Source organism: Gobius niger (genome assembly GCF_951799975.1).
Source record: "Gobius niger genome assembly, chromosome: 3".
NCBI lineage: Eukaryota > Metazoa > Chordata > Actinopteri > Gobiiformes > Gobiidae > Gobius > Gobius niger.
Genome location: NC_136854.1, coordinates 261622 through 495000, shown reverse-complemented (window position 1 = coordinate 495000; position 233379 = coordinate 261622). Strand labels below are relative to the sequence as shown.

The 233379-nt window shown below is 44.0% G+C and overlaps 4 protein-coding genes across 4 annotated transcripts; all 4 read left to right on the top strand.

Moving 5' to 3' along the window:
* Window positions 1–29930: 29930 nt before the first annotated feature.
* Window positions 29931–135826, top strand: LOC306960548 (uncharacterized protein; the record flags this gene model as incomplete). The annotated part of the gene is made up of 19 exons (XM_079552981.1): window positions 29931–30103; window positions 30171–30448; window positions 105617–107130; window positions 107195–107362; window positions 113653–113820; window positions 116572–116745; window positions 116863–116903; window positions 119198–119714; window positions 121556–121606; window positions 126331–126429; window positions 126952–127015; window positions 127118–127304; window positions 127372–129154; window positions 129219–129386; window positions 131459–131626; window positions 132972–133139; window positions 133210–133383; window positions 133548–133585; window positions 135297–135826. Exons 2-19 carry the CDS (start codon window positions 30350–30352, stop codon window positions 135824–135826), a joined length of 6111 nt encoding a protein of 2036 aa, XP_079409107.1. The 5' UTR covers window positions 29931–30103; window positions 30171–30349.
* On the top strand, window positions 32767–37015 carry LOC306960389 (stonustoxin subunit beta-like; the record flags this gene model as incomplete). The annotated part of the gene is made up of 2 exons (XM_079552823.1): window positions 32767–32779; window positions 36486–37015. The coding sequence occupies 2 exons, from the start codon at window positions 32767–32769 to the stop codon at window positions 37013–37015; spliced, it is 543 nt and encodes a 180-aa protein (XP_079408949.1).
* LOC306961462 (NLR family CARD domain-containing protein 3-like) lies at window positions 61871–102169 on the top strand (the record flags this gene model as incomplete). The annotated part of the gene is made up of 7 exons (XM_079554227.1): window positions 61871–61941; window positions 65437–65741; window positions 74230–76000; window positions 76065–76232; window positions 95511–95651; window positions 99111–99212; window positions 101848–102169. 7 exons carry the CDS (start codon window positions 61871–61873, stop codon window positions 102167–102169), a joined length of 2880 nt encoding a protein of 959 aa, XP_079410353.1.
* Window positions 135827–184929: 49103 nt separating the features above from the next.
* On the top strand, window positions 184930–222492 carry LOC306960547 (uncharacterized protein; the record flags this gene model as incomplete). The annotated part of the gene is made up of 22 exons (XM_079552980.1): window positions 184930–185018; window positions 185894–185992; window positions 187314–187418; window positions 187527–187590; window positions 187693–187873; window positions 187941–189732; window positions 189797–189964; window positions 190035–190208; window positions 190336–190379; window positions 192994–193513; window positions 193591–193607; window positions 197910–198416; window positions 198522–198612; window positions 201923–202069; window positions 204789–204937; window positions 209848–209920; window positions 210009–210030; window positions 211680–211845; window positions 211913–213695; window positions 213760–213927; window positions 213998–214171; window positions 222462–222492. The coding sequence occupies 22 exons, from the start codon at window positions 184930–184932 to the stop codon at window positions 222490–222492; spliced, it is 6564 nt and encodes a 2187-aa protein (XP_079409106.1).
* Between the last annotated feature and the right edge of the window lie 10887 nt (window positions 222493–233379).

Genomic DNA, 233379 nt, shown 5'->3' with positions numbered 1-233379 from the left:
TTCACTTTCTTCTCTCGTCCTCGTCGTTCTTTCTTTGAAGGAGACTTTGTGTCTCAGACCTGTTCTTGATGGAGCTCAGACCTGTTCTTGATGGAGCCCAGACCTGTTCTTGATGGAGCTCAGACCTGTTCTTGATGGAGCTCAGACCTGTTCTTGATGGAGCTCAGACCTGTTCTTGATGGAGCTCAGGCCTGTTCTTCTGAGCCGTGATGCTGATCCTTCTGTTTGTTCTCCTGGGCTCAGTCTGAGGCGTCTGATCTGGAGCTAAACATCTTCAGGAAACATTAGTCTGTTATCAGCTGTGGAGAAGCAGAGATCAGGTTAGCTTTATATTCCAAATCATTAATTGCAATATCAACTGACACTGGAATATATGAAAGGATAAAGTCTCCAGGTCTGTTTTTAATAAAACATAACCTGGTTATGATTTAAAAAGAGTCTTTGCTGATGTGGGACCTTTAAATGAAGAATGGATTTGGACGAAGAAAACTCTTTAAAACAAACCCCAACAGCCTCAGTGATTTTATTCAAAGAGACAAAAACAGACAGAAAAAGCGGCTCCAGGTTCAGAACAGTTTCATAAAGTCAGGACTCACTCCAGTGTCTCCAGTCGACTCTGTTTAAGGTTGAGGATGTTAGGGTTTGCTAAATTGGACCCAAGAACAGACACAGCAAACCAAAGCGTGGTTCGAAGTAAATTTAATAACAAAAAGCGTCCCAGTGGCTAGGCTTGGTCCTGGGGGTGGCTCCGGAGCAGGCTCGGGTACTAAAAGAGATCAAAAACAAAATCAAAACAGGAACCTGAAAACGATCAGTCAAATACAAACTAGCACAGAGCTGAAGTAGCTACCGCAACATGGACGGAACAATCCCACGATGAGTGGGGGTGAGTCAGAGGTCTTTCTATTGCACTGATGAGAAAATGGAGACAGGTGTGCCTGCTCGGAGTCCACGCCCACCAGGACCAAGCCTAAAAGACAAAACAAAAGAGCCACACGAGGGAGACAAAAACCATGGCCAGAACATAACAGAGGAGCTCCTTCAGGTCTGACTCACTCAGTCTGTTACCACTCAGCTCCAGCTCAGTGAGATGTGAGGGGTTGGACTTCAGAGCTGAGGCCAGAGAGGAACAGCTGATCTCTGACAAACCACAGTAATTCAATCTGAATAAAGAATAAATTAAGTGATTAAAGTCCAGAGTTAATACAGATAAAACAAGCACAAAGACAGACATCTTTATAAATCAATAACATGAATTCAAACTGAAGAGTTAAAAAAATAATCATGAACACCATTTTCCAAACTATTTTCCTAACAGTCTAATTCCTTCCTAATACTTTCTAGAATGTAGTTTGAGCAATATACAAATCTTAATGTATAAAAAGCATAAACGGATAAATGCATTTCATTCATTTTGTTTTGTCTCTTTGTCAAACGTTAACAATGTTCAAAAAGTCTGTAGGAAAAGACATCTAGACTTTAATCCTTCTGGAAATGTATTTCTTTTCATCGTGAACAAAAACAAATTAATACAACTGTTTTGTTCATAGTTTGTATTAAAACCTGAGCTCTGACACAGAGACAGTGAACTGACCTGAGAGTCTTCAGACGACAGTCTGTGCTTTGCAGAAAACCACACAGATGAGACACTCCTGAGTCAGACAGGTTTGTGTAATAATCCAGGTCCAGCTCAGTGAGATGTGAGGGGTTGGACTTCAGAGCTGAGGCCAGAGAGGAACAGCTGATCTTTGACAAACCACAGCGACTTAATCTGAATAAAGAATAAATGAAGTGATTAAAGTCTAGAGTTAATACAGATAAAACAAACACAAAGACTGACATGTTGATAAAAAAACAACATGAATTCAAACTGAAGAAAGAGTTAATGATAATAAAAAAATAGAATATTCCACAAACCATTAAAGTCTAATTATTTCCAAAAACGTTCGAAAATATAGTTTGAATGATACACAAATCTTAATGTATAAAAGGCAATACAAAATTAAAATACATTTCATTAATTTTGTTGCGTCTCTTTTGAAAACATAAACAGTGTTCAAAAAGTCTGTAGGATAAGACTTTTATTCTTCTGGAAATGTATTTATTTTTATCATGAACAAAACAAAAACACATCACAAAAACTGTTTTATTCATAATTTATGTTAAAGCTTGAGCCCTGACACAGAGATAGTGAACTGACCTGAGAGTCTGCAGGCGACAGTCTGTGCTTTGCAGAAAACCCTACAGATGAGACACTCCTGAGTCAGACAGGTTTGGGTTACGCTCCAGGTCCAGCTTAGTGAGATGTGAGGGGTTGGACTTCAGAGCTGAGGCCAGAGAGGAACAGCTGATCTCTGACAAACCACAGTCCTCCAACCTGAATAAAGAATAAATGAAGTGATTAAAGTCCAGAGTTATTACAGATAAAACAAACACAAAGACATATTGATTAATAAACAACATAAAATCAAACTGAACAGTTAATAATAAAGAATGAAAGAATTTTCCACAAACCGATTAAAGTTTAATTCTTCCCTAAAACTTTCTAAAATAAGTGCCAGCGCAGGAGAACGATAACAACATCTCCGACAACCCGTGCAGAGTTTACTGTGGGCTAAGAGGCGAGAGGAGTGAGAACGGACGGGAAGACAGGGCGGAGAGAGCGGTAAGAAGAAGCAAACAGCTGTTTTTTTATCGCTATTACACCACTACATGTGATTAAACCAGGCCTACTCTGACCCCACTGAGCAGAGAAACTCTCCTCGCATTTCTGCGGAGATGTTTAAAAGTCCATGGACAGAGACGAGAGCGCGGCCGCTGCGCTCATACGTGCGCAAACGATAACCACTGCCTCCTCTCTTAACCACTGCTTCCTCTCTTAACCACCACCTCCTCTCTTAACCACTGCCTCCTCTCTTAACCACTGCCTCCTCTCTTAACCACTGCTTCCTCTCTTAACCACCACCTCCTCTCTTAACCACTGCCTCCTCTCTTAACCACTGCCTCCTCTCTTAACCACTGCCTCCTCTCTTAACCACTGCCTCCTCTCTTCGCTTATCCCCGCGCTGTGTTCAGGAGGTGAATTGAAGCACTTCCTGTAACTCCTGGTTGTCTTAAACCTTTAGTAAAACACACGCACTCTGTGCCCACACTAGATGACACGTGCACAGCTCGGTGGACGGCGCACGTGCACAGTATCAATACCGACTCTTTCCTTGTGGCACTAAGAAGGTTTATCGCTCGTCGTGGGAAACCAGCTGAGATACTTTGCGACCAAGGCACTAATTTCCGAGGTGGGGACCGTGAACTACAGGAAGCATTCAACACCTTGCATCCCTCCCTGCAGGCCCAGCTCGCAGAGTACCAGCTGAAATTTCGCTACAATCCTCCCAGTGCTCCTCACTTCGGCGGGTCCTGGGAGCGAGAGATACGATCCATCAAAGCCGCTCTAACATCCACTCTGGGCTCTCAGGTTGTGAGCTCTGAAATACTCCAGACAGTGCTGATAGAGATAGAAAGAATCCTCAACTCAAAGCCATTGGGGTACGTCTCGTCAGACCTGGCTGACCCAGACCCCATCACACCCAACATGTTGCTGATGGGGCGGCTGGATCCCTCACTTCCCCAGGTGATGTACCACGACTCTGAGCTGATTGGACGCCGACACTGGAGGACCTGTCAGGTATTAAGTGATCGCTTCTGGACACAGTTTCTGCGCCACTACCTGCCAACCCTACAGACCAGGTACAAGTGGCAGAAGGACACATCCCCCATTCAAATTGGCACTGTTGTGCTCATAGTGGACCCCCAACTATCGAGAGCGTCCTGGCCAGTCGGAGAGATCAGTAAAGTCTTTCCAGGAGCTGATGGCTTAATCCGCTCGGCCGAAGTAAAAGTGAAGGACCGCACCTATGTGAGACCTGTAAGTCGCCTCATTCGGCTCCCCGCTGTGCCGGACAAAGATGGACCGTAAATCTAGTCTTCAAACTTGCTGGAGCAAGTTTGGGGGCGGCTGTGTTAAGAAGAAAAGACTGTTGTATATAAAACATTTTAGTTTGTGTGCAGTTCCCAGGCCGACCACTAGGGGCGCGGCCGCTTGGTGAGCAGGGAAAGTTTTCTGTGTTGAGTTAGTTGGCCCCGAGCATCGGAGATAGTTGCGTGTTTCCCTCGTCCTCCCTTTATTAGGCTATAGAGTGTGCGTCCATGAGACAGGTGGGTGTCTGGCTGTGCAATGTCCGTAAGGTCTAGTATTTAAGTGTGCTACTGTAGATTTTGTTTAGTCATTATTCTTACCTGTTTGTCATTGTTAGCCCTGGAGCTAAGTTGTAGCCATAGTTCTGTGTAGTAGTAAAGGCTTTGGGGCCTACGTGAGAGCACGTGACTGGAATGTTGCACCATACATAATATGTATAATGTTTATTATTTTGGGTTAATTCACATTTCCCCACGTTATATTTTCATTATTATTTTGTCATCAAGGTAATTTCACATGTGGTGAAAAGTGGTTAATATTATTTCTTTTTGTTGTCTGTTTGTTACAGAACCACACACCCATACATACAAGTCTATCTTCTCCCATCCGTGAATAAACCATAAAGATCCATCCAGTCTACTCCTTTGCATTCTAACAGATGCACACTCCGCGATCACACCACTATTGAACCACAGTAGTGAGAAAGTCTCCATAACAAAAGTACTAGACTTAACAGAAGGTTTCATTTAATTGAACAGATTATATTGTTTTTGTGATGGGGCCACAACATCAAGGAAGCTTTCATGCGTTTCACTTCTTCTTTGTCTCAGGATCCTCCAGAAACAGCCTCCATCTGAACCTGGCCCAGACTGTGAGTCCCTCAGGAGTTACTGGTCCATGTTTGATCCACCGAACTTCTCCGCAGATCTGTAAGATTGAGTTTTTTTAAACACAAGGACAGACAGTGGTTTAATGAGGTTCTGAAAGTGTGAGAGAAACAGCTGAATCCTGAGGTGTTTGTTGTGTCTCTGTCACAGAGTGGAGCAGGCTCCAGAGCTCAGAGCTCAGCAACATCACACTCAGCTGGACTCCATATTTAAGGTGTGTCCTTCACTCAAGTTTGGAGATGTTCAGATGAATGGACTTGTTTCACACAGATCTGACACTGACTGCATTTGTGTTGTTTCTAATGCAACAAGTCCTCCAAATCCATACGACACAAGTGGTCGTTTGTCTTATCCCTTAATTACGACCATATGAGACGTTTACTAAAACAGCGCCCCCAAGCTCCCATTGAGGGTATATACATTACATTTAACCCAATTCAGAAACGACTTTATTTTACGTAGTGTTTTGCGATGACGATTCCAAAACATAAACGCAAAGAAATAAATCACAAACTGTCAAAATTAGCCCCACATGCAGTAAGTAAAGCCGTCCCAGGTCTTCAGCCCTGCCACACCTGAACTGAACGTCCAGCGGTGCCAAAGGCTCTCCAAGCGCGCTCTGCGCTATTACGCATCACACCTCCCCAACCGCAGCAGCGGCTACAAGTCACCACTCTCATCATTTATTACATTATATGTGTGGCTATAGGTTATCGCCATTTTACTCACAACAACAGCGACACCAAAGCACAACTCACCACTGACGCCTTCGTGTCTTCTCCTCCATATGCGTCACTGCCAACTCCATAAACTCTCCTGTCACTTCCATCTCTGTCCTCAAACGTCCTCGTGTCTCAGACTCCGTGTCTCCCGTACGTCCGGGTGTCCGGTGACCGCGGCGAGCCTCGGATCCGCCCCGGGTTCCAGTGCACATGATGCAGGGAAACACCGCTGTCACCCCGACAAAGTCGGGCCTCGGCTCCGCTGCTGTTCTCCACAAAGTCCCGCATCTCTGTCAGAGTTCCTCTTGAAAACGTGCTGCCAAATGTCCTGATCAAACTGAGCTCGTTCATTTCTCCGCAGTTTCGTCATTTAAGGATAAAAATATAAAACATCACAGCTGTGTTTAGCTCGCGGGTTTTTCCAACTAGATTTGACAGACACTCGCTCTGTCCAATGAAAACACGTGAATCAGCTCGAGGGCGTTTGGGCAGGTGAGCCTGCGCTCTGATTGGCTGAAGGGTCAGCTACGTCATATCCAGTAATATTTGTTAATAATTATCATCATTATATTATAAACAATCTGAAATAAACTGTTGTAGAGCATTTCCTCTGATGTCTGTGATTTATATGAACAATGTTACACATTTTATTATTTTTCTATTCAAAATAAATGTCTTGGTCATAATAATCATTCTGCCCATATGTGTTTCTATGACATAATGGGCTAAACACATGATGCAGATTAAAGGTTATGATAATTTATGTGTCATTACAAAATGTGTCTCTGCATTTGGCCCCTCCTTCGACTGAGGCGACCCGTCAGGAGCAGTGGGCAGGAGCATCTGGGGACCATCTCCAGATGTGGAGCCAGGCTGATGGTCAGAATCACCTGCTGGAGGATTCACCTAATGCACATGTTTTATGTTTAAAGCAAATGTAATAGAGACACTGCAGATGTGGCACTTTGTTCAGTGTGAATGTTTCGTCATGTCTGATTGTGTGTGCGTGCAGATGAGCGGCTCTGTCGCCAAGAAAAAAGACAAATCCCCTCTGGGGCTAAAGACGTTTATCTTATCTTATCATATCTTATCTTTTGTTGGGGTGCAGATGAACTCCACACTGAAAGGGAATTTAACCCAGGACCCTCTTGCTGTGAGGCCAGAGCACTAACCACTCAGCCACATGTGCCGCCATCATGTAAATCATACAGACGACTGTCACGTGTGTTTTAATAAAATATAGAAATGTAAACATGACTTTATCAAATAGTAATGAGGAGGTTGCATTATGTCTGATCTGTTTTGTGCAGAGGAACATCATCATCATTCCCTATGATGTAAACTCTAATGAACAGCTGCAGGGACAGATGTGCTTCATGGAGTTCTGGACAGTCCAATTGTGTCCAGTTCTTTAGGTTCCTTTGTGAGCCAGTGTACAACACTGAGATGGTCAAATGTCCACACTAACTTTTATGTTACATGACTCAACACTGATGATCCACATGTGGCTGTGGCTCCTCCTGTGGCTCCTCCTGTGAGCTCCACCGACATCACATATGATCAACCAACACACACATGCACCCACATGTATGTGCGAACCCTCACGGTCCAGATGAAACGTGACATGTAAGTTTATTTATGGAATGCCCCTTGAGATGTTCCATCTCGTTTGCGAGGGGGTCCATTAACACAAAACACTATTTACACAGTAAAAGACAGGACACAGACATGACAAAACACACATTAGGACAGTCACACAGACAAAACAAACTTGCTCCATAGTCCTCCCAAACCCCTCCAAAATACTTAGACAAAATTTACAAAAAATAAATAAATAAAAATAAATAAATAAAAAACAACAACAGAAATATAGTCAAAAGAAAACAATAGAAAACAATTCCAAGAGATGAGGTAAAAGTACAAAATTACAAATACACTTAAAGACATAAACAAGGTGTTTTTAGGTGAGAAAATAAGGAGGCTCTAAACAAACCAAACAATGTTAAAGAACGAATGGATAAAGGTAAACTATTCCAATCAGAGGGGGCTTTGAACTGAAAAGCTCTGCGACCTATTTCTTTATTAATGCGTGGGACAGTAAAAGTAAGAGAGTGAGTACTTCTGAGTGAATATGTGGATGTAAATGGAATAAAAAAATGCTCCAGATACTGCGGACAGCTAAAGTAAATACATTTAAAAATAAACATAATCCAGTGATAATGGCGTCTATTGTTTGGCTGCAACCAGTCGAGTTTTTCAAACAAAATGCAATGATGGGTTCTGTATGGACATTTCAAAATAAATCTGCACAGGGTGTTGAAAAGAATATTAAGAAAACTATAAGAATTATGTTTTGTTTCTTAATTTTATCATAACCCTGAGTAAATGTTTGTCTAATTAAGGTTTAGTGTTGATAAAGCAGAGAAAAAACATAAAACTGATATGTGTAAAAAATACCCCAGAAAAAAATAAATCACAATTATTTTGATAAGACACAAGAAAATGAATACAGGTTTAGATTCATTGTGCTTTGATTCATTTTCATTTGTTTTCTTCAGTTTGCCGCTTGCAGATTAACTCAGTAAAAAGAGATCTACACTCGAGTACAGATACTACTTCAAAATAATATTACTTGAGTAAAAGTAAAAAACTCAAATAACAATTAAAAATATAAATAAATGGATCCCAGAAAGAATAGTTATTGCTGCGGTAAATATATAAATGCATAAGTAGTAGATAATAAGAAATGTACAAATAAATAAATCAAATCAAATACATAAACCCCTTTCTTTTTTCTTCCCACCTGTGCACCTTTTGCTATAGGGTTAAATTCTGCTTTAGTCCAGATAAATCACAGACATCAGAGGAAATGCTCTACAACAGTTTATTTCAGATTGTTTATAATATAATGATGATAATTATTAACAAATATTACTGGATATGACGTAGCTGACCTTTCAGCCAATCAGAGCGCAGGCTCACCTGCCCAAACGCCCTCGAGCTGATTCACGTGTTTTCATTGGACAGAGCGAGTGTCCGTCAAATCTAGTTGGAAAAACCCGCGAGCTAAACACAGCTGTGATGTTTTATATTTTTATCCTTAAATGACGAAACTGCGGAGAAATGAACGAGCTCAGTTTGATCAGGACATTTGGCAGCACGTTTTCAAGAGGAACTCTGACAGAGATGCGGGACTTTGTGGAGAACAGCAGCGGAGCCGAGGCCCGACTTTGTCGGGGTGACAGCGGTGTTTCCCTGCATCATGCGCACTGGAACCCGGGGCGGATCCGAGGCTCGCCGCGGTCACCGGACAACCGGACGTACGGGAGACACGGAGTCTGAGACACGAGGACGTTTGAGGACAGAGATGGAAGTGACAGGAGAGTTTATGGAGTTGGCAGTGACGCATATGGAGGAGAAGAAACGAAGGCGTCAATGGTGAGTTGTGCTTTGGTGTCGCTGTTGTTGTGAGTAAAATGGCGATAACCGATAGCCACACATATAATGTAATAAATGATGAGGATGGTGAATAGTCGCCGCTGCTGCGGTTGGGGAGGTGTGATGCGTAATAGCGCAGAGCGCGCTTGGAGAGGCTTTGGCGCCGCTGGACGTTCAGTTCAGGTGTGGCGGGGCTGAAGACCTGGGACTGCTTTACTTATTGGGGCTAATTTTGCAAGTTTGTGATTTATTTCTTTGCGTTTGAGTTTTGGAATCGTCATCGCAAAACACTACGTAAAATAAAGTCGTTTCTGAATCGGGTTAAATGTAATGTAAATGTACATACCCTCAATGGGAGCTTGGGGGCGCTGTTTTAGTAAACGTCTTATATGGTCGTAATTAAGGGATAAGACAAACGACCACTTGTGTCGTTTTCTGTTGGAGGACAGTCTCTACATAAGCCAACATTCATTAACTCCACAAGACCTATAGCCCCCGCCCGCGGGGGCTAGCCCCCTGGTGGTACAATGTAACGCTCGTATCTTGCTACCGCTTCCACCCACACACGCTTATCATACGTCAAAATGTCGAGCAGAGACGCCTCTACAAAAGTATCCACTTCAAACTCAAATCAATCTAACACCGCTCAAACCCCAGGCAATAAAGCACACACATGGCTAGAACGCACCTTTTGACCAAGTACTAATATCTGAGGGCTGACATCCCACAATACGAACAGCAGCACACAAAGCTATACAGCAAACGAAAGCTAACAACTCACTGAATCGATAGGTGTAAAGCTTGTTAGCACAGCACTAAACGTTTTCAGCAGAGCCCACATCAAACTGCAGAAAATCCACCAGCAAAAGAAAATAAAACATGCAATTGCTGACTTACTTTGGCTGTTTTTCGTCCGCGGTAAAACTTTTACTCCCAAGCCTGTACTCCGGGTGCTCTCCGTGAAAACACTGTTTCATGGACGCCATGTTGGGTCTGCTAGCCCCCGTCAAAATGGCACAGCGAGCCAACGCGCTAAAACTGTGACTCACACTAGCTCTCGCTGTGTCTATGTTTGCTCACCTGTAATTCGCCAAAGCTGCTGTCCGTCACAGCATGGGTGATCTCATTGGGTGCAGACGAACGTCTGCTTTCAGGGGACATATCGACGTCCGTGATTGGTTGAAATTTCGCAGTGTTAGCAGGCTGCGTAAAGAGGCCAGTTCAGTCCACTCTTTACGCGCAGAGCGCATGACGCACGGGGAAGCGGCAGAAGAGTATTTTCGAACAGATTTTTTTACATTTTATCACCACACCATGGCTTCTAGAGGGAAAAAGAGGGTGTACACGGCTGAGGAGACACGGGCTATTGTTCTTGGTGAGATGGAGTTTGAACATACTTTTGATGATTCGTCTTCTGACGAGTCCGACCTGTTGGAGCCAGCCAGCGGTTCAAATTACGAGTATCCACCAGATGAGAGGTAATTGTTTTCTTCTTTTAGTATAAATTTTACTGACAGAACAAAATGCACAGACAAGTGTATTGCTATTTTGTGGGAGTACTAGTTTGTCATGCATGATTTGTAAAGTGCTATTTGTGTTATTATTTATATTTATATTTTATTATTTATTATTATTATTTATTATATATCTGAACATATATTTTTGTATTATTTATTCCTCAGCAGTGATGATGATGGCAAACAAGAGTCTGGTGTGCCAAGCAGACCTTTATCACCACAGCCAGGTCCATCTGGAGTGCAGATGGACCTGGCTGCTTCGACAAGGTGAGGGTCTAATTTGTTTTGTAGTACTTAGCATAAACTCACACATTGCAAATGAGTCATTGTCTATAACGTGTGCATTTTGCAGTGCTGGAAAAGAAAGTCTGCCATCTCTACAGTCAACACCTCAGGAAGGAGCAGTGCACAAAAGGGCGAGACGTGTATTGTCCAAAAGGCAGAGGTGATTATTGACATTGTTGTTGTTACAGTATACAATAGACTGTTTGCAAATTAGTGACTGTCTGTCTTCCTGCTGCAGTATGGCTCCAGACACATTCACACCTTCAACTGGGCAAGGTGTGAGTTCCTCTCACAGCAGTGGTGGTGGGGAGGAGGAGGAGGAGGAGGAGGAGGAAGAAGAGGAAGAAGAGGAAGATGAAGATGAGGATGAGGAGTACCAGCCGCCCTCTGCCCCAGTGTCAAGAAAGTCCAAAAGGCTGTCGTCCGCAGAGCAGAGGTAAGCGTTGGAAAAGCTGCCTGCAACTGATTGCATACAGATGCAAATTAGTGACTGTCTGCCTTTTGTTTTTCAGTGCTCCTTCAAATACACAAAGTGTGTCTGCCCCCCCCTCCAAGGAAGCCACTGTCAGGCCCCGAAAGGCACTCTCCAAGAGCAAGACGGGGAGGAAGAGAACAGGTCCTGCTGCCACAGTATCTGCTCCTAGTGATCGGTGGAAAAATCGTGATGAGGAGGACACTGCACCCAATCCACGCCGTTTTGTTCCAGCGAGAGACACAGGGCCTGTTTTGGACAAAGACGCTTCATGGACAGTCCTGCAGCTTTTCCAGCTGTTTTTTGCCAGTGCCACGGTGAAAACAATTATTGGAAACACAAACATTCATGCTGAAAGGCAAAAGGAGGCAGGAAAAAAATACAAATGGACTCCATTGACTTTGAGGGAGTTTTACATTGTCCTGTCTATACTGCTGTTCACTGGACTTGTCAGCGCAACCGCAAGACACGATTATTGGAGGACAGATTTCCCATATGGTTTCCCATTCCCAAGGAACAAAATGTCCCGGGACCGGTTTTTAGCCATCATGTGGTCACTGCACCTCAGCAACCCCCTGGAAGACGAGGACAATGAGCGCAAGAAGGGCACACCGCAGTACGACAGACAAAATCAAGCCACTTTACACGGACATTGTAACAGCTTGTCAGTCATTTTATCATCCGCACAAGTGCATTTCAATAGATGAGCGTATGGTTGCATCCAAAGCGCGAAGTGGAATGAAACAGTACCACAAGGACAAACCGACCAAATGGGGTTATAAATTGTACGTTCTGGCAGACTCCACAAACGGATATACTTGGAACTTTTTTGTATACACCGGCAAGAGCAACACTGTTTCCGAACATGGACTAAGTTACACCTCAGTCATGGATCTGATGTTACTCCCCGTACTTGGCTCAGGCTACACCGTTTTTGTGGACAATTTTTACACTAGTCCAGCCCTGTTCAAAGACTTGTCAAAGAAGAAAACGGGTGCCTGTGGCACAATAAGAAAAACTCGTTCTGGTTTCCCCAAAACTACATTGAATGACCTCCCAAAGAAAGCAGCGAGGGGTGAAATAAGATGGATTCGAGAGGGCCCACTGCTATTTGTGAAGTGGATGGACAAACGGGAGGTCACGATGTGCACCTCTGTTCATGGTGCATACAGTGGGAAATCGGTCAAGCGAAAGGTCAAGGAGCAAGGCCAATGGAAGACCGCACAAGTGCCCTGTCCCGATGCTGTGGTGGATTACAACAAGTCGATGGGCGGTGTTGATTTATCTGACGCCCTTATTGGCTACTACTCTGTCCTCCACAAGACAATGAAGTGGTATAAAACATTCTTTTACCACTTCCTGGACATCGCAGTGGTAAATGCCCATATAATACACACGGACCTGGTTGAACTCAAGGCTGATGGGACAAAACCACTCACACAAAAGAAGTTCCGGGAGAAACTGCTTGTGGAAATGGTCCAATTTGCAGATGCTGAGGAGACCCCTGAGGAGACCCCTGAGGAAAGGCCAAATACCTGCATGCCAGTGTATTATGGGGAGGATGCCACGGCCCAGAGAAAGTACTGCAAGAGATGCTTTGATGCAGGGGACAAACGAGTAAAGACCCCTGTGTACTGCAGGAAGTGTCAGGTACCTCTGTGTCTGACAGCCAAAAAAAACTGTTATGTCGCCTGGCATGATGCTCGGTGAACTTTTTGTTTTATTTTACTTTTTATTACATTTGTGTGTGTTTTTGCTATATATAGTTTTTATAAATAAAGTGTGCTGAAATATATAAATTTTGTCTTTACTTTTTTGGGGAAAAAATAGCATTTTTATGACCAAATATGTAAAAGCATCCTAAATTTTCATTTTCATTGAGATATTCCATATTTCAAATTTTGTGCCAAACTGTGCCAAACTGTGCCAAAATGGCACAGTTGGTCTCCGCCTGGATTTTTTTACATTCTAAGCCTGTAAAACTGTAAAATTCTTTGTTGAATAGGCACCAACTTTGCTCCAAATGTTCATGACAGGATTTACTTACAATTTAGGTTGCAACTTTGCTTGTTTACTGTAAAAATAAGATGTTTTGCTCCTTTTTTTCTGTTTTTATTAGGCGGAAATCAAATTTGTTGAGAATGGACCACAATTTTCCTTGCCCACAATTATTTTCTTCCAAAACTTCACATCCACAACATCCACAAGCCCCAACAGCCCAGCTGTGAACAAAATTTGCATTTTAAACCTTGTATAAGGCTTTTAATTATGAAAAGTATGGGAATACTATTTTCGGAAAAGTGAGATAAATAGAGGGTATGAGGTTAATAAGGTCTTTTTTCCTCAACCTTGAGGTCTACGCGAGGAACAGAGTGAGTATTACGCTATTGGTATATCTTTAAAGGGTAAAGAATGACCCGAGCTTGTATTGTGGATAAACTAGTTTTTTCCGAGTCATAAGTTTGAGTTTCACATTATAGAGGCGAAGACATAACTACAGTTAAAATGCACTGTAGAGCGATGTAGGAAGGACTGTACAGTTTGTGCCGGGTCCACTGCTCATTGTAGGCTTTTGAGCAGACGTGAGAGTAGAAAGAAATCAAAGTGGCTGTAGTATAAACTGAAGGAAGCTTTGAGCTCCCATAGATACTAAGAAACATAGAGTAGAGGGTGTGGCTTCTGCCGTCATTTCCTTTTTATGTGCAAACTTCTTCTTGGTTGTGGATACAGTCCTCACGTATTTCTGTAAATTGTAAACGTAAGCTTCTTGCTTCAGCCGACTCCTTTTGAGCATCTGTGACTGGTTAATGTGTATTTGTAAATCAGGAAAATGTAGTTGCTCAAATAAATTAAACTAAACTAAACTAATAGCTTTAGCAGAGTAAGTGAATCATTATTTTCCAGTTTGTTGATGGAAACAAAGTTAAACTGAAGCCTCTGTAAAGGAGCGACTGTGGCTTCGCCTCCAAATAGCCCTTTTCTGCCGGACTATATTATAACACACGAACCAAGTCTAAATCAGGTCATTATCAAAGGTTTTTCACAGCAGATTGTCCAGTAGAAGCGAAAAACCGCCACCTAAGCTAGCGTTAGCATATGCAGCATGGAGCTAGCGTAGCTTCATAGTTAGCATTGTCCATTTTGAAAGTATTTCTGGGCTGTTGAACCACTTTGCTCCTCTCCATGTCTCTGTGTCTTTATTTAGTAGAAAGATTTATTCTTCATTTAGTGTTTGTTAAAGTGGTTTCTTTGTTTTCCCTCTGGCTGCTTCGAACATGACCATATATGGGCGAATCCTTCTGTATCGATCGTCATTTGAAATCAGGGACAGAGCCAGGTTTAAATGTAGGACTTTAGTTTGCAACATATGTTAGTTACAAGGATTTGCTCAGAGGGATTTTGGATCTTTTTAGTTTTTGAATTAACAAGTTATTAGTGGACAAGTCGGTGGCACAGTGGTTAGAGCTTGTGCTTCACAGTTAGAAGGTCCCGGGTTCGATTCCCACCTGGACGGGGCCTTTCTGTGGAGTTTGCATGTTAATTAATGCGTCAATGAGTAAAAAAAGCACAACATGCTCCGACACCTGCAGTGGCGCTTATGGCCTCTAGGGGCGACCTTGAGTGAAAGGCGCCAAACAAATAAAATATTCTCATTTATTATTTACTTTTTCACACAGGAGAGGTTTGGATTTTTCTTTCCCATAATAAATGTGATCATCGTTTTCAAACTGCATTTTGTTTTCACTGTGAATGTCCGTGTGTGATACAAGAATCGTCTTGATCAGAAACATTTAAGTGGTGAATATTTAAACAAATGGAAGAAATCAGGAAGGGGCAAATAATTTCTCACTTCACTGTATGTTCCCCGTATTTCTATGTCGGAAATGGATTAAAGAGAGAAGTTTTAATCAAAGGGACGAGACAGGGATGTTCATTGTCACCGCTCACATTTGCACTTTTCATACTTTACTGTATACAATATAAATACATATAGTGTGTAATTGCTTGAGGCGACAGTGGCACAAATCGCTGGTCGTCTTGTAGCCGGAGGGTTGGCGGTTGGAATCCTGCAAGTGCACACTGTCCTTGTGTCCTTTGGCAAGACACTTCACCCACATTGCCTCTAGTGTCGGTGTACACTGGTGTGAGAATGACAGAGTGAGTGAGTGAGTGCTTTTAGTGCCTAATGCAGGTTAAAAAGTAATATAAACGTGACCATTTACCGTTAATTTACCATAAACATGAAACATTTAAAGATTGTGTGTAATAAACATTTAATGAAACCGTTAGAGATGTTGAAAAATGTCCTTAAGATAAATAAATAGAATAAAATAACTAAACAGGATGAAGGGGAAACTCATGGTCACATCTTTGTCTTTTTCTAAATCCTTTTGTTACAGAAATACACATCTGTTTTCAACATCTGTCATTAAAAACTTGTAAATGAGCTGAACTTGACTCGATTGCTCTAAATATATAAAACATGCAAATTGGGTTTATTATTTGCACATATTATATTACATTTACATCCAAAACAATGAAATATAATTTAGTTATGAAACATCTCTGAATACTGTAGTGTTCTGATGAAGTTACTCGAGTATAAATGTACCTGACTCCTCCCACCTCTGCCCCTTTCAAACGCACCAGTCTAATCACTCACTGACTTTTATTACTGCGGCGTCACCTGAGGCGGAGCTGCTCTTTGCTCCTGGTCGGGCAGGTTTCTTTAGAGTCACACACGGGACGGAGAGGAGCCCCGGAGGATCTGACTGACACAGGACCACGGCTTTAGGGCCACACGCACCCATCCAGAGGGCCCAGCTCCAGAGGGCCCCAGCTCCAGAGGGTCCCAGCTCCAGAGGACCCAGCTCCAGAGGGCCCCAGCTCCAGAGGACCCAGCTCCAGAGGGCCCCAGCTCCAGAGGGTCCCAGCTCCAGAGGGTCCCAGCTCCAGAGGGCCCCAGCTCCAGAGGGCCCAGCTCCAGAGGGCCTCAGCTCCAGAGGGCCCCAGCTCCAGAGGCCTCAGCTCCAGAGGGTCCCAGCTCCAGAGGGCTCAGCTCCAGAGGGTCCCAGCTCCAGAGGGTCCCAGCTCCAGAGGGTCCCAGCTCCAGAGGCCTCAGCTCCGGTGAGTTCTGTGACTGATTTCAATCCCACATTCAGGATTCAGGGGTTTGTGTGGGCAGGGTCACTGTGAGTCAGATATAAGTCAGATAATCACATAAATAAAGTCTGTTTCCTTCATTTGACTTTGACTTTTTGAACACAAAGTCCTTTAATCATTTATTTTAAACGTCTAACAGAGTCATATTATTTTAGACAATACCACACATTAGTAGGAAATCCATTGTTGGGTCAGAATCGTTTGCCCATATGTCAGAGACAGTAATGAGTTAGATTTACTTATTATTTTTAGTTTGTTTTAGCCTCGACTTCTACAGGTGTAATACTGTGAGCTGGGGTCGAACTCTAACCTCATAAACCTGAATAAAACAATAAAGAGGTGCAGTTTTACGGCGGTGTTTACAGTAAAGACGTGGGACTGTGATCCTTCAGAGGCTGGTGAAGGTTAATGATTCATCTTTATTATTGGATTATCGATTATGGAACAGGTCGCTTTGAATGAGGCCATTTCCTCGACGCTGTGGGCGGTGGGTTCATCCACAACAGCTTTATTTACGGAGTTTAGGAAATCTCTCGTTTCAGCAGCGAATAATTAATTATTTTATGTAGTGAAGCCAAATCGATCCCGTTTACAAAGTGTTAAACATGTAGCAGTTTTTCTTTGTTAATGATTTCTTGTTCCTCTTAATTAACACAGTGACTGCAAGTGTCCGCTTAGAGGAATGTGGAAGTCGTTAGTGCAAAACCCCTATAGATACAGACGGCATCTCTGGAAACGCCCATATATGGTCATGTTTGACACAGTTAAAGCAGCACTCAGTAACTTGTTTACTTTAAAAATCCTTCCCGTCGTCCCTCTGGGGGTAATACAAGTGTTAAAGGGATGATTGGGGGTCTTTCATCTCCCCCTGGTGTTTCTGGCCACAAAACCACAATTGCAACTTGCTGCCACTGGGTCGGAGTCACCAATACACACTAATGTAATCAAGCCTAGCGCCACTTAAACAGTATTTAAAGCCAAGTCTGAGTGAAAACAATGATCTCCATTGTGTAACTGGATGAACAATATCCCTCTGTCCCTTTGTCTTTTCTGTCAGTGTAGGATTTACTCTCACGGACAATTAATGAGTAAAAAACACAACATGCTACGACACCTGCAGTGGCGCTTATGGCCTCTAGGGGCATGAGTTACTTAGCACTACTTTAAGGGGGAAACAAAGAAGAGAAAAATCTTGCGTTTCTCCAGTTATTCAAAAACGACTTTAACAAATGCAGAATTATTGATACATCAAACCCATCCATCCATTTTCTTCTGCTTTATCCGGGGCCGGGTCGCGGGGGCAGCAGTCTCAGCAGAGATGCCCAAACTTCCCGATCCACACACACCTCCTCCAGCTGTTCTGACCCCGAGGCAACACCAGGCCAGCTCAGAGACATAGTCAGACCACCGTGTCCTGGGTCTTCCACGAGGCCTCTTCCCACTAGGACATGCCTGGAACACCTCCCACGGGAAGCGACCAGGAGGCATCCGGAACAGATGCCCGAGCCACCTCAGCTGGCTCCTTTCGACGTGAAGGAGCAGCGACTCTACTCCGAGCTCCTCCCGGGTAACTGAGCTCCTCACCCGATCTCGGAGGGTGCGCCCAGCCACGCTGCGAAGGAAACTCATTTCGGCCGCTTGTATTCGCGATCCTGTCCTTTCGGTCATTACCCAAATCTCATGACCATAGGTGAGGGCGGGAACGTAGATCGATCGGTAAATCGAGAGCTTTGCCCCGACTCAGCTCCCTCTTCACCACGACAGACCGATACAGCGACCGCATCACTGCTGACGCTGCACCGATCCGTCTGTCCATCTCACGCTCCATCCGTCCCTCACTGAGAACAAGACCCCGAGATACTTGAACTCCTCCACTTGAGGCAAGGACTCCCCACCGACCTGTAGAGGGGAAACCACCTTTTTCCGGTGGAGAACCATGGCCTCAGATTTGGAGGTGCTGATCCTCATCCCGGCCGCTACACACTCGGCTGCAAACCGCCCCAGTGCAGCTGAAGGTCCTGGTTCGTTGAAGCCATCAGAACAACATCATCCGCAAACAGCAGAGATGAGACTCTGAGGCTCCCAAACCGGACACCCTCCGGCCCCTGGCTGCGCCTAGAAATTCTGTCCATAAAAGTAATGAACAGAACCGGTGACAAAGGGCAGCCCTGGCGGAGACCAACACGCACCGGGAACAGGTCTGACTTACTGCCGGCAATGCGAACCAAGCTCCTGCTGCTCATACAGGGAACGGACCGCCTTTAACAGAGGGCCCCGGACCCCATACTCCCGGAGCATCCCCATAGGGCACCACGAGGGACACGGTCGAACGCTTTCTCCAGATCCACAAAACACATGTGGACTGGTTGGGCGAACTCCCACGAACCCTCGAGCACCCGATGAAGGGTATAGAGCTGGTCCAGTGTGCCACGACCAGGACGAAAACCGCATTGTTCCTCCTGGATCCGAGGTTCAACCATCGGTCGGATCCTCCTTTCCAGCACCCTGGAGTAGACCTTACCGGGGAGGCTAAGGAGGGTGATTCCTCTGTAATTGGAACACACCCTCCGGTCCCCCTTCTTAAAGAGAGGGACCACCACCCCGGTCTGCCAATCCAGGGGCTCTGTCCCCGACCGCCAGGCGCTGTTGCAGAGACGTGTCAGCCAAGACAGTCCTACAACATCCAGAGACTTAAGGTACTCAGGGCGAATCTCATCCACCCCCGGAGCCACCAAGGAGCTTTCTCACCACCTCGGTGACTTCAGCCTGGGTGATGGACGAGCCCACCTCCGAGTCCCCAGCCTCTGCTTCCTCATTGGAAGACGTGACGACGGGATTGAGGATGTCCTCGAAGTACTCCTTCCACCGCCCGACGACATCCCCAGTCGAGGTCAGCAGCCCCCCACCCGCACTGTACACAGTGTTGGTGAAGCACTGCTTCCCCCTCCTGAGGCGCCGGATGGTTTGCCAGAATCTCTTCGAGGCCGACCGATAGTCTTCCTCCATGGCCTCCCCGAACTCCTCCCAGACCCGAGTTTTAGCCTCCGCGACCGCACGAGCTGCAGCAAGCTTGGCCTGCCGGTACCTCTCAGCTGCCTCCGGAGTCCCACAAGCCAACAAGGCCAGGTAGGACTCCTTCTTCAGCTTGACGGCATCCCTTACTTCCGGGCGCCACCACCGGGTTCGGGGATTGCCGCCGCGACAGGCACCAGAGACCTTACGGCCACAACTACGAGCAGCCGCATCGACAATGGAGGAGGAGAACAGAGTCCACTCGGACTCCATGTCCCCAGCCTCCCCCGGAATCTGGGTGAAGCTCTTCCGCCAGACGTTCCCAGCAGACCCTCACAACACGCTTGGGCCTGCCAGGTCTGACCGGCTTCCTCCCCTGCCAGCGGATCCAGCTCACCACCAGGTGGTGATCAGTTGACAGCTCAGTCCCTCTCTTCACCCGAGTGTCCGAGACATGCGGCCGGAGGTCAGACGACACAACTACAAAGTCGATCATCGACCTCCTGCCTAGGGTGTCCTGGTGCCACGTGCACTTATGGACACCCTTGTGCTCGAACATGGTGTTCGTTATGGACAAACCGTGACTAGCACAGAAGTCCAATAACAGAACACCACTCGGGTTCAGATCGGGGAGGCCGTTCCTCCCAATCACTCCCTCCCAGGTCTCACTGTCGTTACCCACATGGGCGTTGAAGTCCCCCAGCAGAACAATGGAGTCCCCAGTCGGAGCACTATCTAGTACCCCGAATGGAGTCCCCAGTCGGAGCACTATCTAGTACCCCTCCCAGGGACTCCAAGAAGGCCGGGTACTCTGCACCGATGTTGGGCCCGTAGGCCGAGACAACGGTGAGAGACCTGTCCCCGACCCGAAGGCGTAGGGACGCGACCCTCTCGTCCACCGGGGTGAACTCCAACACGTGACGGCTGAGCTGGGGGGATATGAGCAGACCCATCCCTAGACTATATCTAGTCGGTATCTCTCAACCTCCCGCACAAGCTCAGGCTCCTTCCCCCCCAGCAAAGTGACGTTCCATGTCCCGAACGCCAGAAGCTGTGCATGTGGACCAGGTCGTCGAGGCACCCGGCCTCGACTGCCACCCAATCCTCTTAGCACCCGACCCCTACGGATCCCTCTGCGGGTGGTGGGTCCACAGGAGGGCGGGCCCACGTCGTCCCTTCAGGCTATGCCTGGTCGGGCCCCGTGGGCAGAGACCCGGCCACCAGACGCTCGCGTTCGGGCCCCAACCCCAGGTCTGGCTCCAGGGTGGGGCCCCGGCTGCGCCATGCCGGGCGACGTCACGGTCCTTGAATGTCGTACGTCCATGGGGGTCTTCTGAACTGCTCTTCGTCTGACCCGTCACCTCGGACCTGTTTGCCATGGGAGACCCTACCAGGGGCATAAAGCCCCAGACAACATAGCTCCTCGGATCATTCGGGCACTCAAACAACCCCACCACGTTAAGGTAGCAGTTCACGGGGTTGCAATTATTGAATTATTGATACAGTTTTATACTAAATAAAGATACAAAGACATGGAGAGCAAAGTGGTTCAACAGCTCATAATTACATAAATAACATCATGCTACATGCTAACACTAGCTACAACTGACGTTTTTTCGCTTCTTCTGAACAATCTGCTGTGAAAAAATATCTATATTCTTAGTTTCCCTCAGTCTCAGAGTGAGTCAGAGCTGGACACACAATGGAGGAGAGAGAGCTCAGAGACGACGGAGCCTCGACCTCAAAAACCATTGACCCCAAAGCTCAGAGGTGAGATCCACTGTCCTTTATATCAGAGTCTCTAACTCTGTTCTTTATATCAGTCTCTAACTCTGTTCTTTATATCAGAGTCTCTAACTCTGTTCTTTATATCAGAGTCTCTAACTCTGTTCTTTATATCAGAGTCTCTAACTCTGTTCTTTATATCAGAGTCTCTAACTCTGTCCTTTATATCAGAGTCTCTAACTCTGTCCTTTATATCAGAGTCTCTAACTCTGTCCTTTATATCAGAGTCTCTAACTCTGTCCTTTATATCAGAGTCTCTAACTCTGTCCTTTATATGAGAAACTGCGTTTCCATCACTGGACTAAAATGCGCATTTCGAAGTTGCGCATAATTTACGAGTGATGGAAACACCAAATTTCGTATTTAAACTCTTAATTTGCATAAAAACTTTATCCGCTCGCTTGAGGTGGTTTTTGATTTGTGCGCATAACTGTTGATGCGTATTTTGCGAGATGGAAACGCAGTTTGTCGAATAAATGTCATGAAGCGAATAAACAGACGCTGGTGCTAGCGTCGTTTCCATGGTAACATGGCTGCTTATGCGGGTTTAACGCGCAATAATGGGATTCTTAACAAAACGCATCAGTTCGTGACATGACACGATTCACCCGCTGTTCGTGGAGTTCGCAGCGGAGCGTGTCCTTTCGTGATGCGTCGTGGCGCTTCGTAATTCAGCGTGAGGGCATTCGTACAGCATTCGTAGAGCAGAATCACTGTTTTCACGCACACAATTGATGGAAACACACGCTACACCGAAAAGTAGCCTACATGTTCGTACCTGCAGCTGCAAAAGGAAAGTCACACAGACTCGGCCAGTCCGCGCTCCAGGCCCGGGACAGCACCTGCCTCCTCAGGTGCTGAAGTTGTTCTACCCGCTTTTCCTCCTCCTGCGGTCGTTCCTCCTGATGTTTGGGAGCCAGTCCCTGCCACCCCTATTGCCCCCCCGCTGGAGAACCCCATTGTTGTATATTTGTCCCGATTTTCCCCGCGTTTGCGGGGGAAAAAGGGACAGTTAATGCGCCTTTCCCGCTGTCCCTGAATGCATCTCCCACGCTGCCTCGCACCAAAACAACAGCGCGTGGTTCCAGCAGCTACACCACCGATAAGTTAAGGCTTATTTACAAACTTAGACACGTAAAACAAGCGGTGATGAGCGCGGGGCAGGTGAAGACAGGCCTGTGTTTGTGGATTATAAAGTTTTTCCAACTGGAGCTGAGGACTGACCAGACGAGTGAGAATCATGGATAAAGAGGTTTATGAGCAGCAAGTTCTCCGACGGATCCCCAGAAGATCGAGTGCACAGTGAGTGTAGTGTTTTTATGTTTATTCTGTGGAGTAAAGTCAGCCCAAGTCGTGCAGCTATTGCACTGACTTAATCTGACATGAAGCGCGTGCGTTTGTTGATGCGTTTGCCCGTGTTACACGTTGACAGGAGCGGGGTTGAACTGGTGTGACTGTCCCATAGACTGTGAAAAGCTGTTGCTATTCTTCAGCAGGCCTATGTGGACCGGCCGACGCTAAGCTGGTGTGTTTGCTTTTTGTTTAACCCGGTTTGGCGAGAGCCCAACGAGTCAGGGAGAGCACGGCGAGTGAGACGTCTCTGCTCCGCCTCCAACCCGGTGTGCGCGGCAGGCGATCTCGTCCACATTCGCCCAATTCTTGACAGATATTTGACAGAACGCGACAGCACGCAGCAGTGCGGGACGCATATTCGTGACCGTGCGTAATATTTCGTGCCATTAATCGTAACACGCAGTAACAGGTCGCAACAGTTCGTGGCGGCGCGTGAAACCTCTACCCCCAAATCAGTCACATTCGTGATCCTCGGCCACGAATGTGGATTCGTGGCATTCGTGACTTGTCGCGTTATGTGTAAACCCAGCATAAGTAGGACAGGTTTGTGTGGACAGAGGATGAGATTGTGGCCCGGTCTCCATCTTTGACTCTGGTTTGCTATAGTTACAACAGTGCCGTTATTCGCTAGAACAGCTTGATGGAAACACGTACAATTCGCATCTGTTTTACGCTTTGCTTTAGCGCATTTTGAAAAGATTCACATTTTGTTTGATGGAAACGCAGTTAGAGTCTCTAACTCTGTCCTTTATATCAGAGTCTCTAACTCTGTTCTTTATATCAGAGTCTCTAACTCTGTTCTTTATATCAGAGTCTCTAACTCTGTTCTTTATATCAGAGTCTCTAACTCTGTCCTTTATATCAGAGTCTCTAACTCTGTTCTTTATATCAGAGTCTCTAACTCTGTTCTTTATATCAGAGTCTCTAACTCTGTTCTTTATATCAGAGTCTCTAACTCTGTCCTTTATACCAGAGTGTCTAACTCTGTCCTTTATATCAGAGTCTCTAACTCTGTTCTTTATATCAGAGTCTCTAACTCTGTCCTTTATATCAGAGTCTCTAACTCTGTCCTTTATATCAGAGTCTCTAACTCTGTCCTTTATATCAGAGTCTCTAACTCTGTTCTTTATATCAGAGTCTCTAACTCTGTCCTTTATATCAGAGTCTCTAACTCTGTTCTTTATATCAGAGTCTCTAACTCTGTCCTTTATATCAGAGTCTCTAACTCTGTTCTTTATATCAGAGTCTCTAACTCTGTCCTTTATATCAGAGTCTCTAACTCTGTTCTTTATATCAGAGTCTCTAACTCTGTTCTTTATATCAGAGTCAGACCTAAAGTCTCTCTTGTGTTCACAGATCTGCTCCTGGGATCATCCCGGTGTCAGTGAGAAGTGATCGCTCCAATGATCGCGGGATTCATTTTAAAGGAAAACATGTTTCACAGTAAGTCAGACTCACTTCGACACCACTTTATGTTAATGACATTTTAGAGTTTGGGTTTAAGAATTAGAGTCATCAGGGATATATTGTGTGGTCTCTGTTTGAGGAACTTCAGTGATTCAGCGTTTTAAAGTAACCTTTACTACTTTATAAAGTGGATTTTTAAATCAAATATGAATCTCTTAAAATAAACTTCAGATTTTCGCGTCCACCCTCTCAGAAATATTAAAGTCTGAAGTGTACACAGTGAATAGAAGCAGTGAGAGGACTGTTCCCTGTGGGATCCCAGTGCAACAACGTCCCCGTCAACTCCTGCTTCCCAAAACAATAATAAAAATGAAAAAGTACAAGACTTAACAGTAGATTTAGGCTGTTTCCCAAAGCCTCGGTACTCTCCTTCCCTTGATCTGAAGTGGGCGTGGTCAGGCATCTACATCATCACACACCGCCCAAGTGCTGTTCCAATGTTCAAGCCGTCTGGAGGCATGTGTCCTCCCTTTGGTTAGCATGTGGCTAATATACCAATGATACATCAGTGTAGCCTTTGCTGCCTTGCTCAAGCCAAAATCACCCATAATGCAACACGGCTCTCAAGAAAAGAAAAAAGGTGGTGCTGTTTTGTGCGACTTGTTAAAGCACTTAAAAAAAATCATGCTTTGACTTGTTTAATGTAATGTAATGCCTTATGGCCTGATTTTAATTTGTAAAACAGCTTTTTCATTACTTCTGTCATAAGAAAGAAACAGCGCTGCCCCTGCTGCAAAAACAAACGCACCCCCCGTATGCAGTGGAAGTTGTGAAGATGGAACTCTTTCTAACCTGCTGTGATTAACTTTTTTAACCAACGAGTCCCATAATGTGATGGAGCGACCAAGACAGAGCGGTGACAATCAAAACGCGTGTTAGCGTGTGTGTTAGCCTGTGTGTGTTAGCGTGTGTGTTTGCGTGTGTGTTTGCGTGTGTGTGTAAGCTGCGCCCGAAAGCGACAACGCCACCTAGTATTTTAAAAGAGGCTAGGAACTCTAAAACCAATTAAAACAAGGCAAGCAGTGAATAAAACAGTGAATAATGATGCCAGAAAAATAAAACGTTAAAAATCTAAGAGTTCATTATTAAAAAATAAATAAAAGAAGGACCCAAGCGGTAGAGAGGGGTGGGGGTGGCCAGCAGAGGTGTGGTTCCGTTCTCTCGTTCCTCGGCGTCCCTGTAGGTAAACAGGCCAACGGCAGTGATTTGTCCTTTTAGTGAAGACGGCTCTAGAGCCAACACAATCAATCCGGCCAGAGTACTAAAAGGGTACTTACACGCGGGGGCAGAGTTACTCTGCCCGCCTGCCGTGATCAGCGTCGTACTCTGGCTTCACTGGATGGTGGTGCGTGACTGGTCCTCCCGCTGGCGGAGCCGCTGTGGAGGACAAAACTCAGGGGCGGTCACTTGGCCCACACAGCTAACCACTTCGGGCAGCAGCTAACCCCGAAATACGCCAGAGTACTAGGGAGCGTTACTTACGCGCAGGGGCAGAGAAACTCTGCCCGCCTGCCGTGTTGCACGTCGTACTCTGGCTTCACTGCTGCTGCCGCTCCCGGTGCTGGTGCTGGTCCTGCTCTCTGCCGTGTCCGTGCCTCTCCCAAGCCAGCCGGTCCTTCCTCTCGTTACCCGCTCTTCTCTTCAAATGACCCAGTGTCCAATAAAAGCCCATTGTCCGCCACCAGCCGCCACGCTCATTGGATAAAAACTAGGTTAAAACAGCCTGCCACAGGTGTGAGGGTCCAGGTGATTAAAAACAGGAAATAAAAAGCACAGCAACGCACCACAATAAAAACACTTCACACTAGCGTGTGTGTTAGCATGTGTGTTAGCGTGTGTGTGTGCGTGTGTGCTAGTGTGTGTGTTAGCCTGTGTGTTAGCGTGTGTGTTAGTGTGTGTGTTAGCGTGTGTGTTAGCGTGTGTGTTAGCCTGTGTGTTAGCCTGTGTGTTAGCGTGTGTGTTAGCGTGTGTGTGTTAGCGTGTGTTAGCATGTGTGTTAGCGTGTGTGTTAGCGTGTGTGCTAGTGTGTGTGTTAGTGTGTGTGTTAGCGTGTGTGTTAGTGTGTGTGTTAGCCTGTGTGTTAGCGTGTGTGTTAGTGTGTGTGTTAGCCTGTGTGTTAGTGTGTGTGTTAGCGTGTGTGTTAGCGTGTGTGTTAGTGTGTGTGTTAGTGTGTGTGTTAGCGTGTGTGTTAGCCTGTGTGTTAGCCTGTGTGTTAGCGTGTGTGTTAGCGTGTGTGTGTTAGCGTGTGTTAGCATGTGTGTTAGCGTGTGTGTTAGCGTGTGTGCTTGTGTGTGTGTTAGCCTGTGTGTTAGCGTGTGTGTTAGTGTGTGTGTTAGCCTGTGTGTTAGCGTGTGTGTTAGTGTGTGTGTTAGCGTGTGTGTTAGCGTGTGTGTTAGCCTGTGTGTTAGCCTGTGTGTTAGCGTGTGTGTTAGCGTGTGTGTGTTAGTGTGTGTTAGCATGTGTGTTAGCGTGTGTGTTAGCGTGTGTGCTAGTGTGTGTGTTAGCGTGTGTGTTAGCGTGTGTGCTAGTGTGTGTGTTAGCGTGTGTGTTAGTGTGTGTGTTAGCGTGTGTGTTAGCGTGTGTGCTAGTGTGTGTGTTAGCGTGTGTGTTAGCGTGTGTGCTAGTGTGTGTGTTAGCGTGTGTGTTAGCATGTGAGTTAGCGTGTGTGTTAGCGTGTGTGCTAGTGTGTGTGTTAGCGTGTGTGTTAGCGTGTGTGCTAGTGTGTGTGTTAGCGTGTGTGTTAGCGTGTGTGCTAGTGTGTGTGTTAGCGTGTGTGTTAGCATGTGAGTTAGCGTGTGTGTTAGCGTGTGTGTTAGTGTGTGTGTTAGCGTGTGTGTTAGCGTGTGTGCTAGTGTGTGTGTTAGCGTGTGTGTTAGCGTGTGTGCTAGTGTGTGTGCTAGTGTGTGTGTTAGCGTGTGTGCTAGTGTGTGTGCTAGTGTGTGTGCTAGTGTGTGTGTTAGCGTGTGTGCTAGTGTGTGTGCTAGTATGTGTGTTAGCGTGTGTGTTAGCGTGTGTGCTAGTGTGTGTGCTAGTGTGTGTGTTAGCGTGTGTGTTAGCGTGTGTGCTAGTGTGTGTGTTAGCGTGTGTGTTAGCATGTGAGTTAGCGTGTGTGTTAGCGTGTGTGCTAGTGTGTGTGTTAGCGTGTGTGTTAGCGTGTGTGCTAGTGTGTGTGTTAGCGTGTGTGTTAGCGTGTGTGCTAGTGTGTGTGCTAGTGTGTGTGTTAGCGTGTGTGCTAGTGTGTGTGTTAGCCATTTTTGAAGCTGTGTTGTAGATGTCAACTCCAGCGGATTAGCTTGGAAAGAGAGGGTGGAGTTTACTGAATCGAAGCGTTGTGTCTTCCAGGTTTGAAAAATACCTCCAGAAAATACTTATATTTGTTTCGGGGGCTTTTGAATTTAATTCACATGAGACACTTTTACATTGTTATTTCTAAAGTTTTTAGTTTTATTTTGTATTTTCAGATAGGTTTCATCATCTCTGACTGCTTGACTGCTTGTTATTTATTTATTTTTAGTCTGTAAAAATATATTTTTACTTTCACCCACCCAGTGCGTCAGAATCCCCCCTCCTCAACAGACCCTCTCCTCTCCCCTGGATGAGACATAAGGCATGTTTAAGATGAGCCAGGCGGGCTCAGGCGGCTGCAATAGACACACAAGACCTGATGCTCCCGCGAGAGCAAGGCACCCTAACCCTGGCTCATCTTAAACACACCTATATCTTCCTTTTTATGATGTCACTTCCTTTACCTCTGAAGTGTGTTCCATTAGCAGCTCTTTTTGGACCAAAGCAGGACATTTGCCTTGGACTGGAAGGAAGTGAGTTTGGAGTCACTGCCTTCAACACCAAGGCAAGGCAAGGCAAGGTACCAAGGCTTTGTGAAAGCTTAGTTTATTGATCAGATTCTATTGTTTCTGTGAAGGAGCTGATGATACTTTTCTGAGTCTGATCCAGGACAGTCCCATGCGTTTCACTGAAGTGTGTTTTCTTCTTCTCAGGATCCTCCAGAAACATCTTCCGTCTGAACCAGGCCCAGACTGTGAGTCCCTCAGGAGCGACGGGTCCATGTGGGATCCACTGCACTTCTCCTCAGATCTGTAAGATTGAGTTTGTTTAAACACAAGGACAGACAGTGGGCCCAATCTTGTGCATCAAAACGGAGACGATAGCGTGACATTTTGCGCTCAGTAGGAGCCACTTTGTGATCTTGCCACTCCAGACTTAGCGCATTTAAGTGGGTGGAGACACACATTTTCCTCCAACCAGATCGACTCCGCATCCAGGAGAGTGGTTGTGTGGTTGTGCTGAAGCTCTTTCGTTTAGCTCACGATGGAGTAAATAAAGTTTTTAGTTTAGACAGCGCAATGTAAACGAGGAAGTGAATGTCAGCCGTGTTTCCATCAGTGCAGTCTCCTCCTCTTGTGACGCCCCCTCATAGGTGAATGGCACATATAGCTCCGCCACTCGGAAAATAATTCGCCAAGAGCCTGCGCCTCCCCTTGCACCGCAACAAGATCTGGCCCAGTGGTTTAATGAGGTTCTGAAAGTGTATGAGAAAATCCTGAGGTGTTTGTTGTGTCTCTGTCACAGAGTGGAGCAGGCTCCAGAGCTCAGAGCTCAGCAACATCACACTCAGCTGGACTCCATATTTAAGGTGTGTCCTTCACTCAAGTTTGGAGATGTTCAGATGAATGGACTTGTTTCACACAGATCTGACACTGACTGCATTTAATAATAATAATAATAATAATAATAATAATAATAATAATAATAATAATAATAATAATAATAATAACTAGAAATGCAATGGCTGCGCCATTGCGATTGACTGCGGAATTGCGGGAAGCGGATGCATAAATTGCATAAATTGCTTAATTTGCATAATCTTATTTGCATAATCTTATTTGCATAAACTGGTAAAATGCATAAAATGTCATGTTGCATAAACTGTATAAACTGCATAAAGTGATAAAATGCATGAATGGGTTAATTTGCATAAATTATGTAAATTGCATAAACTCTTTAAAATTCAAAAGTCCTAAATAGCATAGACTCTTAAGTTGCATAAACTGGTTAAATCCCATAAAGTGGTTACTTTGCATAAATTATTAATATTGCATAAACTTTTATATTCCATAAACTGGTCAAACTGTTGAAATGGCCTCAGTGCTTGATTGGCAGAAGCATAAATGGCTGAAAGGCCTGGAGTTTCCCCATTGGCTGGATTCCCCCATACACACTAATGCAAACATTTCAAACTCTCGTATAAAAAAACTGGAAAACTGCAGAAGGCCAATTTTTTCTCAAAACCCACAAGTTGCAGAAGTCCCAAAAGTAATAGCACCTTCTCCTCAACATGCGGAACGTTTTGATGCATAACTTGCATAAATTGCACAAAGCATGAAGGTGCTGAAAGCTCTAGAAAATCGGGAAAAAGATGGAAGAGGAATAATAATAAAGAACATGAAAACCAATAATTGACTGCGGAAGAATTCCGCAGTCAATCAATAATAATAATAATACATTTTATTTATATTGCACTTTACATTTCAACGAAACCTCAAAGTGCTACAACAGAAGAATAAAATCTGATAAAAACAAAAAGAACATTCACATAGTAAAAACAACGCAGCAAACAAACAAATTAGTCTGAAAAGGCCTTTAAAAATAAATGTGTTTTTAGGCCTTTTTTAAAGGCCTCAACACTCTGGGGAGCCCTCAGGGACTCTGGCAGGGCATTCCAGAGTCTCGGGGAAACTGCCTTAAAGGCCCTGTCGCCCATTGTGTAGAGCGTGGTCACGGGCTGGTGAAGGGTTGTGTTGTTTCTAATGTGTCTGTGCAGCTTCTGGAGGAGGACATCTTCACTTTTGTCCAGAAGGAGCTGAAGAAGCTCCACAAGGTTCTGAGCACAGATTACCCAGAATGCTTAGAGCCTGTGGAGGATGAGGATGGAGAGGCTTTTCTGAAGATCACTGTGAACTTCCTGAGGAGGAGGCAGCAGAAGGAGCTGGCTGAGCGTCTGTGGAGCAGTAGGTCCATTTCACTCAGTCATTTGATCTTCTCTGAGACTCAGGCTCTGTCTGTGTCTTCATTCAGGGAGATGTTCTGGAGTTCTTCAGCGTAAACTGAAGCGTGACCTGCAGCAGAAGTGTCAGTGTGTGTTTGAGGGCGTGGCTAAAGCAGGAAGCCCCGCCCTCCTGCAGCAGATCTACACAGAGCTCTACATCACAGAGGGAGGGGCCTCAGAGGTCAACCAGGAACATGAGGTCAGACACATGGAAACAGCCTCCAGGAAAGCAGGCGGAGCAGAGACAGCCATCACATGTGAAGACATGTTTAAAGGCCCCGCGGACACAGAGGCGCCCGTCAGAACAGTGCTGACAAAGGGAGTGGCTGGCATCGGGAAAACACTGCTCACTCAGAAGTTCAGTCTGGACTGGGCTGAAGGCAAAGCCCACCAGGACGTCCAGCTGCTGTTCCCCTTCACTTTCAGAGCACTCAATGTGCTGAAGGACAGGAGCTTCAGCCTGGTGCAGCTGCTCCATCACTTCTTTAGAGCAACAGAAGAAGTGAGCAGCTTTGAAGATCTGCAGCTGCTCTTCATCTTTGACGGTCTGGACGAGTGCAGACTTCCTCTGGACTTCACCCAAACCAAGGCCCTGACGGAGCCCACAGAGAGCGCCTCAGTGGAGGAGCTGCTGGTGAACCTCATCAGGGGGAGCCTGCTTCCCTCCGCTCGCCTCTGGATAACCACACGCCCCGCGGCGGCCAATCAGATCCCTGCTGAGTGCGTCTCCATGGTGACAGAGGTGCGAGGGTTCAGCGACCTACAGAAGGAGCTGTACTTCAGGAACAGGTTCAGAGACGAGGCCCACACAATCATCTCCCACATCAAGACGTCCCGAAGCCTCCACATCATGTGCTTCATGCCAGTCTTCTGCTGGATCCTCTCCACAGTCCTGGAGCATGTGCTGAAGACCAGAGAGAGAGCAGAGCTGCCCAAGACCCTGACTCAGATGTACATCCACTTCCTGGTGGTTCAGGCCAAAGTCAAGAACATCAAGTATGAAGGAGGATCTGAGACAGACCCACACTGGAGTCCAGAGACCAGGAAGATGGTGCAGTCTCTGGGAAAACTGGCCTTTGAGCAGCTGCAGAAAGGAAACCTGATCTTCTACGAGAGTGACCTGAGCGAGTGTGGGCTGGACGCTGCAGCCGCCTCAGTGTACTCCGGAGTCTTCACACAGGTCTTTAGAGAGGAGCCAGGCCTGTACCAGGACAAGGTCTACTGCTTCATCCATCTGAGTGTGCACGAGTTTCTGGCTGCTCTTTACATCCATCAGACCTTCTTCAGAACAGGAATAAACTTGTTGGTAGAAGAAAAGTCCAAATCTTCTAGGTTAAAACATGTCTTTGTTCGTAGCAGCCCAATAGAGTTCTACCAGACGGCTGTGGACCAGGCCTTACAGAGTCCAAACGGACACCTGGACTTGTTCCTGCGCTTCCTCCTGGGTCTTTCACTGCCGACCAATCAGAGCCTTCTCCAAGGTCTGCTGACACAGACAGGAAGTAGCTCCCAGACCAATCAGGAAACAGCTGAGTACATCAAGCAGAAGCTGAGTGAGGAAGTGTCTGCAGAGAGAAGCATCAACCTGCTCCACTGTCTGAATGAACTGAATGATGGTTCTCTGGTGGAGCAGGTCCAACAGTACCTGAGCTCAGGACGTCTGTCTGAAGGTGGACTGTCTCCTGCTCAGTGGTCAGCTCTGGCCTTCATCTTACTGTCATCAGAAGAAGCTCTGGAGCAGTTTGAGCTGAAGAAATACTGTGCTTCAGAGGAGGTTCTGCTGAGGCTGCTGCCAGTGGTCAAAGCCTCCAACAAAGCTCTGTGAGTGAGGTCTATGTAAGTATGAACCTTCTAAACTTCTCCTAAAACAGTGTGTTCTCTCCAGACTGAGCGACTGTAACCTGTCAGAGAGCAGCTGTGAAGCTCTGTCCTCAGTCCTCAGCTCCTCTAGTCTGACAGTCCTGGACCTCAGTAAGAACGACCTGAAGGACTCAGGGCTGAAGATGTTGTCTGTTGGACTGAAGAGTCCTCACTGTAAACTGGAGCAGCTCAGGTCAGAGGGTTTGCTCTTCATCTCTGTGAGTTTGTCATTTCTATGACTCTGTTTAACCCTGTGTGTTCAGACTGTCAGGGTGTCTGATCTCAGAGGAAGGCTGTGCTGCTCTGGCCTCAGCTCTGAGGTCCAACCCCTCCCATCTGACAGACCTGGACCTCAGCTTCAACCATCCAGGAGACACAGGAGTAAAGCTCCTGACTGCTCTACAGGAGGAGCCCCACTGCTCACTCTCCACTCTCAGGTGAGGACAGTTATTACACAGTTATTACACAGTTATTACACAGTTAATACACAGTTATTACAGTTATTACAGTTATTACACAGTTATTACACAGTTATTACACAGTTATTACACAGTTAATACACAGTTATTACAGTTATTACAGTTATTACTCAGTTATTACACAGTTATTACACATTTAATACAGTTATTACTCAGTTATTACACAGTTATTACTCAGTTATTACACATTTAATACAGTTATTACACAGTTATTACAGTCGACACAAACAAACTGTGGATCTGAGTCTGTGTCTGTTTCAGACTGAGTCCTGCTGGAGAACAATGGATGAACTGCAGATGTAAGTCTGACTCTTAATATACTTTTAAAATGTTGTTTGTTCTGAGAAGATTTGCAGTTGTACAAGTTTCTCTCGTGTCGACAGCTGCGATATTGACGTCAGGAGAGTTTGAGCTGTTTTCACTCAAACCTTTAGAACTGAGATCTTTTATTCTGGAGAAAGTTCATTTAACCCATATGTAGGGATGGGCACCATTAAACGGTACCTACTTATTACCGACTGAAAAGGTCCAGCAGGGGGCAATATCGAAAAACAGAAATAGTTTTGTGCCAACTTTCTGTACTTTTTATCTTTTTATCTTCATATATGACCACAGCGAGTCTAAAAAAGCAACATGAACGTGTGCGCAGATAATTAACTGCTTCAACTCAAATGTAGAAGTGCAGCTGTAACTTAGTAAACTTTTGTGTTTAGAGATGAGGCAGATCTGAGCCAGGACCAAACAAGGACTTAGACTCAACCGGTTGTAACCCAGGTTCTGCCATGGCTCCATTATATCCTAATGGGAAAATAACATGATTTCATTCATCTGGACGACAGGAACAAGGTCCAAACTGAAGAAATACAGGACAAATGTCAAACCTGACTCTTGTTCTGCAAAATGATATGATCAAATATATGACTTTTATACGGCGACAGGGGAGCAAAGACAAAGGAAGTCATGAATGTTTTTATAATGAACAACTGGACATAAAGAATCGTCCACTACTTCACCAGGACTGGAGCTAGCGTGCTGTTGTTTACTCTGCAGCCAGGGGAATATTGAAGATTGTTTATGGATTATGAGCGCTCACTCTGAATTAGACATTTTTGGTGCAGTTTTGGTAAATGATTAGTGACAGAGTGAGACTCTCTCTGTGTAAAGATCTTTGAGTGTGAAGTTTCTCTTTGTCGCAGCGTGTGTGTTTAGTAAAGTTTATCTGAAAGAAAGTCCTAATGTGGATCCGTCCTCACAGCTCAGGAGGGAATCATGTCCTTTCTCTCTTTTTCAACCCCTAGTGTACAAAAATGTACACGCCTAAAAACAGCCACAAAATCTTCATTTTCCAACATTTTTTCCCACTTCTTTTAGAATAAATCACATGAACTATTTGAAACTTTTCCAAAACTTCCAAGCATGTCATAATGTTCTGGATTTTAACTTTAAATCCCAGTTTCAAAATTTAAAGGGGCTGGATGCAAGTTAGTCATTTTATATTCACTACTGCCACCTCAGGTCATACGTGTAACTGCAGCTTCTATATTAAGCTTGTGCATGACGGCACTTCAGACCCGAAGTAACACCTTTCGACAGTGCAGGATTTTAGAGGCAGTTGTGGTGAACAGGTCTGAGCTCATTCTACACATGAGGACATGGAGGAACATGTAGTTGGAGGAAAATGCATAATTTTGACATTTTTAAGCTCCCCATCGTCCCTTTAAAGCTGAAAGAAATTGTTCCACAAAAACACAAGTGTGATTATATTTGTAATAATAAATTGTAGAGCTGAGGCTTTGTCTGTTTCCAGAGCCGTGTTTGTGTCACAGATGAAGTGAAATGGATTTGATGGGTTTATAGTTTTTCTGCAGTGGACGATTCTTTATTAGAAAATGGCAGCGGCTTCACTTTTTACAACATCAGCATTTCATTTATGTTCCTTTTTTGTGCATAAATAGTAATTATCAGCTGAAAGTGACCTGAACACAAAATAACCTGGACAAAGACCTCAGTCTGGGTTTATTCTCGTGTTTCCTCAGGTTTACAAACCTGGGCCTCGTTTTCAACAGAGACTTTTCTGCTTCTAAACTAACCCCTGATTGTGACGCTCCCACTGAGCTGTTTCTTCACACTCAACATTATTGTCCATAAATCACTTAATATTAATAATATTCATATATTTTATATAAAACATAAAGACAAACAAATCCTGTAGTTTCCCCTGGGCCACAGCTTCAGTATAACCTGACTGTAAACACATGCATCTGTTACAATGTTAGAAAAGTGGAAAGTTCTGAAATGCAGTGAAAATGTCAAATTCAACTCCTTTTCTTCCTAATGAAACGCTGACATCACAGATATGAGACTTTTTCCCTGTATTACAGTGAGATTTAAAATGTGAAGTTTGATGTGAGAAAAGTCCAGGTTCTGCCATGGCTCCATTATATCCTAATGGGAAAATAACATGATTTCATTCATCTGGACGACAGGAACAAGGTCCAAACTGAAGAAATACAGGACAAATGTCAAACCTGACTCTTGTTCTGCAAAATGAAATGATCAAATATATGACTTTTATACGGCGACAGGGGAGCAAAGACAAAGGAAGTCATGAATGTTTTTATAATGAACAACTGGACATAAAGAATCGTCCACGACAGAAAAACTACAAATGCTTCAAATCCATTTTTTGCTGATCTTTGACACGTCCAAGGCTCTAAACACCACATCAGTCCCAGCTCTGAACTCTTCATTATTATAAAGAGAAGCAGGTTTTTATGTTGTTTGTGACAAACTTCAAAGGTTTTGTTTTGAAACTGGCAAATAAAGGGTTAAAACTCCCAAATAAATCACATGTTTGGGAGTTTTTAGAAGGTGAGAAGTGATTCCTGAGATTCTGTCCATTTGTGTACACTAGGGGGCGACAGAAAGAAAACTGAAGGACGACACAAAGGTTTAACCTGAGACTTTATCAGTCCTCACACAGCCCCGCCCACTGTCACACAGCCCCGCCCACTGTCACACAGCCCCGCCCACTGACACACAGCCCCGCCCACTGTCACACAGCCCCACCCACTGACACACAGCCCCGCCCACTGTCACACAGCCCCGCCCACTGACACACAGCCCCGCCCACTGACACACAGCCCCGCCCACTGTCACACAGCCCCGCCCACTGACACACAGCCCCGCCCACTGACAAACAGCCCCGCCCACTGTCACACAGCCCCGCCCACTGACACACAGCCCCGCCCACTGTCACACAGCCCCGCCCACTGTCACACAGCCCCGCCCACTGTCACACAGCCCCGCCCACTGTCACACAGCCCCGCCCACTGAAACACAGCCCCGCCCACTGACACGCAGCCCAACACGTTTGAACTTGAAGAAAGTCATTTGAGAATTATAACGGAAAATACATGTATTATTTATAAAAGAAACAAGTCTTTAAATATTCTTAAATCAGTAATTTACAGGAACTAAACTAAAGTTACACCTTCATGAGTCTGAGACGTGTTTTGTTCCTGATAAAGCACTTTCTAAGAGTTTAAATGTAAATGTTCATTATGTTTCTTTATCTGCGACAGCGCGACAAAAACAAGAATTCAAGTTTTAATATGAAAGAAAATGTTTGTTAAATGTGACTTCAGAACATTCCAGGTTATGTGTGGCTACGTCACAAGAGAAACTAAACTGAAACATAAATAAATGAGCTCAGCTTCACTCAGACGATCCTGTGAAGCCTTTGGAACAGAAGCATTTTTACAGAAACAATCATTAAAGCTCCTGTTTTATTCTATTGTCGGGGTGAAATGTTACAAACTGTGGCTTAAAAATGTGCAGTTTCCTCATTTTTTTCATTCTTAAGTGAAACAATAATTTAATCGATCATGTGTTTATTGATATATTTATATTTGAATCTTTGAGTCCATTTCAAATCAATATAAATGTGGTTCTCCTCTAAAGAGTGAACAGGGACTAACTGCTGCTGTGTTTTCTCTCCGTCAGATTTCACTGAACTCTCTCTGGATCCAAACACAGCTCAGAGGAACCTCAAACTGTCTGACAACAACAAGAAGGCCACAAATGTGGGAGAAGTTCAGCCGTATCCAGATCATCAGGACAGATTTGAGGGCTGGTGGGTTCAGCTTCTGTGTGACTCTGGTCTGACTGGGCGCTGTTACTGGGAGGTCCAGTGGAGAGGAGGGGTTTATATATCAGTGTCTTACAGAGGAATCAGGAGGAAAGGAGGAGGTGATGACAGTGGGTTTGGACACAATGCTCAGTCCTGGAGTCTGTCCTGCTATAAAGATGGTTTCTCTGTTTGGCATAAAAACAATGAAACCCGCCTTCCTCAGCGCGGCTCCTCCTCTGGGACAGTAGGGGTGTATGTGGACTGTGCTGCTGGCTCTCTGTCCTTCTACACAGTCTCCTCTGAGGAACTGATCCACCTCCACACCTTCAACACCACCTTCACTCACACCCTGATCCCTGGGTTTGGGCTCTGGTATGACTCCTCAGTGTCTCTGTCAGACTGAGGATCAGAGTCTCAATTATACAGATGAGTTTCAGTCACATGACCTTTTCCTGACATTCCTTTCCCAGTTCATTGATTAAACAAAGTAAATCATTAGAGATGTTGGAAAATCTCCTTCAGATAAATAAATAAAATAACTAAACCGTATGAAGGGAAACTCTCGGTCACGTCTTTGTCTTTTTCTAAATCCTTTTGTTCCAGAATCCTGAGTTCAACATCTGTCATTAAAACCACTCAATAAATGAATGAATAACATTGATTTAAATATGTGACCAATGCAAAGTGGATTTATTATTTGCACATGTTCAACTTTTTAAAGCAGATGGAGAAATGTGAAGGTAAATAATAAACTCGTCACTTCTATTAATGTGTCGTTAATTTGTTAGTCACAAATTCCCTCGTAGTCCCAGCCTCCGTTAAGTCCAACTTCTACAGAGGGACTATAGAGAGCATCCTGACCAGCTCCATCACTGTGAGGTTCTTCTACAGAGGGACTATAGAGAGCATCCTGACCAGCTCCATCACTGTGAGGTTCTTCTACAGAGGGACTATAGAGAGCATCCTGACCAGCTCCATCACTGTGTGGTTCTTCTACAGAAGGACTACAGAGAGCATCCTGACCAGCTCCATCACTGTGTGGTTCTTCTACAGAGGGACTATAGAGAGCATCCTGACCAGCTCCATCACTGTGTGGTTCTTCTACAGAGGGACTATAGAGAACATCCTGACCAGCTCCATCACTGTGAGGTTCTTCTACAGAGGGACTATAGAGAGCATCCTGACCAGCTCCATCACTGTGTGGTTCTTCTACAGAGGGACTATAGAGAGCATCCTGACCAGCTCCATCACTGTGTGGTTCTTCTACAGAGGGACTATAGAGAGCATCCTGACCAGCTCCATCACTGTTAGGTTCTTCTACAGAGGGACTATAGAGAGCATCCTGACCAGCTCCATCACTGTGTGGTTCTTCTACAGAGGGACTATAGAGAGCATCCTGACCAGCTCCATCACTGCCTCCTGCTGAAGGAGCCTCCAGTGCATCGTGAGAGCAGCAGAGAAGATCTGTGGAGCTCCTCTCCCCTCTATTAAGGAGATGTTCTCGACCCGTGAGACTTTTACTGATGCTTTGGAACCAGAGGAAGAACATTAAAAACTACGGGAATGTTATTTTCACAAAAGCATCGAGTTTAATCTGTGATGTCGTTGTTAAACTTCTCATTCCAGTGGGACAAGTGGCTTTCTCTGCCTCTTTGTTGGAATCAGGCGAGCAAACGCTTGGACCAATCAACGCTCACACCACTCTGGTGTTCAAACGTGTGGTCTCCAACATTGGAAAGGCCTACAGCCCAGACACAGGTGAAGGAACTGAAATAATGTTACAGTGAAGTGTTCAGCAGCAGCACTACACTACAGTCAGGCCCATAAATATTGGGACATCGATCATCATAATCCACCACCAAAGATTTGAAACAACTAAGATGTCCTTAAAGTGCAGGAAGTTCAGCTTTAGTTTGAGGCTATTTAAATCAGGTGAACGGTGTAGGAATTACAAGTGTTTTTATGTGAGCCTCCCACTTTTCAAGGGACCAAAAGTAATGGGACAAAGCAACAATTATGATTCAAACTTTTTATTGTTCATATTTGGTTTTAAGTCCTTTTCAGTCAATGACAGCCTGAAGTCCAGAAGGCACAGACGTCACAGACTCTGGGTTTTATCCCTGGTGATGTTCTGCCAGGCCTCCACTGTAAATGTCTTCAGTTCCTGCTTGTTCTTGGGACATTTTCCCTTCAGTTCTGACTTCAGCAGCTGAAACGCTGCTCAGTTGGATTCATGTCAGGTGATTGACTTGGCCATTGAACAACATTCCACTTGTTTGCCTTAAAAAGCTTTGGCTTTGGCTGTAGTTTTGGGTCATTGTCAGGGGCGGACTGGCCATATGTCCATTCTGGAAGAGCACAGAAGGGCCACTGGCTCTAGGGCCACCGGTCTGGCCTCTCACTTTTCTCCTTAACCTCTCACACCCTGCCGTAATCGAGCTTTACCCAAATCTAAAAGCTTCCAAGAAAACCATCCAAAAACGAGGATGAAAACGGAACAAAAATGCGCCGTAAAAGCAACAAAAAAGTGACAAAAACACAACAAAATGTGACGAAAACGTGACGACAAAGCAATGAAAAAACAACAAAAACATGAAGAAGAAACAAAATGAAAAACAAGAGACAAAAACAAAACACCAAACAACAAAAACGCAACGAAAAAGGGACAAAAAAGTGATGAAAACATGACAAAAATGTGGCGACAAAAAGTTACCATCACTTTTCTAGATTTTAGCTACAAATGAGGTGTTGCAGTGTTGCTCTCCAGTCAAGAAGCTTTTAGATTTGGGTAAAGCCGAACAGGAGAAAATGCTCTCTGTTAATACGGGAGGTAAAAGGTTAACATGTCTTTGTGGAAGTGTCGCATTTACGCTAATCTGGGCCAGGCTGGTCAGAGTCCAGGGCTGTTTTTCAGTCCCAGTCCGGCCCTGGTCATTGTCCATCTGCTCTGTGAAGCATTTGGCTGAATATGAGCTCATCATATTGGCCCAAACACTTCAGAATTCATCCTGCTGCTTTTGTCCACAGTCACATCAGTAAATACATGCCATGATGCTGCACCACCATGTTCCACTGAGGAGGTGGATGTTGCAACAATATCCAGAATGCAAATCTCACTGAAATGAACTGTGGACGTCTCATCTGCTCCTCATCAATGTGATAATGAGGGAACAGCTGAGCAGCCACTTTGTCCCAATACTTTCAGTCACACACAAACCTACAATTCCTACACAGTTCATCTGAGTTGGATGTAAATTAAAGCTGAATGGAGTCGCTCTGCTCCTGGAGGCCGGAGACGTGGTGTTTCTGCGTCTGTGGCAGAACCATGTAATCTCTGATACTCAGAATCACCACAGCACGTTCAGTGGTCGCCTGCTGTTCCCTATGTGAGGCTCTGGTGTCGCTGTTTTTAACCACTCAGGATGTGGCGTTCATGACCAGCTCTTTAGAACGGCTCTTTAACATCACAGACCTGGATCAGTGTGTTATAAAAATGAGCTGTGCATATTTAAGAAACAAATAACCATGTGAGCAACAATATATGTTATGAAATAGTGATGATAAAAGGTTTTAATAAAAGGTTTAATCATTGGTTATTGAGAAGTTTTGTATTTTAGAAACTTATAATAGGCTTGTTGTTGAAGTACTTTGGTGCATATAATCACTATACTCACTTGTTGAATGTTTTAATGAAAGATAGACTGTGGTGAAAATAAAAATAGAAGTGAAAATCTAATTTATTGAAGGGGGGGCAATATGGTGGTTTATCCCAAACCATCGTCAGAACTCCACTCCAACCGTTACATTCACTGCAAATTAAACAGTTTATGCAAATCAATCACAAAAGCTTCTAGTTAAACATGTTGTTGTTGGAGTTTTGTTGTTTTTTTGTTTCAACTGGGCCACACTCAGTAGAGCTCAGATATATAACTATGCATTTTAATTAAATAAGCTCAAAGTAAAACACAGCCTTCATCACAGCTTTCTATTAATGGATTTTCATTTATTTTATACATATATTCAATAAAAACAATAAAATAAAATGATATTATGTTTTTAGAATTTGCAGCGGGCCAATTAAAAGTGGGCCGCGGTCCGCAGTTGGTCCGCGGGCCGTAGTTTGGACACCCCTGCTTTAGACTGACCCGCCCAACACTGGCCATTTGTTGTGAAAGTTTGTCAGACAGGAAGTGCTCTTTTATTGTGACGGCAGGAATGACCTCTTCACTGAAGGAAACAGGTGAGGCTAATGAGCGCGACCCGACCGCGCCGCCCCCGGGCCCCCACGGAGGAGCACGCGGGACAGATCCTCATTAAAGGTTTTTAGAGCCGCCATGAGAACAAATGTGGACAAATGCTGCTTCTGGAGGGAGTTATGGAATCATTCAGAGGAGCCGAGCTGTGTTAGAACAGAAAAGAAACCGCTGAAGACGACTATGAAGGTAAGCTACATGCTAATGTTATGCTAACACCAGCTAAAGCGGCGCTAACAGCAGCTAAATGCTAATATGGGTACAATTAGGGATGCACCAATACCACTTTTTCTAAAACTGATACGAGTACTTTGATTTAAGTACTTGCCGATATCAAATACCGATACTAGTACAAGGCATTTTCTGCAACATTCTTACTTTTTTCACAGCAGATTGGTTTGTAATGAGTTAATTTACTCATTTACATTTCCTTAAGTAAAATAGGCGACACATTTAAGAGCAGTCATATTAGAATTGTGCTGATGCTATTTATTTATTTATATTTTTTATGTTTATGTCTCTGTCCATCACAGACAGAAAAGCCCATGTCCTAAAGCTCCCAATGCCTGAGCTTTATTCATGTATGTGTTTTTATTTAACAATAGTATTGAGATGTTTCTTAAATGGTCTCTTTTCGTCTTTACTTCAGCTCCTGTAGATTTTCTCGTGTGTTTGTAGTAACTTAGCGAGCAGCTACAGCGTTTTCATTGTTCTGCTGCAGCTCATTTTCCCTCAATATAAACATGCTGTATGTCTTTAATCTGGATTTTCTGAGGACTTTTTAGTCGCTGGGTTAGTTTTTCAGATGAATTAACCCCTGGGCTTAAAACGGCGTCAGAATGGCCAAAACTGTTAGCCGCGAGTTAGCATCGTTAACCTGTATGTTGTAAACACTGCAGACGCTGCAGCGAGTTAGCATCGTTAGCCTGTATGTTGTAAACACTGCAGACGCTGCAGCGAGTTAGCATCGTTAGCCTGTATGTTGTAAACACTGCAGACGCTGCAGCGAGTTAGCATCGTTAGCCTGTATGTTGTAAACACTGCAGACGCTGCCGCGAGTTAGCATCGTTAGCCTGTATGTTGTAAACACTGCAGACGCTGCAGCGAGTTAGCATCGTTAGCCTGTATGTTGTAAACACTGCAGACGCTGCCGCGAGTTAGCATCGTTAGCCTGTATGTTGTAAACACTGCAGACGCTGCAGCACTAACAACATTAAGCTCTGGTTAAATCCAGCTCAGACTCTGGTTTAGAGAGCGCAGTCTGTAATAAAGTCAACTCTATGTGGATTATTGTGTTTACACTAAACAATTCTCCAGTTTGTTGCTTCTTCTCTCCTCAGCTGAGAAGTGAGCCTCGTAGGTACAGGAGGACTGACCACCACCATCAGTGTCTGTATAAGAGGAGTGGATGGAGTTGTGGTGGGCGGGACCAGCCGCTTGACCATAAAAGGGCCTTTAGACTTTCTAATGATTATTTTCTCATATTATGAATGACTCAGTGTTTGTGGCTGATCTTCAGAGTCTTGTTTTAAACTGGGTGAAAGATTATGAATGACATCATTGGTTTGTGAGTTTTGTAAATGTGCTTCTCTGTAGGTTCGTCCTCATTGGCGTCGGTGTAAATGACATGACTGTGTTCATTAAACGCTGTTGTTTTGTTTCTCTGCCTTTAGCAGCAGCATCAGCAGGAGTCGTGGAACATGGCCTTGTTGGTTACAGTTTATTGATCATTTTAATACTATCATTCATGTTCTCCTAAACCAACATGAACATTAAACTATATTTAGAAGTGTACAAACCCTTTATGTAGTTATGAAGAAATTCAATTCAAAAATCTTCAAAATGTGCTTTTATTTGGCAACACTAATCTCATGAAGTCCAACAGAAATGAAGATTATAATGTTTGGGCATCAGACCTGTTTCATTTGTTTTGTCGTGTTATGAGCTGAAAACTCAGCAGCTCCAACAAAAAAAAGATGAAATGATTTTTTTTGCATAAAAACTGAAAAAATAAAATCTTATAAATCACATTTTTTGTCACAATCACAGCAGTGGTTTGGAATCTTCACTCTAATGGACTCATGGGAAGTCACAATAACTCGCTTTGTGTTGGAAAATGACTTGTCTGTTTGCAAAAGTCTATGAAAGAACAACAACCCTGTCAGCATCACAGTCACAATAAGGACGTGAGAGGATTTAATGTGCAATGTTTTCTTTGTGGTGCTGGGAAGCAGCACTAATGTCCTACAGAGAAGTGTGGACATCAGGAGGAGCCTCTGGGCTTCAGGCTGGACCTGCAGAGACTGAGGAGCTTCATGTTAGTCCAAACAAATGAGTGATTTACACTTTGATTTACAACCGTCTTTATTTCTTCAGGCGTTTAATCAGTGATTCTTGGGCCGTTCTGGTTTTTGTGTTGTCGTTTGCCTTTTATTGTGTGTATTTTTCAGATTTTAAACTGTTGTGAAGCTCTTTGTGGCTCTTGTCTGTGAAAGGTGCTGTGAACATTACTGAGCCTACTTACTTACACAAATAATATAAGTCGTAAACTTACCAAGTACATTCAATTCTGCTAGTATTTTTTAAATGAATCAAACAGTTACAGGTTATTAGTGCCATTATTTAATTTTCAGGCGTTCCTAGGAGGACTCAGGCAAACCTATCCCTAAAATGGCCGCCGTCAGAGTTTTTACAGATCACTCAGAAATACGTGAATGTGCCAAGGCAACACTTCAGCCATGTTTTTAATGAGGGAGTGACAGAATAACATGATGCACAATACCCCCCCTTTAACCTCTTAACTCCCACCTGAACGGATCCCATTTTCTCCAGTTTGGATTTTACCCTAATCAAAAAGCTTCTTGGGAAAAAAGCACCAAAACAGCCACAAAAAATGAGAAGAAAACAAGGATGTAAACGCAACAAAAAAGGGACAAAAGCTCAACAAAAATGTGACAAAAAATCAACAAATTGTGACAAAAAAATCAACAAAAATTCAACAAAAGTGTGACAAAAATTAAACAAAAATGTGACAAAAATTCAACAAAAATGTGACAAAAATTAAACAAAAATGTGACAAAAATTCAACAAAAGTGTGACAAAAATTCAACAAAAGTGTGACAAAAATTAAACAAAAATGTGACAAAAATTAAACAAAAATGTGACAAAAATTAAACAAAAATGTGACAAAAATTAAACAAAAATATGACAAAATTCAACAAAAGTGTGACAAAAATTCAACAAAAATGTGACAAAAATTCAACAAAAATGTGACAAAAAATCTTAGGTGCATTAATAGGAATGGAGCCTTTAGCATTATACATTTTAATAGTAGAAGTTTGAACAAACATTATAGCGATATTAAACATTACCTCAGTCAGTTTAATAAATTCAGTGTCATTGCTGTCTCTGAGACTTGGTTGGATGCAGATAGTTGCTGCGAAGTAGAATTAGATGGATATGAATTGTTCACTACCAATCGGATAAATAAAAGAGGAGGGGGTGTTGCACTATACATAGATACAGACCTGAGGTGTAAAAAGATCAGTAGTAAGTCAACCACCATTGAGGATGTTTTGGAGTGTATAACATGTGAAATTATTGTAGAAAAATCTAAAAATATTGTTGTTAGTTGTGTGTACAGAACACCTGGATCATGTCTAGATGTTTTCAACAAAAAAATTGACAGCCTTTTCAGTAACTTAAACAAGGTCCATAGAGTGTGTGGTGACCTTAATATTAATCTTCTGAACCCTCAGAAAAATATAAAAACAACAGACTTCATCAATGCTATGTATAGCAATACTCTTTTTCCACTTATTGTTAAGCCAACCAGAATTACCACGGACTCATCAATATTAATAGATAATATATTCACTAATCAATTAGCAAGTGAAATTACCTCTGGAGTACTTATCAATGACATCACTGACCATCTTCCTATTTTTAGTATTTTTAAACAATTACAAAATAATACAACCAAAATAAATGACTTCAAATTTGTAAGACATCGAACACCTGCTAAAAAGTTATCTAAGTGATCGAAATCAGTACGTACATATTAATAACATCAACTCAAAGGAGGAAAAAATAACCCACGGTGTTCCTCAGGGCTCCGTTTTGGGACCTAAATTATTTATCATGTACATTAATGAAATCACTGAAGTCCTCAACAAATTACAATGTATCCTATTTGCTGATGATACCAGTCTGTTCTGTTCAGGAAAAGATCTCGAGCTGCTCTTAAATACAGTAGGAACTGAGCTTAAGATACTAAAAAAAATGGTTTGATATAAATAAGCTTTCCATAAATATGCATAAAACTAAATATATTGTATTTGGAAACAAGGAAGTAAATAAACCGTGTCAACTCAAAATTGGGGAGGTAGAAATCGAAAGGGTGTATGCAACAAAGTTTTTGGGAATCAATATTGATGATAAGTTAAATTGGAAATACACTAAATACACATAAATACACTAAAGACTAAAATGTCTAAAATTATTGCCATACTATGTAAAATTAAAACCTCTGTGAATCAAAATGCATTATATATGCTGTACAATTCCCTCATCCTTCCATACCTTAGCTATTGTGTGGAAATATGGGGGAATACCTATAAAACTAACATACAACCTATCTTTTTATTGCAAAAGAAAGCAGTTAGAGTGATGAGCCATGCAGAATACTTGGCTCCAACAAATCCCCTTTTTATCAGACTAAATATCCTAAAATTGCATGATCTTGTTGATGTTTACACAGCAGTTGTGATGTACAAAGCTCACAATCTCAGGCTCCCTCAGAGTCTACAGGAGATGTTTCAAACTAGAGAATCTAGATACAACCTTAGAGGAACTGATCTGCTACAGAAACCTCTGGCGCACAGTAATACTAAGAGGTGTTTATCAGTTAAAGGCGTTGATCTATGGAACGGTTTATCTATTCCACTTAAGGGCTCCAAAACTATTAAAGCATTTAAGAAAATGTATAAGTCAAACATGATAGAGAAGTATAGAACACTTGAATGAAAACCATTAGAAGAGAAGTCGATCGAGGATACATAGCATAATTTTTGTTTGTTGAAGTTTAAGTTTTGTGCTAAAGCGTTACCATCGTTGGTATTAAAGAAAGTGTATAATGTGTCATCTTGGGACACAGAGTCACAGTTTGTAAAAGGGTTTAGAGGCAGAATAAGTCTTGGCTTCAGCCTAAACCCCTTCGGTCAGGCATCATTTAGATTAAAATCTTAATGTATGTGTTTTCTTATTGTATAATGTCTAAGATCTTTGGAAAACATGTGATTTAAATGTTCATAATGACCGAAGAAAATAAATTAACTAACTAACTAACTAAAAAAAAATCAACAAAAATGTGACACAAATAAATAAATAAAACATAAAAAAGGTGACACAACGCAGCAACAACGTGAGGAAAAAGATCAGTTTTGTGGGTCTTAGCTTTCAAATGTTACACAGACCTATATACAGTGCCTCTCGTAGGTATTCATACACCTTGAACTTTTGCACATTTTGTCATGTTTACAACCCTAAACATGAAGATTTTATTTTGATTTTTTTACTGAACGTTCACACACAAGTAACAAACAACTGTGAAGTGAAAGCAAAATGACACATGATTCTGTTATTTTTCAAAAAATAGAAAAGTGAAAAGTGAGGCGTGCATAAGTATTCATACAGCATGAATTAATACTTTGTGGAACCCCCTTTTACTGCAATAACAGCACAAGTCTTTTGGGTTCTGACTCTACAAGATTTGCACATGTAGAGACTGACATTTTAGCCCATTCCTCTTTACAAAACAACTCCAGCTCTGTCACATTAGAAGGAGAGCGTTTGTGAACAGCAGTTTTCAGATTATTCCACAGATTTTCAATAGGATTTAGGTCAGGACTTTGACTGGGCCATTCTAACACATTAATATGTTTTTATTGAACCATTTCATTGTAGAATTATCTTTGTGTTTAGGGTCATTGTCCTGCTGAAGGTGAATCTCCGCCCCAGCCTCAGTTCTCTTGTGACTCCAGCAGGTTTTCCTCCAAAATGTCTCTGTATTTGGCTCCATCCATCTTCCCAACTATTCTTACAGTCTCCCCAGTCCCCGCTGAGGAAAAGCAGCCCCACAGCATGATGCTTCCCCCCGTATATCTGACACTGGGAATGGTGCACTCAGGACCATGAGCAGTGTCAGGTTTGTTCCATACATAACGTTTTGCATTTGGGCCAAAAAGTTCATTTTTTGTCTCATCTGACCAAAGCTCCTTCTTCCACATGGAGCTGTGTCCTCCATATGACTTCTACAAACTTCAAACAGGATTTCTTATGGCCTCCTTTCAATAATGTCTTTCTTCTTCCACTCGTCCATGAAGGCCAGATTTGTGTAGATACGACTTATAGTTGTCCCATGTCCAGATTCCCCCAGCTCAGTGGCAGGACTTCAGCTCCTCCAGAGTTATCTTGGGGCACTTGGTTATATTTCTGACCAGTGTTCTCCTTGTTCGCTCTGATATTTTAGGTGGAGGACCACGTCTTGGTAAGTTGGCAGTGGTGCTTTACTCTTTCCATTTCTGAATGATGGATTGAACAGTTGCTCCGGGAGATGTTCAAATCTTGGGAAATCTTTGTATAACTTAATGCTGCTTTAAACTTCTCCACAGCTTTATCCCTGACCTCTCTGGTGCTCCTGGACCTTCATGATGTTGTTTAGTGACCAACACACTCCGACCACAGCTCTGAGGGCCTAAAAGAACAGCTGTAATTACACTGAGAGTAGATTACACACAGGTGGCCTCTATTTAACCGTTAGGCCAAGGTGTGAACATTCTGGAGTCATTAGAAATGTTATAAAGGTGATTTAATGCACTCAGAAAATGCTGTATGAATACTTATGCAAGCCCCACTTTCTATTTTTTTAAAAATAACAGAATCATGTATCATTTTGCTTTCACTTCACAGTTGTCTGTTACTTGTGTGTGAACGTTCAGTAAAAAAATCAAAATAAAAACTTCATGTTTAGGGTTGTAAACATGACAAAATGTGCAAAAGTTCAAGGTGTATGAATACTCACGAGAGGCTCTGTAATGGCCAAAGAGGACAGAATGCATTTGGTTCAGGCAGGTGGTAAGAGGTTTAAAATGTATTTTTGATGCTTTACAGTTTTTTTTCTGAAGAAAAAAAGTCCATGTCCTAAAAATAGTAATTTTAAAGAAATATATTTGCCTCAGTGTGAAACTCCAGACGCCTGTGGACCATTTTACAGGCTGCTCCTTTTACATGAGTGTCTATGGCCAAAAGGGCTTTTTGGGCTGCTGGCTGCAATACCACGGCCTGCCACTAGCACGTCCTGGAGACGGGTGAAAAGGGGCGGAACCCCCCCCCCCCGGTCTCGACATGTGACTGAGCCACATCCTGTTACACTTTTCAGGAAGTACTTTGCCCTGTTCCTGCTCAGAGGTACGTACTTTATCTCCTACAATTACCAACATTACGTTTACAAAGAGAAGTGTGGACATCAGGAGGAGCCTCTGGGCTTCAGGCTGGACCTGCAGAGACTGAGGAGCTTCATGTTAGTCCAAACAAATGAGTGATTTACACTTTGATTTACAACCGTCTTTATCTCTTCAGGCATTTAATCAGTGATTCTTGGGCCGTTCTGGTTTTTGTGTTGTCGTTGGCCTTTTGTTGTGTGTATTTTTCAGATTTTAAACTGTTGTGAAGCTCTTTGTGGCTCTTGTCTGTGAAAGGTGCTGTGAACATTACTGAGCCTACTTACTTACACAAATAATATAAGTCGTAAACTTACCAAGTACATTCAGTTCTGCTAGTATTTTTTAAATTACTCAAACAGTTACAGGTTATTAGTGCCATTATTTAATTTTCAGGCGTTCCTAGGAGGACTCAGGCAAACCTATCCCTAAAATGGCCGCCGTCTTTACAGATTACTCAGAAATACGTGAATGTGCCAAGGCAACACTTCAGCCATGTTTTTAATGAGGGAATGACAGAATAACATGATGCACAATACCCCCCCTTTAACCTCTTAACTCCCACCTGAACGGATCCCATTTTCTCCAGTTTGGCTTTACCCTAATCAAAAAGCTTCTTGGGAAAAAAGCACCAAAACAGCCACAAAAAATGAGAAGAAAACAAGGATGTAAACGCAACAAAAAAGTGACAAAAATTCAACCAAAAAGTGACAAAAATTCAACAAATTGTGACAAAAAAATCAACAAAAATTCAACAAAAGTGTGACAAAAATTAAACAAAAATGTGACAAAAATTCAACAAAAGTGTGACAAAAATTAAACAAAAATGTGACAAAAATTCAACAAAAATGTGACAAAAATTCAACAAAAGTGTGACAAAAATTATACAAAAATGTGACAAAAATTCAACAAAAGTGTGACAAAAATTAAACAAAAATGTGACAAAAATTCAACAAAAATGTGACAAAAATTCAACAAAAGTGTGACAAAAATTCAACAAAAATGTGACAAAAATTCAACAAAAATGTGACAAAAAATCTTAGGTGCATTAATAGGAATGGAGCCTTTAGCATTATACATTTTAATAGTAGAAGTTTGAACAAACATTATAGCGATATTAAACATTACCTCAGTCAGTTTAATAAATTCAGTGTCATTGCTGTCTCTGAGACTTGGTTGGATGCAGATAGTTGCTGCGAAGTAGAATTAGATGGATATGAATTGTTCACTACCAATCAGATAAATAAAAGAGGTGGGGGTGTTGCACTATACATAGATACAGATATGAGGTGTAAAAAGATCAGTAGTAAATCAACCACCATTGAGGATGTTTTGGAGTGTATAACATGTGAAATTATTGTAGAAAAATCTAAAAATATTGTTGTTAGTTGTGTGTACAGAACACCTGGATCATGTCTAGATGTTTTCAACAAAAAAATTGACAGCCTTTTCAGTAACTTAAACAAGGTCCATATAGTGTGTGGTGACTTTAATATTAATCTTTTGAACCCTCAGAAAAATATAAAAACAACAGACTTCATCAATGCTATGTATAGCAATACTCTTTTTCCCCTTATTGTTAAACCAACCAGAATTACCACGGACTCATCAACATTAATAGATAATATATTCACTAATCAATTAGCAAGTGAAATTACCTCTGGAGTACTTATCAATGACATCACTGACCATCTTCCTATTTTTAGTATTTTTAAACAATTACAAAATAATACAACCAAAATAAATGACTTCAAATTTGTAAGACATCGAACACCTGCTAAAAAGTTATCTAAGTGATCGAAATCAGTACGTACATATTAATAACATCAACTCAAAGGAGGAAAAAATAACCACGGGGTTCCTCAGGGCTCCGTTTTGGGACCTAAATTATTTATCATGTACATTAATGAAATCACTGAAGTCCTCAACAAATTACAATGTATCCTATTTGCTGATGATACCAGTCTGTTCTGTTCTGGAAAAGATCTCGAGCTGCTCTTAAATACAGTAGGAACTGAGCTTAAGATACTAAAAAAAACGGTTTGATATAAATAAGCTTTCCATAAATATGCATAAAACTAAATATATTGTATTTGGAAACAAGGAAGTAAATAAACCGTGTCAACTCAAAATTGGGGAGGTAGAAATCGAAAGGGTGTATGCAACAAAGTTTTTGGGAATCAATATTGATGATAAGTTAAATTGGAAATACACTAAATACACATAAATACACTAAAGACTAAAATGTCTAAAATTATTGCCATACTATGTAAAATTAAAACCTCTGTGAATCAAAATGCATTATATATACTGTACAATTCCCTCATCCTTCCACACCTTAGCTATTGTGTGGAAATATGGGGGAATACCTATAAAACTAACATACAACCTCTCTTTGTATTGCAAAAGAAAGCAGTTAGAGTGATCAGCCATGCAGAATACTTGGCTCCAACAAATCCCCTTTTTATCAGACTAAATATCCTAAAATTGCATGATCTTGTTGATGTTTACACAACAGTTGTGATGTACAAAGCTCACAATCTCAGGCTCCCTCAGTGTCTACAGGAGATGTTTCAAACTAGAGAATCTAGCTACAACCTTAGAGGAACTGATCTGCTACAGAAACCTCTGGCGCACAGTAATACTAATCAGTTAAAGGCGTTGATCTATGGAACGGTTTATCTATTCAACTTAAGGGCTCCAAAACTATTAAAGCGTTAAAGAAAATGTATAAGTCAAACATGATAGAGAAGTATACAACACTTGAATGAAAACCATTAGAAGAGAAGTCAATCGAGGATACATAGCATAATTGTTGTTTGTTGAAGTTTAAGTTTTGTGCTAAAGCGTTACCATCGTTGGTATTAAAGAAAGTGTATAATGTGTCATCTTGGGACACAGAGTCACAGTTGTAAAAGGGGTTAGGCAGAATAAGTCTTGGCTTCAGCCTAAACCCCTTCGGTCAGGCATCATTTAGATTAAAATCTTAATGTATGTGTTTTCTTATTGTATAATGTCTAAGATCTTTGGAAAACATGTGACATGTGTTTTAAATGTTCATAATGACCGAAGAAAATAAATTAACTAACTAACTAACTAAAAAAAATCAACAAAAATGTGACACAAATAAATAAATAAAACATAAAAAAGGTGACACAACGCAGCAACAACGTGAGGAAAAAGATCAGTTTTGTGGGTCTTAGCTTTCAGATGTTACACAGACCTATATACAGTGCCTCTCGTAGGTATTCATACACCTTGAACTTTTGCACATTTTGTCATGTTTACAACCCTAAACATGAAGATTTTATTTAGATTTCTTTACTGAACATTCACACACAAGTAACAGACAACTGTGAAGTGAAGGCAAAATGATACATGATTCTGTTATTTTTCAAAAAATAGAAAAGTGAAAAGTGGGGCGTGCATAAGTATTCATACAGCATGAGTGAATACTTTGTGGAACCCCCTTTTACTGCAATAACAGCACAAGTCTTTTGGGTTCTGACTCTACAAGATTTGCACATGTAGAGACTGACATTTTAGCCCATTCCTCTTTACAAAACAACTCCAGCTCTGTCACATTGGAAGGAGAGCGTTTGTGAACAGCAGTTTTCAGATTATTCCACAGATTTTCAATAGGATTTAGGTCAGGACTTTGACTGGGCCATTCTAACACATTAATATGTTTTTATTGAACCATTCCATTGTAGATTTAGCTTTGTGTTTAGGGTCATTGTCCTGCTGAAGCTGAATCTCCATCTCAGCCTCAGTTCTCTTGTGACTCCTGCAGGTTTTCCTCCAAAATGTCTCTGTATTTGGCTCCATCCATCTTCCCAACTATTCTTACAGTCTCCCCAGTCCCCGCTGAGGAAAAGCAGCCCCACAGCATGATGCCCCCCCCTGTATATTTGACACTGGGGATGGTGCACTCAGGACCATGAGTAAGTAAGTAAGTAATGTTTATTTATATAGCACCTTTCACAGACAAAAGTCACAAAGTGCTTCACAAAAATACAAAATATAAATACAAAGTACATTTACATTGACAGTCACAGAAAACGTGGTCATAAAAAACCCCTATTCCACTGGAATTTAAAATGCTTTCTGAAACAAGTAGGTTTTCAGGTTACACTTAAAAACATCGACACTATCAAGTAACCGCAAGGAAAGCGGAAGATCGTTCCAGAGCGTCGGCGCGACCACCTGGAAGGAGCGATCTCCTCTGGACTTAAAACGAGTACGAGGGACCATGAGGAGGTTCTGATCCTGAGACCTCAGCCTCCGAGACGGGGTATACGGACACAACAAGTCTCTGATGTAGGAGGGGGCCTGGCCATGCAAGGCTCTGAAAGTCAACACCAGGATAATGAGCAGTGTCAGGTTTGCTCCATACATAACGTTTGTCTCATCTGACCAAAGCTCCTTCTTCCACATGGAGCTGTGTCCTCCATATGACTTCTAGCAAACTTCAAACGGGATTTCTTATGGCCTCCTTTCAATAATGTCTTTCTTCTTCCACTCGTCCATGAAGGCCAGATTTGTGAAGATACGACTTATAGTTGTCCCATGTACAGATTCCCCCAGCTCAGTGGCAGGACTTCACAGTTCCTCCAGAGTTATCATGGGGCACTTGGTTTTCTTTCTGACCAGTGTCCTCCTTGTTCGCTCTGATATTTTAGGTGGAGGACCACGCCTTGGTAAGTTGGCAGTGGTGCTTTACTCTTTCCATTTCTGAATTATGGATTGAACAGTTGCTCCGGGAGATGTTTAAATCTTGGGTAATCTTTGTATAACTTAACGCTGCTTTAAACTTCTCCACAGCTTTATCCCTGACCTCTCTGGTGCTCCTTGACCTTCATGATGCTGTTCAGTGACCAACACACTCCGACCACAGCTCTGAGGGCCTGAAAGAACAGCTGTAATTATACTGAGAGTAGATTACACACAGGTGGCCTCTATTTAACCGCTAGGCCAAGGTGTGAACATTCTGGAGTCATTAGGAATGTTTTAAAGGTGATTTAATGCACTCAGAAAATGCTGTATGATACTTATGCAAGCCCCACTTTTCACTTTTCTATTTTTTTAAAAATAACAGAATCATGTATCATTTTGCTTTCACTTCACAGTTGTCGGTTACTTGTGTGTGAACGTTCAGTAAAAAAATCAAAATAAAATCTTCATGTTTAGGGTTGTAAACATGACAAAATGTGCAAAAGTTCAAGGTGTATGAATACTCACGAGAGGCTCTGTAATGGCCAAAGAGCACAGAATGCATTTGGTTCAGGCAGGTGGTAAGAGGTTTAAAATGATTTTTTGATGCTTTACAGTGTTTTTTTTCTGAAGAAAAAAAGTCCATGTCCTAAAAAAAGTAATTTTAAAGAAATATATTTGCCTCAGTGTGAAACTCCAGACGCCTGTGGACCATTTTACAGGCTGCTCCTTTTACATGAGTGTCTATGGCCAAAAGGGCTTTTTGGGCTGCTGGCTGCAATACCACGGCCTGCCACTAGCACGTACTGGAGACGGGTGAAAAGGGGCGGACCCCCCCCCCCCCCCCCCCGGTCTCGACATGTGACTGAGCCACATCCTGTTACACTTTTCAGGAAGTACTTTGCCCTGTTCCTGATCAGAGGTACGTACTTTATCTCCTACAATTACCAACATTACGTTTACAAAGAGAAGTGTGGACATCAGGAGGAGCCTCTGGGCTTCAGGCTGGACCTGCAGAGACTGAGGAGCTTCATGTTAGTCCAAACAAATGAGTGATTTACACTTTGATTTACAACCGTCTTTATTTCTTCAGGCGTTTAATCAGTGATTCTTGGGCCGTTCTGGTTTTTGTGTTGTCGTTGGCCTTTTGTTGTGTGTATTTTTCAGATTTTAAAACTGTTGTGAAGCTCTTTGTGGCTCTTGTCTGTGAAAGGTGCTGTGAACATTACTGAGCCTACTTACTTACACAAATAATATAAGAAGTAAACTTACCAAGTACATTCAATTCTGCTAGTATTTTTTAAATTAATCAAACAGTTACAGGTTATTAGTGCCATTATTAAATTTTCAGGCGTTCCTAGGAGGACTCAGACAAACCTATCCCTAAAATGGCCGCCGTCAGAGTTTTTACAGATTACTCAGAAATACGTGAATGTGCCAAGGCAACACTTCAGCCATGTTTTTAATGAGGGAGTGACAGAATAACATGATGCAAAGCTTGAAAAAGTCGATTTTGCAGAATACCTCCCCTTTAAAGATGTATTTTTGATGCTTTACAATTTTTTTCATGAAGAAAAATAGTCCATGTTCTAAAATTAGTAATTTTAAAGAAATATATTTGCCTCAGTGTGAAACTCTATTGTCTATGACCAAAAGGGCTTTTTGGGCTGCTGGCTGCAATACCACGGCCTGCCACTAGCACGTCCTGGAGACGGGTGAAAAGGGGCGCCCCCCCCCCGGTCTCGACATGTGACTGAGCCACATCCTGTTACAGTTATCAGGAAGTGCTTTGCCTTGTTCCTGATCAGAGGTACGTACTTTATCTCCTACAATTACAGACATTAACTTTACAAAGACTGTTTTGGACGATTGCACTGAAGAAAATTCCTACTTTATGAACCTGTTCACTGACAATGGCAATAAAAACATTGTGATTCTGAAAGAGCAGGCGAGGGTTCAGTGAAGCAGAAACAAATATGTCAGTTACAGACGGGGCGTGCGGGACTTTGAAGAAGTGTGACATATCTGTGGGGGGGTTTAGCTGTTTGGCTTTGCCCCAATCCAAAAGCTTCTGGAAAAAAGGTGTGAAAATAGAGACAGAACTGAGACGAAAACAATGATGATGTGGCAAAAAAATGACAAAAAAGTGACGAAAAAAAAGACAAAAAATGTGACAAAAATGACCAAAAATGACCAAAAAATGACAAAAAATGACAAAAAAATTACAAAAAATGTGACAAAAAATAACAAAAAATGATTTAAAAAATGACAAAAATGACCAAAAAATAACAAAAAATGACCAAAAAATGATTTAAAAAAATGACAAAAATGTGACAAAAAATGTGACAAAAAATGTGACAAAAAATGTGACAAAAAATTACAAAAAATGATTTAAAAAATGACAAAAATGTGACAAAAAAGACAAAAAAATAAAAATGTGACAAAAGAACAAAAAAGACAAACAATTAACAACAAATGTGATAAAAAATGTGACAAAAAAGATGAAAAATGATTTTAAAAAAATGACAATAATGTGATAAAAAATGACAAAAAAAGACAAAAAAATAACAAAAAATGCTAAAAGAAAATGACAAATGTGACAAAAAATGACAAAAAAAGACAAAAAAATAACAATTGTGATAAAAAATGACAAAAAAATGACAAAAAATTTGACAAAAAATGACAAAAACAAAAACAAAAAAAGAACAAAAAAATGACAAAAAATGAAATGGAGATGTGTCGGTGGAATGGCTTCACCGCGGGTCCGTTCAGGTTTCAGGAAAGTCCAGGTGTCGGGACAATGGGAGACTTTCAAACCTGAGGAAAACCAGCACCAATCTTTCATTTGCAGTGAAACTCAGAGGAACTAAAGCAGTCCTGCATTTGGAGGAATTTAGACGTGATGTCCTGCATTCTGGAGCATTTTAGAAGATAAAGTGTTGCTCCTGTTGAGGCTGTGAGAAACTTTGTCCAGCTGGATTAATTTAGAAAACGAAACATATCCTCGAGGTTGAACAATATAGAAACTTAGATGAGACCTGTTTCAAAACAAAGTTATTAAAAACTACAGTTCTGTGTTGATTGAAGCTAAAACAGTGAAATGACTTAAAAATGTACATTTCAGCGTTACAGTGTCAGCAGCCGTGCGCGGAATGACACAATAACTTGATGTAAAGCTTGAAAAAGTTGATTTTGCCATTTTTTTTACGACGAAAAAAGTCCATGTCCTAAAAATAGTAATTTTAAAGAAATATATTTGCCTCAGTGTGAAACTCCAGACGCCTGTGGACCATTTTACAGGCTGCTCCTTTTACATGATTGCCTATGGCCAAAAGGGCTTTTTGGGCTGCTGGCTGCAATACCACGGTCTGCCACTAGCACGTCCTGGAGACGGGTGAAAAGGGGCGGACCCCCCCACTGGTCTCAATGGCTGTTTCCCAATTGCCAGGATCCTCGGCGTCTCGACCACTTCGGACGTCATTCGCGTCATCACGGCGCCGCCAAGTGGTGTTCCATTTCACCTGGACCACTCGCCCCCTCGCAGCTCGACTCCTCCGTTTGGCTCATTTACGAAGGATACAGCAGTGGATCCTCCGCTGCCTCGGAGAGCTGAAATTACCCATGATGCACTGCAGCATAGTTTCTTTTTTCTTTTCTCGCAAAACTTTATTAGTTTGAACTCACTTTAAAAAAGTTTTGTTCCACATAAACAGTTTCCTGGCCTCTGTTATTCATAAAACAGTTGTTTTAATAAGCATAGATTGACACGTGTCTGACGCAGCCGCTCCGGAGGCCGTTCCATTTGAGCTCAAAGGCGGCGGTGAGAGGACACTCCGCTCCGTTTTGGAGGAGCCGCCACCGAGGACGTCAACGAAGTGGCCAAACGGAGGACGGATCCTCCAATTGAGAAACAGCCATCATGTGACTGAGCCACATCCTGTTACAGTTATCAGGAAGTACTTTGCCTTGTTCCTGATAAGAGGTGCGTACTTTATCTCCTACAATTACAGACATTAACTTTACAAAGACTGTTTTGGACGATTGCACTGAAGAAAATTCCTACTTTATGAACCTGTTCACTGACAATGGCAATAAAAACATTGTGATTCTGAAAGAGCAGGCGAGGGTTCAGTGAAGCAGAAACAAATATGTCAGTTATAGACGGGGCGTGCGGGACTTTGAAGAAGTGTGACATATCTGTGGGGGGGTTTAGCTGTTTGGCTTTGCCCCAATCCAAAAGCTTCTGGAAAAAAGGTGTGAAAATAGAGACAGAACTGAGACGAAAACAATGATGATGTGGCAAAAAAATGACAAAAAAGTGACGAAAAAAAGGACAAAAAATGTGACAAAAATGACAAAAAATCACCAAAAAATAACAAAAAATGACAAAAAATGATTTAAAAAATGACAAAAATGTGACAAAAAAGACAAAAAAATAAAAATGTGATAAAAAATGACAAAAAATGACAAAAAAGACCAAAAATAACAAAAAATCATTAAAAAAAATGACAATAATGTGACAAAAAACAACAAAAAAGACAAACAAATAACAACAAATGTGATAAAAAATGATAAAAAATGATTAAAAAAATGACATAAATGTGACAAAAAATGACAAAAAACAAAACAAAAATATAACAAAAAATGATGAAAAAAATAACAATAATGTGACAAAAAATGACAAAAAAGACAAACAAATAATAACAAATGTGATAAAAAATGTGATAAAAAAGACAAAAAATGATTTAAAAAAAAAAATGACAATAATGTGATAAAAAATGACAAAAAAAGACAAAAAAAATAACAATTGTGATAAAAAATGACAAAAAATTTGATAAAAAATGACAAAAAAGACAAAAAATAACAAAAAATGATTAAAAAAATGACATAAATGTGACAAAAAATGACAAAAAAACAAAACAAAAATATAACAAAAAATGATTAAAAAAATGACAATAATGTGACAAAAAATGACAAAAAAATGACAAAAAATTTGACAAAAAATGACGAAAACAAAAACAAAAAAAGAACAAAAAAATGACAAAAAATGAAATGGAGATGTGTCGGTGGAATGGCTTCACCGCGGGTCCGTTCAGGTTTCATCCGAGGAAAGTCCAGGTGTCGGGACAATGGGAGACTTTCAAACCTGAGGAAAACCAGCACCAATCTTTCATTTGCAGTGAAACTCAGAGGAACTCAAGCAGTCCTGCATTTGGAGGAATTTAGACGTGATGTCCTGCATTCTGGAGCATTTTAGAAGATAAAGTGTTGCTCCTGTTGAGGCTGTGAGAAACTTTGTCCAGCTGGATTAATTTAGAAAACGAAACATATCCTCGAGGTTGAACAATATAGAAACTTAGATGAGACCTGTTTCAAAACAAAGTTATTAAAAACTACAGTTCTGTGTTGATTGAAGCTAAAACAGTGAAATGACTTAAAAATGTACATTTCAGCGCTACAGTGTCAGCAGCCGTGCGCGGAATGACACAATAACTTGATGTAAAGCTTGAAAAAGTTGATTTTGCAATTTTTTTTACGACGAAAAAAGTCCATGTCCTAAAAATAGTAATTTTAAAGAAATATATTTGCCTCAGTGTGAAACTCCAGACGCCTGTGGACCATTTTACAGGCTGCTCCTTTTACATGAGTGTCTATGACCAAAAGGCCTTTTTGGGCTGCTGCCTGCAATACCACGGCCTGCCACTAGCACGTCCTGGAGACGGGTGAAAAGGGGCGGACCCCCCCCCCCCCCGGTCTCGTCATGTGACTGAGCCACTTCCTGTTTCACTTTTCAGGAAGTACTTTGCCCTGTTCCTGCTCAGAGGTACGTACTTTATCTCCTACAATTACCAACATTAACTTTACAAAGACTCACGAACAAAAAGACAAACACCAGTGTGGGGGGGCTAGTGTGACATATCTGTGGGGGGGTTAGTGTGACATATCTGTGGGGGGGTTAGCTGTGACATATCTGTGGGGGGGGGTTAGCTGTGACATACCTGTGGGGGGGTTTGCTGTGACATATCTGTGGGGGGGGTTAGCTGTGACATACCTGTGGGGGGGGGGGGGGGGGGTAGCTTTGACATATCTGTGGGGGGGTTAGCTGTGACATATCTGTGGGGGGGGTTAGCTGTGACATATCTGTGGGGGGGGGGGGGGGGGGGTAGCTTTGACATATCTGTGGGGGGGTTAGTGTGACATATCTGTGGGGGGGTTAGTGTGACATATCTGTGGGGGGTTAGTGTGACTGTGAGTAGTTCACTGCTCTACAACGCGTGGATTTGACTGAAACCACCGGACATGAAGGTAAAGCACGTGGGTAAATGTTTCCTGTTTAGTTTGGAAATACAGATGCTTTGAAAACAGGAAAACAAAGCTGAACCCCTTAACTCCCACCTGAACCGAGCACAGTTTCTCCAGTTTGGCTTTACCCCAATCCAAAAGCTTCTGGAAAAAAGGTGGGAATATAGAGACAGAACAAAAGAACAAAAAAGTGAGAAAACTTTGACAAATAAATGACAAAAAATAACAAAAAATGATTAAAAAAAAATAACAATAAATGACAAAAAATGACAACAAATAAAAAATGACACAAAAAACAAAAAATGACAAAAAAAATGACAAAAAAAAACAAAACAAAAAATCACAAAAAATCACAAAAAAATCACAAAAAATAAAATAAAAAAATTCACAAAAAATGACAAAAAAATGACAAAAAAAAAAGAAATGATAAAAATAACAAAAAATGACAAAAATGTGACAAAAAAAGACAAAAAACAAAAAAATGTGACAAAAACACACCAAGTGACAGACAATGACAAAATATGGCAAAAAATCACACAAAAATATCACAAAAAATCACAAAAAAATCACAAAAATGTGACAAAAAAGACAAAAAAATAACAAAAAATGATTAAAAAAAAAATTACAAAAAATTACAGAAAAACAACACTTGACAGACCAAAGTGCTTTAATTAAAACACAAGGAAAAAACATTCTGTATAAAATGACATCGAAGACATTTGAAGATTCAAATATTCTAAAGATTTTATTGTCATTTCTCTCAAGTCCTTGGTGTGTGTGTGTGTTCTTGTACTCACTGCATTATGAGGACCAGTTTGAGCTTTTAACCAACAGAGTGAGGACATTTTTGTAAAGTGAGGTGAGTGAGGGTAGTTTTTCAGATTGTTGAGTTTTGAGTTTTTCACTCCTTCTCCTGTGTTGTCCACTTCCTAATTAATTACCCAAACGTCGGACAACACCAAACGTGTTCAACACTGGAAGAAGAGTTATTGACAAACTACGCTACACTACCAGCTAATAACACATACCAGCACAGATGACCCAGGATTCAGAAGATTAAATCACAAAGGTTTATTTCCCTAACAGATCATCTAATACAGAGCTCTGCTTCCCTAGTTCCCTAACATCGAGTCTACCAGCTGTCCATTGCATGGGAGAGACTGGTTCAAAAACTAAGGAAGCAGAGTATTTGTATCACATTAAACATTGGAATATTCATGAGCCTAAAACTAAATCTCATTGGTTCCATTGGCTCCAGTGCTTCCGCTGCGTCACATAGTTCCGCCCCGCGCCCCCCAATTTTATGTCTTCAATGGAATGTTGCAACTGATAAGATCCTTCTGGAGAAAGGCAGTTGTTTATCTCTTTATGGGGCACGGGGGTTCTGTGCTCACACACTTTGGTGTTCTGGTACTTTTCCGCTGTAACAGAGAACTGAGAATACTTCGCATACATTTTGTTAAGTTAAGCTAAACAGTAATAAGAGTAAAAAACAGTATAAAACCGTGTATATATTTTATAATTCTACAAGATGAATAAACCCCTGGGCATAAAACGGCGTCAGAATGGCCAAAACTGCTAGCCGCGAGTTAGCATCGTTAGCCTGTATGTTGTAAACACTGCAGACGCTGCAGCGAGTTAGCAACGTTAGCCTGTATGTTGTAAACACTGCAGACGCTGCAGCACTAACAACATTAAGCTCTGGTTAAATCCAGCTCTGACTCTGGTTTAGAGAGCGCAGTCTGTAATAAAGTCAGCTCTATGTGGATTATTGGATTTACACTAAACTATTCTACAGTTTGTTGCTTCTTCTCTCTTCAGCTGAGAGCTGCGCCTCGTAGCTGCGCCTCGTAGCTGCGCTGGACGCACGTTAAATGTTATCGGTTCCTGGTATCGGGACCTCATGAAAGAGTACGAGTATGAGTACAAGCATGTGGTATCGGCCCGATACCCGATACTGGTATCGCCCCCCATGTCGGACTTGTTTAAACCAAAGACTCACAGGTGCTAGGACACAGGCCTCCTCTAGGGGGGGCTATTTTGTATCTTGCGAGAGCAGATATTTGGAAATAGCCAAATCAAACACTGGAGATAGAAATGGTCTTAAAGACAAGCCGTTTATTGCCGTTGTTCCGAGTTACAAAGAAGTAAAACCAGCTGATGACTTCAGAAAGAGAGAAGTGAAGTCCAGACCTGACAGTCCCTTTTATCCTCGTCTTGCTCCTCTGCACAGAGAGGATGACACTGCCTATCTGTGAATCAGCTGTTTGTGTCTATGTGTTTGCGTATTATCTGTACATCACGTTATGTACAGAATGATTATGGTGTCACCATTGTGTATCAGCTCATCTCACTGGCACGGTCTTCATGTTCTGTAGCGTGTGAGCAAAGCATGAGTCAGACGTTTGTTCAGATTTCCTTACAATCCTTACATCTTTACAATCCCTGGTCTGTTTCAGCTTCAGCCTCAGAGGCAGAACTGGACACACGATGGAGGAGCCAGAGGTCAGAGAGGACGAAGCCGTTGCCTCTAAAGCCACTGACCGGCCTGAAGCTCAGAGGTGAGATCCACCACTGTCCTCCATGTCAGAGTCAGCTCCAACACTCACTGTGTTTCCACTTTAAAGCACATTTAGAAGTTTGGCATAAGTAACGAGTGACAAGCTCAGTCACAGACTCATGGATGTGGGAGTGAGGGGTGAGGGTGGGTGCGGGTGGAAAGTGTGTGGGTATGAGAGGGTGGGTGCGGGTGGAAAGTGTGTGGGTATGAGAGGGCGGGTGGGTGCGGGTGGAAAGTGTGTGGGTATGGGAATGTGGGTGGGTGGAAAGTGTGCGGGTATGGGAGGGCAGGTGGAAAGTGTGTGGGTATGAGAGGGCGGGTGGAAAGTGTGTGGGTATGGGAGGGCAGGTGGGTGCGGGTGGAAAGTGTGTGGGTATGGGAATGTGGGTGGGTGTGGGTGGAAAGTGTGTGGGTCTGTGCAGGCGGGTGGAAAGTGTGTGGGTATGTGAAGGCGGGTGGAAAGTGTGTGGGTTTGGGAATGTGGGTGGTTGTGGGTGGAAAGTGTGTGGGTATGAGAGGCCGGGTGGAAAGTGTGTGGGTTTGGGAATGTGGGTGGGTGCGGGTGGAAAGTGTGTGGGTATGAGAGGCCGGGTGGAAAGTGTGTGGGTTTTAGAGAGCGGGTGGGTGCGGGTGGAAAGTGTGCGGGTATGGGAGGGCAGGTGGAAAGTGTGTGGGTATGAGAGGGCGGGTGGAAAGTGTGTGGGTATGTGAATGTGGGTGGGTGCGGGTGGAAAGTGTGTGGGTATGGGAGGGCAGGTGGATGCGGGTGGAAAGTGTGTGGGTATGAGAGGGCGGGTGGGTGCGGGTGGAAAGTGTGTGGGTATGAGAGGGCGGGTGGAAAGTGTGTGGGTATGGGAGGGCAGGTGGGTGCGGTTGGAAAGTGTGTGGGTATGGGAATGTGGGTGGGTGTGGGTGGAAAGTGTGTGGGTCTGTGCAGGCGGGTGGAAAGTGTGTGGGTATGGGAGGGCGGGAGGGTGTGGGTGGAAAGTGTGTGGGTATGAGAGGCCGGGTGGAAAGTGTGTGGGTATGTGAAGGCGGGTCGAAAGAGTGTGGGTATGGGAATGTGGGTGGTTGTGGGTGGAAAGTGTGTGGGTATGAGAGGCCGGGTGGAAAGTGTGTGGGTATGAGAGGCCGGGTGGAAAGTGTGTGGGTTTGGGAATGTGGGTGGGTGCGGGTGGAAAGTGTGTGGGTGTGGGAGGGCAGGTGGAAAGTGTGTGGGTATGTGAAGGCGGGTGGAAAGTGTGTGGGTATGAGAGGCCGGGTGGAAAGTGTGTGGGTATGAGAGGCCGGGTGGAAAGTGTGTGGGTATGTGAAGGCGGGTGGAAAGTGTGTGGGTGCGGGAATGTGGGTGGGTGCGGGTGGAAAGTGTGTGGGTATGGGAATGTGGGTGGGTGTGGGTGGAAAGTTTGTGGGTATGGGAGGGCGGGAGGATATGGGTGGAAAGTGTGTGGGTTTGGGAATGTGGGTGGGTGCGGGTGGAAAGTGTGTGGGTATGGGAATGTGGGTGGGTGTGGGTGGAAAGTGTGTTGGTATGGGAGTGTTGGTGGGTGCGGGTGGAAAGTGTGTGGGTATGGGAGGGCGGGAGGATATGGGTGGAAAGTGTGTGGGTATGGGAATGTGGGTGGGTGAGGGTGGAAAGTGTGTGGGTTTTAGAGGGCGTGTGGTTGTGGGTGGAAAGTGTGTGGGTTTTAGAGGGCGTGTGGTTGTGGGTGGAAAGTGTGTGGGTATGAGAGGGCGGGTGGAAAGTGTGTGGGTATGAGAGGCCGGGTGGAAAGTGTGTGGGTATGAGAGGCCGGGTGGAAAGTGTGTGGGTATGAGAGGCCGGGTGGAAAGTGTGTGGGTATGAGAGGCCGGGTGGAAAGTGTGTGGGTATGAGAGGCCGGGTGGAAAGTGTGTGGGTATGGGAATATGGGTGGGTGCGGGTGGAAAGTGTGCGGCGAGACGTCAGAGTTGGTAAAATACTTTGGTGTCGCACTAACATGTGTCGCCTAAATTAACATTTATTTACTGCATTACAGATAAAAACATACAGCCCTGGAAGTGAAATTAGAGCTAAAAAATTCTAGGGGTGATTTTTATTTATTTTTTTAAATATAAAAATTATATATTGTTTTTTTTTTTAGCAAAAAAATATCTCGGGAAAACGTGATAATTATCTCGGGAAATCGTGATAATTATCTCGGGATAATTATCACGTTCCCCTGAGATATTTTTTTGGGGAAAAAAATATATTTATAATTTTTATATTTCTTAAAAAAAAAAAACATTTTACACCGAGATAATTATCACGTTCCCCTGAGATAATTTTTTTGGAAAAATAAAATTAATGAATCCAATTTTTAGGTGTATGGGTCATTTTTTTTACCCCGAGATAATTTTTGGGGATTTTTTTTAATTTTTTTAACGTTTTTATATTTCTTGATGATAGAGCTATGAGAGAGTTGTGATAGAGTTATGAGAGAGTTATGAGAGAGTTATGAGAGAGTTATGATAGAGCCATGATAGAGTTATGATAGGGTTATGATAGAGTCATGATAGAGTTATGATAGAGTTATGATAGAGTCATGATAGAGTTATGATAGTCATGATAGAGTCATGATAGAGTTATGATAGAGTCATGATAGAGTTATGATAGAGTCATGATAGAGTCATGATAGAGTTATGATAGAATTATGATAGAGTCATGATAGTTATGATAGAGTTATGATAGAGCTATGATAGAGTTATGATAGAGTTATGATAGAGTTATGATAGAGTCATGATAGAGTCATGATAGAGTTATGATAGAGTTATGATAGAGTTATGATAGAGTTATGATAGAGTCATGATAGAGTCATGATAGAGTTATGATAGAGTTATGATAGAGTTATGATAGAGTTATGATAGAGCCATGATAGAGCCATGATAGAGTTATGATAGAGTTATGATAGAGTTATGATAGGGTTATGATAGTCATGATAGAGTCATGATAGAGTTATGATAGAGTTATGATAGAGTTATGATAGAGTTATGATAGAGCCATGATAGAGTTATGATAGAGTTATGATAGAGTTATGATAGAGTTATGATAGAGTTATGATAGAGTTATGATAGAGCCATGATAGAGTTATGATAGAGCTATGATAGAGTTATGATAGAGTCATGATAGAGTTATGATAGAGTTATGATAGAGTTATGATAGAGTTATGATAGAGTTATGATAGAGTTATGATAGAGTTATGATAGAGTCATGATAGAGTTATGATAGAGTCATGATAGTTATGATAGAGTTATGATAGAGCAGAAAACAAAGTACACAGCACAGTGGTTCCCTCGTTTGAGTGGCTCCTAGATTCTCCTGGGAACATCTGTCTGACTCTTGGTGGAGACTGTCCCTTTGGCTCAGCATTTCTGCACAAACAGATCTCAGTCTAAAGAAACTAGCCTGTATAAAAAATAATGAAAATAATAAAATAAGTTCATCTCTGATATAAAGCTAATGTGTTTCTCTTCTCAGAAAAACTGAGGCTGGAGTCAAAGCAGAAGTTCCTTCTCTGTCCTGGATGCTCATGGGAGCTCTGGACGATTTACAAGACTATGATTTTCAAAGGTTCAAGATGTATCTCATGGACGACACTCTGTTAAAAGAGTTTGATGTCATTAAGAGAAATCGACTGGAGACAGAAGACAAGACCAAGATCCTGCAGGCCATGATGGACAACTACGGCATCTTCACCTTCACAGTCATGAAGAGAGTCCTGGAGGAACTGGCTATGGGCGAGATCCTGGATGAGCTGTCCGAGTATCCCTACGACCCCGAGGGTAAGACTGACCTGTGACCCCAAGGGTCAGACCAAAATTAAAAAGGAAAAATTACATTAATAATAATAATAATAATAATAATAATAATAATAATAATAATAATAATAATTAAAGCCGCGCGCGGCGATAAAGGCCCTCGCCCCTGGCGCACTCCCCCCTTGCGACCACCCCGCTTGCTCTCATCTCTTGCGACCACCCCGCTTGCTCTCGTCCCTTGCGACTACCGCCACTCGCTCTCATGCCGTACGACCACCTCAGTTTGCTTTGGTCCCTTGCGACCACTCCTCATCACACTAGGTCCTTGCGAGCCCTATGATCGAACTCGCTCATTTTGACCGCGCCTGATCGCTCTTGTCCCTTGTGACCACCTCTGCTCGCTCTGGTCCCTTTTAACCACAATGCCTGATCTTGTCGCTTGGGACCACCTCCACTTGCTTTGTCACTTGCAACCACACTCTCTCCCTCTTCCCCAAACCTGTGCCTCACACCCAACCTGGTGTCACTCTTGCTTGTTTGTTTGTTTGTTTGTTTGTTTGTTTGTTTGTTTGTTTATTTATCTATCAGGACAGTGTACAATTACATAATGCTTGAGAGCAAAGATGACCGTACCAGACTGTAGCTTCACAAGCTAATTTCATGACATAACTAGAAAAATTTGCGGAATCGTAGGCTACTAATGCAGAAATGGCAAAAATTGCAAAACATTGTAAAAAAATTCATAATTGCATCATAGTGCTTTTATTGTGAAAATCTACATTTAGTTGCATTATACTGCTTCATATGCGAAAGTCCCTATTAAGTTGCATTAGAGTTTATTATATGCCAAAGTCCCTTTAAGTTGCATTACAGTTTATTATATGCGAAAGTCCCTTTAAGTTGCATTACAGTTTATTATATGCGAAAGTCCCTTTAAGTTGCATGACAGTTTATTATATGCAAAAGTCCCTTTAAGTTGCATTACAGTACATTATATGCGAATGTCCCTTTAAGTTGCATTAGAGTTTATTATATGCGAAAGTCCCTTTAAGTTGCATTACAGTGCATTATATGCGAATGTCCCTATTAAGTTGCATTATAGTGCTATTGTGAAAATCCCTATGTAGTGGCATAATTGTGTTGTAATTGCAAAAATCACTATTTTGTTGCAGAAACTCTTAAAACTGTATAAACTGTTAAAATCACTGCCAGACTTCAATGTATCAGAAATTCTATTAAAATGCCGGCAAGAAAAGAGAAAGCATTAGAAAAGTGTCACGGCCATATTAGAACTGCCAACCTCCTACACCAAAGACAAGCACACTATCACTGAGCTGTAGCTCCATGGTAATTGTACCCTGATGTGGACTAATTTTTGTCTAAATTATCGAGCAGAAGTTAGTTCCCAGCACACCACTGGAGGAGCGAGGTAATTTCCCCGTTTTAGTGAGTGTGGGACCATAGGCAATGATTCATGTACTTCCCGGAAGGTGCTGAGTCCTCCCCCCCACCCCCCCGGACACTTCCCCGATTGTTTTCGACATTTTCCCCAGTGTTGCCTCAATTGTCTCCCTACTATCCCCACATTTCTTTTTCTTTAGTGACGCATATTTTGACAGCGTTTTTCATGAGGGTGGGACCAAAAGCGCGGTAAATAATAACAAAAAAAAGTTAAAGTCAGAATTGATTCAGCAACCTAATGATTGGGAATCCAACGCTCAAGCTATGATGCCACACAGGCACAAGAACTTCTATGAAACGTCCCACACTCATGTGTTTTGGGCTGTGACAATGTGTGCAGCGGCCCATGGAAAAGGTGAAGGCAATGTGAAAGTGTCAAGGCTGTGTTTGGACTAGCAACCTCCTTCACTTGAGAAAACCATGCTATCACTGAGCTGAATTCCATGCAAACATGGGCCTGATGACTGTTTGGGTTTTCTAAAATCACAAGCGGAAATTTGATGGCAGCAACACACTGGAGGGGTCATTTCCCTGTTTTTAATGAGTGTGGAACCATTGGCGACGAGACATGTTCTTCCCAGAAAGTGCTGAGTCCAAAAGAAAAAAAAATAAAGAGTCAATGTTGGGATTTGATCCTGTAACCTCCTGTACACTAATCCAGCTCTCTACCAATGGAGCTACTAAGGCTGAGAAAAATTCAAGGGATGTGAAATTAATGTCATTAAAGACCCCACACTTGTGTATTTGCAGGAAACGGATTGACAGTTTAGAAAATAATATATCCTATCATTTTGTAATTAGGGTAAATTCCTGGCTGCTCAAAGAATCATTGAGAGGGGGTTTCAGCCCTGCAGCACCCTCAATATTGAAGCAATATTTTTGTAAGACCCATATAGTACGTGGAACACACAGAGAAGCGGACAGGAAACAGTCAAATTGAACTTCCTGTGATAGAACAGTTGAGAAAAACGTGAATTTGGAGGCAAAAACGTCCAAATTTAAGCTTCTGTCTGTGACAGAGGGGTAGTATAAGTATATACGAGTCCAAAAGTGTAGCTTTTGTGAAGAAAGGGGGACATTTGGAAAATTGGCGAATTTCAGGAGAAACTTTGACAGAGGCCAGCATGCTGCTAGGCTAAGACCTCTGGGGATTTTCACGGAGGATGGGCGGGCCACTTACAAGCCACTTGTAACCCAGCTAATATTAATAGCTAGTATTAATGCAGTCCCTGCAGTTGTGAATGTAAATGTAAGAACTACATTTCCCATGAGCCTTTGCGCGCTTTCCCGCACATCCGGTTACCGGTAGTAGCTGGCCAATATACACAGTAGCCTCTGGCTGTCAGCTAGGTGCGTGGGACAAGCGGGACTCGGGTGCGGCTGCAGGTGGTTCAACCGCGACACTTAATCGTGACCTTGTGCCCTTGTTTTGATTTGGGATCGGCCTGGTTTGCCACGGGTCCGTGAGGCAATCCAGTCTGTGGGAGAGCAGTAACTGCCCTCTGGATTTACCAAAGTTTCCACTGACTTCTGATTCTACTGACGGTGCGGTAGGAGGCCTTGCGGCCACTCTCTTGTCCCTGTGTTGCGTGTCCCACCACCTCCAACGTGTGACGGTGTCACATTTTACATTAACTATACGAACAATTGCATAACAATGGACAATAACGCTGCGCTCTAGCGTGTGGACTCGCAGCTCATAGATCAGTTGTCTGATGTTGTTTTTGTTTCCAACCCGTAACTGAACGGATGTAAATATTGTATATACCTGTACATAATATGGCTAGCCAACACTAAAATTAATCTGGTGGCACACATACCTTTGGTCAGTATTTACTTTAAGCAAGCACTAGTTATTTCTCCTGAGAGACGAACTTAAAATCTTATGCAAAGCACTTGCATTAACTGTCATATCAGAGGTGTTACACACTTAAAAGACATTTAAAGGCATTTTTGGCCATGGCGGCTGCGTGTGCACACCATTAGGTCCAGGTGGGGAATGTGCACGTGCGCCGGATTGGGTCCGTTCCAATCCGGCCAAGTCTGTGAAAGATATGAGGCTTTGAAATTTGCTGAAAATGGCCTCTCAGTTGCGGCCTTGTCATGACCACGCCCAATAGTGTAAAAAAAATGTAGTTGATGATTTTGAAAGCCACATGGGTTTGGGACATGTTGGCCAAAATTGGAGGCTTTCCATTGAAAACTCGGGGATCAGGAGCCAGAAGTTCAAGAGGTACTATTTTGAGGTTTTGAGGTTCGGGCCAAGATGGCCGACTTCCTGTAGCATTTAGGGCGGGGTCATAATATCATTTTTTACATGTCCTGACGTGGTCTATGTCCTTGGCCAATGTCACGTTTGTACGATGATTTTTTTTGCGACCACTCCTCCATTGGGTCAATGTAAACCGCCTGTTTGAGGGGGCGCCACAGAGCCAACTTTTATTATTTTCTCTCGCGAACCCCACCCAAAATTAGAGCTTGCGGAGCACTACATTTTGACCCCTGTTACTTGCGAATCGGTTCACGTTTGCTACGTGAATTCTTGCGTTTTCGTCCCCCGTTAACGGTTTTAATGAGTCCCTCGCGGGACACTGCGTGCCCGTTGCTCGGGCCTAATTATACAGAAAATTAAGCGAGATAGAGGCATGTTGTAATATACTTTTTTGATCAGTGCGACGTGCCGAATCAGGATATCACATTTGTTTTCACTTTCGTGCAAGTGTAATTTTGAAGGTATAGGTAGGGGGCGCTATTTTTGTGAAAATTGTACAATTATCAAGGGTAATCAGTACGATCCACAGAGGGGCTTATGTGATCCAAAGATGAGTGTGATCTGAATTTGCATGCCCTTGTGAGTTGTCGTCAAAGAGGCGTGGAAAAAGCATTTTTTTTAGCAGAGCGGTAGAGACAAACCGTAACAGATATCCGAACAAAAGAGCTTGATTCTTGTAGTTCTACGTCTCTAGATCACACTCACCAAGTTGGATGTCATTTGGTCCAAAATCCTGGGAGTGACTTGAAAAAATATCAGGTGAAGAAATGCAGGGTAACATTTTCAATCCAATATGGCCGACTTCCGGTTTGTCAGAGGAAGTAGCTATAATGACGTTTTAGGTTTGTCTTGATGTGCTCTATCACTGTACCGAATGGCATAGGTTTAGGCCAAAAATTCATGCCTCCATTTGAATAGGGGTCATAATTGAGGGGGCGCCACTGAGGCATTTTGCACAGTGTGATTTTTGCAGACTTCAAAATCATGAATTTTTCACCAACTTTGATCATTTAGTCAAATAAAATTGAGTTTTCGTTAATATTCAGGGGGTCAAAATTTAGGTTAAAGGCGCACCAAAATAATAATAATAATAATGGAAACGATTTTTCGGCCATTATTTCTCTCCCACAAAGACAATACTCAGAGCGACGTGGCTTTGATATGTTGTTCCCCATCACTGACAAGGTCTGTATGATTTTTTCCACACCTCCATGCCATCCCGTTTTTTTTATACGAATTTTTAAAGTCAAAACTTTGAGGGGGCGCCAGTGGGTCATTTTTGGCGATAGCGGTTGCGTGTGCACAGCATTAGGTCCAGGTGGGGTATGTGCACGCGCGCCGGATTGGGTCCTTTCCAATCCGGCCAAGTCTGTGAAAGATATGAGGCTTTGAAATTTGCTGAAAATGGCCTCTCAGTTGCGGCCTTGTCATGACCACGCCTAATAATGGAACAAAATTTGAATTGATGATTTTGAAAGCCACATGGGTTTGGGACATGTTGGCCAAAATTGGAGGCTTTCCATAGAAAACTCGAGGATCAGGGACCAGAAGTTCAAGAGGTACGATTTTGAAGGTTTGAGGTTCGGGCCAAGATGGCCGACTTCCTGTAGCATTTAGGGCGGGGTCATAATATCATTTTTGACATGTCCTGACGTGGTCTATGTCCCTGGCCAATGTCACTTTTGTACGATGATTTTTTTTGCGACCGCTCCTCCATTGGGTCAATGTAAACTGCGTGCTTGAGGGGGCGCCACTGAGCCATCTTTTATTATTTTCTCTCGCAAACCCCACCCAAAATTAGAGCTTGCGGAGCACTACGTTTTGACCCCTGTTACTTGCGAATCGGTTCACGTTTGCTACGTGAATTCTTGCGTTTTCGTCCCCCGTTAACGGTTTTAATTAGTCCCTCGCGGGACACTGCGTGTCCGTTGCTCGGGCCTAATAATAATAACAATAATACATTTAATTTATATTGCACTTTACATTTCAAGGAAACCTCAAAGTGTCCACAACAAAACTTCCAAGTTAATGCTGGGTTTGCACGATTCGTTATGAATGGCATTTTTCTTTCATTCGTGACATTCGTAACATGACTTAACACTTCCTAAGAGAGTGGATCAGTTCGCGACATTCGTGGAGAAAGTTTTTGTCTGTCAAAAAAATCTTCCACGAATGTCACGATTCACCCTCTGTTCGTGGAGTTCGCAACGGACCGTGTCCTTTCGTGATGAGTAGTGGTGCTTCGTAATTCAGAGAGCATTCGTACAGCATTCGTACAGCATTCGTACAGCATTCGTACAGCATTCGTAGAGCAGGATCACTGTTTTCACACTCAAAATTGATGAAAACACACGCTACGGCAGAAAGTCAATTTTCGTAGCTGCAGTAGCAAAAGAAAAGTCACACAAACTGGGCCAATCCTTGTGCTGCTCCGGGGGGAACAGCACCTGCCACCGCTCCTCAGGAGCTGAAGTTGTTCCGCCGGCTTTTCTTCCTCCTGATGTTTGGGAGCCAGTTCCTGCCACCCCTATGCCGCTGGAGAACCCCACTGTTATATACTTGTCCCGATTTTCTCTGCATTCTCTGCGTCTGCCTCGCACTCGCACTGCCGCCTGTCACGGCGTGATTGTGCTGTGACCACCATCAAGCTAGCTCCCGGAGCTGCCTCTGGCCCAACCCCGCTGTGTTCTGCTCGAGTAGTGGAATACAACCCGGTTACTGGCCGGCCTGCACTCCGGAGCAGCCTGTCAGCTATGTGGCTACTGTTCGTGGCTTTCCTGCTGGCCTCTCCGCGGCTGTTGCCATCTCCGGCTCCGACCATGGTGCTTCGATACACCTCCTCGCAGCTCCTAAGATTCAACCACCGCGCACCTTCTTCACTGGACATCACAACAACTCTGCAACAACACTGTCTTCTCCATCGTCATCCCTACATCCAACGAGGCTCCCGTCGCAATCTCCTCTACAACTTCAGTGCCAAAAACAGTATTACATCTCTCCAGTCCACCGCAGTAACATCTCCCTCAGCCCCATCTCCATCCCGGCTGTATCCTTCTTTGAACACCTGGCTTTCAGACTTCCTGGTTCCCCATCACTCACCACTGCAGTCATCTCTCGCCCTCCCCAATCATTTCTTTCGTATTTCACAGATTTTGTAACTCAGCTGTCCTCCATTTCTCCGTCCGTCCTCCTCCTTGGTGACTTCAACATCCATATTGACTCCCCTACAGCTAAATTCACTTTTTGGACATTTTAAACTGCTTCAACCACTCCCAGCACGTCACTTCTCCCACACACAATCATGGACACATCCTGGACCTGGTCTGTTCCACACCCTCCCTCACCATACACAACCTGTCACTGACCGACCTCACAATTTCTGATCAACCGGCCATCACCCTGGACATTATTACCCCCCTCCCACCACCAAACACACAAGAACAATTACATTTTGAAACCTGAAATCAATCAATCAATCAGTCCCATCTCTCTCTCCTCCTCCATATCCCATGCCATCACCAGCTCTTCCCTCAGATCCAACTGCCTCTGATCTCGTCAACTTCTACAACCACACACTCTCACCACACACTCTCAACCAAATAGCCCCCCTTCAAAACTGCCTCAGTCTCCTTCTCCACCTCCACCCCTTGGTACACAAAACAGACAACTTGAAAGGCTCCATAAAAAATCCGGTCTCACTGCCCAAGCCTACAAACACGCTACAACCACATACAACTCCGCCCTCAAAACTGCCCGGTCCAACTTCTACTCACAACTCATCCACTATAATTCTTCCAACCCCCGTACACTTTTCTCCACATTTGCAAAACTGACCAAAGGACAATATAACCTCGTCATTCACTACTGACCAATACAATAACTTCCTGATCCTACCATTCCAAAATCCATACCATACATTGTTCACTTGCATCCACTTCCTCCGCTTCTCCTCCCTCTGAACATGAACTCATCCCACTCACACTCCATAGCCTTTCCTCCTTCTCTCCTCTGTCTCCCTCCGACACCACCAAACTCCTCTCAAACCATGAAATTCTCAAACTGCCAACTCCTCTCCTCAAAACCTGCATACCCACTCTCATCCCACTCATCACCAGCATCATCAACACTTCCCTGACCTCTGGATCTGTCCCATCCTCGCTCAAACTTGCCTCCATCACACCCCTCCTGAAAAAAAAAAAAAAACGGCCTCAACCCTGACAACCTGGAAAACTTAAGACCCATCTCCAATCTCCCGTTACTTTCAAAAATTCTGGAACGCGCAGTCATCACCGAAAATCTCCACTCCTCCCATCTTTTCAAACAGCACTTCAGCACCGCCGCTGACTCTGGTTCCATATCCATCCTCCTCCTCCTCAACCTCTCCACCGCATTCGACGCAATAGACCATTCCATCCTCCTCCACCGTCATACTTAAAGAAGCTATACCTGATTGTACAAAGAAACAGGCTCACTCAAATTTCAAATTGTTATTTTCTGGTCCAAACTCATCTCAAACTTTCCTAATCAACATTCGTCACAGGGACTGAGATTAAACCAGGTTTCACAACTTTCAGTGAGGAAAAGTGTCACTTCACTGTAAAAAATGCCTAATAGCCTGACCTTTTATGTTCAAAAGGCTTTCTGCTTTTACCATATACTAAAGGACAAAATCATTTTATTCCGATGACAGAAAATAAAAAAATCAAGGATAGCTCCTTTAAATATCTGCTCCAGTGTAAAGACACTTACTTCTCTTATCTTGTTTCTGTTTGTTCACAGCGATGATCAGAAAGTGTCAGGATCTCCTCAAACCAACACTGAAGTCCAGGTTTAAGTTCCTGAACGAGAGTCTCTGCAAAAAAGCCCCCAGAAGGAAGTTTCATGATGGCTTCTCCGAGCTGTACATCACTGTCACAGACCCAGAGCAGGAGGAGGAGCATGAGGTCGGACAAATGGAGAAATACACCAGGAAATCAGCCCAAGAGACAACCGTCCAATGCCAGGACATTTTCAGAGGCACCACAGAGACAGGAGAGCCAATCAGAACGGTGCTGACGTTGGGCGTGGCCGGTGTGGGGAAAACAGTTCTGACTCAAAAGTTCAGTCTGGACTGGGCTGAAGGCAACGCCAACCAGGACGTCCAGCTGCTGTTCCCCTTCACTTTCAGAGCGCTCAATGTGCTCCGAGGCTCAGAGTACAGCTTAGTGGGACTCGTGCACCGCTTCTTCAAAGACACCAAAGGCCTCAGCAGCTTCCAGCAGCTCAAGGTGCTCTTCATCTTGGACGGTCTGGACGAGTGTAGACTTTCTCTGGACTTCAGCCGGACCCGGATCCTGACGGACACGGAGAGCGCCTCAGTGGAGGAGCTGCTGGTGAACCTCACCAGGGGGGACCTGCTTCCCTCCGCTCGCCTCTGGATAACCACACGCCCCGCGGCGGCCAATCAGATCCCTGCTGAGTGCGTCTCCATGGTGACAGAGGTGCGAGGGTTCAGCGACCCACAGAAGGAGCTGTACTTCAGGAACAGGTTCAGAGACGAGGCCCAAACAATCATCTCCCACATCAAGACGTCCCGAAGCCTCCACATCATGTGCTTCATGCCAGTCTTCTGCTGGATCCTCTCCACAGTCCTGGAGCATGTGCTGAAGACCAGAGAGAGAGCAGAGCTGCCCAAGACCCTGACTCAGATGTACATCCACTTCCTGGTGGTTCAGGCCAAAGTCAAGAACATCAAGTATGAAGGAGGATCTGAGACAGACCCACACTGGAGTCCAGAGACCAGGAAGATGGTGCAGTCTCTGGGAAAACTGGCCTTTGAGCAGCTGCAGAAAGAACACCTGATCTTCTACGAGAGTGACCTGAGCGAGTGTGGGCTGGACGCTGCAGCCGCCTCAGTGTACTCCGGAGTCTTCACACAGGTCTTTAGAGAGGAGCCAGGCCTGTACCAGGACAAGGTCTACTGCTTCATCCATCTGAGTGTGCAGGAGTTTCTGGCTGCTCTTCACGTCCATCAGACCTTCGTCCACACTGGAGTCAACCTGCTCTCCACAAAAACACAGAAGTCCAGTCTGCTCAGAGTCAAACCTAAACTGAAACATCTGCACCAGACGGCTGTGGACCAGGCCTTACAGAGTCCAAACGGACACCTGGACTTGTTCCTGCGCTTCCTCCTGGGTCTTTCACTGCCGACCAATCAGAGCCTTCTCCAAGGTCTGCTGACACAGACAGGAAGTAGCTCCCAGACCAATCAGAAAACAGCTAAGTACATCAAGAAGAAGCTGAGTGAGGAAGTGTCTGCAGAGAGAAGCATCAGCCTGCTCCACTGTCTGAATGAACTGAATGATGGTTCTCTGGTGGAGCAGGTCCAACAGTACCTGAGCTCAGGACGTCTGTCTGAAGGTGGACTGTCTCCTGCTCAGTGGTCAGCTCTGGCCTTCATCTTACTGTCATCAGAAGAAGATCTGGAGCAGTTTGAGCTGAAGAAATACTGTGCTTCAGAGGAGGCACTGCTGAGGCTGCTGCCAGTGGTCAAAGCCTCCAACAAAGCTCTGTGAGTGAGGTCTATGTAAGTATGAACCTTCTAAACTTCTCCTAAAACAGTGTGTTCTCTCCAGACTGAGCAGCTGTAACCTGTCAGAGAGCAGCTGTGAAGCTCTGTCCTCAGTCCTCAGCTCCTCTAGTCTGACAGTCCTGGACCTCAGTAACAACGACCTGAAGGACTCAGGGCTGAAGATGTTGTCTGTTGGACTGAAGAGTCCTCACTGTAAACTGGAGCAGCTCAGGTCAGAGGGTCTATATTTCTTTTTATTAATTAATATGTTTTTTTTTATATATATATACATGAACACAGTTATTGACATTGGTCTAAGATTTTAAGATAACTTGAATCTAGATCACTACTGCCACCTCAGGTCATATGTGTAACATCATCTTCTATATTAAGCTCGTACATGACGGCACTTCAGACCCGTAGTAACTTTTTGAGTCACTGCAGGATTTTAGAGGCAGTTGTGGTGAACAGATCTGAGCTCATTCTACACCTAGGACATTGCTGGAACATGTAGGTACGACAGTGAAGATCCCGATCTTATGCCCTTTTTAGGATCATGCTTCGTCAGAGCTGGTTAGGAGGAGTCTGAATTTCCGCCATGATTCCCCTCTCGAATGTGGTCATTGTAGTAAATGGGGAGGAGTGAGGAGGAGTGTCTATTATTTTTTTGGGTCTATGAAAAACACTTTTAGAGCTTTAAACCTGGAGCTGCAGGATTTTCCTTCATCACATTGAAAGTGAGGTTTGAGCTGCTGCTGTAACGTGACCTCAAGGGCTGAGGGTTTGTTTTTTTAGGCCTTGTCCTCCACAGTTTGACAGACGTGTTCTCCAATCAGAATGATGGAGCCTCGCTGCCTTTGGCTGTTGGTCAATGAAAAGTGTCTTCAGGAGAATCATGTTTGTCTCTGCAGTCGCTGTAAACAAACTCCACCTGTGTCTCGGGCAGAGCGAACTGCAAACTATTATCACGAAACAAACAAAGTCTCACGACCTGAGAGTCGGACTGAGTCACAGAATCATCATTTCCTCAGGGAGCAGGTCGAGGTGGTTCAAAACAGACAAACTCCTCCGTTCATCACCGTACGCTCGTATCACTGTATTTAGCCTCGTCCAACTGGAACATCTTCACTGCAGGTTTTTCATGTAAATATGAGAAAACAAACAGCGTTTTGCAGCTTTTGATTCAGAGATTGTTTTTATGTCACTGAACAGGAAGGAAGAGAGAGCTATGTTAATGTGAGAATGATTAGAACTAAGTATGTTCTCTCTTCAGACTCTTGCCTCTTGGTTTTTTCAGATTTGTATCTTGTTGCTGATGAAGCTGAAATGTAATAACTGAGCACCGTGATGTTTAACAGCAGTTTAGAAGTTTATGATCAGACACATGACAATCAAACACAGGCGATATATAAAATATTAAAACCACATATCGATTCACAACATCAGTCTGGAAAATCACAATTATTTTTTTATCCAAGCTGTGCAGGTCGAGTTAAACTTGTTCAAAAACAGCCTGAACAGGAGCTGAAATAACGCCGGTGTGACCATCGTCTTCAGTGTTTCAGGAAGTGACAAAGAGCACGACCACATCAGCTGTGACTCTGATTGGCTGCTCCTAAAGCTCAGAGTCAGAACAACAAGCTTTTAAATAGAAACAAAGTGAATTTAGAACTTGCTGAATTTGTGTTTTGAGCCACTTGCACATCTTTGAATAGTCTTTGAATCTTCTCCAGTGGCTGTTCTGCTGCTGGAGCTCATGAGACGCTCCTCATGTTCCTCCTGAGCCCCAGGAAGGAAACCACTGGACATGTTAGATCAATGTGGCATTTTTTAACCAACGAGATGTAAAATATTGTTCAGGATGTGTTTGAGGTTATGTGGAGCCAAATCAGGTAGAGGGCGCTCTGGGAGGCTCTAACCCAAAAAAAAGTTAAAGGGTGCGCCAATCCAGCACCAGGTGTGGTGTAACGGAGGCCAATGGTTTTGACCGTGCGTGTGCTGTGTGTTAATCAAATTACCCAAACTTAATCACCTGCACATAGCCAGCACGCGTTCTTCCAACGTTTAAAATGCGCCACAACAGAGGGTTTGTGAGTGATGTCACAACAGCAACAGCCCGGCAGCAAAAACATTAAATTGAGTGGGAAGAAGCAACGTTATTCACTCAATTTGAAATGTAGAAGCTTCTCTTTCTGTTTAGATTTAAACACCTGTAAAAACAGCCTCTTTAAATCCAGTTCTTATGTTTGTGTTTGTGTAACTTTGTGTCTTATTGTAAATGTTCCGTCTCCTCCAGACTGAGCAGCTGTAACCTGTCAGAGAGCAGCTGTGAAGCTCTGTCCTCAGTCCTCAGCTCCTCTAGTCTGACAGTCCTGGACCTCAGTAAGAACGACCTGAAGGACTCAGGGCTGAAGATGTTGTCTGTTGGACTGAAGAGTCCTCACTGTAAACTGGAGCAGCTCAGGTCAGAGGGTTTATCTTTCTCTTTAAATGAATGTGTATTATTTGATAAATAAATGAACACAGTTATTATTTTTGGTTTGTAAGGTTTTAAGACATGATTAAAATATCCCTGTCCCAGCTCTTTAATATTTTTTGAAGATCATGTGTTTGTAGAGCATGTATTTGTAAGTTTTTATGAGATTACTGTACAGAAGCTGTGCTGCCTTCAGAAAAAAAAAAAAAACACAGACTGCTCAGGTCGTGTTGAAACCTGAATTTTGTACCTGAGCAATGTGTTATAATATGATATTATATAATATGCGTCATGGTAGCATGTAAACAGGCAGAACCTCCCTCTCTCTTGGTACAGCTGCATTCTTTGCCTTTTTCTGCGAACTGCATATGTGGTTTCAGTGCTCCACATTGTTTTTCTGGATGCTTGTGTATGTCTTTGCCGTGTTTTTGTGGAGATTCAGTGGATTTTTTTTTTACTGCAGAGTCCATAATGGTCCTGAAGAAGCAGCTTTTTAAAGTAAACCAAGCAGCAGCTTATGAGCTGAAGATATTTGAGACACATTTCTTCTTCTGAAGCACTGAAGAGGCATCAAGAGCCCCTCAATATTAAAACAAACAGCATTTTGTAGCTTTTGATTCAGAAAAAGCTTTTATGTCATTGAACAGGAAGGGAAAGAGCGCCATGTTTTTTTTTTTTAAGAGAATGATTAGAACTAATTAGAACTTGCTTGCAGATTTGTATCTTGTTGTTGATGAAACTGAAATGCAGTGTGCGAAATACCCGGGGTCCCCATCTCCAAATTGTTACACAATACAGATATACATTTTCTCACCATAGCCTTTGCAATGTTGTGCGTTATTACAATGCAAGCAAACAACTGAATAAATGTCAGGTCTATCGACTCACAGCGCATTTGTTGAGAACTAGGGTTTCTTTCCAAGATAATAATTTGGGACTGAGACATGATTGCTGAGAACAGAGCTTCACAGCTGCTCTCTGACAGGTTACAGCTGCTCAGTCTGGAGAGAACACATTGTTTTAAGTTTCGAAGGTTCATACTTACATAGACCTCACTCACAGAGTTTGTTGGAGGCTTTGACCACTGGCAGCAGCCTCAGCAGAGCCTCCTCTGAAGCACAGTATTTCTTCGTACGGTGCGATAATACTAGCCTAAATGCTAACGCGCACCAGAACCCAGCGATGCACATCGTCTATGTGGGGTTTCAACACACACTGGAGCGCGCTGCATCACGGCACTTCAGAGGCTTTTCTCAAACTGTGCAGGGCTTCACACACGTGATTTATACATTTATCATAAGAAAAGAACATACCCATGTCCGTGTTGTCAGAGAGAGCAAGCGGGGCTCTTCTTTGCAGGTTTGAGTTGGCAACAGACACGAGTTGAACATGCTCCACCTGAAGCATGAGCCCTGGCGATGGTTTGTCTCCGTGCTTTTTCTCATCCCTCCCAGCAAAGATTACAGCGCGCTCTTTGTCTGCCACTATGTGCCTCTTCAGGAAGGTTAAAAACATGTGTTTTCCTCCGTGGTGTTACATCTGGATTCAGCAGAACTGAATGCCGACATGGGGTCTATCAACGCTGAGCATCACTGCAGCCTCAGTGTGCCTTCTGTTGTAGAAAATAAAGGAGACGGCTCTTTCGTCAAAGCGTCTCAGTGTGCTTTGGGCTTAACTGAATTTATGTTAAAGCCTATATAACCATGAAATACACCGAAGACGAAAAGGACACATACACATCTTGTACAACCAATCACACCGACCCCAGCTCATGGCCAACCAACGCCCAGCCTTCGCCCTGAAGATCAGGCCCCATTGGTCTGATGGGTCAATCAGGAGGGTCGGACCCCCTGCACCCCTCACGTATTTCACACATTGCTGAAAGGTAATAACTGAGCACAGTGACTTTTAACAGCAGATTTAGAAGTTTATGCTCAATGCTCAAATACATGAAAAATAAAACAAAGGCTATATATAAAATATTAAAACTGCAAATCCAATCGCAATATTTGTCAGAAGAATCCCAATTGTCTTTTTTTTGGGTTTTTTGTGTCAAAATCATGCAGCCACTTGCACAGCTTTGATTAGTCTTTGAATCTTCTCCAGTGGCTGTTCTGAGCACAGCTGCTGGAGCTTTTGAGATGCTCCTCATGTTCCTCCTGAGCCCCAGGAAGGAAACCACTGGACTTGTTAGATCAATGTGGCATTTTTAACCAACTAGAAAGTAGATAGTGAAATATTGTTCAAGATGTGTTTGAGGTCATAGAGGGTATGTGAGTGATGTCACAACAGCCCGGCAGCAAAAACATTAATTAACTGACAAGAACGCAACATTATTCATTCAATTTACAATGTAGAAGCTTCTCTTTCTGTTTAGATTTAAAATGTGCACATCCTCTTTGACCAAACACCTGCAAAAGCCTAACAGCCTCTTTAAATCCAGTTCTTATTATTGTGTTTGTGTAACTTTGTGTCTTATTGTAAATGTTCCGTCTCCTCCAGACTGAGCAGCTGTAACCTGTCAGAGAGCAGCTGTGAAGCTCTGTCCTCAGTCCTCAGCTCCTCTAGTCTGACAGTCCTGGACCTCAGTAACAACGACCTGAAGGACTCAGGGCTGAAGATGTTGTCTGTTGGACTGAAGAGTCCTCACTGTAAACTGGAGCAGCTCAGGTCAGAGGGTTTATCTTTCTTTTTAAATTCATGTTAATTGTTTGTTAAATACATGAACACAATTCTTGTTATTGTTTTGTAATGTTTTAAGACATGATTAAAATATCCCTGTCCCAGTTTTTTCTTTAAGACCAAGTAGATCATTTGTTTTTATGAGATTACTGCACAGAAACTGTGCTGCCTCAGGATAATATCGCGTATAGTGTTTAAACCTGAGTTTTGTACCTGAACAATGTTTTATCAGTTTGATTCCAGTAAAGAATATGATCCTCACTGTTAAACGATACCAGTATAGAATCAATATAAAGTTTATGTACTCGATAATATACAAAATGTTATATTTGTAGAGATGTTTTGATGTTGTTGGTCCAGGGACAGCGCTGAAGGAAGTGAGAGTTTCAGCTCAAATTAAAGATACACATTTAAAGAAAAGGCTTTGTAATTAAGTGCTTTATTTGTCGTTGTACAACCGTACAATGAAATATTGTTCAGGTGTTAGTCCTGAGCCGCTGTGGCCGATCTGAGCCTCATGTTTGTGGAGGTCGAGGAAACCGCCTTCAGTCTCCTCTGATCCTCTGAAACAGTGCTGCGCCTCCTGGGTGTGTCCCTGTTTCAGAGCGTGGTGTCCTGCACTGGTCAGCTCCTCCTTCCTCTTCCTCCTGCGCAGCTCCCTCTGCTCCACAACAGTCTTTCACCATCGTCTGGGAAGAGCTGAGCAGTTAATCTGTTTTATTCAGTTTTATTCAGTGAACGTCCATTAGCCAGAACAATAGAAGGCATGTGTGGCTTAGCTGTGAGTCTTGTCCGGATACTTCCTCCTTTGTCCATTCCTTGTTTCCTGCAGCTCCTCTTGTGACGCCTCTACTGTGCTGCTTCTACAATATCTGTATCAAAAACCAAGCATTGTTAAAGTAATGATATTAAAAATAATTGTACAGTCCCAGCTTTAGACAGAGTGACTGAACAGGGACCAATCAGAGGAGGAGGTGGGCGGGGATAGTGTGTCCTGACTCTTCATTGGTTGAAGCGCCTCATGTTCTGTCTCTTTTAAATGATCGACTCTGCTCGATGAGATGTTAAATATTGTTCAAGATGTGTTTGAGGTCATAGAGGGTATGTGAGTGATGTCACAACAGCCCGGCAGTAAAAGCATTAAATTAACTGGCAAGTACGCAACATTATTCACTCAATTTACAATGTAGAAGCTTCTCTTTCTGTTTAGATTTAAAATGTGCACATCCTCTTTGACCAAACACCTGCAAAAGCCAAACAGCCTCTTTAAATCCAGTTCTTATTATTGTGTTTGTGTAACTTTGTGTCTTATTGTAAATGTTCCGTCTCCTCCAGACTGAGCAGCTGTAACCTGTCAGAGAGCAGCTGTGAAGCTCTGTCCTCAGTCCTCAGCTCCTCTAGTCTGACAGTCCTGGACCTCAGTAAGAACGACCTGAAGGACTCAGGGCTGAAGATGTTGTCTGTTGGACTGAAGAGTCCTCACTGTAAACTGGAGCAGCTCAGGTCAGAGGGTTTACTCTTCATCTCTGTGAGTTTGTCATTTCTATGACTCTGTTTAACCCTGTGTGTTCAGACTGTCAGGGTGTCTGATCTCAGAGGAAGGCTGTGCTGCTCTGGCCTCAGCTCTGAGGTCCAACCCCTCCCATCTGACAGACCTGGACCTCAGCTTCAACCATCCAGGAGACACAGGAGTAAAGCTCCTGACTGCTCTACAGGAGGAGCCCCACTGCTCACTCTCCACTCTCAGGTGAGGACAGTTATTACAGAGTTATTACACAGTCATTACACAGTTATTACACAGTTATTACACAGTTATTACACAGTTATTACACAGTTATTACAGTTATTACACAGTTACTACACAGTTATTACACAGTTATTACACAGTTATTACACAGTTACTACACAGTTATTACACAGTTATTACACAGTTATTACACAGTTATTACACAGTTATAACAGTCGACACAAACAAACGGTGGATCTGAGTCTGTGTCTGTTTCAGACTGAGTCCTGCTGGAGAACGATGGATGAACCCGATCTGCAGATGTAAGTCTGAGTCTTAAAGGTCCTATATCATGCAAAATCGACTTTTTGGAGCTTTTAGAGATGTTGTTTTAATATTTCCTTATCAAAAACACCCCCAGAGTGGTTTGTGGCTTCATTCACGCAGTTCTCAGTAATCCTCCTGAATCCTGCTCTCTGAGCAGCTGCTCCGTCCTCTGCTGGAAAACCACTGAGTTGTGACACTCTGACCTTTTTCACGTCATAGTGTCAAACAGGAACAGCACAACTTCTGTAATTTAATGCCTTGTAGCCTGATTTTAATTTATAAACCAGCTTAAAAAAAAAAAAAGTAAAAAAAAAAAAAGGAAGCGCTTCCAGGTCAGGGCTGAAAACAAATGCAAAACAAACGCACCCTCTTAGCGTCTGAACAGACGTCAAGTTTGCACTGAAGGATGTGAAGATGGAGCTCTTTCTAACCTACTCTGGACACACCTGTTCTTTATTCTTACCTAACGATAATGTCACGGAGAAAAGTGCGTTTGGCTACGAGAGGTGCAGGACTTTATGCAACCTTCTAAAGAAGAGGTCACTCGCCAGAAGTTGGAATTTCTTTCCGGGATTCAGCGACTATCACCAGAATACTGTTTTTCTGTCTGATGGATGTTTGGTGAACCTTCGCCAAAGTGGATTAAAGGGCTCTTCATACTCCACAAGACGCAGGAACTTTGTTCTTGTTCTTGAGGCAAAAAGAACGAGAACAAAGTTCGTCTGGGCTCTGACATTTCATACTCCACAAGACGTGTTTCTGCCGAACGGCCACGCCCCCTTTTTTCCGCAGCCAAACAAACAAGGAATGACCGAAATAAAACGAGCTATTTGAGTTTAAACTATTATAAAATGTATCAGTCACGATATTGCAAACATTTTGAAGATTGACTTCATGTTAAGCCACATCTCCCGCTGGTTTATTATGTTAGAAAACGTTAGCGTTAAAAGCTTACCTTCGTGTCACTCCATGTTGTTTGACGTCTGTGTAGCTCAGTCCGGGTTTTGTCCATCCAAGAACCTGTAGAGCATAAATTCCAGAGTATGTAAAAAAAAAAGTAAGTCTCTAGCCTATTCCTGTGCGGAGTTATGAATTTTTAAAGAATAACCAGAATGCTCATTCTAGCCACTAGGGGGCATAAAAAAAAAAAAAAGGATCGAGTTCCACACGTGTCCAGCAGAGGGCACTGACATAATAAGAGCTCAGGATATGAACAACACATTATAAAGCCATGTGTTTAATGGACAGTCTGCCCCAGGGCGGCTGTGGCTTCAATAACAGTTTACCACCACCAAGTAAATGATTAATGACGACTGCACTTTCAGGAACTTGTGACACAGGCTTGTAAAGTGCAATACAAGTCTAAGACGTTGTCATTAATGAAGCTACAGTCAAGTTGGGGCTTTGATCAAATCACAGCTCATTATAATTAATTTATTGGAAACATTTTCTCTATTATATGTGGCCCGCGACCCGCCGTGGGAGCTGAATTTCGGCCCATGACCCAAAATGAGTTTGACACCCCTGGTCTAAGGTTTACAAGCCTGGATTTCCTCTGTCCACGAGCCTGAACCACTTTTTTCTTTATCGCTCGCCTCTTTCACGCAGGTAGCGCCAGGCTCTTCAGTTTCCTCTTCGTCCTCGCCCAAAGCGTCTGTGTGTTTCCCCAGGACTTTTTGGCATGTGCGGGTCCTTGTAATCCTTCAGCGAAGTATTTTACTGCTGCGAGCGGTCTCCGTTTTCCGCACCGGTGCTGGGACGTAAACATTGGATTCTCGCTTCCCGCTTCCGCCAAAATAACCCCGCCCACTAAAAATCCAGCCAATCACAGCCAGAGTTCTCGCAGCCTAGCTGAAATAGTTCTGCTGAGCTGATGCGTCAGCAAGACCTGCCGAACAGGAGCTGCCGGAACAAAATGACGTCTTGTGGAGAATAGGCCTTAACTTTTATAACCAACGCGAGTCCCTAATGTGATGGAGAGGCAGGACAGAGCGGTGGTGAGTCAAAACGCGTGTTAGCTTGTGTGTTAACGTGTGTGTTAGCTTGTGTGTTAGCGTGTATGTTAGCTTTTGTGTTGGCGTGTGTGTTAGCTTTTGTGTTAGCTTCTGTGTTAGCTTGTGTGTTAGCGTGTATGTTCGCTTGTGTGTTAGCTTGTGTGTTAGCGTGTATGTTAGCGTGTGTGTTAGCTTTTGTGTTAGCTTGTGTGTTAGCTTGTGTGTTAGCTTATGTGTTAGCTTGTGTGTTAGCATGTGTGTTAGCTTGTGTGTTAGCGTGTGTGTTAGCGTGCGTGTTAGCCTCTGTGTTAGCTTGTGTGTTAGAGTATGTGTTAGCGTGTGTGTTAGCGTGTGTAATAGCGTGTGTGTTAGCGTTTGTGTTTGCGTGTGTGTTAGCGAGTGTGTTAGCGTGTGTGTTAGCGTGTGTTTTAGCGTGTGTGTTAGCTCGTGTGTTAGCGTGTGTGTTAGCGTGTGTGTTAGTGTGCGTATTAGCTCGTGTGTTAGCATGTGTGTTAGCATGTGTGTTAGCATGTGTGTTAGCATGTGTGTTAGCTTGTGTGGTAACTTGTGTGTTAGCTTATGTGTTAGTGTGTGTGATAACGTATGTGTTAGCGTGCGTGTTAGCGTGTGTGTTAGCTCGTGTGTTAGCGTGTGTGTTAGCATATGTGTTAGCTTGTGTGTTAGCGTGTGTGCTAGTGTGCGTGTTAGCTTGTGTGTTAGTGTGTGTTAGCTTGTGTGTTAGCCTATGTGTTAGCGTGTGTGTTAGCGTATGTGTTAGCTTATGTGTTAGCGTGCGTGTTAGCTTGTGTGTTAGCTTGTGTGTTAGCTTGTGTGTTAGATTATGTGTTAGCGTGTGTGTTAGCATGTGTGTTAGCTTGTGTGTTAGCTTATGTGTTAGCGTGTGTATTAGTGTGTGTGTTAGCGTGTGTTTTAACGTGTGTGTGTTAGCTTGTTTGTCAGCGTGTGTGTTAGCATGTGTGTTAGCGTGTGTGATAGCGTGTGTGTTAGCTTGTGTGTTAGCGTGTGTATTAGTGTGCGTGTTAGCGTGTATGTTAGCGTGTGTGTTAGCTTATGGGTTAGCGTGTGTGTTACCATGTGTGTTAGCGTGTGTGTTAGCGTGTGTGATAGCGTGTGTGTAAGCTTGTGTGTTAGCGTGCATGTTAGCGTGCGTGTTAGCGTGTATGTTAGCGTGCGTGTTGGCGTGTATGTTAGCGTGTGTGTTAGCTTATGGGTTAGCGTGTGTGTTAGCGTGTGTGTCAGCGTGTGTGTTAGCGTGTGTGTTAGCTTATGGGTTAGCGTGTGTGTTAGCTTATGGGTTAGCGTGTGTGTTAGCGTGTGTGTCAGCGTGTGTGTTAGCGTGTGTGTTAGCGTGCGTGTTACCATGTGTGTTAGCGTGCGTGTTAGCGTGTGTGTTAGCGTGTGTGTTAGCGTGTGTGTTAGCGTGTGTGTTAGCGTGTGTGTTAGCGTGTATGTTAGCGTGTGTGTTAGCTTATGGGTTAGCGTGTGTGTTAGCATGTGTGTCAGCGTGTGTGTTAGCGTGTGTGTTAGCTTATGGGTTAGCGTGTGTGTTAGCGTGCATGTTAGCGTGCATGTTAGCGTACGTGTTAGCGTGTGTGTTACCATGTGTGTTCCATGTGTGTTAGCATATGTGTTAGCTTGTGTGTTAGCGTGTGTGCTAGTGTGCGTGTTAGCTTGTGTGTTAGTGTGTGTGTTAGCTTGTGTGTTAGCCTATGTGTTAGCGTGTGTGTTAGCGTATGTGTTAGCTTATGTGTTAGCGTGCGTGTTAGCTTGTGTGTTAGCTTGTGTGTTAGCTTGTGTGTTAGATTATGTGTTAGCGTGTGTGTTAGCATGTGTGTTAGCTTGTGTGTTAGCTTATGTGTTAGCGTGTGTATTAGTGTGTGTGTTAGCGTGTGTTTTAACGTGTGTGTGTTAGCTTGTGTGTCAGCGTGTGTGTTAGCATGTGTGTTAGCGTGTGTGATAGCGTGTGTGTTAGCTTGTGTGTTAGCGTGTGTATCAGTGTGCGTGTTAGCGTGTATGTTAGCTTATGGGTTAGCGTGTGTGTTACCATGTGTGTTAGCGTGTGTGTTAGCGTGTGTGATAGCGTGTGTGTAAGCTTGTGTGTTAGCGTGCATGTTAGCGTGCGTGTTAGCGTGTATGTTAGCGTGCGTGTTGGCGTGTATGTTAGCGTGTGTGTTAGCTTATGGGTTAGCGTGTGTGTTAGCGTGTGTGTCAGCGTGTGTGTTAGCGTGTGTGTTAGCTTATGGGTTAGCGTGTGTGTTAGCTTATGGGTTAGCGTGTGTGTTAGCGTGTGTGTCAGCGTGTGTGTTAGCGTGTGTGTTAGCGTGCGTGTTACCATGTGTGTTAGCGTGCGTGTTAGCGTGTGTGTTAGCGTGTGTGTTAGCGTGCGTGTTAGCGTGTGTTTTAATGTGTGTGTTAGCGTGCGTGTTAGCGTGTGTTTTAACGTGTGTGTTAGCGTGTGTGTTAGCGTGTGTGTTAGCGTGTGTGTTAGCGTGTATGTTAGCGTGTGTGTTAGCTTATGGGTTAGCGTGTGTGTTAGCATGTGTGTCAGCGTGTGTGTTAGCGTGTGTGTTAGCTTATGGGTTAGCGTGTGTGTTAGCGTGCATGTTAGCGTGCATGTTAGCGTACGTGTTAGCGTGTGTGTTACCATGTGTGTTCCATGTGTGTTAGCTTGTGTGTTAGCTTGTGTGTTAGCGTGTGTGTTAGCATGTGTGTTCCATGTGTGTTCTGTATTCTGAAGTAACTTCACTCCTTGGAGAGACCGCCCCCTCTCTCCGAGTGGATCTGAATCAAAGCGTCTTGTCTTCCGGGTTTGCAAAATACCCCCAGAAAATACTTTTATGTCTCACAAAAAAATAGTTCTCCATAGCAGTAGAGGTACAATGTATCATATAAATGCCTATATTTTACTTTGGGATGGCTAAAATAGCAGGATACAGATGCTTTAATATACTTTTATAATGTTGGTTGTTCTGAGAAGATTTACTGTTTCTCTCGTGTCGACAGCTGCGATATTGACGTCAGGAGAGTTTGAGCTGTTTTCACTCAAACCTTTAGAACTGAGACCTTCATTATTATTCTGGAGAAAGTTCATGTAACCCTGTGTTCATCCTGGGTTCATTTTCAACATTTTTTTTAATTTCCTGACATTTTGTCTGTGTTGCAGCTTGAGACGTGGATTTCTGCAGAAAACGTTCTTTTAAGCCACATTTTCAGAATCTAGTGTTTGTTTTTCTCTCATGTCTTTTATTTGGTAGATCTGAATCTCCCTGTCGCCCCCTAGTGTACAAAAATGTACACGCCTAAAAACAGCCATAACATCTGCATTTGCAATATGTTTTTCCACTTTTTGCATAAATCACATGAACTACTTTAAACTTTTCCAAAACTTCTAAACATGTAATAATGTTCTAGATTTTAACTTAAAATCCCAGTTTCAAAACTTAAAGCTGAAAGAAATAGTTCCACAAAGACACAAAAGTGTGATTATATTTGTCATAATAAATTGTAGAGCTGAGGCTTTGTCTATTTCCAGAGCCGTGTTTGTGTCACAGATGAAGTGAAATTCATTCATTTGGAAGAAAAGGAGTGAAATTTAACATTTTTATTGTATTTCATCAGATTGGAGCTCATTCCCATTGTCGGCACAGGAATAAAATCACTGCATTTTTTCTATTGAATATAATGGAAATAAGGCATTTCCAATGGATTTGACCCTGAAAACTTCTATGTTTAAAGCAGTACTAAGTAACTTGTTTACCTTAATAAATCCTTCCCGTAGTCCCTGTGGGGGTGATACAAGTGTTTATGGGATGATTGGAGGGTCTTTCATCGCCCCCTGGTGTCTCTGGCCAGAAAACCATGTTTGCAACTTGACTGCCACCGGTCCGGAGAAAGCAATACACACTAATGGAATCACGAAGAAGAAGCTAACATGCTAACGGGCAAAGCTAACTGCGGGCTAGCGTCACTTTAAACAGTATTTACAGCCAAGTTTGAGTGAAAAAAAATATTTCCGTTGTATAATTGGATGCACAGTAACCCTCTCTCCCTTCACCTTTCCTGTCAGCGTAGTATTTACTCTCCAAGACAAGTAATACGTTAAAAAATCGTAACTTGCTACTACACCTGCAGTTGCGTTTATGGCCTCTAGGGGGAAGAGTTACTTAGTACTGCTTTAAAACTCACTGAAATACGGCATAAAATCACTTCATCTGTGACATCAGGGTTTAATTTGGAAGAAAATCAGTGAAATTTGACATTTTTACTGTATTTCATCAAATTATTTTTCCTGACAGTTGGTAAAGCCGGTGTTGTTTCATTTTCTACAGTTTGTAAACTCTGTGTTTCTGTGAGAACCAGAGCGCTGTGGGCGGAGCCTAAACATATATATTTTTTTGTGCATAAATAGTAATTATCAGCTGAAAGTGACCTGAACACACAAAATAACCTGGACAAAGAGCTCAGTCTGGGTTTATTCTCGTGTTTCCTCAGGTTTACAAACCTGGGCCTCGTTTTCAACAGAGACTTTTCTGCTTCTAAACTAACCCCTGATTGTGACGCTCCCACTGAGCTGTTTCTTCACACTCAACATTATTGTCCATAAATCACTTGTTCATATTAATAATATTCATATATTTTATATAAAACATAAACACAAACAAATCCTGTAGTTTCCCCTGGGCCACAGCTTCAGTATAACCTGACTGTAAACACATGCATCTGTTACAATGTTAGAAAAGTGGAAAGTTCTGAAATGCAGTGAAAATGTCAAATTCAACTCCTTTTCTTCCTTATGAAACGCTGACATCACAGATATGAGACTTTTTTCCTGTATTACAGTGAGATTTAAAATGTGAAGTTTGATGTGAGAAAAGTCCAGGTTCTGCCATGGCTCCATTATATCCTAATGGGAAAATAACATGATTTCATTCATCTGGACGACAGGAACAAGGTCCAAACTGAAGAAATACAGGACAAATGTCAAACCTGACTCTTGTTCTGCAAAATGAAATGATCAAATATATGACTTTTATACGGCGACAGGGGAGCAAAGACAAAGGAAGTCATGAATGTTTTTATAATGAACAACTGGACATAAAGAATCGTCCACCACAGAAAAACTACAAATGCTTCAAATCCATTTTTTGCTGATCTTTGACACGTCCAAGGCTCTAAACACCACATCAGTCCCAGCTCTGAACTCTTCATTATTATAAAGAGAATCAGCTTTTTATGTTGTTTGTGACAAACTTCAAAGGTTTAGTTTTGAATCTGGCAAATAAAGGGTTAAAACTCCCAAATAAATCACATGTTTGGGAGTTTTGAGAAGGTGAGAAGTGATTCCTGAGATTCTGTCCATTTTTGTACACTAGGGGGCGACAGAAAGAAAACTGAAGGACGACACAAAGGTTAAACCTGAGACTTTATCAGTCCTGACACAGCCCCGCCCACTGTCACACAGCCCCGCCCACTGTCACACAGCCCCGCCCACTGACACACAGCCCCGCCCACTGACACACAGCCCCGCCCACTGACACACAGTCCCGCCCACTCACACACAGCCCCGCCCACTGACACACAGCCCCGCCCACTGTCACACAGCCCAACACGTTTGAACTTGGAGAAAGTCATTTGTGAATTAGAACGAAAATACATTTATTGTTTAGAAAAGAAACAAGTCTTTAAATATTCTTAAATCAGTAATTTACAGGAACTAAACTAAAGTATATGTGAGAGAAGATCAGCCGTATCCAGATCATCAGGACAGATTTGAGAACTGGGCTCAGCTTCTGTGTGACTCTGGTCTGACTGGGCGCTGTTACTGGGAGGTCCAGTGGAGAGGATGGGTTTATATATCAGTGTCTTACAGAAGAATCAGGAGGAAAGGAGGAGGTGATGACAGTTTGTTTGGATTCAATGATCAGTCATGGAGTCTGATCTGCTCTAAAGGTGGTTTCTCTGTTTGGCATAAAGACAAACACACACCCCTCCCTCAGCGCGGCTCCTCCTCTGGGACAGTAGGGGTGTATGTGGACTGTGCTGCTGGCTCTCTGTCCTTCTACACAGTCTCCTCTGAGGAACTGATCCACCTCCACACCTTCAACACCACCTTCACTCACACCCTGAGCCCTGGGTTTAGGCTCTGTGATTACGACTCCTCAGTGTCTCTGTCAGACTGAGGATCAGAGTCTCAATTATACAGATGAGCTTCAGTCACATGACCTTTTCCTGACATTCCTTTCCCAGTTCATTGATTAAACAAAGTAAATCATTAGAGATGTTGGAAAATCTCCTTCAGATAAATAAATAAAATAACTAAACCGTATGAAGGGAAACTCTCGGTCACGTCTTTGTCTTTTTCTAAATCCTTTTGTTCCAGAATCCTGAGTTCAACATCTGTCATTAAAACCACTCAATAAATGAATGAATAACATTGATTTAAATATGTGATCAATGCAAAGTGGATTTATTATTTGCACATGTTCAACTTTTTAAAGCAGATGGAGAAATGTGAAAGTAAATAATAAACTCGTCACTTCTATTAATGTGTCGTTCATATGTAAGTTACAAATTCCCTAATAGTGTGGAGGGTCTCGTAGTCCCAGTCTCCGTTATGTCCAACTCTCACAGAGGGACTATGGAGAGCATCCTGACCAGCTCCATCACTGTGTGGTTCTTCTACAGAGGGACTATAGAGAGCATCCTGACCAGCTCCATCACTGTGAGGTTCTTCTACAGAGGGACTATAGAGAGCATCCTGACCAGCTCCATCACTGTGTGGTTCTTCTACAGAGGGACTATAGAGAGCATCCTGACCAGCTCCATCACACTGCCTCCTGCTGAAGGAGCCTCCAGTGCATCGTGAGAGCAGCAGAGAAGATCTGTGGAGCTCCTCTCCCCTCAAACCATCCAAAGACGAGGACGAAAACGGAACAAAAATGCGCCGTAAAAGCAACAAAAAAGTGACAAAAACACAACAAAATGTGACGAAAACGTGACGACAAAGCAATGAAAAAACAACAAAAACATGAAGAAGAAAAGAAATGAAAAACAAGAGACAAAAACAAAACAAAAAACAACAAAAACGCAATGAAAAAGTGACAAAAAAGTGACGAAAACATGACAAATGCGGCGACACAAAGTTACCATCACTTTTCTAGATTTTAGCTACAAATGAGGCGTCGCAGTGTTGCTCTCCAGTCAAGAAGCTTTTAGATTTGGGTAAAGCCGAACAGGAGAAAATGCTCTCTGTTAATACGGGAGGTAAGAGGTTAACATGTCTTTGTGGAAGTGTCGCATTTACGCTAATCTGGGCCAGGCTGGTCAGAGTCCAGGGCTGTTTTTCAGTCCCAGTCCGGCCCTGGTCATTGTCCATCTGCACTGTGAAGCATTTGGCTGAATATGAGCTCATCATATTGGCCCAAACACTTCAGAATTCATCCTGCTGCTTTTGTCCACAGTCACATCAGTAAATACATGCCATGATGCTGCACCACCATGTTCCACTGAGGAGGTGGATTTAGAACGGCTCTTTAACATCACAGACCTGGATCAGTGTGTTATAAAAATGAGCTGTGCATATTTAAGAAACAAATAACCATGTGAGCAACAATATATGTTATGAAATAGTGATGATAAAAGGTTTGAATAAAAGGTTTAATCATTGATTATTGAGAAGTTTTGTATTTTAGAAACTTATAATAGGCTTGTTGTTGAAGTACTTTGGTGCATATAATCACTATACTCACTTGTTGAATGTTATAATGAAAGAGAGACTGTGGTGAAAATAAAAATAGAAGTGAAAATATAATTTATTGAAGGGGGGGCAATATGGTGGGTTTTTCCCAAACCATCGTCAGAACTCCACTCCAACCATTACATTCACTGCACATTAAACAGTTTATGCAAATGAAACAGTTTGTGTAATTTCAAAACACCCCTGCTTTAGACTGACCCGCCCAACACTGGCCATTTGTTGTGAAAGTTTGTCAGACAGGAAGTGCTCTTTTATTGTGAAGGCAGGAATGACCTCTTCACTGAAGGAAACAGGTGAGGCTAATGAGCGCGACCCGACCGCGCCGCCCCCGGGCCCCCACGGAGGAGCACGCGGGACAGATCCTCATTAAAGGTTTTTAGAGCCGCCATGAGAACAAATGTGGACAAATGCTGCTTCTGGAGGGAGTTATGGAATCATTCAGAGGAGCCGAGCTGTGTTAGAACAGAAAAGAAACCGCTGAATACAACTATGAAGGTAAGCTACATGCTAATGTTATGCTAACACCAGCTAAAGCGGCGCTAACAGCGGATAAATGATAATGTGGGTAAAATCCCCTCATAGCACAGCGGTATGATGTTGTGAAATATTAAATCCTATGACCTGCGTGTGGATAGTGAGGGCTGTCCACTCTCTCCTCACCGGAGGCAGAGTCTGTTCAGTCACATCAGACTGAACGTTCACGCACAAGTAACAGACAACTGTGAAGTAAAAGCAAAATGATACATCATTCTGTTATTTTTCAAAAAATAGAAAAGTGAAAAGTGGGGCGTGCATAAGTATTCATACAGATGAATGAATACTTTGTGGAACCTCCTTTTGCTGCAATAACAGCAGAAAGTCTTTTGGGGTCTGACTCTACAAGATTAGCACATGTAGAGACTGACATTTTAGCCCATTCCACTTTACAAAACAACTCCAGCTCTGACACATTAGAAGGAGAGCGTTTGTGAACAGCAGTTTTCAGGTCTTTCCACAGATTTTCAGTAGGATTTAGGTCAGGACTTTGACTGGGCCATTCTAACACATTAATATGTTTTTATTGAACCATTCCATTGTAGATTTATCTTTGTGTTTAGGGTCATTGTCCTACTGAAGGTGAATCTCCGCCCCAGCCTCAGTTCTCTTGCTGACTCCAGCAGGTTTTCCTCCAAAATGTCTCTGTATTTGGCTCCATCCATCTTCATCATTCTTCTCACAATCTCCCCAGTCCCCACTGAGGAAAAGCAGCCCCAAAGCATGATGCTCCCCCCCGTATATTTGACACTGGGGATGGTGCACTCAGGACGATGAGCAGTGTCAGATTTGCTCCATACATAACGTTTGTCTCATCTGACCAAAGCTCCTTCTTCCACATGGAGCTGTGTCCTCCATATGACTTCTAGCAAACTTCAAACAGGATTTCTTATGGCCTCCTTTCAATAATGTCTTTCTTCTTCCACTCGTCCATGAAGGCCAGATTTGTGTAGATACGACTTATAGTTGTCCCATGTACAGATTCCTCCAACTCAGCAGCAGGACTTCACAGCTCCTCCAGAGTTATCTTGGGGCACTTGGTTATATTTCTGACCAGTGTTCTCCTTGTTCGCTCTGATATTTTAGGTGGAGGACCACGTCTTGGTAAGTTGGCAGTGGTGCTTTACTCTTTCCATTTCTGAATGATGGATTGAACAGTTGCTCCGGGAGATGTTTAAATCTTGGGAAATCTTTGTATAACTTAATGCTGCTTTAAACTTCTCCACAGCTTTATCCCTGACCTCTCTGGTGCTCCTTGACCTTCATGATGCTGTTCAGTGACCAACACACTCCGACCACAGGTCTGAGGGCCTAAAAGAACAGCTGTAATTATACTGAGAGTAGATTACACACAGGTGCCTCTATTTAACAGTTAGGCCAAGGTGTGAACATTCTGGAGTCATTAGGAATGTTATAAAGGTGATTTAATGCACTCAGAAAATGCTGTATGAATACTTATGCACGCCCCACTTTTCACTTTTCTATTTTTTGAAAAATAACAGAATCATGTATCATTTTGCTTTCACTTCACAGTTGTCTGTTACTTGTGTGTGGACGTTCAGTAAAAAAATAAAAATAAAATCTTCATGTTTAGGGTTGTAAACATGACAAAATGTGCAAAAGTTCAAGGTGTATGAATACTCACGAGAGGCTCTGTAATGGCCAAAGAGGACAGAATGGTTCAGGCCGGTGGTAAGAGGTTTAAAATGTATTTTTGATGCTTTACAGTTTTTTTTCTGAAGAAAAAAAGTCCATGTCCTAAAAAAAGTAATTTTAAAGAAATATATTTGCCTCAGTGTGAAACTCCAGACGCCTGTGGACCATTTTACAGGCTGCTCCTTTTACATGAGTGTCTATGGCCAAAAGGGCTTTTTGGGCTGCTGGCTGCAATACCACGTCCTGCCACTAGCACGTCCTGGAGACGGGTGAAAAGAGGCGGAACCCCCCCCCCGGTCTCGACATGTGACTGAGCCACATCCTGTTACACTTTTCAGGAAGTACTTTGCCCTGTTCCTGATCAGAGGTACGTACTTTATCTCCTACAATTACCAACATTACGTTTACAAAGAGAAGTGTGGACATCAGGAGGAGCCTCTGGGCTTCAGGCTGGACCTGCAGAGACTGAGGAGCTTCATGTTAGTCCAAACAAATGAGTGATTTACACTTTGATTTACAACCGTCTTTATCTCTTCAGGCGTTTAATCAGTGATTCTTGGGCCGTTCTGGTTTTTGTGTTGTCGTTGGCCTTTTGTTGTGTGTATTTTTCAGATTTTTAAACTGTTGTGAAGCTCTTTGTGGCTCTTGTCTGTGAAAGGTGCTGTGAACATTACTGAGCCTACTTACTTACACAAATAATATAAGAAGTAAACTTACCAAGTACATTCAGTTCTGCTAGTATTTTTTAAATGAATCAAACAGTTACAGGTTATTAGTGCCATTATTTAATTTTCAGGCGTTCCTAGGAGGACTCAGACAAACCTATCCCTAAAATGGCCGCCGTCAGAGTTTTTACAGATTACTCAGAAATACGTGAATGTGCCAAGGCAACACTTCAGCCATGTTTTTAATGAGGGAGTGACAGAATAACAGGATGCACAATACCCCCCCTTTAACCTCTTAACTCCCACCTGAACGGATCCCATTTTCTCCAGTTTGGCTTTACCCTAATCAAAAAGCTTCTTGGGAAAAAAGCACCAAAACAGCCACAAAAAACTGAGAAGAAAACAAGGATGTAAACGCAACAAAAATGTGACAAAAAATCAACAAAAATGTGACAAAAAATCAACAAAAATGTAACCCCCCCCCCCACACACACTGGTCTCGATATGTGACTGAGCCACATCCTGTTACACTTTTCAGGAAGTGCTTTGCCCTGTTCCTGATCAGAGGTACGTACTTTATCTCCTACAATTACCAACATTAACTTTACAAAGACTCACGAACAAAAAGACAAACACCAGTGTGGGGGGGTTAGTGTGACATATCTGTGGGGGGGTTAGTGTGACATATCTGTGGGGGGGGTAGCTGTGACATATCTGTGGGGGGGTTAGTGTGACATATCTGTGGGGGGGTTAGTGTGACATATCTGTGGGGGGGGGGGTTAGCTGTGACATATCTGTGGGGGGGTTAGTGTGACATATCTGTGGGGGGGGGGTAGCTGTGACATATCTGTGGGGGGGTTAGTGTGACATATCTGTGGGGGGGGGTAGCTGTGACATATCTGTGGGGGGGTTAGTGTGACATATCTGTGGGGGGGTTAGCTGTGACATATCTGTGGGGGGGTTAGCTGTGACATATCTGTGGGGGGGGGGGGGTAGCTGTGACATATCTGTGGGGGGGTTAGTGTGACATATCTGTGGGGGGGGGGTAGCTGTGACATATCTGTGGGGGGGTTAGTGTGACATCTGTGGGGGGGGTAGCTGTGACATATCTGTGGGGGGGTTAGTGTGACATATCTGTGGGGGGGTTAGCTGTGACATATCTGTGGGGGGGTTAGCTGTGACATATCTATGGGGGGGGGGGGGGGTTAGTGTGACATATCTGTGGGGGGGTTAGCTGTGACATATCTGTGGGGGGGTTAGTGTGACATATCTGTGGGGAGGTTAGTGTGACATATCTGTGGGGGGGTTAGTGTGACATATCTGTGGGGGGGTTAGCTGTGACATATCTGTGGGGGGGTTAGTGTGACATATCTGTGGGGGGGGTTAGCTGTGACATATCTGTGGGGGGGTTAGAGTGACATATCTGTGGGGGGGTAGCTGTGACTGTGAGTAGTTCACTGCTCTACAATGCGTGGATTTGACTGAAACCACCGGACATGAAGGTAAAGCACGTGGGTAAATGTTTCCTGTTTAGTTTGGAAATACAGATGCTTTGAAAACAGGAAAACAAAGCTTAACCCCTTAACTCCCACCTGAACCGAGCACATTTTCTCCAGTTTGGCTTTACCCCAATCCAAAAGCTTCTGGAAAAAAGGTGGGAAAATAGAGACAGAACAAAAGAACAAAAAAGTGAGAAAACTTTGACAAATAAATGACAAAAAATAACAAAAAATGATTAAAAAAAAATAACAATAAATGACAAAAAATGACAACAAATAAAAAATGACACAGAAAACAAAAAATCACAAAAAAATGACAAAAAAATAAATAAAAAAATTCACAAAAAATAACAAAAAAATGACAAAAAAATAAGAAATGATAAAAATAACAAAAAATGACAAAAATGTGACAAAAAAAGTCAAAAAACAAAAAAATGTGACAAAAACACACACAGTGACAGACAATGACAAAATATGGCAAACAATCACACAAAAATATCACAAAAAATCACAAAAAATCACAAAAATGTGACAAAAAAGACAAAAAAATAACAAAAAATGATTAAAAAAAATATTACAAAAAATTACAGAAAAACAACACTTGACAGACCAAAGTGCTTTACATTAAAACACAAGGAAAAAACATTCTGTATAAAATGACATCGAAGACATTTGGAGATTCAAATATTCTAAAGATTTTATTGTCATTTCTCTCAAGTCCTTGGTGTGTGTGTGTGTTCTTGTACTCACTGCATTATGAGGACCAGTTTGAGCTTTTAACCAACAGAGTGAGGACATTTTTGTAAAGTGAGGTGAGTGAGGGTAGTTTTTCAGATGAATAAACCCCTGGGCATAAAACGGCGTCAGAATGGCCAAAACTGCTAGCCGCGAGTTAGCAGTGTTAGCCTGTATGTTGTAAACACTGCAGACGCTGCAGCGAGTTAGCAACGTTAGCCTGTATGTTGTAAACACTGCAGACGCTGCAGCACTAACAACATTAAGCTCTGGTTAAATCCAGCTCAGACTCTGGTTTAGAGGCGTAGTCTGTAATAAAGTCAGCTCTATGTGGATTATTGGATTTACACTAAACTATTCTACAGTTTGTTGCTTCTTCTCTCTTCAGCTGAGAGCTGCGCCTCGTAGCTGCGCCTCGTAGCTGCGCCTCGTAGCTGCGCTGGACGCACGTTAAATGTTATCGGTTCCTGGTATCGGGACCTCATGAAAGAGTACGAGTATGAGTACAAGCATGTGGTATCGGTCCGATACCCGATACTGGTATCGCCCCCCATGTCGGACTTGTTTAAACCAAAGACTCACAGGTGCTAGGACACAGGCCTCCTCTAGGGGGGGCTCTTTTGTATCATGCGAGAGCAGATATTTGGAAATAGCCAAATCAAACACTGGAGATAGAAATGGTCTTAAAGACAAGCCGTTTATTGCCGTTGTTCCGAGTTACAAAGAAGTAAAACCAGCTGATGACTTCAGAAAGAGAGAAGTGAAGTCCAGACCTGACAGTCCCTTTTATCCTCGTCTTGCTCCTCTGCACAGAGAGGATGACACTGCCTATCTGTGAATCAGCTGTTTGTGTCTATGTGTTTGCGTATTATCTGTACATCACATTATGTACAGAAAGATTATGGTGTCACCATTGTGTATCAGCTCATCTCACTGGCACGGTCTTCATGTTCTGTAGCGTGTGAGCAAAGCATGAGTCAGACGTTTGTTCAGATTTCCTTACAATCCTTACATCTTTACCATCCCTGGTCTGTTTCAGCTTCAGCCTCAGAGGCAGAACTGGACACACGATGGAGGAGCCAGAGGTCAGAGAGGACGAAGCCGTTGCCTCTAAAGCCACTGACCGGCCTGAATCTCAGAGGTGAGATCCACCACTGTCCTCCATGTCAGAGTCAGCTCCAACACTCACTGTGTTTCCACTTTAAAGCACATTTAGAAGTTTGGCATAAGTAACGAGTGACAAGCTCAGTCACAGACTCATGGATGTGGGAGTGAGGGGTGAGGGTGGGTGCGGGTGGAAAGTGTGTGGGTATGAGAGGGTGGGTGGGTGGAAAGTGTGTGGGTATGAGAGGGTGGGTGGGTGCGGGTGGAAAGTGTGTGGGTATGGGAGGGCGGGTGGGTGCGGTTGGAAAGTGTGTGGGTATGGGAATGTGGGTGGAAAGTGTGTGAGTATGGGAATGTGGGTGGGTGTGGGTGGAAAGTGTGTGGGTATGAGAGGGCGGGTGGAAAGTGTGTGGGTATGTGAAGGCGGGTGGAAAGTGTGTGAGTATGGGAATGTGGGTGGGTGTGGGTGGAAAGTGTGTGGGTATGAGAGGGCAGGTGGGTGCGGGTGGAAAGTGTGTGGGTATGAGAGGGCAGGTGGGTGCGGTTGGAAAGTGTGTGGGTATGTGAAGGCGGGTGGAAAGTGTGTGGGTATGGGAGGGCGGGAGGGTGTGGGTGGAAAGTGTGTGGGTATGGGAGGGCAGGTGGGTGCGGGTGGAAAGTGTGTGGGTATGGGAATGTGGGTGGGTGCGGGTGGAAAGTGTGTGGGTTTTAGAGAGCGGGTGGTTGTGGGTGGAAAGTGTGTGGGTATGGGAATGTGGGTGGGTGCGGGTGGAAAGTGTGTGGGTATGGGAGGGCGGGTGGAAAGTGTGTGGGTATGTGAAGGCGGGTGGAAAGTGTGTGGGTATGGGAATGTGGGTGGGTGTGGGTGGAAAGTGTGTGGGTATGGGAGGGCGGGTAGGTGCGGGTGGAAAGTGTGTGGGTTTTAGAGAGCGGGTGGTTGTGGGTGGAAAGTGTGTGGGTATGGGAATGTGGGTGGGTGCGGGTGGAAAGTGTGTGGGTATGGGAGGGCGGGTGGAAAGTGTGTGGGTATGGGAGGGCGGGTGGAAAGTGTGTGGGTGGAAAGTGTGTGGGTATGGGAGGGCGGGTGGAAAGTGTGTGGGTATGGGAGGGCGGGTGGAAAGTGTGTGGGTATGGGAGGGCGGGTGGAAAGTGTGTGGGTATGGGAGGGCGGGTGGAAAGTGTGTGGGTATGGGAGGGCGGGTGGACAGTGTGTGGGTATGGGAGGGCGGGTGGGTGCGGGCGGAAAGTGTGTGGGTTTTAGAGGGTATAGGACTGTGTGAGTGAGTAAAGGGGTGAATGTGCAGAGTGAGGGGTGTGTGGTGTAGCCGGGCCTGGTCTGGTTGGGGACAGAGGATGGAAATTAGCTTGAGCTATAATCCTGCATTTTAAGTATACTGTACTTGCAGTATTGTGCATTGTCCCATTCAAATAAAAAAAAATACAAATACAAAATGTAATCTGCTCTGTTGCACTGTGTGGTGTGTCCACACTTAGAGCCGCTACTATCACTTTATCACCTTATATCACTTTATCACTTTATACACCTACACATCTGTAAATATAATCTCACTGTTGGTCCATGTATATTATTATCATCTTACAACATTTTACTTTTTTAATGTATCTTGTTTATTTTAATATTCTTTATGCATGTCCCCTATACTCTCATAGTTTAAAGTTTGATATCTTATTTTTATCTAAATTCTTATATGTTTTATGTTGCACATCTGCACCAAGAACATTTCTAGTTTGTGAACCTGTTCTCAAACAATGGCAATAAAAACTTTTCTGATTCTGATGGACACAGGGAAATATGCATTTAAAGCCTTAATCTGCACAGGTTTATCTGCGGCTTGAGGTTGTTTTTGTGAGTGCATCACATTTCACATAGCAAATAAAAAACACTATTGTGGGTGGATCTGACCTTTGGATTGGAGAGGACAGAAGAGAAGAAGAATCCATCAGTGGCAGGTCTAGTCCAAAAATGCACATTCCAGATGTGCAGGAGCTCAAACATCACTGTCTTTGCCGCTGAGTTCACTCTAACAGAGCTCTGTGACTTATCGGTGTTTGTAGGATTTTAAATTGCACTGCTCTGATTTTCTGTAGCACTTTGAGATTTGTGTTCAAAATTAAAATGATTATTAGAGTTTGTCCAAAGCTCAATAAGAAAACATAGAAAACATACTCAGGGATAGTTTTTGTGTGTCCAGCATTTACAAAGCGGCGAGACGTCAGAGTTGGTAAAATACTTTGGTGTCGCACTAACATGTGTCGCCTAAATTAACATTTATTCACTGCATTACAGATAAAAACATACAGAGCCCTGGAAGTGAAATTAGAGCTAAAAAATTCTAGGGGTGATTTTTATTTATTTTTTTAAATATAAAAATTATAATTTATTATTTTTTTAGCAAAAAAATATCTTGGGAAAACGTGATAATTATCTCGGGGGAACGGGATAATTATCACGTTCCCCCGAGATAATTTTTTTGGGGAAAAAAATAAAATAAAATTCAATTTTTTATGTTTATGGGTCTTTTTTTTACCCCGAGATAATTAAAACATTACCCCGAGATAATTTTTTGGGATTTTTTATTTTTTTTCCACGTTTTTATATTATATAAAATAAGTTCATCTCTGATATAAAGCTAATGTGTTTCTCTTCTCAGAAAAACTGAGGCTGGAGTCAAAGCAGAAGTTCCTTCTCTGTTCTGGATGCTCATGGGAGCTCTGGACGATTTACAAGACTATGATTTTCAAAGGTTCAAGCTGTACCTGATGGACGACACTCTGTTAAAAGAGTTTGACGTCATTAAGAGAAATCGACTGAAGACAAAAAAGAAGACCAAGATCCTGCAGGCCATGATGGACAACTACGGCATCTTCACCCTCAGAGTCATGAAGAGAGTCCTGGAGGCACTGGCTATGGGCGAGATCCTGGATGAGCTGTCCGAGTATCCCTACGACCCCGAGGGTAAGACTGACCTGTGACCCCAAGGGTCAGACCAAAATTAAAAAGTTAAAATTACATTAACAATAATAATAATAATAATAATAATAATAATAATAATAATAATAATAATAATAATAATAATAATAATACATTTGATTTATATTGCACTTTACATTTCAAGGAAACCTCAAAGTGTCCAGAACAAAACTTCCAAGTTAATGCTGGGTTTGCATGATTCGTTATGAATGGCATTTTTCTGTCATTCGTGACATTCGTAACATGACTTAACACTTCCTAAGAGAGTGGATCAGTTCGCGACATTCGTGGAGAAAGTTTTTGTCTGTCAAAAAAATCTTCCACGAATGTCACGATTCACCCTCTGTTCGTGGAGTACGCAACGGACCGTGTCCTTTCGTGATGAGTAGTGGTGTTTCGTAATTCAGAGAGCATTCGTACAGCATTCGTACAGCATTCGTACAGCATTCGTAGAGCAGGATCACTGTTTTCACACTCAAAATTGATGAAAACACACGCTACGGCAGAAAGTCAATTTTCGTACTTGCAGTAGCAAAAGAAAAGTCACACAAACTCGGCCAATCCTTGTGCTGCTCCAGGGGAACAGCACCTGCCGCCGCTCCTCAGGAGCTGAAGTTATTCCGCCGGCTTTTCTTCCTCCTGATGTTTGGGAGCCAGTTCCTGCCACCCCTATGCCGCTGGAGAACCCCACTGTTATATACTTGTCCCGATTTTCTCTGCATTCTCTGCGTCTGCCTCGCACTCGCACTGCCGCCTGTCACGGCGTGATTGTGCTGTGACCACCATCAAGCGAGCTCCCGGGGCAGCCTCTGGCCCAACCCCGCTGTGTTCTGCTCGAGTAGTGGAATACAACCCGGTTACTGGCCGGCCTGCACTCCGGAGCAGCCTGTCAGCTATGTGGCTACTGTTCGTGGCTTTCCTGCTGGCCTCTCCGCGGCTGTTGCCATCTCCGGCTCCGACCATGGTGCTTCGATACACCTCCTCGCAGCTCCTCAGATTCAACCACCGCGCACCTTCTTCACTGGACATCACAACAACTCTGCAACAACACTGTCTTCTCCATCGTCATCCCTACATCCAACGAGGCTCCCGTCGCAATCTCCTCTACAACTTCAGTGCCAAAAACAGTATTACATCTCTCCAGTCCACCGCAGTAACATCTCCCTCAGCCCCATCTCCATCCCGGCTGTATCCTTCTTTGAACACCTGGCTTTCAGACTTCCTGGTTCCCCATCACTCACCACTGCAGTCATCTCTCGCCCTCCCCAATCATTTCTTTTGTATTTCAAAGATTTTGTAACTCAGCTGTCCTCCATTTCTCCGTCTGTCCTCGTCCTTGGTGACTTCAACATCCATATTGACTCCCCTACAGCTAAATTCACTTTTTGGACATTTTAAACTGCTTCAACCACTCCCAGCACGTCACTTCTCCCACACACAATCATGGACACATCCTGGACCTGGTCTGTTCCACACCATCCCTCACCATACACAACCTGTCACTGACCGACCTCACAATTTCTGATCAACCGGCCATCACCCTGGACATTATTACCCCCCTCCCACCACCAAACACACAAGAACAATTACATTTTGAAACCTGAAATCAATCAATCAATCAGTCCCATCTCTCTCTCCTCCTCCATATCCCATGCCATCACCAGCTCTTCCCTCAGATCCAACTGCCTCTGATCTCGTCAACTTCTACAACCACACACTCTCACCACACACTCTCAACCAAATAGCCCCCCTTCAAAACTGCCTCAGTCTCCTTCTCCACCTCCGCCCCTTGGTACACAAAACAGACAACTTGAAAGGCTCCATAAAAAATCCGGTCTCACTGCCCAAGCCTACAAACACGCTACAACCACATACAACTCCGCCCTCAAAACTGCCCGGTCCAACTTCTACTCACAACTCATCCACTATAATTCTTCCAACCCCCGTACACTTTTCTCCACATTTGCAAAACTGACCAAAGGACAATATAACCTCGTCATTCACTACTGACCAATACAATAACTTCCTGATCCTACCATTCCAAAATCCATACCATACATTGTTCACTTGCATCCACTTCCTCCGCTTCTCCTCCCTCTGAACATGAACTCACCCCACTCACACTCCATAGCCTTTCCTCCTTCTCTCCTCTGTCTCCCTCCGACACCACCAAACTCCTCTCAAACCATGAAATTCTCAAACTGCCAACTCCTCTCCTCAAAACCTGCATACCCACTCTCATCCCACTCATCACCAGCATCATCAACACTTCCCTGACCTCTGGATCTGTCCCATCCTCGCTCAAACTTGCCTCCATCACACCCCTCCTGAAAAAAAAGAAAACGGCCTCAACCCTGACAACCTGGAAAACTTCAGACCCATCTCCAATCTCCCGTTACTTTCAAAAATTCTGGAACGCGCAGTCATCACCCAACATCTCCACTCCTCCCATCTTTTCAAACAGCACTTCAGCACCGCCGCTGACTCTGGTTCCATATCCATCCTCCTCCTCCTCAACCTCTCCACCGCATTCGACGCAATAGACCATTCCATCCTCCTCCACCGTCATACTTAAAGGGGCTGGAAGCAAGTTCGCCATTTTATACTCACTACTGCCACCTCAGGCCATATGTGTAACTGCACTTTCTATATTAAGCTCGTGCATGACGGCAATTCGGGCCGAAGTGAGACATTTTTGAGTGACCGTACAGGATTATAGAGGCAGTTGTGGTGAACAGGTCTGAGCTCATTCTACACATTAGGACATGGCTGGAACATGTAGGGGGAGGAAAATACTTAATTTTAACATTTTTAAACTCCTTATAGTCCCTTTAAAGAAGCTATACCTGATTGTACAAAGAAACAGGCTCACTCAAATTTCAAATTGTTATTTTCTGGTCCAAACTCATCTCAAACTTTCCTAATGCTTTTACAACATCAACATTCGTCACAGGGACTGAGATTAAACCAGGTTTCACAACTTTCAGTGAGGAAAAGTGTCACTTCACTGTAAAAAATGCCTAATAGCCTGACCTTTTATGTTTAAAAGGCTTTCTGCTTTTACCATATACTAAAGGACAAAATCATTTTATTCCGATGACAGAAAATAAAAAAATCAAGGATAGCTCCTTTAAATATCTGCTCCAGTGTAAAGACACTTACTTCTCTTATCTTGTTTCTGTTTGTTCACAGCGATGATCAGAAAGTGTCAGAATCTCCTCAAACCAACACTGAAGTCCAGGTTTAAGTTCCTGAAGGAGAGTCTCTGCAAAAAAGCCCCCAGAAGGAAGTTTCATGATGGCTTCTCCGAGCTGTACATCACTGTCACAGACCTTGGGCAGGAGGAGGAGCATGAGGTCGGACAAATGGAGAAATACACCAGGAAATCAGCCCAAGAGACAACCGTCCAATGCCAGGACATTTTCAGAGGCACCACAGAGACAGGAGAGCCAATCAGAACGGTGCTGACGTTGGGCGTGGCTGGTGTGGGGAAAACAGTTCTGACTCAGAAGTTCAGTCTGGACTGGGCTGAAGGCAACGCCAACCAGGACGTCCAGCTGCTGTTCCCCTTCACTTTCAGAGCACTCAATGTGCTCCGAGGCTCAGAGTACAGCTTAGTGGGACTCGTGCACCGCTTCTTCAAAGACACCAAAGGCCTCAGCAGCTTCCAGCAGCTCAAGGTGCTCTTCATCTTGGACGGTCTGGACGAGTGTAGACTTTCTCTGGACTTCAGCCGGACCCGGATCCTGACGGACACGGAGAGCGCCTCAGTGGAGGAGCTGCTGGTGAACCTCATCAGGGGGGACCTGCTTCCCTCTGCTCGCCTCTGGATAACCACACGCCCCGCGGCGGCCAATCAGATCCCTGCTGAGTGCGTCTCCATGGTGACAGAGGTGCGAGGGTTCAGCGACCCACAGAAGGAGCTGTACTTCAGGAACAGGTTCAGAGACGAGGCCCACACAATCATCTCCCACATCAAGACGTCCCGAAGCCTCCACATCATGTGCTTCATGCCAGTCTTCTGCTGGATCCTCTCCACAGTCCTGGAGCATGTGCTGAAGACCAGAGAGAGAGCAGAGCTGCCCAAGACCCTGACTCAGATGTACATCCACTTCCTGGTGGTTCAGGCCAAAGTCAAGAACATCAAGTATGAAGGAGGATCTGAGACAGACCCACACTGGAGTCCAGAGACCAGGAAGATGGTGCAGTCTCTGGGAAAACTGGCCTTTGAGCAGCTGCAGAAAGGACACCTGATCTTCTACGAGAGTGACCTGAGCGAGTGTGGGCTGGACGCTGCAGCCGCCTCAGTGTACTCCGGAGTCTTCACACAGGTCTTTAGAGAGGAGTCAGGCCTGTACGAGGACAAGGTCTACTGCTTCATCCATCTGAGTGTGCAGGAGTTTCTGGCTGCTCTTCACGTCCATCAGACCTTCGTCCACACTGGAGTCAACCTGCTCTCCACAAAAACACAGAAGTTCACTCTGCTCAGAGTCAAACGTAAACTGAAACATCTGCACCAGACGGCTGTGGACCAGGCCTTACAGAGTCCAAACGGACACCTGGACTTGTTCCTGCGCTTCCTCCTGGGTCTTTCACTGCCGACCAATCAGAGCCTTCTCCAAGGTCTGCTGACACAGACAGGAAGTAGCTCCCAGACCAATCAGAAAACAGCTGAGTACATCAAGCAGAAGCTGAGTGAGGAAGTGTCTGCAGAGAGAAGCATCAACCTGCTCCACTGTCTGAATGAACTGAATGATGGTTCTCTGGTGGAGCAGGTCCAACAGTACCTGAGCTCAGGACGTCTGTCTGAAGGTGGACTGTCTCCTGCTCAGTGGTCAGCTCTGGCCTTCATCTTACTGTCATCAGAAGAAGCTCTGGAGCAGTTTGAGCTGAAGAAATACTGTGCTTCAGAGGAGGCTCTGCTGAGGCTGCTGCCAGTGGTCAAAGCCTCTAACAAAGCTCTGTGAGTGAGGTCTATGTAAGTATGAACCTTCTAAACTTCTCCTAAAACAGTGTGTTCTCTCCAGACTGAGCGACTGTTACCTGTCAGAGAGAAGCTGTGAAGCTCTGTCCTCAGTCCTCAGCTCCTCTAGTCTGACAGTCCTGGACCTCAGTAACAACGACCTGAAGGACTCAGGGCTGAAGATATTGTCTGTTGGACTGAAGAGTCCTCACTGTAAACTGGAGCAGCTCAGGTCAGAGGGTTTATCTTTCTTTTTATTAATTAACATGTTTTTTATATATATATATATATACATGAACACAGTTATTGACATTGGTCTAAGATTTTAAGATAACTTGAATCTAGATCACTACTGCCACCTCAGGTCATATGTGTAACATCATCTTCTATATTAAGCTCGTACATGACGGCACTTCAGACCCGTAGTAACTTTTTGAGTCACTGCAGGATTTTAGAGGCAGTTGTGGTGAACAGATCTGAGCTCGTTCTACACCTAGGACATTGCTGGAACATGTAGGTACGACAGTGAAGATCCCGATCTTATGCCCTTTTTAGGATCATGCTTCGTCAGAGCTGGTTAGGAGGAGTCTGAATTTCCGCCATGATTCCCCTCTCGAATGTGGTCATTGTAGTAAATGGGGAGGAGTGAGGAGGACTTGTCTATTATTTTTTTTCGGTCAATGAAAAACACTTTTAGAGCTTTAAACCTGGAGCTGCAGGATTTTCCTTCATCACATTGAAAGTGAGGTTTGAGCTGCTGCTGTAACGTGACCTCAAGGGCTGAGGGTTTGTTTTTTTAGGCCTCGTCCTCCACAGTTTGAGTGACAGACGTGTTCTCCAATCAGAATGATGGAGCCTCGCTGCCTTTGGCTGTTGGTCAATGAAAAGTGTCTTCAGGAGAATCATGTTTGTCTCTGCAGTCGCTGTAAACAAACTCCACCTGTGTCTCGGGCAGAGCGAACTGCAAACTATTATCACGAAACAAACAAAGTCTCAGGACCTGAGAGTCGGACTGAGTCACAGAATCATCATTTCCTCAGGGAGCAGGTCGAGGTGGTTCAAAACAGACAAACTCCTGCGTTCATCACCGTACGCTCGTATCACTGTATTTAGCCTCGTCCAACTGGATCATCTTCACTGCAGGTTTTTCATGTAAATATGAGAAAACAAACAGCGTTTTGCAGCTTTTGATTCAGAGATTGTTTTTATGCCACTGAACAGGAAGGAAGAGAGAGCTATGTTAATGTGAGAATGATTAGAACTAAGTATGTTCTCTCTTCAGACTCTTGCCTCTTGGTTTTTTGCAGATTTGTATCTTGTTGCTGATGAAGCTGAAATGTAATAACTGAGCACCGTGATGTTTAACAGCAGTTTAGAAGTTGATGCTCAATGATCAGACACATGAAAATTAAACACAGGCGATACACCTCAGCCTACTATGTCTAAAAATACTGCTTCGACTATGTTTCTCCCCCCATTAATAATGATAGGCATAGGCTTAGATAAATAAGTCTTAAAATTGCCATGGAATACCTAAAATGACTGCGAACATGCTCCCTTTGGGTCATGGACAGAAGAGGGGCGTCTTTGTCTGCCTTTTTTCATGGCGTTTGTTTTGGGCTCTGCCAGTTGGCATTGTTTTATTTATCTTTTGTTTTTTGTCTCTTTTTTGTCTTTTTTCTTTCTCTCTTTTTTTCCCTCCTTTCTTTTCTTTTTCGCGAATATACTTTCTATTCAAAAGTGCATAGTACATACTCTAGGATTGATTGCCTCTTCCTGTCAAATTGTCTCATGCACAATGTGTTAGGCTCAGAGATTCACAATATTGTTATATCTGACCACGCCCCCATTTCTGTGTGCTTTTTACTTTGTCCCAATACACCTAAAATAAAACAATGGAGGTTTAATAACAGCTACTTAAGGGATGCAGAATTTGTCACCTCCGTAAAAAAAAAAGATGTCAGATTTTTTTGAAATAAATATTGGTTCCGTTTCATCTATTCAGGTGGTATGGGAAGCATTTAAGGCAACATGCCGAGGGTGGTGCATTAGTTACGGTACGGCTAAACATAAAGAAAAAATAAATAAAAAGGAAAATCTTAGATTGAAATTATTAGAATTGGAAAAGCAACATATGAGCAACCCCAATGATTCCAATTTAAAGGACTCTGTAATATTGATAAGGACGGAACTGCAGGCATTGATACATGAGGAAACATCATTTGCACTGTATAAATTGAAGAAACAATCTTTTGAAACTGGAGAAAAAACTGGGAGATTATTGGCCCTCAGGTTAAAACAACTAGAAAGTAAATCCTGTATATCCATGATACAGGATCATGATGGATCATATATTACTGATCAAGACAAAATAAACTCAGCTTTTGAATCATTCTATTCTAAATTGTATGCATCTGAATGTAATATCAGTGCCGCAGCCCAAAATGATTTCTTCCACAATGTATCACTCCCTCAGGTGAAAGAGAAAGATAAGGAACTCCTGGAAGCAGACTTGGATGAAAATGAAATAAAAGGAGCCATTAAAGCCCTTGCAACTGGAAAAGCCCCTGGTCAGGATGGCTATAGCATAGAGTTTTACAAGTGTTTCCAGGACGTCCTGATCCCAATTCTTTTAACTTTATATAAAGACATTATTGCCTCTCAGACCATGCCTGATAGTATGAATCCAGCTGTTATTTCTTTGTTACCTAAACCAGGAAGAGATCATACACAAATGGGAAATTTCCGCCCTTTGAGTTTGCTAAATAATGATTATAAAATATTTACAAAAATGCTTGCTATGCGCCTTGGAAAAATTATACCATCAGTTATAAATTTAGACCAGGCAGGTTTTATATCAGGACGGAAATCGGCACAAAATATGAGAAGGCTGTACCATGTAATTACGGAAGCCGAATCTCTTAGTCATCCAGCAGTTGCAATATCCCTCGATGCTGAAAAAACGTTTGACCGGATTGAGTGGTCATATTTATTTAATGCACTATCGAAATTCGGAATTGGTCCTAAATGTATTCAGTGGGTCAGGGCAATGTACAATAAACCTATAGCGACCGTCAAAACTAACAGCCAAATGTCATCTCCTTTTAGGCTTTTCAGATCTACAAAACAAGGATGTCCGGCCTCCCCAAGCTTTTTTATTTTTTTTATTTTAGCTATAGAACCGCTTGCTTGTGCCATTAGGTCCAATAGGAATATATCTGGTATCACACTGTACAATCATGATTTTAAAATTAATCTCTTTGCTGATGATGTGCTCATGACACTCTCGCGACCGGAGGAATCAATCCCTCACCTGCTTAAACTTATTAGTGATTTTGGAACCCTTTCCGGTTATAAGATCAACTGGTCTAAAAGTGAGGCAATTCCTTTGAATCCTTTCACATACTCTAATATTTTAAAAAACACATCAATTATATGGAAGCCACAAGGGATGAAATATTTAGGTATCACTATAAAATCACCAGTAGAAAATATTATTGAATTAAACTTGCCAAAACTTTTAAAAACAATAAAAGAAGATTTAAAAAGGTGGTCAAATTTGCCTATATCAATATGGGGAAGAGGGGAAATTGTGAAAATGAACGTATTGCCACGTCTTTCTTTCCTCTTTTCCTCAATCCCTTTGAAAATACCACAAAAATGGTTCAAGGATATTAATGTCTCTATATCGCATTTCCTATGGAGAGGAAAAAAGGCAAAGATTAATTTGAAAAAAATGTCAGTTTCAAGGGCGCAAGGGGGTTTTGGAATACCAGATATGTACTTGTATTATTTAGCCCATAATTGTCAGTATCCATTGTCCTGGTCATATAAAACTGTCCTTCCAGTCGTGGGCAGTTGGAGCTGGTTAGAACAAGAAATGGTGAAGGATAAATGTAAAAATGTGTCTTTGGCCTCACTATGGTATTACCCTAAATTGGATAAATGTATGAAGAACCCGTTGATTACCTTCTCATGTGAAGTTGCTAGAATCTTTCAAAAACGTCTTAGAATTAGTGGGCTATTACTCCCATCATGCCCTCTTTGGAACAATCCATCTTTCACAGCTGGCAACAAGCCGCTTACGAACCACATCTGGCAAAGTAAAAATATTACATGTCTGGGCCAAGTTGTGAAAGATGGAGAGTTAATACCATTTCAGGATTTACAAATAAAATTCAATTTAGACCATTCGTGTATATTCCAATATTTACAACTAAAATCTATTTTATCTCATTATTCTCTCAATGGTATGGATGCATCTCTTGATTTTCAATTGAAAAGAATGACCAACAGTAGAAAGGCTGTATCAAAAGTGTATAAAATATTATGTCCATCTATCTTTGAATGCAATATATCAATTCTAGACCAATGGGAAAGAGACTTGAGTGCAACACTGACAACCGTTCAATGGGGTGCCATTCTCAAAAAATCGAATTATGTTTCAAAATGTGTTAGGCACAAATTGATACAGTTTAAAATTTTACACAGACTTTATTTCACTCCATATAAACTTAAACAAATGAACCCTGAGTTTTCAGACCCGTGTTGGCACGGGTGCGGGGAATCTGGCACCTTAATACATCTGTTGTGGTTTTGCCCCAAGGTTAGAGAATTTTGGTTGTTTGTTGAGGACTTCATTTGTAAACTATTTAATGTGAAGTTTCAATTATCGCCCCTGATATGTGTGCTGGGGAACAAAGTAGAAGAAGTGAAATCTAATGAGTTGCAATATCTGTTTAATCTTGGTTTTCTTTCAGCAAAACGTATTATTTTAATGAACTGGAAAGTGAGAAAGCCAAACTGCTTCCACATAGACAATTGGGCTAAGGACTACATGGACTTGATAGCAATGGAACATGCTGCAGCTTTTCTGCAAGATGTAGATTATAAATGTAAAGATATAATGGACTTGGTCAGAACGGCATTCTCCAAATAGTGTTGTTGTTGTTTGCTTTTATTTTTTTTTCCCATTTTAAATATCAGTGTGACATTAAAAGATCCCATTTACATTCATTGCAAAGGTAACTATGTAATACAGTTGTTCTCAAGCTTATTTATGCAGTAGCACAACAATAACAATGCATGTATATATGTGCATACAGGTGTGTGTATGTGTATGTATGTGTGTGTGGTTATGTGTATACATATGCATGTATATAGGGATATGTATTTATACACATTTTTATGTATATGAAATAATGAAGATAAAATAAATAAATACATAATAATAACACAAATGTATGTATGTGTATGTGTGTACATGTATGTATATATGTATATATATATATATATATATATATATATGTATATGTGTATGTATGTATATGTATATATATGCAGATATGTATGATTATACAAATGATGGTTGTAAAAATTATGCAAATTATAATTATTGCAATAATAACAAATATTAAATACAAACACATAATAGCAAATAAATTAACATTAGTGAGAACAACTGTAATGTGATAATTGTGTGCTGCATCCCCCTAAGCCCCCCCCCCCCCTTTCCTCCCCTTCTTCCCCCTTCCTTTTTTCTTTGGTTTGTTTTACTGTATTTTTCATCTGCTTAAAGTAATTAAAATATATAAAGCAAAAAAAACACAGGCGATATACAAAATATTAAAACCACACATCGATTCACAACATCGGTCTGGAAAATCACAATTATTTTTTTATCCAAGCTGTGCAGGTCGAGTTAAACTTGCTACAAAGTTGTTCCTTCATCAAAAACAGCCTGAACAGGAGCTGAAATAACGCCTGTGTGACCATCGTCTTCAGTGTTTCAGGAAGTGACAAAGAGCACGACCACAGCAGCTGTGACTCTGATTGGCTGCTCCTAAAGCTCAGAGTCAGAACAACAAGCTCTAAATAGAAACAAAGTGAATTTAGAACTTGCTGAATTTGTGTTTTGAGCCACTTGCACATCTTTGAATAGTCTTTGAATCTTGTCCAGTGGCTGTTCAGCTGCTGGAGCTTATGAGAGGCTCCTCATGTTCCTCCTGAGCCCCAGGAAGGAAACCACTGGACATGTTAGATCAATGTGGCATTTTTTAACCAACGAGATGTAAAATATTGTTCAAGATGTGTTTGAGGTTATGTGGAGCCAAATCAGGTAGAGGGCGCTCTGGGAGGCTCTAACCCAAAAAAAGGTTAAAGGGTGCGCCAATCCAGCCCCAGGTGTGGTGTAACGGAGGCCAATGGTTTTGACCGTGCGTGTGCTGTGTGTTAATCAAATTACCCAAACTTAATCACCTGCACATAGCCAGCACGCGGTCTTCCAACGTTTAAAATGCGCCACAACAGAGGGTTTGTGAGTGATGTCACAACAGCAACAGCCCGGCAGCAAAAACATTAAATTGAGTGGGAAGAAGCAACGTTATTCACTCAATTTGAAATGTAGAAGCTTCACTTTCTGTTTAGATTTAAACACCTGTAAAAACAGCCTCTTTAAATCCAGTTCTTATTTTTGTGTTTGGTTAACTTTGTGTCTTATTGTAAATGTTCCGTCTCCTCCAGACTGAGCAGCTGTAACCTGTCAGAGAGCAGCTGTGAAGCTCTGTCCTCAGTCCTCAGCTCCTCTAGTCTGACAGTCCTGGACCTCAGTAACAACGACCTGAAGGACTCAGGGCTGAAGATGTTGTCTGTTGGACTGAAGAGTCCTCACTGTAAACTGGAGCAGCTCAGGTCAGAGGGTTTATCTTTCTTTTTAAATTAATGTGTATTATTTGATAAATAAATGAACAGTTATTGTTTTTGGTTTGTAAGGTTTTAAGACATGATTAAAATATCCCTGTCCCAGCTCTTTAATATTTTTTGAAGATCATGTGTTTGTAGAGCATGTATTTGTAAGTTTTCATGAGATTACTGTACAGAAGCTGTGCTGCCTTTAGAACAAAAACACAGACTGCTCAGGTCGTGTTGAAACCTGAATTTTGTACCTGAGCAATGTGTTATAATATGATATTATATAATATGCGTCATGGTAGCATGTAAACAGGCAGAACCTCCCTCTCTCTTGGTACAGCTGCATTCTTTGCCTTTTTCTGCGAACTGCATATGTGGTTTCAGTGCTCCACATTGTTTTTCTGGATGCTTGTGTATGTCTTTGCCGTGTTTTTGTGGAGATTCAGTGGATTTTTTTTTTACTGCAGAGTCTATAATGGTCCTGAAGAAGCAGCTTTTTAAAGTAAACCAAGCAGCAGCTTATGAGCTGAAGATATTTGAGACACATTTCTTCTTCTGAAGCACTGAAGAGGCATCAAGAGCCCCTCAATATTAAAACAAACAGCAATTTGTAGCTTTTGATTCAGAAAAAGCTTTTATGTCATTGAACAGGAAGGGAAAGAGCGCCATGTTTTTTTTTTTTAAGAGAATGATTAGAACTAATTAGAACTTGCTTGCAGATTTGTATCTTGTTGTTGATGAAACTGAAATGCAGTGTGCGAAATACCCGGGGTCCCCATCTCCAAATTGTTACACAATACAGATATACATTTTCTCACCATAGCCTTTGCAATGTTGTGCGTTATTACAATGCAAGCAAACAACTGAATAAATGTCAGGTCTATCGACTCACAGCGCATTTGTTGAGAACTAGAGTTTCTTTCCAAGATAATAATTCGGGACTGAGACATGATTGCTGAGAACAGAGCTTCACAGCTGCTCTCTGACAGGTTACAGCTGCTCAGTCTGGAGAGAACACGTTGTTTTAAGTTTCGAAGGTTCATACTTACATAGACCTCACTCACAGAGTTTGTTGGAGGCTTTGACCACTGGCAGCAGCCTCAGCAGAGCCTCCTCTGAAGCACAGTATTTCTTCGTACGGTGCGATAATACTAGCCTAAAGGCTAACGCGCACCAGAACCCAGCGATGCACATCGTCCATGTGGGGTTTCAACACACACTGGAGCGCGCCGCATCACGGCACTTCAGAGGCTTTTCTCAAACTGTGCAGGGCTTCACACACGTGATTTATACATTTATCATAAGAAAAGAACATACCCATGTCCGTGTTGTAAGAGAGAGCAAGCGGGGCTCTTCTTTGCAGGTTTGAGTTGGCAACAGACACGAGTTGCTCCACATGCTCCACCTGAAGCATGAGCCCTGGCGATGGTTTGTCTCCGTGCTTTTTCTCATCCCTCCCAGCAAAGATTACAGCGCGCTCTTTGTCTGCCACTATGTGCCTCTTCAGGAAGGTTAAAAGCATGTGTTTTCCTCCGTGGTGTTACATCTGGATTCAGCAGAACTGAATGCCGACATGGGGTCTATCAACGCTGAGCATCACTGCAGCCTCAGTGTGCCTTCTGTTGTAGAAAATAAAGGAGACGGCTCTTTCGTCAAAGCGTCTCAGTGTGCTTTGGGCTTAACTGAATTTATGTTAAAGCCTATATAACCATGAAATACACCGAAGACGAAAAGGACACATACACATCTTGTACAACCAATCACACCGACCCCAGCTCATGGCCAACCCACGCCCAGCCTTCGCCCTGAAGATCAGGCCCCATTGGTCTGATGGGTCAATCAGGAGGGTCGGACCCACCTGCACCCCTCACGTATTTCGCACATTGCTGAAAGGTAATAACTGAGCACAGTGACTTTTAACAGCAGATTTAGAAGTTTATGCTCAATGCTCAAATACATGAACAATAACATAAAGGCTATATATAAAATATTAAAACTGCAAATCCAATCGCAATATTTGTCAGAAACATCCCAATTGTCTTTTTTTGGGGGTTTATTTTGTGTCAAAATCATGCAGCCACTTGCACATCTTTGATTAGTCTTTGAATCTTCTCCAGTGGCTGTTCTGAGCACAGCTGCTGGAGCTTATGAGATGCTCCTCATGTTCCTCCTGAGCCCCAGGAAGGAAACCACTGGACTTGTTAGATCAATGTGGCATTTTTAACCAACTAGAAAGTAGATGGTGAAGTATTGTTCAAGATGTGTTTGAGGTCATAGAGGGTATGTGAGTGATGTCACAACAGCCCGGCAGCAAAAGCATTAATTAACTGACAAGAACGCAACATTATTCACTCAATTTACAATGTAGAAGCTTCTCTTTCTGTTTAGATTTAAAATGTGCACATCCTCTTTGACCAAACACCTGCAAAAGCCAAACAGCCTCTTTAAATCCAGTTCTTATTATTGTGTTTGTGTAACTTTGTGTCTTATTGTAAATGTTCCGTCTCCTCCAGACTGAGCGGCTGTAACCTGTCAGAGAGCAGCTGTGAAGCTCTGTCCTCAGTCCTCAGCTCCTCTAGTCTGACAGTCCTGGACCTCAGTAAGAACGACCTGAAGGACTCAGGGCTGAAGATGTTGTCTGTTGGACTGAAGAGTCCTCACTGTAAACTGGAGCAGCTCAGGTCAGAGGGTTTACTCTTCATCTCTGTGAGTTTGTCATTTCTATGACTCTGTTTAACCCTGTGTGTTCAGACTGTCAGGGTGTCTGATCTCAGAGGAAGGCTGTGCTGCTCTGGCCTCAGCTCTGAGGTCCAACCCCTCCCATCTGACAGACCTGGACCTCAGCGTCAACCATCCAGGAGACACAGGAGTAAAACTCCTGACTGCTCTACAGGAGGAGCCCCACTGCTCACTCTCCACTCTCAGGTGAGGACAGTTATTACACAGTTATTACACAGTTATTATACAGTTATTACACAGTTATTACACAGTTATTACAGTCGACACAAACAAACTGTGGATCTGAGTCTGTGTCTGTTTCAGACTGAGTCCTGCTGGAGAACGATGGATGGGGCCCAGGAGATGTAAGTCTGACTCTTAATATACTTTTAAAATGTTCTGAGAAGATTTTCTTTTGTACAAGTTTCTCTCGTGTCGACAGCTGCGATATTGACGTCAGGAGAGTTTGAGCTGTTTTCACTCAAACCTTTAGAACTGAGACCTTCATTATTATTCTGGAGAAAGTTCATTTAACCCTGTGTTCATCCTGTGTTCATTTTGAACATTTTTAAATATTTATTGTTTTATTTCCTGACATTTTGTCTGTGTTGCAGCTTGAGACGTGGATTTCTGCAGAAAACGTTCTTTTAAGCCACATTTTCAGAATCTAGTGTTTGTTTTTCTCTCATGTCTTTTATTTGGTAGATCTGCATTTCCCTGTCGCCCCCTAGTGTACGAAAATGTACACGCCTAAAAACAGCCAAAACATCTACATTTTCAATGTTTTTTTTCCACTTTTTGCATAAATCACATGAACTACTTTAAACTTTTCCAAAACTACCAAACATGTAATAATGTTCTGGATTTTAACTTAAAATCACAGTTTCAAAACTTAAAGTTGAAAGAAATTGTTCCACAAAGACACAAAAGTGAGATTATATTTGTAATAATAAATTGTAGAGCTGAGCTGTTTCTTCACACTCAACATTATTGTCCATAAATCACTTGTTAATATTAATAATATTCTTATATTTTATATAAAACACAAAGACAAACAGATCCTGTAGTTTCCCCTGGGCCACAGCTTCAGTATAACCTGACTGTAAACACATGCATCTGTTACAATGTTAGAAAAGTGGAAAGTTCTGAAATGCAGTGAAAATGTCAAATTCATCTCCTTTTCTTCCTAATGAAACGCTGACATCACAGATATGTGACTTTTTTCCTGTATTACAGTGAGATTTAAAATGTGAAGTTTGATGTGAGAAAAGTCCAGGTTCTGCCATGGCTCCATTATATCCTAATGGGAAAATAACATGATTTCATTCATCTGGACGACAGGAACAAGGTCCAAACTGAAGAAATACAGGACAAATGTCAAACCTGACTCTTGTTCTGCAAAATGAAATGATCAAATATATGACTTTTATACGGCGACAGGGGAGCAAAGACAAAGGAAGTCATGAATGTTTTTATAATGAACAACTGGACATAAAGAATCGTCCACGACAGAAAAACTACAAATGCTTCAAATCCATTTTTTGCTGATCTTTGACACGTCCAAGGCTCTAAACACCACATCAGTCCCAGCTCTGAACTCTTCATTATTATAAAGAGAAGCAGCTTTTTATGTTGTTTGTGACAAACTTCAAAGGTTTGGTTTGAATCTGGCAAATAAAGGGTTAAAACTCCCAAATAAATCACATGTTTGGGAGTTTTGAGAAGGTGAGAAGTGATTCCTGAGATTCTGTCCATTTGTGTACACTAGGGGGCGACAGAAAGAAAACTGAAGGACGACACAAAGGTTAAACCTGAGACTTTATCAGTCCTCACACAGCCCCGCCCACTGTCACACAGCCCCGCCCACTGACACACAGCCCCGCCCACTGTCACACAGCCCCGCCCACTGTCACACAGCCCCGCCCACTGTCACACAGCCCAGCCCACTGTCACACAGCCCCGCCCACTGTCACACAGCCCCACCCACTGTCACACAGCCCCGCCCACTGTCACACAGCCCCACCCACTGTCACACAGCCCCGCCCACTGACACACAGCCCACCACGTTTGAACCTGAAACAGTTGTTTGAGAATTAGAACGGAAAGTACATTTATTATTTAGAAAATAAACAGTTTTGTTTTTAAATATTCTTAAATCCTTAATTTATTTATTTTTTGTTCTTGATAAAGCACTTTCTAAGAGTTTAAATGTAAATGTTCATTATGTTTCTTTATCTGCGACACAAACAAGAATTCAAGTTTTAATATGAAAGAAAATGTTTGTTAAATGTGACTTCAGAACATTCCAGGTTATGTGTGGCTACGTCACAAGAGAAACTAAACTGAAACATAAATAAATGAGCTCAGCTTCACTCAGACGATCCTGTGAAGCCTTTGGAACAGAAGCATTTTTACAGAAACAATCATTAAAGCTCCTGTTTTAGTCTATTGTCGGGGTGAAATGTTACAAACTGTGGCTTAAAAATGTGCTTCATTTCTTCATTTTAATTTTTTTTTTAAGTGAAACAATAATTAAACCGATCACATATTTGTTAATTTTCATATTTGAATCTTTGAGTCCATTTCAAATCAATATAAATGTGGTTCTCCTCTAAAGAGTGAACAGGGACTAACTGCTGCTGTGTTTTCTCTCCGTCAGATTTCACTGAACTCTCTCTGGATCCAAACACAGCTCACAGAAAACTCAAACTGTCTGACAACAACAAGAAGGCCACAAATGTGAGAGAAGTTCAGCCGTATCCAGATCATCAGGACAGATTTGACTGGTGGTCTCAGCTTCTGTGTGACTCTGGTCTGACTGGGCGCTGTTACTGGGAGGTCCAGTGGAGAGGAGGGGTTTATATATCAGTGTCTTACAGAAGAATCTGGAGGAAAGGACCAGGTGATGACATTGGGTTTGGACACAATAATCAGTCCTGGAGTCTGGACTGCTCTGAAGTTGGTTTCTCTGTTTGGCATAAAAACAAAGAAACCCTCCTCCCTCAGCCCGGCTCCTCCTCTGGGACAGTAGGGGTGTATGTGGACTGTGCTGCTGGCTCTCTGTCCTTCTACACAGTCTCCTCTGAGGAACTGATCCACCTCCACACCTTCAACACCACCTTCACTCACACCCTGATCCCTGGGTTTGGGCTCTGTTACGACTCCTCAGTGTCTCTGTCAGACTGAGGATCAGAGTCTCAATTATACAGATGAGTTTCAGTCACATGACCTTTTCCTGACATTCCTTTCCCAGTTCATTGATTAAACAAAGTAAATCATTAGAGATGTTGGAAAATCTCCTTCAGATAAATAAATAAAATAACTAAACCGTATGAAGGGAAACTCTCGGTCACGTCTTTGTCTTTTTCTAAAGCCTTTTGTTCCAGAATCCTGAGTTCAACGTCTGTCATTAAAACCACTCAATAAATGAATGAATAACATTGATTTAAATATGTGACCAATGCAAAGTGGATTTATTATTCATCATTTTTCATTTATTTAACAATAAACTCGTCACTTCTATCACCGTGTCGTTCATTTGTAAGTTACACATTCCCTGATTTTTGTCTTTAAGGTCATTGTTCAAACTCCTCAGGTGATTCTCGTCTCGTGTGAATCGACGAGTCGGAGGAAACCATTTTAAACGGTTTCCAAACCAGTCCCTGCAGGATTTCACGATGTTGTGATCGCAACTATTAACGAAACATCAACAAAACTCCGAGAAATCAGTGCAGAGTCGCAACTTTCCCGCAACTATTCCAATAATCCGCAATTTCCTTCAAAACCTTCCCTTAACTCCACAATTAACTAAAGCGAGTTTCTGATCATTTAAATATATTTTACTTGTTATTTCTTCGTGTATTTGTCTCCGCATCAGACTGAAGGACTTTCACTTCTGCTCCGCCTCCTCTCACTCGCCTGGGCCTGAAGCCCCGCCTCCTCTCACTCGTCTGGGCCTGAAGCCCCGCCTCCTCTCACTCGCCTGGGCCTGAAGCTCCGCCTCCTCTCACTCGCCGGGGCCTGAAGCTCCGCCTCCTCTCACTCGTCTGGGCCTGAAGCCCCGCCTCCTCTCACTCGCCTGGGCCTGAAGCTCCGCCTCCTCTCACTCGCCTGGGCCTGAAGCCCCGCCTCCTCTCACTCGTCTGGGCCTGAAGCCCCGCCTCCTCTCACTCGCCTGGGCCTGAAGCTCCGCCTCCTCTTACTCGCCTGGGCCTGAAGCTCCGCCTCCTCTCACTCGCCTGGGCCTGAAGCTCCGCCTCCTCTCACTCGCCTGGGCCTGAAGCTCCGCCTCCTCTCACTCGCCTGGGCCTGAAGCTCCGCCTCCTCTCACTCGCCTGGGCCTGAAGCTCCGCCTCCTCTCACTCGCCTGGGCCTGAAGCTCCGCCTCCTCTCACTCGCCTGGGCCTGAAGCTCCTGAAATCCTGGAGGGACTGCCACACCAACCATGTTAAGTCAATGGGAAATGAGTCAAACTGCTCTGGAACTTTACCTTTATCTATGTCACTTCCTGTCAGCAGCTTCAAAAATCGAATTAAAATAACTTTTCTGCCCAACATTCCTTCATTCAAATCACTGCTTCACTGAACTGATAATGATGTGACCGATGTTATTCTTGTAAATTAGTCATATTTTCAGAAGCATCAAACCTGTCATGTGACCTTTAATGGACAAAAGTAGAATCTGGAAACATCCGTGTTTCACCTGCAGCGTCTGGCCTTAAATGAAACCTTTTCTTTTCCACCTTTGAGGCGAGCGGTTCACGCCTGATTTGGCCTCCGTTACCCTCAACACAGGGGGTCGGGTCCTGTTTGCGCCACATTAATCCTGTAATGTTTCCATGACGTTACTCGAGTACAAATGTAGCTCCTCCCACTTGTGCCTCTTTCAAACACATGAGTCTAATCACTGACTGTGGAGTCACGTGAGGCGGAGCTGCTCTTTGCTCCTGGTCGGGCAGGTTCCACAGCATTTCTGCACACTGTCTGCTGTATGAGCCTCTCCTGTCACCTGTCTGCAGCCCCGCCCACCTGGACTCAAGCCCCGCCCACCTGGACCGCAGCCAATCCAGGTGCGGCTCTTAGTCGCTCCAGGAAGAAACGCACAAACCGGTCTCTCCGTCAGACGCACTTAGTCAAATAGTCAGTAACATTATTAACATTAAAGCCGCAAGCAGCGATGGAGGCCCTCGCCCCTGGGACACTCCCCCCCTTTGCGACTGCCCACGCTCGCTCTCGTCCCTTGCGACCACCCCCGCTTCTTTGCCCCAAGTCAACAAACAAAAACAAACAAAAGAGTCAAGGTCAGAGTTGATCCAGCAGTCTCATTGTTGGGAGCCCAATGCTCGACCTATGATGCTGCACAGGCACAGAAAATGTAACAGCCAACCTGACAAATATCTATGAAATGTCTCGCGCTCATGTGTTTTAGGCTTGGATAATGTGTCCAGTGGCCCATGTAAAAGGAGAAAGCATTAGAAAAGTGTCAAGGCTTTGTTTGGACGAGCACCTGAGACGACCACACTACCACTGAGCCACCATGAGCAATGTTCCCGAGTCCAAAAGAAGAAGAAACAAAAAAAGAGTCAAGGTTGGGATCGATCCAGCCGTCTTATGGAAGGGAACCCAGCACTCTACCAATTGAGCTTCACAGACTGAGTGAATGACACAGACGATTTTACATTAATCTTTTGAAAGACCGCACTGGTGTATTTGCAGAAACCGGTCTTACAGTTTAGGCAATAATATATTTAAACATTTTGTAATTAGGGTAAATTCCCCTGGTCGCCCAAAGATTTGTTGAGAGGGTGCTCCAGCCCTGCAGCACCCTCGATATTGAAGCAATATTTGGTTGAGACCCGTATAGTACGAGGAACACACAGAGAGACGGACAGGAAACAGCCAAACTGAACTTCCTGTGATTGTACAGTCCAAAAAAAGATGAATATGCAGCAAAAAACGTCCAAATTAAATCTTCTTCTTTCGATGACAGAGGGGTAGTGTAAATACGTACAAGTCCAAAGATGTGGCTTTTGTGAAGAAAGGGGGAAATAAGGGAATTTTACAAATTTCAGGACAAACTCTGGCTATTTTCACAGAGGATGGGTGGGCCACTTACAAGCCACTTGAAAGGCCAGTTGAAAGTGAAAATGGCCGCCTCCCTGTGCATCCGGTCGTGGCGCTCCAATTCAGTTTTTGGTTTGTCCTGATGTCCCCTTTTACTGTGGCGAAGGGTTTGGGCGTACGCCAAAAACGTGCGTTTTAAGGGTCAACTTCGAGTGGGCGCGGTGGAGCCATTTTGTTGTGGGCGCAGCAAATTAGTCTATTACCAAACATTTTCACGGCACCCCAATATCGCCGCCAAATTTGGTGAGTTTTCGGCCCCATTTAGCGGGGCAAAAGTACGATCAGGCCAGGGACTGTTATGTCTAAATGCAGCTTCTTTATTAGTTTTATTTTAAACTTGATTTGACGATGTAGCGAGAAGAACCAACATTTATATTGAATAGTTGCACAAACTCCCTAACTTTAATCAGATCTGAAAATGCTCAGTTTCATGTTTATTATTTTAGCTGAGTCATGTTTATCACTATTTTCTAATTAAACTATAGTTGTAATCTCTGTAGCTGTAATACTGAGCTGTGGCTGTAGATGGCACTGTCTGTCTTTGCTCAAAATGAGGGACTGATTTCTAAACTAGATTTCTAAATGTAGAATCTCAAATATATGTAAATAAAGTAAATAATCAATTATCAACAGAACATGATAATAATTGTCAACAGTGTCATAGAACAAGTGTCCTCATACAGATACTTAGGTCCGATGGTGTCTGACAGCTTGATCTGGAGTGAACATGTAGATACTTGTACAGATCAGTCCAAAGGCTGCGTTTCCTCTGAAGGCTGTGTTTGTTTGAGTGTGTGCAGAGATCAGGGCTATATTTTACAGTGCAGTTTGTAAACATTGTGAGATATGGTTTGTCCGTGTGGTCCGGCTCCCTGACAGTCCAGAGTCAGATCCCCCCCTAAGTTCACTGGGCAGGGGGAGGCCTACAGCTGTGGATCCTCTGTCCTTCCCTCCTCTCCGAGACACAATCAGTTGTTCTCTAAATATTATCCATTCAACATCCCCTTGGCTCCGCTGTCTGACAATAGCTTTTTTTTCTTTAAATATTTTTATTTATCTCACTATACAAGTCTGCGCAGAGCAGGGTTCACTACTGACACCTACAGGCGAAAACAAACTCAAGAGAAAAGCTGTGGTCAGTTTGAAACAAAGGATTAATAAAACACACGTTATGATTTTGTCCCTTTGATCTGGAAAGAATCACAAACTCATGAACTTTCTAACTCATGTAATGTTCAAATACATTGTCACTTTTTACCCCAAAACTGTCCATCCTGACACTGACAGAGACTCTAATGTTCAGACTGTTCTCACCACTGAGGATATGAAGAGTCTGGACAATCATCTACAAACTATATCTATGATTAGAGTCATTATTGTGATCCTCGTGAGGTGATTCATGTGAACAGTGGATCAAAGTGTGACGTCCTGCAGGTCTGAGAATGGAGCAGAGAGATCAGGATGGAGCCACTGACAGCCCCAAAGCTCAGAGGTGAGAGGTCAGGCCCTGTTTAACACATTTGTAATCATGCTTAGTCTGACGGTTTTGTGTTTGTCCCATGACTTTGTGAAACAGGCTCCAGCAGAAACCTGAGTTTGGAGACAGCAGGTCCTTCATGAGAGACGGGTCAGAAGTCAAACCCACTGATGGAAAAACACAGGCAACAATTAGAAACTTGGAACGACAACAGGAAAGAACAAGGTGAAATCATCAAAACACATGATTTAAGTCCTAAATTAATGACTGATTTAACACATTCACTGATAAATGAACAAAATATGTTTTTCTTTCAGGCTAAAGCTGCAAAAGAACACTCCATCTGTGGTACGCTCATTAGTTTATTTCATTTCATGTCACTTTACATTTTATTTTTATTCCATTCAGTTAAAGAAAAGCAATAAAACCACATAAAAAATACTTAATGAAAGAGAAGTAGCTGAAAGAAGTCGGAGCTTACAATTCATTATATTATGTATTTTTAAATTGTAGTTTTTTCTTCAAATACACAATGAAAAAAGGAGAGCCAGAAGAGGCAGTTGTTTTTTATAGGAAATATTAAAAGTTATTCAGAGACCCCACGCCGCGCCCACATAATCACAGCTCCTCCTCAGCCCCTGGTGATCACCGGGCCCCACAGGAGACTCTACACCTGAACCCCGTGTTTCACATGGGTCGGGTCGAATTATTTTCCTCACATTGTTAAGGGTTTAAATATAAAGTGCTGTTCAATCCATAAATGTCACACAAATGGTCCGCTAGAAATGACGAAAATGGTTAGCTCGGCTAAACGCTAATCCGTGAAAAAAAAAGACAATTTTTATTTGATTAAATCCAAATCCCCACTTTCCCACTGAAAAAGCACAAAGCACAAGCCAATTGGGGACAATGACGTGACATTCGAGGTTAGATCAGGCCCGACCCGACCCGAGCCCCCGGGCCTGAAGCACAGCCTGACCCAGGTCTCGGTCAGAGCCTCTGCACAGTGCATTCTTCAGCAGCACCGTGTGTGAGAGGTACATGGCTACGTGCACGGAGCACAGCAGCGGCATCTTCTGTACCCTGTAGTTAAACTGTCCAACGCTTCACCTCAAAGGCTTTGTGTGGATCGTTTGGTGAAACATTGGACACTTTAACTACAGAGTACAGACGATGACTCAAGAACCGTCATTGTATATGTTTCATGTTGCTCGATTGAACCCCCCAGAAAATGCTCGTTTGTGAACCTGTTCACCAACAATGGCAATAAAAAGGATTCTGATTCTGACTAGTTTGCAAGATGAAAAGTGCGCTAAAGCTCCTCCCCCTGCTCCTGATTGGACCTGACAGGCTGGTTCACAGAAACGGTTTCACATGACCTCAAGCACAATGGGAGCAGAAACAGAAATGTTATGTTTATATTTGTTGTGTGTAGTTCCAGCCTGTTGAAGTTACAGGGTCTTGGTCAGTGTTGACCTGGTCCTGGTCTGAAATAAGGGCTGCACCAGTGACAGCAGAAAGGACCTCCTGATGTCCATGCTGTGAGGGAGGTGTGATCAGCTGATGATTGTTCCTGTAATACGAGTCAGCTCCGTTCACTGGACACGGTCTGATGTTGTGAGACCCACAACATACAATGAACCAGAAACATCAGTGATGATCCGGCCCAGAGCATCTTTAGGATGTTCTCTCCATGAGCGGCTCTGGAAGCATGGATACAAATCTGAGGCATTGGCCAAAGGTTCCAGTAAAGAACGATCCTGATGAAAGCAAACATGTGTTTTATTCATAATGGAAACATCATGCCTTGACAATCTGTATTGTATTTGAAAAAATATTTAGTGAAAACTAAACTGGTAAAAAGGTTGAATGTTATGTTCTAACTACAAAGTTATTAAGGTTTGAACATTAACCCCCAGGACTCTGGACAAACAATGGAGGAGCCAGAGCCCAGAGAGGACGGAGCCCAGAGGTGAGATCCACCACAGTTCTCCATGTCAGATTCAGACCTAAAGTGTCTCCAGTTTGAAAAAATCTGCTCCTGGACCGTGAAAGACAGACAGTATTTCTAAAAGAAAAGAGGAAAGATGTATTAAAGTTTCTGGTTTCTTTGATGGAGCAGATGATCCTTTCCTGAGTCTGATCCAGGACAGTCCCGTGTGTTTCACTGAAGTGTTTTCTTCTTTGTCTCAGGATCCTCCAGAAACATCCTCCGTCTGAACCTGGTCCCAGCTGTGAGTCCCTCAGGAGTGACCGGTCGATGGGACGTCCAATACACTTCAGGACAGAGCGGTGAGTTTTGACTCTGTGTATTATGGAATATTATTGTCACATAAAGAGAAGGATCTAAGAAAGATTTATTGAAGGAAACAAAGTTATTTCAATCACAAAAGATCAAGAACTAAAATCCAGATAATAGACTTTTATCTGGAAAGCCTGTAAATAATTGTAGCTTTTTATCCCCTTTTAAGTGTTTGATGAAAACTACATTGTAACTTAATTCAATATAATTTATCTCTCACTTGTTTATCCTCAAATAAACCAGGATCCATCACATTTAATATAAACATTTCATGTTGTAAATGTTTTTGTCTGTGTTAGACCCAGTGTTGACGTCAGACCAGAAGGTTCTGAACCAGGCCCCGTCTGTGAGTCCCTCAGGAGCGACTGGTCCATGATGAGACCACCGAACTTCTCCTCAGATCTGTAAGATTGAGTTTGTTTAAACACAAGGACAGACAGTGGTTTAATGAGGTTCTGAAAGTGTGAGAGAAACAGCTGAATCCTGAGGTGTTTGTTGTGTCTCTGTCACAGAGTGGAGCAGGCTCCAGAGCTCAGAGCTCAGCAACATCACACTCAGCTGGACTCCATATTTAAGGTGTGTCCTTCACTCAAGTTTGGAGATGTTCAGATGAATGGACTTGTTTCACACAGATCTGACACTGACTGCATTTGTGTTGTTTCTAATGTGTCTGTGCAGCTTCTGGAGGAGGACATCTTCACTTTTGTCCAGAAGGAGCTGAAGAAGCTCCACAAGGTTCTGAGCACAGATTACCCAGAATGCTTAGAGCCTGTGGAGGATGAGGATGGAGAGGCTTTTCTGAAGATCACTGTGAACTTCCTGAGGAGGAGGCAGCAGAAGGAGCTGGCTGAGTGTCTGTGGAGCAGTAGGTCCATTTCACTCAGTCATTTGATCTTCTCTGAGACTCAGGCTCTGTCTGTGTCTTCATTCAGGGAGATGTTCTGGAGTTCTTCAGCGTAAACTGAAGCGTGACCTGCAGCAGAAGTGTCAGTTTGTGTCTGAGGGCGTGGCTAAAGCAGGAAGCCCCGCCCTCCTGCAGCAGATCTACACAGAGCTCTACATCACAGAGGGAGGGGCCTCAGAGGTCAACCAGGAACATGAGGTCAGACACATGGAAACAGCCTCCAGGAAAGCAGGCGGAGCAGAGACAGCCATCACATGTGAAGACATGTTTAAAGGCCCCGCGGACAAAGAGGCGCCCGTCAGAACAGTGCTGACAAAGGGAGTGGCTGGCATCGGGAAAACACTGCTCACTCAGAAGTTCAGTCTGGACTGGGCTGAAGGCAAAGCCCACCAGGACGTCCAGCTGCTGTTCCCCTTCACTTTCAGAGCACTCAATGTGCTGAAGGACAGGAGCTTCAGCCTGGTGCAGCTGCTCCATCACTTCTTTAGAGCAACAGAAGAAGTGAGCAGCTTTGAAGATCTGCAGCTGCTCTTCATCTTTGACGGTCTGGACGAGTGCAGACTTCCTCTGGACTTCACCCAAACCAGGGCCCTGACGGAGCCCACAGAGAGCGCCTCAGTGGAGGAGCTGCTGGTGAACCTCATCAGGGGGAGCCTGCTTCCCTCCGCTCGCCTCTGGATAACCACACGCCCCGCGGCGGCCAATCAGATCCCTGCTGAGTGCGTCTCCATGGTGACAGAGGTGCGAGGGTTCAACGACCCACAGAAGGAGCTGTACTTCAGGAACAGGTTCAGAGACGAGGCCCACACAATCATCTCCCACATCAAGACGTCTCGAAGCCTCCACATCATGTGCTTCATGCCAGTCTTCTGCTGGATCCTCTCCACAGTCCTGGAGCATGTGCTGAAGACCAGAGAGAGAGCAGAGCTGCCCAAGACCCTGACTCAGATGTACATCCACTTCCTGGTGGTTCAGGCCAAAGTCAAGAACATCAAGTATGAAGGAGGATCTGAGACAGACCCACACTGGAGTCCACAGACCAGGAAGATGGTGCAGTCTCTGGGAAAACTGGCCTTTGAGCAGCTGCAGAAAGGAAACCTGATCTTCTACGAGAGTGACCTGAGCGAGTGTGGGCTGGACGCTGCAGCCGCCTCAGTGTACTCCGGAGTCTTCACACAGGTCTTTAGAGAGGAGCCAGGCCTGTACCAGGACAAGGTCTACTGCTTCATCCATCTGACTGTGCAGGAGTTTCTGGCTGCTCTTCACGTCCATCAGATCTTCGTCCAGACTGGAGTCAACCTGCTCTCCACAAAAACACAGAAGTCCACTCTGCTCAGAGTCAAACGTAAACTGAAACATCTGCATCAGACGGCTGTGGACCAGGCCTTACAGAGTCCAAACGGACACCTGGACTTGTTCCTGCGCTTCCTCCTGGGTCTTTCACTGCCGACCAATCAGAGCCTTCTCCAAGGTCTGCTGACACAGACAGGAAGTAGCTCCCAGACCAATCAGGAAACAGCTGAGTACATCAAGCAGAAGCTGAGTGAGGAAGTGTCTGCAGAGAGAAGCATCAGCCTGCTCCACTGTCTGAATGAACTGAATGATGGTTCTCTGGTGGAGCAGGTCCAACAGTACCTGAGCTCAGGACGTCTGTCTGAAGGTGGACTGTCTCCTGCTCAGTGGTCAGCTCTGGCCTTCATCTTACTGTCATCAGAAGAAGCTCTGGAGCAGTTTGAGCTGAAGAAATACTGTGCTTCAGAGGAGGCTCTGCTGAGGCTGCTGCCAGTGGTCAAAGCCTCCAACAAAGCTCTGTGAGTGAGGTCTATGTAAGTGTGAACCTTCTAAACTTCTCCTAAAACAGTGTGTTCTCTCCAGACTGAGCAGCTGTAACCTGTCAGAGAGCAGCTGTGAAGCTCTGTCCTCAGTCCTCAGCTCCTCTAGTCTGACAGTCCTGGACCTCAGTAACAACGACCTGAAGGACTCAGGGCTGAAGATGTTGTCTCTTGGACTGAAGAGTCCTCACTGTAAACTGGAGCAGCTCAGGTCAGAGGGTTTATCTTTCTTTTTAAATTAATATTTATTATTTTCTAAATGTATGAACACAGCTGTTGTTCTTGGTCGGTAAAGGTTAAGATCTTATTAAAGGAATAGGCCACCGTTTTTACATACTAAGATATGTTCTTACCTCACTTTAGACGTGTTAATATATCCCCGTCTGGTCTTTGTCCGCGCGCTCTGTCAGGCAAACGCAGCACATACGCAGCCTCTCCCACATGTCACATAGCTCCGAAAAAGCTCACGATAGAAGCTACCAAGCTCTTCCACGTGTTCCCTATTTAAATAAAGTTACGTGAAGTGTTTTCATGCGAAGTATATTTACCCAGAAATGTAGCATGTCAATTTTATAAGCAAATAAAAAGGGGGACTATATTGTGAGGCGTAATGATACGAGGAGCACAGCGTCCGCGTAGTAACTCCTAAAGACTTCCCCCGCTCACTTCCGTCAATAACCTTTAGGAGTTACTGCGCGGACGTTTTACTCCTCGTATCATTACGCCTCACAATATAGTCCCCCTTTTTATTTGCTTATAAAATCGACATGCTACATTTCTGTGTAAATATACTTCGCATGAAAACACTTCACGTAACTTTATTTAAATAGGGAACACGTGGAAGAGCTTGGTAGCTTCTATCGTGAGCTTTTTCGGAGCTATGTAACATGTGGGAGAGGCTGCGTATGTGCTCCGTTTGCCTGGCAGAGCGCACGGACAAAGACCAGACGGGGATATATTAACACGTCTAAAGTGAGCTAAGAACATATCTTAGTATGTAAAAACGGTGGCCTATTCCTTTAAAATATCCCAGTGTCAGTTTTCTGAACAAGTAGATCATGTATTTGTACATTTTTATGAGATTACTGCACAGAAACTGTGCTGCCTCAGGAAAATATAGCATATAGTGTTTAAACCTGAATTTTGTACCTGAACAATGTTTTTTTCAGTTTGATTCCAGTAAAGACAGTAAAGACTATGATCCTCACTGTTAAACGATACCAGTATAGAATCAATATAAAGTTTATGTACTCGAGGTACCGAACAAAATCTTATGTCTGTAGAGATGTTTTGATGTTGTTGGTCCAGGGACAGCTCTAAAGGAAGTGAGAGTTTCAGCTCAAATTAAAGATACACATTTAAAGAAAGGGCTTTGTAATTAAGTGCTTTATTTGTCGTTGTACAACCGTACAATGAAATATTGTTCAGGTGTTAGTCCTGAGCCGCTGTGGCCGATCTGAGCCTCATGTTTGTGGAGGTCGAGGAAACCGCCTTCAGTCTCCTCTGATCCTCTGAAACAGTGCAGCGTCTCCTGGGTGTGTCCCTGTTTCAGAGCATGGTGTCCTGCACTGGTCAGCTCCTCCTTCCTCTTCCTCCTGCGCAGCTCCCTCTGCTCCGCAACAGTTTTTCACCATCGTCTGGGAAGAGCTGAGCAGTTAATCTGTTTTATTCAGTTTTATTCAGTGAACGTCCATTAGCCAGAACAATAGAAGGCATGTGTGGCTTAGCTGTGAGTCTTGTCCGGATACTTCCTACTTTTTCCATTCCTTGTTTCCTGCAGCTCCTCTTGTGACGCCTCTACTGTGCTGCTTCTACAATATCTGTATCTAAAACCAAGTATTGTTAAAGTAGTGATATTAAAAATAATTGTACAGTCCCAGCTTTAGACAGAGTGACTGAACAGGGACCAATCAGAGGAGGAGGTGGGCGGGGATAGTGTGTCCTGACTCTTCATTGGTTGAAGCGCCTCATGTTCTGTCTCTTTTAAATGATCGACTCTGCTTGATGAGATGTTAAATATTGTTCAAGATGTGTTTGAGGTCATAGAGGGTATGTGAGTGATGTCACAACAGCCCGGCAGCAAAAGCATTAAATTAACTGGCAAGTACGCAACATTATTCACTCAATTTACAATGTAGAAGCTTCTCTTTCTCTTCAGATTTAAAATGTTCACATCCTCTTTGATCAAACACCTGCAAAAGCCTAACAGCCTCTTTAAATCCAGTTCTTATTTTTGTGTTTGTGTAACTTTGTGTCTTATTGTAAATGTTCCGTCTCCTCCAGACTGAGCAGCTGTAACCTGTCAGAGAGCAGCTGTGAAGCTCTGTCCTCAGTCCTCAGCTCCTCTAGTCTGACAGTCCTGGACCTCAGTAACAACGACCTGAAGGACTCAGGGCTGAAGATGTTGTCTGTTGGACTGAAGAGTCCTCACTGTAAACTGGAGCAGCTCAGGTCAGAGGGTTTATCTTTCTTTTTAAATTCATGTTAATTGTTTGTTAAATACATGAACACAATTCTTGTTATTGTTTTGTAATGTTTTAAGACATGATTAAAATATCCCTGTCCCAGTTTTTTTCTTTAAGACCAAGTAGATCATTTGTTTTTATGAGATTACTGCACAGAAACTGTGCTGCCTCAGGAAAATATAGCGTTTAGTGTTTAAACCTGAGTTTTGTACCTGAACAATGTTTAATCAGTTTGATTCCAGTAAAGACAGTAAAGACTATGATCCTCACTGTTAAACGATACCAGTATAGAATCAATATAAAGTTTATGTACTCGAGGTACCGAACAAAATCTTATATTTGTAGAGATGTTTTGATGTTGTTGGTCCAGGGACAGCGCTAAAGGAAGTGAGAGTTTCAGCTCAAATTAAAGATACACATTTAAAGAAAGGGCTTTTAATTAAGTGCTTCATTTGTCATAAAGAAATATTGTTCAGGTGTTAGTCCTGAGCTGCTGTGGCCGATCTGAGCCTCATGTTTGTGGAGGTCGAGGAAACCGCCTTCAGCCTCCTCTGATCCTCTGAAACAGTGCAGCGCCTCCTGGGTTTGTCCCTGTTTCAGAGCGTGGTGTCCTGCACTGGTCAGCTCCTCCTTCCTCTTCCTCCTGCGCAGCTCCCTCTGCTCCGCAACAGTCTTTCACCATCGTCTGGGAAGAGCTGAGCAGTTAATCTGTTTTATTCAGTTTTATTCAGTGAACGTCCATTAGCCAGAACAATAGAAGGCATGTGTGGCTTAGCTGTGAGTCTTGTCCGGATACTTCCTCCTTTGTCCATTCCTTGTTTCCTGCAGCTCCTCTTGTGACGCCTCTACTGTGCTGCTTCTACAATATCTGTTTCAAAAACCAAGTATTGTTAAAGTAGTGATATTAAAAATAATAGTACAGTCCCAGCTTTAGACAGAGAGACTGAACAGGGACCAATCAGAGGAAGAGGTGGGCGGGGATAGTGTGTCCTGACTCTTCATTGGTTGAAGCGCCTCATGTTCTGTCTCTTTTAAATGATCAACTCTGCTCGATGAGACGTTAAATATTGTTCAAGATGTGTTTGAGGTCATAGAGGGTATGTGAGTGATGTCACAACAGCCCGGCAGCAAAAGCATTAAATTAACTGGCAAGAACGCAACATTATTCACTCAATTTACAATGTAGAAGCTTCTCTTTCTCTTCAGATTGAAAATGTGCACATCCTCTTTGACCAAACACCTGCAAAAGCCTAACAGCCTCTTTAAATCCAGTTCTTATTATTGTGTTTGTGTAACTTTGTGTCTTATTGTAAATGTTCCGTCTCCTCCAGACTGAGCAGCTGTAACCTGTCAGAGAGCAGCTGTGAAGCTCTGTCCTCAGTCCTCAGCTCCTCTAGTCTGACAGTCCTGGACCTCAGTAAGAACGACCTGAAGGACTCAGGGCTGAAGATGTTGTCTGTTGGACTGAAGAGTCCTCACTGTAAACTGGAGCAGCTCAGGTCAGAGGGTTTACTCTTCATCTCTGTGAGTTTGTCATTTCTATGACTCTGTTTAACCCTGTGTGTTCAGACTGTCAGGGTGTCTGATCTCAGAGGAAGGCTGTGCTGCTCTGGCCTCAGCTCTGAGGTCCAACCCCTCCCATCTGACAGACCTGGACCTCAGCTTCAACCATCCAGGAGACAGAGGAGTAAAGCTCCTGACTGCTCTACAGGAGGAGCCCCACTGCTCACTCTCCACTCTCAGGTGAGGACAGTTATTACACAGTTATTACACAGCTATTACTCAGTTATTACACAGTTATTACACAGTTATTACACAGTCTTTACACAGTTATTACAGTTATTACTCAGTTATTACACAGTTATTACAGTCGAAACAAACAAACTGTGGATCTGTGTCTGTTTCAGACTGAGTCCTGCTGGAGAACGATGGATGAACTGCAGATGTAAGTCTGACTCTTAATATACTTCTGAGATTTGCTGTTGTACAAGTTTATGTCGTGTCGACAGCTGCGATATTGACGTCAGGAGAGTTTGAGCTGTTTTCACTCAAACCTTTAGAACTGAGACCTTTATTATTATTCTGGAGAAAGTTTGTTTAATCCTGTGTTCATCCTGGGTTCATTTTGAACATTTTTAAATATTTATTGTTTTCATTTCCTGACATTTTGTCTGTGTTGCAGCTTGAGACGTGGATTTCTGCAGAAAACGTTCTTTTAAGCCACATTTTCAGAATCTAGTGTTTGTTTTTCTCTCATGTCTTTTATTTGTCGCCATAACATTTACATTTGGAATATGTTTTTCCACGTTTTGCATAAATCACATGAACTACTTGAAACTTTTCCAAAACTTCCAAACATGTAATAATGTTCTGGATTTTAACTTAAAATTCCAGTTTCAAAACTTAAAGCTGAAAGAAATAGTTCCACAAAGACACAAAAGTGGGATTATATTTGTAATTCTAAATTGTAGAGCTGAGCTGTTTCTTCCACTCAACATTATTTTCCATAAATCACTTGTTAATATTAATAATATTCATATATTTTATATAAAACATAAAGACAAACAAATCCTGTAGTTTCCCCTGGGCCACAGCTTCAGTATAAACTGACTGTAAACACATGCATCTGTTACAATGTTAGAAATGTGGAAAGTTCTGAAATGCAGTGAAAATGTCAAATTCAACTCCTTTTCTTCCAAATGAAACGCTGACATCACAGATATGAGACTTTGTTCCTGTATTACAGTGAGATTTAAAATGTGAAGTTTGTAGTGAGAAAAGTCCAGGTTCTGCCATGGCTCCATTATATCCTAATGGGAAAATAACAGGATTGCATTCATCTGGACGACAGGAACAAGGTCCAAACTGAAGAAATACAGGACAAATGTCAAACCTGACTCTTGTTCTGCAAAATGAAATGATCAAATATATGACTTTTATACGGCGACAGGGGAGCAAAGACAAAGGAAGTCATGAATGTTTTTATAATGAACAACTGGACATAAAGAATCGTCCACGACGGAAAAACTACAAATGCTTCAAATCCATTTTTTGCTGATCTTTGACACGTCCAAGGCTCTAAACACCACATCAGTCCCAGCTCTGAACTCTTCATTATTATAAAGAGAATCAGGTTTTTATGTTTGTAACAAACCTCAAAGGTTTGGTTTGAATCTGGTAAATAAAGGGTTAAAACTCCCAAATAAATCACATGTTTGGGAGTTTTGAGAAGGTGAGAAGTGATTCCTGAGATTCTGTCCATTTGTGTACACTAGGGGGCGACTGAAAGAAAACTGAAGGACGACACAAAGGTTAAACCTGAGACTTGTCCTCACACAGCCCCGCCCACTGTCACACAGCCCCGCCCACTGACACACAGCCCCGCCCACTGTCACACAGCCCTGCCCACCGTCACACAGCCCCGCCCACTGTCACACAGCAGAAATAATTAATGCTCTTGTTTTATTCTATTGTCGGGGTGAAAAGTTACAAACTGTGGCTTAAAAATGTGCAGTTTCCTCATTTTTATTTTTAAGTGAAAAAATTAAATCAATCATGTATTTGTTGCGATACATTTTTTGATCTTTCAGTCATCAAATCGTTCTTCTCTAAAGAGTGAACAGGGACTAACTGCTGCTGTGTTTTCTCTCTGTCAGATTTCACTAAACTCTCTCTGGATCCAAACACAGCTCAGATAAAACTCAAACTGTCTGACAACAACAAGAAGGCCACACATGTGTTTGAAGATCAGCCGTATCCAGATCATCAGGACAGATTTGAGGTCTGGTATCAGGTTCTGTGTGACTCTGGTCTGACTGGGCGCTGTTACTGGGAGGTCCAGTGGAGAGGGAGGGTTTATATATCAGTATCTTACAGAAGAATCAGGAGGAAAGGAAAAGATGATTACAGTTTGTTTGGACAGAATGCTCAGTCCTGGAGTCTGTTCTGCGCAAAAGATGGCTTCTCTGTTTGGCATAAAGACAAGCAAACCCATCTCCCTCTGCCCGGCTCCTCCTCTGGGACAGTAGGGGTGTATGTGGACTGTGCTGCTGGCTCTCTGTCCTTCTACACAGTCTCCTCTGAGGAACTGATCCACCTCCACACCTTCAACACCACCTTCACTCACACCCTGATCCCTGGGTTTGTGCTCTTGGATTACGGCTCCTCAGTGTCTCTGTCAGACTGAGGATCAGAGTCTCAATTATACAGATGAGCTTCAGTCACATGACCTTTTCCTGACATTCCTTTCCCAGTTCATTGATAAAACAAAGTAAATCATTAGAGATGTTGGAAAATCTCCTTCAGATAAATAAATAAAATAACTCAACCGTATGAAGGGAAACTCTCGGTCACGTCTTTGTCTTTTTCTAAATCCTTTTGTTCCAGAATCCTGAGTTCAACATCTGTCATTAAAACCACCCAATAAATTAATTAACAACATTTATTTAAATATGTGACCAATGCAAAGTGGATTTATTTATTTATTTTCATTTAACAATAAAATCGTCACTTCTATTACTGTGTCGTTAATTTGTAAGTTACACATTCCCTGATTTTTGTCTTAAGGTCATTCTTCAAACTCCTCAGGTGATTCTAGTCTCGTGTGAATCGACGAGTTGGAGGAAACCATTTAAAACGGTTTCCAAACCAGTCCCTCCAGGATTTCGTGATGTTGCGATCGCAACTGTTAACCCAACATCAACCAAACTCTCGCAACTTTCCCACAACTGTTCCAATAATCTGCAATTTCCTTCACAATTTTTCCTTAACTCCACAATTTATGGGCAACAAAAGTGAGTTTCTGATCATTTAAATATATTTTACTTGTTATGTTTTCACGTATTTGCCTCCGCCTTAGACTGAAGGACTTTCCCATGTGCTCCGCCTCCTCTCACTCGCCTGGGCCTGAAGCTCCGCCTCCTCTCACTTGCCTGGGCCTGAAGCTCCGCCTCCTCTCACTCGCCTGGGCCTGAAGCTCCGCCTCCTCTCACTCGCCTGGGCCTGAAGCTCCGCCTCCTCTCACTTGCCTGGGCCTGAAGCTCTGCCTCCTCTCACTCACCCGGGCCTGAAGCTCTACCTCCTCTCACTCGCCTTGGCCTGAAGCTCCGCCTCCTCTCACTCGCCTGTGCCTGAAGCTCCGCCTCCTCTCTTTACAGCCGCTGTGAGCTCACATGGATCTCCTCCCGCGCTCTGTCTGAGTTGCTTCTCTGCTGCTGGATCTTTCTTTGGCGATGTCGGCTTTATCTGACAGATAAACGCTGCATGTGCGTTACGACGCGTCTTTCCCCCGTGATGCGGTGGCGTGTTTGTGAGGGGCTGGTGCTTTTACTGCGTGAGCTTTAGGACTCACAGTTCTGTTGAACCGGAGCCGAAGCTCAATGTCCATGTGTGAAATAAACATTCGTCCTTTGGTCTGTTCTCCTCGGATTCTCATTCATGGCTCTGTCTCAGACCCTGCGCTCACAGAAACAGGCCTGTTTGCCCCGCCCACTTCTTGTAGCTGAGCGGAGGAGACGAGAGGGGAGGGGCGCGCATGTGTTTATTTATAAATGATACAATTATCTAAAATAACAGATATTTTAAGTTTTTTTTTAATTCCCCAGAGTCTCTGGTTAAAACAGATGTAAAATATACATGTACTCATGTACATTTCCTTAAGTAAAGTAGGCTACACATTTAAGAGCAGTTATATTAGAATTGTGCTGATGCCATTTATTTATTAGGCCCGAGCAACGGACACACAGTGTCCCACGAGCGACTAATTAATATCGATAACGGGGAACGAAAAAGCAAGAATTCACGTAGCAAACGTTAACCGATATGCAAGTAACAGGGGTCAAAATGTAGTGCTCCGCAAGCTCAAATTTTGGGTGGGGTTAGCGAGAGAAAAACAAAGGTCCGTTCCTGGACCTAATGGTGTGCAAACGCAACCGCTATCGCCAAAAAAGTGGCTTGTAAGTGGCCCGCCCATCCTCCGTGAAAATAGCCAGAGTTCTTTGACTGGCAGCATGTTGGACTCAGTTTCTCCTGAAATTTGTCAATTTTCCAAATGTTCCCCTTTATTCACAAAAGCCACAGTTTTAGACTCATACGGACTTATATACTAACCCTCTGTCAGCAAAAGAAGTTTTAATTTGGACGTTTTTGGCTGTAAATTCAGCTTTTTCCGGATTGTACAATCACAGGAAGTTCAGACCGGCTGTTTCCTGTCCGCCTCTCTGTGTGTCCCTCACATATCGAGGGAGCACCCTCTCAACAAATCTTTGGATGGCCAGGGGAATTCACACTTTTTTGCAAATACACAACTGCGGTCTTTCATAAGATTAATGCATAATCGGCCATATTCTTCAAGAAGCCTGTGTAGCTTCATTAGTATGAGTGCTGGGTTCCCATCCGTATGGTTGCTGGATCGATCCCAGCCTTTACTTTTTTTTTCTTTTTTTTCTTTTGGACTCTGCACTTACTGGGAAGAATCACCGCCTATAGTTCTACTCTCATTAAAACGGGGAAATAACCCCTCTCCTCCAGTTGGGTGCTGGGACCTAATTTTGGCCCGTGAATTTAGAGAATCCTCGCCCTCATCAGGCCCATGTTTGTATGGACTTGTAGCTCAGTGATAGTGTGGTCGTCTGAGGTGAAGGAGGTAGCTAGTCCACACATGGGCCGCTGCACACTTGTCCAAGTTTAAAACACATGAGTGCGGGGCGTTTCATAACATATTTTTTCAGGTCAGCTTTCATTGGCTGTCCCTCTGTAGTGTGCATAGCTAGATTGTTGGTTTCCCAACCGTGAGTGCGCTGGATCAATTCTGACCTTGACTCTTTTTTTGTTGTTTTGTTTGGACTCGGCACCAAATGGATATAACATGAATCAATGCCTATGTTCCCACCCTCTTGAAAAACGTGGAAAGAACACTTCCAGAATATGCCAACTAAAGACAAAGAAATTGTGGGATAATAGGGAAACAACTGAGGCAACACTGGGGACAATGTCGAAAACGATTGAAAAAAAATGTATTGGGGGACACATGACCTGAACTGACCCCTCTCCTCCAGTGGTGTTCTGGGAACGAATTTCTAAATAATTTAAAGAAGAGTAGCCCACATCAGGCCCACATTAATATGGAGTTACAGCTCAGTGATAGTTCGCTGGTCTTTGATGGAGGAGGTTGCCAGTTCAAATATGGTTTTGACACTTTTAGAATGCTTTCTCTTTTCTTGCCGGGGCAAGAGTGAGGCCTGGCTGGGTGTGAGGCAGAGGCTACAGCAGTTTTGGGTGAGAAAGAGCCCTGCTCGACTTGCAAGAGTCCAGGGCCTTTATCGCCACGCACAGCTTTAATATATTTTATTTTCATTCAATATAATTTTTAATTTTTTATTGCACTGTCCATCATAGACACACAGCCTCTGCTTTATTCATTTATGTATTTTTATTTAACAATAATATTGAGATGTTACTTAAATGGTCTCTTTTCGTCTTTACTTCAGCTCCTGTAGATTTTCTCCTGTGTTTGTAGTAACTTAGCGAGAAGCTACAGCGTTTCCATGGTTCTGTATCTCTTTAATTTTGATTTTCTGAGGACTTTTTAGTCGCTGGGTTAGTTTTTCAGATGAATAAACCCCTGGGCATAAAACGGCGTCAGAATGGCCAAAACTGTTAGCCGCAAGTTAGCAACGTTAGCCTGTATGTTGCAAACACTGCAGACGCTGCAGCACTAACAACATTAAGCTCTGGTTAAAACCAGCTCAGACTCTGGTTTAGAGAGCGCAGTCTGGAATAAAGTCAGCTCTATGTGGATTATTGGATTTACACTAAACTATTCTCCAGTTTGTTGCTTCTTCTCTCCTCAGCTGAGAGCTGCGCCTCGTAGCTGCACTGGCCGCACGTCAAATGTTATCGGTTTGTGATATCGGGAGAACAAGCATGTGGTATCAGCCCGATACCCGATACTGATATCGGTATCGGTGCATCCCTAATTTTTTAATGTAAAAATATATTGTTTTAAGTAGAAAAAAATTGCAACTTTTCATCGCAACTTTTAGAAAAATGGCATTTTACCCGCAACAATCACAAAAAATGCCCATGTAATCCTGGAGGGACTGCCATACCAACCATGTTCAGTCAATGGGAAATGAGTCAAACTGCTCTGGAACTTTACCTTTATCTATGTCACTTCCTGTCAGCTGCTTCAAAAATCTAATTAAAATAACTTTTCTGCCCAACATTTCTTCATTCAAATCACTGCTTCACTGAACTGATAATCATGTGACTGATGTTATTCTTGTAAATAAATCATATTTTCAGAAGCATTAAACCTGTCATGTGACCTTTAATGGACAAAAGTAGAATCTGGAAACATCCGTGTTTCACCTGCAGCGTCTGGCCTTAAATGAAACCTTTTCTTTTCCACCTTTGAGACGAGCGGTTCACGCCTGATTTGGCCTCCATTACCCTCAACACAGGGGGCGGGTCCTGTTTGCGCCACATTAATCCTGTAATGTTTCCATGACATTACTCGAGTACAAATGTAGCTCCTCCCACTTGTGCCTCTTTCCAACACATGAGTCTAATCACTGACTGTGGAGTCACGTGAGGCGGAGCTGCTCTTTGCTCCTGGTCGGGCAGGTTCCACAGCATTTCTGCACACTGTCTGCTTTATGAGCCTCTCCTCCTGTCACCTGTCTGCAGCCCCGCCCACCTGGACTCAAGCCCCGCCCACCTGGACCGCAGCCAATCCAGGTGCGGCTCTGAGTCGCTCCAGGAAGAAACGCACAAACCGGTCTCTCCGTCAGACGCACTTAGTCAAATAGTCAGAAACATTTTTAACATTAAAGCCGCAAGCAGCGATGGAGGCCCTCGCCCCTGGGGCACTCCCCCCCTTTGCGACTGCCCCCGCTTCTTTGCCCCAAGTCAACAAACAAAAAAAGAATCAAGGTCTGAATTGATCCAGCAGTCTCATTGTTGGGAGCCCAATGCTCGACCTATGATGCTTCACAGGCACAGAAAATGTACCAGCCGACCTGACAAATATCTATGAAACGCCCCGCGCTCATGTGTTTTAGGCTTGGATCATGTGTCCAGTGGCCCATGTAAAAGGAGAAAGCATTAGAAAAGTGTCAAGGCTGTGTTTGGACGAGCACCTGAGACGACCACGCTACCACTGAGCCACCATGAGCAATGTTCCCGAGTCCAAAAGAAGAAGAAAAAAAAGAGTCAATGTTGGGATCGATCCAGCCGTCTTATGGATGGGAACCCAGCACTCTACCAATTGAGCTTCACAGACTGAGTGAATGACACAGCCGATTTTACATTAATCTTATGAAAGACCGCACTTGTGTATTTGCAGAAAATGGAGTTACAGTTTAGGCAATAATATATTTAAACATTTTGTTATTAGGGTAAATTCCCCTGGCTGCACAAATATGTGTTGAGAGGGTGCTCCAGTCCTGCAGCACCCTCGATATTGAAGCAATATTTGGTTGAGACCCATATAGTGCGAGCAGGGGCGTAGCACCAAATTCTGCCCCTGGGTACAAAATATCTTGGTGGACCCCCCCCATATGAAATTCACATTTCATATTCTATGTTCTTTGACCACATAACAGTGGTTTAGTGGTTTGACAGTTTAGTTCATTTATATATATTATAAATTTATTATATAAACCACAAGTCAGTGAAAAAATGGGTCGGCCAAAAAAATGCTTCATTTACAAACACACATCCAATCCAATGGGTACTTAGTTAAGTTGTGTTTGTTTGTTTGTTTGACTTGAAATTGCATCTGATTTGGCTTCAGTTACAGAAATTGAATAACCTTTAATCCTGTAGTGACAGATATTTAGATTAGGCTAGAATATTCTACTTTCATTGGGCCAATTGAAATGGTTAGTTCTAGGTAGAGCATAATGATTATTTGCATCACATTAAACAGGAGGACTGAACCAGGACATGGGATATTTGTGCTGAGAATAACACACGTGTGACTTTAAAACAGGCATTAAAATGCTATTTTGCAAAAAATGATGATACTATGATGTCTCTGTGGCCACAGGCCTGAACACAAAACTCAAGGGCTTCAGTCTGATTTAAGCTCAGCACACACTACAGGACTTTTCTAGTCGTGAACGATTTTATATAGAATGGGGGGTCCACACTACACGACTGGATTCAGTGCGATTATAGAACGTCTGGGGGTTCACACTTAACAACTGAGAATCGTAAGAGCGACTCACGATTCTGACAAACAGCTGATGTTTTATAACACAGCGTCTGTCGTCTCTACGGCTTCAAAACTGACCCCAAATCCTCAAAGACAGGCCTGTGTTTGTGAGCGCGGGATAACGTGTGTGTCCCGATTGGTCAACGGTGTCAACAATGTCACAACACCGCAGCGCTAGCTTACTGCTACTACGGAGCTTCAACTGGGCTGTAGTTCTGTCACATGGAGATAAAAGTCGGCGACAGGAAGAAGCGGGACGTGTTTCAGTGGATTTAATAAGAAAAGGAGACGGGCGTCGACCTCAGGATGGAGGAGACGGAGGAGGAGACGGAGGAGAAAGCGGGGAGGCTAGCCGCCGTTAGCGGGGAGGCTAGCCGCCGTTAGCGGTGAGGTGAAGCTGAACAGTTTGTCTCCAAACTCAGTAAGAGCCGCTAAACTCTGTCCGTGGTTGAAATGTAGCTGGAAAAGGTGGTTGTGGTGAACTTTTGCTGATATAAAGTTGTGCTGTTTCGTGTGTGGGGCTGTGGCCATGAAATGAGTTGTTTGTGCCGCTGGTTTAACAGAGAAGTGAAAAAAGGAGGCGTGGCGGTGTTTTTCTGTCTTTATATCACTCTGTCATTCACATTTGTGTCGGTAAAATCACCCACGTTTCTCCCGTGCGTCCAACATGTTTGATTTCCTACGACTGGAGTCTAGTCGCGTGTTTCTACTGCCCACACTACACGATTCGAACGTCAGTCCAGTCGTGACCCCCCCCACACTACACGACCCCCCCCACACTACACGACCCCCCCACACTACACAACCCGACTCTGTGTGACCGCCTTCGACTAGACGCGACTCGAGAAGACTCGGCACGACTGAGAAATCGGGCATAAAAGTCGTGTAGTGTGTGCTGACCTTTAGTCTCGCACCATATTTGAAGCCTTTAAGTGAATTGTCAGTAAATTGTTGTTGTAAAAAGTTTCTTTGGTTTAGACTAAATGGCACGAGCTCCACCTTTCACTAGAACCAGGTTGACTTGTCTCGAAAGCTGCACATTTAAAATATGTGAATCAAAATGCGCGCGGCTAATTAGCATAATTAATTCGGCGAAAACGGTGTGTAATGTTTCCATGAGGTTACTCGAGTACAAATGTAGCTCCTCCCACTTGTGCCTCTTTCAAACACATGAGTCTAATCACTGACTGTGGAGTCACGTGAGGCGGAGCTGCTCTTTGCTCCTGGTCGGGCAGGTTCCACAGCATTTCTGCACACTGTCTGCTGTATGAGCCTCTCCTCCTGTCACCTGTCTGCAGCCCCGCCCACCTGGACTCAAGCCCCGCCCACCTAGACGGCAGCCAATCCAGGTGCGGCTCTGAAGTCGCTCCAGGAAGAAACGCACAAACCAGTGTCTCCGTCAGACGCACTTTTCTCTGGGACACGGTGGACTCTGTGGATCCGCTCAGGTTCGACTGCTCTCATCATATTCAACCCCTGCTCTGGGATAGACCTGGTTTAGTCCTGGTTTAGTCTTTAGTCTGAGTCTTTCTTCCTTTATTTCCTTGTTCTTTGGCCTTTGTTGGTCTAAAGTCTGATTTATTGACTCTTTAATCAGATCTAAAATGCTCAGTTTCATGTTTATTATTTTAGCTGAGTCGTGTTTATCACTATTTTCTAATCAAACTATAGTTGTAATCTCTGTAGCTGTAATACTGACGTGTGGCTGTAGATGGCACTGTGGTCTTTGCTGTGGGGCCAGTTTCTCTTCATTTGATGTAAACACTGGTTTCTCAAATATAAAAATGATCATTGACGTTTTTATTTGATATGTTCCAGTCATTGCCTTGTCATAGTCTGGAATGACTCATGTCCTTTAGGAAAAGTCTCAACATCAACATTGATTTCAAGATTTCTGTAGGTTTTTGTTGTAAATCGCTGTGATGCCAAGAGTTAAAAAGTGTTTCCACAACGGCCGACGTCTCACTTTACAGAAGCTGACTTTACTGTTAAAGCAGAGGGTCTCCGTCTGGTTCCACTGGAAAATAACTGGTGTCAATAAAAGTATGTGAGTCGCTCAGGCTGAGGTTACTCCAACCACGCGCTGGTCCCTTTGCAGAGATTTTCAGCCTCAGGGTAATTCTCCTTCCCTCATCACTGTCTGCTGTATGAGCCTCTTCTCCTGTCACCTGTCTGTAGCCCCGCCCACCTGGACTCAAGCCCCGCCCACCTGGACCGCAGCCAATCCAGGTGCGGCTCTGAGTCGCTCCAGGAAGAAACGCACAAACCGGTCTCTCCGTCAGACGCACTTAGTCAAACAGTCAGTAACATTTTTAACATTAAAGCCGCAAGCAGCGATGGAGGCCCTCGCCCCTGGGGCACTCCCCCCCTTGCGACTGCCCACGATCGCTCTCGTCCCTTGCGACCACCCCCACTTCTTTGCCCCAAGTCAACAAACAAAAAAAACAAAAAAAGAGTGAAGGTCAGAGTTGATCCAGCAGTCTCATTGTTGGGAGCCCAATGCTCGACCTATGATGCTGCACAGGCACAGAAAATGTACCAGCCGAACTGACAAATATCTATGAAACGCCCCGCGCTCATGTGTTTTAGGCTTGGATCATGTGTCCAGTGGCCCATGTAAAAGGAGAAAGCATTAGAAAAGTGTCAAGGCTGTGTTTGGACGAGCACCTGAGACGACCACGCTACCACTGAGCCGCCATGAGCAATGTTCCCGAGTCCAAAAGAAGAAGAAGAAAAAAGAGTTAAGGTTGGGATCGATCCAGCTGTTTTATGTATGGGAACCCAGCGCTCTACCAATCGAGCTTCACAGACTGAGTGAATGACACAGCCGATTTTACATTAATCTTAAGAAAGACCGCACTTGTGTATTTGCAGAAAACGGAGTTACAGTTTAGGCAATAATATATTTAAACATTTTGTAATTAGAGTAAATTCCCCTGGTCGCCCAAAGATTTGTTGAGAGGCTGCTCCAGTCCTGCAGCACCCTCGATATTGAAGCAATATTTGGTTGAGACCCGTATAGTACGAGCAGGGGCGTAGCACCAAATTCTGCCCCTGGGTACAAAATATCTTGGTGGACCCCCCCATATGAAATTCACATTTCATGTTCTATGTTCTTTGACCACATAATAGTGGTTTAGTGGTTCGACAGTTTAATTCATTTATATATATTATAACTTTATCAAAAATACCACAAGTCAGTGAAAAAATGGGTCGGCCAAAAAATGCTTCATTTACAAACACACATCCAATCCAATGGGTACTTAGTTAAGTTTTGTTTGTTTGTTTGTTTGTTTGTTTGACTTGAAATTGCATCTGATTTGACTTCAGTTACAGAAATGGAATAACCTTTAACCCTGTAGTGACAGATATTTAGATTAGGCTGGAATATTCTACTTTCATTGGGCCAATTGAAATGACTAGTTTTAGGTAGAGCATAATGATTATTAGCATCACATTAAACAGGACGACTGAACCAGGGACAGAGGATATTTGTGCTGAGAATAACACACGTGTGACTTTAAACCAGGCTTTAAAATGCTATTTAGCAAAAAATGATGATACTATGATGTCTCTGTGGCCACAGGCCTGAACACAAAACTCAAGGGCTTCAGTCTGATTCAGTCTCACCATATTTGAAGCCTTTAAGTGAATTGTCAGTAAATTGTTGTTGTAAAAGTTTCTTTGGTTTAGGCTAAATTGCACGAGCTCCACCTTTCACTAGAACGACGATAACTCGTCTCCAAAGCTGCGCATTTATAATACGTGAATCCAAATGCGCGCGGCTAGTTAGCATCATTAATTCGGCGACAACAGCGTGCACATGTTTCCATGAGGTTACTCGAGTACAAATGTAGCTCCTCCCACTTGTGCCTCTTTCAAACACATGAGTCTAATCACTGACTGTGGAGTCACGTGAGGCGGAGCTGCTCTTTGCTCCTGGTCGGGCAGGTTCCACAGCATTTCTGCAAACTGTCTGCTTTATGAGCCTCTCCTCCTGTCACCTGTCTGCAGCCCCGCCCACCTGGACTCAAGCCCCGCCCACCTGGACCGCAGCCAATCCAGGTGCGGCTCTGAGTCGCTCCAGGAAGAAACGCACAAACCGGTCTCTCCGTCAGACGCACTTAGTCAAATAGTCAGTAACATTTTTAACATTAAAGCCGCAAGCAGCGATGGAGGCCCTCTCCCCTGGGGCACTCCCCCCCTTGCAACTGCCCACGCTTGCTCTCGTCCCTTGCGAGTACCCCTGATCGCCCGTTTCTTCGCCTCAAGTCAATTAAAAAAAACAAAAAAAAGAGTCAAGGTTGGGATCGATCCAGCACTCTACCAATCGAGCTTCACAGACTGAGTGAATGACACAGCTGATTGTGTATTTGCAGAAAACGGAGTTACAGTTTGGGCAATAATGTATTTAAACTTTTTGTAATTAAGGTAAATTCCCCTGGTCGCCTAAAGATTTGTTGAGAGGGAGCTCCAGCCCTGCAGCACCTTCGATATTGAAGCAGTATTTTGGTGAGACCCATATAGCACGAGGAACACAGAGAGACGGACAGGAAACAGCCAAACTGAACTTCCTGTGATTTCCAGTCCAAAAAATGAATGAATTTGGAGCAAAAACGTCCAAATTAAATCTTCTTCTTTCGATGACAGAGGGGTAGTGTAAATACGTACGAGTCCAAAACTGTGGCTTTTGTGAAGAAAGGGGGAAATAAGGGAATTTAACAAATTTCAGGACAAACTCTGACAGAGGCCAACATGCTGCCAGGGCAAGAACTCTGGCTATTTTCACAGAGGATGGGTGGGCCACTTACAAGCCACTTGAAAGGCCAGTTGAAAGTGAAAATGGCTGCCTCCCTGTGCATCCGGGCGTGGCGCTCCAATTCAGTTTTTTGTTTGCCCTGATGTCCCTTTGACTGTGACGAAGGGTTTGGGACACCTAAAGTACACCTAAAAACGCGCGTTTTCATTTGAATAGGGGTCAATTTCGAGTGGGCGCGGTGGAGCCATTTTGTTGTGGGCGAGGCCAATTAGTCTATTCCCATAAATGTTGACGCCACCCCAATGTCTCCGCCACATTTGGTGAGTTTTCGGCAACATTTAGCGGGTCAAAAGTACGATCATTTCCGGAGACCGGGGACTGCGTCCGGTTCGGGCCTAATAAAAAGGCTTCTTTATTGTTTTATTTTAAACCTGAATTGACGATGTAGCGAGAAGAACCAACATTTATATTGAATAGTTGCCCAAACTCATCCCTAACTTTCTGAAACCTTTCTGAAAACACAAGAAAACAAATGAAAAACAACAAAAAAGAGACAAAAACGCGACACAAGTGCTTGAAAAACATGACAAAAACATGACAACAATGCATGAAAAGTTTCCCAATGAGGACACTGTTGCTTTCCAGTTTTGAAGCTTTTAGATTTGGGTAAAACCAAACTGGAGAAAATGCGCTCAGTTAAGGCGGGGATCAGAGGTTTATTTGTTTTCTGCCAGTTCAGGGATAGAGTTAGCAACTATTCATATCCAAAATCCCCAAGTGTTCCAGAGAGTTTACAGCCGATCTGCCAGTGCTCAAAATGAGAGACTGATTTCTAAACTAGATTTCTAAATGTAGAATCTCAAATACATGATAATAAAGTAAATAATCAATTATCAACAGAACATGATAATAATTGTCAACAGTGTTACAGAACAAGTGTCCTCATACAGATACTTAGGTCTGATGGTGTCTGTCAGCTTGATCTGGAGTGAACATGTAGATACTTGTACAGATCAGTCCAAAGGCTGCATTTCCTCTGAAGGCTGTGTTTGTTTGAGTGTGTGCAGAGATCAGGGCTATATTTTACAGTTTGTAAACATTGTGAGATATGGTTTGTCTGTGTGGTCCGGCTCCCTGACAGTCCAGAGTCAGATCCCCCCAAAGTTCACTGGGCAGGGGGGAGGCCTACATCTGTGGATCCTCAGTCCTTCCCTCCTCGCCGAGACACAATCAATTGTTCTTTAAATATTATCCATTCAACATCCCCTTGGCTCCGCTGTCTGACAATAGGTTTTTGTTCTTTAAATATTTTTATTTATCTCATTATACAAGTCTGCGCAGAGCAGGGTTCACTACTGACACCTACAGGCGAAAACAAACCCAAGAGAAAAGCTGTGGTCAGTTTGAAACAAAGGATGAATAAATCACACGTTATGATTTTGTCCCTTTGATCTGGAAAGAATCACAAACTCATGAACTTTCTAACTCATGTAATGTTCAAATGCATTGTCACTTTTAGCTTCTTTATCCCCAAAACTGACAGAGACTCTAATGTTCAGACTGTTCTCACCACTGAGGATCTGAAGAGTCTGGACAATCATCTACAAACTATATCTATGAGTAGAGTCATTATTGTGATCCTCGTGAGGTGATTCATGTGAACAGTGGATCAAAGTGTGACGTCCTGCAGGTCTGAGAATGGAGCAGAGAGATCAGGATGGAGCCACTGACAGCCCCAAAGCTCAGAGGTGAGAGGTCAGGCCCTGTTTAACACATTTGTAATCATGCTTAGTCTGACGGTTTTGTGTTTGTCCCATGACTTTGTGAAACAGGCTCCAGCAGAAACCTGAGTTTGGAGACAGCAGGTCCTTCATGAGAGACGGGTCTGAAGTCAAACCCACTGATGGCAAAACACAGGCAACAATTAGAAGCTTGGAACGACAACAGGAAAGAACAAGGTGAAATCATCAAAACACATGATTTAAGTCCTAAATTAATGACTGATTTAACACATTCACTGATAAATGAACAAAATATGTTTTTCTTTCAGGCTAAAGCTGCAAAAGAACACTCCATCTGTGGTATGCTCATTAGTTTATTTTATTTCATGTCACTTTTCATTTTGTTTTTATTCCATTCAGTTAAAGAAAAGCAATAAAACCACATAAAAAATACCTAATGAAAGAGAAGTAGCTTAAAGAAGTCAGAGCTTACAATTCATTATATTATGTATTTTTAAATTGTAGTTTTTTCTTCAAATACACAATGAAAAAAGAAGAGACAGAAGAGGCAGTTGTTTTTTATAGGAAATATTAAAAGTTATTCAGAGACCCCATGCCGCGCCCACACACTCACAGCTCCTCCTCAGCCCCTGGTGATCACCGGGCCCCACAGGAGACTCTACACCTGAACCCCGTGTTTCACATGGGTCGGGTCGAATTATTTTCCTCACATTGTTAAGGGTTTAAATATAAAGTGCTGTTCAATCCATAAATGTCACACAAATGGTCCGCTAGAAATCAGGAAAATGGTTAGCTCGGCTAAACGCTAATCCGTGAAAAAAAAAGACAATTTTAATTTGATTAAATCCAAATCCCCACTTTCCCACTGAAAAAGCACAGATCACAAACCAATTGGGGACAATGATGTGACATTCGAGGTTAGATCAGGCCCGACCCGAGCCCCCGGGCCTGAAGCACAACCTGACCCAGGTCTCGGTCAGAGCCTCTGCACAGTGCATTCTTCAGCAGCACCGTGTGTGAGAGGTACATGGCTACGAGCACGGAGCACAGCAGCGCCGTGCACACACCTGGGCAGGCAGACAGGTGTGCGCGGCGTGGGGCAGGGGACGTCAAATAAATAAATAAAATAAAAATTAAAAACAAGTCTTGAAGCATCTTGGGAAAACAAGTTTCTCAGTCCACATGAATGTACCAATGTACCAATCTTCTGTACCCTGTAGTTAAACTGTCCAACGCTTCGCCTCGAAGGCTTTGTGTGGATCGTTTGGTGAAACATTGGACACTTTAACTACAGAGTACAGACGATGACTCAAGAACCGTCATTGTATATGTTTCATGTTGCTCGATTGAACCCCCCAGAAAATGCTAGTTTGTGAACCTGTTCACCAACAATGGCAATAAAAAGGATTCTGATTCTGATTAGTTTGCAAGATGAAAAGTGCGATAAAGCTCCTCCCCCTGCTCCTGATTGGACCTGACAGGCTGGTTCACAGAAACGGTTTCACATGAGCTCAAGCACGATGGGAGCAGAAACAGAAATGTTATGTTTATATTTGTTGTGTGTAGCTCCAGCCTGTTGAAGTTACAGGGTCTTGGTCAGTGTTGACCTGGTCCTGGTCTGAAATAAGGGCTGCACCAGTGACAGCAGAAAGGACCTCCTGATGTCCATGCTGTGAGGGAGGTGTGATCAGCTGATGATTGTTCCTGTAATACGAGTCAGCTCCGTTCACTGGACACGGTCTGATGTTGTGAGACCCACAACATACAATGAACCAGAAACATCAGTGATGATCCGTCCCAGAGCATCTTCAGGATGTTCTCTCCATGAGCAGCTCTGGAAACATGGATACAAATCTGAGCCAATGGCCAAAGGTTCCAGTAAAGAACGATCCTGATGAATGTGTTTTATTCATAATGGAAACATCATGCCTTGAGAATCTGTATTGTATTTGAAAAAATATTTAGTGAAAACTAAACTGTTAAAAAGGTTGAATGTTATGTTCTAACTACAAAGTTATTAAGGTTTGATTATTTACACCCAGGACTCTGGACAAACAATGGAGGAGCCAGAGCCCAGAGAGGACGGAGCCCAGAGGTGAGATCCACCACAGTTCTCCATGTCAGATTCAGACCTAAAGTGTCTCCAGTTTGCACAAATCTGCTCCTGGACCGTGAAAGACAGACAGTATTTCTAAAAGAAAAGAGGAAAGATGTGTTAAAGTTTCTGGTTTCTTTGATGGAGCAGATGATCCTTTCCTGAGTCTGATCCAGGACAGTCCTGTGTGTTTCACTGAAGTGTCTTTTCTTCTTTGTCTCAGGATCCTCCAGAAACATCCTCCGTCTGAACCTGGTCCCAGCTGTGAGTCCCTCAGTGACCGGTCTATGGACAAACTAACACACTTCAGGACAGAGCGGTGAGTTTTCACTCTGTGTATTATGGAATATTATTGTCACATAAAGAGAAGGATCTAAGAAAGATTTATTGAAGGAAACAAAGTTTTTTCAATCACAGAAGATCAAGAACTAAAATCCAGATAATCTGGAAAGCCTGTTAATAATTGTAGCTTTTTATCCCCTTTTACGTGTCTGATGGAAACTACATTGTAACTTAATTTAATATAATTTATCTCTCACTTGATTATCCTCAAATAAACCAGGATCCATCACATTTAATATAAATATTTCATGTTGTAAATGTTTTTGTCCGTGTTAGACCCAATGTTGACGTCAGACCAGAAGGTTCTGAACCAGGCCCCGTCTGTGAGTCCCTCAGGAGCAACTGGTCCAAGTGGGAACCACTGAACTTCTCCTCAGATCTGTAAGATTGAGTTTGTTTAAACACAAGGACAGACAGTGGTTTCATGAGGTTCTGAAAGTGTGAGAGAAACAGCTGAATCCTGAGGTGTTTGTTGTGTCTCTGTCACAGAGTGGAGCAGGCTCCAGAGCTCAGAGCTCAGCAACATCACACTCAGCTGGACTCCATATTTAAGGTGTGTCCTTCACTCAAGTTTGGAGATGTTCAGATGAATGGACTTGTTTCACACAGATCTGACACTGACTGCATTTGTGTTGTTTCTAATGTGTCTGTGCAGCTTCTGGAGGAGGACATCTTCACTTTTGTCCAGAAGGAGCTGAAGAAGCTCCACAAGGTTCTGAGCACAGATTACCCAGAATGCTTAGAGCCTGATGAGGAGGGAGAGGCTTTTCTGAAGATCATTCCTGAGGAGGAGGCAGCAGAAGGAGCTGGCTGAGCGTCTGTGGAGCAGTAGGTCCATTTCACTCAGTCATTTGATCTTCTCTGAGACTCAGGCTCTGTCTGTGTCTTCATTCAGGGAGATGTTCTGGAGTTCTTCAGCGTAAACTGAAGCGTGACCTGCAGCAGAAGTGTCAGTGTGTGTTTGAGGGCGTGGCTAAAGCAGGAAGCCCCGCCCTCCTGCAGCAGATCTACACAGAGCTCTACATCACAGAGGGAGGGGCCTCAGAGGTCAACCAGGAACATGAGGTCAGACACATGGAAACAGCCTCCAGGAAAGCAGGCGGAGCAGAGACAGCCATCACATGTGAAGACATGTTTAAAGGCCCCGCGGACACAGAGGCGCCCGTCAGAACAGTGCTGACAAAGGGAGTGGCTGGCATCGGGAAAACACTGCTCACTCAGAAGTTCAGTCTGGACTGGGCTGAAGGCAAAGCCCACCAGGACGTCCAGCTGCTGTTCCCCTTCACTTTCAGAGCACTCAATGTGCTGAAGGACAGGAGCTTCAGCCTGGTGCAGCTGCTCCATCACTTCTTTAGAACAACAGAAGAAGTGAGCAGCTTTGAAGATCTGCAGCTGCTCTTCATCTTTGACGGTCTGGACGAGTGCAGACTTCCTCTGGACTTCACCCAAACCAAGGCCCTGACGGAGCCCACAGAGAGCGCCTCAGTGGAGGAGCTGCTGGTGAACCTCATCAGGGGGAGCCTGCTTCCCTCCGCTCGCCTCTGGATAACCACACGCCCCGCGGCGGCCAATCAGATCCCTGCTGAGTGCGTCTCCATGGTGACAGAGGTGCGAGGGTTCAGCGACCCACAGAAGGAGCTGTACTTCAGGAACAGGTTCAGAGACGAGGCCCACACAATCATCTCCCACATCAAGACGTCCCGAAGCCTCCACATCATGTGCTTCATGCCAGTCTTCTGCTGGATCCTCTCCACAGTCCTGGAGCATGTGCTGAAGACCAGAGAGAGAGCAGAGCTGCCCAAGACCCTGACTCAGATGTACATCCACTTCCTGGTGGTTCAGGCCAAAGTCAAGAACATCAAGTATGAAGGAGGATCTGAGACAGACCCACACTGGAGTCCAGAGACCAGGAAGATGGTGCAGTCTCTGGGAAAACTGGCCTTTGAGCAGCTGCAGAAAGGAAACCTGATCTTCTACGAGAGTGACCTGAGCGAGTGTGGGCTGGACGCTGCAGCCGCCTCAGTGTACTCCGGAGTCTTCACACAGGTCTTTAGAGAGGAGCCAGGCCTGTACCAGGACAAGGTCTACTGCTTCATCCATCTGACTGTGCTGGAGTTTCTGGCTGCTCTTCATGTCCATCAGACCTTCGTCCACACTGGAGTCAACCTGCTCTCAGAAGAACAAACTTCATTATGGAGAAAGGTTTTTATCAGTAAATCAGTGCTTTTCTACCAGACGGCTGTGGACCAGGCCTTACAGAGTCCAAACGGACACCTGGACTTGTTCCTGCGCTTCCTCCTGGGTCTTTCACTGCCGACCAATCAGAACCTTCTCCAAGGTCTGCTGACACAGACAGGAAGTAGCTCCCAGACCAATCAGAAAACAGCTGAGTACATCAAGCAGAAGCTGAGTGAGGAAGTGTCTGCAGAGAGAAGCATCAACCTGCTCCACTGTCTGAATGAACTGAATGATGGTTCTCTGGTGGAGCAGGTCCAACAGTACCTGAGCTCAGGACGTCTGTCTGAAGGTGGACTGTCTCCTGCTCAGTGGTCAGCTCTGGCCTTCATCTTACTGTCATCAGAAAAAGCTCTGAAGCAGTTTGAGCTGAAGAAATACTGTGCTTCAGAGGAGGCTCTGCTGAGGCTGCTGCCAGTGGCCAAAGCCTCCAACAAAGCTCTGTGAGTGAGGTCTATGTAAGTATGAACCTTCTAAACTTCTCCTAAAACAGTGTGTTCTCTCCAGACTGAGCGGCTGTAACCTGTCAGAGAGCAGCTGTGAAGCTCTGTCCTCAGTCCTCAGCTCCTCTAGTCTGACAGTCCTGGACCTCAGTAACAACGACCTGAAGGACTCAGGGCTGAAGATGTTGTCTGTTGGACTGAAGAGTCCTCACTGTAAACTGGAGCAGCTCAGGTCAGAGGGTTTACTCTTCATCTCTGTGAGTTACTCATTTCTCTGACTCTGTTTAACCCTGTGTGTTCAGACTGTCAGGGTGTCTGATCTCAGAAGAAGGCTGTGCTGCTCTGGCCTCAGCTCTGAGGTCCAACCCCTCCCATCTGACAGACCTGGACCTCAGCTTCAACCATCCAGGAGACACAGGAGTAAAGCTCCTGACTGCTCTACAGGAGGAGCCCCACTGCTCACTCTCCACTCTCAGGTGAGGACAGTTATTACACAGTTATTACAGTTATTACACAGTTATTACACAGTTATTACTCAGTTATTACACAGTTGTTACAGTTATTTCACAGTTATTACACAGTTATTACACAGTTATTTCACAGTTATTACACAGTTACTACAAAGTTATTACTCAGTTATTACTCAGTTACTACACAGTTATTAGTTATTACACAGTTATTACACAGTTATTACACAGTTATTACACAGTTATTACACAGTTACTACACAGTTATTACTCAGTTATTACTCAGTTATTACAGTTATTTCAGTTATTTCATAGTTATTACACAGTTATTACACAGTTATTACACAGTTATTACACAGTTATTACACAGTTACTACACAGTTACTACTCAGTTATTACTCTTTTACTACACAGTTATTACACAGTTATTACTCAGTTACTACACAGTTATTACACAGTTATTACACAGTTATTACACAGTTATTACACAGTTATTACACAGTTATTACACAGTTATTACAGTCGACACAAACAAACTGTGGATCAGACGATGATTCATTATAATTAGGACGTTATTTTTATCATTTTCACATTTTCATGTAATTGTGTTTTATTTGAGTCCATTCAGATTCATTGTGCATCAGTGACAACATCAGCTCATGTTTTGGTGTCGATATTTAAATAAAACGGAGACGTAACATTCGATCCTCACTGTGAAATATTGTTGATGTTTACTGGGTCTACACTAGTCTGGCCTAAGTCTTTGGTCAGAAACACTGCAGCAGATCCAAAGGTTTGAGTTTGTCTTTAATGATGTCCACAATGAAGGTACAGTACAGATGGGTAGTAGCAGGGTGTATCTGAGCGATGGTAGGTAGCTGGGTGTGTCAAGACAGGTGAATGTGAATTCAACTGCATTTATATAAGCACACGAATATAATGATGAAATTTGTCTGTTGTTGCGTTGTAAATCCGCAAGAGGGCGCCAAAGGGCTGCGCAATGCTGACATGGGATTTATGACTTCGGCCCTCGTGCGTAATGGCAGACAGAGTGAGGCGAAACAATTGAACTTAGCGAAAGTACAAATATATATGAAGTTGCCTCTATAAATGCTATTGCACACACAGAAAGAGTAGCAACAATTGTAAATACAGTCAGCATACTTACAGATTCATAAACGCACACAATTCAATGAAACACACAAAAGTCTGAGGCCTGCCGTCTCACTCCTACCGCTCCCTCTGCGAACTGACCACCTGAGGCAGAAGTGCGCATGTCATTGGGAGGCAGCAGTGACGTGAGGAGCTGTTCCTTAAAGGTACAGCGCGTTAGAGCAGGGAAATTTGCACAGCCGCCCCCAAATCACGTCAGTGAATTTGTAGTAAGTCACAAATGTCCCTGCAATGTAATCCTCAGTCCTCCGGCATCTCTGGCAAAGAGATGAGTTTGACTACCGGCCGGGTGTAGGTTGTCCCTTTAATGTCCACTTCAGCAGCGCGGATCCTGCCGTCGTCGCTGGGGATCACCTTAGTGACGCGTCCAATGGGCCATCGTGCCCTGGGCAGTTGTGGGTCAATCACCATGACTACCTGGTCTGTAGTGAGGTCCGGAGTGGAAGTGCACCATTTCCTCCTTTGGTGAAGATTAGGGAGGTAGTTTCTGGTGAACTGAACCCAGAAGTGATCTGCCAAGACTTGGCTATGTGTCCAACGGCGACGTCCAATCAGGTCACTGCTACCATAACAGCTTGTGGCAGGGATGCATCCCGCCGCCCCATCAGCAGGAGATTAGGCGTTATGGGGTCAGGATCTGCAATGTCTGAAGTGGCATAGCCAAGGGGCTTCGAATTAAGAATGCCCTCCACCTCTATCAGCACAGTGAGCAGTACTTCCTCAGGGAGAACTCTGTCTTTGAGAACAACTCGCAATGCAGCTTTAACTGACTTTATCTCCCTCTCCCAAATGCCTCCAAAATGAGGTGCAAGAGGCGGATTAAACTTGAAGGTGATACTCTGCTCAGCTAACTGCTCCTTCAGGGCTGGCTCAAGCGCCTCAAATGCTCTCTGCAGTTCCCTGTCTGCACCCCGGAAGTTCGTGGCCCTGTCACAGAGGATTTCGTATCGTTTACCTCTTCTGGCCACAAAGCGTCACAAGGCGAGGAGGAGTCTGTGTCCATGCTGCATAGAAGGTCAAGATGTACGCACCTTGTAGTAAGGCATTTAAAGATAATGCCCCATCTCTTCTCCTGTCTGCGGCCTATTTTGATTATATAGGGCCCAAAACAGTCCACCCCAGTTGACCAATAGGGTGGCTTCTGGAGACGGAGGCGTGAAGCGGGGAGGTCTGCCATGCGTGGAACAGTGGGTTTGTTGCGCCATCTCTGACACTCGGTGCAGCTACGCTGATGCTTTTTCACAGCTTGTCGACCGCGAAGAATCCAGTATGTCCGCCTCATCTCAGCAAACACACGGTCAGGACCCGGGTGGAGCAGCTGGTGATCGTAGTCTTGTATCAGCAGCCGGGTGGCAGGGTGGTCTGGTGCCAGGACAATAGGGGGAATGGTGTCCTGTAGCCCTTCTGCCTTCCTCAGCCGACCACCAACACGAATTAGGCTCACAGTATTGTCATACTCTGGACAAAGAGAAAGCAGACGGCTGTGAGTATTGAGTGACTTACCTGCCTGCAGAGCAGCTAACTCTGCAGGAAAGCTCTCCTCCTGCGCTCGCTTGAGAATGATGACTTCTGTCTCAATGCGATCTGTAGCAGTCATTGGAGGAGCCGCCGCCCCGTGGAGGGACAGGTATGTGGCTTGGATCAGCTCGGACCGGTTTTGTACTGAGCTGGGTCGGGAGATGCAGGCGTGGCAGTCCCGATATTACCACAGAAGCTCACACGTGTCTCAGCTGTTTCAGTTGATGTGGTAGCCGGTGTGACTGGCCATCCATCCGGTGGCTGTTTGAGGAAGTCTCTGAGCTGTTTGCCCCGGGTGATATCATCGGCAGGGTTCTCCTCTGTAGGCACGTACCGCCAGGGGTCTGCTCCTACTAGCTCCTGTATCTCAGCAATGCGTGTCCCCACGAACACCTTGTATTGTTGGGACTCTGACTGGATCCAGTGGAGGACGGTAGTGGAGTCAGTCCACAGTGTTACACTTCTTATGGGCAATGTCAGCTCTGTTTGCAGGACCTTGGCTAATTGGGCGCCAGACAGGGCAGCGCACAGCTCTAGGCGGGGAATGGACAGCTGCTTCTTTGGTGCAACACGTGACCGGGCCAAAACAAATGTTACCTGCACTGCCATGGTGGTGTTATGCTCCGCCCTAATGTAGGCAACGGCACCGTAGGCTCTCTCTGAGGCATCAGTGAATATGTGCAGGTCAACTGGGTTGCTGGCTGGAATAGCTGAAGTGTAGCATCTTGGAATTGTGACTTGCTGTAGCTGTGGTAGTTCACTCTCCCAGGCATGCCAAGCAGGGAGGAGTTCATCTGTTATGGGCTCGTCCCACTCTCTGCCTTTCTTCCACAGGGCTTGGACCAGCACTTTAGCACGTGTTGTGTAGGGGATGAGAAAGCCCAGTGGGTCGTACTGGCTTGCAAGCACCCGGTACACGTACCTCATAGTGGGTTCAGAAGGTGGAATGTCTCTGTGTCTGCAGCTCAGGGTGTCTGTGCTGCAGTTCCACTGCAGGCCTAGAGTAGACTCCAGGGGGTCTTCCTTGTGCGCAGACAACCACAGCTCACAGCTGGTGGACTTGGCTTCGGTGGGCAGATGAGAGATGACGTCAGGCATATTACAGGACCACTGTCTAAGGTCAAAGCCTCCATTAGCAAGCAGGGCTCTGAGTCTGTCAATGAGCTGTTTGGCCTGGTCTTGTGAGGGGAGTGACTGGAGACAGTTGTCTACATAGAATGCCTGCAGTACTGAATTAACCAAATCTTCGTTACCTTCACTGTAGTCTTGGACGTGACGCTGTAGTGCATATATGGCACAACACGGGCTGCAAGTCGTGCCGAATGGAAGCACACGCCACTCGTAAACATCAGGGCTGCGCTCCCTCTCCCCGTCTCTCCACAGGAAACGGAGTAGTGGCTGGTCTTGTAGGAGAAGACGCACCTGATGAAACATGCCGCGTATGTCTCCGCTGATGGCTACGGCATATTCCCGGAATCTCAGGAGCACTGCGAGAAGAGAAGTGCCCAGTGTGGGACCAGGAAGGAGGTTACTATTGAGGCAGGCTTGCTGGTGCACAAAGGAGCAGTTGAATACAACTCTGGGTTTGCCATTGTGGAATACAAGATGGTGTGGCAAGAACCATGACTCCTCTGAGCTTTCAAGTTCTTCTGTGCTGATTTTCACAGTGTAACCAGCTTTAATCAGTTTGTGCATTTCCTCATTGTAAACTGACAGCTGTGTGTGGCCTCTTTGGGTGAGCGAAATGGCAGCGTGTCAATTTGCCAGAGTCTCTCCACATGCTGATGCAGCTCTTCTGAGGAGGACAAAACTGATAAGAGTAAGCAACTACTTTCTCGCGGAGGCTGTTGTAGAAAGTTGGCTGGTCCCTGCACTGCCCATCCCAAGGCGGTGCACACAGCCGCAGGACCACCTATGGGACCGCTCCTCACAGGCTGCTTAGGTGTGATAAGGTGTGGGTGATCTGACCCGATCAGGACCATGGGCTTGACTCTGTGGAAGGATGGCAAAGGGAGGTCCTTTAGGTAGTTATAACCTCTCTGCAGGTGCTCAGCTGAACAGGACTGCTCAGCGAGGTTCAACTCAGAAGCTGTGAAAGCATTACCAATGTTGTATTTCTGCAACTTCTTTGTTTGTGTTGACACTTTGAATGACACAGTAGCTCCCTTTAACTGTACTATCTCCTGTCTAATAGTTCTCAGGGATAAGACTTCTTCTTGTCCGGAGAGGCCCAGCTGGCGGACAGCTGCTGGCAGGATGATAGTACGCTCTGAGCCGTCATCCAATACAGCATATGTGTCCATGTATTTTCTCCCGTTATGTAGGCGTACAGGGACAACTTTTAACATCACTTTGCCTGAGTGAGTGGCCTGGTCAATGTAAACGACACTGGGGGATGTACTCACAGTCAGTATATTCTCAGTGAGGGCTACTTCATGTAGTACAGGGAGGTGTTGTTCGCCACATGTGGAGCAGAGCTTCTTGAGTGTGCATTTGTCTGGCGCATGTCCTCTGCCACATTTCCAGCATTTCCTCTTCTCCTTGATCCAACCTGCTTTGGCTTCACTTGTGAGCTTAGTGAAATAGTGCTCTTGGTTATTGCAGTATGGACTGTAGGGTTTGAATCTTTCCCGCTTCTTGGTTTGGAGTGGAGGAAGAGCTGACTGTGTAACAGGCGGCTCAGCACTTTGGTTACTTCCAAGTAGCACTGCAGTGGACTTGGGTTTCAGCTGTTTACTGTTCCTTCTCTCCCTGTTGTCTGCATTGCTAGACTCAGTGGAGTTTGGACCTAGCCGGCGTGACACTTGCAGAGTTTGTACTTTACGTTCAAGCCACTCAGATAAGTCCGGTAGAGTGTAGGTCTTTTCACTGCCGCTCTGTATGATTCCCCTATTAAAGCAATGCTAAGCAAATGAGTCTCTAAAGTTGGGAGGTAACTTGGTGAGCAAGGTGTCCACGTGTGATCCATAACACAGCTCTGATGATGAGGGGCCTTGCATAGTGCTAAGCATGCCAACCAGGGTGCCCACTGCAGCCGCAAAATCCTCAATGCCCTGATAGTCACCTGATTTCACTGGGGGAGCATTCATGATTGCTTTGAGCTCTCCCTGCACCAACTGTCGGGGCTGGCCATACCTCAGCTGAAGGGCAGTAATGGCACTGGTGTACGGAGTGGTACTGTTAATATACCTCTTGGCAATCTGGACTGCTGCAGGGAATGTCAAGTGGTCAAGAAGAACTTGATATTTGTAATCTTCTGTTAGATGGCTGTGGGGTGCGAGCACACTGTCTAAACCTTTCTTCAGCATGAGGAAGTCACTCTCTTTACCTGAGCTGAAGATGGACAGCTTTGGCTTGGGAATGCCAAATGATGATGCAATAGCCATCTCCATCATGTTAGGAACATTAACACTGGCAGGGAGCTGAGGAGGCTGGCTGACAGGTGCTGCAGGAGGCTGTACTGCATAGGAGGTATATGCAGAGCAGCTGTAGCATAATCTACAGGAGACAGTGGCGGAGGCCAGTTAAACTGAGGCTCTGTAGGCTGAGCTTGAACTGCTACAGGGAGTGGAGCTGTGAGCACTGCAGGGGGGACAGGAGCTGTCCTTGGTGCTGAAACCAGACCCACTGCTGGAGGAGGTAGATGTTGCAGGGGGGATACTGTTGGTACAGGAGGTACATGTGGTGAATTCTGTACCTGTGGTGTAGACAGACGCTGAAGAGGTTGGAGCGGAAAAACTTGTTCCAGTGAGCGAAGTGGAGATCTTACTTCTGGGTTGATTCTCTCTAACTGAGGGAGACTATTGAACTGCTGCTGCTCTCTCCCGAAGCTGTAGGGATATTGATGTCGAGCGAAAGCACTCTGTGGATATGAGGTCAATCGGACGTTACCAATCTCCGTTTCCAACGCTCTCATCTGTTGGCTTATGGCCTGCCAGCGTGCCTCTAAACGCTACATTCTGTCCTCTGTATTCCCCGCAGACTGGTAGGCAGGTGCAGAACATGTAGACAATCTATCTGGACTTAATTGTGCAACATAGTTTAGTTGAGGTGGTAATACTGGTATTCCTGTGGATGGCTGAAGACGTGTTAATGGGTAGCTAAGCTCAAAGTCCTCCAGATGTCCGGGAATGCGCCGCACTCTGCTGGGACGGGGACTTGGCGGAAGCTGCTCATCAAAGAAATCTCTGGACGTTGCCATGGCACAGCTCGTGTAGATCCGGCTCGAAGGACCACTTGTGAAATATTGTTTATGTTTACTGGGTCTACACTAGTCTGGCCTAAGTCTTCGGTCAGAAAGACTGCAGCAGATCCAAAGATTTGAGTTTGTATTTAATGATGTCCACAATGAAGGTACAGTACAAATGGGTAGTAGCAGGGTGTATCTGAGCGATGGTAGGTAGCTGGGTGTGTCAAGACAGGTGAATGTGAATGATTGTATGTATGTGTGTGTGTGTGTGTGGTTACCTATAAAAGAACAAAAATAAATGCAATTAGAATGTGTTACCCATTAAACAATGTGAAATAAAGTTATTACAATATAACATGGGCAATTAACATATCAAAATGTTATTCAACTGCATTTATATAAGCACACGAATATAATGATGAAATTTGTCTGTTGTTGCGTTGTAAATCCGCAAGAGGGCGCCAAAGGGCTGCGCAATGCTGACATGGGATTTATGACTTCGGCCCTCGTGCGTAATGGCGGACAGAGTGAGGCGAAACAATTGAACTTAGCGAAAGTACAAATATATATGAAGTTGCCTCTATAAATGCTATTGCACACACAGAAAGAGTAGCAACAATTGTAAATACAGTCAGCATACTTACAGATTCATAAACGCACACAATTCAATGAAACACACAAAAGTCTGAGGCCTGCCGTCTCACTCCTACCGCTCCCTCTGCGAACTGACCACCTGAGGCAGCAGTGCGCATGTCATTGGGAGGCAGCAGTGACGTGAGGAGCTGTTCCTTAAAGGTACAGCGCTAGAGCAGGGAAATTTGCACACTCACATATGTGACAGTTAGCAAGTCGTTTCGTCCGGGAGACTCTTCAGAGTCTGTTAGCATTGGCCTCAAACATCGCACATTCTGATCAGTCAGAATGTTCATGTTAAACATTCTGATCAGATGTTTAATTGTCCACATTTAGGTTTCTGTCAACGCCTCTTTAGAAAACATTAATGAATGTCCAGAGCATTAAAGGTTTGACTTCAGATACAAATGACTGAATAAAAGTGTCGTTGAGCTAAATGCTAACTCAGATTCAGTTTCTTCTTTTTGTGGCTCAGATTCACATCCAGTGGCCTCGAAACATCATCTAATTATATGTTAATGATAAAGAAACCACATAAAGGATATCAATGCCATGAAAAGGACCAACTGTGCCTCACCATACTTTAGTTTTGTGCTGGGCTTCACTGTTTATTCTTACAGATGTAACGATCAATTTAAAACAGGTCCCTGATTCCAGGGCGACACAATGACCCTGTAACTGTGAGGCTGTTTAGTTGTTCCTGTGTGACATCATCTGCATGCCCTGTTTAACTGAAGTGTGTTTCCTCAGACTGGATCCTGTTGGAGCTGAGAGGTTAAAACCAGGAGTCAGGAAGTGTGAGTATAACGTTCACACAAAGCATTCTGGGTAATGGAGTCTTCATATAAACACTGTCTGCAGTGAGACCCGTTTCATCCCCAGAGAAGTGTCTCCTGCTCAACATGTTTTTACTGAGTTTCTGTTGAAACAACTTTGTCATGTTTTCATTTTCTCACAACGATCAGCAACTGGTTCATTTAAAATTGTATCGTCAGGAACAGGTTATTGAGGACAAATGCTTTTCTTTTTTACATTATTTTATTAAGGGGGCTCTGCAATCGTTATACGGGAACTTCAAAATCAGCTTCATCTTTTAAAGAATTTGTAACCCCCCAAACAAAAGTCACATTTTATTTTTGTTTACTGAACAGATTTGTGAAAAAGCCGAGTCCACACTGGTCAGTCTGCACCCACATGTTTGTTCCTCAGAGTTCACAGGTCGGGAGCATGGCCGTATCTACCACTGAGGTCCATTTTAGCTTCTTTTTTAACACATTGATAATCCTTGTAAACACGCGCTTATACAGACGGAAGAGCCTCTAATTCAGATGTGGATGAGCTGGTTCTGGACCTACATGTGTCCACTCTAAAACCCAACCTCATGGAACCTTTGGACCCGAGTGTAAACTGGGCGGAGGCGCGGCTGAGGCGGTGTCCGCCCTCAGTACAACAGCAGCGCCTTTAGCATGAACCGCACTAAAGTCTCTTTACTCTCTGCCATAAAGAGGGAGGAGCCTGTGCGTGGTCAGACTGACGTGACTTGGAGTTTTCCTCTCAGTCTGATCCGAGGAGTGAGAGGAAGTAGAAGCGTCTGTGGCCTCATCGTTCTCCTCCTCGGCCGCTGAACCCCTGGCTTTGTGTCTGTCTCATGCAGAGACTGTAATGTCCTGCTTAGAAATGATCTTGGCTTTAATGAGAGCTGAAACCAGTGGTTTGACAGTGAGGGCGCCGCAGAGGGGGCGGGGCCAGAGCGCAGAGTCCAAACCAGTCCCGGTCACTGGGACAAAGCAAAACCCTCAGCTTTACCCGTTCACACAAACAGCCTCCAAACGTGTAGGAACCACTGGCCCAGGCTCTTTCTGTGACACAGTCTGTCTGGTCCTAACGTTTCCTCCTCACTGAAGCAGAGGAAGAGATGAAGAGGTTCAAGCAAAGCAAGTTAGTCTTCGGGGTCACAGGGGAAAGAGCTGCAGACGCCTCAGGTTCAGCAACAAAGAGACAGAGAATCATGAAGAAGACGAGAGAGAGAAAGTGCAGCATCCACGGCGTCACTGAAGCTTCTCTCAAAGTCTGACACACTGGGTTTATACATGAACCCGTCTAGTCTCACTCAGTCCAGGTCCAGTCCTTATAGGCCTGGTTTAGTCCTGTAGTCTCTCTCAGTCCAGTCCTTATAGTCCTGGTTTAGTCCTGTAGTCTCTCTCAGTCCAGTCCTTATAGTCCTGGTTTAGTCCTGTAGTCTCACTCAGTCCAGTCCTTATAGTCCTGGTTTAGTCCTGTAGTCTCTCTCAGTCCAGTCCTTATAGTCCTGGTTTAGTCCTGTAGTCTCTCTCAGTCCAGTCCTTATAGTCCTGGTTTAGTCCTGTAGTCTCTCTCAGTCCAGTCCTTATAGTCCTGGTTTAGTCCTGTAGTCTCTCTCAGTCCAGTCTTTATAGTCCTGGTTTAGTCCTGTAGTCTCTCTCAGTCCAGTCCTTATAGTCCTGGTTTAGTCCTGTAGTCTCACTCAGTCCAGTCCTTATAGTCCTGGTTTAGTCCTGTAGTCTCTCTCAGTCCAGTCCTTATAGTCCTGGTTTAGTCCTGTAGTCTCTCTCAGTCCAGTCCTTATAGTCCTGGTTTAGTCTGTGAACCTGTTCATAACAAAGGCAATAAAACCTGTCCTGATTCTGAGTTAGTCCTCGTGTCCGTCAGTCCAGGTCTAGACAAGGATTTAAAATAAGTGTTTAAATAAAGCTTTATATTAAAGTTAAATAGCATGTTTTAATCTGAGAGAGAGTGAGCTTGAGAGGTGAGGCTGATGAAGCTGTTAGTCAGTAAAGCTGTAATATACAGGAACATAATCATAATGCATTAGTCTCATATAGAGCTTTTTACTAAACTAAAGTTACACCTTCATGAGTCTGAGACGTGTTTTGTTCCTGATAAAGCATCCATCCATTTTCTTTCGCTTTATCCGGGGCCGGGTCGCGGGGGCAGCAGTCTCAGCAGAGATGCCCAAACTTCCCGATCCACACACACCTCCTCCAGCTGTTCTGACCCCGAGGCCACACCAGGCCAGCTCGGAGACATAGTCCCACCACCGTGTCCTGGGTCTTCCACGAGGCCTTGTCCCACTAGGACATGCCTGGAACACCTCCCGCGGGAGGCGACCAGGAGGCATCCGAAACAGATGCCCGAGCCACCTCAGCTGCTCCTTTCGACGTGAAGGAGCAGCGACTCTACTCCGAGCTCCTCCCGGGTAACTGAGCTCCTCACCCGATCTCGGAGGGTGCGCCCAGCCACCCTGCGAAGGAAACTCATTTCGGCCGCTTGTATTCGCGATCTTGTCCTTTCGGTCATGACCCAAATCTCATGACCATAGGTGAGGGCGGGAACATAGATCGATCGGTAAATCGAGAGCTTTGCCTCAGACTCAGCTCCCTCTTCACCACGACAGACCGATACAGCGACCGCATCACTGCTGACGCCGCACCGATCCGTCTGTCCATCTCACGCTCCATCCGTCCCTCACTCGGGAACAAGACCCCGAGATACTTGAACTCCTCCACTTGAGGTAAGGACTCCCCACCGACCTGGAGAGGGGAAACCACCTTTTTCCGGTGGAGAACCATGGCCTCGGATTTGGAGGTGCTGATCCCCATCCCCGCCGCTACACACTCGGCTGCAAACCGCCCCAGAGCAGCTGAAGGTCCCGGTTCGTTGAAGCCATCAGAACAACATCATCTGCAAACAGCAGAGGTTTGGGAGCCCGAGGCTCCCAAACCGGACACCCTCCGGCCCCTGGCTGCGCCTAGAAATTCTGTCCATAAAAGTAATGAACAAAACCGGTGACAAAGGGCAGCCCTGGCGGAGACCAACACGCACCGGGAACAGGTCTGACCTACTGCCGGCAATGAACCAAGCTCCTGCTGCTCATACAGGGAACGGACAGCCCTTAACAGAGGGCCCCAGACCCCATACTCCCGGAGCACCCCCCACAGGGCACCACGAGGGCCCCAGACCCCATACTCCCGGAGCACCCCCCACAGGGCACCACGAGGGCCCCAGACCCCATACTCCCGGAGCACCCCCCACAGGGCACCACGAGGGACACGGTCGAACGCTTTCTCCAAGTCCACAAAACACATGTGGACTGGTTGGGCGAACTCCCACGAACCCTCAAGCACCCGACGGAGGGTATAGAGCTGGTCCAGTGTGCCACGACCAGGACGAAAACCGCATTGTTCCTCCTGGATCCGAGGTTCAACTATCGGCCGGATCCTCCTCTCCAGCACCCTGGAGTAGACCTTACCGGGGAGGCTAAGAGGGTGATTCCTCTGTAATTGAAACACACCCTCCGATCCCCCTTCTTAAAGAGAGGGACCACCACCCCGGTCTGCCAATCCAGGGGCACTGTCCCCGACCGCCACGCGATGTTGCAGAGACGTGTCAGCCAAGACAGTCCTACAACATCCAGAGACTTAAGGTACTCAGGGCGAATCTCATCCACCCCCGGAGCCACCGAGGAGCTTTCTCACCACCTCGGTGACTTCAGCCCCGGTGATGGGCGAGCCCACCTCCGAGTCCCCAGCCTCTGCTTCCTCATTGGAAGACGTGACGACGGGATTGAGGAGGTCCTCGAAGTAATCCTTCCACCGTCCGACGACATCCCCAGTCGAGGTCAGCAGCCCCCCACCCGCACTGTAAACAGTGTTGGTGAAGCACTGCTTCCCCCTCCTGAGGCGCCGGATGGTTTGCCAGAATCTCTTCGAGGCTGACCGATAGTCTTCCTCCATGGCCTCCCCGAACTCCTCCCAGACCCGAGTTTTTGCCTCTGTGACCGCACGAGCTGCAGCACGCTTGGCCTGCCGGTACCTCTCAGCTGCCTCCGGAGTCCCACAAGCCAACAAGGCCAGGTAGGACTCCTTCTTCAGCTTGACGGCATCCCTTACTTCCGGGCGCCACCACCGGGTTCGGGGATTGCCGCCGCGACAGGCACCAGAGACCTTACGGCCACAACTACGAGCAGCCGGATCGACATCGAGTCCACTCGAACTCCATGTCCCCAGCCTCCCTCGGAATCTGGGTGAAGCTCTTCCGGAGGTGGGAGTTGAAGACCCCACTGACAGAGGGATCCACCAGTCGTTCCCAGCAGACCCTCACCACACGCTTGGGCCTGCCAGGTCTGACCGGCTTCCTCCCCTGCCAGCGGATCCAGCTCACCACCAGGTGGTGATCGGTTGACAGCTCAGCCCCTCTCTTCACCCGAGTGTCCGAGACACGCGGCCGGAGGTCAGACGACACAACTACAAAGTCGATCATCGACCTCCTGCCTAGGGTGTCCTGGTGCCACGTGCACTTATGGACACCCTTGTGCTCGAACATGGTGTTCGTTATGGACAAACCGTGACTAGCACAGAAGTCCAATAACAGAACACCACTCGGGTTCAGATCGGGGAGGCCGTTCCTCCCAATCACTCCCTCCCAGGTCTCACTGTCGTCACCCACGTGGGCGTTGAAGTCCCCCAGCAGAACAATGGAGTCCCCAGTCGGAGCACTATCTAGTACCCCTCCCAGGGACTCCAAGAAGGCCGGGTACTCTGCACCGATGTTGGGCCCGTAGGCCGAGACAATGGTGAGAGACCTGTCCCCGACCCGAAGGCGTAGGGACGCGACCCTCTCGTCCACCGGGGTGAACTCCAACACGTGACGGCTGAGCTGGGGGGATATGAGCAAACCCACCCCAGCCCGCCGCCTCTCCCCGCGGGCAACTCCAGAAACATGGAGAGTCCATCCTCTCTCCAGGAGTTGGGATCCGGAACCCAAGCTGTGCGTGGAGGTGAGCCCGACTATATCTAGCCGGTATCTCTCAACCTCCCGCACAAACTTAGGCTCCTTCCCCCCCAGCGAGGTGACGTTCCATGTCCTGAACGCCAGAAGCTGCGCATGCGGACCAGGTCGTCGAGGCACCTGCCTCTGACTGCCACCCAGTCCTCTCCGCACTCGACCCCTACGGATCCCTCTGCGGGTGGTGGGTCCACAGGAGGGCGGGCCCACGTCGTCCCTTCGGGCTGTGCCCGGCCGGGCCCCGTGGGCAGAGACCCGGCCACCAGACGCTCGCGTTCGGGCCCCAACCCCAGGTCTGGCTCCAGGGTGGGGCCCCGGCTGCGCCATGCCGGGCGACGTCACGGTCCTTGAGTAGTGTACGTCCATAGATCCTGATAAACCATAAGAGTTTAAATGTAAATGTTCATTATGTTTCTTTTTCTGCGACAGCGCGACACAAACAAGAATTCAAGTTTTAATATGAAAGAAAATGTTTGTTAAATGTGACTTCAGAACATTCCAGGTTATCTTTGGCTACGTCACAAGAGAAACTAAACTGAAACATAAATAAATGAGCTCAGCTTCACTCAGACGATCCTGTGAAGCCTTTGGAACAGAAGCATTTTTACAGAAACAATAATTAAAGCTACTGTTTTATTCTATTGTCGGGGTGAAATGTTACAAACTGTGGCATTTTTTTTTTTTTAATTCTTACGTGAAACATTAATTAAATCGATCATGTATTTATTGATATTTATGTTTGAATCTTTGAGTCCATTTCGAATCAATATAAATGGCGTTCTCCTCTAAAGAGTGAACAGGGACTAACTGCTGCTGTGTTTTCTCTCCGTCAGATTTCACTGAACTCTCTCTGGATCCAAACACAGCTCAGAGGACCCTCAAACTGTCTGAGAACAACAAGAAGGCCACACGTGTGGGAGAAGTTCAGCCGTATCCAGATCATCAGGACAGATTTGAGGGCTGGTTTCAGCTTCTGTGTGACTCTGGTCTGACTGGGCGCTGTTACTGGGAGGTCCAGTGGAGAGGAGGGGTTTTTATATCAGTGTCTTACAGAGGAATCACGAGGAAAGGATTCAATGATGACAGTGGGTTTGGACACAATGATCAGTCCTGGAGTCTGGACTGCTCTAAAGATGGTTTCTCTGTTTGGCATAAAAACAATCAAACCCTCCTCCCTCAGCCCGGCTCCTCCTCTGGGACAGTAGGGGTGTATGTGGACTGTGCTGCTGGCTCTCTGTCCTTCTACACAGTCTCCTCTGAGGAACTGATCCACCTCCACACCTTCAACACCACCTTCACTCACACCCTGAGCCCTGCGTTTAGGCTCTATAATTACGACTCCTCAGTGTCTCTGTCAGACTGAGGATCAGAGTCTCAATTATACAGATGAGCTTATGTCACATGACCTTTTCCTGACATTCCTTTCCCAGTTCATTGATTAAACAAAGTAAATCATAAGAGATGTTGGAAAATCTCCCTCAGATAAATAAATAAAATAACTAAACCGTATGAAGGGAAACTCTCGGTCACGTCTTTGTCTTTCTCTAAATCCTTTTGTTCCAGAATCCTGAGTTCAACGTCTGTCATTAAAACCACTCAATAAATGAATGAATAACATTGATTTAAATATGTGACCAATGCAAAGTGGATTTATTATTTGCACATGTTCAACTTTTTAAAGCAGATGGAGAAATGTGAAAGTAAATAATAAACTCGTCACTTCTATTAATGTGTCGTTAATTTGTAAGTTACAAATTCCCTCGTAGTCCCAGCCTCCGTTATGTCCAGTTTCTACAGAGGGACTATAGAGAGCATCCTGACCAGCTCCATCACTGTGTGGTTTTTCTACAGAGGGACTATAGAGAGCATCCTGACCAGCTCCATCACTGTGTGGTTCTTCTACAGAGGGACTATAGAGAGCATCCTGACCAGCTCCATCACTGTGGTTCTTCTACAGAGGGACTATAGAGAGCATCCTGACCAGCTCCATCACTGTGTGGTTCTTCTACAAAGGGACTATAGAGAGCATCCTGACCAGCTCCATCACACTGCCTCCTGCTGAAGGAGCCTCCAGTATATTGTGAGAGCAGCAGAGAAGATCTGTGGAGCTCCTCTCCCCTCTATTAAGGAGATGTACTCGACCCGTCTCACCCACAAAGCCGTCAGAATCACCAGGGACTCTTCGCACCATCACACAGTCTCTTCAAGGTAACGCCTTCAGGGAGGAGACTGCGGAATCTACGGGTCAGTTCCAGTCGACTGAGGAGCAGTTTCGTCCACAGGGCCATTGGGAAGCTGAACTCCCTGCCCTCCCTCATTCCAAAGCAAAAAGCCTCTGTCAATTTCTATCCTGGAGAAGATAGATCGGCTGATATTGTAAAATCCACAAAAATCGGCCTTGTATATCAGTTGATTGGCTTTCCCTGCTGATTGAACCGTCTCCATGGTTACACATACATTCCATCCACAAAACCTGAAACCCTGAACACCATTGATCCTGGTCATAAAGGCCACTGATGGAAAGTACAGGCATCATGCTGACCACCCATAGGCTACAGCCGCCGGGTCATTTAAGGGTTAAAGATGCACTAGTGTCAGTTTGGTTGGACTAATTATACAAGGACTTTTTCACAACAGCAGCATGGCCAGATCAGGACTGTTTTATTTGTTATGTTGTTTTTATTTGTTTAGGATGCACCAGAATGAAGGAAAATGAGCATGTTGTGTTTGTTGCTGCTGCTCTGCTGGTGTGCACATGCAGCCACTATCGCCAAAAATGCCTTTAAATTGGCTTATAAGTGGCTTGTAAGGGGCCCACCCATCCTCCGTGAATAGCCAGAGGTTTTTGCCTGGCAGCATGTTGGATTTTCCAAATTTCCCCCTTTATTCACAAGAGCCACAGTTTTAGACTCGTATGGACTTATCCTAACCCTCTGTCACCGAAATATGTTTTAATTTGGACGTTTTTGGCTCCAATTCAGCTTTTTCTGGACTGTACAATCACAGGAAGTTCATTTAGGCACTTTCCTGTCCGTCTCTCTGTGTTTTCCTCGTGCTATATGGGTCACACCAAAATATTGCTTCATACATCGAGGGTGCTTTGGGGCTGGAGAACCTTCTCAACAAATCTTTGGGCGGCCAGGGGAATTTACCCTAATTACAAAATGATTCAATATATTATTGCCCAAACTGTAATTCTGTTTTCTGCAAATTCACCAGTGCAGTCTTTCATAAGATTAATGAGCTGTGTCTCTCACAGCCTGTACAGCTCCGTTGGTAGAGTGCTGGGTTCCCATCCATAAGATGACTGGATCGATTCCAACATTGACTCGGCACTTACTGGGAAGAACATGAATCACCGCCTATGGTGTGGGGGGGTGGTGGGTGCTGGGACCAAATTTCTGGGAATTTAGAGAAGCCTCGCTCTCATCAGGCCCATGTTTGTCTGGACTTTCAGCTCTCAGTGGTAGCGTGGTCATCTCAGGTGAAAGCAGCTGCTAGTCAAAACACAGCCTTGACACTTTTCTAATGCTTTCTCCTTTAAGATGGGCCGCTGCACACTTCATCCGAGCCTAAAACATATGACCGTAGGGCATTTCATAAGATATTTGTCCGTTCGGCTGTCAGACACAGTCTTTATTTGTTCTGGAGAATCTACACACTTTATTTGTGACAATCCGGGAGCAGGGTTGGCGGTTACAGAGGAGCGTTCTACACTACTGCTCTGCGCCCGGAGCTCATATCTGGACCGTCAATTTAGGCCGCGACTGAGGCTATCGGCCACATTCTTAGATAAAAGGGATGCACCATCCAAATTTGGATGTATGCCATCCCTGCGCATGAGCTTGGGCTTTCCCCAAAAGTCGCTCCAATTGTTGACATATACAACATCATTTTGCTCGCACCATCTAGACAACCAACAGTTGAATGATAAATGTCTGCTATACATTTCATCATTGACCAAATTGGGCAGAGGACCAGAGTATATTACGGTATCTGACATCGACTTAGCCAATTCACACACTGCGCCTACTTGCAATTTGAGAATCTCTGACTGTCTCCGCCGAATATCGTTACCACCCGCGTGGATCACGATCTGACGGAACCGCCTCCCTCCCTGCTTTAAGCGCCTAAGGTTACCTTCGATGTCACCAACTCTGGCCCCCCGATAACACCTAACCAAAGCTGCTGGGATCTTCACGTCCCTAACTAATTCTGTTTTCTGCAAATTCACCAGTGCAGTCTTTCATAAGATTAATGAGCTGTGTCTCTCACAGCCTGTATAGCTCCGTTGGTAGAGTGCTGGGTTCCCATCCGTAAGATGACTGGATTGATTCCAACATTGACTCGACATGAATCACCGCCTATGGTGTGGGGGGTGGTGGGTGCTGGGACCAAATTTCTGGGAATTTAGAGAAGCCTCGCTCTCATCAGGCCCATGTTTGTCTGGACTTTCAGGTCTCAGTGATAGCGTTGTCGTCTCAGGTGGAAGTTGCTAGTCAAAACACAGCCTTGACACTTTTCTAATGCTTTCTCCTTTTAGATGGGCCGCTGCACACTTCATCCGAGCCTAAAACACATGACCGTAGGACCGTAGGTAAGATATTTATCAGTTTGGCTGTCACATATCCTATACCTGTGTCCTGTCATAGATAGAGCGTTGGTTTCCCAACCATGAGACGGCTGGATCAATTCTGACCTTGCCTCTTTTTTTTATTTATTTTTTTAACTCGGCGCCTACTCGGAGGAACATGCATCGGCAAACCATGGTCCCACCCATGGTCCCACCACCCCAAGGAAGTCCAGAGAGTGTGAATGAGCCGGAGCCTCATCCTTGTCTGTCAGACCTCCACGCTGTGTTCCGAGAGACGAGCGCCAAACTGGCCGAGAACAGACTGATGATCCAGCAGCTGCAGACGCTCGACCAAGGTGAGAATGAAGCTTTTGCTCCATCTTTGTTCTGTTCTAACTGGACTGCTCTCTCTGTCAGAACAAAACGCTAAACTGGCTAAATATGAAGTCAGGATGGAGGAGCTGCAGACGAGGATGGAGCAGATGCAAACACTTGACCAAGGTGAGATTAAAGACGGCACTTCTCTCTGATACGACAAAGTGTGTTTGAGACAATTTGTTGCTTTGTTCTTGACTGATTTAAGACTCATTGTTTTGCTTCAGCTCAAGCCTCTGAACTAAAGAGCTTAAAGACTCGGACCAACGAGACTGAAAACCAAGTGGAGTCTCTGAGGAGAGACAGAGCAGGTGAGACTTTTACTGATGCTTTGGAACCAGAGGAAGAACATTAAAAACTACGGGAATGTTATTTTCACAAAAGCATCGAGTTCAATCTGAGATGTCCTTGTTAAACTTCTCATTCCAGTGGGACAAGTGGCTTTCTCTGCCTCTTTGTCGGAATCAGGCGAGCAAACGCTTGGACCAATCAATGCTCACACCACTCTGGTGTTCAAACGTGTGGTCTCCAACATTGGAAAGGCCTACAGCCCAGACACAGGTGAAGGAACTGAAATAATGTTACAGTGAAGTGTTCAGCAGCAGCACTACACTACAGTCAGGCCCATAAATATTGGGACATCGACGCCACTCTCATCTTTTTGGCTCCATAATCCACCACAAAAGATCTGAAACAACTAAGATGTCCTTAAAGTGCAGGAAGTTCAGCTTTAGTTTGAGGTTATTTAAATCAGGTGAACGGTGTAGGAATTACAAGTGTTTTTATGTGAGCCTCCCACTTTTCAAGGGACCAAAAGTAATGGGACAAAGCAACAATTATGAATCAAACTTTTTATTGTTCATGTTTGGTTGCAAATCCTTTTCAGTCAATGACAGCCTGAAGTCCAGAAGGCACAGACGTCACAGACTCTGGGTTTTATCCCTGGTGATGTTCTGCCAGGCCTCCACTGTAAATGTCTTCAGTTCCTGCTTGTTCTTGGGACATTTTCCCTTCAGTTCTGACTTCAGCAGCTGAAACACTGCTCAGTTGGATTCATGTCAGGTGATTGACTTGGCCATTGAACAACATTCCACTTGTTTGCCTTAAAAAGCTTTGGCTTTGGCTGTAGTTTTGGGTCATTGTCAGGGGCGGACTGGCCATATGTCCATTCTGGAAGAGCACAGAAGGGCCACTGGCTCTAGGGCCACCGGTCTGGCCTCTCACTTTTCTCCTTAACCTCTCACACCCTGCCGTAATCGAGCTTTACCTAAATCTAAAAGCTTCAAAGAAAACCATCCAAAAACGAGGATGAAAACGGAACAAAAATGCGCCGTAAAAGCAACAAAAAAGTGACAAAAACACAACAAAATGTGACGAAAACGTGACGACAAAGCAAAGAGAAAAGCGATGAAAATCAACAAAAACATGAAGAAGAAAAAAAACAAAAAACAATAGACAAAAACAAACCAAACAACAAAAACACAACGAAAAAGTGACAGAAAAGTGATGAAAACATGACAAAAATGCGGCGACAAAAAGTTACCATCACATTTCTAGATTTTAGCTACAAATGAGGCGTTGCAGTGTTGCTCTCCAGTCAAGAAGCTTTTAGATTGGGGTAAAGCCGAACAGGAGAAAATGCTCTCTGTTAATACGGGAGGTAAGAGGTTAACATGTCTTTGTGGAAGTGTCGCATTTACGCTAATCTGGGCTAGGCTGGTCAGAGTCCAGGGCTGTTTTTCAGTCCCAGTCCGGCCCTGGTCATTGTCCATCTGCACTGTGAAGCATTTGGCTGAATATGAGCTCATAATATTGGCCCAAACACTTCAGAATTCATCCTGCTGCTTTTGTCCACAGTCACATCAGTAAATACATGCCATGATGCTGCACCACCATGTTCCACTGAGGAGGTGGATGTTGCAACAATATCCAGAATGCAAATCTCACTGAAATGAACTGTGGACGTCTCATCTGCTCCTCATCAATGTGATAATGAGGGAACAGCTGAGCAGCCACTTTGTCCCAATACTTTCAGTCACACACAAACCTACAATTCCTACACAGTTCATCTGAGTTGGATGTAAATTAAAGCTGAATGGAGTCACTCTGCTCCTGGAGGCCGGAGACGTGGTGTTTCTGCGTCTGTGGCAGAACCATGTAATCTCTGATACTCAGAATCACCACAGCACGTTCAGTGGTCGCCTGCTGTTCCCCATGTGAGGCTCTGGTATCGCTGTTTTTAACCACTCAGGATGTGGCGTTCATGACCAGCTCTTTAGAACGGCTCTTTAACATCACAGACCTGGATCAGTGTGTTATAAAAATGAGCTGTGCATATTTAAGAAACAAATAACCATGTGAGCAACAATATATGTTATGAAATAGTGATGATAAAAGGTTTTAATAAAAGGTTTAATCATTGGTTATTGAGAAGTTTTGTATTTTAGAAACTTATAATAGGCTTGTTGTTGAAGTACTTTGGTGCATATAATCACTATACTCACTTGTTGAATGTTATAATGAAAGAGAGACTGTGGTGAGAATAAAAATAGAAGTGAAAATATAATTTATTGAATTGAATTATTCACTGCAAATTAAACAGTTTATGCAAATCAATCACAAAAGCTTCTAGTTAAACATGTTGTTGTTTGTGTTTTGTTGGTTTTTTTGTTTCAACTGGGCCACACTCAGTAGAGCTCAGATATATAACTATGCATTTTAACTAAATATGCTCAAAGTAAAACACAGCCTTCATCACAGCTTTCTATTAATGGATTTCCATTTATTTTATACATATATTCAATAAAAAAATTGAATAAAATGATATTATGTTTTTAGAATTTGCAGCGGGCCAGTTAAAAGTGGGCCACGGGCCGCAGTTGGCCCGCGAGCCGTAGTTTGGACGCCCCTGCTTTAGACTGACCCGCCCAACACCGGCCATTTGTTGTGAAAGTTTGTCAGACAGGAAGTGCTCTTTTATTGTGAAGGCAGGAATGACCTCTTCACTGAAGGAAACAGGTGAGGCTAATGAGCGCGACCCGACCGCGCCGCCCCCGGGCCCCCACGGAGGAGCACGCGGGACAGATCCTCATTAAAGGTTTTTAGAGCCGCCATGAGAACAAATGTGGACAAATGCTGCTTCTGGAGGGAGTTATGGAATCATTCAGAGGAGCCGAGCTGTGTTAGAACAGAAAAGAAACCGCTGAAGACAACTATGAAGGGAAGCTACATGCTAATGTTATGATAGCACCAGCTAAAGCGGCGCTAACAGCGGCTAAATGCTAATATGGGTAAAATTAGTGATGCACCAATACCACTTTTTCTAAAACTGATACGAGTACTTTGATTTCAGTACTTATAATAATAATAATAATAATACATAGGTCTTATATAGCGCTTTTCAGGAAACACAAAGACGCTTTACAAGTGAGACAGACAAACAAAGATGGCAGAGCTATTGTTGGTTGTAAGTGAGCTGAAACAGGTGTGTTTTGAGCAGTCAAGTAGTACTTGACGATACCGATACGAGTACAAGGCATTTTCTTCAACATTATTACTTTTTTCACACAGATTGGTTTGTAATTAGTTAATTTACTCGTGTACATTTCCTTAAGTAAAGTCGGCAACACATTTAAGAGCAGTTATATTAGAATTGTGCTGATTTTCATTCAATATAATTTTTTATTTTTATGTCTCTGTCCATCATAGACAGAAAAGCCCATGTCCTAAAGCTCCCAATGCCTGAGCTTTATTCATTTATGTGTTTTTATTTAACAATAGTATTGAGATGTTTCTTAAATGGTCTCTTTTCGTCTTTACTTCAGCTCCTGTAGATTTTCTCGTGTGTTTGTAGTAACTTAGCGAGAAGCTACAGCGTTTTCATTGTTCTGCTGCAGCTCATTTTCCCTCAATATAAACATGCTGTTTGTCTTTACTTTGGATTTTCTGAGGACTTTTTAGTCGCTGGGTTAGTTTTTCAGATGAATAAACCCCTGGGTTTAAAACGGCATCAGAATGGCCAAAACCACTAGCCGCGAGTTAGCAACGTTAGCCTGTATGTTGTAAACACTGCAGACGCTGCAGCGAGTTAGCAACGTTAGCCTGTATGTTGTAAACACTGCAGATGCTGCAGTGAGTTAGCATCGTTAGCCTGTATGTTGTAAACACTGCAGACGCTGCAGCGAGTTAGCATCGTTAGCCTGTATGTTGTAAACACTGCAGACGCTGCAGCGAGTTAGCATCGTTAGCCTGTATGTTGTAAACACTGCAGACGCTGCTGCGAGTTAGCATCGTTAGCCTGTATGTTGTAAACACTGCAGACGCTGCAGCGCTAACAACATTTAGCTCTGGTTAAATCCAGCTCAGACTCTGGTTTAGAGGCGCAGTCTGTAATAAAGTCAGCTCTATGTGGATTATTGTGTTTACACTAAACTATTCTACAGTTTGTTGCTTCTTCTCTCCTCAGCTGAGAGCTGCGCCTCGTAGCTGCGCCTCGTAGCTGCGCCTCGTAGGAGCGCTGGCCGCACGTCAAATGGCATCGGTTTCTGGTATCGGGACCTCATGAATGAGTACGAGTATGAGTACAAGCATGTGGTATCGGCCCGATACCCAATACTGGTATCGGTATCGGTGCATCCCTGGGTAAAATCCCCTTATAGCACAGCGGTATGATGTTGTGAAATATTAAATCCTATGACCTGCGTGTGGATAGTGAGGGCTGTTCACTCGGGTCAGACGCGGGTCAGACGCGGGTCAGACGCGGGTCAGACGCGGGTCAGACGCGGGTCAGACGCGGGTCAGACGCGGGTCAGACGCGGGTCAGACGCGGGTCAGACACGGGTCAGACACGGGTCCATAGAATTATACACATGGATGAGGCCTGCTGTCCCAGCTCCTGTCTCTTTACATAGAGGTGCTCAGTGACGCATGACTCCAGTTTCGTCCGCCATAACGGCCCAAAGTACCGTATGACGCGTCACCTGTATCTCTGCTCCCACGGCCCAAGTGGGTGAAGCAGCGGGAGCACGGCGGCCGACGAAGCCTCAGAGCGGACGCCATTACGCTGTAAGTCAAATCTCTTAATATCATCGTTCTTTAAATACAAAATGTTTTTTTAAGGCCATTTCAGGCGATTAATCTCCTATGCTACGATGACTTTGGGGGTTAGTTTGTCAGTGCGAGGCTTAAAAAGCTAGATTAGCTTAGCGGCTCTTCAAACGTACGTAGCCGCGCTCATGAACTTACGCTCGGCCACTTTTCTGGGAAGTTTCTTAAGTGCTGGAAGTCTTGTTGTTGTGATGGAAATGATAAAAAATTTTACTTCACAGTATTTGCTAGTATAACGTCTCAACTAGAATGATTTGGCTGAAATACAAAGAAGGAGCACTGCAAAAGTGTTTTATATCACATTTTCTTTGGTAAAATATGAGGTATTGGTTTTTATATAGCATTTATCTGTCCTGTACTGGATCCAGGGCAGAGGCAGAAATCATGCATATTTTGTAATGTTTCAATATTGGTTTTATTGGTACTGTAGCTTTGTTATCTGAAAAGAAAAGTATAAACATCCACTGAAGTAACTGATATGATCCTCAGACATGACTGAGCCCCCACGAGGCCGACCTGCTCAGGGGGAGTTCAGAGATGGTCCTTCAAACACATCCAAGGTCAGCTGATGTAAAATATCTCCACTGTAGCTCATGCCAAAGAATTAGGATTATTCCTTTTGATTTAAAGAATATATGACTCTGTGTGTCATGTAGGTCTAAATTACTGGTGTCCAGCTGACTTTGACTGGCAAGACTGACCACCACCATCAGGGCCTGCACAGGAGGACTGACCACCACCATCAGGGTCTGTACAGGAGGACTGACCACCACCATCAGGGCCTGCACAGGAGGACTGACCACCACCATCAGTGTCTGTACAGGAGGACTGACCACCACCATCAGGGTCTGTACAGGAGGACTGACCACCACCATCAGTGTCTGTACAGGAGGACTGACCACCAACATCAGGGCCTGTACAGGAGGACTGACCACCACCATCAGGGTCTACAGGAGGACTGACCACCACCATCAGGGCCTGTACAGGAGGACTGACCACCACCATCAGGGTCTGTACAGGAGGACTGACCACCACCATCAGGGCCTGTACAGGAGGACTGACCACCACCATCAGGGCCTGTACAGGAGGACTGACCACCACCATCAGGGCCTGTACAGGAGGACTGACCACCACCATCAGGGCCTGTACAGGAGGACTGACCACCACCATCAGGGTCTACAGGAGGACTGACCACCACCATCAGGGTCTGTACAGGAGGACTGACCGCCGTGGATGGAGTTGTGGTGGGCGGGACCAGCCGCTTGACCATAAAGGGCCTTTAGACTTTCTAATGATTATTTTCTCATATTATGAATGACTCAGTGTTTGTGGCTGATCTTCAGAGTCTTGTTTTAAACTGGGTGAAAGATTATGAATGACATGATTGGTTTGTGAGTTTTGTAAATGTGCTTCTCTGTAGGTTCGTCCTCATTGGCGTCGGTGTAAATGACATGACTGTGTTCATTAAACGCTGTTGTTTTGTTTCTCTGCCTTTAGCAGCAGCATCAGCAGGAGTCGTGGAACATGGCCTTGTTGGATACAGTATATTGATCATTTTAATACTATCATTCATGTTCTCCTAAACCAACATGAACACTAAACTATATTTAGAAGTGTACAAACCCTTTATGTAGTTATGAAGAAATTCAATACAAAAATCTTCAAAATGTACTTTTATTTGGCAACACTAATTTCATGAAGTCCAACAGAAATGAAGGTTATAATGTTTGGGCATCAGACCTGTTACATTTGTTTTGTCGTGTTATGAGCTGAAAACAGCAGCTCCAACAAAAAAAAGATGAAATTAACTCTAACTTAACTCTAATGGACTCATGGGAAGTCACAATAACTAGCTTTGTGTTGGAAAATGACTTGTCTGTTTGCAAAAGTCTATGAAAGAACAACAACCCTGTCAGCATCAGACAGTCACAATAAGGACGTGAGAGGATTTAATGTGCAATGTTTTCTTTGTGGTGCTGGGAAGCAGCACTAATGTCCTACAGAGAAGTGTGGACATCAGGAGGAGCCTCTGGGCTTCAGGCTGGACCTGCAGAGACTGAGGAGCTTCATGTCAGTCCAAACAAATGAGTGATTTACACTTTGATTTACAACCGTCTTTATCTCTTCAGGCGTTTAATCAGTGATTCTTGGGCCGTTCTGGTTTTTGTGTTGTCCTTGGCCTTTTGTTGTGTGTATTTTTCAGATTTTTAAACTGTTGTGAAGCTCTTTGTGGCTCTTGTCTGTGAAAGGTGCTGTGAACATTACTGAGCCTACTTACTTACACAAATAATATAAGTCGTAAACTTACCAAGTACATTAAATTCTGCTTGTATTTTTTTAAATTAATCAAACAGTTACAGGTTATTAGTGCCATTATTTAATTTTCAGGCGTTCCTAGGAGGACTCAGGCAAACCTATCACTAAAATGGCCGCCATCAGAGTTTTTACAGATTACTCAAAAATACGTGAATATGCCAAGGCAACACTTCAGCCATGTTTTTAATGAGGGAGTGACAGAATAACATGATGCATAATACCCCCCCTTTAACCTCTTAACTCCCACCTGAACGGATCCCATTTTCTCCAGTTTGGCTTTACCCTAATCAAAAAGCTTCTTGGGAAAAAAGCACCAAAACAGCCACAAAAAATGAGAAGAAAACAAGGATGTAAACGCAACAAAAAAGTGACAAAAGCTCAACAAAAATGTGACAAAAATTCAACAAAAAAGTGACAAAAACTCAACAAAAATGTAACAAAAACGCAACAAAAAATAGACAAAAATTTAACAAAAATGTGACAAAAAATCTACAAAAATGTGACAAAAACTCAACAAAAATGTGACCAAAATCAAACATAAAAAAGGTGACACAACACAGCAACAACGTGAGGAAAAAGATCAGTGTTGTGGTTCTTAGCTTTCAAATGTTACACAGACCTATATAATGGCCAAAGAGGACAGAATGCATTTGGTTCAGGCAGTTGGTAAGAGGTTAAAAATGTATTTCTGCTACTTTAAAAAAAAATTCTGAAGAAAAAAAGTCCATGTCCTAAAAAAAGTAATTTTAAAGAAATATATTTGCCTCAGTGTGAAACTCTATTGTCTATGACCAAAAGGGCTTTTTGGGCTGCTGGCTGCAATACCACGGTCTGCCACTAGCACGTCCTGGAGACGGGCGAAAAGGGGCGGACCCCCCCCCCCGGTCTCGACATGTGACTGAGCCACATCCTGTTACAGTTATCAGGAAGTACTTTGCCTTGTTCCTGCTCAGAGGTACGTACTTTATCTCCTACAATTACAGACATTAACTTTACAAAGACTGTTTTGGACGATTGCACTGAAGAAAATTCCTACTTTATGAACCTGTTCACTGACAATGGCAATAAAAACATTGTGATTCTGAAAGAGCAGGCGAGGGTTCAGTGAAGCAGAAACAAATATGTCAGTTATAGACGGGGCGTGCGGGACTTTGAAGAAGTGTGACATATCTGTGGGGGGGTTAGCTGTTTGGCTTTGCCCCAATCCAAAAGCTTCTGGAAAAAAGGTGTGAAAATAGAGACAGAACTGAGACGAAAACAATGATGATGTGGCAAAAAAAGGACAAAAAAGTGACGAAAAAATGACAAAAAATGTGACAAAAATGACCAAAAATGACAAAAAAATAACAAAAATGTGACAAAAATGTGACAAAAAAGACAAAAAAATTAAAATGTGATAAAAAATGACAAAAAAGACCAAAAATAACAAAAAATCATTAAAAAATGACAATAATGTGACAAAAAACAACAAAAAAGACAAACAAATAACAACAAATGTGATTAAAAATGACAAAAAAGACAAAAAATAACAAAAAATGATAACAAATGACATAAATGTGACAAAAAATGACAAAAAACAAAACAAAAATATAACAAAAAATGGTGAAAAAAATGACAATAATGTGACAAAAAACAACAAAAAAGACAAACAAATAACAACAAATGTGATAAAAAATGTGACAAAAAAGACAAAAAATGATTTAAAAAAATAACAAAAAATGCTAAAAGAAAATGACATAAATGTGACAAAAAATGACAAAAAAAAGACAAAAAAATAACAATTGTGATAAAAAATGACTAAAAAATGACAAAAAAATGACAAAAAATGTGACAAAAAATGTGACAAAAAATGACAAAAAACAAAACAAAAAAAGAACAAAAAAATGACAAAAAATGAAATGGAGATGTGTCGGTGGAATGGCTTCACCGCGGGTCCGTTCAGGTTTCATCCGAGGAAAGTCCAGGTGTCGGGACAATGGGAGACTTTCAAATCTGAGGAAAACCAGCACCAATCTTTCATTTGCAGTGAAACTCAGAGGAACTCAAGCAGTCCTGCATTTGGAGGAATTTAGACGTGATTTCCTGCATTCTGGAGCATTTTAGAAGATAAAGTGTTGCTTCTGTTGAGGCTGTGAGAAACTTTGTCCAGCTGGATTAATTTAGAAAACGAAACATATCCTCGAGGTTGAACAATATAGAAACTTAGATGAGACCTGTTTCAAAACAAAGTTATTAAAAGCTACAGTTCTGTGTTGATTGAAGCTAAAACAGTGAAATGACTTAAAAATGTACATTTCAGCGTTACAGTGTCAGCAGCCGTGCGCGGAATGACACAATAACTTGATGTAAAGCTTGAAAAAGTTGATTTTGCCATTTTTTTACGACGAAAAAAGTCCATGTCCTAAAAATAGTAATTTTAAAGAAATATATTTGCCTCAGTGTGAAACTCCAGACGCCTGTGGACCATTTTACAGGCTGCTCCTTTTACATGAGTGTCTATGGCCAAAAGGGCTTTTTGGGCTGCTGGCTGCAATACCACGGCCTGCCACTAGCACGTCCTGGAGACGGGTGAAAAGGGGCGGACCCCCCCCCCCCCCCCCGGTCTCGACATGTGACTGAGCCACATCCTGTTACACTTTTCAGGAAGTACTTTGCCCTGTTCCTGATCAGAGGTACGTACTTTATCTCCTACAATTACCAACATTAACTTTACAAAGACTCACGAACAAAAAGACAAACACCAGTGTGGGGGGTTAGTGTGACATATCTGTGGGGGGGTTAGTGTGACATATCTGTGGGGGGGTTAGCTGTGACATATCTGTGGGGGGGTTAGTGTGACATATCTGTGGGGGGGTTAGTGTGACATATCTGTGGGGGGGTTAGTGTGACATATCTGTGGGGGGGTTAGCTGTGACATATCTGTGGGGGGGGGTAGCTGTGACATATCTGTGGGGGGGTTAGTGTGACATATCTGTGGGGGGGTTAGTTGTGACATATCTGTGGGGGGGTTAGTGTGACATATCTGTGGGGGGGTTAGTGTGACATATCTGTGGGGGGGTTAGCTGTGACATATCTGTGGGGGGGTTAGTGTGACATATCTGTGGGGGGGTTAGTGTGACATATCTGTGGGGGGGTCTGTGTGACTGTGAGTAGTTCACTGCTCTACAACGCGTGGATTTGACTGAAACCACCGGACATAAAGGTAAAGCATGTGGGTAAATGTTTCCTGTTTAGTGTTGAAATACAGATGCTTTGAAAACAGGAAAACAAAGCTTAACCCCTTAACTCCCACCTGAACCGAGCACATTTTCTCCAGTTTGGCTTTACCCCAATCCAAAAGCGTCTGGGAAAAAGGTGGGAAAATAGAGACAGAACTGAGACAAAAAGAATGATGATGTGGCAAAAAAGTGAGAAAACTTTGACAAATAAATGACAAAAATTACAAAAAAGTGACGGAAAAATAACAACAAACGACAAAAAATGACAAAAAAAAAAAAAAAATTACAAAAAAGACAAAAATTACAAAATTGAGAAAACTTTGACAAAAAAAAGACAAAAAATAACTAAAAAAAGACAAAAAAATTACAAAAAATTACTAAAAAACAAAACAAAAAATTACCCAAAAAATTACAAACAAATTACAAAAATTACAAAAAATGACAAAAAAATAACCAAAAATACCAAAAAAATGTGACTAAAAAAAGACGAAAAGAAGAAAAATAAAATAAAACATGACAAAAAAGTTACAAATAATACCCCCCCCAAAAAAGATGGAAAAAATCTGGTGACGTGAGGAAAAAGATCCATTTCGATGAGTTTTGTAGCTCTTAGCTTTCAAATGAGGTGTTACACTGGCCTACAGGATTTGGGTAAAGCTGAACTGGAGAAAATGCTGTCGGTTCAGGTGGAGTTAAGAGGTTAAACATTAGCTCCTCGTGTCTAGAGTCGTCCCTCAGTATTGTGTGAGTTAGTACATAAACCTTTACCCAAATCAAGCTGATCACAGCCCTGTTCAAATGACCTGAAACCTACTAACAAATAAAGCTGATGTAAATGATGGAATATTGTGATCACAATGTTTCACTGGGAACAAAATCTTTAAGATCAGATAAAAGATACAGAGTTGAGTTGAGTTAGGCAGAATGTTTACAATTTGAAGTAATTAATGTTAAACTAATGATCCTCCAGTAGAAGTTAAAAGTAGTCGCCCCAATGTTTAGCAAAGAAAGAGTAAAACAGTACTAGCTACAGCTCGGGGAAAATGGCAGTACTAGTATTGTGAATACTGAAGTTACTGAGTGGAAGTCAGATTTATGTTTCTGTTGTGACAAATTATGAGCCAAACCATTACATTACATAATAATATAGTATATAGCAAAATAAATCATGATTAAATACAGAAAAAACATCTTAACAATAAGCTGCACAAAACATTTCTTTTTTCACCTAAAGATAAAGAACTACTGACTTTACTGAGTACCATATGTACAAAAGCAGAACTCGAGCCTGTACTCAGGGGAATACTCTGATGGTAAATCCACCACTAATAATGTATGTGCGACTTCTACATTATTTGTGTAACAATGACAATGTTTGGTCACAGGAAAAATGTCTTATTTAAAATAGGGATGCACCGGTGACATTCTAAAGAGTTATTATGGGACATGTGACACTTGTTTGTTTTTAATTCATGTCTTGAATTTCAGCTGTAGAGGAAGCTGTCGATAGTTACTTTAGTAACTGATAGTAATATCATTGTTCTACACTGTGGCAGTCGGATCAGCTGAATCAACATGGAAAAAATGCACATGTAGCGTCACAGCCACCTTCAAAAGGGCGTCCACATATCCCTTTACCCCAGAGCGTTCGTAAAGTACAGGTTTATAAACACAGAGTATATTCATCAAACTGATGGCGCTAAAGTACATTTATTTCCTGGTTGGGTTTGGGGTCCTTATAAGACACGCCCACGTCTACTGTCGCCCCGAACTGATTGAACGTCTCCAACACAAACGCCTCCAACAGATTTGTCACACCTGAACATTCACATGGAATTATAGCTCAGCTGTTGTGTGTCGTCTCCAGGACAGGAAGGTGAGGCTGCGTCTGAAGTCACCTCCTCCTGGATTAGATCAAGGAATGAAGCTCCTGCTTCTTGTTCATGAAACACTGTAGAACCTCCTAAAGTCTGTGTGAACTGAGTTTGCTACAGCCCAGAAACAGGAAGAGAAGGAGATTTGTCATTTTCTTCTCTGAACGTGCGTTTAGAGGCTAAACAAACATGCACCTTATTTCCCCAGGTCCGTTTGGGCTGAAGCAGCGTCTCAGAGCTGGACACATGATGGAGGACACGGAGCCCAAAGCTGAGAGGTGAGGTCCTCCACTGTTCTCCAGAGTCAGGATTAAAGTCTCTGCTGCCTCAGTGTCCACAGACCTGCTCCTGATGTCAGTGAAGAGTCACAGCTCCAATAATAATCACAATGTTTGACACTTAGAATGTGCTTTACAAGCCTGTGACCGAGTCTCTCACAGTGCTGCTGTACACATGATTCATCCACTCCAGACTCAGTGGTGGTAAGCCACTATTGTAGCCACAGCCGCCTCTGGGTTAGACTGACTGAAGAGAGGCTGCTGATCTACGCCACTACCACCACTCACACACTTATTCATTAGGGCCTTTTGTACATCATACTAGTAGAGATAATGGAGCTGATTCTTTTCAGGACTGATTAGTCTCATTCAGATAGAAATAATTGTGAAAATTCTAACTGACCTAAATGAGTAAAAGTTTTTTCCAACACTGAAAAAAAACATGTGTCTTTTTCTAAAGTGCATGTAAACAGTTTGACAAACAGGTCCTACAGGTGACGGGTCAGACTGAGAGCACTTCCATGAACTCCTATGGAGAGAGTTTGATCAAAGACTGTGGTTTTGCCCGGTCAGGCTCAGCTCGGGCCCCGCCCTGGGCCAGGCCTGGGTTTGGGCGACTCGTATGGTCTGGTTTTTATTTCACAGGGACAATGCACAATTTAACATTGACCAAAAGAAAATAAATGTATGATCTTGGTGTCATCCAGACACGTCTCCTCTGCTCCTCTTTCTCTCTTGGTGCAGTAAAGCTTCTCCATGTCTGATTGAAGCACAGCTGTCCTCAGTCTCGTGCATCAGCCTCACTGTGCTCAGTGTTCAGTCTGATCCAGGACAGTCCCATGTGTTTCACTAAAGTCTTTTCTTCTTTGTCTCAGGATCCTCCAGAAACCTCCTCCGTCTGAACCTGGTCCCAGATGTGAGTCCCTCAGGAGTGACCGGTCTAAGGACAAACCACTGGACTTCAGGACAGGGCGGTGAGTTTTGCCTCTTCTGTTCAAAGACCTCCTGAGACTGGCCCAGTGAGAAGTAATCACTTTAACGCTGAATTTACCCTAAAAGAAGCTCAGCAGAGCAGCATCAGCACGTCATTTTGTTCCATTTGAACTTACACAAGCCAACAGTGGGAGGAAAACGTGTCTTTAGGCAGCGATAACTTCATCCACACGTTTCCTGTAGTTGCATATCAGACGTTCACAATGATCAGGACAAGTTGTAGCAATGCTAGCTAGCTAACTTTTAGCCTGGCGCTAACAAACAACAAGGTGAAGAAAACCACCTCCTGTTTAGGAGCATTAACCTGTGATGGAGATGAAGTTGCAGATATTGTAGCAACATTTGATCTTATCGTCCGTGTCCTTCCAGATGAAGGTGGAGATTTAGATGAATAAATAGAATAAAATAGCTTTAAATGAATTTGCCATATTGTCACACCGTGATGTACATTTTTGTTCATATGGCCCCGCCCTAATGTTTAAAACAATAATGTCTCATATCTTTATGTTCTAGTAATTCTACACAATAATAAGTCAGATACAGCAAATCCAAAGACCAACTGGACCTTCTTTGCCAGTTTGCACACATTTCTTTGAAGCATTGCAAAAATATCGTCTGAATATCGATATGGAGATGTTCATTTTTGTCACCATGTCCCAGCCCTAGTTGCCGACCCCTGGGCTCGGTTATGGCCATTTACTCACAACAACAGTGACACCAAAGCACGACTCACCACTGATGTGTCCGTGAGTCCTTCTTCTCCTCCATCTGCGTCACTGCAGCTCCACATCCCTCCTGTCACTTCCATCTCTGTCCTCAAACGTCCTGGTGTCTCAGACCCGTGTCCCCCACTGTGAGCAGGGCCGACTGGGACTGAAAAACGCTCTTACCACCCGCCTGAACCACATCCAAAAGCTTCTCAACTGGAGAGCAACAGTCTAATGCCTCATTTGAAAACTAAGACCTACAAAAGTCATTGTCATTTGTCATGTTGTCGCCTGGTTTTTGTCACATTGTTGTCGTTTGACATGACCTGTCTGAGGACGGGCCAGTGCCTGAAACGTTACATACGGTTTAAGTAAGAAATACTTTTGGAGCTTTATAGTTGTGACACACACACATATGACTCACTTACACACATGGTTATTTTCATATGTTACTGACATGTGTTTTCACCAATGTTAAACTGTGTGTTTTATAAATGATATTGTCCCCTTTCAAATAAAACATTGTAAGAGAATCTACTTTTCACACAATACATTTTATTTTAATGTTTATTGTAAAAGTTTTTGTCTGTGTTAGACCCAGTGTTGACGTCAGACCAGAAGGTTCTGAACCAGGCCCCGTCTGTGAGTCCCTCAGGAGCGACCGGTCCATGTTTGAACCACTGACCTTCTCCTCAGATCTGTAAGATTGAGTTTGTTTAAACACAAGGACAGACAGTGGTTTAATGAGGTTCTGAAAGTGTGAGAGAAACAGCTGAATCCTGAGGTGTTTGTTGTGTCTCTGTCACAGAGTGGAGCAGGCTCCAGAGATCAGAGCTCAGCAACATCACACTCAGCTGGACTCCATATTTAAGGTGTGTCCTTCACTCAAGTTTGGAGATGTTCAGATGAATGGACTTGTTTCACACAGATCTGACACTGACTGCATTTGTGTTGTTTCTAATGTGTCTGTGCAGCTTCTGGAGGAGGACATCTTCACTTTTGTCCAGAAGGAGCTGAAGAAGCTCCACAAGGTTCTGAGCACAGATTACCCAGAATGCTTAGAGCCTGATGAGGATGGAGAGGCTTTTCTGAAGATCACTGTGAAGTTCCTGAGGAGGAGGCAGCAGAAGGAGCTGGCTGAGCGTCTGTGGAGCAGTAGGTCCATTTCACTCAGTCATTTGATCTTCTCTGAGACTCAGGCTCTGTCTGTGTCTTCATTCAGGGAGTCGTTCTGGAGTTCTTCAGCGTAAACTGAAGCGTGACCTGCAGCAGAAGTGTCAGTGTGTGTTTGAGGGCGTGGCTAAAGCAGGAAGCCCCGCCCTCCTGCAGCAGATCTACACAGAGCTCTACATCACAGAGGGAGGGGCCTCAGAGGTCAACCAGGAACATGAGGTCAGACACATGGAAACAGCCTCCAGGAAAGCAGGCGGAGACGAGACAGCCATCACATGTGAAGACATGTTTAAAGGCCCCGCGGACACAGAGGCGCCCGTCAGAACAGTGCTGACAAAGGGAGTGGCTGGCATCGGGAAAACACTGCTCACTCAGAAGTTCAGTCTGGACTGGGCTGAAGGCAAAGCCCACCAGGACGTCCAGCTGCTGTTCCCCTTCACTTTCAGAGCACTCAATGTGCTGAAGGACAGGAGCTTCAGCCTGGTGCAGCTGCTCCATCACTTCTTTAGAGCAACAGAAGAAGTGAGCAGCTTTGAAGATCTGCAGCTGCTCTTCATCTTTGACGGTCTGGACGAGTGCAGACTTCCTCTGGACTTCACTCAAACCAAGGCCCTGACGGAGCCCACAGAGAGCGCCTCAGTGGAGGAGCTGCTGGTGAACCTCATCAGGGGGAGCCTGCTTCCCTCCGCTCGCCTCTGGATAACCACACGCCCCGCGGCGGCCAATCAGATCCCTGCTGAGTGCGTCTCCATGGTGACAGAGGTGCGAGGGTTCAGCGACCCACAGAAGGAGCTGTACTTCAGGAACAGGTTCAGAGACGAGGCCCACACAATCATCTCCCACATCAAGACGTCCCGAAGCCTCCACATCATGTGCTTCATGCCAGTCTTCTGCTGGATCCTCTCCACAGTCCTGGAGCATGTGCTGAAGACCAGAGAGAGAGCAGAGCTGCCCAAGACCCTGACTCAGATGTACATCCACTTCCTGGTGGTTCAGGCCAAAGTCAAGAACATCAAGTATGAAGGAGGATCTGAGACAGACCCACACTGGAGTCCAGAGACCAGGAAGATGGTGCAGTCTCTGGGAAAACTGGCCTTTGAGCAGCTGCAGAAAGGAAACCTGATCTTCTACGAGAGTGACCTGAGCGAGTGTGGGCTGGACGCTGCAGCCGCCTCAGTGTACTCCGGAGTCTTCACACAGGTCTTTAGAGAGGAGCCAGGCCTGTACCAGGACAAGGTCTACTGCTTCATCCATCTGAGTGTGCTGGAGTTTCTGGCTGCTCTTCACGTCCATCAGACCTTCTTTTACACTGGAGTCAACCTGCTGGTAGAAGAGATGTCCATATATTCCTGGTTGAAGCATCTCTTTGTTCGTAGCAGCCCAATAGAGTTCTACCAGACGGCTGTGGACCAGGCCTTACAGAGTCCAAACGGACACCTGGACTTGTTCCTGCGCTTCCTCCTGGGTCTTTCACTGCCGACCAATCAGAGCCTTCTCCAAGGTCTGCTGACACAGACAGGAAGTAGCTCCCAGACCAATCAGGAAACAGCTAAGTACATCAAGAAGAAGCTGAGTGAGGAAGTGTCTGCAGAGAGAAGCATCAACCTGCTCCACTGTCTGAATGAACTGAATGATGGTTCTCTGGTGGAGCAGGTCCAACAGTACCTGAGCTCAGGACGTCTGTCTGAAGGTGGACTGTCTCCTACTCAGTGGTCAGCTCTGGCCTTCATCTTACTGTCATCAGAAGAAGCTCTGGAGCAGTTTGAGCTGAAGAAATACTGTGCTTCAGAGGAGGTTCTGCTGAGGCTGCTGCCAGTGGTCAAAGCCTCCAACAAAGCTCTGTGAGTGAGGTCTATGTAAGTATGAACCTTCTAAACTTCTCCTAAAACAGTGTGTTCTCTCCAGACTGAGCGGCTGTAACCTGTCAGAGAGCAGCTGTGAAGCTCTGTCCTCAGTCCTCAGCTCCTCTAGTCTGACAGTCCTGGACCTCAGTAAGAACGACGTGAAGGACTCAGGGCTGAAGATGTTGTCTGTTGGACTGAAGAGTCCTCACTGTAAACTGGAGCAGCTCAGGTCAGAGGGTTTACTCTTCATCTCAGTGAGTTTGTCATTTCTATGACTCTGTTTAACCCTGTGTGTTCAGACTGTCAGGGTGTCTGATCTCAGAGGAAGGCTGTGCTGCTCTGGCCTCAGCTCTGAGGTCCAACCCCTCCCATCTGACAGACCTGGACCTCAGCTTCAACCATCCAGGAAACACAGGAGTAAAGCTCCTGACTGCTCTACAGGAGGAGCCCCACTGCTCACTCTCCACTCTCAGGTGAGGACAGTTATTACTCAGTTATGACACAGTTATTACACAGTTATTACACAGTTATTACTCAGTTATTACTCAGTTATTACAGTCGACACAAAACAAACTGGTTCTGAGTCTGTGTCTGTCTCAGACTGAGTCCTGCTGGAGAACGATGGATGAACCCTATCAGGAGATGTAAGTCTGACTCTTAATATACTTTTAAAATGTTGGTTGTTCTGAGAAGATTTGCTGTTTCTCTTGTGTCGACAGCTGCGATATTGACGTCAGGAGAGTTTGAGCTGTTTTCACTCAAACCTTTAGAACTGAGACCTTCATTATTATTCTGGAGAAAGTTCATGTAACCCTGTGTTCATCCTGTGTTCATTTTCAATATTTTTAAATATTTATTGTTTCATTTCCTGACATTTTGTCTGTGTTGCAGCTTGAGACGTGGATTTCTGCAGAAAACGTTCTTTTGAGACAAATTTTCAGAATGTAGTGTTTGTTTTTCTCTCCTGTCTTTTATTTGGTAGATCTGCATTTCCCTGTCGCCCCCTAGTGTACAAAAATGTACACGTCTAAAAACAGACATAACATCGACATTTGCAATATGTTTTTCCACTTGTTCCATAAATCACACGAACTACTAGAAACTTTTCTGAAACTTCCAAACATGTAATAATGTTCTGGATTTTAACTTAAAATTAAAACTTGACACACACTGTCCACCCGCCTTCTCATACCCACACACCTTCCAGCCCAGTCTCCTAAAAATGTCATATTTCTGATAATAGAAGGTCACTTCTACCTAACATACACTCTCAGCTGAAAGTGACCTGAACACACAAAATAACCTGGACAAAGAGCTCAGTCTGGGTTTATTCTCGTGTTTCCTCAGGTTTACAAACCTGGGCCTCGTTTTCAACAGAGACTTTTCTGCTTCTAAACTAACCCCTGATTGTGACGCTCCCACTGAGCTGTTTCTTCACACTCAACATTATTGTCCATAAATCACTTGTTCATATTAATAATATTCATATATTTTATATAAAACATAAAGACAAACAAATCCTGTAGTTTCCCCTGGGCCACAGCTTCAGTATAACCTGACTGTAAACACATGCATCTGTTACAACGTTAGAAAAGTGGAAAGTTCTGAAATGCAGTGAAAATGTCAAATTCAACTCCTTTTCTTCCAAATGAAACGCTGACATCACAGATATGAGACTTTTTTCCTGTATTACAGTGAGATTTAAAATGTGAAGTTTGATGTGAGAAAAGTCCAGGTTCTGCCATGGCTCCATTATATCCTAATGGGAAAATAACATGATTTCATTCATCTGGACGACAGGAACAAGGTCCAAACTGAAGAAATACAGGACAAATGTCAAACCTGACTCTTGTTCTGCAAAATGAAATGATCAAATATATGACTTTTATACGGCGACAGGGGAGCAAAGACAAAGGAAGTCATGAATGTTTTTATAATCAACAACTGGACATAAAGAATCGTCCACGACAGAAAAACTACAAATGCTTCAAATCCATTTTTTGCTGATCTTTGACACGTCCAAGGCTCTAAACACCACATCAGTCCCAGCTCTGAACTCTTCATTATTATAAAGAGAATCAGCTTTTTATGTTGTTTGTAACAAACTTCAAAGGTTTGGTTTGAATCTGGCAAATAAAGGGTTAAAACTCCCAAATAAATCACATGTTTGGGAGTTTTGAGAAGATGAGAAGTGATTCCTGAGATTCTGTCCATTTGTGTACACTAGGGGGCGACAGAAAGAAAACTGAAGGACGACACAAAGGTTAAACCTGAGACTTTATCAGTCCTGACACAGCCCCGCCCCCTGACACACAGCCCCGCCCACTGACACACAGCCCCGCCCACTGACACACAGCCCCGCCCACTGTCACACAGCCCCGCCCACTGACACACAGCCCCGCCCACTGTCACACAGCCCCGCCCACTGTCACATAGCCCCGCCCACTGTCACACAGCCCCGCCCACTGTCACACAGCCACGCCCACTGTCAAACAGCCCCGCCCACTGACACACAGCCCCGCCCACTGAAACACAGCCCCGCCCACTGTCACACAGCCCCGCCCACTGTCACACAGCCCCGCCCACTGACGCACAGCCCCGCCCACTGACACACAGCCCAACACGTTTGAACTTGAAGAAAGTATTTGTGAATTAGAACAAAAAAAACATTTCTTATTTAGAAAAGAAACAAGTCTTTAAATATTCTTAAATCAGTAATTTACAGGAACTAAACTAAAGTTACACCTTCATGAGTCTGAGACGTGTTTTGTTCCTGATAAAGCACTTTCTAAGAGTTTAAATGTAAATGTTCATTATGTTTCTTTATCTGCGACAGCGCGACACAAACAAGAATTCAAGTTTTAATATGAAAGAAAATGTTTGTTAAATGTGACTTCAGAACATTCCAGGTTATGTGTGGCTACGTCACAAGAGAAACTAAACTGAAACATAAATAAATGAGCTCAGCTTCACTCAGACGATCCTGTGAAGCCTTTGGAACAGAAGCATTTTTACAGAAACAATCATTAAAGCTCCTGTTTTATTCTATTGTCGGGGTGAAATGTTACAAACTGTGGCTTAAAAATGTGCAGTTTCTTCATTTTTTTTTATTCTTCAGTGAAACAATAATTAAATCGATCATGTGTTTATTGATATATTTATATTTGAATCTTTGAGTCCATTTCAAATCAATATAAATGTTGTTCTTCTCTAAAGAGTGAACAGGGACTAACTGCTGCTGTGTTTTCTCTCCGTCAGATTTCACTGAACTCTCTCTGGATCCAAACACAGCTCACAGGAACCTCAAACTGTCTGACAACAACAAGAAGGCCACACGTGTGAGAGAAGATCAGCCGTATCCAGATCATCAGGACAGATTTGAGGTCTGGGTTCAGCTTCTGTGTGACTCTGGTCTGACTGGGCGCTGTTACTGGGAGGTCCAGTGGAGAGGAGGGGTTTCTATATCAGTGTCTTACAGAAGAATCAGGAGGAAAGGAGGAGGTTTGGACAGTTGGTTTGGACACAATGATCAGTCCTGGAGTCTGTTCTGCTCTGAACGTGGTTTCTCTGTTTTGCATAAAAACAATGGAACCCGCCTCCCTCAGCCCGGCTCCTCCTCTGGGACAGTAGGGGTGTATGTGGACTGTGCTGCTGGCTCTCTGTCCTTCTACACAGTCTCCTCTGAGGAACTGATCCACCTCCACACCTTCAACACCACCTTCACTCACACCCTGATCCCTGGGTTTGTGCTCTGTTATTACGACTCCTCAGTGTCTCTGTCAGACTGAGGATCAGAGTCTCAATTATACAGATGAGTTTCAGTCACATGACCTTTTCCTGACATTCCTTTCCCAGTTCATTGATTAAACAAAGTAAATCATTAGAGATTTTGGAAAATCTCCTTCAGATAAATAAATAAAATAACTAAACCGTATGAAGGGAAACTCTCGGTCACGTCTTTGTCTTTTTCTGAATCCTTTTGTTCCAGAATCCTGAGTTCAACATCTGTCATTAAAACCACTCAATAAATGAATGAATAACATTGATTTAAATATGTGACCAATGCAAAGTGGATTTATTATTAGCACATGTTCAACTTTTGAAAGCAGATGGAGAAATGTGAAAGTAAATAATAAACTCGTCACTTCAGTTACCGTGTCGTTCATTTGTAAGTTACAAATTCCCTCGTAGTCCCAGCCTCCGTTATGTCCAACTTCTACAGAGGGACTATAGAGAGCATCCTGACCAGCTCCATCACTGTGAAGTTCATCTACAGAGAGACGATAGAGAGCATCCTGACCAGCTCCATCACTGTGAGGTTCTTCTACAGAGGGACTATAGAGAGCATCCTGACCAGCTCCATCACTGTGAGGTTCTTCTACAGAGGGACTATAGAGAGCATCCTGACCAGCTCCATCACTGTGAGGTTCTTCTACAGAGGGACTATAGAGAGCATCCTGACCAGCTCCATCACTGTGAGGTTCTTCTACAGAGGGACTATAGAGAGCATCCTGACCAGCTCCATCACACTGCCTCCTGCTGACGGAGCCTCCAGTGCATCGTGAGAGCAGCAGAGAAGATCCGTGGAGCTCCTCTCCCCTCTATTAAGGAGATGTTCTCGACCCGTCTCACCCACAAAGCCGTCAGAATCACCAGGAACTCTTCACACCATCACACAGTCTCTTCAAGGTAACGCCTTCAGGGAGGAGACTGCGGAATCTACGGGTCAGTTCCAGTCGACTGAGGAGCAGTTTCGTCCACAGGGCCATCGGGAAGCTGAACTCCCTGCCCTCCCTCATTCCAAAGCAAAAAGTCTCTGTCAATTTCTATCCTGGAGAAGATAGATCGGCTGATATTGTAAAATCCACAAAAATCGGCCTTGTATATCGGTTGAAAGGCTTTCCCTGCTGATTGAACCGTCTCCATGGTTACGCATACATTCCATCCACAAAACCTGAAACCCTAAACACCATTGATCCTGGTCATAAAGGCCACTGATGGAAAGTACAGGCATCATGCTGACCACCCATAGGCTACAGCCGCCGGGTCATTTAAGGGTTAAAGATGCACTAGTGTCACTTTGGTTGGACTAATTATACAAGGACTTTTTCACAACAGCAGAATGGCCAGATCAGGACTGTTTTATTTGTTATGTTGTTTTTATTTGTTTACAATTCACCAGAATGCAGGAAAATGAGCATGTTGTGTTTGGTGCTGCTGCTCTGCTGGTGTGCACATGCAGCCACTATCGCCAAAAATGCCTTTAAATTGGCCTGTAAGTGGCTTGTAAGTGGCCCGCCCATCCTCCGTGAAAATAGCCAGAGTCCTTTGCCTGGCAGCATGTTGGATTTTCCAAATTTCCCCCTTTATTCACAAAAGCCACAGTTTTAGACTCGTATGGACTTATACCAAACCTCTGTCACCGAAAGATGTTTTAATATGGACGTTTTTGGCTGCAAATTCAGCTTTTCTGGACTGTACAATCACAGGAGGTTCAGTTAGGCACTTTCCTGTCCGTCTCTCTGTGTGTTCCTCGTGCTATATGGGTCTCACCAAAATATTGCTTCATACATCGAGGGTGCTTTGGGGCTGGAGCACCCTCTCAACAAATCTTTGGGCGGCCAGGGGAATTTACCCTGATTACAAAATGATTCAATATATTATTGCCCAAACTGTAATTCTGTTTTCTGCAAATACACCAGTGCAGTCTTTCATAAGATTAATGAGCTGTGTCTCTCACAGCCTGTATAGCTCCGTTGGTAGAGTGCTGGGTTCCCATCCATAAGATGACTGGATCGATTCCAACATTGACTCGGCACTTACTGGGAAGAACATGAATCACCGCCTATGGTGTGGGGGGGTGGTGGGACCAAATTTCTGGGAATTTAGAGAAACCTCGCTCTCATCAGGCCCATGTTTGTCTGGACTTTCAGCTCTCAGTGATAGCGTGGTCATCTCAGGTGAAAGCAGTTGCTAGTCAAAACACAGCCTTGACACTTTTCTAATGCTTTCTCCTTTTAGATGGGCCACTGGACACTTCATCCGAGCCTGAAACACATGACCGTAGGACCGTAGGTAAGATATTTGTCAGTTGTCCTGTCATAGATAGAGCATTGGGTTTCCAACCATGAGACGGCTGGATCAATTCTGACCTTGCCTCTTTTTTTTTTTTTTTTTTTAACTCGGCGCCTACTCGGAGGAACATGCATCGGCAAAATATGGTCCCACCCTCATGAAAAACAGGGAAAGAACGTTTTCACAATATGCAGAACTAAAGAAAAATAAATGGGGAGATAGTAGGGAAACAATTGAGGCAAACACTGGGGACAATGTCGAAAACGAAAAAATGTATGAGGGCGACATGACCTGAAATGACCTGCACCTTGTTTATCGTTTTGTTTAATGCTTAGTTTACTTTTGGGTATTTGTATTAGGTTATTTGGTCGTACACCAGCGTTTGTTATGTTTGCTTTTAATGTTTTAGTGCTTGGTGTACGGGGGACAGACACAGTCTTTATTTGTTCTGGCATTTGTATTAAGTTATTTGGACGCACACCAGTGTTTGTTTTGTTAGCTTTTGATATTTTAGTCTTTGGTTTACGGAGGACAGACACAGTCTTCATTTGTTCTGGAGAATCTACACACTTGATTTGTGACAATCCGGGAGCAGGGTTGGTGGTTACAGAGGAGCGTTCTTTTTTGTTTCAACTGGGCCACACTCAGTAGAGGTCAGATATATAACTATGCATTTTAATTAAATATGCTAAAAGTAAAACACAGCCTTAATCACAGCTTTCTATTGACGGATTTTCATTTATTTTATACATACATTCAATACAAAACAAAAAACAACACTTGACAGACCAAAGTGCTTTACATAAAAACACAAGGAAGAAACATTCTGTATAAAATGACATCGAAGACATTTGAAGATTCAAAGATTCTAAAGATTTTAGTGTCATTTCTCTCAAGTCCTTGGTGTGTGTGTGTGTTCTTGTACTCACTGCATTATGAGGACCAGTTTGAGCGTTTAACCAACAGAGTGAGGCCATTTTTGTAAAGTGAGGACATTTTAGGTGGTCCTCACTTATTTGAAGAACTGTTTGAGGGTCAAGATGTGGTTTTAGGGTTAGGGTTAGACTTGGGTTTAGATTAAGGTTAGGGTTAGGTGATTAAGGTTGGGGTTCGGGTCTGGGTAATACATTATGTCTATGAGCGTCCTCACAAAGATAAAAGTACAAGATTGTGTGTGTGTGTGTGGGGGGGGGTTCAGCTTCCTGATGTCCTGGTGAATGCCATACCGCCTTTGCTCGGCCCAATCCCGTCAGATCTTGGAACCTAAGCAGGAAGGGCCTGGTCGGTACTTGGATGTGAGACCGTTTGGGAACACCAGGAAGCCATGGTGAATGTGGTGAGTCAGTGAGTGAGTGGTGGTCGGAGGGGCAAATGGCACAGACTGGTTGCCTCCCAAAGCACACGGGGCTAAAGTGAGTTAAAGTGATATTTTTATAGACTGAAGGAGCCTTTGTGCACTCATTTGGAGAGCTGGGAAGTGGACACAATAGCCAGCGGCGCGTCAGCCATAGCCATCGGTCACACATCTCTGTGGCTTCTAAACTGGCCACTAAAATCACCAAACTAATCCTAAAACTACACAAACACCAAAGTAAAGCAGCATAAGCAGAAAGAACAGCTAAAATGGAATAAACCCGGTCCACTGCTGGCATTGTTGGGATCGTTGGCATTGTTGACGTTGCTTTTCCAGCAATGTCACAGAAAACATGAGCGACAGGAACATGTACAGCACCGTCTTGTTAGATTCCATTAGTTTTAATCAGTCTGAATTTGTTTTAGCTTCATGGTTAATTTATCTCTGCCTCTGCCTCTGCCTCTGCCCTGCCCTGTCCCTGTCCTGTCCCTGCCCTGCCCTGCCCTGTCCCTGCCTCTGCCTCTTACTCTGCTCAGCCTCTGCTATGCTGCTGCTCTGTTTGAAGCAAAGCAGAAGCAGAGAGGGAGAGGGGGAGAGAGAGGAGAGAGAGGAGAGGAGAGGGGGAGAGAGGAGAGAGAGGAGAGGAGAGGGGGAGAGAGAGGAGAGAGAGGAGACAGAGGAGAGGAGAGGGGGAGAGAAGAAGTTGTTGGCTCTGGTCATCGTCTGCCTGGGTCTCCGGGTGCAGCCTGGAGGTCCTGGAGGTTCATGTCTGGACCGTGGAGGCCCCCTGCTCCCTCTTGTGAAGGAGGCGTTTCTCCTAAACGCTGCTCCTCTCTGGAGGAGCGTTCAGCGGCCTCCTCCATTACGACAGCTTGTCCTGGAGGAGTGACCTGTTTCTGGAGACCGTTCTCCATAGGCAGATCCTCCTCTGGGACGATGAAGCCCATGTTTAAGAGCAGAGCTGTAGACGCTTTCCTCTTGGCTTCTTTCTTTGTGAAGGCGGTTCCTGTTCCAGTAAACTGGTTCAGCGACGCCTGGATGGTGAACAAACAGTTGTTCTTCACCATTTTCTCCTCCAGCGTGCGATACACGGCGTATTTCTCTCTGCGGAGCATCTGTAGCTCCGACAGGCGAGAGCTCGGATCTTTCCCCAAGCCAAAGTCCGGCCCGATGTGGACGCAGGACGGCTCGTCTTTGCTGGAGGCTGATGGAGCAGTGTTCTGGGGCAGGTTCTGCAGTGACCTGTCCCCTGGTGCTGGAGTTACGTCCAGCAGGTCTTTTTTTGGGACTTCGTAGCCCATTTTCTGTAGCAGAGCAGTGGACGCTCTTCTCTTCGCCTCCCTCTTGGTCTGGGCAGTTCCCACAGCGCAGATCTGGTTTAAGGAGGCTTCGATGGAGAAAAGCCAGTTGACTCCAGGGATTGTGTCCGGGAGCTGCCTGTACCGAGCGTACGGCTGTTTGAGAACCATCTGCAGCTCTGACAGACGTGACGAAGGGTCTTTACCCAAACCAAAGTCAGGGCGGACGGGGGACGCAGCGTGGGCCGTGCAGAATAAAGCAGAAAGAGCTAAGAACAAACGATGATTTCGACGATGATTTCGATTCTCGTGTCTCGGGGAAAGCAGTCGTTTCGTCGAGGAACTGGTTCCAAGTGAGAGATGTTCTGGCTGGTTTGACTTAGCAAACTGTCCTGAGTGGAATGATGTCATCTGTGATCACGTGATGCTCGGAATGACGACCTCGAAGTTGCTCGTGGCAACGCTGCCGGAATCCAGGAAGTAGGATCTGTGCACGGAATGTTCCAGACAACTTCCTGTTTGCTCTAGTGAGATGAATAAATAAAGGCTCTTTCAAAGTTTTCAGTGGAGATATCCTGCGTAACTGTGGTTTGAATATCTGCTTTTGTACATAAAAACAAAAAGGAGATCTTATATATAAGTGTAAACCATTTACCATCCAGATGTTTTCAGCTGTGGTCCACATTTAGAACAAAGCCTTGTTAGTAATCATCAATGAATGTTCAGACCTTTAAAGGTTTGAGTTAAAATACAAATTAGCATCTAAACGTGTCGTCTGAGCTAAATGCTAACTCAAATCCAGTCAAATGTTTGCTTTTTGTGGGTCAAATTTAAATCTTTGGAACTATTGTGTCACAAAATAAAACCACACATTTAAACCTGGCTCTGTCCATTATTTAGATTTTGATTTCTCTCATGTTTTTGTAGTAATTTACAGCCGAAGAGATTCATTTATAAATAAGTGTTTTCAGGACAAAATCTGAAAAAAGTGTGATCGAAGCAACATCTTACAGTGAAATGTTGGTCTATTTTTACGTTCAGAGAGAAAACTCTTATCGAATCTCAAACTCGAGCTCATGAAAAATCATCTGCAGCGTCTCCACATCTTCTGCTCTCAACTTTTGCAGCACTTTTTTTTATTTTTATTTTTTTTATTAAGGCGAGACACGGCAGGTGAAAGTATTGATGTTTCCCGCAGTGGTGGAAGTGGAGATTTGTATCTATTTTCCTCCCTTTACATCTTAGTTTTCATGTCAGATATAAAAGTGATGATGTTTATTTTATGATGTTTTGTCTGCGAGGTGGGGGCGACCCGGAAGTAGAAAGGCTTTCCCCCGGGTTTTCATTCATAAATATTGACAGATTTGACATCCACGTGTCCTGCTAAGGGGCCCCGTGATGACGCTTTCAGCCAAATATGTTTTTTTTCCTCCTACGAGACGCTGGAGCGGAAAAGTGGAAGAACGGGCCGAGCATGCGCACTCGCTACAAAACTTCAGGGCTGGTTTTCTCTGAATGAGAGAAGCCGCACTCGGGCAGAGCCTGAGCCCTTATAGAAGCTCCCACAGACTCCAAACTTTACAGGCTGAGACACAACAAGATTTTGAAGGTTTTTTCAGAGGGATTTTTTAATATCTAATTCCTAGCCTGATTTATTCAGCTTTGAAACCAAAAAAACAGGCGGAATTTGAGTTTTTACAGATTTTTTCACTGATGATTAGTTTATTGAAAAACTAAACAAAATATCCAAAATCCCCTCTGAAAAAATCTTAGTTGCTAATATGTCAATAAAATAAAACCATAACATTTAATCTGGCTCAATTGATTACTTTGATTTCATTGCCCAAAATATAGGCAATTTTGGCCATTTTAATGCTCAAAATGCCTTATTTTTATGTGTAAACATACAATGACAGAAACAATGCAATACACTTTTTTCTCATTTATATCTGTGATGTTCAGCAAAAGTTTCAAATTGATATATCTCTACATATATTTTTTTTTCCCCTATTCACCTGCAGTGTCTCGCCTTAAGAAACTGATAGCTGTGTTTGAAACACCATATGCTTGTAGTTTCTCAAGTAGAAGTTGACGATCAACCAAGTCAAATGCTGCGCTGAAGTCCAGAAACACAATGCCTACCAATTGCTTGTTCGGTTTGTCCCAGCCAGTCGTCAGTCAGAGTTGTTAGTGCTGTTCTGGTTGAGTAGCCTGCTTTGTGTGCATGTTGGACATCAGAATTAAGGTGATTCACTTCAGAATAGTTCTGAATTTGTTTATATATCACCTGCTCCATTAGTTTGCTCAGAACAGGTAAGATGCTTATGGGTCTGCTGTTAACCAGTCAGTGGCTGTTTTGAATTTTTTATCATAGAAACAACTTCTGATATTTTCCACAAATTTGGAGAAGTACATTCATCAAAACATGCTTTAAAAATGTAAGACATAGGCTTAACTACTGATTTAGCTGCAAGCTTTAGACGTTTTCCATCCATACAATCAATTCCACATGGTGTATCACTATTTATATGTTCCAATCATTTTTGAATTTCATCAGTTTTAACGGGTTAAAAAACAAATGAACAATGCTTATCATGCATAATTTGTTCTCGAATATTTTTTTCTGACAGTTTCCTACTAACTGGGGGCATCTCATTCCTGATTGTTTTCACTTTATCCTGGTAATTGTTGAAATGGTTTGCAATTTCACAAGGTTTAGTAAGAAATGTACCAGTCAGCTCAATGAATTCTCAATGGATTCTCATTCATGGCTCTGTCTCAGACCCTGCGCTCACAGAAACAGGCCTGTTAGCCCCACCCATTTTCTGTAGCTGAGCGGAGAAGACGAGAGGGGAGGGGCGCACATGGCTCTGTTTTTTTTGCCCAGCAGGGGGCAGCATCAGGCATTTTCAGGGACCCGAAGCTCCAGGAAGTCATTGACCCTGTTTGATAAAGTTTATATATTAAGCTTCGTCACAGTTTTTGTAATGTTTCCATGACGTTACTCGAGTACAAATGTAGCTCCTCCCACTTGCGCCTCTTTCAAACACATGAGTCTAATCACTGACTGTGGAGTCGCGTGAGGCGGAGCTGCTCTTTGCTCCTGGTCGGGCAGGTTCCACAGCATTTCTTTAGAGACACAGACGGGACAGAAATGTGCTCTGTTACGGGTGTGGACATATGTTCCCCCGGTTCAGCAGCTTCCCCACTTCTACTGAGGGCTGAACTGGAGCTTTTGTAATCAATGAAGACGACACCACGTCATGAACCAAATGACGAGACGGGACAAGGGTAAAGAGGAGCAGAGCCTCAGTGACTGCTCGGTAGTTTTTACATGTGAGTTCACCCAGAAAACCATCTGTTGTTTTCTCTCCTCGCTCTGTTCAGCCTCAGTGTAATTCTCCTTCTTCCCTCATCACAGTCTGCTGTATGAGCCTGTCCTCCTGTCACCTGTCTGCAGCCCCGCCCACCTGTCTGCAGCCCCGCCCACCTGGACAACAGCCAATCCAGGTGCGGCTCTGAGTCGCTCCAGGAAAAACGCACAAACCAGTCTCTCCGTCAGACGCACTTTTCTCTGGGACACGGTGGACTCGGTGGATCCGCTCAGGTTTGACTGCTCTCATCATATTCAACCCCTGCTCTGGGATAGACCTGGTTTAGTCCTGGTTTAGATCTGGTTTAGTAATGGTTAAGTCTTTCTTCCTTCATTTCCTGTTTTTTTCCCCTTTGGTCTAAATTCTGATTTGTTGACTCTTTAATCAAATCAAAAATGCTCAGTTTCATGTTCACTATTTTAACTGAGTCATGTTTATCACTATTTTCTAATTAAACTTAGTTTAATCTCTGTAGCTGTAACACTGACATGTGGCTGTTGATGGCACTGTAGGTCTTTACTGTTTGTAAAAATGAGAGACTGATGTCTGAATTATTATTTTTTTAAATCTAAAAAAAAAAAATCACTTCATTTCTGATTTTTTATTTTATTTTATGAACTTTAGATCTGTAGTCATGGCATGTTAAATACAGAAATAGTCAATTATATTTTCAACATGAACTTATTTGTTGTATAAATTTGTTCTAGTTTAGTTTTGAAACTGATTTGTCGCTGTAACAGGAAGAACAAACATTTTAATTGAATAGTTTCCCAAACTCATTCCTAACTTTACTTTTTCTAAAATCCTAATTCTTTTATTCAACTTCAAGTTATGCTCTATAAAGGGTTAAAACTATGTCTGAATAGTTGGAATTTCATTTTTTGGAAATTCTTTGAAAGATCAATGTTTGAGATGATGACGATTGATCGATGAAATAATCAAAGACAGACTGAAGACAAACCTGGTTATTTAATATGAATTATGTTACATCAAATGTCAGACCCAGGCAGGCAATTTATACTCAATCTATTACATTTGTAAAACACTGAAACTTACAGACTGTCACTTTAATCCTGTAATGTTTCCATGACGTTACTCGAGTACAAATGTAGCTCCTCCCACTTGTGCCTCTTTCAAACACATGAGTCTAATCACTGACTGTGGAGTCACGTGAGGCGGAGCTGCTCTTTGCTCCTGGTCGGGCAGGTTCCACAGCATTTCTGCACACTGTCTGCTGTATGAGCCTCTCCTCCTGTCACCTGTCTGCAGCCCCGCCCACCTGGACTCAAGCCCCGCCCACCTGGACCACAGCCAATCCAGGTGCGGCTCTGAGTCGCTCCAGGAAGAAACGCACAAACCGGTCTCTCCGTCAGACGCACTTAGTCAAATAGTCAGTAACATTTTTAACATTAAAGCCGCAAGCAGCGATGGAGGCCGTCTCCCCTGGGGGTCAAGGTCAGAATTGATCCAGCAGTCTCATTGTTGGGAGCCCAATGCTCGACCTATGATGCTACACAGGCACAGAAAATGTACCAGCCGACCTGACAAATATCTATGAAACGCCCCGCGCTCATGTGTTTTAGGCTTGGATCATGTGTCCAGTGGCCCATGTAAAAGGAGAAAGCATTAGAAAAGTGTGAAGGCTGTGTTTGGACGAGCACCTGAGACGACCACGCTACCACTGAGCCACCATGAGCAATGTTCCCGAGTCCAAAAGAAGAAGAAAAAAAAGGCAAGGCTGGGATCGATCCAGCCGTCTTATGGATGGGAACCCAGAACTCTATCAATTGAGCTTCACAGACTGAGTGAATGACACAGACGATTTTACATTAATCTTATGAAAGACCGCACTTGTGTATTTGCAGAAAACGGAGTTACAGTTTAGGCAATAATATATTTAAACATTTTGTAACTAGAGTAAATTCCCCTGGCCGCACAAAGATGTGTTGAGAGGGAAATCCAGCCCCGCAGCACCCTCGATATTGAAGCAATATTTGGTTGAGACCCAAATAGTACGAGCAGGGGCGTAGTGCCAAATTCTGCCCCTGGGTACAAAATATCTCGGTGGACCCCCCCATATGAAATTCACATTTCATATTCTTTGTTCTTTGACCACATAACAGTGGTTTAGTGGTTTGACAGTTTAGTTCATTTATATTCTATCATAACTTTATTATATATACCATAACTATATATACCATTGTTTGTTTGTTTGTTTGTTTCAAGTCAATGTTTGACTTGAAATTGCATCTGATTTGACTTCAGTTACATAAATGGAATAACCTTTAATCCTGTAGTGACAGATATTTAGATTAAGGTGGAATATTGCACTTTCATTGGGCCAATTGAAATGGCTGGTTTTAGGGAGAGCATAATGATTATTTGCAGACCACATTAAACAGGACGACTGAACCAGGGACAGAGGTCATTTGTGCTGAGAATAACACACGTGTGACTTTAAAACAGGCATTAAAATGCTATTTTGGAAAAAATGATGATACTATGATGTCTCTGTGGCCACAGGCCTGAACACAAAACTCAAGGGCTTCAGTCTGATTCAGTCTCACCATATTTGAAGCCTTTAAGTGAATTGTCAGTAAATTGTTGTTGTAAAAAGTTTCTTTGGTTTAGACTAAATGACTCGAGCTCCACCTTTCACTAGAACCAGGTTGACTTGTCTCCAAAACTGCACATTTATAATACGTGAATCCAAATGCGCGCGGCTAATTAGCATAATTAATTTGGCGACAACAGCGTGCACATGTTTCCATGACGTTACTCGAGTACAAATGTAGCTCCTCCCACTTGTGCCTCTTTCAAACACATGAGTCTAATCACTGACTGTGGAGTCACGTGAGGCGGAGCTGCTCTTTGCTCCTGGTCGGGCAGGTTCCACAGCATTTCTGCAAACTGTCTGCTGTATGAGCCTCTCCTCCTGTCACCTGTCTGCAGCCCCGCCCACCTGGACTCAAGACCCGCCCACCTGGACCGCAGCCAATCCAGGTGCGGCTCTGAGTCGCTCCAGGAAGAAACGCACAAACCGGTCTCTCCGTCAGACGCACTTTTCTCTGGGACACGGTGGACTCTGTGGATCCGCTCAGGTTCGACTGCTCTCATCATATTCAACCCCTGCTCTGGGATAGACCTGGTTTAGACCTGGTTTAGTCTTTAGTCTGAGTCTTTTTTCCTTGTTCTTTGGCCTTTGTTGGTCTAAAGTCTGATTTATTGACTCTTTAATCAGATCTAAAATGCTCAGTTTCATGTTTATTATTTCAGCTGAGTCATGTTTATCACTATTTCCTAATCAAACTATAGTTTAATCTCTGTAGCTGTAATACTGACGTGTGGCTGTAGATGGCACTGTGGTCTTTGCTGTGGGGCCAGTTTCTCTTCATTTGATGTAAACACTGGTTTCTCAAATATAAAAATGATCATTGACGTTTTTATTTGATATGTTCCAGTCATTGCCTTGTCATAGTCTGGAATGACTCATGTCCTTTAGGAAAAGTCTCAACATCAACATTCATTTCTAGATTTCTGTAGGTTTTTGTTGTAAATCGCTGTGATGCCAAGAGTTAAAAAAGTGTTTCCACAAAGGCCGACGTGTCACTTTACAGAAGCTGACTTTACTGTTAAAGCAGAGGGTCTCCGTCTGGTTCCACTGGAAAATAACTGGTGTCAATAAAAGTATGTGAGTCGCTCAGGCTGAGGTTACTCCAACCACGCGCTGGTCCCTTTGCAGAGATGTTCAGCCTCAGGGTAATTCTCCTTCCCTCATCACTGTCTGCTGTATGAGCCTCTCCTCCTGTCACCTGTCTGCAGCCCCGCCCACCTGGACTCAAGCCCCGCCCACCTGGACCGCAGCCAATCCAGGTGCGGTGCTGAGTCACTCCAGGAAGAAACACACAAACCGGTCTCTCCGTCAGACGCACTTAGTCAAATAGTCAGTAACATTTTTAACATTACAGTCGCAAGCAGTGATGGGGCACTCCCCCCCTTGCGACTGCCCACACTCGCTCTCGTCCCTTGCGAGCCCCCCTGATCGCTTTCGCTCGTTGCGACAACCCCCGTTTCTTCGCCCCAAGTCAACAAACAAAAAAAACAAAAAAAGAGTCAAGGTCAGAGTTGATCCAGCAGTCTCATTGTTGGGAGCCCAATGCTCGACCTATGATGCTACACAGGCACAGAAAATGTACCAGCCGAACTAACAAATATCTTAAGAAGATAATAATATATTTAAACATTTTGTTATTAGAGTAAATTCCCCTGGCCGCCCAAAGATTTGTTGTGAGTGTGCTCCAGCCCCGCAGCACCCTCGATATTGAAGCAATATTTGGACCCATATAGTACGAGGAACACACAGAGAGATGGACAGTAAAACAGCCAAACTGAACTTCCTTTGATTTCCAGTCCAAAAAAGATGAATTGGAGCAAAAAACATCCAAATTGAAGCATCTTCTTTCGATGACAGAGGGGTAGTATGAATTTGTACGAGTCTAGTCTAAAACTGTGGCTTTTGTTAAGGGGGAAATAAGGGAATTTAACAAATTTCAGGACAAACTCTGAGAGAGAACTCTGGCTATTTTCACAGAGGATGGGTGGGCCACTTACAAGCCACTGGAAAGGCTACTTGAAAGTCAAAATTTCCGCCTCCCTGTGCATCCGGGCGTGGCACTACAATTCAGTTTTTGGTTTGCCCTGATGTTCCCGTTGACTGTGCCGAAGGGTTTGGGCGTACGCCTAAAAATGCACGTTTTCATTTGAATAGGGGTCAACTTCGAGGGGGCGCAGTGGAGCCCTTTTGTTGTGGGCGCGGCAAATTAGTCTATTCCTATAAATTTTCACGCCCCTCCAATGTCTCCGCCAAATTTGGTGAGTTTTCGGCAACATTTAGCGGGTCAAAGGTAAGATCATTTATTAAAAAAAAATGTTATGTATAAATTCAGCTTCTTTATCAGTTTTATTTTAAACCTGATTTCACGATGTAGCGAGAAGAACCAACATTTATATTGAATAGTTGCCCAAACTCATCCCTAACTTTCTGAAACATTTAAAATAAAAAATAAAATAAAAAAGAAGAAAAAAAAAAAACGCGACACAAGTGCTTAAAAAACAAAAACGTGGCAACAATGCATGAAAAAAGTTACGTTCAGTTTAAGTTTGGTTTCCAAATGAGGAATGAGGAATTATACACTGTTGCTTTCCAGTTTAGAAGCTTTTAGATTTGGGTAAAACCAAACTGGAGAAAATGTGCTCAGTAAAGGTGGGGATAAGAGGTTTATTTGCTATCTGTCAGTTCAGTTATTTGGTCAGGACAGTGCATTTTAATGAACATACAGTGGGGCAAAAAAGTATTTAGTCAGCCACCAATTGTGCAAGTTCTCCCACTTAAAATAATGACAGAGGTCTGTAATTTTCATCATTTCAGGTACACTTCAACTGTGAGAGACAGAATTTGAAAAATAAATAAATACAGTAATCACATTGTAGGATTGTTACAGAATTTATTTGTAAATTATGGTGGAAAATAAGTATTTGGTCAATAAAAAAAATTCAAATCAATACTTTGTAATATAACCTTTGTTGGCAATAACAGAGGTCAAACGATTACTATAGGTCTGTACCAGGTTTGCACACACAGTAGCTGGTATTTTGGCCCATTCCTCCTGCAGATCTTCTCCAGAGCAGTGATGTTTTGGGGCTGTCGCCGAGCAACACGGACTTTCAACTCCCTCCACAGATTTTCTATGGGGTTGAGGTCTGGAGACTGGCTAGGCCACTCCAGCACCTTCAAATGCTTCTTACGGAGCCAGTCCTTCGTTGCCCGGGCGGTGTGTTTGGGATCATTGTCATGCTGGAAGACCCAGCCACGTTTCATCTTCAAAGCTCTCACTGACGGAAGGAGGTTTTGGCTCAAAATCTCACAATACATGGCCCCATTCATTCTTTCCTTAACACGGATCAGTCGTCCTGTCCCCTTAGCAGAAAAACAGCCCCAAAGCATGATGTTTCCACCCCCATGCTTCACAGTAGGTGTGGTGTTCTTGGGATGCAACTCAGTATTCTTCTTCCTCCAAACACGACGAGCTGAGTTTATACCAAAAAGTTCTACTTTGGTTTCATCTGACCACATGACATTCTCCCAATCCTCTGCTGTATCATCCATGTGCTCTCTGGCAAACTTCAGACGGGCCTGGACATGCACTGGCTTAAGCAGGGGGACACGTCTGGGATTCCCTGTCGTTGTAGTGTGTTACTGATGGTAACCTTTGTTACTTTGGTCCCAGCTCTCTGCAGGTCATTCACCAGGTCCCCCCGTGTGGTTCTGGGATTGTTGCTCACCGTTCTCATGATCATTGTGACCCCACAGGATGAGATCTTGCGTGGAGCCCCTGATCGAGGGAGATTATCAGTGGTCTTGTATGCCATTTTTTGATAATTGCTCCCACAGTTGATTTTTTTCACACCAAGCTGCCTATTGTAGATTCACTCTTACCAGTCTGGTGCAGGTCTACAGTTCTTTTCCTGGTGTCCTTCGACAGCTCTTTGGTCTTGGCCATAGTGGAGTTTGGAGTCTGACTGTTTGAGGCTGTGGACAGGTGTCTTTTATACAGATAACCAGTTCAAACAGGTGCCATTAATACAGGCAATGAGTGGAGGACAGAAGACTTTACAGGTCTGTGAGAGCCAGAGATCTTCCTTGTTTGAAGTGACCAAATACTTATTTTCCACCATAATTTACAAATAAATTCTTTAAAAATCCTACAATGAGAATTCCTGGATTTTTTTCACATTCTGTCTCTCACAGTTGAAGTGTACCTATGACGAAAATTACAGACCTCTGTCATTATTTTAAGTGGGAGAACTTGCACAATTGGTGTCTGACTAAATACTTTTTTTCCCCACTGTACATGGGTCTCATGCATGTAAACAAGCCACACCGGATTGTAGCCTTGGGCTAATTTCCATCCGTCGTCCCCCATGCGCACTCACAAACACACTCATATTCATCCTGGCCTATTGTGCATGTTTTTTGTGGTAGGGGAAACCGGAGTACCCGGAGGAAACCTACACAGACACGGGGAGAACATGCAAACTCCACACAGAAAGGCCCGTCCAGGTGGGACTCAAACCCGGACCTTATAGCTGTGAAGCACAAGCACTAACCGCTGCGCTACCGTGCCGCCTCAAGAGTTAGCAACTATTCATATCCAAAATCCCCAATCCTGGAGAGTTTACAGCCGATCTGCCAGTGTGAGCTCTCATTTGAAAGACTTGAAGATCTGTGTGAGTGAATCAGAACTTACCTCACACCATCACCTGAACCCCTGACCCTAAACCGAACCCTGACAGTCAGGAACAGGTTCAGGTCCTGCAGATCCCCAGGCCGACGTTAACCTCCCGACAGCAGATCAGTGAAGTCTTACCTGGAGCAGCCTGTGGTCAGTCTGAGCTCAAGCCTCTCACAGTCTGCACTGGACACCGGAGCTGAGCTGGACCCGCGACAAGAACCAGTGCATCAACAGCACTTTTACTGGAGACATTAAACTCCACACGCTGGATACATTAAAGCATGAAGATATGAGACTGTAGGAGCTGCTTTAGGAGCCGCCCTCATCACTGTCTGCTGTATGAGCCTCTCCTCGCTCAGGTTCGACTGCTCGCATTATATTCAACCCATGCTCTGGGATAGACCTGGTTTAGACCTGGTTTAGTCCTGATTTAATCCTGGTCGAGTCCTTCTTCCTTCATTTCCTGTTTTTTGGTATTTGTTGGTGTAAATTCTGATTTATTGATCTGAAGTGCTCAGTTTCAGGTTTATTATTTTAGTTGAGTCATGTTTATCACTTTGTTCTAGTTAAACTTACTATATAAAATCCAAATTCTAAAAACAAGTTACTGACAAACAAGCCACATTTTATTCAGAACGACAGAAAATCTGGGATAGGGCCATTCATTTGGACAAAGAATTCTGACAAATTATGAAATGTCTCACTGTGATGTCCTTCAGGTCCGTGGCTGAACATGGATCCAGAGCTCAGAGAGGACGGAGCCTCGAAAACCACTGACCCCAAAGCTCAGAGGTGAGATCCACCAATGTCCTTTATATCAGACACACTAACTCTGTTCTTTACATCAGAGACAGACCTAAAGTCTCTCTTGTGTTCACAGATCTGCTCCTGGGATCGGCCCGGTATTAGTGGGAAGTGATCGCTCCAATAATCCATTGATTAATTTTAAGCGAAATCATGGTTCACAGTAAGTCGAGTCACACCATCCATCCATCCATTTTCTTCCACTTTTCCATTGCCGGGTCGTGGGGGCAGCTGTTGGAGCTTATAGCTCCTCCTGCAGGTGGTGGGTCCACAGAAAGACGGCCACACAATTTTAACCGAGCCTGTTGGTCTCTCATAAGGGGCTTCTGAACCGCTCTTTGTCTGACCCGTCACCTTGGCTAGGACCAGTTTGCCATGGGAGACCCTACCAGGAGCATGAAGCCCCCGACAACAGAGCTCCCAGGATCATTCGGGTGCTCATACCCCTCCAATACGTTAAGGTGGCGGTTCCCGGAGGGGTCGAGTCACACCACGTTATGTGGTGTGACTCGTTTTAGAATCTAGAGTTATTAGTAATAAACTGTCAGGTCTGTGTTTGAGTGTCTTCAGTGACGCACCGTTTTGAAGTAACTTTTGACCTCTCTTTAAAGTGTTTTTAAAAAAAAAATCAGATATGCGTCATATAAGATTTACCTCAGATTTCCGCTGTGTCCACTCTCTTAGCCCTCTGTGTTATATTAAAGTCTGAGGTGTAAAACATTGAATAGAAGCGGTGAGAGGACTGTTCCCTGTGGGACCCCAGTGCTGCCACGTCTCCATAAAGTTCTGCTTCCCAAAACAATCAAAACACAAAATCAAAAGGTACAAGACTTAAGAGTAGGTTTAGTTCAATCAGATTCTATTGTTTCTGTGAAGGAGTAGATGATCCTTTCCTGAATCTGATCCAGGACAGTCTTCTTTGTCTCAGGATCCTCCAGAAACATCCTCCGTCTGAACCTGGTCCCAGCTGTGAGTTCCTCAGTGACCGGTCTATGGGACATCCAATACACTTCAGGACAGAGCGGTGAGTTTTTACTCAGTGTATTATGGAATATTATTGTCACAAAAAGAGAAGGATCTAAGAAAGATTTACTGAATGAAACAAAGGAATCTTTAGTAAATGTTTTTTTTATTGCTTTGTGACAATGACGATTACTTTGTTGTTATTTCAATCACAAAAGATCAAGAACTAAAATCCAGATAATGGACTATTAAGTGTTTGATAAAAACAGTGTAATTTAATTTAATATAATTTATCGCTCCCTTGTTTATCCTCAAATAAACCAGGATCCATCACATTTGATATAAATATTTCAGGTTTATTGTAAATGTATTTGTCTGTGTTAGACCCAGTGTTGACATCAGACCAGAAGGTTCTGAACCAGGCCCCGTCTGTGAGTCCCTCAGGAGCGACTGGTCCATGTGGGCACCACTGAACTTCTCCTCAGATCTGTAAGATTGAGTTTGTTTAAACACAAGGACAGACAGTGGTTTAATGAGGTTCTGAAAGTGTGAGAGAAACAGCTGAATCCTGAGGTGTTTGTTGTGTCTCTGTCACAGAGTGGAGCAGGCTCCAGAGCTCAGAGCTCAGCAACATCACACTCAGCTGGACTCCATATTTAAGGTGTGTCCTTCACTCAAGTTTGGAGATGTTCAGATGAATGGACTTGTTTCACACAGATCTGACACTGACTGCATTTGTGTTGTTTCTAATGTGTCTGTGCAGCTTCTGGAGGAGGACATCTTCACTTTTGTCCAGAAGGAGCTGAAGAAGCTCCACAAGGTTCTGAGCACAGATTACCCAGATTGCTTAGAGCCTGTGGAGGATGAGAATGGAGAGGCTTTTCTGAAGATCACTGTGAACTTCCTGAGGAGGAGGCAGCAGAAGGAGCTGGCTGAGCGTCTGTGGAGCAGTAGGTCCATTTCACTCAGTCATTTGATCTTCTCTGAGACTCAGGCTCTGTCTGTGTCTTCATTCAGGGAGATGTTCTGGAGTTCTTCAGCGTAAACTGAAGCGTGACCTGCAGCAGAAGTGTCAGTGTGTGTTTGAGGGCGTGGTTAAAGCAGGAAACCCCGCCCTCCTGCAGCAGATCTACACAGAGCTCTACATCACAGAGGGAGGGGCCTCAGAGGTCAACCAGGAACATGAGGTCAGACACATGGAAACAGCCTCCAGGAAAGCAGGCGGAGCAGAGACAGCCATCACATGTGAAGACATGTTTAAAGGCCCCGCGGACACAGAGGCGCCCGTCAGAACAGTGCTGACAAAGGGAGTGGCTGGCATCGGGAAAACACTGCTCACTCAGAAGTTCAGTCTGGACTGGGCTGAAGGCAAAGCCCACCAGGACGTCCAGCTGCTGTTCCCCTTCACTTTCAGAGCACTCAATGTGCTGAAGGACAGGAGCTTCAGCCTGGTGCAGCTGCTCCATCACTTCTTTAGAGCAACAGAAGAAGTGAGCAGCTTTGAAGATCTGCAGCTGCTCTTCATCTTTGACGGTCTGGACGAGTGCAGACTTCCTCTGGACTTCACCCAAACCAAGGCCCTGACGGAGCCCACAGAGAGCGCCTCAGTGGAGGAGCTGCTGGTGAACCTCATCAGGGGGAGCCTGCTTCCCTCCGCTCGCCTCTGGATAACCACACGCCCCGCGGCGGCCAATCAGATCCCTGCTGAGTGCGTCTCCATGGTGACAGAGGTGCGAGGGTTCAGCGACCCACACAAGGAGCTGTACTTCAGGAACAGGTTCAGAGACGAGGCCCACACAATCATCTCCCACATCAAGACGTCCCGAAGCCTCCACATCATGTGCTTCATGCCAGTCTTCTGCTGGATCCTCTCCACAGTCCTGGAGCATGTGCTGAAGACCAGAGAGAGAGCAGAGCTGCCCAAGACCCTGACTCAGATGTACATCCACTTCCTGGTGGTTCAGGCCAAAGTCAAGAACATCAAGTATGAAGGAGGATCTGAGACAGACCCACACTGGAGTCCAGAGACCAGGAATATGGTGCAGTCTCTGGGAAAATTGGCCTTTGAGCAGCTGCAGAAAGGAAACCTGATCTTCTACGAGAGTGACCTGAGCGAGTGTGGGCTGGACGCTGCAGCCGCCTCAGTGTACTCCGGAGTCTTCACACAGGTCTTTAGAGAGGAGCCAGGCCTGTACCAGGACAAGGTCTACTGCTTCATCCATCTGAGTGTGCAGGAGTTTCTGGCTGCTCTTCACGTCCATCAGACCTTCATCAACACTGGAGTCAACCTGCTCTTAGAAGAACAAATTTCATTATGGAGAATGTTTTTTATCAGTAAATCAGTGCTTTTCTACCAGACGGCTGTGGACCAGGCCTTACAGAGTCCAAACGGACACCTGGACTTGTTCCTGCGCTTCCTCCTGGGTCTTTCACTGCCGACCCATCAGAGCCTTCTCCAAGGTCTGCTGACACAGACAGGAAGTAGCTCTCAGACCAATCAGAAAACAGCTGAGTACATCAAGCAGAAGCTGAGTGAGGAAGTGTCTGCAGAGAGAAGCATCAACCTGCTCCACTGTCTGAATGAACTGAATGATGGTTCTCTGGTGGAGCAGGTCCAACAGTACCTGAGCTCAGGACGTCTGTCTGAAGGTGGACTGTCTCCTGCTCAGTGGTCAGCTCTGGCCTTCATCTTACTGTCATCAGAAGAAGCTCTGGAGCAGTTTGAGCTGAAGAAATACTGTGCTTCAGAGGAGGCTCTGCTGAGGCTGCTGCCAGTGGTCAAAGCCTCCAACAAAGCTCTGTGAGTGAGGTCTATGTAAGTATGAACCTTCTAAACTTCTCCTAAAACAGTGTGTTCTCTCCAGACTGAGCAGCTGTAACCTGTCAGAGAGCAGCTGTGAAGCTCTGTCCTCAGTCCTCAGCTCCTCTAGTCTGACAGTCCTGGACCTCAGTAACAACGACCTGAAGGACTCAGGGCTGAAGATGTTGTCTGTTGGACTGAAGAGTCCTCACTGTAAACTGGAGCAGCTCAGGTCAGAGGGTTTACTCTTCATCTCTGTGAGTTTGTCATTTCTATGACTCTGTTTAACCCTGTGTGTTCAGACTGTCAGGGTGTCTGATCTCAGAGGAAGGCTGTGCTGCTCTGGCCTCAGCTCTGAGGTCCAACCCCTCCCATCTGACAGACCTGGACCTCAGCTTCAACCATCCAGGAGACACAGGAGTAAAGCTCCTGACTGCTCTACAGGAGGAGCCCCACTGCTCACTCTCCACTCTCAGGTGAGGACAGTTATTACACAGTTATTACACGGTTATTACACAGTTATTACACAGTTATTACACATTTATAACACAGTTATTACACAGTTATTACACAGTTATTACACAGTTATTACACAGTTATTACACAGTTATGACAGTTATTACTCAGTTATTACAGTTATTAGTTATTACACAGTTATTACACAGTTATTACACAGTTATTACACAGTTATTAGTTATTACACAGTTATTACACAGTTATGACAGTTATAACTCAGTTATTACACAGTTATTACACAGTTATTACACAGTTATGACAGTTATAACTCAGTTATTACAGTTATTACACAGTTATTACAGTTATTACACAGCTATTAAACAGTTATTATACAGTTATTACACATTTACTACTCAGTTATTACAGTTATTACACAGTTATTAAAGTTATTACACAGTTATTACACAGTTATTATACAGTTATTACACATTTACTAGTCAGTTATTACAGTTATTACACATTTATTACACAGTTATTACAGTTATTACACAGTTATTACAGTTATTACACAGTTATTATACAGTTATTACACATTTACTACTCAGTTATTACAGTTATTACAGTTATTACACAGTTATTACAGTTATTACACAGTTATTACACAGTTATTATACAGTTATTACACATTTACTACTCAGTTATTACACAGTTATTACACAGTTATTACACAGCTATTATACAGTTATTACACATTTACTACTCAGTTATTACAGTTATTACAGTTATTACAGTTATTACACAGTTATTACAGTTATTATACAGTTATTACACATTTACTACTCAGTTATTACACAGTTATTACACAGTTATTACAGTTATTACACAGTTATTACACAGTTATTATACAGTTATTACACATTTACTACTCAGTTATTACACAGTTATTACACAGTTGTTACAGTCGACACAAACAAAATGTGGATCAGATGATGATTCATTATAATTAGGACGTTATTTTTCTCATTTTCACATTTTCATGTAATTGTGTTTTATTTGAGTCCATTCAGATTCTTTGTGCATCAGTGACAACATTAGCTCATGTTTTGGTGTCGATCTTTAAATAAAACGGAGACGTAACATTTGATCCTCACGTATGTGACAGTTAGCAAGTCGGCTCGTCCGGGAGACTCTTCAGAGTCTGTTAGCATTAGCCTCAAACATCGCACATTCTGATCAATCAGAATGTTCATGTTAAACATTCTGATCAGATGTTTAACTGTCCACATTTCGGTTTCTGTCAACGCCTCTTTAGAAAACATTAATGAATGTCCAGAGCATTAAAGATTTGACTTCAGATACAAATGAGTGAATAAAAGTGTCGTCTGAGCTAAATGCTAACTCAGATTCAGTTTCTTCTTTTTGTGGCTCAGATTCACATCCAGTGGCCTCGAAACATCATCTAATTATATGTTAATGATAAAGAAACCACATAAAGGATATCAATGCCATGAAAAGGACAAACTGTACCTCACCATACTTTAGTTTTGTGCTGGGCTTCACTGTTTATTCTTACAGATGTAACGATCAATTTAAAACAGGTCCCTGATTCCAGGGCGACACAATGACCCTGTAACTGTGAGGCTGTTTAGTTGTTCCTGTGTGACATCATCTGCATGCCCTGTTTAACTGAAGTGTGTTTCCTCAGACTGGATCCTGCTGGAGCTGAGAGGTTAAAACCAGGAGTCAGGAAGTGTGAGTATAACGTTCACACAAAGCATTCTGGGTAATGGAGTCTTCATATCAACACTGTCTGCAGTGAGACCCGTTTCATCCCCAGAGAAGTGTCTCCTACTCAACATGTTTTTACTGAGTTTCTGTTGAAACAACTTTGTCATGTTTTCATTTTCTCACAACGATCAGCAACTGGTTCATTTAAAATTGTATCGTCAGGAACAGGTTATTGAGGACAAATGCTTTTCTTTTTACATTATTTTATTAAGGGGGCTCTGCAATCGTTATACGGGAACTTCAAAATCAGCTTCATATTTTAGAGAATTTGTAACCCCCCAAACAAAAGTCATTTTATTTTTGTTTGCTGAACAGATTTGTGAAAAAGCCGAGTCCACACTGGTCAGTCTGCACCCACATGTTTGTTCCTCAGAGTTCACAGGTCGGGAGCATGGCCGTATCTACCATTGAGGTCCATTTTAGCTTCTTTTTTTTTAATACATTGATAATCCTTTGTAAACACGCGCTTATACAGACGGAAGAGCCTTTAATTCAGATGTGGATGAGCTGGTTCTGGACCTACATGTGTCCACTCTAAAACCCAACCTCATGGAACCTTTGGACCCGAGTGTAAACTGGGCGGAGGCGCGGCTGAGGCGGTGTCCGCCCTCACTACAACAGCAGCGCCTTTAGCATGAACCGCACTAAAGTTTCTTTACTCTCTGCCATAAAGAGGGAGGAGCCTGTGCGTGGTCAGACTGACGTGACTTGGAGTTTTCCTCTCAGTCTGATCCGAGGAGTGAGAGGAAGTAGAAGCGTCTGTGGCCTCATCGTTCTCCTCCTCTGCCGCTGAACCCCTGGCTTTGTGTCTGTCTCATGCAGAGACTGTAATGTCCTGCTTAGAAATGATCTTGGCTTTAATGAGAGCTGAAACCAGTGGTTTGACAGTGAGGGCGCCGCAGAGGGGGCGGGGCCAGAGCGCAGAGTCCAAACCAGAGTCTGATGTTCAGAATGAGCCGGTCACTGGGACAAAGCAAAACCCTCAGCTTTACCCGTTCACACAAACAGCCTCCAAACGTGTAGGAACCACTGGCCCAGGCTCTTTCTGTGACACAGTCTCTCTGGTCCTAACGTTTCCTCCTCACTGAAGCAGAGGAAGAGATGAAGAGGCTCAAGCAAAGCAAGTTAGTCTTCGGGGTCACAGGGGAAAGAGCTGCAGACGCCTCAGGTTCAGCAACAAAGAGACAGAGAATCATGAAGAAGACGGGAGAGAGAAAGTGCAGCATCCACGGCGTCACTGAAGCTTCTCTCAAAGTCTGACACACTGGGTTTATACATGAACCCGTCTAGTCTCACTCAGTCCAGGTCCAGTCCTTATAGTCCTGGTTTAGTCCTGTAGTCTCTCTCAGTCCAGTCCTTATAGTCCTGGTTTAGTCCTGTAGTCTCTCTCAGTCCAGTCCTTATAGTCCTGGTTTCGTCCTGTAGTCTCTCTCAGTCCAGTCCTTATAGTCCTGGTTTAGTCCTGTAGTCTCTCTCAGTCCAGTCCTTATAGTCCTGGTTTAGTCCTGTAGTCTCTCTCAGTCCAGTCCTTATAGTCCTGGTTTCGTCCTGTAGTCTCTCTCAGTCCAGTCCTTATAGTCCTGGTTTAGTCCTGTAGTCTCACTCAGTCCAGGTCCAGTCCTTATAGTCCTGGTTTAGTCCTGTAGTCTCTCTCAGTCCAGTCCTTATAGTCCTGGTTTCGTCCTGTAGTCTCTCTCAGTCCAGTCCTTATAGTCCTGGTTTAGTCCTGTAGTCTCTCTCAGTCCAGTCCTTATAGTCCTGGTTTAGTCCTGTAGTCTCTCTCAGTCCAGTCCTTATAGTCCTGGTTTAGTCCTGTAGTCTCTCTCAGCCCAGTCCTTATAGTCCTGGTTTAGTCCTGTAGTCTCTCTCAGTCCAGTTCTTATAGTCCTGGTTTAGTCCTGTAGTCTCTCTCAGTCCAGTCCTTATAGTCCTGGTTTAGTCCTGTAGTCTCTCTCAGTCCAGTCCTTATAGTCCTGGTTTAGTCCTGTAGTCTCTCTCAGTCCAGTCCTTATAGTCCTGGTTTAGTCCTGTAGTCTCACTCAGTCCAGTCCTTATAGTCCTGGTTTAGTCCTGTAGTCTCTCTCAGTCCAGTCCTTATAGTCCTGGTTTAGTCCTGTAGTCTCACTCAGTCCAGTCCTTATAGTCCTGGTTTAGTCCTGTAGTCTCACTCAGTCCAGTCCTTATAGTCCTGGTTTAGTCCTGTAGTCTCACTCAGTCCAGTCCTTATAGTCCTGGTTTAGTCCTGTAGTCTCTCTCAGTCCAGTCCTTATAGTCCTGGTTTAGTCCTGTAGTCTCTCTCAGTCCAGTCCTTATAGTCCTGGTTTAGTCTGTGAACCTGTTCATAACAAAGGCAATAAAACCTGTTCTGATTCTGAGTTAGTCCTCGTGTCCGTCAGTCCAGGTCTAGACAAGGATTTGAAATAAGTGTTTAAATAAAGCTTTATATTAAAGTTAAATTGCATGTTTTAATCTGAGAGAGAGTGAGCTTGAGAGGTGAGGCTGATCAAGCAGTAATGCTGTAATATACAGGAACATAATCATAATGCATTAGTCTCATTCACTCTATACTTGGTGGTGGTAAGGCAAGGCAAGTTTATTTGTAGAGCACAATTCATACACAAGGCAATGCAAAGTGCTTCCCAGTTGCATAAATACAAGAAAACAAATAGAATCAATAAAAACATCAACATACAATTTATCAATTACAGTAAAAGGCAAGAGTGCAGATAAAATACTTTCAGTCACATGCTCGGGCAAAAAGAACTCTTTTCAGCCTGGATTTGAACATTGTCAGAGTCGAGGCCTGTCTCATGTCCTCATGAAGACTGTTCCAGATTTGAGCTGCATGAAACTGAAACGCAGCCTCACCGTGTTTAGTCCTGACTCTGGAACCACCAGGAGGCCCCTCCCTGAGATGGTTCATACGGCTCTAACATGTCAGAGATGTACTTTGGAGCTAAACCATGAAAAGACTTGTAACAAGCAGAGCTGTTTTAAAGTCTATTCTCTGAGTGACAGGAAGCCAGTGCAGAGACCGGAGCACTGGACTAATATGGTCGTATTTCCTGGTTCTTGTCAGGACTCGAGCAGCAGCTACTAAGCTACTCTTGTAGCCACAGCTGCCCTGGGGTAGACTGATGAAAGCGAGGCAGCCAACTTGCGCAACCTGTATGTCCGACCACGACCACTCACTACATTTACTTGGGCTGTTCCCAAAACGTCCCCACACAGCTCCGCCCACTGTTACACAGCCCCGCCCCCATCAGACCTCCTGCTGAGGAGCTTTGGATCATCTTTAAACTCCAGATGAATTCCCCGACGTGCTCCACTCTGTGAAAGAGCTTTACCGATGAGCTTCTATTCATTAAACCTGAAACTCTGAGTCATGAACCACAGAGACGTGTTTAATGAGCGTCGTCACAGTCTTGAACTTGAAGAAAGTCATTTGAGAATTAGAACAAAAAATACATTTATTATTTAGAAAAGAAACAAGTCTTTAAATATTCTTATATCAGTAATTTACAGGAACTAAACTAAAGTTACACCTTCATGAGTCTGAGACGTGTTTTGTTCCTGATAAAGCACTTTCTAAGAGTTTAAATGTAAATGTTCATTATGTTTCTTTATCTGCGACAGCGCGACACAAACAAGAATTCAAGTTTTAATACGAAAGAAAATGTTTGTTAAATGTGACTTCAGAACATTCCAGGTTATGTGTGGCTACGTCACAAGAGAAACTAAACTGAAACATAAATAAATGAGCTCAGCTTCACTCAGACGATCCTGTGAAGCCTTTGGAACAGAAGCATTTTTACAGAAACAATCATTAAAGCTCCTGTTTTATTCTATTGTCGGGGTGAAATGTTACAAACTGTGGCTTAAAAATGTGCAGTTTCATTATTTTTGAATTCTTAAGTGAAGCAATAATTAAATCGATCATGTATTTTTTGATATTCATGTTTGAATCTTTGAGTCCATTTCAAATCAATATAAATGTCGTTCTCCTCTAAAGAGTGAACAGGGACTAACTGCTGCTGTGTTTTCTCTCCATCAGATTTCACTGAACTCTCTCTGGATCCAAACACAGCTCAGAGGAACCTCAAACTGTCTGACAGCAACAAGAAGGCCACACGTGTGAGAGAAGATCAGTCATATCCAGATCATCAGGACAGATTTGAGTACTGGTCTCAGCTTCTGTGTGACTCTGGTCTGACTGGGCGCTGTTACTGGGAGGTCCAGTGGAGAGGAGAGGTTTATATATCAGTGTCTTACAGAAGAATCAGGAGGAAAGGAGGAAGTGATGACAGTTTGTTTGGACTCAATGATCAGTCCTGGAGTCTGTTCTGCTCCAAAGATGGTTTCTCTGTTTGGCATAAAAAGAAAGAAACCCCCCTCCCTCAGCGCTGCTCCTCCTCTGGGACAGTAGGGGTGTATGTGGACTGTGCTGCTGGCTCTCTGTCCTTCTACACAGTCTCCTCTGAGGAACTGATCCACCTCCACACCTTCAACACCACCTTCACTCACACCCTGAGCCCTGGGTTTAGGCTCAGGACTTACGACTCCTCAGTGACTCTGTCAGACTGAGGATCAGAGTCTCAATTATACAGATAAGCTTCAGTCACATGACCTTTTCCTGACATTCCTTTCCCAGTTCATTGATTAAACAAAGTAAATCATTAGAGATGTTGGAAAATCTCCTTCAGATAAATAAATAAAATAACTAAACTGTATGAAGGGAAACTCTCGGTCACGTCTTTGTCTTTTTCAAAATCCTTTTGTTCCAGAATCCTGAGTTCAACATCTGTCATTAAAACCACTCAATAAATGAATGAATAACATTGATTTAAATATGTGACCAATGCAAAGTGGATTTATTATTTGCACATGTTCAACTTTTTAAAGCAGATGGAGAAATGTGAAAGTAAATAATAAACTCGTAACTTCTATTAATGTGTCGTTAATTTGTAAGTTACAAGCATCCTGACCAGCTCCATCACTGTATGGTTCTTCTACAGAGGGACTATAGAGAGCATCCTGACCAGCTCCATCACTGTGAGGTTCTTCTACAGAAGGACTATAGAGAGCATCCTGACCAGCTCCATCACACTGCCTCCTGCTGAAGGAGCCTCCAGTGCATCGTGAGAGCAGCAGAGAAGATCTGTGGAGCTCCTCTCCCCTCTATTAAGGAGATGTACTCGACCCGTCTCACCCACAAAGCCGTCAGAATCACCAGGGACTCTTCGCACCATCACACAGTCTCTTCAAGGTAACGCCTTCAGGGAGGAGACTGCGGAATCTACGGGTCAGTTCCAGTCGACTGAGGAGCAGTTTCGTACACAGGGCCATCGGGAAGCTGAACTCCCTGCCCTCCCTCATTCCAAAGCAAAAAGTCTCTGTCAATTTCTATCCTGGAGAAGATAGATCGGCCGATATTGTAAAATCCACAAAAATCTGCCTTGTATATCAGTTGATTGGCTTTCCCTGCTGATTGAACCGCCTCCATGGTACAGGCATCATGCTGACCACCCATAGGCTACAGCCGCCGGGTCATTTAAGGGTTAAAGATGCACTAATGTCAGTTTGGTTGGACTAATTATAAAATGACTTTTTCACAACAGCAGAATGGCCAGATCATGACTGTTTTATTTGTTATGTTGTTTTTATTTGTTTAGGATGCACCAGAATGCAGGAAAATTAGCATGTTGTGTTTGTTGCTGCTGCTCTGCTGGTGTGCACATGCAGCCACTATCGCCAAAAATGCCTTTAAATTGGCTTGTAAGTGGTTTGTAAGTGGCCCGCCCATCCTCCGTGAAAATATCCAGAGTTCTTTGCCTGGCAGCATGTTGGATTTTCCAAATTTCCCCCTTCATTCACAAAAGCCACAGTTTTAGACTCGTACGAACTTATCTTAACCCTCTGTCACCGAAAGATGTTTTAATTTGGACGTTTTTGGCTGCAAATGCAGCTTTTTCTGGACTGTACAATCACAGGAAGTTCAGTTCGGCACTTTCCTGTCCGTCTCTCTCTGTGTTCCTCGTGCTATATGGGTCTCACCAAAATATTGCTTCATACATCGAGGGTGTTTCGGGGCTGGAGCACCCTCTCAACAAATCTTTGGGCGGCCAGGTGAATTTACCCTGATTACAAAATGATTCAATATATTTTTGCCGAAACTGTAATTCTGTTTTCTGCAAATTCACCAGTGCGGTCTTTCATAAGATTAATGAGCTGCGTCTCTCACAGCCTGTACAGCTCCGTTGGTAGAGTGCTGGGTTCCCATCCATAAGATGACTGGATCGATTCCAACATTGACTCGGCCCTTACTGGGAAGAACATGAATCACCGCCTATGGTGTGGGGGGGTGGTGGGACCAAATTTCTGGGAATTTAGAGAAGCCTCGCTCTCATCAGGCCCTTGTTTGTCTGGACTTTCAGCTCTCAGTGATCGCGTGGTCATCTCAGGTTTAAGCAGTTGCTAGTCCAAACACAGCCTTGACACTTTTCTAATGCTTTCTCCTTTTAGATGGGCCATTGCACACTTCATCCGAGCCTAAAACACATGACCGTAGGTAAGATATTTGTCAGTTCGGCTGTCACATATCCTATACCTGTGTCCTGTCATAGATAGAGCGTTGGGTTCCAAACCATGAGACGGCTGGATCAATTCTGACCTTGCCTCTGTTTTTTTTTCTTTTTTCTTTAACTCTGTGCCTACTCGGAAGAACATGCATCGGCAAACCATGGTCCCACCCTCATGAAAAACAGGGAAAGAACGCTTTCACAATATGCAGAACTAAAGAAAAAGAAATGGGGAGATAGTAGGGAAACAATTGAGGCAAACACTGGGGACAATGTCGAAAACGAAAAAATGTATGAGGGCGACATGACCTGAAATGACCTGCACCTTGTTTATCGTTTTGTTTAATGCTTAGTTTACTTTTGGGTATTTGTAGGTTATTTGGTCGTACACCAGCGTTTGTTATTAGCTTTTAATGTTTTAGTGCTTGGTGTACGGGGGACAGACACAGTCTTTATTTGCTCTGGTATTTGTATTAAGTTATTTGGACGCACACCAGCGTTTGTTTTGTTAGCTTTTGATATTTTAGTCTTTGGTTTACGGAGGACAGACACAGTCTTCATTTGTTCTGGAGAATCTACACACTTGATTTGTGACAATCCGGGAGCAGGGTTGGTGGTTGCAGAGGAGCGTTCTTTTTTGTTTCAACTGGGTCACACTCAGTAGAGGTCAGATATATAACTATGCATTTTAATTAAATATGCTAAAAGTAAAACACAGCCTTAATCACAGCTTTCTATTGACGGATTTTCATTTATTTTATACATATATTCAATAAAAAACAACACTTGACAGACCAAAGTGCTTTACATAAAAACACAGGGAAGAAACATTCTGTATAAAATGACATCGAAGATATTTGAAGATTCAAAGATTCTAAAGATTTTATTGTAATTTCTCTCAAGTCCTTGGTGTGTGTGTGTGTGTGGTCTTGTACTCACTGCATTATGAGGACCAGTTTGAGCGTTTAACCAACAGAGTGAGGACATTTTTGTAAAGTGAGGACATTTTAGGTGGTCCTCACTTATTTGAAGAACGGTTTGAAGGTCAAGATGTGGTTTTAGGGTTAGGGTTAGACTTGGGTTTAGATTAAGGTTAGAGTTAGGTGCTTAAGGTTGGGGTTCGGGTCTGGGTAATACATTATGTCTATGAGCGTCCTCACAAAGATAGAAGTACAAGATTGTGTGTGTGTGTGGGGAGGGGTTCAGCTTCCTGATGTCCTGGTGAATGCCATACCGCCTTTGCTCGGCCCAATCCCGTCAGATCTTGGATCCTAAGCAGGAAGGGCCTGGTCGGTACTTGGATGTGAGACCGTTTGGGAACACCAGGAAGCCATGGTGAATGTGGTGAGTGAGTGAGTGAGTGAGTGAGTGAGTGAGTGAGTGAGTGAGTGAGTGAGTGAGTGAGTGAGTGAGTGAGTGAGTGAGTGAGTGAGTGAGTGGTGGTCGGAGGGGCAAATGGCACAGACTGGTTGCCTCCCAAAGCACACGGGGTTAAAGTGAGTTAAAGTGATATTTTTATAGACTGAAGAAGCCTTTGTGCACTCATTTGGAGAGCTGGGAAGTGGACACAATAGCCAGCGGCGCGTCAGCCATAGCCATCGGTCACACATCTCTGTGGCTTCTAAACTGGCCACTAAAATCACCAAACTAATCCTAAAACTACACAAACACCAAAGTAAAGCAGCATAAGCAGAAAGAACAGCTAAAATGGAATAAACCCGGTCCACTGCTGGCATTGTTGGGATCATTGGCATTGTTGACGTTGCTTTTCCAGCAATGTCACAGAAAACATGAGCGACAGGAACATGTGCAGCACCGCCTTGTTGGATTCCATTAGTTTTAATCAGTCTGAATTTGTTTTAGCTTCAATGTTAATTTATGCCTCTGCCTCTGCCCTGCCCTGCCCTGTCCCTGCCCTGCCCTGCCCTGCCTCTGCCCTGCCCTGCCCTGCCCTGCCTCTGCCTCTTACTCTGCTCAGCCTCTGCTATGCTGCTGCTCTGTTTGAAGCAAAGCAGAAGCAGAGAGGGAGAGGGGGAGAGAGAGGAGAGAGAGGAGAGGAGAGGGGGAGAGAATAAGTTGTTGGCTCTGGTCATCGTCTGCCTGGGTCTCCGGGTGCAGCCTGGAGGTCCAGGAGGTTCATGTCTGGACCGTGGAGGCCCCCTGCTCCCTCTTGTGAAGGAGGCGTTTCTCCTAAACACTGCTCCTCTCTGGAGGAGCGTTCAGCGGCCTCCTCCATTACGACAGCTTGTCCTGGAGGAGTGACCTGTTTCTGGAGACCGTTCTCCATAGGCAGATCCTCCTCTGGGACGATGAAGCCCATGTTTAAGAGCAGAGCTGTAGACGCTTTCCTCTTGGCTTCTTTCTTTGTGAAGGCGGTTCCTGTTCCAGTAAACTGGTTCAGCGACGCCTGGATGGTGAACAAACAGTTGTTCTTCACCATTTTCTCCTCCAGCGTGCGATACACGGCGTATTTCTCTCTGCGGAGCATCTGTAGCTCCGACAGGCGAGAGCTCGGATCTTTCCCCAAGCCACAGTCCGGCCTGATGTGGACGCAGGACGGCTCGTCCTTCCTGGAGGCTGATGGAGCAGTGTTCTGGGGCAGGTTCTGCAGTGACCTGTCCCCTGGTGCTGGAGTTACGTCCAGCAGGTCTTTTTCTGGGACTTCGTAGCCCATTTTCTGTAGCAGAGCAGTGGACGCTCTTCTCTTCGCCTCCTTCTTGGTCTGGGCAGTTCCCACAGCGCAGAGCTGGTTTACGGAGGCTTTGATGGAGAAAAGCCAGTTGACTCCATTGATTGTGTCCGGGAGCTGCCTGTACCGAGCGTACGGCTGTTTGAGAACCATCTGCAGCTCTGACAGACGTGACGAAGGGTCTTTACCCAAACCAAAGTCAGGGCGGACGGGGGACGCAGCGTGGGCCGTGCAGTCGGTGATCGGTGCAGGGCTTTCCATCTTCTGCCAGTTCAAGCTGCTTTTGTTCATGTAGACGTGTGAATAAAGCAGAAAGAGCTAAGAACAAACGATGTTTTTAGCTCAGAGGGCGATTTCGATTCTCGTGTCTTGGGGAAAGCAGTCGTTTCGTCGAGGAAATGGTTCGAAGTGAGAGATGTTCTGGCTGGCTTGACTTAGCAAACTGTCCTGAGTGGAATGATGTCATCTGTGATCATGTGATGCTCGGAATGACGACCTCGACGTTGCTCGTAGCAACGCTGCCGGAATCCAGGAAGTAGGATCTGTGCACGGAATGTTCCAGACAACTTCCTGTTTGCTCTAGTGAGATGAATAAATAAAGGCTCTTTCAGAGTTTTCAGTGGAGATATCCTGCGTAACTGTGGTTTGAATATCTGCTTTTGCACATAAAAACAAAAAGGAGATCTTATATATAAGTTTAAACCATTTACCATCCAGATTTTTTCAGCTGTGGTCCACGTTTAGAACAAAGCCTTGTTAGCAATCATCAATGAATGTTCAGACCTTTAAAGGTTTCAGTTAAAATACAAATTAGCATCTAAACGTGTCGTCTGAGCTAAATGCTAACTCAAATTCAGTCAAATTTTAGCTTTTTGTGGGTCAAATTTAAATCTTTGGAACTGATATGTCACAGAATAAAACCACACATTTAAACCTGGCTCTGTCCATTATTTAGATTTAGATTTCTCTCATGTTTGTGTAGTAATTTACAGCCGAAGAGATTCATTTATAAACAAGGGTTTTCAGGACAGAATCTGAAAAAAGTGTGATCGAAGCAACATCTTACAGTGAAATGTTGGTCTATTTTTACGCTCAGAGAGAAAACTCTTATCGAATCTCAAACTCGAGCTCATGAAAAATCATCTGCAGCGTCTCCACATCTTCTGCTCTCAACTTTTGATGCACTTTTATTTTTTATTTTTTTTATTTAATGCGAAACACGGCAGGTGAAAGTATTGATGTTTCCCGCAGTGGTGGAAGTGGAGATTTGTATCTGTTTTCCTCCCTTTACATCTTAGTTTTCATGTCAGATATAAAAATGATGATGTTTATTTTATGATGTTTTGTCTGCGAGGTGGGGGCGACCCGGAAGTAGAAAGGCCGTCTTTCCCGCGGGTTTTCATTCATAAATATTGACAGATTTGACATCCACGTGTCCTGCTAAGGGGCCCCGTGATGACGCTTTCACCCAAATATGGTGTTTTTCCTCCTACGAGACGCTGGAGCGGAAAAGTTGAAGAACGGGCCGAGCATGCGCACTCGCTACAAAACTTCAGGGCTGGTTTTCTCTGAATGAGAGAAGCCGCACTCGGGCAGAGCCTGAGCCCTTATAGAAGCTCCCACAGACTCCACACTTTACAGACTGAGACACAACAAGATTTTGAAGGTTTTTTCAGAGGGATTTTTTAATATCTAATTCCTAGCCTGGTTTATTCAACTTTGAAACCAAAAAAACAGGCGGAATTTGAGTTTTTACAGATGTTTTCACTGATGATTAGTTTATTGAAAAACTAAACAAAATATCCAAAATCCCTCTGAAAAAATCTTAGTCACTAATATGTCAATGAAATAAAACCATAACATTTAATCTGGCTCAATTCATTATTTTGATTTTGTTGCCCAAAATATAGGCAATTTTGACAATTTTAATGCTCAAAATGCCTGATTTTTATGTGAAAACATAAAATGACAGAAAAAATGCAACACATTTTTTCCTCATATTTATATCTGTGATGTTCAGCAAAAGTTTCAAATTGAAATCTCTACATTTATGTTTTTTCCCTGTTCACCTGCAGTGTCTCGCCTTAAGAGACTTAATAATACAGAGAGGTTTAGGTTTTAGTTTTTTTAATTAGTTTAGGATTTCATTTGAGCAATTTACATTCATGTTTCTTTGCAGATTCATAACAGTGCAATTGTAGATGCTCAAAATGGAGTCGTCTGGAACAATAACGCTCACACTTCCCCATATTCAATTCAATACATTAACGTAACATCATGAATTATTATTGTATAACTTGAAGACTGTGATTGTCTCTATCAATCCACAGACCGCGGTTTATCCTAAAATCAACCGACGCCGCCCAAGAGGTGACTTCCTGTTTCGACCCAGCACACAAAAATAAAAGCACCGTCTTATTCATGAGTTCAGCAAAACACTGAAAATGTGTGTATTTAATAATATTCTTGTGATGTTGTTGTTGGTTTATTCCCCCAGTTTTCCACACAGGAACCTAAAGTGCGTATGACAAACACATTAACACATATATAACACAAATACATTCAAGACTTTGCTTCCTTTAGTTTGCCTTTTCGTGGTGATGTTCGTTGATTCACTTCCTTATTGGACACTGACCGTTTTAAACTGTTGCCGTGCCGACCATGCCACATCGATGGGAAATGAGTGAGTCGATTAAATGTAACCTCTTAAATCCCGCCTTGTTTTCATTTTCTCCATTTCAGCTTTACCCAGGTTACACAGGCCAGTGTTACGCCTCATTTGAAAGCTAAGACCTACAAAACTCATCTAAACTGATCTTTTTTCTCACATTGTCGCCGCGTCGACGTCACGTTCTTTGACATTTCTTTCTACGTCGCTTTTTTGGCTGCGTTTTCATGTGTCGTTGTCGCTTTCCCAGCATGTTTCCGTCTCGATTCTGACGCCTTTTCCAAGAAGCTTTGAGATGTGGAGAAAATGTGGTTGTTAATGCATCGTATGTGTAAGAAATGAGCCAAACGTGTGGGTTTGTCGTGTTGACAGATTAGACGAGTTATTATTGTGTTTTGTGTTTCCTCTTTGAGAGCCTAATGAAGGTGGGAAAACCGCTAGACTAAAGCAGAGTTCATGTTTGGCAGCGTCTGTGCTCGAGGCGGGATTCAAACCCTTGACCTTCCGATCATGAGACTTCCCGCTCTACCCACTGTACCACTGACGCCTTTGTTCACTCAAAGAGCTTTCCAGCAAAGATCCGCTCACCCATTCACACGCTCACTCATACACCAATGTACGCAGACACTGGGGGCAAGGCCGGTGAAGTGTCTTGCCCGAGGACACGCCGACAGTGTGCCCCTGCAGGATTCAAACCTCTGGTCACAGGATGACCCGCTATACTCTCTGTGCCGCTGTCAGACTGAAGCAGAGCTCGTGTTTGGCAGAGTCTGTGCTGGAAAAGGCGTCTGAAATCAGTCTGTGTGCATGAAGGAAGATGAACCAATGAGCTTACAACAGCGGCCTCAAGACCCGCCCCCTGATTTGCAGACATTAAGACAAATACACAAAGAAATACAGAAAGAAATACTGAAATAAACAAATGTATAGAAAAATAAATACAGAAATAAATATATATGTGAATAAATAAATGCACTTATAATAAATACATGCATTTCTTTGCACATTTGATCTTATTTATTGATATATTTATTGTTTTGGCAGCCACGGTCCTCCATAATTCTCGTCTCGTGTGAATCGACGAGTCGGAGGAAACCATTTTAAACGGTTTCCTAACCAGTCCCTCCACGATTTCACGCTGTTTCGATCGTAACTATTAACGCAACATCGCCCAAACTCCGCGAAATCAGTGCAAAGTCGCAACTTTCCCGCAACTATTCCAATAATCTGCAATTTCCTTCACAACTTTTCCTTAACTCCACAATTTATAACTAACTAACTTTTAACTAAAGCGAGTTTCTAATCCTTTAAATTTCTTTTCCTTGTTATGTTTTCACGTATTTGTCTCCGCATCAGACTGAAGGACTTTCGCTTCTGCTCCGTCTCCTCTCACTCGCCTGGGCCTGAAGCTCCGCCTCCTCTCACTGGCCTGGGCCTGAAGCTCCGCCTCCTCTCACTCGCCTGGGCCTTAAGCTCCACCTCCTCTCACTCGCCTGGTCCTGAAGCTCCGCCTCCTCTCACTGGCCTGGGCCTGAAGCTCCGCCTCCTCTCACTCGCCCAGGCCTGAAGCTCCGCCTCCTCTCACTCGCCTGGGCCTGAAGCTCCGCCTCCTCTCACTTGCCTGGGCCAGAAGCTTCGCCTCCTCTCACTTGCCTGGGCCAGAAGCTCCGCCTCCTCTCACTTGCCTGGGCCTGAAGCTCCGCCTCCTCTCACTCGCCTGGGCCTGAAGCTCCACCTCCTCTCACTCGCCTGGGCCTGAAGCTCCGCCTCCTCTCACTCGCCTGGGCCTGAAGCTCCACCTCCTCTCACTCGCCTGTTCCTGAAGCTCCGCCTCCTCTCACTGGCCTGGGCCTGAAGCTCCGCCTCCTCTCACTCGCCCAGGCCTGAAGCTCCGCCTCCTCTCACTCGCCTGGGCCTGAAGCTCCGCCTCCTCTCACTTGCCTGGGCCAGAAGCTCCACCTCCTCTCACTCACCTGTGCCTGAAGCTCCGCCTCCTCTCACTCGCCGGGGCCTGAAGCTCCGCCTCCTCTCACTCGCCTTGGCCTGAAGCTCCGCCTCCTCTCACTTGCCTGGGCCAGAAGCTCCGCCTCCTCTCACTTGCCTGGGCCTGGGAGGTGTTCCAGGCATGTCCTAGTGGGACTAGGGCTGTCACGGTATGAAAATTTTACCTCACGGTTATTGTGACCAAAATTATCACGGTTTTCGGTATTATCGCGGTATTTTTTTTAAATGTGTGTTAATATGTTCAGAAAGCATTGATAGTCCACAAACTGAAATCGTTTCAGAAAAGTTTAACTGTGCTTGTTACATAAAAAAATACAGACAAAGCCTTTTCACATCAAAGTAAAGGAACTCTAACGATGTGTTGTTTCGAGGGTATTACATGAACTATTTATAGCGTCAGAAACGAAGATAAACCGTCTATATCAGGAAAATTGTTGTTGTCCTTCCAGTGAGCTTTCGCTTTGCAGATTTGGGAAAATACCATCATTATTAAATTCCTAATACTGCGGCGAGAGTGAATCTATTGCAATCTGCCACCGGGAGCCCCGTAACGCATTGTGCCATCGTGCGGAGGTATCCGCGACATGTTTATGTACTGGCGGTGGCGCTGCAGCCGCACTATGAGGCGACTCGTTACATTCTCCTTCAACCCAAAGTCCCACATCAGCATTCCAGCTAAAACGCTAACTTACTTGCTATAACATACAATTATGCCATTTCCCCGTGGCTTCAGCCGTAGGAGCCTCCAGCTCCAGGCTGAGTGAGCCCCGCTGCCCCACGCTCGCCCTCTCGCTCCCTCACTTCACCTGAGCAGCGCTCAGCCGCCCGCATCCGCCGGCTGACTGTAGGCTCGTCTACTCGCTAACCCATGGATCTATTATATTAAACTAACTCCGCTCTAACAGATGCACCACTGAGGGCGATGAACCGCATGAGACATCGCGCTGACGCTGAGGTGAAAGTTATACGGCTTTATATTACGACAAGTGAACTTTTATTGCTTTTACTTCGTAGCTAGCGGGAGCGGCTAATGCATCTGCACAACAAAGCTACGCCGACACAGCGCACAACTGTGCAGGAGACTGAGCACCAAACTGATCTAAGTTTTGTGATGCCTGTAGCTTTATATTTGACAATAGCCGCGGAAACTGCAGCAGATGAGACGGTGGCTGGTGAGGCTCACCGTGCCTACACCGCGGGTGCGGTTATTCACCGAGATAATAATAAAAACACAAAACAAGACGGTAATTTTCACCGTCAAAATTTTTACCGGGGTTTACTGCTACACCGGTTACCGTGACATCCCTAAGTGGGACTAGGCCTCGTGGAAGACCCAGGACACGGTGGTGGGACTATGTCTCCGAGCTTGCCTGGTGTCGCCTCGGGGTCCCCCCAGAACAGCTGGAGGAGGTGTGTGTGGATCGGGAAGTTTGGGCATCTCTGCTGAGACTGCTGCCCCCGCGACCCGGCCCCGGATAAAGCGGAAGAAAATGGATGGATGGATGGATGGACAATTATCTAAAATAACAGATATTTTAAGTCTTTTATTATTCCTCTGGTTAAAACAGATGTAAAATATAAAGAAAAGTATTTTTTTATTGGGATGCACCGACACCACTTTTTCTAAAACCGACAGGAGTACGAGTGCTTTGATTTAAGTACTTGCCAATACCGAATACCGATCCGAGTACAAGGCATTTTCTTCAACATTCTTACTTTTTTCACAGCAGATTGGTTTTAACTTAATTCACTCATGTACATTTCTTAAGTAAAGTAGGCGACACATTTAGGAGCAGTTATATTAGGATTGTTCTGATGCAATTTATTTATTAGGCCTGAGCAACGGACACGCAGTGTCCTGCGAGGGACTAATTAATATCGATAACGGGGGCAGAAAACGCAAGAATTCAAGTAGCAAACGGGAACCAATATGCAAGTAGCAGGGGTCAAAACTTAGTGCTCCACGAGCTCTAATTTTGGGTGGGGTTCGCGAGAGAAAATAAAAAAAGTTGGCTCTGTGGCGCCCCTTCAAACAGGCAGTTTACATTTACTCAAAGGAAGACCGGTCGCAAAAAAAATCATTGTTCAAAAGTGACATTGGCCGAGGACATAGACCATGTCAGGACATGTCAAAAAGGATATTATGACCCCGCCCTAAATGCTACAGAAAGTCGGCCATCTTGGCCCGTACCTCAACCCTTCAAAATCGTACCTCTCGAACTTCTGGACCCTGATCCTCGAGTTTCCAATGGAAAGCCTCCAATTTTGGCCAACAAGTCCCAAACCCATGTGGCTTACAAAATCGTTTTTTTTTTCAAAATCACCATTAGGTCCGTTCCTGGACCTAATCATGTGCAAACGCAGCCGCTATCGCCAAAAACACCTTTGAATTGGCTTTTAAGTGGCTTGTAAGTGACCCGCCCATCATCTCTGAAAATAGAGCTCTTTGCCTGGCAGCATGTTGGACTCTGTCAGAGTTTCTCCGGACATGTGTCAATTTTACAAATTTCCCCCTTTATTCACAAAAGCCACAGTTTTAGACTCGTACGGACTTATACTAACCCTCTGTCAGCGAAAGAAGTTTTAATTTGGACGTTTTTGGCCGAAGATTCAGCTTTTTCTGGACTGTACAATCACAGGAAGTTCAGTCCGGCTGTTTCCTGTCCGCCTCTCTGTGTGTTCCTCGTGCTATTTGGGTCGCACCACATTATTGCTTCACATATCGAGCTTGCACCCTCTCAACAAATCTTTGGACGGCCAGGGGAATTCACTCTAATTACAAAATGATTCAATATATTATTGCTCAAACTGTAATCACGTTTTTTGCAAATACACAACTGCGATCTTTCATAAGATTAATGCAAAATCCGCTATGTTCTTCACACAGCCTGTGTAGCTTCATTGGTAGAGTACTGGGTTCCCATCCATAAGACTGCTGGATCAATCCCAACTTTGACAATTTTTTTTCTTTTTTTTTCTTTTGGACTCTGCACTTACTGAGAAGAACATGAATCACTGCCTATAGTTCCACCCTCGTTAAAAACAGGAAAATAACCCCTCTCCTCCAGTGGGGTGCTGGGACCTAATTTCGGCCCGTGAATTTATAGAATCCTCGCCCTCATCAGGCCCATGTTTGTGTGGACTTATAGCTCAGTGATAGTGTGGTCGTCTTAGGTGAAGGAGGTAGCTAGTCCACCCATGGGCCGCTGCAGACTTGTCCAAACACATGAGCGCGGGGCATTTCATAAGATAATTTTTGACCAGGTCGGCTAGCATTTGTCTTGAAAAATGTGGAAAGAACGCTTCCAGAATATGCAAACTAAAGACAAAGAAATTGTGGGATCGTAGGGAAAAAACTGAGGCAACACTGGGGACAATGTCGAAAACAATTGAAAAAAGTGTATGGGGGACACATGACCTGAATTGAGCAATCTCCTCCAGTGGTGTACTGGGAACGAATTTCTACCCGGTAGTTTAATCATCAGGCCCACATTACTATGT